Source organism: Hippopotamus amphibius, chromosome 2 (assembly GCF_030028045.1).
Source record: "Hippopotamus amphibius kiboko isolate mHipAmp2 chromosome 2, mHipAmp2.hap2, whole genome shotgun sequence".
Taxonomy (NCBI): Eukaryota; Metazoa; Chordata; class Mammalia; order Artiodactyla; family Hippopotamidae; genus Hippopotamus; species Hippopotamus amphibius.
In genome coordinates, this window is record NC_080187.1 from 158042610 (window position 1) to 158330967 (window position 288358).

General features: G+C 36.5%; 5 protein-coding genes and 1 pseudogene across 13 annotated transcripts in view; 3 read left to right on the forward strand and 3 right to left on the reverse strand.

Annotated features, from left to right (window-relative positions):
- Positions 1-63230: 63230 nt before the first annotated feature.
- On the forward strand, positions 63231-92094 carry FBXO33 (F-box protein 33). Of its 2 annotated transcripts, XM_057722560.1 has the most exons (4): positions 63231-63982; positions 87121-87231; positions 87748-88433; positions 90060-92094. In XM_057722560.1, the coding sequence occupies exons 1-4, from the start codon at positions 63381-63383 to the stop codon at positions 90329-90331; spliced, it is 1671 nt and encodes a 556-aa protein (XP_057578543.1). In that variant the 5' UTR covers positions 63231-63380; the 3' UTR covers positions 90332-92094. The 2 variants fall into 2 exon arrangements, with proteins under 2 accessions (XP_057578543.1, XP_057578544.1); XM_057722561.1 differs by lacking the exon at positions 87121-87231 and having other exon boundaries at positions 63366-63982.
- Positions 92095-107222: 15128 nt separating this feature from the next.
- MIA2 (MIA SH3 domain ER export factor 2) lies at positions 107223-203152 on the reverse strand. 5 transcript variants are annotated; one of them, XM_057721427.1, is made up of 29 exons: positions 202842-203152; positions 200924-201057; positions 198678-198764; positions 193374-194607; positions 187049-187264; positions 186844-186944; positions 168121-168252; positions 163263-163284; positions 163089-163177; positions 154673-154741; positions 152392-152502; positions 151661-151732; positions 151003-151107; positions 146452-146574; positions 144748-144868; positions 143536-143582; positions 142608-142698; positions 139740-139878; positions 137317-137418; positions 135937-135997; positions 135375-135410; positions 131999-132066; positions 130699-130781; positions 129119-129247; positions 126040-126198; positions 113762-113884; positions 109550-109608; positions 108660-108894; positions 107223-107552 (listed from the first exon to the last, which is right to left on the reverse strand). In XM_057721427.1, exons 1-29 carry the CDS (start codon positions 202954-202956, stop codon positions 107386-107388), a joined length of 4230 nt encoding a protein of 1409 aa, XP_057577410.1. In that variant the 5' UTR covers positions 202957-203152; the 3' UTR covers positions 107223-107385. The 5 variants fall into 5 exon arrangements, with proteins under 5 accessions (XP_057577410.1, XP_057577407.1, XP_057577406.1 ...); XM_057721424.1 differs by lacking the exons at positions 186844-186944; positions 187049-187264; positions 193374-194607; ... (1 more) ...; positions 200924-201057; positions 202842-203152 and adding an exon at positions 183215-183274; XM_057721423.1 differs by lacking the exons at positions 186844-186944; positions 187049-187264; positions 193374-194607; ... (1 more) ...; positions 200924-201057; positions 202842-203152 and adding an exon at positions 183131-183265.
- Positions 203153-207777: 4625 nt separating this feature from the next.
- LOC130844565 (transcription factor BTF3-like) lies at positions 207778-221530 on the forward strand (annotated as a pseudogene).
- A 20685-nt stretch (positions 221531-242215) lies between these two features.
- On the reverse strand, positions 242216-248256 carry PNN (pinin, desmosome associated protein). The gene is made up of 9 exons (XM_057720476.1): positions 248072-248256; positions 247337-247408; positions 246874-246942; positions 246445-246517; positions 246234-246328; positions 246005-246080; positions 244713-244868; positions 244498-244636; positions 242216-243755 (listed from the first exon to the last, which is right to left on the reverse strand). The coding sequence occupies exons 1-9, from the start codon at positions 248182-248184 to the stop codon at positions 242365-242367; spliced, it is 2184 nt and encodes a 727-aa protein (XP_057576459.1). The 5' UTR covers positions 248185-248256; the 3' UTR covers positions 242216-242364.
- A 2957-nt stretch (positions 248257-251213) lies between these two features.
- On the forward strand, positions 251214-262489 carry TRAPPC6B (trafficking protein particle complex subunit 6B). 2 transcript variants are annotated; one of them, XM_057720479.1, is made up of 6 exons: positions 251220-251599; positions 256740-256807; positions 257554-257671; positions 258647-258730; positions 260514-260607; positions 261327-262479. In XM_057720479.1, the coding sequence occupies exons 1-6, from the start codon at positions 251519-251521 to the stop codon at positions 261356-261358; spliced, it is 477 nt and encodes a 158-aa protein (XP_057576462.1). In that variant the 5' UTR covers positions 251220-251518; the 3' UTR covers positions 261359-262479. The 2 variants fall into 2 exon arrangements, with proteins under 2 accessions (XP_057576463.1, XP_057576462.1); XM_057720480.1 differs by lacking the exon at positions 258647-258730 and having other exon boundaries at positions 251214-251599; positions 261327-262489.
- Positions 262490-265311: 2822 nt separating this feature from the next.
- The window catches only part of GEMIN2 (gem nuclear organelle associated protein 2), a 24090-nt gene continuing 1043 nt past the window's right edge, over positions 265312-288358 (reverse strand). The window contains exons 3-10 of one of the 3 annotated variants that reach the window (XM_057720477.1): positions 287266-287355; positions 286935-286994; positions 284025-284138; positions 282139-282183; positions 280918-280986; positions 277798-277908; positions 275563-275621; positions 265312-268530 (exon numbers count right to left, since the gene is read on the reverse strand). In XM_057720477.1, coding sequence (XP_057576460.1) covers positions 268491-268530; positions 275563-275621; positions 277798-277908; positions 280918-280986; positions 282139-282183; positions 284025-284138; positions 286935-286994; positions 287266-287355 — 588 coding nt within the window. In that variant the 3' untranslated portion in view covers positions 265312-268490. Of the gene's footprint in view, positions 268531-275562; positions 275622-277797; positions 277909-280907; positions 280987-282138; positions 283471-284024; positions 284139-286934; positions 286995-287265; positions 287356-288358 lie in introns of those variants that run through there. The other 2 variants (XM_057720478.1, XR_009051215.1) reach the window with 2 other exon arrangements.

Genomic DNA, 288358 nt, shown 5'->3' on the forward strand with positions numbered 1-288358 from the left:
TGGATAAAGAAGATGTGGCATATATACACAATGGAATATTACTCAGCTATAAAAAGGGATGAGATGGAGCTATATGTAATGAGGTGGATAGAACTACAATCGGTCATACATAGTGAAGTAAGTCAGAAAGAGAAGGACAAATATTGTATGCTAACTCACATATACGGAATCTAAAAATGGTACTGATGAACTCAGTGACAAGAACAAGGACGTAGATACAGAGAATGGACTGGAGAACTCGAGGTATGGGAGGGGGTGGGGGGCGAAGGGGAAACTGAGACGAAGCGAGAGAGTAGCACAGACATATATATACTACCAACTGTAAAATAGTCAGTGGGAAGTTGTTGTATAACAAAGGGAGTCCAACTCGAGGATGGAAGAGGCCTTAGAGGACTGGGGCAGGGAGGGTGGGGGGAACTCGAGGTTGAGGGGAGTCAAGGAAGGGAGGGAATACGGGGATATGTGTATAAAAACAGATGATTGAACTTGGTGTACCCCAAAAAAAATAATAAAAAAATAAATAAATAAAATACCAATAAAAAAAAATAGATATTGCATGCAAACAGCAACCAAAAGAAATTAGAAGAGGCTATACTAATTTGTCACGGTTGTTGCCAAAAGAGATAACACAAGTCTGAACTTGGGCAGTGGAAAAGCAGAGAGCAGGATGGATTCCAGAGATATTTAGGACACAGGTGTTGATCACTGAGGAAGATGAGGCAGAAAGGGAAATCAAGGATGACCTTCAGATTTCTCTAAAGGGAAAAGAAAATATTGGTTTAGAAAGAGAAAGGCAAAAAAAAGAGAGAGACCTACTAAAGAAGGAATGGATTCTCTTGTCTTGTCCCTAAAAGAATTTTTTCTTTTCCTTAACTCATTGAAACAATTTCTATGTAGGCACCTTAAATTGAATTATAAAGCAGAAAAACTAAGAATATGAACATGTAGTCAGATATGACTTTACTAAGCTTTTACTTATTTTTAAATGAGCACAGTGAGATGAAACTACTTAGTCTTCCACCTCTTGGCTTACATATGCCTAAAGGAATCATACAGGCTTTATATTTGGGAGCAACTGGAAGATTTTCCAATTTTTTAATGGGAAGAAAAATCTAATTTGACAATATTTTCTTTTCTCAAATTGCACTCGACTACATAATTAATTTTTAAAATGATAGTATAAAAGGCAATCGTGGGACATCCCTGATGGTCCAGTGGTAAAGAATCCAACCTGCAATGCAGGTGTTCACTGCAGTGAACGTGGGTTCAATCTGTGGTCTGGGAAATAAGATCCCATATGCCGAGGGGCAACTAAGCCTGCACACCACAACTACTGAGCCCACGTGCCTCAACTAGAGAGCCCACACGCCCTGGCACCCGTGTGTCACAAGTAGAGAAGAAAAACCCGCACGCCACAACTGGAGAGAAGCCCATGCGCTGCAGGGAAGAGCTTGCATGCCGTAACTAAGACCCCACACAGCCAAAAAAATAAAAAATAAAAAAGTCAGTCACATTATCCTTATAGTAATCATTTTTCAGGTCTTACAACACAACTACATCCTGACTAGATGTTCACAATCTCTGAAAAGAAACTGCCTTCTTCAGCATTTACCTTCCTTCAAAAGAACCTTATGTAAAAGACCTGATGGGCTAAGTGAAGAGAAGAACAAATACAGCTATTCAAAGTACAGCCAAATAACCCACTTTCATGTAATTGAGGCAAGAGGATTTTCCTACTGAAGTATCAAGATAATTACCAATTCTCAGCTTTAATTGTCCCAGGGAAGAAATAGTCTGAAAAGAAAAAAATGCTCTAAGAAATTCAGAAAGTAGTTTCCTGAGCATTTTGTAACTTGAAGAAAAGGACTTTGCAATCCAAGAAGCACTTTCTGCAAACCCCAAAACAGAGAAGTACAAGAAAGTTAGGAGGAACAGTACAATAGCAAATAATTAAGGCAATCTGCCCTCTGCATGGTTTCTGGACAGAGAGCAATCGGGAATAAAACAGAATGTGTCCCATACTTTATTTAATTGGGGGTAGAAAATAACATAGACAAGATTTATTATGTAGGCACAAGTTAAGAGTAATCATATTTTAATAATATTGTGGACACTGAAACTGAAATTAATCAGACAAGCGGGAGAAAACTTTGGAGGCAAGCAAAAACACTGAAATCTTCTCCCATGTCCCTTCACTACTTGAGATATTTTAAATCGGAAAGGTCTAAGTTCCCAGCTTTAGAAGTACTTTTTTGTTCTAGCTTAGTGAATGAGAACATTGCTTTTTTTCAGTCTAGCTGATGCTTCATGACATCCCTGCTTTTCCCCCATATCCCTTTTCAGTTTAGCTCATTGTAGCCCTGAAAAGAACACAGATTCCCTGCAGGTTGTAAATGCTAAACAGCTTGTAATCCTCAACACTTTCTTTCTCACTGCCTGGCATCCAGGTACCCTTCTCGACAGTTATTCCATTTGACTCTTTCTCTTTCATAGGGTACAGTCTTGCTGCAACTGCAATCCAGGGGCCTTGCCCTCAACCCTTGATGAAAGTCAAAGAGGTCCCTGAAGAGTCCCTCTGAAGTTCAGATTCTACCTCCCAAGGCCTGGAGATAGGACTTATTGGATTCCCTATCCTAGGATTTAAATCTACTATACATTCACTTTAGTGATAGCACAATGTTTCTGAACCTGGTTCTCTATACTTTCCATCAATTCCAGAGACTCCCTGAGATCCTCTCACCAAAAAAAAAACCTTTGGCTTAAGTCGACTAAAGTTGGTTTCTTACTTATAACTCAAAAACAGTGACATTTTCATATCATTATAAATACTGTTTATGGTTTTTCAACTTTGACAATCAACCTAAACCAAATCCAGAGAACACAGTTCTGGTTATGGAGGAGACGTTTCATGGTCATGACTTGGAATACATTATTACCACACTTCCAAAGATCTCTGTAAAATGTGGCTTCTTTAAGCAGCAAAGAATTCAAGCAGATTGAAGGGGATCAGAAAATCCAATGATGCTGGGGGTTCCCAATTAGATGGAACTGTTGTTTATCTTCCCAGCATTAAATTACACTTCACTAAGTCTCTCATCATCAGATAAACTTAAATTATCCTTTAGCCTCCAAGGCAGAGTTCCTAGACTTAATTTCCCTTTACCTTTTCCTGGCAGCTTTCACGCGTCTTCCCTGTGCATCTCAGGAGATGGTTTCATAGGCAGGGCAGAGCATTCCTGAAAGGTCCAGCTGAGTTTTATCAACTCGCAAGTGCATACACCCAATTTCAATTAACTCACATTGCTTATGGACTTCTATCTAATAATAATTCACCCTGAGCAGGTGCACTGTGTTTTTATACACAATTTTTTTTTTTATCCTCGTGCAGCTTCCCCAAACTGAAGCCAGGTTTCTCCTCCTACCAGCAGGCCTATGTCTCATTCCAGGTGAAAAGTATAATTAACAGAAAACAAAGCAGAATTGTTAATATCCTTCTTTCACATTAATAGGAATCAAGGTACTAAAGTTTAAAAGAGCAAGAAATAGGAGAAAAAGGAATTAAACAAAATTAAGCACTTGAAAAACTAAAATTAATGTAACCTTTAAATAATGAGAAGTAGACATAAAGTAAATAATGTCTTTGTCTTTTTATTTGCAGTTAAAAGTTGGATTAGTTTTCTAATTCTGCACAACAAATTATTATGCTTATCAGCTTAAAACAAAACACAATTTATCATCTCACCATTTTCTGTGGGTCAATATCTGGGCTAGCTAGATCCTCTGCTCAGGATCTCACCAAGCTGAAATCAAGGTGTCAGCCAAGGCTGCAGTCACTCTGAGGCTTGTAGCTCTCTTCCAAGCTCTTCAGTTGTTGGCAGAATCCATCACCTTGTAGTTGTGTGACTGAAGTCCCTGATTTCTCGCTGCTGTCAGCAAGGGATAGCTCTCCAGAACTGAAGGCCACCCTCTGGTCCTAGCCATATGGCTCTTTTTCTTCTTCAGGGCTGGTAGGAGTATCTTTTTTGGAAAGTCCCAGTCCCTCTATTAAGGGCTAATCTGAATAGGTTAGGTCCACCCAAGATTATCTCCATCGCATTTACTAAAAGTCAATTGATTAATAATCTAATTATTAGAGTTATAGCCCATAATATTCACAGGTCTTACTAACTCTCAAAGGGAGAAGATTAAATAGGGCATGGATACCACAAGGAGGGAATGAATCTTATTGGCCATCTTAGATTTCTGAATAGCACACAGTCATTATCTAAAGTAAGTAAATCAAAAATCAGAGGAACAAGCATACTATTCAAACTTAAACTTAGACTTTTAACAACTAAAATATACAATTGAACATATTTTGAGGAATGGACCTGGGCAGGGAGAGAGACTGTCACTTTTCATTATATGCTTTTATGTACTATTTCAGTGTTATTTTATATTACATAAGAAATAATGTTACAGTAGAAAAACTAGAAACCACAAACAGAGGTGGTGGAAAAATCTCACCTTCACAGGCTTATTTTTTTCTTAAGTGTTCAGGTTACTTTGAGTTGATTCTTTGGACTTATTCTCTTCTTTCTCAACTTCCTCTCCCAGGATGATTTCACCCATTCCTGTGGCTTCAACTATCTTCTACGTGCTGATGATTCTCAAATATATATTTATAGCCATGACCTCTCTTTTGAGCTCCACACACGTTTTTAATCCCTCCTACATCTTTATGACTTATGACCTTGGAGCAGGCAAAGATAGCTTAAGCAGGACACAAAATGCACTAATCATAAAAGATGGATAAATTACACTACATTGAAATAAAGAACTTCTGGCCATCAAAAGACACAACTTAAGAAAATGAAAAGCCAAGTCAACAAAGAACTTGCACCAACTACAAATAAATTTTTCTAAAAATAAAAAACAGACAACCCAATAGAAAAAATATGGACAAATGACTCACAAAAGAAATATCTAAATAACATATATGGATATGAAGATGTGTTCAACTTTGTCATTCATCAGAGAAATGCAAATCAAACTCACAAATGAGATATCAAAACCTATTCACCTCCCACATGCTGCAATTAAGACACAACGCAGGCAAAAAAATTAAAGAAAATAAATAAATTAATAATTAATTAATTAAAAACCTACTCACCAGATTGGCTAAAATTAAAAAGACTGACACTATCAAATGTGTATGAGATTGTGGAACAATCTATAAAAAGGGATGAGATGGAGCTATATGTAATGAGGTGGATAGAACTACAATCTGTCATACAGAGTGAAGTAAGTCAGAAAGAGAAGGACAAATATTGTATGCTAACTCACATACACGGAATCTAAAAATGGTACTGATGAACTCAGTGACAAGAACAAGGATGCAGATACAGAGAATGGACTGGAGAACTCTAGGTATGGGAGGGGGCGGGGGGTGAAGGGGAAACTGAGACGAAGCGAGAGAGTAGCACAGACATATATATACTACCAACTGTAAAATAGTCAGTGGGAAGTTGTTGTATAACAAAGGGAGCCCAACTCGAGGATGGAAGATGCCTTAGAGGATGCTGGGAGGGTGGGGGGGACTTGAGGTGGGGGGAGTCAAGGAAGGGAGGGAATACGGGGATATGTGTATAAAAACAGATGATTGAACCTGGTGTACCCCCAAAAAAATAAAAAAAATAAAAATAAAAAAAAGAGAAAGGTATCTGCCTTGTGGAAGTTGAGAAAAGTAATTCTCATGGGTGTGTCTGAGCTTTGTATGTAGTTCTGTTGAACCTGGGTGTGCTTCCTGGAGAAATGTTAAGAGATCACCACCTTCTGTGATGCTTTTGTTACTGAGATGCTCCGTGGACACTCAGCTCTGGATTACTCCTGCCTGCCTTTCTGGCTCCAGCCTTTCCTTGTCCTCCAGTGATCTTTGCATGAGGCAAGTATGATTATGCCAGGCAATCCCTGGCTTGCAACCATCTTGCCTATGGCATGATGTTTGAACTCCCAGAAGTGTATTCAAGAAGCTTCATATCAAGATAGCTTCCTCCACAAGAAGGCAGACAGCAATATCAAGCAGTATCAGCAGTATTTCATCTTGTGGAACTGAAAACCACAGCCTCAGAAAGATAGAGAAAATGAAAAAGCAGAGGACTTTGTACCAGATGAAGGGACAGGATAAAACCCCAGAAAAACAACTAAATGAAGAGGAGGTAGGCACCCTTACAGAAAAAGAATTCAGAATAATGATGGTGAAGATGATCCAGGACTTTGAAAAAAGACTGGATGCAAAGATCAAAAAGTTTACCAAAGACCTAGAAGAAATAAAAAGCAAACAAACAGAGATATGCAACACAATAACTGAAATGAAAAATACACTAGAAGGAACCAATAGCAGATTAACAGAGGCAGAAGAGCAAGTAAGTGATCTGGAAGACAGAATGGTGAAAATCACTGATGTGGAAAAGAAAAAAGAAGGAAAAGAACTGAAGACAGCCTAAGAGACCTCTGAGACAATGTTAAATGCACCAACATTCGCATTATAGGGGTACCAGAAGGAGAAGAGAGAAAGGACCCGAGAAAATATTGGAAGAGATTCTAGTTGAAAACCTCCCTAACATGGGAAAGGAAATAGCTACCCAAGTCCAGGAAGTGCAAAGAGTCCCAGGCAGGATAAACCCAAGGAGAAACACACTAAGACACAGAGTAGTCAAATTGACAAAAATTAAAGACAGAGAAATGTTATTAAAAGCAACAAGGGAAAAACGACAAATAACATACAAGGGAACCCCCATAAGGTTAACAGCTGATTTCTCAGCAGAAACTCTGCAAGCCAGAAGAGAGTGGCATGATATATTTCAAGTGATGACAGGGAAGAACCTACAACCGAGAATCCTCTACCCAGCAAGGATCTCATTCAGATTTGACAGAGAAATCAAAAGCTTTACGGACAAGCAACGGCTAAGAGAATTCAGCACCACCAAACCAGCCTTACAACAAGTGCTAAAGGAACTTCTCTAAGCGGGAAACATAAGAGAAGAAAAGGACCTACAAAAACATAAACAAAACAATTAAGAAAATGGTAATAGGAACATACATATCGATAATCACCTTGAATGTAAATGGACTAAATGCACCAACCAGAAGACACAGACTGGCTGAATGGATACAAAAACAAGACCCATATATATGCTGTCTACAAGAGACCCACTTCAGACCTAGGGACACATACAGACTGAAAGTGAAGGGATGGAAAAAGATATTCCATGCAAATGCAAATCAAAAGAAAGCTGGAGTAGCAATAGTCATATCAGATAAAATAGACTTTAAAATAAAAAATGTTACAAGAGACAAGAAAGGACATTACCTACAGACCAAGGGATCCATCCAAGAAGAGGAGATAACAATTATAAATATCTATGCCCCCAATATAGGAGCACCTCAATACCTAAGGCAAATGCTAACAACTATGAAAGAGGAAATGCAAGGCAGAAATAGAGACACAGATGTAGAGAACAAACACATGGACACCAAGTGGGGAAAGCGGGGAGGGTTGGGGGGGAATGAATTGGGAGATTGGGATACCAAATTGTACACGCTAAATATATGCTGTTTACTGTCTGTTAACTGTATCTCAATAAAAGTTCTATAAAAAAAAAAAAGACACAACGCAGGCAAAAAAATTAAAGAAAATAAATAAATTAATAATTAATTAATTAAAAACCTACTCACCAGATTGGCTTAAATTAAAAAGACTGACACTATCAAATGTGTATGAGATTCTGGAACAACAGGAATGTTCATGCTCTATGGTAACAGTTTAAAATGGTACAAACTCTATATAAGTATTTGACAGTCTCTACGAAATCATATACACTACACCCCTTAACCCAGCATTTCCACTTCTAGGTATACACCCACAGATATCCTTACATATGTATCCCAAAGAGAATTAACAAGAGTGTTCACAGAAGCACTATTTGTAATTGCCCCAAAATGGAAAAGCATAAATGTCATTCAACAATAAAGCAGATAAATTTTGATATATTTATAAAATAGAAAGCACACTAACAAAAATGAAAGAACTGCTACATGCAAAAAAAAATGGTAAATTCACAAAGTGTTGAACAAAAGAAGCTAGACACAGAACAGTACATACTACATGATTCTACTCACATAAGCTTCAAGAAACAGGTGAAACTTCCCTGTGGCAACAGAAGTCAGGGTTGGGTATAATGGTTGGCAAGGGGCTCAAGGCAGACCTCTTGGGGGTGCTAGTAACACTGCACTCCTATCTGGGTGCTGTTTACACGGGTTTGCTCATTTTGTGAACATTCACCAAGTTGCACAATTATAATTTTTGCAGTTCCCTCTAAGTATGTTATATTTTAACAAAAAGTTTACTTAAAAAATTAACTTGCACTGCTTTTACATTCTGCAGTACTAATGATCTGCTGGTTGGATCGTAACTTCTATAATCAACAAGAAAGTGAATAGCAGGTTTCCATGTTATTATTTCCTAGAATCAGTTTCTAAACTGAGATCATTATCCCAGCACATTAATTCATTTGAAAGCATTATAAGAGCCTATTACACTTGAATGTCCCCTTAATCTGTTAGTTTTTCAAAGAACAAAAGTTTGAAGAGCATAATTCCACAATGTGTTTACAGTTAATTGGCTAATAACATTTAAGCACAGCATCAAAGGTTTAAACTAAGTCATTCTGCCCATTTCTAAGAGGTTCCACTAGGAAGATTTCAAGTGAAAATTCTGATTGTTATTGTCGAAAAATCAGGCTACTCCTTATCTTCCTTTAGAAAGCTGTGTTAGGTTATGTTGGTAGGCTGATAATGGTCCTCCAAATACATCAGGTCATAATCCTTCAAGAACTTATAAATGTTACCTTATAAGAAAAAAAAAGATCTTAACAGATGTGATAAAGTTAAGGACCTTGAGATGGAGAGATCCTCCTCAAGTATCCAGGAGGGCCTTAAATGTAATTATATGTATCCTTGTAAGAAGGAGATTTAACTACACATAGAAGAAAAAGTGATATAAAGACAGAGCAGAGAGAGATTTAAAGATGCTGGCCTTAAAGATTGGAGTGATGTGGTCAGAAGCCGAGGAATGCTACGCTGACAACCACCAAAAGCGAGAGAGCCAAGGAACGCCTTCTCCCCTAGAGCCTCCAGAGGGAGTGTCACCCGGCCAGGACTTTGATTTCAGCACAGCGAGAAATATTCTGTACTTCCAGCCTCCAGAACTGTAAGAGAATAGATTTCTGATGTTTCAAGCCACCAAGCTTGTGGTTATTTGTTACAGTAGTTACAGAAAAACAATACCGGTACTAAATATCAACTCCATCTCCATTTAATAACAGAACTTGTCAAACACTGAAAATTGTGCAATATCTCTAAAAATAATATCCTTTTTTCAAACTTGTATAAGTTTATTTTCCCAATTGATATTATGGATTGTGGCATTTTATAGAACACAGAATTATTCACAGAAAGTGGAAAGATAAAACAAATTTTAGAACATAATTTATATGGTTCATCAAGGGGATCTTAAAAAACACAAGTTTGTTGTGATTTTCTACTCTCAAGGTATCTTTTGTCTGCTAAGGGCTGGGCTTTAATATTCGCTAGTTCTTAAAACTTCAAGTGGTGTTAAAGATGGAATGTAAGCCTTCTAACTCAAAAACTCAAATAAAGAGTATAAAAAGCATTTATTTAATTCATTAAGGATTGCTTAAAATGCAAATATATAGGAATACATTGAGATTCCAGAGGGCTCTCAAATAAAACCTAAGTGCCTTATGGTAATTCATTAATCCACTTATCCTCAGTGAATGCTTGAGCTAATTTTAGCATATTGTATTCTCAATGAATATGTCCCAATTCACCCAAAAGATTAATAGTTTATCCAATGCATACTTATCAGGTATGAATATACAAAGCAATGTGCTAGTTGCTGATGTTGGGGGTGGAGGAGTGAGCCGCAGAAAACAAAACCTTTTCAGTGCTGATTTCTGCTGCATAGGACCTACGAGCAATAAGATACAGACCTACAGAAAGATAAAATGAACACAGATACCTATATTACAAGATTGTTTCTCTAAATGTTAGAAGAGAGTTATAGGTAAAAGGTCAGAGTTCAGAAAAAGGAGAAATTTCTATACAGCTATGGTGGGAAGAGGGTGAAGGCAACAAAAATAGCTCATGGAGAAGGTGGGCCTTGAATTATCTAATGTGCCAATTATCTAATTATCTAATGAACAGTCCAGGTGATAAAGCATCATGTGCCCAAGTTATTGTACAGAGATGACTTTGGCTGGGGTTTACAATTGATTGGAAACAAATAGTAAAAAAGTCAGGCTAATGAGGTTAAACTTGTCTAGAAGCCATGAAAACCCATAAGAAGTTCTAAAGCAAGACTGATAAAATTGAGAAATTAATCAAGCAAGGAATAACAGGAAAGGGGGCTAGGGAGAGAAGATGGATGCGTGAATCAAGTTCTAGCTCTGCTACTTTCACTAATCTCAGACAAATTACTTGTCTTCCTGGATCTCAGACTCTACTTCTGTAAAAGGAGTTAACTGAAATAACCTCATAAGATTGTCACGAGGTCAAAAATAAATAAGGAACATAATGATACTGTATAAATTTTAAAACAGGATAAAAGGTATAAAATACAAAGTATGTGCTTACATTCATAATCCAGGCAACAGTTAATGAGGGCCTGAAGTATCAACTGGGAATCTGAATCAAAGAACAGATACCAGAGACATTTCAGTGGTAGAACTGACAGACTCAGCAATTGACATAATGGGGATGGAGATGCAGGGAATAAGGACCAAGAGATTTTAACCTTAGATGACAACAACAGTGGAAGCATAAAAATAAGAGTAGACTTATGGTTCACTGGATCTCTCCTTGACTCAACAAATAATCACCATGTGCAGGTACAACTCTAAGTTCTGGGACTGCTGCAGAAAGAAAGTAGACAAAGAGCTGCCTCATGGAGCTTGCACTCTATGGAGGGACATAGGTAATTAAAGATAAACACATGGTATGTCAGTATATTAATCACATTTTTTATTATCTGTATTTTATGGTATTTTGACATCTCCTTTTATGAGGCTCCTGCAGTCTGGTACACTATCTCCCAGGGCCTAAATCACCCCAGGGCCAGGTACCAGACAACTAGGAACCACCCTTATACCTCAGAGCCTGCGGAAATTACTCAGACTATCCAATCCTAAACTTGGTGAGCCACTTACTCTGCCTTTCCCAATCCTTCCCACAAAAACCACAATAATGTTTGTGGCCCACGTGCTCCCCTCTCTCCTTCTGCATCCTGACCTACCCCTTTGCTTCCCCATCTGGCCCTGCATGGCATGGCATGGCATGCCGCCTCCTCTTGCAAATGATAAGAAACTGTCTTTTCAATGGCAATCATCTTTTACCATCTATTAATTGAAAGAATACCCTATCACGGCAGTTAACTGAGGTTTTACTTCATATAGTCAGATTAATTTTTAGAGTACTAAATGGCTTTTGTCATGTCCTCCAACATACCAAAAAAGTATTATACTTGGAAGTAATTCTCTAATATAAGTTTAACTATATTTTTCCACTATAGTTACTTTGATAATTATTGAAAAGTATACGAATAATTGAATCCTTTACAATTTACAGTAATCTTCCTCCCCAAAGTGTCTCTTTTCTCTCATCTATACTGCCTATCTAAAAAGAGGATTCATATAATATTTCATATTTTTCAAGCATATAAAATAGTTCAATAAATGTTATTAACATGTTATTAATATGTTATAACCAAAATAAACTTATACATGAATTTCCACACATACAATTATTCCAAATTGCCATTTAAGGTAAACAGTACCATTATTCAAAAACTTCATGTTGGTATACATATTGGAAAAACTGGAAATTTAAAAAATTTTTAAACCTTGAGACTACACATTAAAGAGGTTTTACGTGTTGCTCTTTTTGTTACCTAAACCTGACTAACATTACTTTCACCAGCATGTTTTGAAGAATCTTACTAATTGCTGCAGATTCCCTAAGTAAGGTAAATGTAACTATTGATTTCAAAAGATAGGCAATAAAAAAAAAGATAGGCAATATATAGATACAAATTAACATAATCCAAATAAACCAAGATAAATGCCTTCAGAAAAGATCTGTGATAATTTTGACTTGAAAGGTTATTATCAATTGTTAAGAATGAGAGTTATTTGTATAAGATGTACTTGAATCTGTAATGAAGAATCCACAATTACTTAAAACCTCAAGTTGGCAAATCAATTATCCCTTAATGAATGGCAAGTGATATCAATTGTAAATGCATCACAAGGATCATATACCATTTTAGCAGAAACACTGAAAAAAACCCTGAACAGCATTTTATTACCAAGCTAATGCAGCACAAGTTTGTGGCAACTATATAGGATACAGAAAATGTCTAAATACCTAAGAAGTACATTTAGACTATAATTCTATGAACACTAATGTCTTCAAACAACTGTTTACATTATGCTAAATTAGCAGTACTCAAATATAAATATACAAAATATAAATGTAATATAATACATAATATAATATAATACATAAAATATAAATACAAATATAAATATACAAAATATAAAAATCTTTTAAAAATCACCACTATGCTATTGCACTCTGTAGCCTCTGGAAGTGAAAGGGAGAAAGAAAAGTCTGAGTATTATTATGGAAACAGTTTGATCTTGCAGATTCCCTGAAGAAGAGAACTGCTGCTCTAAATCTTTCATTTATCAGTAGGAAAAATTGAATTTGTCTACTAGATCACAAGAAAATGCAGTTTTCAGAAGGGAGAACTAACAGTAACCAAGCCAGTTTTTAGAGTTTTAAGAATCAGCCTAAGCCCAATGACTAAGATACGGGCTATAACCTCCAACTTCACATAGAGTTCAAGTTCACAGCTTGAACAAACAACAGAATAGCCTGGATACACTCACAGACAGAAGTAATGTGTGTGGGGACCTTCCTGGTGGCACAGTGGTTAAGAATCCACCTGTCAATGCAGGGGATACTGGTTCAATCCCTGGGCCGGGAAGATCCCACATGCCACAGAGCAACAAAGCCTGTGCGCCACAACTACTGAGCCTGCACTCTAGAGCCCGTGAGCCATAACTACTGAGGCTGCGTGATGCAACTACTGAAGCCTGTGCACCGAGAGCCTGTGCTCCATAACAAGAGAAGCCACCACGAGAAGCCCACACACTGTAACCAAGAGTAGCCCACACCTGCCGCAGCTAGAGAAAGCCTGCACATAGCAACGAAGACCCAACACAGCCAAAAATAATAATAAATAATAAATAAATAAATATTTTTTTAAAAAAGTAATGTTTGTGAAATGCAAATGGTCATCAGCAGTTAGTTAACTGTGACAATGGTCTTAGTTTAAAAAATTGACTTGATTTCTTTATGACTGTTGAATTCATTAAAGTTAAATGTATATCAATACTGCAGTTAACTTATAAAAGTGATAAAGTGTGCTTCTGTTCTTCTTGTGTTGTCTAAAACATATTCTGTGTGCTAAAATTCCTAAGGATAGATAAATAAGTCCTTGAGCTGGATCTTGCAAAACAGCTAATGAAGAACATTTGTACAATATAATGCATGTGTGAGTAGCAAATGTTTATATTTATTTGGCATATATAAACATGCATATATATTCACAAATTTCCCAGTCTCCTTAATTTGCCATATTGATTTCCTTTTTTAAGCAAAATCAAAATATGAACATTGTTCTACAATTCGATGGATTCCAAGACAAAATTACAAAGATTTTACATAATTTTTGATGTCTATATAGTAGACATTCTGTTTGTCCCCCATTCGCCTCTCCCCCCACACATTACCTGTACCCTAAATCATCCTGACTCTGACAATCTGAGTGGGCTTCAAATGGATTAAAAGCCAACAGAATATGCAATGGAGAAAAAAGACAACCTCTCCAGCAAGTGGTGTTGGGAAAGTTGGACAGCCACATGTAAATCTACGGAGTGAGAACACACCCTCATACCATACACAAAAATAAACTCAAAATGGCTTAAAGACTTAAATTAAGACATGACGCCATAAAACTCCTAGAAGAGAACACAGGCAAAACATTCTTTGACATAAACCGTACCAATGTTTTCTTAGGTCAGTCTCCCAAGGCAACAGAAATAAAAGCAAAAATAAACAAATGGGACCTAATTAAATTTACAAGTTTTTGTACAGCAAAGGAAACCAAAAACAAAATAAAAAGACAACCTACAGACTGGGAGAAAATATTTGCAAAGGATGCAACAGACAAGGGCCTAATTTCCAAAGTATACAAACAGCTCATATAACTCAACCACAAAAAAAAACAATCTCATCGAAAAATGGGCAGAAGACCTAAACAGATACTTCTCCAAAGAAGACATACAGATGGCCAACAGGTTCATGAAAAGATGCTCAACATCGCTAATTATTAGAGAAATGTAAATCAAAACTACAAGGAGGTACCACCTCACACTGGTCAGAATGGCCATCATTAAAAATCTACAAATTTAAGTTCCTATGGTCAGATGTTAAACTTGACTCTGGCATTCACTTTTGTTGGTATGGCTTGGAACAGCAGTGGCACAGTCTGGGACAGCAGCTGTAACAGCTGCTTCCTAAATTGACAGACTATTCTCTGCTCATAGCAAAGGCTCGGGAGCTGACAGTTTTAGTGGTGGCTTTTTTTTTTTTAATAAATTTATTTATTTATTTATTTTATTGGCTGTGTTGGGTCTTCGTTGCTGCACATGGGCTTTCTCTAGTTGCGGCGAGTGTGGGCTACTCTTCCTCGTGGTGCGCGGGCTTCTCATTGCGGTGGCCTCTCGTTGCAGAGCACGGGCTCCAGGCGCGTGGGTTTCAGTAGTTGCAGCACATGGGCTCAATAGTTGTGGCTCACGGGCTCTAGAGCACAGGTTCTATAGCTGTGGCGCACAGGGTGGCGCACGGGCTTAGTTGCTCCATGGCATGTGGGATCTTCCTGGGGCAGGGATCAAACCTGTGTCCCCTGCATTGGCAGGCAGATTCTTACCCACTGCGCCACCTAGGAAGTCCAGTGATGTCTTTCTGATACTGTAGCATCCTGCTTGGGGTAAAAGCAACAATCCCTTTACAGCTAGTGTAGTTGGGAACCATTCCTGGAAGCCAACTTAGAATCCGTGAGACATTTAATACTCTGTGATGAATCTCTTTGTGCTTAAACTGGTTAGAGTGAGTTTGATTCTCCAAAACTGAACACTGACCAAAATACTACTGTTATTTCTTCTGGAGAAAAATTTCCATCTGTGAAGAATAAGATTTGTGACCAAGATAGCAATTGACAGATTTTACTCTGCATATTTGACTTTCAGTCAATGAAGCAGGAATCAACTCAAAAACAAAGAATGACAATTACAAGATATTGAGTACAGTTTCCTGTGCTAGAGTAGGTCCTTGTTGTCTATCCACTTTACATATAGTAGTGTGTATATGTTAATCTCAAGCTCCTAATTTATCCCTCCCTTCCCTTTTCTCCCTTTGGTAACCATGATTTTATTTTCTATGTCTGTGAGTCTGTTTCTGTTTTGTAAATAGGTTCATTTGTATCATTTTTTAGATTCCACGTAAGTGATATTCAATATCCTGTAATAATCTATAATGGAAAAGAATCTGAAAAATAATATATATAAATTCAAAAAGACACATGAACCTCAATGTTCATTGCAGCACTGTTTACAACAGCCAGGACATGGAAGCAACCTAAATGTCCAACAACAGGGGAATGGATAAAGAAGATATGGTACATATATACAATGGAATATTACTCAGTTATAAAAAGGAATGAAACTGGGTCATTTGTAGAGACATGGATGGACCTAGAGACTGTCATACGGAATGAAGTACATCAGAAAGAGAAAAACAAATATTGTATATTAATGCATATATGTGGAATCTATAAAAATGGTATAGATGATCTCATTTGCAAAGCAGAAGTAGAGACACAGACGTAGGGAACAAATGTATGGATACCAAGGGGAAAAGGAGAGGTGGGAGGGATTGGGAGATTAGGATTGACATATATACACTATTGATACTATATATAAAATAGATAACTAATGAGAACCTACTCTATATCATAGGGAACTCTATTTGCTGCTCTGTGGTGACCTAAACAGGAAGGAAATCCAAAAAAGAGGGGATATATGTATATGTATAGCTGATTCACCTTGCTGTACAGTAGAAACTAACACAACGTTGGACAGCAATTGTACTCCAATAAAAATTATTAAAAATATATATATTTACATATATATATATAAAACTGAATCACTTTGCTGTACACCAGAAACTAACACAACATTGTAAATCAACTATGCTTCAATTAAAAAAAAAAAAGAATGGCAAGCAATGGTTTGTGATGGGCCTCAGTGGACATTTGGGGTGTTGCAATTTGGATGCAACATTTGAAAAGATTTCCAAATTTCTTGACTATAACTTAGTTTAATAAAATAACATGCTACTGTTTTGCTATATATTTCTTTCTATAAGCATGTATCAGGACTTTTCCTTATAAACACCTTCAAGAAGCAGTAACTACTCATACCTACAGGCCCTGGGAAGTTCAAGTACTGGATATGAACTCCAATAGGAAGCATAAGAGAATTCAGAATCCAGGTCTACGTACTCCTGGAAACTCAATGCTGTTCTGTGTGAATTTAGCTATCATTCTTTCTTTACGTCTGGGCCCTTGAGAAGCTCTCATTATCATAACCTATACAGTAAGTCCCCTACACACAAACGAGTTCCATTCCTAGAGCAAGTTCTTAAGTCCAGTTTTTTCCGTTTAAGCCCAACAAAGTTAGCCTAAGTGCCCAACTAACACAGTCTGTTATACACCGCTGCTTTTATGCTTGATTCTGGATATCCCGGGCTTGAAATGAAGATTCTGTACTACTGTACTCTATACAGTACTGTAAAGTACACAAAGCACAACCACTTAAAGGGGATGCATGCATGTGATAGTATATGCCAGACACGTGAACTAACTTAAGTGACTGGACATGCGAATGCACATTTGCATCTTTGGAAGTTCACAACTTGAAGGTTCGTAAGTAGGAGACTTACCGTGCCTTTAACCCTACTTCAAGTACAGACTGATGAACAGCTGAGAAGGATGTGTGATGCTCTCCATGGCTTTAACTTCTATAGTCCCATGATTATTTTCTAGGTACACAAACAACAGTCATAAAATAGACCCAGGAAATTTTCGTAGCAGAGAGTGTGGCAACAAGTAATATTTATCGAGTGCCAAAGGTATAAAGCATTCGAGGTAGTTAAGATACATATCGAAAAATAGACCTAATTCTTGCTCTTAACTCATAGGCACTGACCATTTTGTTTCTGAGTGTTTCTGCTTACTTGTAAAGTCACTGAGCTAAAACAAACAACATAAAGCACAGATGCAGACATTAATCTGAGTTTCTTTACCTATAAAAGAAAACTCACTTAAAAATCCCTTATACTATAATAAGTAATTTCTCACCGATAGTGTACTCAGACCTGGAAATGTCTAGCACTGAACTATTTTACACTCCCTGTGTATGAAAAAGCCAACAAACAAATAAATACTCTATGGAAATTTTCTATGTCTTGCTAGGGGTTTAGATAACCCAGGCTTTTCATTGCTCAAAACTTATCTAACGGTACACTTAAGATCTGAATATCACTGCTACATAAATTTTATCTCAAAAAAAAAAATGAAAATACTAATTCTATGCATGCTAAAATATCTATGAGTGAAATGCACTTATGGCTGCAACTCAGTTTGAAATGCATCAAAAAGTTAGATGGACAAAGGCAAATACAATGAAATGTTAACAATCACAGACTCTAGGTGATAGATTCAACAATTCTTTCAAATATTCTTTATATTGAACATTTCTGTAATAAAAGTTTAGGGGGAAAAATGGTCCCCTATAGCAGACCAATCACAATTTCCTAATTGGCCCTAATTCTGGGATCACTTTGAGTTGCACAGATAAAGAACAATGTTTTAAAAAAATAAAATTTTTTAAAAATCAATAGCAAATAATATGAATATGCTACATCATGGAAGAAACGGGTTTATTTTCTAGGCACATGGAAGATGGAGACAGGTGTAGAGGACCCTAACAAGCTCACTTAACATCACCCTGCTAAAGAAAAACCTGCAAACACTAGCTGAAAACCATGATCACAGGTTTAGTATTTTGTTGTTGTTTGTTGTTGTTGTTGTTTTTAAATGACTGCAGGACATGTTTTTTAAAGTATTTTTTTTCCACTGAAAACAGAAAAATTGTTCTGCTTTCTGCTTCAAGGTAATAAATTGCTACTATTGCCTTCAAGGAAGGGGGGAATCACACAGAGTGAAGGGCCCTCTACGGTAGAGCACCTTAGTGGGTTTGGGAGTGGGAAACCAGGAGAGAGAAAAAGGGAGAAGGAGAGGAAGAGGCAGGCAGAGGGGACAGGGAAATTGGAAGGAGATGGAGAGAGGGAAAGAGGGGAGAGAGGGAGAAGAATTTAAAGTTCCAGGGCGAAGAAGGGGAAAAGAGGAGCCAACCAGATAAACAAGGGCTGAAGCAGAAGAATTCTGTAAAATTCCATGATGGTGGGGGACCAAAGGGCATTTGGAGACCTGGGAGGCCGATTCATTTGTGCTTGTTTGCATTGCTGCTGTGTAAACTGTGCTGTTATCCTTTCCCCAAATCTCCTCTAAAGTCTCTTAAATTCATGAATATTTTATATGAATTGGCTTTTAGTGGACATCAGGCAGAGAGCTCAGTTTTGTTTCTAGGTCAATGTAGTGCAGAAATCTTGAGAAGGGCTTCAGACTCCCACAAGCCTTGCAATGAGAAGTGTCCCAGTCAATTTTATGGAGATCTCTGGGGCTCAGGATGAATGCGAAGGGGGGATTGGGGAGTTCAGACATTGGCTTATTCAAGGAAAAGCTGGCCTGCCGAGAAAAAAACTTTCAAACTCACTTTTTCTCATCCATTTTTAACCCAGAACACCCTCGTTACCAGATTTAGAAATTCTGGAAAGTCATTTTCAGCTTTTGGCAATCATTCTTTTTTCATAGAGTAATATTGCCATCTGCTGGTATATGAAAAAACACTTTTAATAATACTAATAGTTTTAAACCTGAAATTGTTTGGAAACCTTAGAGACTTCTCATTTATTGGCAAATTCTTCCTTTGTGCCAGAATACAAACTTGTATAAGATGAGATTCTTTGTCCTCAAAGACTTCATATTATGTAACGGTAAACTTAACAAAAACACTTTCAAGATTCAGGGACCATTTCATCAGTAAAACCTTTCTTGACAGCAGGTTCTCAAACTTCTGAGGCAGAAATTGACCACTTTCTCCCTTGGCTCTAGTCCATCCTGTACATATTTCTTTCTTAGCACATACCATATACTATAGAACTTGTTTTATTACAATATCTGTCTCCTGTAACCAGACCATAAACTCCTTAAAATTCAGGGACTGTATCTTTTGTGTGTTCATATTCCCAGCACCTGGAACAGAACCTACACATTGTAGCCTGTAAGTATATGGTAAACGAACAAATGAACAACAGTCAAAAAGCACAGGCAAAGCAAATATCACTACATATAAACTTTTATTAATTCAAAATAATTTTAAATAAATATTTTGGCTCCAGATATGCACATTGTGTACTTCCTTACATATGTGCTACCTTTTACCTCATCCAAAAAACCCACATTTTACAAAATTCGTATACATGAAATCAGTAGAATAAATAACAAATACGAAGTTACCTCAGCAGGCAATTTTCCCATCAGCATATAATCCATAAACTCTTCATTTTCACAGGGGAATCTAAAACAAGATACTGATGGACTCTCTCATCAGTTAAGAGGACCAACTAAGAGGAAACATTCAGAGTAAATAAATTCTATTTATTTGACAATGAGTCAGTATTGTTGAGGTACAAAGGAATCTGAAAGTTGTATTATTTGAACTGTCCATATTAGTTACATAACCCAGGATCACAAACAGAGTTGAGTTTCAGATCTATCAAGATCCTCATATGAGTTCTGTGGAACTCCAGGCACCCACGTCTAAAGAGCTCCTTCAGAACTCTTTGGAAAGGCACTTCCAGGGAGCATGGCTGCTTACCCTCAGTCAGAAAAGGGTCAAAGAATATACAAGTGTGGGGGGTAGGGGACCAATTCTCACAGGGTTCTGTACACATGCACTCTTAGCCGATAATCAGGACACCTATTTCACTAAGCAAAATCTGATGGAAATTCCTTTATGTTCTTCCCATTTGCCTCAGATCTTCTATTTTCTATCCATTCCTCTTTCCTTCTTGCATTCCTTTCTAAGGTTGATCTCATCCTTTCCTAGTTAAGTTCTGAGACCCTAATTCATAAACCACCTCTTTCTTTAATCTTCCTCCTCTTTCCCTCCACTAGCTCCTCCCTACATATCAAAACACCAAGTTTCTTCTGTCTTGTGGGGGCGGGGGGGGTGAGGGTGGGAAGAGCCCAGTGATGTATCGTAATTTCATCTTACCTTCACCATCAACCATAAAAGGCTTTACTTGCTGCTGTTACTGAAATGCAAGTCCGTGTGCCAGACACACAATGAAGCCAAACAATACCAAAACATTGGAGTTTAGAACAGAGAAAGGTTTATTACAGGGCCATGCAAGGAGATGGGTAGCTCATGCCTGAAAAACCCCAAACTCCCTGAAAGCTTTCAGACAGCCCTGTTACAGGAAAGGTGAGGGAGGGGCATGGTTAGTTGTTGCAAACTTCTCAGTGTCAGATCCTTTGTTCTTGAGGTCAGGTCATGGTCAGGTAACAATGTTCCTGTAAATCTTTACCAAACAAATGTTACTCTCTGTGCTGACAAGAAATGGCAAGGTCCCAAGGCACAACTCTCACCCTCTGAGGTCCAAGCCTGGCTTAGAGAAAGGTGGGGGGGGGGGGTTCCTTTGGGGGTAGGGGTGGTTACCCTGCCTCGGAGCATTCGTCCAGCACCCAATCTGGGTCCTCCCGCCAGTGCCAGGCCCAGCTGAAGAGGCAGTTCTCAGTTGGTGGCTCCCTCAGGGGCCAGGTCCCCAGAACCTGCCCAGCTGTCATGACTGAGGGAGCTGGGCACTCAGGACCCAACTGGCCCTCAGGCTCCTCAGGCCACTCAAATAGTGGGGGCTGGGTCCTCCAGACTGCGTCCCATGCAGACTGCTGCTGCCATTAGGTTGCAGAGGCAGGGATGGGGGAGAGGTTCATGGCTGCCTCAGGGCCTAAGCTTGGCCAGTGGCAGTCTTGGTGAGGGCTCTGGAGCCCTATAGGACAACCCACAGCCTGTTTCCTGGGCCCCGCAGCTCACCCACCGGCCTGAGGCCCTGGGGGAGAAGGCCTGCATCTGCCTCTTACCTCACCCTCCACCTGACAACCACCACTCCAGGGACCACTGGCTCAGTGCCCCTCAAGGGTTGCTCAATGCCCCTCAAGGGTTGCTCATTGACAGTTGCTTGCTCGGGGGCGGGGCTCACTGCAGCACAGACCAGCGGCTGAACGGGCCCTCTAATGGTTGCCCACTGGCAGTTGTTTGCTTCAGGGTGGGGCCCACTACAGCGACAACCAATGGCTGAATGGGACATCTAAGCCGCTGTGTCCCACCTTAACGGTCTCCTGGTAACCGCTGCCTGGTAACAGGGTACAGGGCGTGGCGGGGGAATAACAATGTGCAGCAATGGCCGTATGCTAAGGGCTGTGCACTGCTGGCTGTGTTACAATTGCCACAATTATCTTCTCCCTTTCATGGTACAGTTTCTTGAGATCTGAGTTTTCCCAGACTCAACTCAATACTACTTTCCCCCAAAATACCAATAACCAATAGAGCTGTCAGACTCCGTTACTCTGACTCAACTTCTGAAGCCTTAGGCAACAGTGAGTATCGTGCTTTACTGAACGTGCTTCTCCCACTCTTCTGCACTCCATCCTCTTCATACTTCTCTTGACCAGTACTCAGTTTCCTTCCCTGGAACCTCTTCTGCTTTCTACCTCTAAAATAGAAGGTCGAAGATGTACTAAACAGGTTAGTCCTCACTTTGTTCTCACTTGACATACTTCTCCTTAAGGATTTCATCTGTTATTTCTGTCCTTCTTCACTGACTTAACAAACGTCTGTTAAGGGCCAACCATGTGACAGGTACTTATCCTTGGAGCTTGTGATTCAGGAATGAACAAGACTGACAAGGTGCCCATTATCCTGACTTGATATTCAAGGGTACACGTATATTGGAAGGGAAGGGCAAGTACTGACAAATACTAAACAAATTAAAAAGCAAATAAATAAGAAAGTATCAAAATACAGTGGCAAAAACTTTGCAATTGGGCCTTGTCAGATAAGCAATCAGAGCTTAGCTTCCCCAAGGTTGGCATAGGTTAGCCCCAGAGCATCAAGCTAGGGAGACTGCCAGTTGAGGTTTCTGTGTGAGGTGAGGATCATGGCTCAAAGTGAGCCACCCAAGCTGAACTGACACCAACTCATAGCTAGATTTCAGAGGGGCCTCTAATACCAGAGGCCTTCTCAGCCAGGAAACAACACTAGGCTCTGGTCAAACTGCAGGAGAGGAGTCCAAATGGGAGAGTGGCAACCAACAAAGGACATCACCATGCTGACCAGAGGAACCTTGAGACAATATGAAAATCTGAGAATCTTGCCTTCTTCAAGCCATAAGATCACAGAAGCCACCCCGCCACCACATACTCAGATGCCATCTTAGAGAAGCTTAAAGAGCATTATACTAAGACATTAAACACTACTGAAAGGAAATATTTAAATTCTTACATGAGCTTAAGTTTTAAACTGATTGAATTAATTTCCTTGTATTTTTTGCTACTGTTATTTGTTTGTTCCCTCATACTCCCAATCCCCCAATAACCTGCGAAGTTGAGATTTGTAGAGGGTGAATTCAAGCAGTGAAAGCAAATAAAATTTTCCCTGCAGTTGTGAAATCGGCAGCCTTATGACAAGGCCATGTGTTTCTAATTCAGATCTCTTTCTTGAGTTCCAGACCAGGACTTTTAAAACAAAATGTTTCAAACATTTTGTTTTAAAAGTCATCTGCAGACCAACTTTTTCCTAAATCCCTTGCCTCGATTAAAATGAATTTCTGGTCCTCCTAATCAATCAGATTGAAAACTCTGGAGTCTCCAAAATGTCACAAGCCTAACTTGAGATACTGGTCAGATATAATGTTTATTTATATTCTCGCTGCCACTATGCTAGCTCAGAGCCTCTTTAACTTAACCTAAAAGATTACAAAGTCTCTTAACTGGTTTTCCTGGGAACAGGGCATGAGGACAGGCCTGCGGAGGTACATAAAATGTGAGAATCTCTGTACTGTATCACATACTAATACCCATCAGAGAACACTCCACCATGGAAAAGGCACTAAACAACAAAGTATATAGAATACTAACCAACTGACATCATCCAGCTTGGCACTGACCACCTTAGTGCTGGCATAATGGACTAAGTAGCCATGGTGGCAGGGACAGAGACTACGCATGGGCCCAACAGTATGGGCTCCCTCTCACCAAGGTTGATCTAGCTAAGTGCTACAACAGATTATCCAATCTGCCAATAACAGAGACCAAAGCTGAACCCCCAAAATGGCACATTTCCTCCAAGAGATCATCAGACAGTGTGAACTGATTACATTGGACCCTTTCCACTCTGGAAGGGGCAGTGATTCACCTTGACCAGAATCTGCACATATTACAGGTACGGATTTGCCTTTCCTGACCACAAGGTAGTAACCGACACCTGAGACCTAACAATGTTTCTGGTTCACTTTATATCTTACATACCTTTGTTACACACCAAGGGATCTTCTTTATAGCAAAGGAGATGTGAGCACAGATCATTGGGTACACTGGTCCTATCACATACTGCAACATTCAGAAGCTGCCAGTCTGAGAGAGAGAATGGAAGAGCATTCTGAAGGCATTGTTGAGGAGATGATACCATGTGAAGACAGGACGCCCTCCTCCAGGATGCAGTTATACCCTAAATCAATCATCTTAGTGGTATGGCATCTGTAATAAGTAACATACATGCAGGCAAGAAACAAAGGGAAAGAAGCAGGAATGGCCTCATCACTCCCAGGGACTCACTTAGAAATTTACCTTTTCCTTCCCTGCAATGCTAGGTTCTATGAACCCAGAGGTCTTCCTCTCACCAAGGGACATAGCCCATTAAACTTTAAGCTACAACTGCCACCTGGTCATTTCAAGTACCGTGGGCCAAGAAACCAGAGGGCAAGGAAAAGAGTCACCTATCTGGCAAGAGTAATTGAGGTTGGTCATCAGAAAGAGGTAGGACTTCTGTCACACAAATGCAGGGAACAGTATTTTTCATCACCCAGATAACAAATATATGTTTGTCATATGAAGGGTATATATGAAAGGTATCTATCTCTTCATACTCCTTAGCCCAATTCTGGCAATAAATAGACAACTACAACAGCCATAGCTGGACCATTTCAGGTCCAGAGCTCACAGTGCAGAAGATGAACTGCAGCACAGTTGAACTCTCCCCCCTTCCAATCTTACTTTGTTCACTCCCTTACAGCTGTTTTCTAAAAGGTACTCCCCAATAAATCTTCTGTATGCACTCTCTGCCCTTCTGACATGTTCCTATTCATCTTGGCTCATTTCCTTACTTTCTGTCATGTTAAAACAACACAGGCTCACCTTCTATTTTTCCTGCCCTAGAATCAGCCATTTCTAAAGAATTAGAAGCGATATACTACAAGAGAAACTGGTGAGTGTAGGTAAAAGTCTTTCAAATTTTTATTCTGAAAATTTTCAAGCTGAAAGGTGGAGAAAAAAAGAGTATTTCTCTAGCACTTATAGTAAGCATTTTCCAACAGTTGGTTATTAACCACTGACTGGACCATGTGTATACTGACAACTTCATTACTTACCACTATTTCCTCTCTTTTTTATCTTCCCATATCCTACAGTCACTGTTAAAACCCTTTTGTTGGTTAGTGTATTTTCTCAAGACTTCTCTAATCTCTGACTCCTCAAACATCTGCAAATCTCTCTCTCCCTGACAGGTGACTGATAGTTTAGCCCAGTACAGGATTCACGCAGTATAATTCTCTCACTCGTCCACTGACATTATCCCACCATCTTCTAGTCTCCAAAGTTAAATGCAGGAAATTCAATATCGGTCTAATATTTTTTCCTTTACAAATAGCTTGTTTTTTCTATCCGGAACTCAGCAAGATTTTATTGTTATCCCTGGATTTTGAAATTTTTATAGGGATATGCCTATTACCAGTTTTTTACATCAATGCAACTTGAGTTGGGGTGAGGGAATGGGGTATTCTTCAAGATGTAGACTTAGGTCTTTCTTCTAATATGAGTTCTTACCATTTTCTCTCTCCTTTTTTTTTTTTTTTTTTTTAAACGTTGTAGAACTCCTCCTTGTATCACCTGGACTTATTAAGTCTGTGTCCTCTTTCATTATTCCATTGTATTTTTAATTTAGGTTTGGGGGGTTATTTTTGGCAAAGTCACACATGCGCATCATTTAAAACTTTATAAGACTTGTTATGAAAAACATTAGGCCCCACTCATTTCAAATTTCTCACCCTGGAAGGCAACTGCTTTCAACTCTTCTTGTTGATTTTTGGTATTTACCCCCAATCTCTAAATAACATTCTTACACTCATATTCTTACCGACTTTCAGTGATAGGCATTACTATTTACTGATATATCTATTACAAAAGATGAGAATTTAGGTCTCTTTCACCATTCTCACCACACACACACACACACACACAAACACGTTCCTTTGTTCCTCCAAAATCTTGTGAAGTTATGATACATCAATATCCATTTTTTTGCTCTCTCCTTCATTCTGCCCCCTCTAGCCAGCCCTTCTAAAGGCCTGTGGTATCAATACCACAAGATTACACTACAGGATCCATATCTATTGTTTAGATTAAAATCCATTGTTTATGTTGATCATGTAAATACTATGATAGCTGAATCACGTTTACTATGATTATTTTCCCTAATTAAGAACTATCTTTTTTTCCATTTTTTACTTTTCTATTCTTTTTTTTTTTTTAATTTTATTTATTTATTTATTTATTTATTTATTTATTTATTTATTTATTGGCTGTGTTGGGTCTTCATTGCTGCACACGGGCTTTCTCTAGTTGCTGAGAGCAGGGGCTACTCTTCATTGTGGTGTGCAGGCTCCTCATTGTATACTTTTCTTTTAACATTAATTTTCCCCCCATATTCACCAGAGCTTGTGTAAATCTCTTCTCAATAGACTCAAACCCATTAGGTATTTTATTAATTTCATATTCTTGAAGAAGTCTCTCCTTAAGCCTTCTGACCTGTTCAAATCTCGATTGACCCATTTTCAGGCCTGCTGCACAGCTGTCATTTGGTGTGTCTCTTCACCAACACTCAGTAAATTTCTTTGCCTCTCTTTTGTGCTGGATCCTGTTGCCTCAATTTTGTTTTCTTCCTCCTTGATTTACATCATTATTTTGATGATGCACAAGCTCCAATAATGTCCGTAGAAATGGTATGTGGAAAATGAATCTTTAACTGAATGTCTTTGTTATCATTTCTCTCTCTGTATTTGCTCTCAGTTTTTATATACTTCTTCCTCTTGATTTTTCCAATCCACTAATTCTGGCAGATTTCCAGAGTGACTCTCCTTAAATTCTCCTTCTAAAGTTTTATTTCAGTGATTTTTTTCCCTATGTTTACATGTGTGATGGTTAATTTTATGTGTAAACTTGATTGGCCATTGGGTACTCACATTAAACATTATTTCTGGGTTGTCGATGGGTGTTTCTGGATGAGATTAGCATGTGAATTGGTGGACTCACTGGGTTGCCTTCCCCAGTGTGGATGGGAATCATCCAATCTGTTGAGGGTCTAAAAAGAACAAAAGGTGGAGGAAGGAGGAATTTGCTCCTTTTACCAGCTTCACTGTTTGAGCTGAGATATCTCATCTTCTGCCCTTGAAGTGGAATTTATATCACTGGCTCCTCTGGTTCTCAGGCCTTCAGACTCAGATTGGATCACACCACTGGCTTTCTTAGGTCTCCAGCTTGCAGATGGCAGATCGTGGGACTTCTCAGCCTCCAGAGGTTCTGTTTCTCTGGAGAACCTTGACTACTACAGATTTTGGTACTGAGAGTAGGATGCTGCTGTAACAAATAACTTAAAAAGCGGAAATGATTTTGCAACTGGTTTATTGGTAGCAGCTGGAAGAGTTTAGAGGTACATGCTAGAAATATGGGCACTAAGGGTATGAGTGTGTGAGTTTCCGAAAAAAAGAGAACTGGAGAGAAAACCTCAATCTTCTAAGAGAATATTTAAGTAATCCTGAGCAGAATGTTGGTAGAAATATGGACCACAAAGGCCATTATGATGAGGTCTCAAATGGAAATGAGGAATGTGTTATTGGAAACTGGAGAAAATGTGATCCTTATTATAAAATGGCAAAGAACTTCACTGAATTGTGTTCATGTTCTGGTGTTCTATGGAAGGTAGAACTTGCAAGCAATGAAACTGGATATTTAGCTGAGGAGACCTCTATGCAAAGTATTGAAGGAGTGGTCTGGTTTCTCCTGACTGTTATATGAGAAGAGAGAAATTATTCGAAGACGAAATTGTTAAGCAAAAAGGAACCAGAACTTAAAATTTTGGAAAATTCTCAGCCTATTTATATTGCAAAATAAGAAAGCATTCCTGGAAGAGAACACTAAAGGTAAAATAAAGTGACTGTTTGATAAGGAGATTAATATGGATATAAACCACCGCCCTAAACAGCCACCTCAACAGAAGCCAGGTGCTATCCTTCAAAACAAGGAAAGAACAACACCACTCCCCTTGTCCCCCTGCTTTCAAGGCACTTTAGATATTATCAGAGTTGCCACTGCTACCAAAGGTCCAGAGTGCAAGGGTCCAGGGTAGGGGTAGGCAGAATGGTTTCAAAGTGTGAGGCCACCTCTCAGATGGACCAGCATGCCCCTGCCCAGTGCCTCAGTAGCAGGGCCCTGACAGAGAGCTGCAGCATGGGCACGGCCACTACACAGAGCCATGGTGTGTACAGCACACCACCAAGCCATGAGGGTACCATTGCCACCCCCGTGGGTCTGGAAGGCAAAGCACCAGGCCAAAGAAGATTATTCTCAGGCCTTCAGGTTTAATGGAATTTGCTGCATTGTTTTGCACTTACTTGGAAACTGTCACTCCTTTCTTTTTGCCTACTTCCCCCATTTGGAATGGGAATGTCTATCCTTTACCTGTCCCACCACTGTATTTTGGGTTATTTGTTTGTTTGTTTGTTTTGGCTGTATTGGGTCTTTGTTGCTGTGCACGGGTTTTCCCAGTTGTGGGGAGCAAGCGATGGCTACTCTTTGTTGCAGTGCACGGGCCTCTCATTGTAGTAGCTTCTCTTATTGTGGAACACGGGCTCTAGGTGCACGGGCTTCAGTAGTTGCAGCATGCAGGCTCAGGAGTTGTGACTCACAGGCTCTATAGCACAAGCTCAGTAGTTGTGGCACATGGGCTTAGTTGCTTCACAGCATGTGGGATCTTTCCAGACCAGGGCTCAAACCCATGTCCCCCTGCATTGGCAAGCGGATTCTTAACCACTGCACCACCAGGGAAGTCCCCACCCCACCACTGTATTTTGGAAGCACATAACTTGTTTGCTTTCACAGGTTCATAGCTGAAGAAGAATTCTGCCCCTGAATAAATCATACCTCAGTCTCACTCATAATCTGATTTAGATGATATTTATAGAGACTTTGAACTTCAAACTTTAGAGATGATGCTGAAAACAAGTTAAACCTTTTGGGGCTGTTGGAATGGATAGATGTATTTCACATGTGAGAAGAATATGAGTTTTGGAAGGTTAGGGGCAGGATGTTACAGACTGTATGTTTGTGTCCCTCCAAAATGCATATGTTGAAATCCTAAACTGCAATGTGATGGCATTAGGAGGTGAGGCCTTTGCGGGTGAGGATGGAGCCCTAATGAATGGGATTAGTGCCCTTATAAAAGATATCCCAGAGAGCTCTCTTGCCCCTTCTGCCATGTGAGGACACAGCGAGAAGACAGTCTTCTGTGAACCAGGAAGCAAGTTCTCATCAGACAGGTGCCTTGATCTTGGACTTTCCAGCCTCCAAACTATGAGAAATAAGTTTTTGTTATTTAAACTACCCACCCAGCCTATGATATTTTTGTTAAAGCAGCCTGAATTAAGACAGTCTGGAATCTTACTTCACTCAATGAGACAATTTACATTTTAATTTGCTCACAGATTTATAAAATTTCCACAAAACAAACCATAAGAAATATTTAAAAGTAAATATATTACAGGTCACAGTCACTGATCGTAATTCAATAATATAAGAATTTTTAAATGGTTTGAAATATCTTAAAGATTTGAAAATCAATTCCTGATCAATAGGAAAAATCACAACACTCTAGAAATTAATGAAAAGGTAAATACATAAAAATGTACAGAACATAGAAAAAGCCGTAATTAGATAAAAATTTATGTCCCTAAAACCTTTCACTATGAAGACAAATGAATAAAAGTCCAGAAACATTACGTTTATCCTAATTTTTGCTTTTTAAAAAAATAAAGCACAAAATTAACCAAAAGAAAAATTGAAGAGTGAATGGATAAAAATAACAGATATAATCTATCTGTAATCTATTGTTATAGATTATACTATTTCCTATTATAGATATAGGAAAATAGTAGAAGAATTGATGAATAACTCCAAAAGATATTGTTTTAAACACTAACCAGATACACACTTAAACACACACACACCTTTTATGATCCTGCTTAAAAATGTAAGACAAAACAGATATTAGCAAGACTAGGAATAGAAGAAATGTATGATTTCCTAGAAAATACAAATAAACCAAAGTAATCCAAGTAGAAAACCCAAATTGACTAATTACCAAAGAAGAGATTGGAAAGGTGACTATTATTTTAGATAATAATAATACATCCAAAAAACCTTTAAATCTTTCTACTTAACTTTTAAGGAACAAATAATTACAATATTATTTAAACTATTCCATACCAAACAAAAAGATGAAATGTGTCTCAATTCATTTCATGAAGCCAGTATAACTTTATCACCAAAACTTAATCAAAAAAAAACCCCAAATGATAAACCATTCTAATTATTTCAGTTACTAAGACTATACTTAAAAACAACCCTAAATCTTATTGACCTAAAGCAACAATATTTTTTTGCTCATGAATCTGCAATTTGGACAGGCTTCAGCGAGGATAGCTTCTCTCTGCTCCCCTCAGTATCAGCCGGGAGGGCTCAAAGGCTGGAGACGGAAATTACATAGAGCCTCATGCACTAAGGTATCTGGTGGCTGATGCTATCAGATGAGAATATGGCGCCAGAATACCTACACATAGCTTCGATATGTGGCCTAGGCTTCCTCACACCATGGTGGCTAGATTCTAAAGGTAAACATCCTGAGAGAAGCAGGCAGAAGCAGTATCATCTTTTATAACCCAGCCTTGGAAGTCATACAGTATCAATTCCTCCAACTCTACTATTCAGTGCAAAGTCCAGCCCGAGCTCAAGGACAGGAGAAGTAAACTCAGTCTCTTAATGGGAAGTGGCAAGGTTCTAAAAGAACATGTGAGGTTCTAAAAGAACATGTGAGACCAAAAACATAACATACCACAGTCCATCTTCTGGCCACAGCAGTTCACATCCCTCCTACATGCAGAATATACCGATTCCCTCCCCTCATACTCATAATATCAGGCTGAGGTTTGAGGTCCAGGTATGGATGAACTTCTTGAGTATAGTCCTTAAATATAGCCCCTTGAGTATAATTCCTCTTGACCTGAAGAGCTGTAAACAAAAAAAGATAAGTTATTTGCCTCCACAAACATGGATTCACAAAGGTAGAGCAGGCATAGGATAACTCCTATAGACACTCGCATTCAAAAAGAGGGAAAGGAGACAGCAGTCATTGGTCCATTAAACCTAGCTGGGCACATGCTGCTAGTTCCTCTATTACAGCTCAGTTGTACTGCTTGGGAATAATTCACTGTGGCTCATGGCTTCCCTGCTCTGGACGGTTGGTTCATGTTAAGTAGCCATTTCTTACCATGTTTCCTGTCTATGGAAGGTTGGGATCCAAAGGCCTCTTTTCATTTTGTACTCTCTGTGCCCTCAGTCCAAGCTGATATAATCATTTAAAAAACTACGTGGATCAAGAGGAGAATAAGAAGACAAGCCACAGACCAGAGAAAATATTTGTAAAAAACATATCTGATAAAAGATTGTTGTCTAAAATAGACAAAGAATTTTTTTTCCTTTTTAAAATGTTATTGGAAAAGCTTTCCTTCTGAGAAGGACTCTTTAAAAATAGCAGTATTATTTTTCTTCTCAACAGCATTGTAACTAAGTTATTTACTCTTCCTCCTCCTCCCCCTGGGAAGAAACCATGGAGCAGAGAAGAGAGCAACAGGTGGGCTGCCTATCATGTTGGGAGGGGTTCAATCAAAATACACAAAAAATTCTGAAAACTTAACAGTAAGAAAATGAACAACCCAATTTAAAAATGGGCAAAAGATCTGAACAGACACCTACCAAAGAAGATATACAAACAGCAAATAAGCATATGAAAAGATGCTCAACATTATACTTTATTAGGGAAATGCAAATTAAAACAATGAGACACCACTACACACCTACTGAAATGGCCAAAATCCAGAAAACTGACAACACCAAATGCTGGTGAGGACATGGAGTAACAGGAGCTCTGAGCTCTCACGCATTGATGGTGGGAATGCAAAACAGTGTAGCCACTTTGGAAGACAACTAGCACTTGCTTTGGAAACTATACACATTCTTACAATATGATCCAGCCATCACCCTCCCTGGTATTAACCTAAAGGAGTTGAAGACTTATGTTCTCACAAAAACCTGCACACAGATGTTTACAGCAGCTTTATTCATAATTGCCAAACTTTAGAAATAACCAAGATATCCTTCAGTAGGTGAATGGATAAATAAACCATCCACACAAAGGAATATTACTCTGTGATAAAAAGGAATGACCTATCAAGCCATGAAAAGACATGGAGGAAGCTTAACTGCATAAGTGAAAGAAGCCAATCTGAAAAGGTTACACACTGTATGACTCCAACTATATGACATTCTGGAAAAGGCAAAACTATGGAGACAGTAAAAAGATTAGTGGCTGTTAGGAGTTGGGGGAGGGATGGATGAATAGGCAGAGCACAGAGGATTTTTAAGGCCTATAATAGTGGATACATGTCATTATACATTTGTCCAAACCTACAGAATATACACCAAGAGTGAACCCTAATGTAAACTATGAACCAGGAGTGATGATGCATCATTGTAGGTTCATCAGTTTTACCCAAGGTACTACTCTGGTGTCTGAGAGGCACAAGGGGCTATGTGGAAACCCTCTGTACTTTCTGCTGCATTTTCTTGTGAACCCAAAACTGCTCTAAAAAATAAAGTCTTTTTTTTTTAACTGTGTAGATTTCTTGTGAATCAATTTATAATCCGATCCATTAGCCAAAAATCACACCCATAAATTTCAGTATAGGTCCTTGAGCTCCTTAAAGGTCCTGAGGGACAATTCTCTTAAAATTCTTAGAGGACGCTTTCATTTAACAGAGAAGATCTGTGAGCCACGGCATGTTCCCAAGATCCTTAGAGGGACTATTTGCCTTTGTGAGGCATGACATTAAATTTCCTGAGGCCTGAACTCAGAGTTTTATAATCACTCCCTTGGCTTCATAGTTAAACCATGTTTTCTCGCAATACTCTAGATTTGATCTCTTTCCATAAGACGTTTCTTAATTTGAAAATTGTCTGCCATCTGGAGAAACTGGAAAAGAGAGTTTTATTTTCGAACTCAGTAAGTTGCTTCCTCTATATTTAACAATGCTTTCCTTAGCTTCTCTTTCTTAGTCCAATCGGACTGCTATAACAAAATGCCACAGTTAGTGGCTCATAAACCACAAAAATTTATTTCTCACAGTTCTGGAGGCTGGAAGTCCAAGATCAGCGTGCCAGCATGGTTAGGTTCTGGGGACGGCCCTCTTCCGGGTTACAGACTGCCAACTTCTCACTACGTTCTCTCATGGTGGAAAGGGCCATGAGAGAGGCAGCTCTGCGGGGTCTTTTTTTATAAAAGCGCTAATCCCATTCATAAGGGCTCCACCATTATGACCTAAATGCCTCCCAAAGACCCCATCTCCTAATACCATATTGGGCATTAATATTTGAATTTTGGGGGATACAAGCCTTCATACCACAGCAATCTCTCCTATCAACTGTACTATAAGCAGCAAGAAATAGCCAGAGGACACCTTCAAACTCATTCAATTCAATGATAACCATTTTCTATTTTCCACATTACCATAAGTAACAATGTTGCTAAACTTTCTGCTATTACATAACAAGGATCTTTTCTCCAGCTCCCAACAATACTTTTTCACTTTCCTTTAAACCTTCACTGACATCCTCCTTGAGGGCCATCAGGATTCCACTAACAATCTGTTCAAGGTCCTCCCATCTTCTGCCCACTGTCTAGTCCTGTCTAGTTTAGCTTCAGTCACAGCTACATGTTGAGGTTTCTGTTAGATGGCACCTCACCTCCAAATACCAAAATCTAATTCAGTTTCTATGACTGTGTAACAACCCCAAATTTTAGTGGCTTAAAAGAACGACAATATTTATTTTGCTCAAGAATCTGCAACTTGTGCAGGCCTTGGGGGGGATAACTCTTTTCTGCTCCATTCAAGGGAGACATAAACAACAAAGAATTGTAGATGCTATAATAGATGTTTTAGAGTGCAGATGAGGGGCAAAAAGGAGGCAGTGGTTAGTTCCACCTGGAAAATCACAGAAAAAGTAACCCTTGAACCAAAGTTGGGGGCTAACATGGAGAGGAGCAGGTATCAAACAGTGAGTTATATTTGGGAAACCACAACTATAGTGGTATGAATAAGTCCATTGAGGTGGGAGAGCAGGAAGGAAGTAATCGGTGAGAGTTGATGCTAAAAGCAAGGCTAAGAACAGATGATGTTTCTACAGGAGGAAGCAAAAGACCTAGAGTCAAATCAGCTGTAACACTACCACAGGGAACAGCTGCAGCTGGGAATTACTGGGGACTGCGAAGAACTACAACTGCTAAAGAAAGGCCCCTATGATAAGAATTAATTATAAGAAGGAAGACCAACCAAAAAGTGCTGTCACAGAGAGAGGCTGTCAGAAGGTGCCACTTCACTGGTACCTGAGAGAAAAAGCTACGAGGAAAGAAAGCAAGAAAAGCTCTCAACTGGAGCAGCCAGAAGGGCAGGCTGGGGTTCCCTGCACATTCTGTATTTCTCATTTACACACACAACCTTTACCTTGGAGAGAAAAGTTTTCCCCAATATCTACTTAGGCAGAGGTGGTAGTGATCATGAGAATTTCAACACAATTTATCTCCAGAAAATCTACAGAAACTCAGTGAGGCCTACAGTTATTTATACAGGCTAGATTATTCTCTCAGGTTCATGGTGGAGAAAGCATAAATCTGGAAAAGAGGCCTATATTCTCTCATTCATATTCTCTGTGTGTGTGTGTCTCTTTGTCTCTCTCTCTCTCCCTCTCTCCAGTTTAACCTACTAGATTTCTATACAACTACACATTAATCTCTTATTTCAAGCCCACTAGAAGCCAATAGCATGAACTCTCTATGGAATCCTATTACATGTTTTCTCCTTAAAAGTGAAGTTTTTATTTAGCAGTGACACTTTCTGGCATAGAATTGAGAACAACATTCAGAGATAAGATTATCACTCTGTAAAATAAACACTATCTTACCAAGCCTTCCTTTCCTGACAGATACAAAATCTAACCGTGTTCCCGATGCCTAAAGGAGTCATGATGACAACTGAAGATGCTGTCAGTTCCTATAGCTCAAGTGGACAACAATTATAGTGGAAATTTCAAATAGGATCACTAGTGCAACAACTATAGCCACTCAGATAAGTAGATATGTATGATAAATGGAAGTAGAAAAAATGTCTCCCATAAACTGACAAACCATGGGCACTAATCCCTGTAGCCAAAATCTCACTTATGCTTGAAAACAAGCTTAAATGAAACTCAAGTAGAACCTGACCAGATGAAAAAACTTTTAAGATTTAGATTCACGCAGCTCCAGCAGGAGCTAGTGGATCTCTATTTTATTCAACACTGATATGACTCAGTTATTTACTTATGTTTTCTGATTCTTGTTCCTGTAACCAACTGCCTATATCACTGTAACTTCTGTTTAAAAAAAAAAAACTCAAAGATTTCCCACACGCAGCACACAGACTGCATATGTGCAGAGGCTGCAGGGAGCCAGTCACCCCCACCTTATCCCAGGGCCCCTCCCCAGCCAGTGACTTAGCACACGTGGGCAGGAGGGCAGGGTCCTGGCCAATGGTGTAGGCAACAGGATGGGAGGGACTAGCTCTGTGTTCTCCTCCAGGGAGTAGGGCACTGGAATTGGGACATGTGTTAGGTTGCATGTTTTTCGAAGTTTCAACTACGATTTTTAAACAATAAGAAGTTCTCCAAAAAAAAAAACTCAAAGAAAGAAAGAAAGAATCTCATTGACCAGGAACTGACCATTTCCCTTATGCAGGCAGTGCCTTCATGGCAGCATCTTGTAGGCGCTGACTGGCTACAGATGGAAGGATGGAGTACTGAGTCGAACAATCACCCATCAGCTGTGAAATGACCTGGCAGAGTCATGTGGTACTGCACAGAGCCACCATTTGCAAGGAACTGCTTCCCTAGCAGGGACTGGGCCATAACAAGTTCTACACAGATGAAGTAGTACCCTCCTTTAGAATCTCCAGGCACTGATATGCTCTGTTCTCAGCTTTGAGACCTCAGCTCAAAATAAGAGGGAAGAGGAAAAGTCCCACTTATCAACTTGTTACATTAGTCTACCTTGAAATTAACATTATCTTTTAATTATTTATTTTAGTAGCTCTATTTAATAGCCTTTTTTAAGTGAAAATCTTTAGGTAAAATCTTATAGACAGCTGGGCAACAGAAATCCCTACATTCTTTTGATGTATGCAGTAGTTTCTTTGTCCCCAGAGAAATCCCAATACACCCAAAAGACTCCACAAAAAAATAAGCAAAAATTTCCCCTGTCTATCCAAAAGAAAATAACTTTCCTCTGTTCAGAAAATATTTGAAGGTCTTCTAGTTACAATAGGTACCATTTGGACAAGTAGATTAGAATCTTGTGTAATCTATTCTCAGGAGCGAGCAAATATATTTTGGCTATTGCCAAAAGACCAAACATGCAGAAAAATGAAGGCAATTGTGTTTTGGTAGTGATCTGGGTAGGAGAGGTTGGGGGAAAGGCAGAGAACATTGCGAACTATGACATCATAGTTTTAAGCTTACAATTTAAAGATTCTTCAAAACTAATCTATTTTCAGCAAAACCTCCCTAAAACACCTTACAGAATTGCAACACTCATTTTGGAAACAAGTGGTCTAATGACAAAAAAGAATGTTAAACTTAAAACCTGAAACTATACAACTCCTAGAAGAAAACATTGGGGAAAAGCTCCTTGACATTGGATATGACAATGATTTTATGATTTTATGGATATGACACCACAAGCATAAGCAACAAAAGCAAAAATAAATAAGTGGGATTACAACAAACTAAAAAGCTTCTGCACAATGGAAGAAAAAAAATCAACAAAATGAAAAGGCAATCTTCTTTTGCAATTCTATGGAATGCAAGAAAATACTTGCAAACCACATATCCAACAAAGGGTTACCACCCAAAACATGCAAGGAACTCATATAACTCAGCAGGAAAAAAAAAAAATCCAATTTTAAAATGGACAGAGGAACTGAATAGACATTTTTCAAAAGAAGACATATAAATGGCTAACAGGTACATGAAAAGATGCTCAACAACAATAATCATCAGAGAAATTAAGACAACAGTGAGATATCACCTCACATCTGTTAGAATGACTATTATTAAAGAGATAACAAATAACAAGTGTTGGTGAGGATGTGGAGAAAAGGGAATCCTCATGCACTATTGGTGGGAATATAAACTGGTACATTCACTTTGGAAAACAGTAGGTAGGTTTCTCAAAAAATCGAAAATAGAACTACGATACAATCCAGAATCACACTTCTGGGTGTATATTCAAAGGAAATGAAATCAGGAACCCAAAGGGATACCTTATTCACAACAGCCAAGATACAGAAACAAACTAGGTGTTCATCAATGGATGAATAAAGAAAATATGTTACATACACACACATGAATATTATTCAGCTATGAGAAAGAAGGAAATCCTGCCATTTGCAACAAAATGGATGGACCTTGATGGCATTATGTTAAGTGACATAAGTCAGACAGAGAGAGACAAATAATGTATGACCTCACTTATACATGGAATCTGAAAAAAGCCAAACTAACAGAAACAGAGTAGAGCCTTGGTTGCCAGGAGCTTAGAGGTGGGGGAAATGGGAAGATGTTGGTAAAAAGTATGAACTTCCAGTTACAAAACGAATGTTATGGGATCTAATATACAGCATGGTGACTATAGTTAACAACACTGTATTACATATTTGAAAGTTACTAAAAGAGTAGATCTTAAATATTCTCACCATACACACAAAAAAATGTGATAAATGTGTTAGTAACCTATTGTGGTAGTCATTTCACAACATATATGTGTATCAAGTCATTACACTGTATACCTTAACCTTACACAATGTTATCCATCAACTGTATCTCAATAAGGCTGGGGGAAAAAAAGGATGAACATAGAAAAACAGGTGTTTATAATACACAAATAATGAGCAATTTAAAGTGTCTACTAATTTTACAAATTTATCAATCTATGTTAAACCTGTTTGCCTCATTAACTAAACATCAATCTATGAGAGTACCATCTTGACTGTAGGTCCTTAAACATATAAATTCAAAAATATGCTATATAAGAACGTGCCTGACTATTCCACACATTTATATATTTATCAAGTCTCAACATTAACAGTATTTCCTCATAGGCCATGGTAAGAATCGTGATGTTCATCTTAAGAGCTACAAAAAGTTACTAATACTTTTTAAGTAGAAGAGGATGTGACCAGATTTATATTACAAAAGGAAGACTTCAGTTGTAGGATGGAGAATGAATTTCTGATGTGTTGGCGGTGGGGGCGGGGGGGAGGTTGAAAAGGGTGGATGTATGATGCTATTGTAAAATATTATTGCAGTGGTACATATGAATACAATCTTCGATAGTAATCTATGCCAAGATTATGGACTAGTGGAGTAGCAGCAGAAAGAAAAAAGGATGAATTGCAGAGACAAACTGACAGAACTTGGCTCTGCATACCACATGGGAAGTGAGGGTAACAGAGCTCTGAAAGACAGGTAGTTTCCGGTTAGAAGAATGTATGGTGATTCTTATTAAGAAAAGGGACACCAGAACAGAACCAGGGTTTAGGAGAACAGATGACTCTGATTTGAGGCATATTGAGTTTGAGAGGGAGCTCAAAGGAGTGTTTGGCACATACTAAAGAAGCAGATATTATTATTCTCATAACCATCCTTAATCTCCCACTTTTTATCACATGTAGGGTCATATCCAAGTATTCTTCCTCTTGAGATAGATATGGCTGATTGGGATTTTGTGGCATTGTCTCCTCATAAATTATGGGTCAGATATGAGGACTCCTGAATTTCTTGCCTTGCAATGACCTGAAGGAATAGGGCTGTACCTCAGAGCACCATCTACCCATGTTGGATGTAACAGAATCCAATGCCACTAGATGAGGGCTTAGACTTTTACAAGTGCTCCCCATCCCACAGCTCTGAGACTTTAGAGTTAAAGCCTGCTTCTCATCAGACTATCCTTCCCACGGTTTGGCATCAGAAGTAGAGGATTATCACTTTTTTTGCCAGCTCCCTCCCAAAACCCAGCCAGACAAGCAGAGAATCTAGTTACTATTCAAATGTTTTATCATACTAAGGGAGGAAAAACCGTTAGCAAAAAAAAAAAAAAAAAAAAAAAGAGAGTGAGAGCAAAGTTCAGAAATCAAAATGTCCTTCTAAATAGGCCTCATTGACCGTTTATAATATATCTGAAACAAAAACACAGTATCTAAATTTTAAATATAGTATTTTTTCCTTCTTTTTTTTCCAAAGGAAGAATATCATAATAGTCTGTAGGAAATTTTCCAACACACAAGCTGTATACGTATTTTTCATTTCCTTATCACGCTGAAATCTTCACAACAGAATCTTAAGAAATCTTTTAAATATTGAGAAATTCACCTAGAGTTTTTGGCATAAAAATACATATATATATTGACAAAGACTCTCTCACTGAGCAAACTTGAGTCAAGCTCCTCTGAACCCTCTTTTCAGCTAGGCCTCAATCTTTGGTCTTCCACGTTCATCTCTGTATTGCCCAGTTTTAGCAAGAATCCTGCTAAGTCAGTTTAGCATGAATCCCCCACCCTGAGTATCTAATCACTGTGGCTTGCCTGCAGCAAGAATCCTGTCAAGTTGGTTTAACCAGAATCTACCCTATCCCTGATGTTTCCTTTTAGTAATTTTCCATCCACTGACCCCCATACTGCTACTTGGCTATAAATCCCCACTTGTCCATGCTGTATTCAGAACCAAGCACAATTCTATACTTAGGTCTTTTTTCCCCTACAGCAATGGCTCCTGAATAAAATCCATTTTTACAACGTTCACACACGTGCAGCTCTGGTTTCTTTGACAACATGAAGCTATGTATACAGTGTATATAGATACACACACAGACATACATATAAAGGAAATCATAAAACTTTATTTTTAAAAATAAAAGAATATTTAAGTAAATTTTATATCATATCAAACCCCAGAGAGGATGGCTAAACATAATTTCCTACGCCTTTTTGAATTAATACCCTTTGCAATATGACTTTGTAGCCCTTCCCATCAAAAGGTGTAGTCTATTCCCCTATTCCTTGAATCTGGGTTGGCTTTATGACTTGTTTTGGCCAAAAGGGTCCAACAGAAGTGACACTGTTAAGTTCTAAGCCAATTTTAAGTCCGTACTTCAAAAGTCTTTGCAATTCTGCTTACCTCACTTAGGTCCCTGCAACTGTCACGTGAACAAGTCTAGGTTAACCTGCTGCGGGGTGAGAGACACAAGGCTTATTGCCCCCACTGCCTCAGCCAAGAGCTCACCACCCTCATAAAGAATATGAAAACATTTTTCAAAAGAAAGACTAGAAAATAAAGGCAGGGTTATTTCCTAGAACACACAGCAAAAAGAAAGAAGAAAATATGGAACAAATGATATAAGAAATGGGATACAAATTTAAAAGATTCAACATCAGACTAACAGAAGTTCCAGACAGAGAAAATCAAGAAAATACAGGAGAGGAAATAATCAAATTAAATAATAGAAGAAAACTTCAGAAAACTGAAGTAAAACACATCTTCATATTGAAAAGCTATATACCAAGCCCTAATCAGATGAATAAAAGTAAGATCTTTATCAATGTACATTCTTGAGACTTTTGAAATGAGATGTACATGAAAAATATTTTAAAAGCCTCCAGAAAGGCAAGAAATAAGTAGGTATCAGGCTTCTCAGTGACAACACAAAATGTTAGAAGGCAATGTGCCTTGCTTTCAAAGTTCCGAGGGAGAAAATGTTTATAATTTTGAACTTAAAATTCTATACCCACAGCTCCATCAACTATAAAGGTCAAGCAAAAACATTCTCAGACACACAACAACCCTAAAATTTGTTATTAAGCAATGTTCTGAAGACATCAAGGATGCTGTTCAATGAAATGAAGTAAGAGACAAAAAAAAAACATAGGATCTAAGAAATAGAATGTCAAATCCAGTAACACAACAAAGGAAAGATCCAGAATGACAACAATGCAGCAGACCTAGAGAGTAACAAATCCCACATTGACAAGAGGCTCTAAAAAGACTGTCTCCAAGAAGAAAGTTGATTCTTAAAACCGAGTGTGACAGAGAAGCCAGATAATTTTTTTTAGAACTTTTATTGAGATACAATTGACATACAATAAACTGCATATAAAGTGTACAATTTGATTTTTTTTCTTATTAGTAATGTATATATGGCAATCCCAATCTCCCACTTCATCCCACCCCAACTCCCTCCCCCCACTTTCCCCTCTTGGTGTCCATATGTTTGTTCTCTACATCTGTGTCTCTATTTCTGCCTTGCAAACTGGTTGATCTGTACCATTTTTCTATATTCCACATATATGCGTTAATATACGATATTTGTTTTTCTCTTTCTGACTTACTTCACTCTGTATGACAGTCTCTAGGTCCATCCATGTCTCTACAAATGTCCCAATTTCTTTCCTTTTTGTGACTAAGTAATATTCCATTGGGTATATGTAACAAATCTTCTTTATTCATTCATCTGTTGGAGAAGCCAGATAATTTTGAGAATATAATGAAGGTACCTTATTCTTTTGTCAATCAGAAGAAAAAAACAGTAATTCTAAACTCTAGAGGAGGAAAAGAAAAAGCTCTATATGACAGTCAAGATTCAATTATAAAGAAAATTAAAGGAGTATATAATTTTGAAAAATTTATGTAGTGGAAGAAAAAATAACCTATTTGACCTTGACCCTAGAAACGTTCTCCTTAGGGTCACGGCTTTGGACACAGAGACAAAGAAATGTAATCACAGTATAAACTATTTGGTTCTGCATTATACAAGGGTGAGTCAAAAATTATCTGCATTCTGGCTGTAGAATTTATTTTAATTAACTTTTAGAAAAGACAAATACATCATTTTTCCACATAATCTCCTTGTTTTTCAATACACTTTGCCCATCTGTCAACAAGCTTTCATATTCCCTTATTAAAATATGTTTTAGGCCAAGCTGTGAGCCACGAATGCACCGCTGTCTTCACTTCTTCATCAGACGTGAATCTTCGTCCTCGTAGGGCTGCTTTCAGGGGACCAAACAGGTGAAAGTCCGATGGAGCAAGATCAGAACTATAGGGAGCATGCTTTAACACCTCAAAAGGAAGTAATCCATGACAGACTTAGGTTTCGAAAAGTTTGTGCAAGATGGGTACCAAAACAATTTACGAAAGAGCATAAACAGAAGCGTTTGGATATCTGCAAACAAAATTTGGACCTATACTCTAAGGAAGGTGAAAGTTTCTTAAAGAGAATCACTACTGGTGATGAGACAAACATTACCCCTTCCTCAAACCCCTGACAACCACTGATTTGTTTTCCATCCCTATAGTTTTGCCCTTTCTAGAAGGCCATATGTATGGAATCATTTAGTATGTAGTTTTTTCAGTCTGGCTTCCTTAACTTAGCAAAATGCATTTAAGATGCATCCATGTTGTAGCATTAATTAACAGTTCACTCCTGCTTTTCATTGATTAATAACCCATTGTATGGCTGTACCATCCTTTGTTTATCCATTCATCTATTGAAGAACTTCTTGGTTGCTTCCAGTTTTTTGATGATTATGAATAAAACTAGCAGTTGTGAATAAAACACACACAGGTTTTTGTGTGAACATACATTTTCGAATCAATTTGGTAAGTAAGTACCTAGGAGTGCAATTGCTGGGTTATGTGGTAAGCCTGTGTTTAACTTTATTAGAAATTGTTAAACTGTCTTCCAAGATGGCTACACAATTTTGCATTCCCAGCAAGTATGAGGTCACTGGCATTTGGTATTGCCAGATTTTTGGATCTTAACCATTCTAATAAATGCGTAGTAGCTAATGTTGAATATTTTTTTACGTGGTTATTTGGCATCCATAAATCTTGTCTGAAGTGTCTACTTAGATCTTTTGTCCATTTTTTAAATCAGTTGGTTGCTTTCTTATTGTTGAGCTTTAAAAACCTGTTTTATATGCAGGATATATGTTCTTTATCAGATATGTGATTCGCAAACATTTTCTCCCAGGTATAACCTGGCTTTTCGTTGTCTTAACAGTATCTCTTGTAGAGCAAAAGCTTTTAATTTTGATAAAGTCCAATTTATCAATTTTACCTTTCACAGATTGTGAAAGGACCGTCTCCAAGAAAGAAGTGAGTCCTTATAACCAAGTATAACAGAGAAGCCAGGTAATTTTGAGAATATGATGAAAACATCTTATTTTTTGGTCAACAAGAAGGAAAAAAGTAATTCCAAACTCTGGTGAGGTGGAGGAGGGCTCTATAAGAAAGTCATTATCCCGTTATAAATAAAATTAAAATATTACATAATTTAAAAAATATATGGAGTAAAAGAAAAATCAACCCATTTGACTTTGATCCTAAAAGACTTACTGCTATGGTTATGATTTTGGACCCAGAGACAAAGAAATATAATCACAATGTACTACTTGTTTCTGTGCTATAATCATAATAAGTTAAACAGTTAAATGTTGTTAAACTGTTAGAATAAACTGAAACCATGGGAGAGTTAATTAGGATCACAGAATAATGATGACAACGCTAGTAGCAATCTTCCATATAGCACCCGGATGTACCAGGCCTTGTTTTAAATGTTTTACATACAGTAAGTCACTTAATCATGAAAATAACCCTGTGAAATAAGGACCATTATTATCCCCATTTTACAGCTAAGGAAAGTAAGGAACAGAGAGATTAAGTAACTTGCCAACTTCACGAAGTTAGGATGTGGCAGAGCTTGGATCTGAACCCAGGCAGTCTGACTCCAACATCTACAATCTTAACCACAATGTTATACTTCCTTCTTTTTTTTTTTTAATTTAAGCTCTTTATTGGAATATAATTGCTTTACAATGCTGTGCCAATTTCTGTGGTACACCAAACAGAATATAAATATTGTCAACTTTGATAATTTTAAAGTAAGTAGATATGTGACAGAAGTTAAGAGACAAAAAGAAAGGTAAAAAACTTGACGTAAAGGATATGAGCGGTAATATCCTCACTTTATGAAAAGGGAAATAAGAGATACCGCTAAAAATTAATGGAACATGAAATAGAGGCTTAGGTACACTGGAGCTGCAAAACTAGAGGAAATAACATCAACAATACATAACCTATGAAATCTGAAGGTGAGTAGAGCAGCTCAAGAGTAGTGTAAATGAACTACAGCATCATCTTTTTTTTTTTTTTTTTTTTTGGCTGCGCTGCACAGCTTGTGGGATCTAGTTCCCAGACCAGGGATCAAACCCAGGCCCCATGCAGTGGAAGCTGGGGAATCCTAACCACTGGATCTCCAGGGAATTCTCTAAAGCAGGGGTCCCCAACCCCCGGGCTGCAGACCGGTATGGGTCTGTGGCCTGTTAGGAACTGGGCCACACAGCAGGAGGTGAGCGGCAGGCGAGCGAATGAAGCTGCATCTGCTGCTCCCCATCGCTCACATTACCACCTGAACCATCCCCCACTCCCGCCCCCGGCCACAGAAAAATTGTCTTCCACGAAACCGGTCCCTGGTGCCAAAAAGGTTGGGGACCACTGCCCTAGAGCTTCATCTTTAATGGCAGGTCACTGATGGTTAACTGCCTTAGTTGATGAATCAAAAAATAGTGGACATTATTTTGAATTATAGAGGCACCTATTAGAAGACAAAAGAAATAATTAAAATTGGCTTGCAGTATTTCAGATAGGCCAGTTAAAAATAAAAGCTCTGGATCAAAACTTCCTGTGATCAAACCCCATTCCTCCACTTAGCACTAATAGGGCTATTAAAGAAAGTTACTTGGTCTTCTTCTTCCCAATTTCCTTATCTAAAAATGGCTATATGCTGAAAATAGCTAATTGACATGATGTTATGAAGATTAAAAGAGTTAATACATGCAGAGCATTAGAACTGACTGGCCCATAGTAGGTAAACCCTAAATACGTTAGCTATCAGCTATGAATTAGAGGGAACACACACACACACACACACACACACACACAATAAGTTTACATTTAGTTCCTGGCTTACTTAGCCAAGGATCCAAATCTTATCAGCAGTCAGGTTGCCACTACGAGCAGGGACAGATGTAGCAGATCTCAGCATAGCTTTCACTGGCCTCTCGAGTCACGCACTACCAGTGAGAGGACAAGGTAGGATCTTAAAATATTTGGCAAGCTCAATTCTTATGGTTCCACCTCTCTTTTATGCTTAGGGCTTACATCACCATTTTGGGAAGAACAAGTTCTAACAAGTTATGCCCTTTAATAGGAAGAAATTACCAACATCTGGGTTCCTGCTGCTTCTTGAGAAAAACTTAGTGCTAATAAGGCCACAACTTTTTATCTAATGGGAGAAAGCAGGATCAATGAACAGATGTTCCTGAACATCCTTGCTTCCTCCAGGTTTCTACTGCTTGTAAAAGACTGTTTCTCCACAGATGTCCCCTGAGGAGTAGAAATGGGGTTCTGACCACTGTGGAAGACATTAAAAATCAGCGTCCCTGCCACAGATTTCATTAGCTCATTAGGGAAAAAAAAGGACACATACAAAAATGTGATGAACTTCACAGTACAAAAAAGGTAAGGGAGAAGTGGAATAAAGATGCAGACTTTCACAAAATGAAATAATTGGTGCTTGAAAAAGAAATAGATCCTTCTGTGGTGATAAGATAAAGATGCTTGGAAAAAACTGGATTTAAGTTGGGTAGAAAGAAGAAAGCATTCTAAGTAAAAGGGAAAGGATGCGCAAAAATAAGAAGGCAGCAATGCAAAAGGAGAGCTTAGGCAATGTAAGTATCCAGTGTGACTGACACAGAGATTTATACAAGACTACACTGCGAAAGGCCATGGAGAACCTGGAGACTTTCAAGGTATGTACTAAGCAGAGACATGGGGTAAGGTATTTCAAAAAGTTTAACCTTTTCTTTCTACATTCATTCTCCAGATGACTCAGTCTCATAGTTTTAAATACTATCTGAATATTGTTGACTCCAGACCTCCTACCTGAACTTCAGTCTAATATACCCACATGAACCTAGAGAGTCTTGCTCTGCTTGGATGTCAAGCAGGGATCACAAACTAAGCATGTCCAAAGCTTAACTCCTAACAAACCCACTACCAAACCTGCTCCTCTCAGAGGCACCTCTGTCTCAGTTAATGGCAACTCCATTCTTCAGCTGTTCAGGTCAAAGACCTCCAAATAATCTTTGACTCTTCATTTCCCCTCTTGCTTCACATCCAACCCGTCAGAAAATTCTGTTGGCTCTACTTCAACTACATCCCAAACCAGCATACCTCTCACTACTCCCACTGCTATCACTGAGGTCTGAGCCATTATTATCTCTGACCCAGATTTGTGTCAAAGCTCCTAACTGATCTCCCTGCTTCCTCTCTCTTCTCAGTTATAGTTGCTAGAATGATTCCGTTAACAAGAAGGATCATATCACTTACAAGCTCAAAATCCTCCCAAGGCTAAACATTTCATTCAGAGAAAAAAACCACACTCCTACTCATGTCTTACAAGGCCCTACTCAATCTTTGTTTTCCCACTCTATACCTCTCCTCCTAATACACACCCGCTTCCTACTACCCATCTTTCAGCTCATTCTATTCCTCCCCAATATTCAAACATGCCAGGCATGCGTGCACCCGAGATCCTTTGCACTTGCTGCTCCCTTACCTTCTTTCCCCAGATATGTGCTGCCTTCCCCACTCCCTTAAGGCTTTACTCAAGCGCCACCTTTACAGAAGGGCCTTCCTGGACGCCTTATCCAAAATGTCAACCTTTCACCCTCGATACTCCCTATCTCCTCCCTTCATTTATTTTTTCCCCTTTGTAGTTATCACCATCTAAGACATCATGTAGTTTGCTACTCTGTCATTGCTCTACCTCACTAGAATATAAGCCACCAAAGTCATAAGTTTTTGTTTAACAGTTGATTACTATATGATTACTATGCCCTTAGCAGCTAAAAGTCCTTGGCACATAATAAGCACTCAATAAATATTTGTTAAATGAATGAAAGAACATGGCAATGCTGTACAAAACACATTAGAAGAAGAAATTATAGTTAGAATACTATATTCTCAAAAACATTTATTGAGTAGCAACTATGATGCAAGGCTTCCGGGGAGTACAAAGATGAAAAAGACAATGGTGAGACATAATTAACTATAACCCAAAATAGATATTCACAACTTTCATGTGAGAGTTACACAAAAAAGGGGTATAAGGGACTCAAGAGAAAAATTCTACTGGTAGGGGACTACTGCAGTAACCTAGGCATCAGCTGATCAGGCCCTATATTGGATAGAGTACAATAAAAATGGAAAGGTCATATGTGTCAATAATCATAATAATAGACAGAAATAGTTGGTAGGATTTGGTAACTAGTTGAATTGGGAGAGAAAGAGCAAACCATTGCTAAATCTCAAGCTTAGGTAATGACAAAAATAGTAGTGCTATTAAAAAAAAAAAAAGAGAGAGAGAGAGAGAGAAAAGAGGAAGAGGTTTAAAGTTGATGGAAAAATGTTAAGTCCAACATGTCTGTCTGAGGTAATACCAGATCACATAAGAGAAAATTTCAGGACAGTTCTAGATTCAGAACTATGACTCAAGGTTAAGAATACAGTTGACCCTTGGACAACACAGGTTAGGGGTGCCACTCCTTCACCCAGTCAAAACCTCATGTATAACTTCATAGTCAGCCCTCTGTACCTGAGGTTTTGCACGTGCAGATTCAACCAGCCAGAAACCGTGTAGTACTATTTAAAAATCCACATATAAGTGGACCTGTGCAGTTTGAACACATGTTGTTCAAGTGTCAACTATATAGACTTGGGAGTTGTTTTCTCCCAAAGAGATAAGTGAACTGAAAAAGGTGAGATTTCTAAGCAAAAGACTAAAGGCAAAAGCCATGAGAAATAGGTAACCTATGGGGCAGGGGAAGGAAGAGGTGCAACTGAACATAACAAAGAAAAAGTTAGAGAGGAAGAAATGAAACAAGGATACCTCAAAAGATATATATATATAGCTATTAAAAATTTCTCCAGGCTTTAAAAAAATAACCAAGCTACCATCCACTTTTATATTTAGCAATTTTGCAAATATGTTCAATTAAGTACTCAAAATATCAGATGAAATCAAAGCAATAATTCCATTCAGCCTGGACTTAGAACTGTCAGACTGGTGAAATGAGGCATTTTCCTGGTAATCTCTGAAATAAAAAAACAGCATGTGTACTTTTGCACATTTAATGGATTGGAGTTTGGATGTAAGATAAAGAAAATGATACAACAAGACTCTGTCACCCGGGAAACCACCTAATGGCAAATTGTTCAGCCTTCTTTTTAAATGTAACTCAACCCTGGTCAGCATCTGGCCCAGTTCCACATACATAAGGAGTAGTCAATATATATTCATTTATAATGATAGCAAATGCAACAAGTAAGAAGACACAAGAATAGGTAAATTTAAAATAATTAGTTCAGGACAGAGAGGGGAAATGAGGAGTTATTTTTTTAATGGGTATAGAGTTTTAGTTTGGAAAAATGAAAAAGTTCTGGAGATGAATGGTGGTTAACAGTCACACAACAGTGTCACTGAACTGTATGCTTAAAATGGGAAGTTTTATATTATGTATATTTTATTATAATAAAAAAATAACTAGTTCAGCTCATATTTTGTGCTATAAGCTAAATGTTAATTCTCCAGAAGCAATGTTTATATCAATACTGTTTTTAATCCCAGGTCTCTAAATTCATATGACTGTAATTGAGTAACAAGGAAGAAAAGCTTGATCCAAGATAAAACTGACAAAGGAAAATAGAGAACAGGATAAAAACAAGTTTTTTTTCATTTAAAATAATTTTTATCAGACGTAACTAGATCAGGATGGCAGACAGAATAGGAAGATCCCGAGCTCACCTCCTCCCATGGACACACATATAGAACTATACATACAACAACTACATACAGAACGATGATCTCTGAAAATGTCTAAAGACGAGCAGAACAGACATTCTATAAAGTATATAAAGAATATAAAGAAAAAGCCACATCAAGATGGGTAGGAGGGGCAGAGAGCCCACACCCGAGTGCAGCGACCCACTAGGAGGGATATCACAACTTCAGACATTCCCCTTGAGGAGTAAGGGGTCTGAGCCCCATGTCAGGCTCCCCAGCCTGGGCGCCCTGAACTGGGAAGACAAGCCCCCATAACACAGATAGACCTAGAGAGTATTATGCTAAGTGAGATCAGTCAGAGAAACACAAATACCACATGATTTCACTTATATATGGAATCTAAAAAACAAAAGAAATGAACAAAACAAAACAGAAACAAGAGTCATAGTTACAGAGAACAAACTGGTGGATGCCAGAGGGAAAGTGTTGGGGGTGGGGGGTGGTTTGGGTAAAATAGGTGAAGGGGATTAAGAGGTACAGACCTCCAGTTATAAAATAAATGAGTAACCAAGACGTAATGTGCAGCACAGGGAATATAGTTGATAATATTGTAATAAATTTGTATGGTGACATTTGGTTAATAAACTTAAAGTGGTGATCAATTGATAATGTATATAAATGTTGAATCACTATGTTTACACTTAAAACTAAGATAATATTGTACGACAACTATAATTATTATAAAAAATAATAAATCAATAAATATTTTAAAAGAACCAAGCCAAATTACAAAAGTAAGAAAATATAAAATGAAAAACAGTCAGTGCTAAAAGTAGGGAATAAAGTCAAACACATAAGTGCAAACTGGAAGGATATCCTGAAATTCCTGACAAAGGAACTGTGTGGTAAAGGACAGAAGGATCCTTTCATATGCCAATCCTGAGGAGCAAGAGCTGAAGGCAGAGTCTAAGGGGAACACTAGAAAAAATACATGATTTTAATAGTTTGGCAAAACAGAAGCTACAGACAACTGTGTAGGTGGCTATCAGCAAGTTCAGAACACCCAGGGAAATAGACAATACATAGTATGGAGAGTAGATTTTTTTTAATTGATATTTTCACCACTGTGTTTACTGTGTTCATTCAAAATTAGAGCTGGTAAGCAACTTCCATGACAGGAAGATCACCAACTGAATAGGATATTGCACACCTACAGTGTAGTAGAATTTTCAATGCATCTTCATGGTAGTCATGAAATATAATCAGATCAGAGTCAAGTAAGATGCTAAAGCTTTTCTTCAGATGCAGCAATTTCTACCAAAAGAATAAGTACAAATTCCCCTACTGAAGCTGTGAGTTCCAAACATACCACCTTAAGATTCTGAGTGATTAAAACTATAAAATAAACTAGTCTCATACACCCTCTTGCATGGACAGAATTGTTTCCCCCAAATTTCATATACTGAAATTCTAACCCCCAATACCTCAGAACGTGGCTATATATATTTGAAGACAAGTGACATTATATAGGCGATTATGGTTAAATGAGGTCATTAAGGTGGCCTCAATCCAATATGACTTATGTCCTTATAAGAAGAGGCGATCAGGACACAGACACACGGAGGAAAGACCATGTGAAAAAAGAGTAAGTAGAAGGACATCTACAACCTAAGGAGAGATGCCTCAGAAGTAATCAACTCTGCAGACACCTTTATTTCAGACTTCTGGTTTCCAGGACTGTGAGAAAATAAATTTATATTGTTTAGGCTTAAAAAATAATTTAAATAATTTTTTATCAACTATCAATTATTCTTTAGTTCATTATATTTTACTTATTTAGCTTCATATTAAATCTATAATAAATTTAGCAACAACAGACCAATAAGCCAAGCATCTAACTTTTTTAAGGCTAAATTAAAAAGAAATATGTTTAATAGGCAAAATGTAAAATGTACTCACTACTACTAGTCCCATGGAAAAATCAGCAACAGACATATGGGAATGAAAGGTCTTCATCGTGAATAGCTCAAGCAGCAACCAAATAAATGTTCTGGTAACTGGCCAGCTCTCTATGGACTTAATTTTTAACTCTGCTAGGATTCTTCTCTCCCTTGTCACCACAGATCATATTAGCACAATTCTCCTCCATTTGTAATCCAAAACCCTGTTATCCCTGCTGGAAATGCCACAGTGCTTTACAACCATCCAAATCCTATGCAGCCTTCAAGAAGAGCTTTCATCTCCTCTGTGAAATCCTCTTCTACTGGCCCAAAATATTCTGATCTCTTCATTGTTAAATATTCATGTGCTTTGTAGTCTGAATTAGTGCTTCTTAGAAATTCCTTGATGGCCTAGTGGTTAAGACTCAAGCATTTTCACTGCGGTAGCCTGGGTTCGATACTTAGTGGGGGAACTGAGGTCCCACAAGCCACCAGGTATGGCCTAAATAAATAAACAAATAAATAAATAGATAAGTGCTTCTTGAACTGTGGTGAGATGCCATTTTTTTTTTTTAATTTTCTAATCCTTTGTGGACAGAGCCCTTTATAAAATTAAATATAAATGAATCACCAGAATTTTCTTTAAATAAATTTATTTATTTATTTTTATTGGCGGTGTTGGGTCTTTGCTGCTGCGTGCGGGCTTTCTCTAACTGCAGAGTGTGGTGGCTACTCTTTGTTGTGGTGCGTGGGCTTCTCAGCTCGGTGGCTTCTCTTGTTGTGGAGCACGGGCTCTAGGTGTGCACAGGCTTCAACAGTTGTGCCTTCAACTTAGGCTCAGTAGTTGTGGCTCGTGTGCTCTAGAGCACAGACTCAGTAGTGGCACACGGGCTTGGTTGCTCCGAGGCATGTGGGATCTTCCTGGACCAGGGATCAAAGTTGTGTCCTGTGCATTGGCAGGCAGATTCTTAACCACTGTGCCACCAGGGAAGTTCCTACCAGAATTTTTCAAACATGTAAAACAGAAACCAAATTTTATTATAAATTTGACAGACATAATTTCTCTGTCAAATTTCTATAAAAGTTTCTAAAGCTTATTCTCAATTTCTGTACTTATATTCCAGCATAGTGGTAATAGTTCATACACCAGTATCAGTCTGCAGACTGAACTCTAGTTTTATTGTTTGCTTTTAAATTTTTATTTTATATTAGAGCATAGTTGATTAACAATGTTGTGTTAGTTTCAGGTGTACAGCAAAGTGATTGTTATTCTGCTCAATATTCTGTAATAACCTAAATGGGAAAAGAATTTGCAGACTGCACTTTGAATAGCACTGGTCTAAACGACTCAGGGCTTCAATCAATGAATCTTTATTTCAAAAAAAAGTGAAATTTGAATTCAGCATTTGTATTTAAGCAGGACTCAGATATGAAAGTTACAGTAACTCCAGAAAGTAGAGACTATATGTATAAAGGCACAGAGGTGAGAAATGACATGGCATGTTGATGACACAATGAACTGAATAGTCCTCACTTGAGGGGCATGTACTGTTAGAGAGGGAACTGAAAACCAGGTAGGGTTTATAGAAAGAAAGAAGCAAGGAAAAAGCACCAAACATTTCTAAGGAAGTACCATGATAGAATCAGTGTTCTGAAAAAGTAAGCCGGTAGTGGAATCAAAGCTGGGACAGAACGAGTGGTGACTCTACACTTACAGGGATTACATATTATACCTTTTTACATGTCCTCCAGAGCCTGGAGAAGTGCTCAGCACATGGTAGACAGTAAAGCATCTTCATTAAGCAGCAGGTATTAAAAATTGACATTCTGTTAGAGGTACTAATTGAAGATATTCTATATTTACTTCACCTGACTCCTAAAACTTAAAATAAAAAACAGTGTACAGATACTTAGGCCTGTATAACAGTGAAGAAAACTCAGCTTGGAAACAGTTGATCACTGGCCAGCAAGAGATTTCAACAAATTTCTGAAAGACAAAAGTAGACAGGAGTGTACTGAAAACTTAAACAGAACAGACTACACCAGGAGGAAATTGCACTTGAGATGAAAGCTGACCTGCCCAGTGGAATCCTAGAGGGAGTCTAGGCTCAGGGATACCTGAGGAGCTGTCTCAAAGGGACATGAAGAAAGGGAGTAGCTAAGGACAGAGATGAATTGAAGATCTAAATATAGAAAAACTGTACCAAGTCAAATACTCCATGTCTACCTTCCTCTTCCACCTCTGCCCACAAGGCACACAAGGAGCCTAATATTTACCCCCAGCCAAAACTAACAAGAGGATAACTCTCCTTTGTGGCAAAGATGGCCAAATGTTGACCAAAATTCATACACTTCCTTCCATAGTATAGAGTTGTCCCTAAGAAGCAACTACTTAGCCAAAAACACCATTTCTCAGACCCCTCTTGTATCTAGGTGCGGCCATATGACTAGTTTTAGCCAATGGAATGTGAGTAGAAGTAATGTACCATTTAGCTACCAAGGCAATTAAGAAGTGCCTCTCTACTCTCTCTTCCCCTTCCGCTAGGAGGAGACAGAGAATCACAAAGAATTATAAGGATGGCAGAATCACAAGACAGAAGAAATTCAGTGCACTAAATCACACGAAAGAAAGTTGCCTGCTGAGAGGAAGACCTTCATTGGACTATAAAAGAAGTAAAAAATAAGATGCTATTTTGTTTAGCCATTGAAATTTTCAGGTTTACTGTTTCAGCAAATAGCATCCTTATTAATTATAGCCCCTTTCTTAAAAGGAAATATGAAAGGGAGGGAGGGGAAAACATCACCAGAAAAATTAACTTTAAGCTATGGTTTTAGTGACCCAGAACCTCTGTGGCATTTGGAAGACCAGCAGCCTTACAGTCGGCTTTCTATCCACCCACACTAAAAAAAAGCCTGACAGCTGGCATGTTCCACGACACATACATATTAAGATGAAGAACTAGATCCTTGGAATGGGAGGGACATGAATGATTATCATCAAAAGGTCAGATGTGGTAGACTGAATTATTGTAGTACCTTATCCTGTGCAGCTAATAGCAACCAGCTCATGCTTTCAACATTCTGACTTGAAATTTCCTTGCTCAATACTACAATTTAATTAAACTGTCTTCCATGTTACCACAGACAACAGTTTTATCAAACGTTTTGCGAGGGACTTCCTAGGTGGCGCAGTGGGTGGGAGTCTGCCTGCCAATGCAGGGGACATGGGTTCGAGCCCTGCCCCAGGAAGATGCCACGTGTCGCAGAGCGACGAGGCCCGTGCGCCAGAACTACTGAGTCTGTGCTCTAGAGCCCGTGAGCCACAACTGTTGAGCCCATGTGCCGCAACTACTGAAGCCCACGTGCCTAGAGCCCGTGCTCTGCAGCGGGAGAGGCCACCACAATGAGAAGCCTACGTACCACAACGAAGAGTGGCCCCTGCTCGCCACAGCTGGAGGGAGCCCGTGTGCAGCAACGAAGACCCAACACAGTCAATTAAATAAATAAATAAATAAATAAATAAATACATTAAAAAAAAAAATGTTTTGCGACTACACAACACAGCCATTTTTCTGGCCTCCTATAATAGTTTCCTTGCTAACCAGCACCCAGTTCCAAAGCCAATGGCATGTATTTTAAGTTTTTGCTATGACAGCACCCCCCTCCTAGGGGCATATATTTTTCACTTAGAAATAAATTCTTTATGTCAATTGGGGCAGCTCTGTTTCAGTCTGTAGGTCAAGTTGACATCTTTTCCAGGTTTCTCCATCTGGGGCTCTACGGTGGCCAGCAGATGCCTGGGACCTGTTTTATAATGCAAAGACTGAGAACTCCCATAGTGGCAAGTGGAAACATTTAATGCTTCTTAAGGCCTACGCTCAAAACTGGTGTACTGTCACTTCTGCCCAAGTTTGGGCCAAAGCCAGTCGCAAGACCAAGAAGTAAATATCTGCTGAACAGTCACCTAATCTGTCAAAATCCACTCTCTTGTACACAGAAGATTGTGACTGCTTTGCAGTAAAAGCTGATTAATATAAGAACCAAGACATAAAAAAAGATTAAATTTTGCCATCTGGTACAACATGGATGGAACCTGAGGGTACTGTGCCAAGGTCAGACAGAGAAAGACAAATACTGTGTGATTTCACTCATAGGTGGAATATTTAAAAAAATAACATACAAAACAAGACAAAACAAAAAACACACACGCAGATACAGAGAACAAATTGGTGGTTACCAGAGGGAAGGCGAGGTGAGGAGACAAAATGGATAAAGAGGGTTAAGTGTATGGTGATGGATGGAAACTAGACTTTCGGTGGTGAGCACTTTGTTGTGCATAAAGTCGTCAATTTATAATGCTGTACACATGAAATTTATATAATGTTATAAACCAATGTTACCTCAATAAACAAGTGAAGATATATATACATATATATACACACACACCAAGAGAAAAACCTAAAATTACAATTAACTACCAAATATTCATAGGAATTTGGGGGCGGGAAAGGGAAGTACCTGAATTAAATCTTCATCTTTTATAAAAGGGAGGAAATAGACCGTATTTAATGAATCAAGGAGTATAGGTAAAAGCATATAATTTAAAGTTACCTAAAGAACAAACAGCAAAATAGTTCAAATGTTTGTTTCTGGGGGTAGGCTTAATAATGGAAGGCAAGGAATGAGAAACTGTTGCTTTTCATTGAAAGTACTTTCGTACATTTTTTTTGTTGCCATGTTCATGTATCACTCTAAGAAAAAAAAGTAATGAATTTTTACTAGAAACTTCTTACTTAAAGGCTAGATTTTAGAGATAAGAGAATATTCCTGTATATAAACTGAACACCATGGAAAAAACCCTGTATCCTTCAAGTGAAGGGAAATTTTGTTATCTTTTCCTTGTGTGGCAAAAGCATGAGTTTCCCCTTAATATTCAATGTGAGTGAAGGCGTAGTTCACATTCTTAGAGAACGTAGTCAGGAGCTGATAGATTTTAATATTAAGAAATTTACCTAACATCACTTTGGTTTTAAAAAATTCTGAATATGAAAAAACTTACTTATAAAGCTTAAGACTTAAGTGATCTGCTGTTACTCACAATATAAGGCATTGATATGAATACTACCCACTGAAAAGTATACAGGTACAACAAATGGAAGGTAGAAAGCAAACACTAATATATTATTTAAACAATAATTAACTCAGACTACAGATAGAAAATACACGTCATTCAGGTCAACAATCCTTTTCAGCCATGAAAGACACCACAAATCAAACATGGCACTCTTCCCAGTAGAGCAAGGTAACAATCTCAAATTCCAAAATCCTTCTCAACACAGCACTGCTTCAGCCTTCAAAACTGATTAGAGTTGGCATACCAAGTGAAACTTTTTTGCCCCAGAGCAAAGCAATACTCCAATTAATGTTTATTGTATGAAAATATTCACTTCATTTCACCTTTTCAGCACTTAAAAGGTTTAGTAGATTTTTCCAAAGGATTAAATATTAAATTCTGCAATGAGAATGTTACAGTGATTGACCATGAAGAATCTCTTGCTTCATGACAAATCTTATGGCTATGCAACTAGGATAACCTGGAAGTCTGATGGGTATTCCAGGAGTAAGGGAAGCCAAAGAGACTGAGCACTATTTAACAACTATTTAAAATCAGTTGACAGCTTAGGCCATTTTTGTTCAAAGCAGAGTTCTAGGCATCTCTGCATAAAAAGTTACTGAGCCATGGTATCTAGTAGATTTCAGAGTGGTTGCTGGCCCTGTTCTGAACAAAGCTCCTTCCTGTCTTCACCCAAATCCCCACATCCATCTGTCCAAAACATTCAGCACATTACTCCATCCTCCTGAATGCAGCTAACTGGATTAGGGCAGGACACTTTACCTTACAGCAGCCAATCAACAGGAATACCATCAACTTTTTTTGTGGCCTGTCTCCCAAAAATAACCCAGTCATATCCTCACAAGAATTTCAACTGGAGACAAAGAACAAGTTTGCAAATGAAACTTGAACTATAAGACCATGTAGACTAGCAAGGGCTAGCAGTTGGGCCCTATGCGAAATGAAAAAAGCAAAGGAAGCCTGCTAAAAAGGAGAGAGAGACTATGAAACAATTAGTTCCTGTTTTTAGTTCCCCATCTAGTCTCTGTGAGGCTCAGGTGTGCTTTAATGCGTGTGTATGGATGTCCTCAAAACTCCCTAAAGTATCTAAAAAGAAAAGAAAAAGAAAAAAAAAGTCCCTTCATTACTTAAGCTAGTTAAGAAACTAAAGGAACCCAATTAAAATGACTGCTTAGAGACAGTACCCCTGGCGTAACAGTCCTGTGAGCCACACTGTAGGATACTGCCTATATGTAATAAAAGCTATACAACTCAAACCAAGATCATTAAAATCAGCCAACTACTGATTTTGACTAGAAGTCAAGGAACTCTATTGGTTGTATCAACTGCATTAAAGCTAGCAATATTCAGTTTTTAATAACAAAAGATACCTCTAAAAACACCCATCCTCGTGAATAAAAGGCAAGAAAATAGTAATGCTATAACACAGACATTCAAGTTATACCTCTTTTTCTTTCTTTCTTTTTTCTTTAAACTCTGAAAGGAATGAATGAAAACAATAGCTCTGGGAATGGACTTAAAACACAGGAATTAGCTAGTAGACCTAGCTCTTGGAACACAGAGTGGCCCTAGCCCACATGTATGAGAGCTCTTTGATTAAGAAGTTGCAACCTGGCATCCGACTAATCTGGTTTTGTTTGGCCCACAGGATATTTTTAATGTGAAACCTGGCAATCAGGACATTTCACCTTTTCAAAAATCAGTATTTTAGCTTCTCTTGAAAAACGAGGAAGTCTGGAAACACAGAGTCCAGTTTCCCATTGGGAAAAGCATCCTCTGGTAAGCCACCACTACCTATCAAATTGCTCAGGACCCAATTCTTCTCTTGTGGCTCCTGTCTCCCTTAGGATATGAGCTATCAACTCCTGCTTTATTGATACAGATCCTCCAGTTCACAAATGTGCACAACCAACCTGTGAGTAGTTTGGTTAAGATCAGACCTGACATCAACAACATGGTGCAACTAAGGGAAAAAACAAAACAAAAACAGACTTGGTCCTCTGTCCTGCATCCAGCTCACCTGTACAGATTTTCCCTACCGTAAAGACAAGTGCCTTTCAATCCTTCATTTCTTTTTCCTGTAATATGACCTCACTAGGAACCATTCCAATCTGTCAGACAAGGGTGGACAGAAAGAATCAAGTTCACAGTTTTATTCTCCCAGGAGGCTCCTGTGCCTGTAAGTAAATTTCTGGATGCAGCTAATAGATAATTGGAAGGAAGTCACATCATCTCTACCTGCCAACAGTGTCTGAAACCGAAACCCTGCTCAGGAAAAAAAAAAAAAATTCTTTCAAAAAATGTTTGAATTTAGGCAGTTTGCATGTTTATTGGTAGCCTTGAACATCTTTTCATGATGTAGCTAAAATAAAATCTGTATCTCAGGGTTTTTTTCTGTTATGAAATGTCAAGTGATTCAGCATAATAAAAGTTATATTTTTATAACTACTGTTTGGCAATGGAGAGAAAGTGAGAGTAAAAATATATTTAATATCCTAATACCCAAACTGGGAAAAGCATTAAGCTTAGTATGTTAGAAAAGGAAGAACATAAGAATATTGAATGTTTAATTTCTCTCCGGAAAAATACATTAACAATTAAGGTATCTCTATAAAAGAATCAATCATAATAAGCATAACAAGAAAAATGGAACAAACACTTGACCATCAACAGGCATGCATATCAACCCACCAGGGTACATATCCGCCTTGATGTTATACTCTTATCCACCATTCGTTACCTGGGTTTCAAATCCAAATAAGCATGGGTAGTTGCTATAGTGACAATATGCCACTTTTGGAACCAGAAGCTCAGTACTACTGAGTACTTATGGGCTTCATGACGTCAATACTTCCTCCCACACTTTGAATCATAGCTCAGACATTATAACTTCACAAAATGTGATTTCATTTTGTCCTTTAAAGAAGTCAATTTTACTTTATCAAAAAGTTTACCAAAAATAATTTATAACTTACAGTCTAATGAATGTCAAGAGAAATAACCTAACTCACTTAAGAATATATATACTCAATAAACACTTAATGTTTTAATATTATAGATGTTGGCTTAATAAAACAAATGGCCATCATTGAAATATACTGTGTTTTAATGGTAACTGAGCAAGATCATAACTTATTAATTCATGTCTTAGCTCATTGTCATTAATAATAGTACTTCTACCATTCTTCATTTAATATGAAAATTAGGTGAAATTTTAAAAATTCAAAAACAACGCTATGAAGCTGATTTTATTTTATAGCAGATTGATATAGAGGTCCTTCTTGACTTATAATGAGGTTTCGTCCAAATAAATCCATCATAAATTGAAAATATCATAAGTCAAAAATGCATTTAATATGCCTAACCTACCAAACATCATACCTTAGCCAAGCCTACCTTAAACATGCTCAGAACACTTATATTAGCCTACAGTTGGCTAATCGGCTAACACAAAGCCTATTTTATAATAAAGTGTTGAATACCTCGTGTAATTTATTGTATACTGTTCTGAAAGTGAAAAACAGAATGGGTTTTTAGTGTATTGGTTGTTTACCCGCAACATCACAGGGCCACCTGGGAGCTGTGGTTTCAAATCAATGAAATATCGGTTTCAAATCAATCAGAGAGTATCTCCAGATCATCAGAGTCAGAGACCGGGAACCCTCACACATTGCTGTTGGGACTGGAAAATGATAGTCACTTTAGAAAACATTTTGGAAGTTTCTCCAAAAGTTATACATAGAACTATAGTACAACACAATGTATCACTTTCACTTCTTAGTACAACACAATGTATCACTTTCACTTCTTAGTATCTATGTAGCCAAGAGACATGAAAGCATATGTCCATAAAAGACTTGCACATGAATATTTATAGAAATAGTATTCATAATAGCCAAAAATTAGAAACCTAAATGTTAATCAGGGAATTCCCTGGTGGTCCAGTGGTTAGGATTTGGTGCTTTCCATGCCAGGGCACAGATTCAATCCCTGATCAGGGAACTAAGCATGGCCCCCCAAAAATTAAAAATAAATGTTAATCCACTGGTAAATAGGTAGACCAAAAATAAATAAATAAATAAAATGAAATTCTATTCAGCAATAAAAAGGAATGAATTAATGACACATGCTACATCAGGGATTAACCTCAAATACATTATGCTAAATGAAAGAAGCCAGACACGAGATTATATATTGTACGATTCCATTTATATCAAATGTTCAGAAAAGGCAAATTTATAGAGATGGAAAGTGCATTAGTGGTTGCCTGGAGGCAGAAGTGGGGATTAGCTATAAAGGGGCATTTGGAATCTTACTAAAGGGATGAAAATGTTCTAAAACCGATTTACAGTGTTAGTGGTACCATTTGATAAAATTACTAAACTGTTAAGGTGTATACTTGAAATGAATTAATTATATATGAAAAATATATCTCAATAAAATAGGTTTTTGTTTTTTTTTAAGTCAGAGAACATCAGAGCTGCAAGGAACCTTGCCAAAACTCTCTACTTATACAAATGAAGAAAGTGAGGCCCCAAAAGGTTAAGCAACTTGTTTAAATGTCACCCAGCTAGATCATGACAAAAGCAAAAAAAGAAAAAAGACCAAAATCCAGCCTCACATTCCCATTCAGTCCACTGTTACCTCTACTAAGAAAGCTCAAGGAATTTTTTAAAATTATAACAATAATTACAAAGATTTCTTTATGAGGAGTTGTAGAAGTATCAAAATTTGAGAATGGAAAAGAATGCGTGATTAAAACATAAGTAAAATATTATGAGACTGTGATGTTCATAAAAAATAAAACCTAGAAAAACTCGTTTGTCACTCTTTGAGGCCATATAACTTAACTTTCAAAACTGGTAATAAAAGAAAGAACTAAGCATTTTTTCTGCTTTTCCAATAGGAGCTGTATTTCAGGGTAACTAAATGTTGCCAGTTTGTGAAAGAAAGCTTCTCATATAACAGAAGAATGCAAATTAATAAATGTAGATGGAATGAAAGAATTAGAAATTATCATTTTGGAACCCATAAGAAAATTATGATTCAGGCAATAATTATCAATTATTGTTAAGGCCATTAAGTGAATGGTTGATGGAGAAGTTGGACATTTGTAGAAAATAACATCTCAAAGATTTCGTTTTAAGAAGAAAAAACAAAACACAGAACTTTATATGGAGGAAGATCAAAATGTCACCAACCCAATCAAGCCTTTAGCATTAATGTCCGGGTCTATTAGAAATTCAGGTACTAGAATAGTAAGCGAAACACCAAGAGAAAGTAGTTAAGGAATTACAGAAGGGTAGATATTCTACAGGACAATAAGCCTTCTCTCTTAAAATAATCAGAGAGATTAAAAAGGAAAAAAAAGTGTGTTTGGCGTTAACTATTCTAAATTAAAGGAGACTTGAAATACAAACAAAAACAAGTGTGGTCCTTAATCGGATCCCGGTTTGCATAAAGCAGCTATAAAGAACACGGGAGATAACTAGATAAATTTGAAGATAGGTTATTAGATAACACAAGTTATTTAAGTGTGATATTATTTTTGTTATATAGTAATATGCTTTTAGAGATACATACTTAAGTACTTATAAGTGGGAGATCCAGATGTCCATGGTTCACTTCAAAATATTTCAGTGAGCTTAAAAAATAAAAAATTTAAATCCAAGTCCCAACTTCCTAATTCACTGCTGTTTCTATTAGTGCTCATTAATTCATTAATAAAAATATAATAATAATTAAATACAAAAATCTCTTGCAGATAAGAGGTTCTGAGAAGTGACCTACCATGATGGATAGCTTTTCTTTTTTACAGGTACTGAAATGAAGATAATTCAGAGGTAAGAACACAATATTAGTGGCAACGTGGTATGTGCAAGACACCAAAAGGCATCAAAGCGTCACGAATGGAGAGTTTTGCCCTCAAAGAGCTAAAAATATCTAGTAGAACAGCTTCGTGGAGTTAATCGCAAGAAAACTAGGCTGTTCCAAGATCACAATTAAGGCTTTGAAACGGCAGCCTCACCAAAGCAATCCTCAATTATTACATAAAATCACTTATTCCTTTCTGACTTCATTGCGCCTTACAATCAGTTTACTTCCCAAGTTGTGATGAAGTTAAGGGACACTCCTTCGAAAATCCCTCTCAAGTTATGGGCGCCAAGCTAAAGAAAACCTCTACCATAACAACCAGCTTCTCTATACCTAGAGTCTCAAAACTGGGAACTCACAGCCTCCATCCAACGCCGAAGAGGCTGACCATCAAGCGGCAAATCAAACTCATTTGCCTTTTTGTCTCCCCTCCCTCTGAATTCAAAGCGTGGCGCTGCCCTCCCTCCCTCCCCACCCACCAGGTGTGAGCGCAGGTCCGCTCCGAGGTCTGACCTCGGAGGGGTGGTCCCCGTGCGACCTCGGTCCGGCCTCTCCGCCGCCCCCGCCCTGCCCCGCCCCGCCCGGCGCTTCTCCTCTCGCGATCCAGCTCCTCCGGGGGAGCCTGCGAGGGCGGCTCTCTCTGAGAAACTCTCAACAGTACTGCAGGCAGGTGGGACGGCTGAGAAAGCCCCAAGCCGGCACTCCGCCTCTTCAGTCCTCAGCCCGGCAACAGAGAAACATATAACGGGAAGTGTCACGACCCCCTTGCACCAACGCGACTTCAGCCACTTTCACGGCCTGAGCGCCCAAGTGGACCGACTTACAGTCTTGACGGGACTCATTGGTCTCTAGGAGACGGAAGGGGGCGCCCCTCGCCGGCACCACCAGCGCTTCCCGCCGCGCCCCGCCGCGCCCCGCCCCGCCCCGCCCCTCCGGCCTGCATGCCGGCCTGCCTGCCTGCCTGCGTCAGGGATCACGTGCAGCGTCTCCCTTCCCTACCGGCAACTGGGCGCTCCTCTCTTCCGGAAGTCGCGCCCAGTCACGCCGGGCTCCTCCCACCACCGGTGACGTCAAACTCAGCTCCTACCACTGCTCTGCCTCCGCCTCCCCACGCGGGGAGGGCTGCTGTCTCCTTACAATAAATCCTGCCGCTTGCGGGCTCCTAACCAGTCCAAGCGAGGGTTTTGAAGTTGCTGAGGGTGCAGGTCTCGGAGGCGCTTGAGAAAAGTTTGGGAGGCCGGCGGCTGGCTATCTAGAGGCCACCCCCGCAGAGGCCTTTCCCCCTCTCCGCAACTTGTGCTGCACTTGGTTCCGCCGAGACCCACGACGGTTCCGCCCCCTTCTTCCTTGTCATTGATGTTGTTGTTCTTGTCAGTGCCGCAGCCCCGACCACCGGGAGCCCGAACCCGAGCCGGGGCCGCCCGGGTGGCGCGGTGGCGGCGGCAGCGGCTGCGGCAGCGGCGACGGCTGCGGGGGCTGCTCCGGGGACTGCGGGGGCGGCCGGGGACCGGCGGCCGGCGGCGGGGCCGGATGGCTCTGTGCGGGCAGGCGGCGGGCGCCGCGTCGCTGCCCAGCGAGCTGATCGTGCACATCTTCTCCTTCCTGTCCGCGTCCGACCGGCTGCGGGCCTCGGCCTCCTGCTCGCACTGGCGCGAGTGCCTCTTCTACCCGGCCCTCTGGCCCCAGCTCCGCATCTGCCTCCGCGTCTCGCCCGCGGAGCAGCCACGGCTCGAATTCCTCATGCGCAAGTGCGGCTGGTTCGTGCGAGAGCTGCGCGTTGAATTCGCCGCGGAGAATTACCTGAGCGGCGGCGGCGGCCCGGGCGACGGAGGCAGCGCCGACACGGGGACTGGCGGGGAAGAAGTCGAGGCCGTGCAGCTCTCAACCCGGTGGCTGGAAGTGCTGCGCACCTACTTAGAGCTGGTGCTGTGCGTGCTGGTCAGCATCCGGAACAACAGGTAGGCTCTTCGCGGCCCCTCCATTCATGCCCCTCTGCCCCCTCCTCTTCTCCCGGGGCTCGGGCTTGCCTCCTTCCTCGCACCTCGAAATAGATTCTGTGCGGACACGCCCCGCCCGCTTCAGCGCTGCTTTTTTCGGTGACTGGGGGTGTCAGTTCTCATCCGGCGATTTCCCGGAGGCGGGAGGGCGTGACGGGACTCATCATAATACTTTATAAACAGTGATGGACTTAGTGTTTTTCAAGCAGCATTCCTGGCGCCTTCCAGGCACTGTCTCATTCATCCTTTCGGTGGCAGTGGGGTGGAGTTGACAGGCGCCGTCATTCTTCACTTTACAGATGGGAGACCTGAAGCTTGGAGGGTGAGGCCTGTGAGTGCGTCTTGGGCGAAACAAAACATGATCCGGTTTCTTTGTTTCTGAACCTATCTGTTCCAAATAGTTCATGGTGGAGGAAGGAGGAGGTATGCTACTGGTTTCTCATAGTTACAAGACTCTCCTTGCAAAACAATCTTTGACAGCCATTTTCTTCCCGGGAATAGTTTTGATTAACTAGGCCAGGCACGAAGAGTAGGAGGAGTGTTTTGTTAAAGGGGTTGGGGAACAGCCTGATCATCAGGAGTGGAAGTCCCTCCCCTTTGCACCTCCGGACTCAACTTATCCCTGGTGATTCACCTAAAAGTAGCACAGTGCAGCTCGGTGTTTGCATGTGTTGGGGGAACTGGCCAGTGTCTGCAAAGAGTAAGCCCTGACTGTCCTGGTTTTGCATCGGGACTTTACTGTAATTCTGGGGCTAACTTCCGATATTCTGGCTCATCGCCCTAATCAGTATTTTCCGTTATTTATCTACTGCCCTCTCCAAAATCCTATTAATGTAGATTTCCTGTATCTGGATATTGTAACTAACCTAACAGTTTAACTAAAGGAAAGTTCAAAGAGGTAGAGGAAAGTTCAAAAGTTCAAAAAAGGAGCACCTTACATAGCAATAATAATTTAGCAATTAGCAAGTACTTTCACATTCCCTATCTTATTTAATACTTTCAGTGATCCTGTGAGTTAGTCAGGACAGCTATTATTATCCTTATTTTATAGAAAGGAAACAAGCATAACATGGTCAGCTGATGTGCACATTGTCATACAGCATTGTTTTTCTCTAAGAGCAGTGTTCTTCCTTTTGATAGCTTATGTTGAACAGGATGAAGTGAAGATCCTGGTTTAATGCTAGGTGAGATAGGTATATATATGTTCTTAATTCTGTGTGAGATAGGTATATATATATATTCTTAATTCTGTGTTTGAATCACTAGGGTGGGAGCTAAGCATATAGCTCCATGTTGTATCTGGAGCATGGCTCCATCATTCCAGTGGACTGTGTATTTCCCCAGCTTTTCACACCAAGCCATTTCATTTCCTTACTTTGATTTTAGGTGACTAAAGAGGCTGTTTAAGGCTGTAAGTTGGTCTTGATCAGGTTGGAGACTCTTTGTCAGAGCTGAATGTATGGCTAGAGGCTCAACTGACCTAGAAGTTAGAAAGATTCAGTCAGTGAGCACTTGCTACCGATGAGACCAGTTTGGTGGAGGCGGGTGAATTTGGCAAGTAGCAATTAGATTTTTCTTGAAATCAGATAGCAGTTCTGAGCAGTCATCTAAAAATGCGTGTCTTTTGTCCAAGTAAGAACAAGTTTTGCGAAGTGCCTAGTTCCTTTTGAGTGTTTTAATAACTGGTTGGTTGGATAGATAAAGGTTAACTGTATAGGCAAAATAGTGGTACGTCACAACTTTGCTTTGTTGTTGTTTAATTTTTCTCTCCTTCCCTTCCTCACCCCTGCCACTTTTTTCAGCTGTATTGAGGTATAATTGAAATAAAAGTGTACCTACCCCTTTTGTTAGAATCCCAATCTACTTGTCTATAAGACTACCCTAAAAATAATTTTTATGTATTTGGAAAGAAGATCTCTATTTTTGAAAATATCTTGAGATACTCTAGTAATATTGGAAGTATTAATAGGGATGTGAAAAATTTAAATGAAACTAGTTTTAGTTAAACAAATTTGAAAGTGTTTTAAACCAAGTTGTTTTTTTGGTAACTCTGATAAAGCCTATTCTTATTTCCTTCCATAATCACTTAAACATCAGACTCAGGTTCAATAAAGACTCAAACAACTTGATTTAGTGTTTTCTGGTTTTCTAAAACTATAAAATTTAATAACTAATGAGAATAATCAACATTTGATATTGTTCTTTACATTTCCAAGTTAAATTTACAGTGGTTTTGCTTTATGATTTCTACCATTTTATAGATAGAAAAGGCGGGTATGAAACCTACCAAGTCACAAGCTTTATGTTTCCAGGCTTTGTGTTGAATTTCTTTAAATAATTCATACAATTCAGACTGTTATTTTGTTGTGTTCCAGTTATTTTCATGTCTTTTAAGGAAAGAACTAAAACCATAACCTTGAATTATGGGAACTTTTCAAGGGTACTGTTTTGAGAGGATAATTGGCATTTTGTTTTGCTTGATTCCTTGGTTTCATATGCACATGTACTCTCAGAGTGACTATAGCCACCTTAGTCTTAGGTGTTAGGTACAGCTGATGAGTATCAAAGAAGTACAGAAATGCCTCTCAGAGGGTAAAATACAGTCCTCTACCTTCAGAGCTCACGTCTCTACAGGGGATTAGGATACCTACCTTCTTGATCAGCAATAAGAGCAGAAATAAAATAAGTACTCATTCAACTGTATTATAGGTTAAATTGACTGAATTTCTTTTATAATTGTTCTACAAGGAATTGTACTTAGAAGTTTAAAACAAGAAATTTAAATATGTATTTTTAGGATTTAACCTGTCAGTGCCTGTTAAAATGCTGTATTTCAGACTCCTTAGGAAAAATGAGACTTCATAGACAATAAGACTTATGATAATAGCTAATAAACTCAGTCACTAAAAATACTTATTCTTAAACAGTAGGCATAGGTACATTGTCATCATCTGGTTTATGCTTTCCTGGACTGTATAAATATTTTGCATAAGCTTTTTTTGGATGAAATACTAAATTGGGGGCAGTACTTTTTTAAAAGCTGTAGGCCTGAGAGATTTTGTATAAAGGTGATTTTCTTGTTACAATTCTGGATACATGTGTCTAGATTGACCAATTTTATGACTATGCCTGCTTATATACCCTCTTAGTACTAGAAGGGCTATTAATAATTAGATTTGGTCTGCTGATTTGACATGTAAAGGAGAGTCTTACCTTTGTATTGTTTTTTCAGCATCAGTCTGCCAAGACTCAACAGTTGATAAGCCGATTTAAAAATACATCTTAAAATAGATTAAAAATTCTTTGGACATTTCATATTACTATCTAAGAAGGTAGGAAATGTCTTGAAATACTTTTCCCCATCATGGGGTAATAAATACATGTGATAATAACATTTCACTTTTTTGAGAGCTTGCTTTTATTGTTTACTTAAAAAAACCCATTTACCGAATATGTATGTTAAAACATATTGGGACTCTAACCTGTCCTCGCACCCCAAGAGATGGTTGCCTTTAGAGAAAAGATACCATACCCAACAGACTCCTTACCTTAAAACTGACAAATTTAAAGTGGCTCCGTGGGGACAGCTTCAAGGTCATTGAGAAGGAAGGAGACTAACCTGCTGAAGAAACTAATCTCCTCAGAGGGCCACTGAGAGGAATTAGGGCTCTCTCTAGTCTATAGGTACATTCTTACAATGACTGAGAACTGATAGAGGATAGCAGATAAAATTCAACAAAAGATTGTCAAAGTAAAATATTTTTTCTGTGTTGAAAGAAGCCGTTGAGCAGCTTTTGAATGAAGGAATTAAATTATTTCCATTTTAATGTGTTAGCTCTGAGGGAGCCTTGGAAGACTTCACTCCGTTTGTTCAATTTATGTATGACCTGAGATGATAGTTATAAAAAAAAAATCTGTTTTTTTTTTCCTCCAAATATTGAGAACATACTACATGCCAAGCAGTGAAGACAAGCTCCCTGTTCCCATGGATTCAACATTCCAGAGGGAAAAGATAGGCAGAAACAAGTAAACAAATAAAAGATTCTTTCAGTTGTAAAAGTAAAAGAAAATCTGAAAATAAAAGAGGACTATGTAATAGTGACTGGGTGGTAACATGAGATATAGAGTGGTGAGGGAAAAATCTCTTCTGAAAAGGACATTTGAGCTGCAGCATGAATGACGGGAGTCACCTATCTGAAGATCTAGAAAAGAACATTCCAAGCAGAAAAAAACAGTAAGCACCAAGGCCTTAGGCCAGACAAATTTTTGGCCTGTTGGAGCAATAGGAAAGAAAGTATGACAGGACCATGTGAAGGGTGAGAGTGGTGTCACAATGAGCTTTGAGATGTAGCGGAAGGAAGAAGTGGTGCTGGTTAGGTGGGCTTGTGGAATAAAGTTTGGACTGTATCCTAAGAATAGAAGGAGTCATTGAAAAAAATTTAAGGACAAGCGTAAGGTGATCTAATTTGCATTTTAAGACAAGCACTCTGGTTGCTGTGTAATGAATGATTTTTAAGAATGAACAGAGAGGTCGCAGGGAGACTAAAGGGAAGCTGTTGCAATAATCTAGGCAAGAGTTAATGGTAGCCTGGAGTATGGTGGAGGAAAAGACGATTTTAAAAAGTGAATGGATTTGGAGTATATTTTGGAAGCAGAGCCAAGAAGACTTACTGCTGGGAAGTCGATACAGGAAGGGAATAATTAAATATTTTTCATAATTTCCCTGTAATAGCTCACTCAGTTTTCTTGTCCTTGGTACTGTTAAAATTATCTTTTAATAATATGTTAAATAACAATTTTAAATGTCAGTCTTATTTAAATAAACCATTTTGGTAACACCGGGGATTTGAGGATGATGATAATTCTTAGATGGTAATTGAGTAAGTGAATTTGTAAAGCAAATTCTGGGAAATTACTTTTAGTTAATGGATCCTAAGAAAGCTAATAAGGAGTACTGTTATAGGCCCGTGACTTATTTCTGGAATCTCTAAAGGCATACCACTAGCCACATATAGCTATTTAAATTTTAATTACTGGAATAAAATTAAAGATTCAGTTAGTTTTACTAGCCACATTTCAAGTGCTCCATAGTCATATGTGGCTAGTGGCTACCATTTTGGACAGCATAAAATGGAGCATTTCCGTCATGGCAGAAAGTTCTGTTGGACAGCATTTCTCTAAAGTGTTTGTTTTATTTGTTTGATTTGGCTGTGGTCATTCATTAACATTTCTGAGAGCAGGAAGTATGTTATCAAAAAGTGATATGTGACTGTAAACACATTTGATGTTGAACATGAATTAAGAAGATAAGAATTGATCTGAATTTCATGCAATAATGTAGGTTATGTTAGCTTTTATGAGTTTAGAAAAGGAAAAAATCGAATTCTGTGAGCTCCTTTCTTTACATCATTGAGAAAGACTTTAACCTTTTTAAGTGTATCTCTTTAAAGTACCAAGTTCTTATGTATTCTCCTTTTCAGTGGTTAATTAAACTTAGCTGTATTAACTCTAATTTAAGGTGGCTGTATTTCACGTTTTTCCACTGATACTACTTATTACATCAAATAAATAATTTTGGATCCTCTGAAATGAAAGGTAACATACTAAGGTTTTTGCCACAGATAAAGTTTGTCAATGCTAAACCACAGAAGAGAGGAAAAGTTCATCATGAGCAAGACATCAGAAGCCTTTGGGTCTCAGTTATACTAAACAGTCCAACAGAAATCCCAAAGATAAGATAGATGAAGAGCTTTCAGCACACTGCAATTTTCCAGTTGAGGAATATTTCTTAATCTCATAGGTAGTCAATACTGTTTTCTAAGAATTGCCCAAACTAACACACTGAATCTGTATGTTGTAGGTTTTTGTAAAAGGCTGTCAAAAATTGTGTTGGTTGTTTGATTCATAGGGAAATTCTTATGCTAGAAGAAGAATAAGATATCTCTTTTCAGTGATTTTTTTTTTTAATTTTTATTGGAGTATAGTTGATTTACAATGTTGTGTTAGTTTCAGATGTACAACAAAGTGAATTAGTTATACATATGTATATATCCACTCTTTTTTAGATTATTTTCCCATATAGGCCATTATAGAGTCTTGAATAGAGTTTCTTGTGCCATACAGTAGGTTCTTATTAGTTATCTATTTTATATATAGTAGTGTGTATCTGTCAATCCCAATCTCCCAATTTATCCCTCCCCCTCTTATCCCCTGGTAACCATAAGTTTGTTTTCTACATTTGTGACTCTGCTTCTGTTTTGTAAATAAGTTCATTTGTACCCTTTTTTTAGATTCCACATATAAGCAGTATCAAGTTGTGTGTGGTTTTTTTAATTTCTTTTCTAAATTTTTTTAATGAAGTATAGTTGATTTATAATATTGTTAGTTTCAGGTATGCAGCAAAGTGATTCACTTATATATTTTTTCAGATTAATATATAACCTAATAACTATAGGTTATTATAAGATATTGAACATAGTTCCCTGTGCTGAACAGTAAATCCTTGTTGCCTATCTATTTTATGTATAGTAGTTGGTATCTGTTAATCCCATACCCCTGATTTATCCCTCCCCACCTCCTTTTTCCCCGTTAGTAACCGTAAGTTTTTTTTCTGTCTTATGTATAGATACACTTGTATTATTTTTTTAAAAGATCCCACATGTAAGTGATAACATATAATTGTCTTTCTCTGTCTAAATTACTTCACTTAGTATGGTATTCTCTAGGTCCATCCATGTTACTGCAGATGGCAACATTTCATTCTTTCCTCTGGCTGCGTAATATTCCGTTATCTATATATGCCACATCTTCTTAAACCAGTCACCTGTTGATGGGCACTTAGATTGTTTCCATGACTTGGCTTCTGTGAATAGTGCTGCTGTGAACATTAGGGTGCTTGTATCTTTTTGAGTTTTCACTTTTCTAGACACATGCCTAGGAGTGGGATTGCTGGATCATATGGTAGTTCTGTTTTTAATTTTTTTTAAGGAACATCCCATACTGTTCTGCATAGTGGCTATACCAATTTACATTCCCACCAACAGTGTAGGAGGGTTCCCTTTTCTCCATACCCTCTCCAGCATTTATTGATTGTAGACTTTTTGATCTTGGCCATTCTGACTAGTGTGAGGCAATATCTCATTGTAGTTTTGATTTGCATTTCCCTAATAATTAGTGATGTTGAACATCTTTTCATGTGCCTCTTGTCTATCAGATGTCTTCTTTGGAGAACTGTCTGTTTAGGTCTTCTGCCCATTTTTTGATTGGGTTTTGTTTTTGTTTTGTTTTGTTTTTTGATATTGAGTTATATGACCTGTTTGTATATTTTGGAGATTAACCCCTTGTCAATCACATAGTTTACAAATATTTTCTCCCATTCCATAGGTTGTCTTTTGGTTTTCTTGATGGTTTCCTTTGTTGTGCAAAAGCTTTTAAGTTTGATTAGATCCCATTTGTTTATTTTTGCTTTTATTTCTTTGCCTTGGAGACTGATCTAAAAAAAATACTGCTACAGTTTATGTCCAAGAATGTTTTGCCTATGTTCTCTTCTAAGAGTTTTATGGTGTCATGTCTTATACTTAGGTCTTTAAACCATTTTGAGATTATTTTTGTGTATGGTGTGAGGGAGTGTTCTAACTTCATTGATTTACATGTAGCTGTCCAGCTTTCCCAACACCACTTGTTGAAGAGGCTGTCTTTTCTCCATTGTATGTTCTTGCCTCCATTATTGTAGATTAATTGACCATAGGTGCATGAGTTTATTTCTGGGCTCTCTATTCTGTTCCATTGATTTATATGTCTGTTTTTGTGCCAGTGCCACACTGTTTTGATTACTGTAGCTTTGTGGTATTGTCTGAAGTCTGGAAGCATTATCCCTCCAGCTCTGTTCTATTTCCTCAGGATTGCTTTGGCAATTCTGGGTCTTCTGTAGTTCCATGAAAATTTTAAGATTATTTGTTCTAGTTCTGTGAAAAATGTCATGGGTATTTTGATAGGAATCACTATAATCTGTAGACTGCTTTGGATAGTGTGGATTTTAATAATATTAATTCTTCCAGTCAAGTAGCATGAAATACCTTTCCATTTCTTTTAAGCAACTTCAGTTTCCTTTATCAGTGTTTTGTAGTTTTCAGTGTATGTCTTTCACATCCTTCATTAGGTTTATTCCTGTAGAGTTTGTTGTTGTTGTTGTTGTTGTTGTTCACAATTTTAAATGGGATTTTTTTTCTTTCTCTTTCTGACATTTCATTGTTATTGTAAAGAAATGCAATAGATTTCTGTATGTTAATCTTGTATCCTGCTATCTTGGTGAATTCACTTATTCTAATAGTTTTTGTGTGGAGACTTTAGGGTTCTCTATGTAGAGTATCTTGTCACCTGCAAATAGTGACACTATTCTTATTCTTCTTCTCTTTCAATTTGGATACCTTTTGTTTCTTTTTCCTGTCTGATTTCTGCCGCTGAGACTTCTAGTACAATATTAAATAGAAATGGTGAGAGTGGGCATCCTTGTCTTATTCCTGAATTTAGCAGGAAGGCTTTCAGCTTCTCACTGTTGAATATTATGTTGGCTGTGGGTTTGTGGTAAATGACATTTATTATGTTGAGCTAAGTTCCCTGTATACCCATTTTGGTGAGGGTTTTCATCATGAATGTGTGTTGAATTTTGTCAAATGCTTTTTCTTCATCTATTGAGATGATCATGTGGCTTTTGTCTTTCCTTTTGTTAATGTGTTGTATCACACTGATAGATGTGCATATGTTGAACCATCCTGGCATGAATCCAACTTGATCATGGTTTATGATCCTTCTTCTGCATTGTTCGGTTTGGTTTGCTAAAATTTCGTTGAGAATTTTTGCATCTCTATTCATCAAAAATACTGGCCTGTAATCTTTTTTAGTAGCGTCTTTGTCTGGTTTTGGTATCAGGGTGATGGTGGCATCATAGAATGAATTCAGGAGTGTTCCTTCCTCTTCAGTCTTGTGGAATATTTTGAGAAGGATAGGTATAAGTTCTTATTTGTATGTTTGGTAGAATTCTCCAGTGAAGCCATGTGGTCCTGGACTTTTGTTTGCAGGTAGTTTCTTAAGTACAGATTCTGTTTTCACTTCTAGTGATCAGCCTGTTCAAATTATGTTACTTCTTGACTCAGTTTCAGCAGGCTGTGTGTTTCTAGGTTGTCCAATTTGTTAAGTTGTATGTTTTTCATACAACTTAAATATGTGTATTAATATACTATGTGTATAAAAACTGTGGTTGAAAAGATAAGTGTAAATCACAGGTCTTGAGAAAAGAATTTTCACTTTTCTGGGCAAATATGTTATTTTAGAGGTATTCCTAGCATGTAAGATAACTGAAAACTGATCTACACTTTAAATCTGTGATGTGTGAGGTACAGATAAATAGTCCCTAGTTTTTGTCATGAATTAAGGTAAATAAACTATTCAACGTATTTATTGAATGCCAGGCCTTGTTCTAGTGACTGTGGGTATACAGCATTAGTCAAAAAGCCGTGCCACATTTATACAATGGTATATTACTCAGCCATAAAAAGGAATGAAATGGAGCTATATGTAATGAGGTGGATAGACCTAGAGTCTGTCATACAGAGTGAAGTAAGCCAGAAAGAGAAAAACAAATACTGTATGCTAACACATATTTTTGAAATCTAAAAAATGGCTGATGAACCCAGTGACAGGGCGAGAATAAAGATGCAGATGTAAAGAACAGACTTGAGGACACGGAGGAGGGGTGAAGGGGAAGCTGGGATGAAGTGAGAGAGCAGCATTGACATACATACACCACCAAACGTAAAATAGATAGATGGTGGGAAGCTGCTGCATAACACAGGGAGATCAACTCAATGATTGGTGATGACCTAGAGGGGTGGGATAGGGAAGGTGGGAGTGAGGCTGTAGAGGGAGGGGATATGGAGATATATGTATAAATACAGCTGATACACTTTGTTGTCCAGCAGAAACTGGCACAACAGTGTAAAGCAGTTATACTCCAATAAAGAGCTGGGGGGAAGGGGAGAAGCTGTGCCATCTTAGAGCTTATTCTAGTGAGAATACAAGACAAATAAATAAAATATATAGTATCACAGTTGGTAATACATGCTATGAGGCAGAATGAACCAGTGAAAGGAGATGGGGATGGTGGAGGTGGGAAGGACTGTTGCTGTGTAAAATGGGGGATTTAAGGAACGTCTTAACTGCTGAAGTAGTATTTGAAGGAAGGGAGGGACTAAGCCATGTCTCTCTCTCTCTGGAAAGTGAGTCCTGCGAGAAGTAGCAGTAAGCAGTGGAGTGGTTCTGCAGTGGGACTATGACTGGTATGGTTAAGTAAAACAGCACAGAAAGCAATGAGACGTAGAAGAATTCAGCGAAGTAAGAGGGAGAGGTGATATGGAAATCAGTAGGCCTTTATTAGGCTTTTATAAGGACTTTGACTCTAAGTGACATGAGGAGCCATGAAAGGGTTTTGCGACAAGGAGTGACATAATCTTAATAGTTCAAAGGAAACATTCTAGCTGCTTTGTTGGGAGCAGGACAAAGGTAAAAGCAATGAGCTGGGTTAGGAGGCTATTGCAGTAACCCAGGCCAGACATGGTGGTGGCAGGGACCAGGGTAGGAGCAATGGAAGTGATACATAGTCTGATACTGTATTTATTTTTGTTTGGAGGCCTTCTAGAAGTAGAATGTAAGTATAAAAAATTAAATACAGTTGTTCAGCTAACATTACAGAGCCCTTTTAATTCTTACTCTGTAAATATGTCTATAAAGATTTTTCGTTTGGCTATTTTTATTCATTTTGTTTTCCTTTTGTGTTAAAAAAAAAAGAAAAAGAGAAAAACATACCTAGGATTTGGACACAGTTTATTTTCTGAAAGCATGGCTTATCTTTGATATTTAGCTCCTTTACAACCAAATACTTTCAAGCAGTGCTATGCTCATACAGGCCTTACATAAACTAGAATCAGTTTCTTGAGTTTCCCCGGAAACTTCCTGGCCTTCCTTACTGTAGTCACTTGGATTTTTTTTTTTCTTTTTTTTTCTCCTCTTCTCCTCATTTTACTGCTTCCTGTAAACCCATTACTCCTTGAAATTTGCCTAAGTCTGGCCCACATATGAGCTGTGGGTTCAAGATGGTAGGACTGAGTGGAAAAGAATAATCAAGTGGTGCTCTGCACAAGGCTTCTTCCCTTCCTTTGCCCCAAATCACTGGTCTTATCACTGTTAATGCTAGGTCAGGTAAATCTTTTTTTCTATCCAGAAACTCATCGTGTGTACTCTTCTATCACATCTCTTAAATGGACAAGGAAAAGGGAGGAAACAGGGGCCACACTTGAGCTACCTTTTATTATTCAGATGTTGCTTGTAACTTCCAAAAAGAACTTCATTCTTAGAAACCTCAAAAAAAGTAACTTTGGTTCAAGGCAAAGAAGAAAGGCAGTCACGTGAGGCAAGAGACTTTGATCTTCTGTAGCTTAGATCCACCTTCTCAAGCTACACACCTTCTCTATACCAAAGTTCTAGTAGTTTCACCACCATAGTCATGGGGCTGGGTAAGGCCCAGTCATATTGCCAGTACTACAGAGACCTGAGTGGATATATTCTTAACGGTCCTTAAAATCCTAAACTAGTTTTCTCTGAGAAACAGCAGGATTGAAGAACCATGTGATGTAGGCATCATTATTATCTCTATTTGAAGGATGGTGAAACCGAGGCACAGAGTAGTTAAGTGAACTTGCCACTTACACAATTAGAGAAATGACTTCCTTTTTTCCTAATTTTTAATGAAATTTTTGAACGCACACAAAAACTAGAGAATGAACCTATCACCCAGATTCAGTATTTAAAGATTTTTGCCATGTTTGCTTTCTTTCATCTTCACTGGAGTATCTAAAAGGAAATCCAGGACTCCCTAGGTGGTGCAGTGGGTAAGAATCCGCCTGCCAATGCAGGGGACACGGGTTCGAGCCCTGCCCCAGGAAGATACCACATGCCACGGAGCAACTAAGCCCGTGCACCACAACTATTGAGCCTGCGCTCTAGAACCCGTGAGCCACAACTATTGAGCCCATGTGCCGCAACTACTGAAGCCCACGCACCTAGAGCCCGTGCTCTGCAACAAGAAAGGCCACCGCAATGAGAAGCCCACGCACCACAACAAAGAGTAGCCCCCACTCGCCGCAACTTGAGAAAGCCCATGTGCAGCAATGAAGACCCAACACAGCCAATAAAATAAATAAATTAATTAATTTTAAAAAAAAAAGGAAATCCAAGATATAGGTGTCATTTTACACTGCACACTTCAGTATAAAATTCTGAAAATTATGGACATTTTTATGTGTAACCACAGTGGCATTAATACACGTAACAAAGTTGTCAATAATTCTTTAGTCTCACCTGATTTTTTTAAATTAGTCTTTTAAAAATCTTTATTTCCACTCCAAGAATCTAAATGCATAGACATTTGTGACTTAACCACAATAATTTTTCACATAATTGGCATACAATACATGTTTTAATAACTGAATGAGCAAAGAGTAGGAGAGCAATCTGTAGACTGACTTTCTAAGTACTTAATCTGACTTCACTCTGGACCTGGAACTGATGACTTTTTAAAGTAGGATTAAAAAAGAATGCAATTAGGTTGAGGAAATTCATTCTTTTTTAGCAATAGTATGAGAGAGATTGATTATCAAACACTGTTTGTGATTTTGTGCTCTTAGGACTTGCAAAGGGACTACTAAGTAGATTGTATCCTATTAATATTACCATAGGAACAGAGCTAAGCTAATTTGAAGAATTAAGATGAAAGAAGATATTTCTAACCAACTGAACTGTTTCCCCAGTATGTTTTTGTTACCTACCTTTTGAGCAAAGGCATATGGTGGACATTGTGCAGGAAAGAACTCAGTATTGTATACCTGGAACTAAAACAGAGATCTTCCAGACAGTCTCCTTATATTAACTTGTTAAATTTTACTAACTTGCAGATTTTTAATTTTTTTAATGATTTTGGCATGAATTAAACTCTTATAAAGGTGAAAGCTATGTAAAGCTAATTTAAAGTAAAAACTCACCAGAGATAATTCTAGTAAAATGTGAAACATCCTTTTACAAAATTGGAATAATAATATGTATGTGGTTTTAAATAAACCTTTAGCCAGACTCATCAAGAAAATTTTCAAACAACCTAAACTTACAACTAAAGAAACTAGAAAAAGAAGAAAAAACAAAACCTAAAGTTAGTCAAAGGAAAGAAATAATAAAGGTCAGAGCAGAAATAAATAGAGACTAAAAAAACAATATAAAAGATCAATGAAACTAAGAGCTGGTTCTTTGAAAAGATAAATAAAATTCATAAACCTTTAGCCAGACTCATCAAGAAAAAAAGAGGGCCCAAATCAATAAAATCAGAAATGAAAAAGAAGTTACAACTGATACCCTGATACCACAGAAATACAAAGGATCCTAAGAGATTACTACAAACATGTATACACCAACAAAATGGACAGCCTAGAAGAAACTGACAAATTCCTAGAAATGTGCACGCTTCCAAGACTGAACCAGGAAGAAAGAGAAAATATGAACAGACCAATGACTAGTAATGAAACTGAATTTCATTTTTCTTAAAAACTGCCAATGAACAAAAGTCCAGGACCAGATGGCTTCACAGGTGAATTCTACCAAACATTTAGAGAAGAGTAAACACCTGTGCTCTCAAACTATTTCCAAAAAATTGCAGAGGAAGGAACATTTCCAAACCCATTCTATGAGGCCAGCAGCATCCTGATACAAAAATCAAAAAAACACACCACCCTGATACCAAAACTGGAAAATGACAGCACAAAAAAGGAAAATTACAGGCCAATATCACTAATCAACATAGATGCAAAAATCCTCAACAAAATATTAGCAAACTGAATTCAACAAGACATTAAAATGATCATACACCATGATCAAGTGGGATTTATCCTAGGGATGCAAGGATGGTTCACTGTCTACATATCAGTCAATGTGATACAACACGTTAACAAGTTGTGATCATCTCAATAGATGCAGAAAATGCTTTTGACAAAATTTAACATCCATTTATGATAAAAACTCTCCACATAGTGGGTATAGAAGGAACATACCTCAACATAATAAAGGCCATGTGACAGGCCCACAGCTTATTATTATACTCAGTGATAAAAAGCTGAAAGCATTTCCTCCAAGATCAGAAATAAGACAAGGATGCCCACTCTCACCACTTTTACTCAATATAATGTTCAAAGTTCTAGCCACAGCAGTCAGACAAGAAAAAGAAATGAAAGGAATCCAAGTTGGAAAGGAAGAAGTAAAACTGTTACTGTTTACAGATGACATGATACTATTATATAGAAAATCCTAAAGATGCCACCAAAACCTATTAGAACTCATCAATGAAGAAGTATGTTGCTTTTTTACATACCAACATGAACTATCAGAAAGTGAAATTAAGAGAACAATCCCATTTACAGTCACATCAGAAAGAATGAAATAATTAGGAATAAATCTAACTGTAATGTGAACTTTGGATAATATTGATGTGTAAGTGTAAATTCATCAGTTGAAACAAACATACCACTTTGGTGGGAGATGTTGATAATGGGAGGTTATGTGTATACGGAAGTAGGGGGTATAAATGTGGGAAATCTGTACTTTCTGATCAATTTTGCTGTGAATCTAAAATTACTTTAAGAATAAAAAAAGATGTGTATGTATGTTTAAAATCTCTAAAAGATGATTAAATCAATAAAGCATCTTCTGATAGTTTGTTTTCAGAGAATTAAACTTAGTAAACCAAAGGATGATTAGCCTTGTTATTGTTTCTGTTGCAGTCAACTTTGCATATTAGTCCATGAGAGGAAAATTAATTATCTTGGTTTTATTTGAATAAATTATAGGATTTTAAATACCAGGATTTAACTAAGCCTGCATTCTTAATAGACAAAAGAAATTTATAAATTCTTATAAATTCCACATGCTTTCCACCCACTTCCCAACTTGAATCTGAAACAAATTACCCTCTATTTTAGCAGTATTCTTATGCATTTATAATTGTTTTCATATGCGAAGGGCTTCTAACTCAGAAGCCAAGAAGATTCTTCATTAAAAAGAAAATAGGGGGACTTCCCTGGTGGTCCAGTGGTTAGGACTTCATCTTCCAATATAGGGGGTGTGGGTTCAGTCCCTGGTCAGGGAGCTAAGATCCCACATGCCTTGAGGCCAAAAAAACCAAAATATAAAACAGAAGGAATATTGTAACAAATTCAGTAATGACTTTAAAAATGATCCACTTGAAAAAAATCTTTAAAAAAAGAAAATAAGAAATACTTGACATCCATTGTTAAATTAATCTTATACCAAGTTATCTGTGAAAGAATCCAACAAACTAAATGAAATTTTCCCATTTGCTTAGAGTTTTACTTGTTACTTATGTAGGTTTTATAGGAAAATACAGTGTAGAAATATAAAAGTAAATTATCCTTAAAGAATCCTAAATTGAAATCACCCTGGGATCTAGTATGAACAGTACCAAAAAAATAAGTGCCACATTTAAGAGGCCTTATTTTCTTTGAGAGGTTAACTGAGCAGACAGTAGACAGTCCAGCACTTTGGTGAAGAAAAGGTTGAGCTAGAATTTTTTGAGAATGGTTAAACGCTATATGTATGACAAAATTCTTTAAGAATTTCCAAAATAAAGCATTTTAACTTTCACCAGAGACTAGGAAATCCCCTGTAATTTATGGGATTTTGTTTTGGTTTTGGTTTGGTTTTGGTTTTTGATGGCTGTGATTTGATTAAAAAGTAGCACTTGTGATAGAAAAGTCTTTTTCCTAGAATTTGAAGGCATGCCAACAAAATTGACAAACACTCAGCACTCTGTTTTAAGTGTGGATGGGTCATGTAGGTGGGTCTAGAGTTTTTGTTGTTTTTGTTGTTTTGCTGTTGTGTTTTGTTTTTGTTTTTGTTTTTTTTGTTGTTGTTTTTAAATTTTATTTATTTATTTATTATTTTTTTGGGTGTGTTTTGTTTCTTAACATCCCCATAGGACTGTACGCCTAGCACAGTGGTTCCTGATCTTTTTTGGTTAATCTTTGAGGAGGTGATGAAAGCTAGTGATCCTTCTCCAGAAAGTGCACATAAACACAATATTTTGCCAACAGTTTCTAGGATGGACCTCAGGTTAGAGCCTAAAAATCCTTATTTTTGTATCATTTTGGTGTATTTGTTTATGTAATATTGGGGGGTGGGTTTTTTTATTTTTTTACTTTATTGGAATGTAGTTGATTTACAATGTTGCATTAATTTCAGGTGTACAGCAAAGTGATTCAGTTATACATGTACATATATTCATTCTTCTTCAGATTCTTTACCCATATAGGTTATTAACAGGATATTGAGTAGAGTTATCTGTGCTATACAATAGGTCTTTATTGGTTATCTATTTTGTATATAATTGTGTATGATAATCCCAAGGTTCTAATTTATCCGTCCCCCCGATGTTTCCCCTTTGGTAACCATAAGTTTGCTTTCAAAATCTGAGTCTGTTTCTGTTTTGTAAATAAGTTCATTTGTATCATTTTTTAATTAGATTCCACACATGAGTGATGTCATATGATATTTGTCTTTCTCTGTCTTACTTCATTTAGCATGATAATCTCTAGGTCCATCCATGTTGCTGCAAATGGTATTATTTCATTCTTTTTTGTGGCTAATATTCCATTGTATATATGTACTGCATCTTCTTTATCCATTCATCTGTCGATGGACATTTGGGTTCCTTCCATGTCTTGGCTATTGTAAATAGTGCTGCAGTGAACATTGGGGTGTATGTATCTTTTTGAAGGATGGTTTTGTCCAGATACAGGCCCAGGAATGGAGTTGCTGGGTTATATTTTAGTTGTTTGTTTGTTTGGTTTGGTTTGGTTTTGGTTTTGGTTTTCATATTTTAGTTTTTTAAGTACACTCCATACTGCTCTCCATAGTGGTTGTTCTAACTTACATTCCCACCAACTATGTAGGAGGGTTCCTTTTCCTTCACACCCTCTCCAGCATTTATTATTTGTAGATTTTTTGATGATGGCCATTCTGGCTAGTGTGAGGCAGTACCTAATTGTAGATTTGATTTGCATCTCTCTAATAATTAGCTATGTTGAGCATCTTTTCATGTGCCTCTTGGCCACCTATGTGTCTTCTTTGGAGAAATATCTATTTAGATCTTCTGCCTATTTTTTGACTGAGTTGTTGCTTTTTTGATATTGAGCTGTATGAGCTGTTTGCATATTTTGGAAATTTTAACCTCATGGGTCACATCATTTGCAAATATTTTCTGCCATTCTGTGGGTTGTCTTTTCATTTTGTTTAATTTCCTTTGCTATGCAAAAGCTTTTTGAGGCTAGGTCCCATTTGTTTATTTTTGGTTTTATTTCCATTACTCTAGGAGATGGATCCAAAAAATATTGCTGCAGTTTATGTCAGAGAGTGTTCTGCCTATGTTCTCCTCTAAGAATTTTGTAGTATCCCATCTTACATGTAGGTTTGTAATCCATTTTGTACATGTATTTTTGTATCTGGTGTTAGAGAATATTCTAATTTCATTCTTTTACATGTAGCTGTCCATTTTTCCCTGCACCACTTATTAAAGAGACTGTCTTTTCTCCATTGTATATATTTACCTCCTTTATAATCGATTAGGTGACCATAGGTGCGTGGGTTTATCTCTGGACTGTCTGTCGTGTTCCATTGATATATATTTCTGTTTTTGTGCCAGTACCATACTGTTTTGTTTACTGTAGCTTTGTAGTATAGTCTGAAGTCAGGGAGCCTGATTCCTCCAGTTCCATTCTTCTTTCTCAAAATTTATTTGACTATTCAGGTTCTTTTGTGTTTCCATACAAGTTTAAAATTTTTTTGTTCTAATTCTATGAAAAATGCCAGTAGTTTGACAAGGATTGCACTGAATCTATATATTGCCTTGGGTAGTGTGATCATTTTAACAGTGTTAATTCTTCCAATCCAAGAACACAGTATATCTTTCCATCTGTTTGTGTCATCTTCAGTGTCTTTCAACAGTGTCTTATAGTTTTCAGAGTACAGATCTTTTGACTCCTTAGGCAGGTTTATTCCTGGGTATTTTATTCTTTTTCATGTGATGGTAAATGGGGTTGTTTCCTTAATTTCTCTTTCTGCTATTTCATTGTTAGTGTATAGAAATGCAACACATTTCTGTATATTAATTTCATAGCCTACAACTTTACTAAATTCATTAACTCTTAGAAAGGTACAATCTCCCAAGACTGAACCAGGAAGAAATAGAAAATATGAACAGACCAATTACTAGTATTGAAATTGATTCAGTAATTTAAAAACTCTCAGCAAATGAAAGTCCAAGACCAGATGGCTTCACAAGTGAATTCTACCAAACACTTAGAGAAGAGTTAACACCTATCCTTCTGCAACTATTCCAAAAAATTGCAGAGGAAGGAACACTTCTGAACTCATTCTATGAGGCCACCATCACCATGATACCAAAATCAGACAAAGATATCATAAAAAAAGAAAACTACAGGCCAGTATCACTGATGAACATAGATGCAAAAGTCCTCAACAAAACACTAGCAAAATAACTCCAACAATACATTAAAAGCATCATACACCATGATTAAGTGGGATTTGTCCCAGGGGTGCAAGGATTTTTCAGTATCCACAATCAATCAGTGTCATACACCACATTAACAAATTGAAGGATAAAAACCATATGATTATCTCAGTAGATGCAGAAAAAGCCTTTCATAAAATTCAACATTCATCTAAAGAGGGGAGGGGGAACCTCTCCAGAAAGTGGGCCTAGAGGGAATATACCTCAACACAATGGAGGCCACATATGACAAACCCACAGCTAGAGCTTAGAAACTTTCCAGGCCGTTATCTGAGTCAGTCATAATGCTCATCTCATTTTATTCCATCTTTCAGGGATCACAGTCCTATATTGTTTATTGTCCAGTGTGTGAAAACAGTTGTCTCACATATTTTGTCCACTTTTCATATTGCTTACAGTGGGACAGTAGTTTTTGTAGCTGTTTAATCCTTTGTGGAAGAAAAGTTTCTCACATGTGTTTTATTACCACAAAGGACAGTGTTATGGTTATACAGTGATAATTAATGGAAACTGGGCTGGAGGGAGAAAAATATTGATTGTGTGACTTATTCAGGACTCTCTGAATATTATTAGAAATTAATGTAATATCTTTTTTCCTACTTTATATAAAAACTTGTTTTCCAAAAATAAATATTCTTTTAGAAGTCTTTAATTTTTCTTTCTAGAAGAGGTTATGAAAAGCAAATCAACCTGTTTATAATTCATGGATGTGGTGGCAACTTGAGAATAAAGGGTAAAAGAGAAAATCCTTTAAAAGCAGCCATAATATTTATATTATAGAAATGTACCTTTGGAGTCTGATATGGTAGCCATGCTCTCAGGAACAGTTTTATAACCTTTTTTTAAATGGGAAAAAAAATTTAGGTTGGTGTCTTCCTTGGAAATGTTTATAAGAATACAGTTTCTTTGGTAATGACATGGAAAGTTCATTAGGTTTATGAGTGATTAAGTTTTTTTTAAGTCAAGAAAAAAATTAGATTTTTTTCCATTAGTGACACTTCTAATATTTTCCTTGACATGTTCTCCATTGGTCATTTTATAACCTTTTCCCATTTACCAGTATGATTCTTAATGTTTTTGATTTATGTAGAGTCCTTTTATATCTTAAAAAATGACTGTAGCATTTGTTACAGATTTTTTTCTTATTATGTTGGTTTGCCATTTTTAGTGTACTATTGAATATCAGGGTTTTCATTTTTATGTAGTCAAAATTTTACCTCTTCCTTTTTGATTTATTCTATTATTTCTAAGCCTAGAAAGCCTTATCCCTTAGAAATGAGATTAAGATTCATTACGTTTTCATGTACCTTTCATGTACAGTTTTACCTTGACTTGACTTTTTAGTATGTAATAATCTCTCTGCAAATTATCTTGGTCATTGAGTCAGAATTGGCTCTAATTTGATTTTTTTCCAAAACTGCTAATTACTTATCCTGATGCCATTTATTAAATATGCCTTTTCCTATTGATTTGTAATACCTTCTTTATCATTTATTAAACTCTTTGATGTAACAGGATCTATTTCTAGCTATCAGTTCTATTCCATTGACTTGTCTTCCTGTTTTCCTACCAATACATTACTGATTCTGATATTGTTGGCCACATAGTATGCTTCACTATATGGTATGAAGCTCCTTCCTCCTTCCCTGTCTTCCTAATCAGGAGTCATATCCATTCTCCTATTATCTTTGTCTCTCATCTGGAGGCTTTTATGTATTCTCTAGTCCCTTCTGTTACTCTTTTTCACAGCATATTTTTTTTAAATATCTGTCTATGTCCACTATCTCTATTTCTAAACATCCCATCTGACCTCTTCTCATCACACTGTATAAAACAACTTCCATTCTGATCACCATGTTGCTAAACCAAATGGACATGTCTAGTTCTCATCTTATAAGCCCTCATGACTCTGCTATTGATCACTTTATTCTCTGTGAAACACTTATCCCTTGGTTTCTGAGACTTCTATATTTCTAGCTTTTCTCCAGCTTCTGACCTCTTCTTTTCAACCTTATCATTTTCTAATTTTCGGAATTCCTCACAGCTTAATTTTTTGCCTGCTTCTCTTCTCATTTATACTCTTTTCCTAAGCCCCATTCCTCCCATCCATGACTTCAGTTATCCAGGTAACTGCTCAGCTCTAGATCTGGGGTAGCCTACTTGACATCTTAAGGACTATCTTAAAGGCACCTCAAGCTCAACATGTGCAGAATAGAGCTCATAATGTAACTATTCTACCACCTCACCTCCACCCCATAAGCCCCCTAAAACTCTAATTAATTTCTGATTAACTTCTAGGAATCCTTGTCTAAATGAAAAGCTCTACCATCTATGCAGTTCCACAACCCCCCAAAATTTAGGCATTATTCTTGACTACTCTCTCCTTCACCTTTTATAGCTAATCCAGGACTTTTTACCTGTCCATTTTAGTTACTAAATATAGCTTTAAGACTGTCCATTTTCTTCACCTCTACCACTAAAAATCCAGTTCAAGATACCATTTTTTATTTCTATTACTAAAATACCCACTTAACCAGTCTCCCCACTTAGACTCTGCCTCCTGTCAGGTTATTCCAGAAAATGCTACAGCAATATTTTCCAGACACAAATTTAATCATATTATTTCCTGCTTAAAATCATTTGGGGGCATCTTATTATTTTGAAGGCAAAAACCAAAAATTTTTTATTTAGCATAGAACTCTACCTCTACAGCCTCATTTTTTTTCACTTTATATTCACTCTCTCTGTATTCTAGATTCCTTTCCTTGAGGGTCCCCAGCTAACTTGGTTCCTTTCAACTCCAGGGGCTCTGCATATGCTTTTCCTTTTCCATACAACCTCTCCTCATGCTTTTTCTCCTGGTTAGCTCCCACATATCCTTCAAGTCCCATTTTCATCAGTTTACTTAGGGAAGCCGTCTCTGTCTTACAGTGTCCGATACCCCCATTAAACATGTGACACCATGTGCTTTTCCTTCACAGCACTTGATCACTGTCATGTCTCTGATGGAGCACACAGCGCCTGGTACTTAGTTGGCCCTCAGAGAAAATTTGGTTGAATGAATAAATGAATTAATGATTATTCTTCAAGCTAAGTTTTAGAATCATCAGGCTTTTTAGTGAAACTAAGGTTATTAATTTGGGAAAATGTGACATAACTATCAAGAAATGTTATTTTTCATTTACTTAAATCTTATTTATCACTCTTGTGGATTATACATTTCTTATTAAAGTTATCACAAACTTCTGTATTACAGACGTAATCTCTAGTGGTTATATTAAAAAGGAAACAGCAGACCCAAAATGGAGTCACTTAAGCTAAATCCCATGTTACCAAACTAAAACTTAATACGTAGAATACCTAGCGCAATTGTAGTTTCAGCCTACCCCAGGAGTGTAATCTTTAATCCGTCAACCTGGAATCACCTGGTCAGCATTAGCGAGGTAATCTGCCCTACAGGCACTTCAGTTCCCTTTAGGAAGGGAACTATTGCCTGAAACAATGCATTATTTGCTAATAATTTACTTTTTCTGCCCCCTTTCCACTTTTAAAAGCCTTTCCTTTTCTACAGCTCTGCAGAGCTCCTTTCTATTTGCTGCATAGGATGCTGTCCGATTCATGAATTTTTTAATAAAGCCAATTTGATCTTTAAATTTACTCAGTTGAATTTTTGTTGTTAAACCATTATTATTAGCATTTAGGAATTTTTCATCTTTATCCTGTAATCAACTTTCTCCTACTTTATTTAGAAGTTTACTGTTAGAAAAGTATGTTTTGTAGCTAAAGTTATTAAAATTGAAAGATTTTACGCAGTTTTTTTTTTAGGGGAGGGGCTTTGTTTGGTTTTGGTTTTGGTTTTTAACCTCTCTTGATGATAAGCTATACGTTTGGTCATAAAACTGGGGAAGGTTCTCTAGATCTTAAAGAATATTTCTTACTGAAAAGATATCTCCAGGACAGTGCCCTACCCTTGAGCATTTAACACACTGAGTTAACTGGTTTGGGAAAATTTTATACTGTAGGTAACATATATATAAAACTTAGAGCTTAAATAGGTCTTTCATATGTCATTTTGTTATTTATTCATCCCTAAACCTTTAAGGTAGGTATTATTACTGATAAAGAATTGAGTCCCAGGGACTTTAAGAAGACTTTTCCATGGTCACTAAAACTTTGAGTTACTGAACTGTTATGCCTCATTCTTTAAAGCTTATGCTGTTTCTCCTGTATCACATTGCTTTTCATTGTATGTTAAAAGCAATCTGAAAGTACTTAATTGGATTCTAAATGAGCTATAAGGTAGAAGCTTTTCTAGAATATCCCTTGTGCACATTTTTATTTTTAACATTTATATTTTTATGTTAATTATTTAGACAATCATTTTAAATTACTTTTCTTGTAGGAACCTCCAGAAATTTAGCCTTTTTGGAGACATAAGCGTTCTACAACAGCAAGGAAGTTTGTCAAATACATACCTCAGCAAGGTGGACCCTGATGGCAAAAAAATTAAACAGTAAGTTATACAGTTAGTTAGTGGAAAGGGACTCATATTAATAATTAAGTTTTTTTCTGAGAAATTATAAGATACAGTCAGAAGAGTAATGATACTTTTTTCCCGAAAAGAACATGTACCCTGGAAATGTCCTAACTATGAAATACAGTGATCAGTACATGCCATTCTATGTCATAAATCTTTAAGACAAATCAAAGAATTTGCTGGGTAATTTAAAACTGTTATTACTCTGCTTGCCTTAGCTATAACATAAGTTGTAAATCATCAGTCTTTTGTACCCTACGGGTGTAAAATGCTCCTTTACCTGAAGAACATATTCCTATATGTTTAATACTTCTTATTCGTTATATTTTTATGTGAACTTTAATGATAATATTACTTGTGGGTTGAACAGAAATCAACTGAGAGAAAACGGATCTCAACACTGTATGCCATTTCATTGCCTATTTTCAAAAGTCATTGTTAAAAGATTAGAGCTGTCTTAACAGGATCATGTGGCGTGTGTTTTCCTTACAGAATTCAGCAGCTGTTTGAAGAAATACTGAGTAATAGTAGGCAACTGAAGTGGCTGTCTTGTGGGTTTATGCTGGAAATAGTAACCCCCACATCACTGTCATCTCTCTCAAACACTATTGCCAACACCATGGAGCACCTGAGTTTACTGGACAACAATATTCCTGGTAACAGCACCCTTATCACCGCAGTAGAACTAGAGCGATTCGTGAATCTACGCTCGCTTGCCCTGGATTTCTGTGACTTTACAGCTGAGATGGCAAGAGTCTTAACCGATAACAACCATGTGCCTTTGCAGCGACTTTCTCTCCTGGTCCACAGCGTTTCCGTGATGCACAAGTCTCTGGACAACATGCCAAATGATGAGCATTGGAAAGCCTTGTCAAGAAAGAGTACCAACCTTCGGGTCTACATAATGGCTTTTGATATCAAGAGTGAAGATATGTTAAAGATTCTGAAACCCAGTATACCACTAGAGAGGATTCATTTTGACAGCTATATCACTTGTGTTTCAGGAGCTATTGTTGATCTTATATCTAGGCAGTATGACAAGTTCCTCACTCATTTTATATTAATGAATGATGTGATCGACACATCTGGTTTTCCAGATCTTAGTGACAACCGAAATGAAGATCCGTTGGTTTTATTAGCATGGAGGTGCACAAAGCTCTCTCTTCTGGCAATTCATGGTAGGTGACTTTTGTTCACTATAATTTAATACTCATAATACACTTAAAACATTTTATACCAATAAAAAGATAGCACTGACATTTATACTGGCAAGAACTCTTATTATAACAAGTTGATATGCACATTTTTATACTTTTTAATGTGTATAAAATATTCCACTTTTACAAGTGGAAAGTCATATTTCTACCCTAAGTGTTTTGTTCCAGCTCCCATGTTACTTTTTTCTTTTACCATGTGATTGATGGTATGTCACAAAAGTGGCATTTGAAATTATCTAAGAAAATATGCATATCTACCTGCAATAGATATATTTCTTCCTCTAATCATATCTCTTAAAAACATAACACAGAAGGAAGAAGAAAGATGATTTCTTTCATGCTCACTGCCTCATCGTCTAGATTCTAGGTATCAACGTATTAATTTGTTTAAAACAAGGTATCAACATGTTAACTTATTGAAACAAAATTAAAAAACAACATTTTCTAAATGATGGTCCTGTTGGCTGGGATATGCTCTTTTCTTACTGGCAGGCTTTTCATTTTACTGTGAACTATTTTCATTTGGAGAGAGCTCCTCTTCTTACAGGTTAGAAGAACATATTACTTCCTTTGTGAAACTTACAAGACATTTACAGAGTATAAAGTATAAAGTCTGTATGAACGTCTTAAATTTACTTTATTATCTGTTTCATTATTTTTGAATTAATCTTTTAGCTGCATTTGAGTCTGGGAGTGTATCTTGCTTTTCAAGTTTTGCTTGATAATTTGCCCAGTCATCAGAGACAAAGAATAGATCAATGTTGAAGGTAATAAGTAAATTAGGATTTTTTTAATAGGATGAAGAAATGGCAGGTTATTTTAAAATTAATTAAGCCAGTCCTTTTAAAGCTTTATTTATTTATTTATTTGGCCATGCCACGAGGCTTGTGGAATCTTAGTTCCCCAACCAGGGATTGAACCCAGGCCCCAACAGTGAAAGTACCAAGTCCTAACCACTGGCCCACCAGAGAATTCCCTGAAACTTTTTTCTTTAAGAAGTAAAATGTTAGCTACAACTAAAACTCCTCCACCTGTTCACCTTTATTTCTTTCCAGAGGTAACCACTATTCTAAAGTTAGTACCTACCATTCCCATGACTGTTTTATACCCGACATATTTGCTACTGACAATTAACAATTTATCTTTAAACTTTATAACTTTGGACTGTGAAGCACCATAGAAGATGACTTTTACTAATGAAAACTACCAGTTTATTATGTATTATTAATAGACATATATATGAAATAAAAATTTATTCTTTGATATAACACTATCAAAAGCTATAAAATTATACTTTAAACTTTAAATGTCTTCACTTCTACTAAATGAAGTGATATCAGAATACAATTACAGCACCTATCTGTTCACCAGCTGCAGTGATGTTCTTGGAGACAATATCAAACTTCTAGTCTTTTTTTTCCCTGAGCTAAATAACCATACTTCCTTTTTCATATTTCAGCATATTTTTAAAGGAAAAGAACCCCAAAGTGGCAAATGAGATACAAATTTGTGTAAAAGACTAACTTATAAAATAGACAAAATAAAATGCAAGGAAATGACAGTGCTTGTCTTTTGCTTGTTTTTAAGGTTACACAGTGTGGGCACACAACCTCATTGCCATTGCTCGTCTTCGTGGCTCTGATCTAAAAGTACTTGAAGTCACTGAAGAAAGCATTGATTTTGACCAAGGTGAACTGGCCGACCAGGATGTGGATCCAGTACATAACCTTATTGAGCAGGTATCCCTGGGCCTAGGTCAACCTTGGCATGCGGTCATGGACATCGAATCACTCAGTGTCTTCACTGAACCAAATCGTCATTTTTACAGAGAGATGCAAAGCTTCAGCGAAGACATTTAGCTTTTTTTAAATGTACAATTCCTGTGGTTACATATGCAAGTAGGGTCCTATTATGTTTTTTTTTTCAGTAGTGTGAATTAATCCCTTTGTGCTGTGTTTAATCAGTATTAGCTTTATAGAATTATATATGTATATTCTACTTCTTGATCAAAGAACGTAGTCGGGTATTGGTTTAGAAGTTCAAAGTGACAATGTATAGGGCTTTCACGGTTAATGGACTTGTTACCACACCTTAAGAATATACAACCGAAGGTTGTCTGAGGTTGCTGGCTAACTTTATTTTTCACTGAGTTACTCTGCCTTTTGATGTTTTTATTCTTTGTGTGTCAGAGCTCAGGAGCCAAAATATTTTTATACATATATAGATATATATCCATAGCCTGGTGGATTTGTATGCAATGTACTGCATTCATTCATTGTGACAGCATTTCATTAATTTTTATTTGAAATGGAAGCAGGGAAGACAGTCCGGTCCCAAATGAGTTACCTTTAACAGAAAAGCCAAGACTTTATAGCTTTCATTACATATATAATAGTTGATATCACCAATTACCATTCTGAATTTTGTATAGTACTAGGTTAGAACATTGCTTAATCCTTTTTTAAATGCATTTACATAAACATGAGTACTCAAAATGTTGAATTTTTTTTAACTGTATCTGACATAATTTAATTCATCAATTACATTGTACGTTCAAGTTAGCTTTTTAGCCCAGATTTCAAATAGTGGAGGAAGAAAGAAACAATATTCCAGGGTCAAACCTCCTGAAAGAATATCAAAACACAGAGTTGTAAACACACATGCTTACAAACAAACATTAGTCGTGAAATCCCTAGCAACAAGTCACTGGATTTTTCTCTGTCAGCGTGCGTGTCAGCTGCCAAAGAATAGATTTAACTGAAGAAGTGCCCACATGCTGGCAGGGGCCGGCCCACTCTGGCCAGCCAGATACTGCTAGATTGTAATATTTAAGGTCGAATTTCGACCTGTGGTACACAGCTGTGCTGTGGCTCAGTCAGCAACCTCAGAACTCTGAAAAAAAAAACAAAACAAACAAAAAAAAAAAACCATGCACCTGTTTCACTGTGAATAGTGAATGTAAAGGAAAGAAAGGAAAAACTGAAAGCTTGTTCTATCACAGGTATGAGCTGCTATGATACATGAAGAACATTCCATGAAGTATGTTTTAAAACCTTGTTATATCTGAGAGGCTTTAAAAGCCGACTTAACTGTTTCAGGGCAACCGCGGTACAGACGTGGTCTCTGTGAGACTTCCACCTGACCCCAGTTTTAAGTGGTACGAATGTTGTGCATTTAATGTTAAAGGACAGTCTGCAATAATAAAGTAAGTAGCCAACGTGGGTGCCCAGCAGTGCTGAGACCTGGCTGCTCTATTGTAAGCTTTGGAAACACAATTTATGCAACAGATGTCCAGATATGATTCTATTTATGGAAAAAGTTTATATGTATTTTACAAATGGTTTTACCATCTTATATTAAAATGACCTTTTGACAGGTGTGCACTGTTTTGTCTCCAGTGAGCACATACCATGCGGATTTTATATGTACATCAGTAGTGTGAATCCACTGGCACAGTGTGTGTAAATGCCAGATGTGGTGAGATTTTATCTTATAAATGTGATCAGATAAAATAACTCCTGACAGAAACTGTAAGGAAACCAGCTGAATGTTTGACCTGATGACTGATGTTGTATGGTTTATGTTAAATGTATATTCTTTTAATCAATGAATAAAGCATTAAAAAGTGATCATTGTAACATTTTATTCATGAAGCATGAAAACCTTCAGTGTTAAATAAACTGTAATAATTCCTATAATGCGTATAATCATGCTAGCTCCTACTGTTGTCTGGTGCAGCAAAGCTTAAATTTGAGAATATATCATAAAAACTATAGGCAGAATAATTTGGAGGGTTTTAATTTTTTTTAACTCACTATAGTAAAACAAGTTTAAAAGCAAACAACAGACTAAAACATAAGCTTAAAAGCAAACAACAGACTGGTTAGCACAAAATGCAACTGTATTATGCATTTAGATTACTGATATTGTAAAACTTAATTTATAGACTATAGGGACTTCTTATTTTTAAAAATTCCTCTACTACATGAAAAAATACTTCAGTATGCCAGTACTAGATAGTTCTTAAACCCCTTTACTGCTTTAGTTTGGCTTTGTAATCTCCATTCTCGGTTGTTGAGACCAAGACCCTCTCTCCTCCCCTAATCGTTCCAGACACTGCCTCTTCCAAGCACTGCCTCATCATGGAATAATCTGGTGTTCACAAAGGACTGTCATTATACCTATTGCTCCCTTATTTCATGGACACATCTAACTCCTTTGGATAAGTCAACATGTCTATGTATTTAAAATACCAAAACAGTACCCAAAGTATGTGAAAAAAGAAAGTCTATTTATATATATGTAGTATACAAGTGAAGTTGTATATAGTAAAGCACTAAACTGGGAGTGTCAGCCTCTGTTTTCTCCACTAAGCTCTGACTCTAATGCTACATGAGCACAGACTCTTCCTTCAGCCTCAGTTTCCGCATCTGTGAAATGAGGGATTCACCTTGGTTATCTAAAACTCTGATTCTTCATTGAAGGTTTCAGCTCGTTAGCCTGACAACTTATAGACATGTACAAGATCATCTTTGAACAAACGTATTAAATATTTTCAGAACACAGCTTACTAAACAATATGAAATTTATATATCTAAAATTACTTTCCCATTTCCTCCACTGCCCTGGGAATAAAGAATTTGGGAGTTGGTAGGGTGGGGCTTGGGAAGGACAGCGTGCTTATGATTGAACACATAGATTCAGCAATTAACTTGCTTGGGGCTTATACGATAGCACGAACCAGACTGGATTGTTACGAAGCCAGTAATATTAAATAGTGCTAATGGATTAATATACAGCAGGTGTGAATAATACCCAACAGTCACACCACATTGTCTCTATCAATGCTTCCTAAGCTTTTGCTTGTCCTGACACACAGAAAATATTACGCAGCATATTCCTTCAAACTAGAAGGAACTGAAGCAAAAAAAAAAAAAAAAAAAATCAGTGTTTTATTATACAATTGATGAGAAAAATAAAATGCAGAGAATTGAATCTGTATAGAACTTACAAATAAAATCTTGTCAAATGTTTTAACTTATAACCTATTAAAAATTTTAATATTACCACCAAGAGAGACACCCCACAAATGGGTGATAATTTTTAAACCTTTCTGTCCCCAACATTCAAACATCTATGCAGCTGAAATTATACTTATGAAATCTAACAGCTCTAAATGTAATGGAAGGTGTAATGTTGAGATTTCTTATGTAATGTAAGTTGATTTCAAATTCAAGTGATTTTCTTTCACTACAACTATTTCAAAATAATGATGAAGCTCTAATTTGTACATACATAACCCTGCTGCTAGTTTAGCCACCGTTGAGAGTACACATCAGCCACCAACACATAGAAGTATCTGATTTGTATGAAAATCCAAGGCCTGCACCTTCACACCCACCAGGTACCTCTGGAGCTTCACATCTGGGCTTCCCACCTGCTCTTCGCACACCTGGAGCATACTTTTCTCACAGCATCATAGACCCTTGTCCATGATGGACAGTGAAACACTCTGCACCTGGCAAGGGAGAAGTGAGAGCCTGGGTACAATCACAGGCACACATCACTCTGGTACAATTACAATTATAATGCTATAGTAATTCCAATGCTATAGCAATTGCAGTGCTATAGTATAATGCTAAAATACCCACCACCATTCATCTGTTTTAAAGATGCAATAAGCTCCTGATCATTTGGAAATTTTACATCATTTTCCTCCTTAAACCCATATATTGTATCAGTTATTAATTTATTGCCTTAGCTCTGAAGGCACCCTTCAATATATGTGCTCCAATAATGGAACTCCTTTAAGTAACACACCTTTAAAGTCAGCACAATGTTAAGTTTTCCAGTAAGGGCCATGGGGGATATGGTAGAAGGCAGTTCTCCTGTAGTTCCCAGGACAGGCCAGAGTAGGCAGCCTAGATATAAGACTTGCAGTGGAGCCTCTCCCAGCCATGGTCCCTGTGCCATCTTGCAATCTCAGCCTGACCTTCCTTCACACAGAAACCAGAGCTGCTGTACAGCTCATATGCTTTGAAGTCCTCCTGCCTGCACTCCCATTCCCTGCCCTGAGCAGCCTGCATATCACATGTGGCCCACCCACTGGCTCTGAAGGCCTTCCCATCCCTGGCATCTACACTCCCACTGCACACCCAGTGCCAGTGGTAGCTGTTCACCAGCTCCCCACCTGCATCCTGGATAGTGCCTATTGCTTGCTCAGCATCTCCAGACCAGCTCAGGCTTTGTGGAACCAGCGATCTTCTCTGCTACCCTGTGGGCTGAAACACCTTCACCAGAGAGGGCTGAACCCCTTCCAAGTTTGTCCTACCATGAGTGTCCTCCCTCAACTCTAGGGGGCCATACACAGTTTCCTCACATTTCATAATTATTATCACAGTTAATAATTTTTTTTAATAAATTATTTATTGGCTGCATTGGGTCTTCGTTGCTGCACATGGGCTTTCTCTAGTTGCAGCAAGCAGGGGCTACTCTTCATTTTGTGGTGCGTGAGCTCCTCATTTTGATGGCTTCTCTTGTTGGAGAGCATGGGCTCTAAGCATGCAGGCCTCAGTAGTTGTGGCACATGGGCTCAACAGTTGTGACTCACAGGCTCTAGAGCGCAGGTTCAATAGTTGTGGCACATGGGCTCAGTTGATCCATGGCATGTGGAATCTTCCCAGACCAGGGCTCGAACCTGTGTCCCCTGCATTGACAGGTGGATTCTTAACCACTGTGCCACCAACAATTCTTTATATTAAATTTTCCCTGTTTAAACTGCTGTGTGCTTTGTCTCCTGATTTGACCCAGACTGCTACATACATCTTTCTAACTATCCCACAGCTTTTTATGCAAATACAGTCTTTCATTACTTATATATTTTCTGCAACAAAAATGTAGAATTTAAAATGTATGATTATTTTCTTAAAAGCCATGTTACATTTTTTCTCCTAGATTTTATACATATTAAATATGCATAAACATTATAAATTTAATATAAATATTATAAATTTAAATTAGTATAAAGAATAACCTTACTAGAACTGCATTTCTTAGTGAAATAGTTAAGGCTGGGTCTTTTTTTTTTTTTTTCTTTTCCCAAATTGTTCATACTCCATGGATGAATATTACTTGCTCCTGAAATGAGTCAGGTCCATCATTCATCCTATTCCTACTTTCATTTTTATAAACACAAGTGCTAAAAACTCTTTTTCACATAAAGAAGTAGATGAGAAGTTTTGTTATAGCAATGTCACTCATTCTTTGAACTTCTGAGGTTTTAGGACCAAAAAAAAGCACTGGTCTATTACCAGAAATTATTTTAGATAAGTCAATTGGTTGAAAGCAATCTTTAGAGTTATTCACTTTCTCAGCGCTGACACCAATATTTCAAATTGTCTCTAGCTCCGGAGGTTTACACACCTTAGTATGATGCATCATCGTAAAACTAGGACCAGCTTAAAAGTCTGTGCACATTTTATACATGGGAGAAGGGTAAGTGCAAAATGAAGAGTAGGAAAGGAGAATCTGCACCTTGTTCACAAGTTCTTTCTTAGGCAGAATAGCTTCGAAGAAGAATATACATGGAAGGTGAAATTCTGTGAATTTTCCTAGAAGCATACCTGCATACTGCTTGGAAATTCTTTGCATACACTAGAGGCTATACCCCAGTTTGAAAACTACAGCTCTAGAGAACTACAGTTTCTGTGACAAGGAAATGCTAAGAAGCTTATTTCCACATTATTCATAACGAAAAATCAGCAGCAACCTAATGACCATTAATAACAGAATAAAGTTATTGTGGCAAAGCCACACAGTGGAATACCACAGTGGTCAGAATGAACCAACTTGACCTATGTTTATTAACATTGATAGATCTCAAAAAAAATGTTGAGTAAAAAAAGCCAACCTCTAAAGGATATATATATGTCCTTTATATATACATATATGTTTATATATATAAATATATATGTATATATATAAAACGATGCTATTGATGTACATTTTTAAAAGGTGAGAAAAATAAACCTACATACTATACATAAACTCGTTTAACTGAAAAAACAAAAAACATTCACATCCTTTTCACAACAGTACTCACCTCTGCAGCCATGAGGACACTGTAACATTTTTTTCTTCAAAAAAATTAAGGTAAATGTCAAATTTGCTCTCTAGATCATAAGTAAAAGAGTATTTTTATACTATTTCATTACAGAAAACATTACAGGAAACAACCTCAGCTATTTGGGGTGTAAGTAAGTAAGTAAAAAAGCTTGTGGGACTAGACTGTTCCCTGCACTAATGCTTAAAGGCTTCAGATTCAGAAGAGCCACTTGTTTCCTTTTAGCTCATTTATTCTTATGTTCTGCATAATTCTAACAAGCCTGTTCATCTTGTTTCTCAGCCTCCAGCAGATTAGAAGTGAAGAGAAGGAGTGACTGTGAAAGGCATAGACGTTTACAATCCTGAAGAGAGAACATAACTAACCTTAAGCCCTTTGTGAAGGAACGTGAAACAGACTTAAACACCCCTATACCAAGTTTGAAATACACAGCAATGATAAATGTTTGTAATGACCCTGAATTAATAGGAAAATATATTCAAAATATCTCTGTAGTGAATTAATAGAGCATTTAATACATCTTAGAAACCTCTTCACACAAAATGGTTAAAATAAATATTTGTGTTTAAAAGAATGGATTTTAATTAATCAAGAAACATTCATTTAGGTGAAACTTTCTAAGAAAACACAGATAAATTAGCTAAGAAATATCATGACTGACACATAGTGAATATTTACTGTGTGTCAAGCATGATTTTAACCAGGTAATTAACACATTATCAGTTCACTGATCTGATCATGATTTCCACTAAATTAATAAAATCAACAGAGTATTTGGACACTTTGTAATCCAAAGGGTCAACAAATCCACAGATTCAAGTTTTTCAGACCTAGGTAGTTACCTGACTCCTTTTACCAAAAAAGGAAAATTAAATTCTCGTTTTATCATAGTGCATTATTTGATAATACTTCCTATTATACTAATAAATATAACTTTATGAAAGTGTCAAGGAGTTGAGACCTTAAGATTTCTTTATATAAATTTAAAGACTAAAATAAAACAGACTCTGAGGGTAAACTATTTCAAAACATAAAGTTAACATAAATATCTAGCAATTTAAAAAACTACCAAAAGGGACTTGACCTTAGGTTCAGAGAAAATCAATTAACTTTGGTTGAAATAAACATAATTCAAAATGACAACTTCCAACAAATAAATGGTAGTAAAATTTTTAGAACATCATTTATATCATTTCTAAATAAAAGAAAATCAATATAATTATAGGTTAATAAAAGAACATATGCCCAAAATTGGAACAACCAAGCAGAAATAGAGGAAATGCACCTCAACTTAAAAAAGGCCATATATGACAAGCCCACAGCTAACATCACACTCGACAGTGAAAAGCTGAAATCCTTTCCTCTAAGATCAGGTACATGACAATGGTGCCTACTCTTACCACTTCTATGCAACATAGTACTGGAAGTCCTAGCCAGAGCAATTAGGTAAGAAAAAGAAATAAAGGGTATCCAAATCAGGAAAGAAGAATACTCTGTTTGCACTGACGTGACATTATGTACAGGTATATCTTGTGTTATTCACTTCACTTTGTTGAGCTTTATAGATACCACATTTTTTACAAATTGAAGGTTTGTGGCAACCCTGTGCCATTTTTCCAACATTTGCTCACTTTGTATCCTGTGTCACATTTTGGTAATTCTCACAATATTTCAAACTTTTTCATTATTATATCTGTATGGTCATCTGTAATCAGTGAGTGATCTTTGGTGTTACTACTGAAATTGTTTTGGGGTGCCATGAACTGTGCCCATAAAAGATTGGCAAACTTAATTTATAAATGTGTGTTCTGACTGCTCCATAGACCAGCTATCCCCCATTCTCTCTCCTTCTCCTCAGACCTTCCTATTACCTGAGACAACAATATTGAAATTAGGCCAATTAATAAGCCTCAAAGGCCTCTAAGTATTCAAGTGAAAGGGAGAGTCACTCATCTCTTACTTTAAATCAGATATGTCGAAAGACGAGATAGGCCAGTTAGCCAAGTTGGGAAGGCAAAGGAAAAGTTCCTGAAGGAAATTATAATTGCTGTTCAATGAATACATGAATGATAAGAAAGCCAACAGCCCCAACTGTTGTAATGGAGAAAGTCTTAGTGGTCTGGACAGAAGATTAAACCTGCTACAACATTCCCTTAAACCAAAGCCTAATGCACAGCAAGACTGTAACTAATTTCAATTCTAGGAAGGCTGAGAGAGGCAAGGAAGCCGCAGAAGAAAGTCTGAAACTAAGCAGAGGTTGGTTCATGAAGTTTAAGGGAAGAAGCCATCTCCATAACATAAAAGTGCAAGGTGAAGCAGCAAGTGCTGATACAGAAGCTGCAGCAAATTATCCAGAAGAACTGCCTAAGATAATTAACGAAAGTGGCGACACTAAATAAAGGATTGTCAATGTAGATGAAACAGCCTTCCATTGGAAGATGCTGCCATCTAGGACTTTCATACCTAGAGAGAACTCAATGCCTGGCTTCAAAGCTACAAAGAACATGCTAACTCTCTTGTTAGGAGCTAATGCAGCTGCGGACTTAAAGTTGAAGCCAACACTCATTTATCATTCTGGAAATCCTACGGTCCTTAGGTAGATTATGCTAAATCTATTCTGCCTATGCTCTATAAATGGAACAACAAAGTCTGGATGACAGCACATCTGTTTACAGCATGGTTTACTGAATATTTTAAGCCCAATGCTGAAAAACCTACCGCTCAGAAAAAAAAGATTCCTTTCGAAATATTCCTGTGACAATGTACCTGGTCACCTAAGAGCTCTGATGGAGATGGACAATGAGATTAACATGTTTTCATGCCTGTTAACACAACATCCATTCTGTAGTCCATGGATCAAGGAGTAATTTCAACATTTAAATTCTACTGTTTAAGAAACAGATTAGGTAAGGTAGAGCTGCCACAGAAAGCAATTCCTCTGATGGATCTGGGCAAACTAAAGCGAAAAACTTCTGGAAAGGAGTCTTCATTCTAGATGCCCTTAAGAATAATTCATGATTCACGGGAAGAGGTCAAAATATCAACATTAACAGGAGTTTGTAAGAAGTTTATGCAAACCCTCATGGGTGCCTGTGAGAGGTTCAAGACTTCAGTGGAAGAAGTCACTGCAGATGTGGTGGAAACAGCTAGAGAACTAGAATTAGAAGTAGAGCCTGAAGATGTGACTGAATTGCTACAATCTCAAGATAAAACTTGAAAAGATGAGGAGTTGCTTCTTTGGATGAGCAAAGAAAGTGGTTTATTGAGATGGAATCTACTCCTGGTGAAGACTGTTGAAATGACAACAAAGGATTTAGAAAACTACAGCAGAGTCTGAGGACTGACTCCAATTACAAAAGGAGTTCCACTGTGGGTAAAATGCTACCAAACAGCATTGCATGGCTAGAGAGGAAACATTCATGAAAGGGAGAGTCAACTAATGTGGCAAACTTCATTGTTGCCTTATTATAAGAAATTTCCACAGTCACCTCAGCCTTCAGCAACCCACCACCGTGGTCAGTCAACAGCCATCAACAAAGAGGCAAGGGCCTCCACCAGCAAGAAAGATTATGACTCACTGAAGGCTCAGATGATGGGTTAGCATTTTTTAGTAATTAAGTATCTTTTCATTATGGTATGTACATTGTTTTAGACATAATGCTATTCCACACTTAACAGACTACAGCATAACAGAAACATAACTTTTCTATGCACTGGTAAACAAAAAAATTCATGTGACTCACTTTATTGTGATATTCACTACACTGCAGAGGCCTGGAACCAAACCTGCAATATCTCTGAGGTATGCCTGTATAGTATACCTTAAAGACTGCACCAAAAAACTGTTAGAACAAAGAAACAAATTCAGTAAAATTTCAGGGCACAAAACTAATATACAAACATCAGTTGTACTTCTAAACATTAACAATGACCTGTCCAAAAAGGAAATTAAGAAAACATTAAGAAAGCAATCCCATTTACATCATTGAAAACAATATAATACTTAGGAATAAATTTATCCAAGGAAATGAAAGATCTGTACACTAAAAACTATCAGACACTGATGAAAAAAATTGAGAAAGACACAAATAAATGGAAAGATATTCCATGTTCACGGATTGAATTAGTATTGTTAAAATGTACATAATACCCAAAGAGATCTACAGATTTAATGCAATCCCTTTTCAAAATTCCAATGACATTTTCCACAGAAGTAGAAAAAAATCCTAAAATTCCTATGGAATCACAAAAGACTCCAAACAGTCAAAGTAATCTTGAGAAAGAGGTGCAAAGCTGGAGGCATCACATTTCCAGATTTCAAACTGCATTTCAAAGGTACAGTAATCAAATCAGTATGGCATTGGCAAAAAACAAACACATAGTCTGATGGAACAGAATAGAGGGCCCAGAAAAATAAGCCCATGCATATATGGTCAATTAATTTTCGACAAGGCACCAAAAATACACAACAGGGAAAGGAGAATCTCTTCAATAAACTGGATATTCATATGCAAACAAACTGGACCCTGGTTTTAAACCACACATAAAAATCAACTCAAAATGGATTAAAGACTTGAACATAAACCTAAAGCCATAAAACCAGAAGAAAACACAGGTGGTAAGCTCCTTGACATTGGTCCTGGGAATGATTTTTTGAATTTGACACCAAAAGCAAAAGCAACAAAATAAAAAATAAACAAGTGGGACTACATCAAACTAAAAAGCTTCTGCACAGCAAAGGAAACCATCAACAAAATAAAAAGGCAACCTATGGCATGGGAGGAAACATTTGCAAACCACATAACTGATATGGAGTTAATATACAAGATACACAAGGAACTCATACAACTTAATAGCAAAAAAACCCCAAATAACCCAATTTTAAAAGTGGGCAGAGGATCTGAACAAACATTTTTCCAAAGAAGATATACAAATGGCCAACAGATACATAAAAAGATGCTCAATATCACTAATCATCAAGGAAATACAAATCAAAACCACAATGAAATACCACCTCACAGCTGTTAGACTATCAAAAGTCAAAAGAGAACAAATGCTGACAAGGATGTGGAGAAAAGGAAACCGTGTACACTGTTGGTGGAAATATAAACTGGTACAGCCACTATGGAAGAATTATATGGAAGTCCCTCAAAAAATTAAAGTAGAACTACTATATGATCCAGCAATCCCCACATCAGGGTATATGCCCAAAGAAAATGAAATCAGTATCTTGAAGAGATATTAGCACCACCACGTTCATACAGTATTATTTACAATAGCCTATAAATGGAACAATCTAACTGTCCACAGACAGATGAATGAATATATATTATATATATATATATGCATGTGTGTATATATATGTATATATACGTATACAGTTATCAGAGAGCTCTCATGTTCCACGAAAAAACCCATCTCTTTTGTAGCACTCATATCAAATTCTGTAGAAGTAGCTGCTACTTTGAAAGAAACAGGAGATTTAATTTGAAAAGGTTATCAAGCTAGATGCTTGTTTAAACTCATGATGAACCCTGAACCCCATCCACAGAAGCAGACAAAAAATCACCAACTATACTCATAAAATAATTTTATAGCATCTACAAATTGCCTGGCTTTAAAAAAAAAAAAAAATTTTTTTTTTCAACCAAGCTGGTTCCAAAGAATGTGATCTTTCCTCTTACCTACCCTCTCTCCCCTGCCCCAAATATTGGCCCCAGAATATATTTTAGGAATATAGCCCTAAAGAATTATCCTAAATCCAGGGGGTAAGGGGGGAATATATACACTTTTTAGGCATTATACTATCATATATAATTCCTTTAAAATTCTGAAGAAGAGAAAGAGAGAAAGAGGGAGAGAAAGAAAGAAAGGAAGGAAGGAAGGAAGGAAGGAAGGAAGGAAGGAAGGAAGGAAGGGAAAGAAAGAAAGAAAGAGAGAGAGAGAGAAAGAAAGAAAAAGAAAGAAAGAAAGAAAGAAAGAAAGAGAGAGAAAGAGAAAGAAAGAAAGAAAGAAAGAAAGAAAGAAAGAAAGAAAGAAAGAGAAAGAAAGAAAGAAAGAAAGAAAGAAAGAAAGAAAGAAAGAGAGAGAAAGAAAGAGAAAGAAAGAAAGAAAGAAAGAAAGAAAGAAAGAAAGAAAGAAAGAAAGAAAGAAAAAGAAAGGAAGAAAGGAAAGAAAGAAAAAGAAAGGAAGGAAGGAAGGTAGGAAGAAAACAGCTTTAGTGTTCAGCAAGAATAATCAAGTAAACTATACTCACAAAAGGGAAACTTACACAACCATTAAAAATGAACTTTACCATGACTACATAAAAATTATTTTTATTAGGAAATTGCATTTAAGAATATAAAATTATAGACACATAATTACAACAATACAAAAGGCCTGACAAAGTAAAATATAAACGCAAAAAATGATTTTGTTTTGGTGATGACCCTGAATGATTGTTTTTTCTTCTGCTTTTGACCATTTTCTAACTTTTCTTATAGGACCATATTTTACTTTTCTATTTAAAATATTATAAAGAGGGGAAAGTTATCCAACCAGGACCAAGAAGCATTCTTTCTTGAAATGTCCAAACCTACTGCATATCAGTCCAAAATAATGCTCAGTTGTTCTGATGTTATCAGGGGCTGGGAGTCAGTCCACCTGATAGAACCCGAGGCAGGGCTCAGAGCCAGTTGGTATACTGTGTATAGAACCGAGGTATGAGTGTGAAAACAGGGAGATTAGTTGGAAATCTGTATACAGAATAACTATTGGTGCCACCATTGCCTTGCCACAATCTCAAGCACAAGGTAGTGGGCCAAGATTTGGCTCCAGCTAAAATAATGTATAGATGTTCTCTAAAAATATGAAACTGTTTCAAACAAGCAAAAGCTTCTGGTGGGAATGGCAGTGTCCTAGATGAAGCCCTTCTCATTCTGGTATCTGGAGGGCCTATACAGTCAGCCAGCTCCCTATCTGCTCATCTTAAGGCAAAGCCTGTCAGTCATAGATGCCCTGTTTCCACTCCTGCCCCCCACCCACCCACACACAAAGATCTCCCAGTCTGAATCCTCACTCAAGAAAGAGATCTAACAAGAAAACCATCCTTCTTACAAAGAAAAGGTTTAAACTACAATCAGCTAACCAGTTCATCTTTATTAAACATAGACAACTTTATGAGGCATATGAGGAGAGAAAGCCCAAGATAAGCAAAATTATTAATGCCAGAGAAAACAGATAATTGAGAACGCTTTTAGAAACCTCTAATTTACTATGGAGAAATTGAAGATATTAGATCCTTATAAAAAGGACAGAATCTAAGAAAAAAGAACAAAGTAAGATTTAAAAAAATGCTCTTAAAGATTAAACATGATTGATGGAAATAAAAATTCTAAGTGAATGAGTGGAATATATAGTTGAGAAAATTCTCCAGACCAAAAAAAGGAGAGAGAGGTGAAAATTATGAGAGAAAAGGAAATTACCAAAGATAAAAAAGAATTTCTCAGAGTTTTAGGACGTGAGACATGAGTCTTTACAACAGTAAGGATAAAGAAAAATCCTAAACATTTCTATAGGAAAAAAGTCAGGTCACCAACAAAGATAAAAAGAATCAAATTCCCTTCAAATTTCTCATCAGCAACAACAAATATTACAATATACTGATGCTAATTAACTGATATTAAAAGAACAATACATTCGAAATTCTGACACAGAATTCTATACTCACATAAACTAACACCCAAACAGGCGTTGGAGGATTGACATTTTTATACATTCAAGGATTCACAAATTTTACATTCCCTACATCCTTGCCTAGGAAATTACTTGTGAACTCCAGATAGAGGATTTATAAAACAGGAACAACCCCAAGAAATCAGTTAAAAGGCAGGTTCTGTTCCCAGACCTAGAGAGCAGCCAGTCTGATTTGCAGCAGAAGGACAAAGGCCTGCAGGACAAAAGTCTTTAACAAACACATAAATAATAATATATCCAACAGAAAAGATATGAGGGGAATTTTTTTAAATGAGGGTATGATAACGGCAAATAATGGGGGGGAAGTACATCAGGAAAGCGGGGAGTGGGGGGGATCGTATTCTCGGCCCAAGGATAAAGCTAACCAAAATATGTCATTATTTTAGGATATTATTGGTAAACGGAGGAAGAGAGAACAGGTAAGAAAAAATTACTCATTTGGTCCTGATGTTTAAGAACATTCTCTACAGAGTGACCCAGAAATTACAACACTGGGATTCACAGAGAAAGAAATGCAAACTTAGTACAGTTGACCTTTAAACAACATGGGGGGCCCGGGGGGGAGGGGGTGTTAAAGGGCGCAGACCCTCCACGCAGTCGAAAATCTGTGTATAACCTATAATCAGCCCTCCTTACCAGCAGTTCCTCCATATCCGGGGTTCTGCATCTGCAAATTCAACCAGCCGTGGATCATGTAGTACCATAGTATTTACTATTGAAAAAAATCTGCGTATAAGTGGACCTGTGCAGTTCAAACCCAGGTTGTTCAAGTGTCAACTGTATATGATTTGGTCTGATAGCAAACAATATTTAATGATGATAATGTTATAAATGCTATTTATGATTTTCAAATTTTAGATTGACTGTGGGCCAAGTACGAGAAGGTAGGTTATGGTTATAAATCAACTATACTTCAACTCAAAAAAAACTTCTTTTTAAAAGAAGACACATTATGTTTGTAGGCATAATATAATTATTAGCAACCTTGAAAATATAAATGCCTACACAGCTAAGGGAAAATAGGATTTGGGCCAGGGTAGGAGAAGAAGGGAAGTGGAATAAAGAAAAGGGATACTAATAGAGGTTTAAATATATTAAAAATTACAAAGGCAACAACAGAAAACTTTAATTTGGATAAACATCAAACATGAAGAGGAAAATGGGGATAGGAATGTACATTAAGTCCCAATTTTTCATCTCAAGGAATCAATATACAAACTGATAAATTTAATAAATTAAGTTGATAAATCAGAGATTAGAGGTATAAGCATATCTTCTAAAATTCTAAAATCATCAAAATTAAAAAGGGAAATAAGAGTTAAAAGAGAAACTGACTAGGAGGTATAAATGGGGATAAGGAGTAAAGGGGGAAAACTTACTATTCATCCTAAAATACTATTATTTGATTTATTCCCATTTGTTTATATTACTTTCATAAAATATATTTTAAAACTAACAATTAGTTTATTCCTTTATTCTGGAATCCCAAAGTATTTCAGATCACTCAGCCCATATCAAGTCTTCTTGCCTTCCACCATGCTCTCATCCAATGCTCGCCTCACCTCCTCTACCATTCTGCTTCCTTGATTTATTACCTCTCTCTCTATTATGTTTGATTTGCCTTCTCTCTCCTTCTCTTCCATCTTAAGCCAAGACATGTCTCCCCTATCGCAGGGCAAACAAAATTTTACTTGATTGGAACATTCCACATCACTCCTCTTCCATTTCTCTTCTTTCTTTCACTTTCCAACTTAAAAAAAAAAGTCTTTACTTCCCCAAAATCTGGCTTTTACCACCAAATGCAATGATGCTTTTATAGTCCTCATTCCACTTGTTATTTTAGCCAACCATTTCACACGGAGCCTTTCTTTTTAGTCTTTTTTCTAAGGCAGAGGTGAGAATGGAGAGGGAGTGAAAAAAATACCTCACAAGAACAGTGCTTCAAAGAACATCTGGGGAAATGCTGGTATCAAGTGTTCCAATTATAAATGCATCACTGCTTAGCTCAAGAATATTTAATCTTCAATCTTTTGCCACTGAAGAAAAAAAATCAAGTAAACAACTAAAACAACCAACTTTTCAACATAAATAGTGCAATATTTATTAGCTATACTTAATTGCCTTTCCTTTCATAATCACATTAATGTGCAAGATGACTAATAATGCAATACAAACCTGGGTTAGAGACATTCTAAAGATACTGAGTCCAAAGCTTAAAATGACACACTCCCTCAGTACAGTTCTCACAGTAAATTCTCAACATTCCCCACTAAACACAGTAAATATCTTACAAATATTTGAGAAAAACAAGAAAAAAACAAGAGAAAAACAAGAAAAAATAAATAAAACTGCACAGGAAATCAGTGAATGAACTAAGAAGATCCAAATTCTGAAATCTGCCATTAGACAATATCCTGGTTTTCTTTAAAATATAATCAACTTTGACTTTTAAATGTATTAATTTGTTGCTTTGGGTCATTCATGTCTATTTGCAAGAAAGAGAGCACATTTTTGGTTAAGATAATTGAACAGGAAAGACCTATATAAAGCATTAGTTTTGAGCCTCAAGGCTATCAGTAGAAGTAAAAAAACTAACTAATGGAGCCATGTTTGTGAAAAAACTAGCTGATTTTATTATTAGCAGTGCCAAACAAGTCTTTAAATCAATTAAAATTTATTTAATTAAGCATAAAGTTACTTTCACGTTTGTCTACAACCGTAGTAAATACAATTCTTGGCATAAAGACACAGGCTTTGAAGTTTAAAATATCCCCAACTGCAAGATTACATATATAAAACTCTCATTATTGTTTATGTGGTAGTGGATGTGTTAAATTAAAATAATTATACTATCTAGAATAAAATAAAATGGAAATAATTTACTCATAAGATTCATATTTAAATCATCTTTATTTACAAAATACTATCCTGAGAATTATAATTCCATTAAGCTTCAATTTGAGCAAAAGTATAATCACTTAAGTAACAGCAGTTACTTAAACTGAAAATGAGAGAGAAGTCAAAATTACTTCTGAAGAGAGGCCAACAATATTGTCAAGTTTCTTGCTGTGGTTCTGGACGTTCAGTAGTAGGCTCATTTGAAGCTGGAATCAGCCCTGATGGGAACTCACTTCTACTTTCAGGAGGTGGGGGTGGGGGGAAAAATCCAGCTCTTGGGGGAAGATAATGAGGAAAACCTCTCGGTGGATAGACATTTCTCACTGTTCAAAGAGATTGGTAAAAGACATTATTTTAACTTTCAGCACCTGTACTGCAGCCTCAATAAATCATTAGCTTATAACTTCTAGTACCTATCTTTATTTTCAAAAGTTGACACCAGAATAATTACCTGATCTAACAAGTGCACTTTTACAACACTGAGAAAAACATAGTCTCTTCAACTACATGTGATTAAAAGGAATACCATTAATCTTAGGTGCAATTTTTGTCCTATGAAAATCTAACATCTTAACACTTTTCAAAAAGGAGAATTACTTCAAAATATAGTAACTTATTCTAAAAAAGCTTTCATGTAACATGATTTTCACCAGACTTAAAATTCAGATCAGTAATTCCCAAATCTAATTTGGTACTATCCTAAAATACTTCCAGTTATATCAAAAATTGTCTTGAAATTCCCCAAATAAAATTCATTTTAATTCACCTTAAACTCTAAAAATAGAGAAGGAATGAGGGAAGGAATGACTATATCAGGCAAATGACAGGCTTTTTCCTGGTGTTTGGTAACCATGTATTTATTCTGCTGAAACCTATAGTTCTAAATGGCAATGTATAGACATAAAAGCAATAATTCTTCCTTCTTTCATGTGAGGCTATGAGGAATTTCAATAAATCCAACGATTAGTCCAAACATGATAAACACACTTTAGGTTTTAAATAAGTAGCACTGCATGGGATCTACTTATGAAAAAAAGATTTTAAAAGATTTTTTCAAATACTTTAGCCAGTCATTTTAATGCAAAAATATAAATTGTAATTATTTTTACTAATTGACACAGTACCCATTTTCTATCAAATAAGATATAATTTTAGTCTTAACATAAGACTGCTGCAAAAAGCCAATGATTTTCTTGATTACTGAAACAAAGAAATAATTCCACATTATTAAGACGAATCAAGTTGAAGCCTCATTACTGAGGAGGCCTCATTACTGATGGCTGGCTATCTTCCCAATTTGGAAAAGTAATGGTACACTCACAGAAGATGAGAACAATTTTCCTCCACTGTATTACCACATGAATAGCAAGTAAAATTAATATTTCTGATCTACTCTATAAGACATACATTAAGCTTAAAAAAAGGCATACTTGCGAATGGAGGAGGTGGTGGGCCAGGGAAATCCCTTGGTGGAAAATAATCTCGGGGAGCTCCATACATGCTTCCTGGAGGAGGTGGAGGAAAAGGAGGACCTCTTCTTATGAAAGGGACCCTTGCATCCATTGGAAACAATGGACCTCTGATTGGAGGACGAGGTGGAGGAACAAAGCCAGGGCCAGTTGCTTCATTTTCAATGGGAAGAGATGAATCAGGCACATTTAAAATCTACAACAAATTGACATATGGCGGTCATTAAAACAACAGTAAAATTTGCAACACTTTTCCTGAAAAGCTTAGGCTTAGAAGAAAGCATATAGACACCTAGGCAGAAAGCAGTCTTTGATATCTTAAAAGGCTCCAGAGAAAGATTCAGTTTTCTACATCAGATGGATTTTAGCTATCATGAATATTTTAACTCAACAGAAAACAGCTTTAACCAACAAAGTAAGTCTGACTAAAGATAAAACATAAGAACAGTCCAAAAGTACCAAAATATATTGATACATTCTTTCATCAAGCATATACTGACAAAAAGATGCTTATGTTAACATTATCAAGGTGACCAAAAAACAAAATTGTAAGAGCAGTAAACAAAAAATATACTTTAAAACATTCAAATAAAAACCCAAGGGGAAAAATTCAAAGTCTTGTTTAACTATATAAACTAAATCAAGACTCAAGTCTGTACACTGTATTTTATCACCACAGGGTACAATCCAGAAAGGACATAGCTATAATGCAAAGTATGAAGTACATTTGTCAGAAAGAAAGAAGCAGCTTTTAATCAAAAACGAGATGGCTGGCTAAATTTCTATTCTAATAAACCAAGAGATTAGAAAGATCCTGAATACACAGATAAAATTCCACTTTCAATACTTACCCCAACATCGTCTTTGCTATCATTTCTACTGGATTCCATTTCTGAAGACACCGGCCCATCTAGACATAAAAGTTAAACCATGAAAGATACACGATTTATCACTCCATTCTTTGATCTCCAGATCACAAAGGACATTGATGTTCCCCTCCCCTTGTCAGTGCATAAACCAGCTTGACACCAGCACCTTGTATTAGAGCCACAAGAACAGTTTGAGGTCCCTGGAAATTTTGGCAGACTCAGAGTTCTGCAAAGGTGTGTGGCTGTGGTTTCCCTATCTTGTGCTTAGACAATCCAGCAAGCAGCATCATTAAAGAAGCTTCCAGGAGGTAGCATCCCTCTCCCTCCCTCCTTCCTTCGTATCTCTCCTGCCTTCCTTCTTTCCTTTCTTCCTTCATTTTTCTCCTGCCTTACTTCTTTTCTTTCCTTTCTTCCTCCCTTCTTCCCTCTCATGCTTCCTTCCTCATTCCTCCGTCACGTAACATAGACTAGCAACTGAATTAGCCACTGTTTCTAAATAAGTGTTCCTGGATTTTATCATCAAGAACTGCTCAGGCTCTAAGAACATAAATTCAAATAACCCTCTCTCCAACCACAACTAGCTACCCCCTCCTAGCCTTCTCATTTAGTTTACTCCTGCTATACCTGTCCTTGGATGTCACTGAAGCTTCCAGTCCTCTGATCTAACTCTCAGTTTCCTCCTTTCTTCATTTCCTTCCCTAATTAACTGACTTCAAACTCCTTCACTAATGGCCAGGCACTAGTGTCCTTATCCTATTGACCATATTTCACGTGTGCTTGACAACATTCAGCCCTGGATTAATTCAACTCTCTACTTCCACTCTGCCCATACCTGAACCACTCAGCACTTCTGGGGGTAAACTACACCACAGAGCCATGTAGACTGCAGCACTCCAGGCTGACAGACCTCCAGCCATATACCAGTCACTTAACCTTTTGTAATCAAACATACAATTGTATCAGCAACTGTATTCCTATGATCTTTCCTCTTATCATCATTGGAAAGGATCTTCTAGACACTCTAAGACCCTGATCCTGCACTCAGAGTCCCCTTCCTCCGGCTTCCGCAGGGATCTTTCCCTGTTGCCTCCTTCCACCCTTTCTGCTAGACCCATCCTATCAGCAGGTCTCTCCCAACTACTATTTTAAAATGAGACAGAAAAAGAGAATCATCCCCTTACAGCTACCTCTCCCCTTCACAGTGAAAAACTGTTCTATGCATATTTTTCAGAATTCCTCCCATATTGTCCTCACTGTAGTGCAATCTATGTGCAACATTTCAGTGCTCCACTGAAAGTTATTTCCCTGAAGGTAAAAAAGTCTCTCTTTTTTTTGCTAAATTAAAATAGAACTTTTAGTCCTCATTTAATCTTATTTCTCACCATTGTTGACTACTCCTTCCCTCTTTAAATTCTCTCAGCCTTTAATTTCTGAGGTGGTATCTTCTCTATCTCTCCTTTCTAGCTGCTCCTTCTCAGTCTCTTCTGGAGACTCCACTACCCTGCAGTGGTGGTCTCCTCAGAGTCCCGCCCTCAGCCCTACGCTCTTCTCATTCTCTCCTTGAGAAATCTCATCCACTCCTACAGCTTTAATTTGATGTGTATCACTACTGACTTTCAGGCTTATAATTCAGATCTAGATATTTCCCCCAAGACTTCAGAACTTGAAATGCCTACTTGAATAGTCATGCAGGTGTATCACAGGGGCAGCTAATTTTGTAAGTTCAAAATGTAACTTATAATCTTTCCTGTCAAACGTTCTGCTGCTCCTTGTCCCTTGTCTCAGAACAATGAACGGCCCAAGTGCCATAGCCACAAACCTGGCATCAGCCAAGACGCCTCCTCCTCCCTCACTCCCACATGCCTTCAATCTTAAGTCCTCCCAATGCTATGTTTTCTATGTCTGTTTACTTCTATCTATCTGCTCTGCTAAGTCACCACCATCCCTGCAGACTTCTGTCACAGTCTCCTAAAAAGTTACCCTCCCTCCAATCTATTCCCCATAATGCAACCAGAGCAATTTCTCTAAAATGCAGATCTGATCTGATTAGTTTCCCATTTAAGATCCTTTAATGTGTTCCTATTATCCTGCAAATAGGTCCAATATTTCTGAACAGATTTGCAAGTCCCTGAAAACTTTAGGCACTGCTTACCTGTTCACTACTTGTTTCAATACTCCCTGACTTCCACTCCATGTTGCAGTCATAACTTACGAGGCATTCTTAACTCTAAGTCTTTAAAGATGTTATTCCCTCCTCCCAGAACATTATCAACATCATTTTGGCCCAGCTAATTTCCCCTTTAATTCTCAGCTTTATGTCATTTCCTCCAAAAAAGATTTTCTTGACAATCCCACATTCAAAGCACCACCACCTCTCATCTGGGTTAGTGACTAGTGGCCAGTATGCTCCCATAACATCTTGCGCTCATTACTTTTGTCACTATGTAGTGCAACTGCCTACAGACCTTTACTAGCTCTCAAGGTGTAAAGAATGCTGACCTCCTATTCACCACTGAAATACAGCAGCCACCATAGGGCCCGTCATACAGTGAGCATTCTATAGATACTTAGTGCATCAATGGCAGGGCTGATGCACTAAACTGATTCACTACAGACAGATATGGGATCAAATCCTGGCTCTAACACCATCTACCTGAGACCTTGAGCATCTACTTTATAGGTTCATTGTGAAGATTTAAATCAGAGAATTCATTTCATTCAATAAACGTTTACTGAGCACTAGTGCTAGTTAATATATCAACCTCTCTCACCACTCTTCTTCCTGTAAAATACCATACACTGATAAACCAATAATATATTACATATATAGAAGTTTTTCTATTTACAAAATACTTTCACACACATTAACTCATTTAACCCTCATAAGATCTTGTATCAAAGGGATTACTAGCTCATATTAGCAGCCATTCTCCACCAATAACTCATGCTCTTTTCTTTGTTTTTGCTTATATTGTTCATTATTACTGGTACAGACCCTTACCTCTTAACTAATTTTTCAAATTCCCTCAAAAGCAGCTCATATGCCACATCTTTCATGGAGTTTTCCCTGATCCTTCAACTACATGGGAGCTCTCCCTTTCTGTGAACATAACATATTCTCTAATGGGACTTACTATTCTGGCCAGTATTAGTTAAGCATATATATTTGTCCTTCGCCCCTATTTAATTATTAGCTTCTTACAGCTAAAAATTATACTTTACGTATATTTATATTTATATTATCTTCCATGTCATGCAGGATACCTTCTAAACAAAAAGCACTTAAAAATTATTTGCTAAATTGGATACTGTTCAATTACCAAAAAAAAATGGACATGTGAAAATTTTTAAATAGCATTAGTTTAGAAATAGATGCTCAATCATACATATATTTTCATTCCATTAAGCTTGAATTAATGGGGGAAAACAATTTCAAAAATCAAATAAGTAGAAATAATTAATTATACTATCAATAACAGAAAACCAAGCCACAGGTCTGCTTCTTTGCTTATTATTCAGAGAAGAATGATTTTTCTAAAATAATATATACTTCAACTGGATAATCCCCCTCCCCTAAAATATATACCCTTTCCTGAAGAAACCTTTTACGCAGAAATTTAATTTTCTACTTACTTTCAATCTTTTTATTTCCTTAATGTTATATACTTCTAATAGATACACTGGATATGTATATTTCCCAACTTCAATGGGTTGCTATGAGGTGGTTTAGGAGAAAGAGCCCTTGACAAACAGTTGATTGCTCAGTAAAATTTAAATCTATCTAAGCATGAAAGGTTTAAACAAGGTAACTGATTAACCCATCAATACAGTATGCACTCAAATTACTTCTCTGTTAGATTTTCACATATCCATTCACATCAGCCTAATTTCCCTGATTATTAAACAGCATATATGTAAGCAGACTGGAAAAACTAGAAAATTAATCACAGAACACAGTAAAATTTACCATCATGGGTACATATAGTAAACTCATTACAATGGTGCGCAATATGTGCAGATGCCATGGATGTGTACAAGATAACAAGAAACATAAAACCAGGGAGTTCTCAGGAAAGAGACTGTGGCCTTAAGAGCTAAGCAGAGATCACAACTCTATTACCCCTTTATGCAGCTTCCAGTTCTTTAGTATGCCACCATTATTAAAAAACACATACACACACAAGTATTTCTCACCTGTTTTATCCAAAGATGGCATATTAAAACTTCTGAGTTCTGCTGGTCCAGAAAGTCTACCAGAATTAGAATAAAATCTGTCTTGCCTTTGTGGAGGAAGAACTGGATCAGGATATGGCTGGCCTAGAAAACACGTTTTTAAAATATCTTCATTAAGATAAAAATAAATCAAGTTTCCTTAAGGTTGAATATACTGAATGTAGATATTTTTTCTTGCTTTCCAAAAGACTGACACATATTCTTGGCAGATAATAGTAAACAATTTTAGGAAAATTACGCACTTTACTAAAGGCAATAACTTTGCTTTTGTAGTAAACACAAGTATAATGCTACCCTGGAGTTTGAAAGTTTCCATAACTATGTGTAAATTAGAATATATAAATAGAATTTAGTTATATATGTTAATTTAACTTTCAATTTTAATAATAGTGGAAGGAAGCAGATACATCAATAGATCAAAAAAAGGCTTTGAGGAGCTAGCTACTACCAAAGAAAGAAAAAAACAGAATATGCTGTAAACATAGCAAGAAATTTAGCAGAACTGACAATGATAAAAGAAATGGTCACCAAAGCAGAAAGAGTATCATTGAGGTCATCAAGTAATCAAATCTTCAGTAACTTCAACATTTTCGAATTAAGCATCCCTCTAAAACTAAAGGGAAAGATCTCTGACTCAAAAGATGAATGGAAGGTTCACAATCCTCAGATTAAGGACATCTCAAGAGACACAAATTTAGGCACAGGCTCTGAGGTGCTTCTACAGCCAACCTCCTTTGTCATTTATGATGACAAAATGGTAATAATTCATGGGTCCTTGTGGAACTCATCATTCTTGAAAAAATACAGGTAGTCTATCTCATCTTGGATAGGTAATGGTAGACTTTGATAGATTAAGTAGGCATTTGCCAATCTCCAAAAATATGGCAAAGGCAAAGGGGATAAACTGTGACTCTCTCCCATCCTAACAGATACAGACAAATAGCCTCAAACTACCTTCCATGACTGTCCTAGGCCATGGTTCATAATGTGAACTCCATACAGTACTGAATATGTCACTTGTCATCTGACTCAGCCACATGGGACCTTATTGACACATCTTTCCCATACAAAGCCAAGGATACCACCTGGCATCAACTAGAGTCAATGAAGAGAATTATATTTAATGAGCTCTCAGGTCAAGGGATGTGACTCAGAAGAGAAAGATCTGAATAGTCTTGAAGGCTCATTTCCTCCCCCTTTCAGAGGTAGCTCAGTGGTCTGAATTAGCCCAGTGGAAGAAAAGGCCAATAACAACCACTGAGATCTAAACTGAGTTTTCCTGGCACTTCCCTGGTAGTCCAGTGGTTAAGAATCCGCCTTCCAGGTTCGATCCCCGCTCAGGGAAGTAAGATCCCACATGCCACCAGGCAACTAAGTCCACATGCACTGCAATGACTGAGCACGTGAGCCACAACTACAGAGCCCAAGCGCTCTGGAGCCTGCACACAACTAGAGAGAAGCCTCTGTATCACAACAAAGATCCCGCGTGCTGCAACTAAGACTCAACACAACCAAAAATAAAAATAAATATTTTTAAAAAATAAAACTAAAAAAGAAACTGAGTTTTCTCTTTCTAATTTAAACATGGGACTAATTAAATGGCAGAGTTGGGCAAGGGGATAAGGATAAGATGGGGACATCTGAAAACTTCCCAACTCTTTCTTAATCAGGTCTCAAAACACCATATCATTATTTTGCTTCTAAAATACATCCCCACAATGCAAATAGCCTCAGAAATAAAAAATTTTGCTACAAGTATTCTATTGTATCAATCATATGTCCACATTGCCCTCCTGAGAAAATAATCCACTCTTTAAGTTCACCAGCTCCTATTACGTCCCAGGAATTAGTGATACAAAGTTGGTTTCAATACAGTCTGTGCCCTTATGGTGACAGAAACGAATAAAAACAAATAAATTAATGTCTTAAATAAAAGGGCATACAAATAATATGAGAGATGGTCTATCTAATTCTGATTGGAGGAGTCAGAAACAGTGTCACAGAAGATGTAAAGCTTGCCCTGAAAGAAAAATAAGGAAGGATGAACAAGTAAACAATGGTATTCTGGTCAAATTGAAATATACATACAGATGTATATGTACATGTACATATACACACACACTGAGATAAAACTATGTGGAAAGCATATGACCAATGAAAGACTAAAATACAAACAAGGACATACATGGTTCCCTTCTTTTTTGCCTTCTTAACCTTTCTTTTCTGCCTTCTTAACTTTCTTTTCTAACCACCCTTCTAAAAGAAGAGATGATTAAAAAGAAAGAATGGGAGAAGGAAAAGAATCAGGGAAAAAATGAATAAAAGAGTGGGAAGGTGGACTTTCCTGGTGGTCCAGTGGTAAAGAATCCACCTTCCAATGCAGAGGATGTGGGTTCAATCCCTGGTCAGGGAACTAAGATCCCACATGCCACGGGGCAACTAAGCCCATGTGCCACAACTACTGAGCTCAAGCACCTCAGCTAGAGAGCCTGTGTGCTACAAACTACAGAGCCCATGCACTCTAGAACCCACACACCACAACTACAGAGCCCATGTACCCTAGAGCCTGCACACCACAACTAGAGAGAGAAAACTCATACACCACAACTAGAGAGCTCACAACAAAGAGCCCTAGTGTGCAGCAACAAAAGATCTCACATGCCTCAACAAAGATCCCGCATGCAGCAACTAGGATCAGACACAGCCATCCATAAATAAATAAATAAATAAATAAATAAATAAATAAATAAATAAATAAAGTGGGAAGTGTACAGTGCATTGTGAAGCAATTTCTAAACTAAAAATTAAAATAAAATTCAAGATGTCTATTTTAAACAAAAGGGTTATTCATCTCTTTTCATTCCAAAACAAATTTTGGATTGCAATTGTTCCTTGAGTAACTATTTAATAATTTGGGGGTCTATCACATAATAAGAACATCAACATGGCTGAGAAGAGAATTATAAAGATGGATAAAGGGTTTGAATTTTTTTTAACTCAATACTGTTTACTAATCAAGTACAATAAGCATCTTCACATAGAATGTGAAGAAATAGTTTAATCTAATGATTAATGAATTTAAAAGGAATGGAAAGCAAAATTTCCAGGAAGTAGCTGATAAAAGCACTGATATGGATAGGTTATGGCTCTGAAATAGACTGATGGTATAGAGAAAAATGTCTAAGAAACAGACCTATGCAAATATGGACATTTAAGATAAAAGTGATATTTCAAATTGATAAACCAATATACAGTATTAAAACAACTGTCTATCCAATGGGGGGAAAACTCTTCAACTAAACACTAAAACAATAATAAAATCCAGATTAAAGGCTTAAAAATCAAAACAAAATTTTAAAGTTTTCGAAGAAAGCAGAATATCTTTTTGATCTAAACTTAGGCCTTAAACAAAAATTCCATAAAAATAAAAATGGACTAACTTACCCATAAAAAATTTGAAAACTTTTGTTTTCTGATGTATAACAATAACCTAAACTAAGAAAATGTTTGCAACAGATAAAAGATTAGAATCCAAAGGATACTAAGAAATCCTATTAAGCAAGAGAAATGGATCAGGCAATTTACAGGAAAAAATACAAATGACCAATAAACATAAAAAGAGGCTCAAGCTTACTAATAATAAAGAACTACAAAAAATAATCAAAAAAAGAAATATGATGGACTTCCTAGGTGGCACAGCGGTAAAGAATCCACTTGCCAACTCAGGGGACACGGGTTCGAGCCCTGCTCTGGGAAGATTCCACGTGCCACGGAGCAACCAAGCTTGTGCGCCACAACTATTGAGCCTGTGCTCTAGAGCCCGTGCGCCACAACTATTGAGCCCATGTGCTGCAACTACTGAAGCCCACACGCCTAGGGCCTGTGCTCCACAACAGGAGAAGCCACTACAATGAAGATCCTGTGCACTACAATGAGGAGCCTGTGCACCACAATGAAGAGTAGCCTCCGCTCGCAGCAACTAGAGAAAGCCCACGGGCAGCAACGAAGACCCAATGCAGCCAATAAACAAAATAAATAAATTTATAAAAGAAAAAAAAGAAAAGAAAAATGAGAAAATTTTTAACTCATATGGCTGGAAATATTCAAAAAAGTTTTACATCAGGTATTGAAGGAATAGCTACTCTTAAATACTTCACACATAACCACTCTTGAGGACAAAGGGCAACATCTATTAAAACCAAAATTACACATATCTTACTTCCCAGCAATTTCATTACCTGGACGCATCTCTAAAGAACACAGGTGTAAAAAAAAGTGTTCATCGCCGCATTGTTAGTAATGGTGAAACACTGGAAACACCCTAAATGTTCATCAGAGGAGACTGGATAAGACTGGATAAATATATTGTGGTATATTCATATGTTTATTTATACAGAAATTAAAATAATAAACTTTACATTAAAATGGAAAGAAGTCAAGAACATATGCTGACAAAAAACAATAAAATAGAAATGTACTTTCTTTAGAAAAATCATATATAGACTATAAGTTTACACACATTAAACTCATGAGTAGTTGCCTGTGGGAAAGAAGGAAGGTAATGACCTTGGGAAAGGAAACAGAACAGACTTCAACTCATATAATGTGCTATTTATTTTTTATGTTTTATGTACCCATCCTCTCTCTCTCTCTCTCTCTCCCTCTTCCTCTCCCCGCCTCTCTCACACACACAGCTACAAACACACACACACACACACACACGAAAAAAATATTAATATGTAAATGCTGGGAGGTGATATACAGGATTTTGCTATATTATCTGTATTTTTGTTTCTTCATCTATAAAATGGGAATAACACTCTTAAGAGTATTAGAATGATTACTATAAAGCACTCAACATAACATCTGGAACAAAGTAAGCACCCTAAAGTAGCTATAATTATAAATTAAACTTTTTATAATTATAAATTTTATTAATATTTAGTGTTGACTAGTCTCTTTCAAATCTGTGACCATAAACTTCAAGTAGATATTCAACATTGCCCTGAAATCATACCACATTTCACTTAAGTTCCTTCACTCTCCTAAATGGCTACTGTGTCTCTTTTTTTCCCTCCAAATCTCTGACGATCCCCTCCTCTTCTATCCCAAGTTAATGATCTTGCACATCCAGAAACTTGATGCAACTAAACACACTCACTCAACATCACCCAATACCTACATCTGTATCCACCTGCTCTGCCTTCCTTCCTTTTACAAAGTTATTCAGCCCCTATCTAATTTCTCAGTTACACTCTGGATCCCACCCTTCTTGTGTACTACTAAAGGGTTTTATACCCTCTCCCATACATCACCAATTTCTCCTCCAACCTTGGATTACTCCCATCAGCAAATAAACATGTTGTAATGTTTTCTACCTTTAAAAAACAAAAACATCTCTCCATCCAGTTACCATCTCATCTCTCACTTTTATTAAAAGCAAATTTTTTCAAAAATTGTTTACATTTGTTCCCACATCTTAATCTTTCTTCAATCTACTCTCTTCAGGAAGACTGAAAAGTTAAACACAGATTTGTCAAGTTTATATAAATACATATAGCAGTAAATTAGCAACCAAATACTAATCATTAGAATTCATAAAGGATCATTACACAAGAAGACGTAAGCGATACAAGAAATATATACTCCCAAAAAAGTGGGAGCCCAAAAATTTGGAAACAACTTTAAAGTAAATATCATCCTCTAAGAGTTTACAAGCATCGCTATGGATTTTTAGTACGCCTACCTTATCAAGTTTATGAAGACTTCAAAATCTCAACAAGGAGATCAAAATGAACCTAACTTAAGACAAACTATAATTCCATCAAATGCATCTTGTCTGAAAGAATGTTTGCAATGCAGGACAATGGTCTGCACAAACATCTGCCAATCAGAGCCAGTAATGTAAAAATCTATGCCTGCGCTACTGAAGCTCTCCAAACTGTTTTGATCTGTTTAGCCTGCTTTTCTTTCTCAAAGTAAAATTTAAAACTGTTCTCATCAAGTTGGCTGTATATGTTTTCTATTTGTTCAGCTCTTTAAAAAAAAGAGATTAAAAGCAAGCTTTTCAAATATGCAAGGCTGAAGACCAGACTTAATTCATGATAAAACCACCAAGAAATAGCTGCTAAGTCTCTTCGCTACCCCTTATATAAAATATTATCCAAATCAGTAAAAGATAAGCACTGACAAAAATAACAGAATATAGACATACATACAGACATACATACAGACATACATATATATTCCCTACTCTTTCAACAATTAAAACCAAGAATATTAAAGCTCAAAAAAGCACAAGGAGGGGAAGTGACATAATTCACCTTTAATGCATCTATTTCTACATTAAGTAGCATGAGATCTGCTGAGAATTAAGATTCTCATTCTTCCCTATTCTCTGTTCCTGGAAAAGGAGGCTGTGAGGCTAGATAGAGGAACAGAAGGTCACTGAAGTTGGGGCACTGAAAGATCAAGAGGGGCACTAAGAGATTAAGAATACACCAAAGAGTGAAAAAATGATAACAACTGAAACTTTGTTTCATTAAAGGATCTGTGGTTTTCTTACCTTTTTTAACTTAAAATTCTACTAAAATATTTACATGAACTTGGACACAATTACTATCTTTCTTATTAGATTCATGAATATAATCATATACATGATGAATCATGTTGATTAATACCTGCACTATAAATTATTTGTAGATATAATTCTCAAGAATCAGTTAAAAGACTAAAAGCCAAGAATCCTGCAGATTCATACCCTGACAGTCAGAAAGCTATCATTTAAATTATAGCACTACTTTTCCTATTTGAATTATTTGTTACTAGTACTGTTGAAAACATATACTTACTAATTACAGTTTATAAAAAGCATAAGGATATTTTAATATTCAAGTATTAGTAATTACTAAATACAGGAGTCAAGAGATCATGTTTTAAGACTTTCTAAAAACTTGCTTAAATGATTACTCTTCCATATTGCTTACTATGCACAGCTTTGTAAATCTGAGCAAGTACAAAGAAAACAGGAAATTACATAAGAATTACTAAATAATCACATATTGCTTTCTTACAAAAAGTAATTTTAAAATCTAAGAAATTATAGTACCCAGATATCTTTTTTAAAAGATAGTTATATAATAAGGGACAACACATTATAAAAGTATAATCCCTCTGGGTAGACTGCATTCATGACCTCAATTCTTTACCTTTCCTTGTATCCTTGTCTTTAAGAGGTAGAATATATATCCCGCCCAATGGTTCCAAATTCTGTCACGTGACTTGCTTTGTCAATTAGACGTTAGCTGTTGTGATTCAAAGACAGGCTTTAAAAAGCACTTTCATGTTTTTGTCTTTCTACTGAATTTCAACAAGGATGAGATCCTCACAGAATAAAGTTCCACTTTTTATAGAATGAAGCACTGAGCAAGATAAGTCACATTAAGTTTTTGTTGCAGTTCAACATTTATTAAGAATTTATAATGGGCTTGTTATTTTCAGAACATTTTCCTGTTAAAATTCTAATTCTGATTACTTACGATATGTGAATATTAACAACTTATATTATTCATTAAGAACTTTTTTTCTGCTAGAATTGTAAAGATTTCTATCTAAATTCATAAAATGAATAAAAATAATCTGAAAACTGTCCCTCAATCTGAATGCTGGTTTATATTGTGCTCAAATTGTGAAACAATCATCAGGTTATATGATTTAAAACTCTTGCATTTTACTCTATGTGTATTGTATCCAGATAAGAAGGGGTTTTTTTAACTTTTGATTTTAAAATAAAGATTCCCAGAGAGCTGTAAAAATAACACAAAAAGTTCCCGCATACCCTTTACCCAGTTTCCCCCAAATTTTACATCTTTCATAACGATAGTGCAATATAATAACCAGGAAACTAACACTGGTATTAATAATAACTAACGTATATAGTTCTTGCCATTTTATTACATGTGTAGATTTGTGAAACCACCACCACACTCAAGATACAGAAAGAACTATTCCATTACCAAAAAGATCCCTCCATGCTACCTTTTAGTCACATCCACTCTCCTCTCGCTGCCATTCCTAACTCATGGCATCCACTAACCTGTTTTCTGGTTCTATAATTTTGTCATTTCAAGCAAGTTATATACATGAAATTATATAATATCTGACCTTCTGAAATTTTTTTTTAACTCAACATAATGGCCTTGAGATCTATTCAAATTGTTGCATGTCAATAGTTCATTTTTAGTTTGATTCTACCACAGTCAGAGAACACACTACATGATTTCAATTCTTTTAAATTTGTTAAGGTTTGTTTCATGGTACAGGATATGATCTATTTTGGAAAATGTTCCCTTGGGGCTTGAAAAGCATGTCTTTTCTGATGATGATTTTTATCTGATCCATAGTGTTTTTGATATTTTGGTGGCTGTTCTAACTTATCACTGTTTACTGGTGTCAACATTTACTGAGTTGATTACCTTGTAGCTTGACCTAGAACAGGAAGTCTCCCAATAAGTTTATAAAAAGTGAAAAAGGTGTGTTCATCAATTAGGTTTAGAAAAGAATGCTGTAAGTAGTCTTTGGTTTTACTAACATTGTATATTATAATACATTATTTGGTCTAGCAACTAGATTGAACATTATCCAACAAATCTCAACATTAACCATTAATACCTAACTAAACAGATTGCACAGATCACTCAGTTCATCTCTCTCACTGTATGTAAGGACTGAGGTCCAAAGAGATAAAACAAGTTTCAAAACACATAAAAAGATTTAAAAGAGTGAAGATTAGAAACCAAATTTCTTAATTTCCAATCCAAATGCTTTTTCACCTGAACCATTGTTGCTCTACAACATGCACTCTAAGTTATAAACATAGAAAAGAATGTTAGATGAACAGATACATTACACTGCAGTGTTTTGGAAGAAAAGATGATTAAAATCTATACTGGTCTATAAGATTGATTTGTAGCTAAAAATAGTGAAAATAAAATGTTGACTACTTGAAGGAACTAGATCTATAGTTGTTAACAAAACCTCTAAGTAATAAAAAAATCTGGAATATAATATACTAGGAAAAAGACAAGTTACAGTATATCTTTTCTGATTATGTAAGGTAAGAACATTCCCCCCACCATAAAGTATTTAACAGTGCAAAAACAAATAATTCCTTGGAATTATAGAATCATTTAAAATTATTTCTGCTTACTCATGTTAAGTAAAGAAAAAAATTTTAAATTTCAGCCACTACTAACATGTTAAGGGAATATATGAATTTTACAAAGTATGCTTAATAAGACTAAATTACAGAAAATCTGAAACAATTACAGAATCCACATCCTTCAGAAATGTAGTTATTCTAGTTGTCATTATTTTTTAACACAAATGTTTTAAACTAAAATATTTTAAAATTTAAGGAAAATCTTAAAGACACAATTATTACCGGAAAGCAGGACTCTTCATGAATCCGATAATTCAACATAAAACGTAGGTGGGGGTAGTTTACTTTCTATTACTGCCATTTCTATTTTATGCAAGTCCACATTTTAGAGCTGAGAAAACAGTGACAGGTAAAATGAAAAACTCAAGATTTATAAAAAATTAACATCAGTGTTAAGATAAAAACCTAGGTCTCTTCATTCCTTATTCAGTGTTCTAATTTACCAATTAGCTAAGTGTAATACAAAATAAAAGAATCAACCCAGAAACCTGTTCAGTGACTATTTAGATGAAATAGTGATACGCTGAGGGCAAACAGAATATTTTTGTAATTTTACTCCAGGTGAAAACAGGGCTAATAGCTAAATACATTTATTAGCATTGCTCAATTCAAGCTAGAATCTTAGGAGTCATTTAACCCCACTCATCCATAAAGTTTAGGACAATATCTAAAATTCCTTTGCTGTGTCTGTAGAATTATCCTATTTCATTAAGATTAGCATTGACACAGGTGACCCTGTGTTAAACCCAATGGATCAGGTACATTGTCTGGAGACAGTCCCTAATGAAAGGATATATATCTCTTCTATGAAGACATTAATTCAGAAGCTCACAATTTTGAATTTTCAGTTAGACTTTGAAAATAGTAGATACCAAAAAGAAAAAAGAAAATAATGGATACCAGGTTCCATTTCTAGCATGGCAGAGTAAGCTCATAACAGACTGACCCTCCTACGTATAGTAAGTCCAGACAATTTACAAAAAATAACTACCTGAAGTGTAGTTACTATAGAAAACAGTATCCAGGTTCCTCAAATTACCATATGATCCAGAAATTCCACTTCTGGGTATTTATCCAAAAAAAAACCCCCAAAATACCAACTCACAAAGATATCTGCACCCCCATATTCACTGAAGCATTATTTACAATAGCCAAGACATGGGAACAACCTAAGAATTCATCGATGAATGGATAAACAAAATATATATACACATACAAACAATGGAATACTATTCAGCCATAAAAAAAAGAAGGAAATCCTGCCATTTGTGAAAACATGAATGGACCTTGAGGGCATTACACTATGTGAAATACAAATCCTGCATGATCACACTTATATGTGGAATCTAAAACAAAAACAAAAAATAAACTCATAGAAAAAGAGGTTAGATTTGTGGTTACAAGAGGAGGTGAAATTGGATGAAAGGGATCAAAAGGTACAAATCTCTAGTTATAAAATAAATAAGTACTAGGGATATAATGTACAACATGATGACTGTAGTTAACACTGCTGTATGATATACAGTGAAGTTGTTAAGACAGCAAGTACTAAGAGTTCCCATCACCGGGGAAGAAAACTTTTCTTTCAGCTGCGCCACCACAGCTTGTAAGATCTTAGTTCCCTGACCAGGGATCAAACCCGGGCCCCAGCAGTGGAAGCTCCTGAGTCCCAATCACTGGACCACAAGGGAATTTCCAAACATTTTTCCTTTTATTTTGTATCTATATGAGATGACAGATGTTACTAAACTTATGGTAATCATTTCACTATATGTGTAAGTCAAATCATTGTGCAGTATAAAGCTACACAGTGCTGTGTGTCAATTATATATCTCAATAAAACTGGAAAAAATTTTTTAAAAATTTTTAAATAACGAAATAAATACCTGAAGATTCTGGAGCAAAAGTAGGCAGATTTGGGAAAGGAGTGGGGACTTGGAAGAAGGGACCAGTATGGGGTGAATTTTCCTTTATAGTTTAACCTGAAAGCAGACCACAGTCAAACCACAGCACAGAGCAGTCAAAACTCACAGAGCTTTCTGGCTTGAAAAACCAAAGGACAGAGCTCGTGAGAGCCAGAGCAGTGGACCTAAAATTCTGAGTTACCTGCCCAAGTCTACTGCTGACCCTTGAACCACACAGTTGATATTCTAGTGATATTAAACAAAGGAAAGTGATATCAAACCAAAGGAGGTACCATTTCATAGAACATACACACACTACCAAAGCAAAGGCTAATTCTTGGAATTAAAGGGTTTTTATCACAATATTCTTCTCTCTGCAACTCCTCAGGAAGCGATCCAAACGAGTATATTTTTTTAAATGTAACTAATTTATACAAAGCAGGCATAGCTCACTTTACATAACAGCCTCTGTCCCTGAAACACTGCATAAATAAAAGTTTAGCGAACTGAATAGTTTTAAACACATTCCTTGGGAAAGTAGGGGTTATCGGGAGAATAGCAGTTATTGACTTACGTCAGGATATTCTACTATGAGTCTTCTGATAAATATATTTATTTTGGCAATTAATCTAAGACACATTATTCAAGGTAAAAAGACAATTACAAGAAGGTAAGTAGTATAACTGCACACAAGTGATGAAGGAATGAGTATACCTATGTCTATGAACACATACCAAAAAAGAACTCCCTAAAAGATATAAAACTAAATTCTGGGAGGGGCATGCTTAAGATGATGAGGGTAATTTTTTCACTTTCCTAATTACACATTTCTCCATTATCTGGATTTTCTAACATAAATATAAACATGTATCACTTCTATGAGCAGCAAAAACAATAAAGACCTTCCATGGGGGGAAGGAGGGGAGAGACAGCTTTCTGTAATATGAACAATTATCCCTATTCTGTTTGGAAATTTGTGTTATCATTGTTTTCTAATATATATCATGGTTTTCCTTAAGACAGGGTATACATCTACTCCTTTTTTCTTCCATTCCTGTATGTTGCACATATCGGTCGCCTTTCAAATATACATACTAACTATACTCTTTCCATACCTGATGGAGGAATCATCATCCTACGATCTTGTTCCCATGGAGGTGAAAGAGACCCAGTATCCGAAGGTGCTCTATGAGGATCAATTAACCTATCAGAGCTTGATTCTCCTCTTTCATTGGTAATCTGATGGTCCAGAGGATTCCCTGGGCCTCTTGAGCCTAAATAAGGAAGAAAAATACAACTCTGTTTTATCTAGAAAAGTATTATATGATCTATCATCAAATAAAATCCATGCCTTTTTAAAAAGGGAAAACAGATTCCAACAGTTTCCCTAAGACACATTAGACTGTAACTCTCTCCTATCAAAGCCATTTCTAAGACAAAATGGAAAAAGCAATTTTGTCATGTGCATAAACAAACACTTGCCTATGAAATTACTTTTAAGTGTTATCATCATCATTATTTACATATAAAATCAGTGGTTAAGTTGAAAATTATAAATACTAAGTCTGAAAAATAAGAGTAGAAAGTAAATTGCAAAGTAAGAGATTTCTATATCGGATGTAATAATTATAAAATGAGGTTTTTGTTGCTTAAACTAACACGTCAAGTCAAAAAGAGCATGATTCCTTTAAAACAGTCATCTTAGAGGCTATATACCTATTTCAATAATTCTGCAACTACTCAGAGTATTTTTTAGAACAACTCTTTTAGAAGTGTACTCAGATTAACTTAAGAGCCACTCAAGAAATTGCATCTTAATGTTATAACATGATTCTCTACTTCTGCCCCCAAATGATTTTAACCAGTCTCATTACAAACTTTATAACTGCCAAATAAATTTGCCTTAAATGGCTTTTAGCAATTTCTAAATATCAAATTCACCTTCAAAGAGAGCTCATAACTCTGAAGGCAAGTCTAAAACAAGAGTTGCAAAAACAACAGCACTGTTGGAATAAGCACTCTGAACAAGATAACACTCATCTGGATAAGAAAATCTGACATGCTGACATAAAGAAGGGGAATCATTTTAAAGTTCCCTTCCTATATGACCACAGAAAGAACGGCACCTCAATAACTCATATTCAATTAAAATGAAAAAGACAAATATAAAAAAAAATTTTTAACATTAAGTAGCAAAATAAATTAATATTTTATCTGTCATTGAGGGGTGAATGAGCTCTTCTCAAAATTATACTGCCCAGAAAACAAAAGCCTTTCAAAGAACAGCTTTTTAAAAAAATCTTTCTAAAATGCTTCCCACATTTCAGTACTTCCTTTAAGAGAAGTGACTAAAACTAATATGACCTTTTCACAGTAACTTGTACAAATCAGTACAACCATTATTTTTTTTAACATGTAGTAATCTTTAAAATTGTTTTATCTATTCTCTTTTGTAGAGTCAGAAGACCCACTGACTTTTATGTCAGGAGGTCAACTTTTCCTTATTCCTTCTAGCCTATTCATCCTTCTAATCAGTTCACCAGAAGCAAAAGGCTGTAAAAGCAGAAAATTAAATCAGTGAGAAATGTGCAAGAGTCAATTAGGCTGAGTTTGTCTAGAGTGAAGAACAGATCTTTAAAGGTGACATTCAAAGGCTTTCTCCTGATTGCTTACTTCCAGAAGAACAAAGTACAGGTCAAGTGACTACCACGTGAAAAACTGCAAACATGAAAATGCTAAAGGTTAAGATTTTTCACCCAGTCCAAAAGTTATACACAATTTACTCTAAAAAGAAATGATGTCCCTTATACTCAACCTTATTCAAACATATATCTCATCCAAACTTTCAAAAAGAAAATGAGGAAGGAAAAGAAAGGTCATTCTTCTTTGGTGGGTCATAGAAACTTTTAGTTCAAAACAACTCTTTTAACTGATGATAACTTACCTAAAAGTTCTGTAGCTTTTCTAACAAATAGTAACACACCCTTGCAAATGATCTAACATTGTATCTTGAAAGTAAATTTAAAAAGAAAGGAAAGTAATTTAAAAAGGAGAGGAGAAATCAAAGGTAATTTTTACTGTTATTCCAAATATTCAATTGACTACAAGCAATCCTTGACTTATGCTATTCAACTTCCAGCAATTCACATTTGCAGTTTAGCCAGTTATACCCTTATTTCTAGGGCACTGTTTTTCAGACTGCTGGCTGCAATCCACTGTGGTGCATGAAATTACCTTAATCTTAACCAGCATTCTTTTTGAACGAAATGGAATAGAACTGAATAGAAGATATTAGAAAGCATGAAAAACAGTAAGGGTAGTACTATTTCATGTGACAGGTTTCAGTAACATTTATGTTGGTGTGTAACATGATATGATATAAACACAGATTTGGGGCTAAAAACCTAAGACTTGACTCTGGAATAAATAGGTTTGAATTTTGCTACGACTCAAGGGAAAATTTTAAAGTAACTTGACAAAGTAAAGAAAATATAGTTGAGAGATCAAAAGAGGAAAACACAAGGTATTCAGGTAACATCAGGGTGAGTGCTGATGAGGTAAATGCAGAAAGATCAACAGCTAATGCTTGGGCGTGAAGTGGCTCTGGAAATTCTCTAAAACACATAAGGGGATAACAAAGCAGACAATCTTAATGATTTGAGTCTCTTTTAAGGTTCCCATCAAAACTGCCAAAGAAAGAAAACTTCTGAATTCCTTATTTCTTTAAAAAAATTAATTAAAAAAATATATAAAAAATCTTTCACTTTCTGATCTGCTATAATAAAAAGATCATGATAATAAAATAAAAGAAGATTTTTAAAATTCTATATTCCAATAATGTTTCGTTAAAATAAAATTTTATGCTAGGCTATAATTATTGTATTCTATGTATTCTTTATAAAGTAATATATAGTATAATATACAGTTTTTAAGAAGTTAAAATATGATTTTAAAAGATATATATCAAGTCCTTGACCAAAATGTAATCCATTATAACAGTGTTTCTAAAGGAAAAATATATTCAAATTAGATGTCATAGAGCTCCTTTTCCAATCAAAAGTTAACCCAGAATAAGTGCAAGGAATGCCTGTATTTTCCAAAGGTTTATTTTAAAGATCATTTTAAAGATAAGTTGAGATGAAAATATAAAGTAAGGAAGAAATCTAGAGTAATAAAGATGTTTAAACAATATACCTCTTCCTCCTCCCCCTGGAAGCAAAGGTGAGAGTCTGAGTGGACCCTCCAACAAAGTTGGAGGGGAGAGAAAAGCTCTCATTTCAGGTGAAGGTCGACCCAATGGTGAGGGACCATATGGGGAATGCTCTGGAATAATTAAAACAGCATATTTAAATTCATAGTTTCAATTACCTACGCTATAGATTAGCATCCCATTTCAACAATTACCATCGGGTCATTCTATTGCCAATTTAAGTTTAATCCCTGTCCTAAATACTAACCAAGCCTTGGGTTTTGCTGATATGGGACAGAATTAAATATAGAACCCTGTGTTTTTAAAGTCTATCTACTAAATGGACACTTTAGCCAATAAAAACATCATCCTCTTGATAAATAATACACTTAAATAACCACACAATATTAAGCAAAGGACACCATATTTTAGAGTTAGAAGAAGATCTGAGGGGCATGAAGTTTGTTTGGTTTTGTTTTGTCTTTAATGGCAATATGCTTCCATATATTTAAGCTGGTGAGGGTTGTAACATGGAAGGGTTCTGTTCAAATCTGGGCCAGACAGGCTGTGTTGGGCCATGAATTACTTGAGTAAAGCTCAGATTTTGAAAAGTAGAAAAAAAAACACAAAATACTCTGAAGCATCAGAAATTACTTTTGATTCATCACCAGTGAAAATTCAGTTTATGTATAATAATTCATCAAATAAGTCACTTTATCTACAAACCATATCACCAAGAGCCTTACCATTTTACAAAGTTCACCGGGCTCAAATAATGGTTACACTCACAAAGATCAAAAATCAACAACATCAAAACACAAACAAACTTAAATGCCACCAAAATAACTTTTCAAAACATGTTAAATTTTATTATGTAGCTTATATAATATTCAAGTGCAGTTAAAACAAAAGATCAAAGCATTATTTGCCCTGAGACTTTTCTGCATCAGATTCAGATAAAAACTCCTTCTGTATAATTCCCCCCACTCCAGATTTTGTTCCTACTTGAAATTCTTAACAATCTGCTATTTTTTCATGTAGAAATACTTTAGTTTTAATGAAACTGGACTCTCAAAAGTGATTTTTATAACTTTTCGACAGTTAATAAAAGGGGAGTCTACCTACATAAAGATAGGTTTGCTTTCACTGCCCTAGAAGCTTAATTCCAATTCAATCAAAATTATTTTGAAAAATTTAAACTATCTGGAATAGTATGAGATCATAAAGATGCTAACTCAGTAATGAATGCACAGAAATACTAAATACATAGTCCAAAGAACTGGTTCTTTTGGGGGTAATCAGAGCAATCAAAACCCAGATTATTAAGGTTTCCCTCCCTTTTTAATGAATATTTTTAAATAATTTAAAACCAACTGTTTTAATTCTTATGTTTATAATTCAAGCAAATTCCAAAGAATAGTTAATATGTAAATAGTAGCAATGCTATTCCATTTAAGCACTCCTTACCCATTCACTCTCCAAAAAAATAATATATTAGTGTTAACCCACACTAATATAAACTGTATGTGCAATATATATAAAAATATATGCATTTTAAATGAGAGGTTTAAAAAAAAAAAACTACCTCTGCCAAATGCTGTATTTGGAACATCAAGTGCATAAGGATCTTTTTCTAAAAGTTCAAATTTAAACTCTGTTTCAGTTAATCTGCAAATAAAGAACAAACATCTCTCAGTTACTCATCCAAGAGAAGCACCCACATTTCAAGAAAAATGCCACTATTAAATACAACCTACTCTTTACTATTTCAATATCTACATAAATGAAACAGATCCTTTAAAATTATTCTGACCAAAATACCTTTCTCTATCCCCCCACTATCTATTCTGGGGTAACAAGTTCCTTTTTGCCTAGTGACAGTGATGTTTTGTTGAGGATTGGAATTGTTTTTTTCTTCAAAAACAGACTACAGAGAGTACTGTATCACAGAATCCAAATTTTAGAGAGATCTTTCAAGGTCATCCAGTTCAAGTCTTATTCTACAACTGAGGAAAGTGAGGCTAGGAGTTTAAATGATTTATGTAAAATGAAAGTACCAGGGTTAAAAACACAAGGCTCCCAGCTCTGTGTCACATAAGCTTTCCACAGTAATGTTACCCGTATGATTCCAATCACAACATAAAATTGGAATCTCATTAACTCATCCAACTATTTTACTCCTAAACTTTTTATCTGACAAATATGACATTTTAAAAGAATCTTATTTCTAGTTCTTGACCATCAGATCTGAAAAACATTGAATCATTTGGTTTTAATTTCTGAAAAGACAAGCAAGAAGACTAAAACTAATATTTGATAATGTGGATAATGTTAGTAGTACATTCTGTCAAGAAATTATAACACTATGGGAAGACTTTTACAAACTTCATAGAAAAGCATTTACTCTTCCCTTCAGTTGTACATTGTACACTTTTATCCTCCCATTCATTTTGTTATTGTAAAGTAATGCCACCCAGTACAATAAAACCAGGGAAAAAGAGAAATAATAAACATTCTATCCATTTATTAATTAAAAGATACTCATACTCTAAGAATTACTGCATCAGACAGATTCATCCTTTCTAACTCCACCTCTTGTAATCTCCCTCTACCTACACTGGTCTAAAAAAAATTTTTTTTTAAGTTGCACTTTTTTACAAAAGAATCTGTGAAAAGTTTCCTTGTAACCTCCCTAAAATAATTGTTTCAAACAAGAGATCTAGTAACCCCTAATAAAACTATTAGATATTTTAACACTAGATATGTTGGGTTCACTGAAAGCTTTCTTGTTTATCCTTATAAAAGTATTCAATAATTAATAAAATAACAACTAGGAATAAAAGTCATAACTAAAGTTTTTACCGTATTCCCACTAAGATACTTACTTTTGTCTGCTTTGAGCATTTTCTTTCCTTAAATCATTGAGGTTTCTTTCAGCAGTCCGAGCTGCCAACTTAAGGAAAATAATATATTTTTAAAATAAATTTATGAAAACTTAAAGTGAAAGGTAAACATACATGAATATCTCAATAATGGCATACAAATACCACAATCACTCAGGTAACTCAGTGTCCATTTCAGCAGACTCAATGTGAAGGAAATTTTGCTTCAGAGAAGTATTTTGAAAGGGAATGAGTTTCATATAACCAGAAGACATGAGCCTAAGGCTGGAGTTTAATCATGTGCTTGCCAAGAACTGCTTTCAGCTAGAGGTGAAGTCAAGGATTCGCATTATTTGGTGTTGCAAATATCCAAATAACATGACAAGAGCAATGGAAGAGGACCCAAGCTTAGGAATGGAGACTCAGGATCGTTTTGCATGGCAGCATTGGTTCTGGAACAAAGCAACCATCTCTGGAGAGAAATCACTCTAATTCTGTGAAACTATAAAGGTCTAAAACAGTTTCACAGCATGCTGGGAAAGGCCATTTTTTAAATGGCTGAATATAATCAAAGCATGCTGCATATTTATTAAGTATACAGCACTGTACAGATACATTCCTTTAGTCTTTGCCATTTGCTTAGAGACATTTTCATTTAATAAAAGTCACAGTATACATGTTATAGAAAACAAGCTTACACTTATACCAAAAACATGCAATATACCCAAACAGTTGTGGTCAAAATTAAGCCTATATAGAGTACTACGTTTCCCAGTTATTCTGTGGACTCTCCAGATTAGAAACAGCTGGGTGTGGAACATCAGACCTGCCAGATTAATGCAATCCACCAGAGCAAGCGTAACAATCACAAAAAGGTAAGTAAATTAACTCAGTCTATAACTTTCTACAAGTAAAAAGAACTATATTATCAAATGTATTCACGTAAAATGGTGAACTACACCTGAGAAGTGACTTTTAACTGGGCAACTATTCACCAAAAATATAGCTTAACCACATTTTAGCACTCAGTATCCGAAAAATTCCATGTGTAAATCTTTTTCTGATATATAATTATATAATCAATTTTGTACTAACAAAAAAGACTACTACACATGAAAATTTTAGTTAACAAAATACCAATTCATTTAACTTTCAATAATGCAGAACTGAAATCATTTCTAAATATTGTCTATAGTGTAACATATTTACTTTTAAGCATATGACACAAAAAATGCATAGTTAAGTCAAAAGTCAGTTCTACTCTGATTACAGTATGGTGTATATTAAAGATATACCTACAACAAAGAAATATAAAAATAAACTGATGGCAATGATTCACACTTGAAAGGTTTACACCCAAAGGTTAGCAAAAACTGTAATTACAGTGAATAACCACACTGTATTTCAAACATTTTATTCAGACACTGAATACTTACAATATGCAAAAAAGATTCTATCAGGTACAGGTATTAAGGAAAACGAAACGGTCCCTATAAGCTTAAATCTGTGGTAAGGACAAATATAAATGACCACAGTACTCGCCTCAGGATACAGAAAAACAAAGTACTATGACAGTTTAAAGGAAGAAAAGATCAAATCTAACAGGATGGAGTAAAGAAATGCTCAACAGAGAAAGTAACACCTGAAATTACGAAATTATTTATAACAGTAAAATCGTGGAAACAAATCAAAAGCTTATAAAATGAGAAATGTTTATATAAATTATAAAACATTCATAAAAAAACCTATGATACATTAAGAGAGCAGGTTATAAAACACTGATATATGATTTTGTTTTTTTAAACATATATATGTGCTTTATTCTAAAGATACCCCAAAAAAAGTATGGAATAAATTAAAGCAATACTGCTGATTACTTCTTTGTACTCTTCTACATGGTATTTTGTTCTATGAGTATATATTATTTTTATAGTCTCTGAAAAATATCTTTTCAATTAGAGACATGAAGGGCATATATTCTGCATGTTTTAATTTAAAGTCAAAGTCATTACTTACTAAACAAGAAATTCAATGGATTGAAAAGAAAAAGTACAAGACTTAGAATCTAAAAGGTCAGTGTTTCGATCTCCAATCTTCACTCTCTAATCATGTGACCTTGGGCTGCTTCCTCATCATTAAGACCTGAATCACAATACCTATTTTACAGAGTTATTGTACGGAATGAATGAGTAATATGTGAAAATCGCCTTTAAGTACGATGCCTAGAACGTAAGAGATGTTAATAAACATCAGTTCCTCTCCATCTTTGAAAATAATCTGCATCTGAGTATTTAGAAAGTGGTGAGGAGTGGTGAAGAAGACTAAATTCATTTCCAAGCCCAGCTTATTAATTCAATAACAAATCTTCGCTTGAACCCTCAATACAGAAGCATACAAAAATCTCAAAATTGGGAAGGACCCTGACATTCAACATATCTAATTTCTCACTCTAAGCTGAAATCTCCATTCCAAGAAATATCCATGCCTAAAAAAAAAATACCTTCCAAGCTTCAGTATAACAACAGTGATAATTTAACAGTTAACATTTACTAAGTGCTTACTATATGTCAGATACCTGGCTAAGAGAATTATCTCATTTAATCATCACAATAACTCTATGAAATAGGTAGTAATTAATGATACCTCTGTCTTTAGGTAAGGAAACTGGTGGTAGGTGATAGAGCCAGAATATCAACCAAGACAGGTTGACTCCAGACCCCACATCCATCCACTATGCAAACTGCTTCCCCTTGAAGATGCCAAGGGACAAGTCCTCTGAAGGCCAGCTATTAACAGTAGTTCTTCATGTCAGAGGGATCATCCTGATCATTAGTCAAAATCTACATGCTTACACTTCCTCATATAGTTCCTCCAGAGCACTGGCATGCCATTTCTCATGATGGTCTTTTCTTAATGTGTAACAAGCAATTCAACAATGAGAATCAGATATCTGAATTGTATAACTTTTAGAATTAGGAGGGGCTTTAGGTTATTACTTAGCACAGTCCCACTGTTTTACAAATGAGTAAATAGGCCCGGAGAATTTTAAGTAATTTGTCCACAAGTAATCAGCTGGAAATCCAGTGCCTGAAACAAGTACCTGAATGTTACTTCACCTCCCCCAAAGAGTACAAGCTTCCTGCAAAGAAGCAATGTGCTGAAAGCAGAGAAAGAAAAATCAGATTTTGTGAATCACTGTATCATAACAAAGTATTTAGTTAGTAAGGAACATAATTTCACTACTGGTGAAATTAAAAGAAACTCATTTCTTTAAACACTGCCTTTTTTCTCGGTTGTAAAAGTGTACCTTTTACACTGCTAATTTAAATTAGGAAAAAGAATAATCTGATGAAAAAGCCCAAGAAAATTTAATGCTTACCCAATTATCATGTGCTTTTTTCTCATGAGAAATAATCTGAAAAAGAAGTCATTAAAACAGTAATGATAAATATTTTTTTCAGTAAAAAAACATCCACACCTACTACTATGATTTAGTACACAGCTCACAAACTCAAAAAATAACTCAAGCATCTCTAAAAAGTCAGCAAGTAACATTTTAGAGCAAATTTTCATATACATATGATCTACTCTATTATACTTTTAAAACAAAAACTGAATGTAAAGACAGCTAAAATTTTTGTCTAGTACATTTCTATTTTACACAATAATCAATTACAATAGAAGGTGCCAATTAGGAGACAACTAGCCAGACTAAATATAAGACCCCAATGCTGATATATGTTTATTCATGCAACCCAAATTCCCAAATCAGCAGCAGTTCACATGGCAACTTTAAACAATGTCTCTTGTCCCAGAATCTCTGCCTTCCTAGAAAGGTTTCACAGCCACACAAAAACCTCAAGAGAGTACCTATACTCCTGTATCAAAACAGAGATACCAATTCAAACAAATCACAATTGTTATGTTACACACACACACACCTGTCCTTGATAAGAATGAATGGTTCTCTCCAATTCTTCTTCTAGATCTTTGGCTCGTTTTCTACAAAGAACAAATAATCATTTTACTACTAACATATACTAAAAAATGACAGAACAGACTATCTCTACTGAAAATATTAATTAAAACACCTAGAGTGCTTTGTTTCATGTAACTCTAGAACTCCACGTTAATCACCTTTACAAGGTTCTAACGCATATTTTTTCCTGATATAATTTCAACATTAACTAAGCTTTAGGAGTACTACTACTTGGGTTTACCTAAACCAAGACCATGAAAAGATTGAGAATGGTATATTGGCTCTTTTTATTTTTAAGAAGCATAATTTTGGGAGATTTATTCAGATTCCTATAATCTTAATAGAACTCTCGGAAATTAATGATCTGTAAGAAATAAATTGTTATTTATTACCTTTGTAACATGACAATTATTTCTTTTGGATAAAATTCAAGCTTACTCTTCCTAATGTAAAATGAAGTATCACAACTATTTGGAATACTGCTGAATGTTGCCACTTGTTTCTCTAGGTGTTTATTATTTCTATTATTTTACCTTAGCTCAGTGAGGACTAAGCTAAGGTAAAAACTAGACTTATGGTCTTTTAAACATTTCTTCATAACTTTTTTTTTTTTTTTAATTATTTATTTTATTTATTTATTGGCTGCACTGGGTCTTCATTGCTGCACATGGGCTTTCTCCAGTTGCTGCGAGCGGGGGCTACTCTTCATTGTGGTGCGCGGGCTCCTCACTGTAGTGGCTTCTCTTGTTTTGGAGCACAGGCCCTAGGCGCGTGGGCTTCAATAGTTGCAGCACATGGGCTCAATAGTTGTGGCTCACAGGCTCTAGAGCACAGGCTCAATAGTTGTGGCTCACAGGCTTAGTTGCTCCGTGGCATGTGGAATCTTCCCAGGGCAGGGCTCGAACCTGTGTCCCCTGCATTGGCAGGCAGATTCTTTACCACTGCGCCACCTAGGAAGTCCTCTTCATAACTTTAATGAAGGCTTACTCTCCTTTTGGTGGAATACTTCTCAAACTGATTTAATATTATATACACTCTTCCCCATGTGAACCAAAAAGGAACGACCTTAAAATTAATCAAATTCATAAAGTTCTTAACACTAACATAAAATAGGATCACCCATATTCAAATCCAACTAATGTGAGAGATTTAAAATCACACACACTGAAAGAAAAACAATTTTTTCCTTATTTTCTGTATAACTGCATATTATCAAGACATCTAACTGAAAAATAATGAAACAAAAATATGGCGGGGGGGGTTGCTTTATTATTTTTCCTGGTATTGGGCTTTTGGATACCCTTCCCACCTCAAAAAGAAAGGGGTAAAATATATTCAGTACCTATAGGTCTCCAGCTCTTCAGCTGCATAGCTGATCTTTTCATCTGCTTTGGAAAGTTTCTCCTCTTTCTCTAGCCGGTAATTTTCCTCCACTGTTAATTTCCTTAAAACAAAAAGTGTTTTATTTCCTTTATGCTATGTCATAAAATAATCAATTGTATATTTTTAATTATATCATAAATGGTGATTTCTTTCACTGCTTCCCATAAAGCAATCTGCAAATACCAATCAAAACATCACATGCAAGAAAAAAAAAAAGTACCTGAGTGTGCAATTTAATATTATAAACAAAGTGTAAAGCATCTTGTCTAATATAGTACTACTAATATATGCTTCAAGAATTTTCTATAAGAATTTATCACAGAAATAAGATTATCAAAGCTAAATATTAATAAAAAATAGTATGACTATATTATTTACCAAGCTTTCTAGTATAAATAAGCAATACATTTATTAGACAAGAAGTCACCACCTAATGAACTATGTTTCAATAATTTTTAAATTGGTTGTTAGTTGTTAAAATAGTGATTGGGCTTCCAGGCCAGTACACACACACAGACACACACACACACCCCTTACACGTAATGAACCCAAAGTAAAAAAAATTTAGTAACAGTAATCCAACCTTACTACTTCTACTTAACAATAATAGCTCATTTAATGAGCCCTTGAGTATGTGCCAGAAACTCTTCTTTCATCTTTATATATATTACCTTATTTATCACAACAGCTCTACAAGAAGGGTACGTTTACAAAAAGAAAAATGAAGCCCAGAGAAACTAAACAACAAGACCAAAGCATAGAGTTAGCAGTGACTCCATTATACTTCATCACCCATGTTGTTTCACACAGTGTCATTAATAACACTGGTCTCTCAAGAGATACTTGTTGAATGCCAAAGGAAAACACATTTGGAGTCCTAACTGTGGATGCCTGACCTTCATGAGCTTCGGGAAAGAACATGACAAACCACTGAAGAAATTCTACAGGTCAACAATAAATGTTTTATATTCTACATACTACATTACCTATTGCTTAGGAAGCACTCCCGAGATCAATCATTTCACAGGTGTTATAAGAAAATAAAAGTCATCTCCTTAAGAAAAGCATGAAAGAGAGGTGTGTTCTTATTGTACAGACTGCATGCTAAAAATGGCCAGAAATTCTTTGACACCCCTTTGGTTGAGAGTAAAGTCTATGAACCCTCCTCTTGTATTTGGGTGGGCTCATAAATGATGGAAATTGAGAACTCAAAACATTTCAAACTAATGAATGAAACCGCAATGTGCACGACAGCATACAGGAGGATTTCTTCTTTGCTTCCCAACCTTCCTTTGAGTATCTACAGAGAATATCTTTTTTCTTTGAAATTTTAAACACTACTCATTAAATTTCTATAATCAAACATACATTAATTCATTGAAAAGATACTCTCAAAGGTATTCCTTTCACCTCAATTAATCCCTGTTATGTCCACAATTTACTCACAGTTATCTTTCATCCCAACCTAAAAAGAAGGCCTCATTCCTAGGTTTACTGACAGAAACCATGAGGCTACTCTGTAGTTCTTCCATTTAGTCAAGTTTATTTCTCTTTTATGCCTGGAGCAGTCCCAAGTGGCCCAGAAGTCCATGATGAATAGAAAGTTTTTAAATTCTGAATTGAATCCAAAGCATGACTGAAGTACACGGCTTGGTAGTCAAAGAGCCTAACAAATCACCTAGCATCCTGATGTCAGTGGAGTTTAATATTCTCTACCATTTTTCAAATACATACAACAGAATCTCATTATTCCCACTAGTTATGGTCTATAAAGTCACTGAATTAGCAAATACTGAACCATTGCTCCTAGGGGAAATACAGGGTTAGGTTCCTATGAGCTCTGATCACAGCATTTTTATAAATTAATACATAACCCCATTCTATGTGTTTCTGGTGAAAGACACCTTATTTAATATATATCGTTGGTTCGTAAGAATGAACTCATGGCCAACAGCATTATAACTCATGCCTGAACAAAGCTTATCTGCACATGTATTTTCTCTATAAGGCACACCACTGCCTTCTTGCACTTAGGAACACGAGACAGCACTTCAGTTTTACATATATCAGAGATGGAATTAATGGATAGTTCAATTAGTAAGATGTCCACCAGATTCCAGGACCTAGATTAGCAATAATTTGCTGACTATTTATTAGAAGTCAAAGAGGATTTTGTGAACTAGCTGGAAATTACATGATCATTTATATTTTCTTCCTTGAAGAAAAATGTGTCAAAATCAAGTAACTTTCTTAGAAATAAATTGATGAAATGCAACCCAATCATAAATTGAGAACTCTAAATAATCACATAAGCTACAAACACAACATTTTTCAGCTATTTTACTTGCCACTCAGTGGAGTTACCAACATAATTTTTATTACCTGTGAAGTTTCATTTCATTTTCTTGATACAGTTCAGTCATTACTTTAAGCTTCTGCTGAAGCTTTTGAGTCTCACTTTCAAACTGTGTATTTTCTGACTGTAAAGATGCTTGTTCAGTCTGGAGATTTTTAATACACTCTACAGAAAAAGTTTTTAAATCACAATTAAAGGAGAAAATATTCTGAGTCACACAGTAATATTTCATAAAAATAAAAATTACCAAAAATAATTATTAATAAACTAAATTCTTTCCAACAAAAAATCTATAAGGCATTTTGTTCACCTAAATACCTTTTAACATTTTAAGAAGCTATATAAATTATTATAAATATTTTGTTATTCAAACATTTCCTAAAAGGAAAAAAAAATTCCTAAAACCATCAATATTCTAATTTTAGCATCTAATTTTCAGTCTAGGAGACAAAAGCCACTAAAATTCTCACAGTTATGGTGAGTTTTGAAGGCAAATATTTTAGTTCAATATTTTCTGTGAAACTACTTCCACATGATGAATAATGCATGTGTTTTTATCTAGTAAATAGTTTATCCATTCATATCTAACTTCAACACCAGCCTCCTTTTAGGCCAAAATTTTGATATATGTTATAAATCAAGCCAGAAATTTGGATCTTCTGATAACAAATGCGCAAAGTCCTCCTAGCTTAAACCAGATCAAGACTGGACAGGGGGACTTCCCTGGTGGCTCAGAGGTTAAGAATCCACCTGCCAATGCAGGAGACACAGGTTCAACCCCTGGTCTGGGAAGATCCCACATGCCACAGAACAACTAAGCCCATGTGCCACAACTACTAAGCCTGTGCTCTAGAGCCCACAAGCCACAACTACCGAAGCCTGTGCACCTAAAGCTCGAGCTCCACAGCAAGAGAAGCCCCTGCTTGCCACAACCAGAAAAAGCCCATGTGCAGCAACGAAGATCCAACACAGCCAAGAAAATAAATAACTAAGCCTTAAAAAAAAAAAAAAGAAAAAGACTGGAGAGAAAAATACCAACTTTAGCTTTGTTTCAACCTAAAAGAATCATCTATGGAATTCAAATTAATTCTAATTAATTATGAAAATTTTATAATTAGTGCATCCACTGTTTTTAAAACCTTAACTCTTCCAACATAACCTAACTCCTCTAAGACTGAGGTGACATCTCCCAAAAAATGTGTATGAATCACCACCATACCATATATCTTAAAACAAGGCAAAACTCACTCTGCCTAAAGATGGCAGCTTTAAAATTATACTAACAAGCATTAAAATTTTATTAATTACATGTGATGGTATGTAATTATTCTAAAACATCTATTAATTAAATGTACACACCAAAATGATAGTTTAAGTAAATACCTTAACATTCAATGACTAAATGGGCTGGACATTGTCCACATCTGTCTTTCCACAGAAATTTTTAAATCTACATCAGTTAAAAAGTCTGTTGACCTAGGCTTTAAGCCAATGCCATTGTTAAGTCTTAACAATTCTTAACAAGCCATTGTTAAGTCACTTAACTGACATTAAAATTGAATCCCGCTTTTTAAAAAAAAAAACATTAAACCAACACAAATCTTCATTGTATGTTTGTACTTCTACCTTAACTATTTTGTTTCAAATCCTCTGTATCTTAAAAGAGCACTGTAAATGATTATCAAAAAAGGCAGGATCAGAGGAGAAAAAGTTTATTAGAAAACTTTCCTGCTATGAAAAGAATATCAATTATAGAAATTTATCTTTCATGACCTCTTAAAAAAAGAAAGATTTGGAAGAAGGGTACAAACACAAAGTCTCCAAATACTAGTTTTAGAAAATAATAATTTGCCAAGAAATTGTATTAAGTGATAGGGTAACTGGTGACCAAATTCCTTTCTATTCTAGCACTTACTACAGTTCCTCACTGAGAGCCTGTTAATGTACTAAAATATGGCTTCCTTGAAAGCAGGCTCTGTATCTTTTCCTCCTGTAAATCTCCCATGGCTTTTAGTACTAAATAAAGCAAAACTTTATTTTTAAGTTAATGTTTTTCAAAATCCAAATATAATCCAACTACCAATATCATGTGAATAGGGCAATGATAATTTTTTAAATAATTTCTGGTGGTTCAACCTTTTCAAAAAGTGTCTTATTATACAGTTCACTTACTTTAGAAATTTTTGAAAATATAGGTAAGCAAAAAGAAAATAGAAATCTGTCCATAATCTCATATTCAAAGAGAATCATGGTTGACATTTGAGAATGTCCTTCCATCATCTTTTTATGCTAATAGTTATGGTGAACTTTCTTTTCACAAAGTAGAATGTTACTTATATCAACTGTAAACAATTTCAAACATAACTAACAGTGTTTGTTTACTTTAGAAAAAAATCACTATCAGAAAAATAAATAAAAGCCTTTTCTATTAAAAAAAATTCACTTTTACAGGTCTAACATCATTGCTTGCTATATGTGCTAATATACTATGCACATACATTAAAGGAAAAAACTATACTGTAAAAAGATCTGTAAAATACAGTAGTGCCACTACTAAAAATCAATTTTGCAATTAAAGTTTTTTTTTAATTACCAGTTTTAATTTGCTATTTTTTAACAACTAAAACCATACCACACATGACAATGAAATTCAGAGATAAGTACACTTTTACATGTTTTTTTAAAATAATGCCATTCATTTTATATATGGAGAAAATGATATGGCTTTACCAACAACAATAAAACCTCAGGACTAACTTTTCACAAATAACCAACAAAAGTAATAGTTAAAAAAATCAAATTTTATCTCCCCATAATTGATTCACTTATTGTACCATTCTCTATAAAGGAGATATATTTATCTAGAACAACTTATAAGTATGTAGATTACCTACCTGTAAGCTCTTCTTTTGTTTTATCAACTTCAGATAACTGAGTGTAAATTTGGTTTCTTTCTCCTTCTAGGGTTTTTAAAGAAGCTCTTAACTTCAAAGAATGGGAGAAGAAGGAAAAAAGCAACATTAATCAACTGTACCAAAAAAACAAAAAAAATCTCAATACACCAATTCTTTGAAGCTCTTTTACACTCTGATGAAATTACTGCCTAGACTACACAAACCAACAACATAGCTTCCATCCTGGAAAGTCAGCAAAGTCATCAATAGTTGTAAATCTCCAAACAGGAATGGAGAAGATCAGTGACAGATGCTTACATAGTGGCTATTTGCCTTCAGCACATAAGGTTTTTTTGGTTTTGTTTTTGTTTTTGTTTTTCCTGCAGTGGAAGCACAGAGTCTTAACCACGGGACCGCCAAGGAAGTCCCAGCACATAAGTTCTGATTAAAGCAACCTTCAAAATACATTACCGAGACTTCACATAGATCAATAAAAATCAGGACACCACTACTAGGATGAAAAACAGCAGGGATAAACCAAAAGAAAATGAGTCTAGTATCTGCTTCTCAAAATAAGATATGAGACAATAGGGGATCAGAAAACATTGAGACCACAGAACGAAGAATGCTCAAAGAGGGAAGAATGGGAGAATATACAGTAAACATTCTTAACACATTCCTTATCCACAGAAATGAGTGTACACCTTGAAAAATTTTGTGATAAATTCTAAAAATCAACAATATGAATTTTATAATAATAGTTATAAAAAAAGAAAAAAGCAATTGAAGAAAATTCTCATCACTTCTAAAAATCCTATCACTTAATGGTAACTAGAAAATGGACTTTTAAAACAGTTACTAGGACATGGATTTAATCCATGTTTTATTTCTTTCTCTATATTCTTTATATTTCTGTAGTAATGCAAACCTTAGCAGCATGAATCAGTTTCTTCAAAGCTCCCTTTGGTTGATTATCTGTAGTGAAAAACAAGAAACATAATAATAAATTGAGAAAACAGGGCAATGCCACAACAGATATTCAAATGATTTTACTAGTTCACTCAACTAGAGCCTTATAATCCCTCTTCTTGCTACAGTAAAAAATTTAATATAAGGCAGAACAGCCTCAGACCTGCTCCCAGGAAGCTAAAGAAAAAAAGCACTGGAAGTACCACAATATCATCTAACAAGATTCTTCACCACTAACTCCAAGAACAGAGTTATAACAAGGATTTGGTATTCACCTAAATCCAGCCCACCGTCTCAATTATTCTTAGAATCCTTCAGCATACAAAATATGAGTGGAATTATACTCCAAATTAAAATAACATTAAACAAGCATGAGTTTTCTCATTACTAAAAGAGTTATTTCTTACAAGATAAAGCAGAAGTGAGAAAGTATAAACACAATTATATTTACTTTGGAATGTACTTTTCTTCCAACACATTAATGCTATCATCAAAGAAAATCTTTTAAAAATCACACCTTCTCCTTAATATTTGCTGATTATACAGGGGATGGAGGGAGAGAAAAGAGAAAGGGCACCAAAGTCAGAAGAACTATCATTGGGGGAAACTGGATGAAGATACATGGGACTTCTCTGCACTGCTTTTACAACTTTCTGTGATTCTATAATTACATCAAAACAAGATGTTCTTTAAGTCAAAGGAATTGGTTTGAAAATATACGAAATAGCTATAGTGAACCTAACTTCCGCTGAGTTTCCAGACTGCAACCAGCAATGGCAATAAGAATTTGGGATGGCCAAGATTAAAGTATTGTAACCATCTAGGCATTCATTTATATAACACTTGTTTTTCACACTACCCACCTACCCATTTGATCAACGTACAGTACAAGGAAAAACAGGCATGGAAATGATTATGATGCAATGTGAAGACTGCTATAATGTACAACATATAAAAAGAACAGAGAGGAGGAAGACTGAAGGTCTATCTGAGGGGCTGAAAAAAGATTTACTGAAAAGGTGTTATCTCAGCTGAAATAACCATGAGGGATAGTGAGAGAGGGACAGAATATCACACAAGTATATAAAGAACATGGTGTACATGGGGAACTAAAAGGAAATACAAGAGCCAGTCATCATTTTCGGGAAGAGGGTAAGTCATGACTTAATACCTAAGTGAGTATCATCTTCTGAATCACTCTCCATTTCCAATTCCAAGTTATCATCATCTGTTATTTCTTCTCCAAGCACAGCAGCCCAGTCTTTCATCTTTCGTAAGCGCTCAGTCAGAGACTTGATGTTTAGCAAAGGGGGAAAAAGAGAGAGAGGGTAATGCTTTATGCCAATGGCTTTACAACTTCTGAAGGCATAGCTGTAGTCTAAAAATCAATCCACGTAGATAATAGTACATGAGCTCTTATTCTCCACCTGGCATAATATATGTAAACACTCTCAAAAACTAACATTTACTATTAAACACTGCAAATTAAAAATCACAACTGATTATTTCTAAATCAAATATAGTACTTGATAACGGTCCATTTTTGCTAAATGTATCACATGACTATAAAGCAACGGAACATTTCTTACATATTTCTCACTTGCCACAATAAGAGTGGTCATTAACATGACAGTAAATTTTGTATGAGGTCAAACAAATCCTCAAGTGAGGTACATGATATATGAAAAGATCACAGATTTCACAGTTTCAATCTATTCAAGTAAACAACAAGCTGAGGAATTCAACTGACATAAAGAAAAGGAAATAATAAAAGAGAAACTGAATTGGAACATTAGAGGTTTTCCAACAGTACTTTCTGAATTTTCTTTAAAAAAGGAAGATTTTCGTACACCATAGAGAATAAAATAGACTGTTCCATGTATTTCTGTGGAAGGACCCACCTAAAAAAACCCATTCTGCTCTATAATTTCCACCCTTTGATCTCCTCCCTCTTGAGAGTTCCCGGCACAAATATCATGACCTACAGCTTTGAGTAGAGCTTGAGATTAGCATCTCATTCTTGTTCTGTTAGAAAGAGTCCCAAGTCCTTTAGCAGAGTAAGTTTAGGGGAAAAAAAAAAAAATGCCCAATTATGAATACAAATCCTAAAGATGGAACCTTGAAAATATCCTTAGTAGTAATGTACACAGCATAAATGTACAGCTTTCAAGATGACAACATCCACTTCACTGTGCAGATTACAAAATGTTAGTTGTACATCTTCTTACTTAATATTCACATTTGAGTATCTGCTTGCAACTTGAAAGCATAAGATTTAAAACAGTAGGCAGGAAAAAAGTGGTAGGAGGGAGAGAGAGGCCATAGGGAAAAAAAACAACAAATCCTAACAATAATATCAACTATTTTATTACTACTGGAGTCAAATTTCAATTAGATTTACTTAAGTATTCATCTCTGTGAAAGCAGATAAACCAGTTAACCTAGGTATTAAAGATATTCAGCCAATACATATAACTTTATTTGTCCAATTTATAAAATTCTCTCTAACCTCTTCTTATCAACAAAAAAAGATGGCAATCTTAAGATAAAAGGTAAAATCCAATATCTTCTGTCTTTCTTCATTAAATACCTAGGCTAAAATACAGAGGAGAGACAAAAAAAGAACACAGGGACTCTCTCTCTCTCTCTCTCTCTCTATATATATATACTGCAAATCTATAAGTCTTCAAGGAATATTTGGCAGCAAGGATAACAACACTGGTACAAATTGAAATGTATGCCAAAAAGTACACCTCCTCAAATTTGGCCAAATAAATTATCAAAATAAAAGCTGCTAAAAACAAAAATGTTCAAATTTCAACATTAGTATAAAAGTCTAGTTTAAGTCAGTCACTAAGCCAGCAGGGCCATTTACCTTAATCTGATTTTCTTTATCACATAGAACTTGTTCCACATGTGCTTTGGAGTCTTCAAATGTTACTTTCTGTTTATTAAGTTCATTCACTTGTTCTTTCCATTCTTCAGCTTCTTGTAAAAGCTAAAATTCAAACCCCCCAAAAAAAGAAAAGCAACTCATATGTCATTATACTTATGTGTAGGTACACGTATTTATATATCTAAGGTGTGTCATTAATAGAACCTCACAAAAAAGGAAAAGTAACTCATATTATCTTACCACACTTATGTGTAGTTGTACTTATTTATATATCTAGGTGTACCACTAATAAATATTATACAGCACAATGTATTGCATAGAAGGGAGGGAGAAAGGGAGAGGGGAAGGAAAGAGGGAGAAAACGAGGAATGGAATGAGCAAAGACGGGAAGGAAGGAAAGAGGGAAGGAAGGGCTCCCGATTTCAAAGAACTTTCAAAACAGGGGTAAAGTAAAATAACAGACACAAACATTCTTCAACTGACTTACATAATAAATTTATACCAAATAAAAAGCTTTCTGAGACAAACATATTTGTTAGATTTGGTCGTTCCTTACCATTCCTTACATCCCATATAACATGCCATACCTTACTTGTATTAAAATTTTTTTAATCATGTGCCATTTTGTGGTTAACTAACCTTCAGAAATACCATTAATCTAGAACAGATCAAATTCTGCTTAAACAATCTTTTACTGTATATGCTTTTACAGGAGACGAAAAACTTTCTCAACATGAATAAAATGTAAAGATTGTTGTAAAAGATAAACTTAACTATAATACTTAAAAGCTTTGCAAATCAAAAAATAACTGAAATAGGGACTTCCTAGGTGGCGCAGTGGTTAAGAATCTGCCTGCCAATGCAGGGGACACAGGTTCAATCCCTGCTCCAGGAAGATCCCACATGCCATGGAGCAGCTAAGCCCATGCACCACAACTATTGAGGCTGCGCTCTACAGCCTGTGAGCCACAACTATTGAGCCCATGTGCCTAGAGCCCTTGCTCCGCAACAAGAGAAGCCACCGCAATGACAAACCCGTGCATCACAATGAAAAGTAGCCCCCACTCGCCACAACTAGAGAAAGCCCATGTGTAGCAACAAAGACCCAATGCAGCCAATAAATAAATAAGTAAATAAATAATTTAAAAAAAAAAAACAAATAAAATTTAAAAACAAGCAAGTAATTAGAAAGATATACTTACATATACCAAAGGATTAATAACCTTAACATGCAAAGAGCTCTTAGAAATCAATAAGAAAAATAGCCCCCCCAAAAATAGAATCAGCAAGCAATTTATGAAAGAATCGGCCCATATATATATATATGAAAAAAAGGGGGGCCAATTTTATTTAGTCTTTAAAACTCTATTCTATCAAATAGTAATTACTGGGTTTCTCTGCAAAACCAAGGCTTCATCAGCATATTCCCTAGCACAAGAAAAACCAATCCTTTTCCGTGCATGTACTAGAATAAGACAACACTGGGACTTCTCTGGTGGCTCAGTGGTTAAGAATCTGCCTGCCAATGCAGGGGACACGGGTTCGATCCCTGGTCCAGGAAGATCCCTCATGCTCCACAGCAACCAAGCCCGAGTGCCACAACCAGCAAGATTGTGTTTTAGAGACTTCAAGTCACAATTACTGAGCCCACGTGCTGCAACTACCAAAACCCGTGACCTAGAGCCCGTGCTCTGCAACAAGAGAAGCCACCACAATGAGAAGCCCGTGCACTGCAACAAAGAGTAGCCCTCACCTGCCACAACTAGAGAAAGCCCACACGCAGCAACGAAGACCCAATGCAGCCCCCCCCAAAAAAGAAAATAAGATAACTGACAGATTAAAAATAAGTAAGAATTGGAAAATAATACTTGGATTTGGTTACTGGCTAGGTTCTAGTGAGTTACTAAAAGGACTGCATACACAGCATGCAGTCTCCTAAGGTTAAGGAAGGAATGTGTTAGAACATGGAATCAGTGAATACAGCATAGTTTATTTCAAGAATTCTGGTGATTAAAAAGAAGTTAGATGAAAGCAGCTATAAAGAGTAAGACAATCTAGGTGAATTCTTTTTCAAGGTATAGAAGATCACTTTTGGTTACATTGATAACACAGGAAGACTAACACAAGGTGTACCACTACTTTCTCCTGAAATCTACTAAGATAACAGTAAAGAGGTTTAAGGGGGAAAAGTACAAACCCACAAGGAAAAAGATTAAAGGTGATGAAGAAAAAGATAATTCTAGAAGAGGAAAGTGGAAAGAGATGGAAGCATGGTAAAAGACCATACAGAGCTGAAATCTACGGGAGAAGATGCAAGACTCTAAAAGCAGGCTGACTTGATACAACTCAGAAAGGCTCATGATTTGGAGGCACAAGTACTAGGGTATAAGTAGAATGAAAAAAGGAGGACTGTCCAAAAGTCTGTATGAAAAGCAGTTAGGAAACCCCCCATGTTCTCCCTGCACACAAATACACACCTATTCTAATTCTCAACCCATCCCTCTCACCCCACTGTCTTTCACATGCATGCGCACATGCACACGCACACTCACACACATACACACACATCTGCCAAAAGCTTGGAGGTTATTCTCTGGAGAGCTAGAATCTGAAACTCTGGGACACCTGACCCAGGTAAAGGTGTGAGTAACAAGCTAAAAACATAAAAGCATTACGCGAAAGTTACTGAATAGTGAGATAGCAGCCCTCCTTACCTCACTAAGCTGCTTACCTCAGTGTTGGCAAACAGGCTTGTACCTCCCAAGTGGGAACTATGGAGGAATCACCCCTGTGGAAAATGGTCTTTGAATACCAACAACTGGGGATCCTCCAATGAAATACCCTAGCCAGATTACCTTATAGAAGGGCCCACGAGAAACACATACAGGGCCTCCAGTTAGATTTGGAAAGCTTCACTATTAAATGAGCAGACACCCATGAATCCCCAAACATCTGAAAAAAGAAACTCTTAGATAAAAGACATAGACTAAAACAGATAATAAAGGAACTCAAAGGAAACAAGGCAACTCAAGGAAAAACAGGTCAAAAAAGAGGAAAAAACAAACAAACATAATATCCTCAGCAAAGTAAGACACTGCATCCATGAAACCACAAAAAGGCATAAGTAAAACAACAAAGAACTCTTAAAAGTGAAAAATATCAGAGAGTAAGTGAACAAAAGTTCCACAGACAAAAAGAAACTAAAAATATATTTTCAAATAATTTCATATACCATACAAAATACACCACAAAAAGTATGAAATAATGCAAGTAAATTTCTCAGAATTGAATCAAGAGCAAGAGTTTCCAGACTGAGAGTATCCAACAAATGTATAGAAAAAGACCCACACTAAGGCACACCATCATGAAATTCTGGAGAACAGTGAAAGATACTAAGATTTTCCCCTGGGGAAGGGAGTAGGTCACAAAAAAGGTTCCATAATCCAAACAGCACTTGACTTCTCAAAAGTAATACTGGAAAATGAAGACAATAGAGCAATAATGTCAAAATTTCAAGAAAAAAAATTTTCAACCCAGAAGATATCCAACCAAAATGTTAACAGTATGAGAGAAGAAGACATTCTAAGACATGAAAGTTTTTTAAAAGTTACCTCCTGTACCTTTTCTCAGGAAGCTAATCAAGGGAATTTGCCACATAAAAAGCACAGACATGAGACAGGAAATAAAGGATCCAAGACAGAAGAAAGACAAGGGAAAGGATGAGGGTGAAGTGAAATCTCAGAACAGCAGAAGTATAGTAGACCTAAAGAACAAGTTCCTACTGGACCAGGAGGATGGAAGACTTCAAGGAAAAAATGAAATTAGTAGATTAACCAAAGTATTTGAACACATAAGATATTCACATAATCTCTAAAAAGAGATGTATGTGATTGAACTACAGATGAACTACAGATAGGTATAAAAGAAACAAGATAATTATTAACTCTAGGGCAAATAAAATGTTGAGTGAAACATAATATGTAGTCAGAGCACACATCATGTGGCTCAGCTGTAATATTTAGAAAATCATAAATAACATAATCATTAAAAAATGTTCCCACTGAAAAATTATAACTGTATTGGGAGAACAGCTGGACAGGAAATATATTTGGGTATGTGGCAGTGTCTACATATGTGGGGAGGAAGAGGGTAAAAGTTAAATCCCCATTAGATCTGCCACCACAACTGCTTCCAGCTTCAGGCCCCAGACACATGGCTGTAATAATTCTCACGGTATTCACCGCCCTCCTTCAGTATGGCTTTGAGGATCTGTGCTAAATGCTATCTGTTATTATTATCAAAATGCTGAGTGCCCAGGCTTACTTTCATTCCTGGGGGAAGAGGGTTCCAGGAATATGGACTGCTGTATCTTATATAAAAGAGACACCACAGGATACATAGGAGATTGTCCTGCTCTTGTGGTCTCCAGAAAGAGCCTACTTTTGCCCCTAGCATGGTCCAGTCATGAATATACCCAAAATGTTTATAATTACACACTCACAAGCTAAAGAATCCCTTTACAGTACAAACCTGTTTCTGGCTTTCCTGAAGTTGAGAATTTTCACTTGAAGCCTCTTTTATAGCTACTTTAAGTCGTTCTTCATTCATTTGAAATATTTTGAAGGTTGTTTTGGCCTAAGTAAAATACAACATATTGAGATTATAAGAGCTAGTCTAATACAATTGCTCTTTTTTATACACACTCCCTGAAACATGAAATGAAAGTAAAAAAAGTGCCAATATTAATAGGAGAGGAAGCATGCTGTAATGGAAAAAAGGGTGGCCTAGACTCAAGGTCTAGTCACTCAAGGTCTGGTTACTCTGCCACTAACTTGCCACATGACCTTGGACAAATGATTTAACCTCTCGTAATCTTCTATGTACTACATGGCAAATTTTGTTAACTTTCTACTGTCTGTCTCTCTTACCAGAATTTAAAATCCACAAGAGCCTTTCTGTCTATTTTGTCTACTAATATTAAGTGCCAATCACCTTCAACGGTGACCAGTACATAGCAATAGCTCAAAAAATACTGTCCAATGGAAAAAAACGAACCTTCTTCAGATACCCTGCATTTTTAAAATATATCTGAATCCTAATATTATATCTTATTCTTTAATTATAAAAGTAATAGTAAAATGTAAGTGATTTTCAAAAGCAAGAGAACTATTAAAGTAATTCAACTTACTTCAGCTACTTGTGATTTGAGGGACTTTGATTCATCTTCTAGCAACTGTATCCTTTTTGAAATATCCACCATCTAAAAAGGCAGTATCAATCAATAAACAAGTATTTACTAAACTCCTCCAGTTTCCAAGATGCCATATATATTAAGTATATTATTAACCTAACAGTTTTGCTCCAAAAGTGACAGTTCAAATTAAGAAAACTTCTCAGCCATATGCTTAAAGGGATTTCATATGAAAGCTATGTAACAACAGTATTTCAACTCATCTTTAATATTCTGTAACACAAGTTATATAGGGCCAAAAGAAATCCACCAGCATCATATCTTACTAATGTCACACACATCAAGATCATCCTTAAGATAGATTTTAAAATAGAAAGACAAATAAAGGAAAGTTAAAGTTCTTAATACATTTTTTGAGTAATTAAAAAAAAAATCCACTACGTATGTGATTATTCAGCTTAAATTATTTGTTTGAGCTACTTCCACAGTGCAAAGAGGAAATTTCTGTAAGAATATGCAAGAAATGTAACATAGTAATGATAACCCCTAACAAATGAAAAGAGCTAGTGGATCTGGAAATTTTTCTTCTCCACTTTACAGCCTTCTGTATTCTTCGCAATTTTTTTTTTACACTGCATGTAATACTTCAACTGATGATCATATGTCTTTTTTTTTTAAACTCAGTAACTTTCTTTTTCCTTCAGTCTCCTCAAACACAGATGTCTTACCAATTCATCTTGCTCCAAATGTTTAGATTTCTCTTCTTTTAACTCTTTTTCTAGAACGAGTATTTCATCCTCAAGTTCAGATTTGGACCTACTCAGCTTTTCACAGGCCGCCTAAAACAGGAAGCCAACTTTATAAGACTGACATAGGAATTTTTGGTCAAGATAAATCAGATGAATGTAATCAAATACATATACAATAAATTAAATAAGTACAGTTTATATATTTGTTCATTTTTATAGCACTGAAATAACAGCAGTACTATCAGGTGTCAGCAAACTTTTTCTATAAAGAGACAGAGAGGAAGTATTTTAGGCTTGAAGACCATGCAGTTTCTGTCCCAGGTAGTCAACTGATAGGCACAGGTAATGAAAAAGCAAAGACTATACATAAATGAATGAGCATGGCTGTGTTTCAATAAAATTTTATTTACATTAACAAGTGGAGAGCTCAGAGTCTAGTTTGCCAACTTCTACTCTAAAGCATTATAAAAGAAACAATGAGAAAAAAATCCAATTTAGTATAATTAAATACATAAAATAAAAAATAAACTCAACAATCAAGATAATATTCTACACTGAATTATGACATATTTGCTGTGACCTTTTTAATTTAAAATGATTAGTTGTTGGATTATTTCAATTGGATTTTAAATACTATAATAAACATACCTCTGGTATTTGTGATCCTTCAACAAACTTGTTAAAAAAAATAAAATAAACCAAAAGAATCAAAGAATTTAATGCAGGCCAAAATAAAAGTAGAACAAGTACATACTACATCATACTGGTTAAAAAACTTATTTATATACATATATATTTCCCCAAATTTGGCTATCTGATTATATGAATTCTCTGACTTGAATCAAGATTACTCTATTGTTTTGATTTTTATCTACAGATTCAAACATCAATTTCTATCATTATATCACTTTATAGTTTATATTCAGCTATGTTTACCAATCTTGAAAATAAACACTATATGTTTCAAAATTAGTTTCAAAAACTAAAAATAGAGAAAAACTTCCAAAATATTCATTTAAAAAAAATTTAGCTAATCTTACTGCCAGATTATATAAATTCAATGCCTGAGAAAAAATTGGTATGTTTTATTTTATCCATAACATCACAAAGGTTTGAGTAAATATTTCTGCTCTCCAGTTTTTGCTGTTCTGTCAACATGCTAACTAAATTCCTTATAAAATTCTATTTTAATCAATCTAGTAAATTGCTACCAGAACAGCAGTTAAAACAGAGGGTCAACAAATAAAATACAACAATTTCAACAAGCTCTTGAGAATATTAATAGGTAACAGATGAAGAAAGAAAATGTTAAGAAATTAATTTTATTTGGAATTCCATTTATAATCTTCCTTTGGACTCTACTAGGAAATTCTGATTCATGATACATATGCTTTCTGATGACTACAGACATCAGTGATTGAGCACTGCCAAGCTGAATTAACTGAACACGCACACCAAAGGCTACTGTTTTCTACTTTAATATGAGTACGCTTTTCACAACATTTACATCTCTAAACAGTAGTAAGGAATTGCTATTACTTACCCGAATCTGTCGTAGCTTAGCTAAATAACAAATTATCACACTTTCCTTCCTTACTATTAGCCAAATCAAACCTGGCTCAGGAAAGTCAACGCTATATCTCTTCCAAACTCGACATTCAGTGGCATCATGTTGAAATTTGTGATGGTGGGGGTATTTACACAACAGAAGTCAGCAAATGCTACAAATAAAGGCTCCTGCTTTGTAGAGAGCCAGCTGTTAAACATTTACCAGCACACCACTGTGGGTAACATAAATCTCTAGTCTAATTCTAGTCAGCTCCTAACACACTGGTATGAGGTAAAGGCAAGTATTGCCTCAATTTACATAATTTATCATTGCCAACTATCCCTAAATTTATGAAAATAAATCCCATTTTTCCTTCCTAGAGCAAACTGAATGAAAAAAGAAATGGTTACCTTAATACATTTCCCGGGATGAAGAATAAGGAGTTTCTATATAGTTCTAGATTACAGTGAACTGAATATGCTTCACTCGAAACAAGTCATCAACAAAAGCTCAAATTTTTAAAATACCTTAGGCTACTTAATAATATTCTATTTCCTATATTTAACTTTTCCTTTACATTTTAACATCTAGAGATGATCTTTCACATTTCCTCTCAAATGTGAGTTTTGAGAAGATATATGACTTTTAAAGTTTATGTTATTTAGTAAGAACCTTTCCTCCAACTTTTATAATTATACTATTTGTTTTTACCTTCAAGCTTTGTGCTTCTGTTGACTCCTCAAAGCTGGCATCCTTTAAAGATGATGCTAAGCCTTCATACTGAAAAAAAGCAACACTGTAAGTATAAGTTCTATAAATTTTATCCCATATATACAGAATCTAAAAAAAATGGTATTGATGAACTCAGTGGTAGAGGAAAAATAAAGATGCAGAGGTAGAGAACAGATTTGAGGACATGGGGAGGTGAGGAAGGAGAAGCTGGAACAAAGTGAAAGAGTAGTATTGACAAATATACACTACCAAATGTAAAACAGATAGCTAGTGGGAAGCAACTGCCTAACACAGGGAGATCAACTCAATGATTGCTGATGACCTAAAGGGGTGGATAGGGAGGATGTGAGGGAGGCTCAAGAGGGAGGGGATATGGGGATATATGTATAAATACAGTTGATTTGCTTTGTTGTACAGTGGAAACTGGCACAACAGTGTAAAGCTATTATACTCCAATAAAGATCTGAAAAAAAATTTTATTCCAAACTATACCTGCACTATGACCCACCAATTCCAGGAGAAGCAACAGTAAATCCTCACTGCAGAAAGATAAATCACCCACAGCTTCAACTTAACCACTATAATTTTTCTTATACTATTACTGATACTCAACATGAATTCAAGAAAACAAGATCTGACTGAGAACCAAGAGAAAAAATGAGTGAGAGAAGCAGACACTTGGAGGATTCAGGTAATACAGTTCTCCTTCAGACATTAAAATAAGTAAGCTTAGGGGCTTACCTGGTGATGCACTGGTTGGGAACCCGCCTGCCAGTGCAGGGGACACGGGTTCGAGCCCTGATCCGGGAAGATCCCATATGCCACAGAGCTACTAAGCCCATGCACCACAACTACTGAGCCTGTGCTCTAGAGCCTGCAAGCCACAGCTATTGAGCCCACGTGCCACAACTACTGAAGCCCATCACCTAGAGCCCATGTTCTGCAACAAGAGAAGCCACTGCAATGAGACGTCCACACACCACAACGAAGGGTAGCCCCTGCTCACCGCAACTAGAGAAAGCCAGCACACAGCACCTAAAATCCAATGCAGCCAATCAATCAATCAATCAATCAATCAATCAATTTAGAGGCTCAAGAGGGAGGGGATATGGGTATATATGTACACATATAGCTGATTCACTTTGTTGTTCAGCAGAAACTAACACAATACTGTAAAGCAATTATACTCCAATAAAGATTAAAAAAAAAAAGAGGAACCAAAAATATGTAAGAGGAATCAAAATAATTAAACCAGAAAAAAAGAACTACAAAAAGAGCCACACAAACTTAGAAACGAAAAAGGCAATAAATGAAATCAAGATGGTTTAAAAGATGATGAGACACAAATGAAGACAACTAGTAAAATGGACGCTAGATCAGAAGAAAATATCTAGACTGAAGTGTGAACAAAGAGATAAGAAACCTGGAAAAGAACATAAGAGACGCGTGGGACATAGTAAAAAGCTAAAATACAAGTATTTAAAATTTCAGGAAGAGAAGAGAAAAAAAAGTAAAAACAATACTTGAAAAGGTTATGATCAAGAGTGTTACAAAACTAACGAAAGGCATTAAGCCACAGATTCTAGAACATCATGAAGCCCAATGATAATAGACAAAACCACATATAGACTAGTAACACTGCTGAAAATCAAAGATAAAGAGAAAATCATAAAAGTAGCCAGAAAGTTTCTTATAAAGTTATACAATATCTGCCCTATGACCTACCAATTTTAATACTAGATATTTACTACTGAGAAAGGAAAACAAACAAAAAAAAAGATAGACTGATCATAGCAACTGTATTCATAATAGCCAAAAGCTGGAAATAACCACATTAAGAGGTAAATGGATAAACAAAATTGATAAGTTGATGTAATGCAAATTTACTTGCAAGTTAAAAAAAAAACTACTAATACATGCAACACAGTGAATCTCAAAAATACAATGCTAACTGAAAAAAGGCAGATACAAAAGAGTATGATTTCATTTATACAAACACTGAAACAGACAAAAACTAATTTATGGTGATAGAAATAAAAACAGTAGTTGCTGGCAGGAGTAGGGGACTGAGTGAAAATGAGCACAAGTGAAATACAAGGGTGACAGAAATGTTCTATGTATTAATGGGGATGGCAGATTCACGGGTGAATATACCTGTCAAATTTTACAGAACTGCATGTTTAAGAATGTCTACTTAACTATATGAAAATTACACAATTTTTTAAATTGAAAGAGAAAAATATACAAAACAAGATATAATATCAGCAAATTTCAATAAAACTTATAGCTGACTTTGACCCACACACAACATGCCAAGAAAAAAAAAATCAGTAAAATGAGGTGTCCCAAGTGCTTAAAGAAAATAACTGCCAACTCAGACTTCTATAAAGAGCATTATACAAAAATGGAGAAATAAAGACATTATCAGACAAACAAAAACTAAGAGAATTTATCAACAGTATATTCCAGAAAAGACCAGGAGGTTTCTCTATCCTACAGGAGGAAAGAAAATCATCCCAGATGTAAGCTGGAAAGGAAAGAAAGAATGAACAACAATTGAAAGAATAAATGTGTGGATAAATCCAAATGAATCTTGACTGTTTCAGAGAATAATAAAATGATTTGGAGGTTTATATAAAGTCAAAATATAGTGCAACAGCACTAAGATAAAAGGGGACAAGTGGAATTAAAGCATTCCAAGATCTCTGCATTATCCAGTAAGCAGTAATAGCACAAATTTATTTTAGAGTTTAATAAATTAAGGATATATGTTGCAATCTCTAAGGTAACCATTAAAAAAATAAAGTCCATAACTAACAAGTGCATTGTTGTATAAAATACTGAATTAATAAATGACTATTTCAATCCAAAGGAAAACAAGAGAAGAGAAAAAGGCATATGGAACAGGTGGGTCAAACAGAAAATAAATAGCTAAGATGGTAGATCTGATCCCTAATAAATCAGAAATAACATTATATGCAAAAGAACTAAATAATTAAATTAGTAGATTTTTTAGACTGATTAACAAAAGTAAAACCCATCTGTGTGCTGTTTCCAAAAGAAACAGCTTAAACATAAGTATATAAAAAGGTTGAAGGTAAAATAATGGGAAAAGATCTACCATGCAAATATTCACCAAGTGAAAACTAGGATTGTTACACTGTATATCAGACAAAGTCAATTACTACAAATACAAAACAAAAAGACAACCCTCAGAATGGGAGAAAATATTTGCAAACAAAGCAACCAACAAGGGACTAATCTCCAAAATATACAAACAGCTCATGCAGCTCTATATCAAAAAAATAAATAACGCAATCAAAAAATGGACAGAAGATCTAAATAGACATTTCTCCAAAAAAGACTGAAAGATGGCCAAAAAGCACATAAAAAGATGCTCAACATCATTAATTATTAGAGAAATGCAAATCAAAACTACAATGAGGTATCACCTCACACCAGTCAGAATGGCCATCATCAATCTACAAACAATAAATGCTGGAGAGGATGTGGAGAAAAGGGAACCATCCTACACTGTTGGTAGGAATATAAATTCATACAGCCACTATGGAGAACAGTGTGGAGGCTCCTTAAAAAACTAAAAATAAAACTACCATATGAGCCAGCAATCCCACTGCTGGGCATATACCTGGAAAAAAACGTAATTCGAAAAGACACACGCACCTCAATGTTCATTGCAGCACTACTGACAATACAATAGCCAGGACATGAAAGCAACCTAAATGCCCATCAACAGAGGAATGGATAACGAAGATGTGGTACATATATAAAGTGGAATATCACTCAGCCATAAAAAAGAAGAAAATAATGCCATTTGCAGCAACATGGATGGACCTAGAGATTGTCATGCTGAGTGAAGTAAGTCAGACACAGAAAGACAAATATAATATGATATTGCTTATATGTGGAATCTAAAATAAAGGGTATAAATGAACTTACCTACAAAACAGAAGTAGAGTCATGGATATAGAAAACAAACTTATGGTAACCAGGGGATAAGCAGGGGAGGGATAAATTGGGAGACTGTGACTGACATTTACACACTACTATATATAAGACAGTAACTAATAAGAACCTGCTGTATAGCACAGAGAACTCTACTCAATACTTTGTAATGGCCTATGTGGGAAAAGAATCTAAAAAAAAAGGGGGGGGATATATGTATATGTATAACTGATTCACTGTGCTGTACACCTGAAACTAACATAATATTGTAAATCAAATATACTCCAATAAAAATTTTTTAAAAAAGAGTTACTACAAATAAAATAAGGGCATTCATAGTGATAAAAGGGTCAATCTAACTAAGAAAATAAATAATTTTAAATCCGTATGCATCTAACATAGCCTCAATATACATAAAAATAACAACATATTTCTCTCAATAACCACGAGATTGTATGAATAAAAAATTAACAAGTGACTTAATTTTTATATTTATATACCAATAAACTAGTAAATAAAATGGTATGGTATTGGCACAAGAATAATAATATGTATAAATTTATATTATATATGAAATATTTACCAAAATCAATCTTACGCAAAGCCAGAAATTAAGTATCAACAAAGGACTGAAATCATACAGAGAATATTCTCTGAATTAAATATAATTAGGTAGAATTAGGCTAAAACTTAATAACAAATAAATTATTGGGAAATCCCCATATGTTAGGAAATTAATAAATATCCTAACAAATAACCAGTGTTTCCAAAAAATATCACAATAAAATTTTTTAAATATTTTACACTGAATGATCAGGAAACCAGGACATATCAAAACTAATGAGATGCTTTAATAAAAGCCAAGCTTGCCAAGTAAATTATAACTTTAATGCAGAAATTATAAAAGAAAGCTAAAAACTCAATGATTTTACAATTCACCCCAAGAAGTGATAAAAAAAAAAAAAAGAAGAGCAAGTAAACCAAAGAAAAGTTAAAATTGAAGTAATAAAGAAAGCAATGAATTAGAAAGCAAATAAAGTAAAAAGAATCAACTGAGCCAAAAGAACGTTCTTTGGAAACACTAAAAAAGTTGATAAACCATTGTCAAGGATAAGGGGATAAAGATAGAAAGAAGGACAAACAACCTAATGTCAGAAATAAAAGAGCAGACTTTTCTAAAGGTCTTATAAATGTTTAGAAAATAACGAGAATAAACAGTATACCAGCAATGAGCAAAGCCACCGCACTGAGAAGCCCGCACAGCACAACAAAGAGTAGCCCCCACTCTCCGCAACTACAGAAAGCCTGTGTGCAGCAACGAAGACCCAATGCAGCCAATAAATAATAAATAAATAAATAGATAGATAGATAGATTTTTTTTGAAAAACAGGCAAAGGGACCGAGTAGACATTTCTCCAAACAAGATATATAAATGCCAATAAGCACATGAAAAGATGTTCAACATCACTAAGCCATCGGGGAAATGCAAATTAAAACCTCACTGACAGAACACTGTAAACCAACTATACTTCAATAAAATTAAAAAAAAAAAAAAACAAAACACCTCACTGTGACAACATTTCACATCAACTAGGATAGCTATAATCAAAAAGACATAATAACAAGTGTTGGAAGGGAATTCCCGGGCAGTCCAGTGATTAGGACTCCGCATTTCCACTGCAGGGAGCATGAGTTCCATCCCAGGTTGGGGAACTAAGATCCTGTATGCCGCACAGCATGGCCAAAAAAAAAAAGAAAGTGTTGGGAAAGATGTGGAGAAAATGGAACACTCACAGACTGCTGGTAGAAATATAAACTGGCACAGCCACTGTGAAGCACAATCTGGCAGTTCTTTAAAAAGTTAAATATAGATCCAGCAATTCTACTCCTAGGTATATACACCCAAAGGAATTTAAAACATATATCCACACAAAGACTTGTACAAGAATGTCCACAGCAGCATCATTTAAAACATCCAAAAAATACAATAATCCAAATGTCCATTAACTGAAAAATGGATTATCAATGGTGGTAGGGAATATTATTTGGCAAAAAAAAGATATTAAGTATGGACACATGCTACAACATGGATGAATCTTGAAAACATTATGTTAGGCTTAAAAAGCTAGTTACAAAGAAGCAAATGTTGTATCATTCCACTTATGTGAAATGGAATCTGGAATCTAGTGTAGGCAACTTTATAGAAACAGAAAGTAGATCAATTGTCTAGGCCTTAGGAGCAGAGGAGATTGGGAGAAGTGTGACAGCTAAGAGGTACAGGGTTTCTTTGGGGTATAAAAAATATGTTTTAAAATTTTTTGTGGTGGATATACAACTGTGAATATACTAAAAGCCATTCATTTGTACACTTTAAATGGGTGAATAGTATAGTATGTGAATTATACCCCAACAAAGCTGTTAAAAAAAAAACTACACTATTTATAATAGTTTCAAAAATCATCAGATACTAGGGAATAAATCTAAGAAAAGATGTACAAGACCTCAACACAAAAATGTATGAACAGTACTGACAGAATTTTAAAAAGACATAAATAGAGGGATATACCACAGCCCATGGATAATCACTCAATATTGTAAAAGTGTAAATTCTCTCCAAATTAATCTATATATTCAATACAATCCTGAATTCCTAACAGGCTGTGTGCAGGTGTGCATGTGTAAAGTGATGAAGTGATTTAAAATTTATACAAAAAGACAAAGTGCCAAGATAGCCAACACAATCTTGAAAAACAAACCTGGAGGTTTACACTGTCAGATATATCAAGACGTGCTAGGCAGATTCTAAAAAGCATGATATTGGTGCAAGGACATATTAAAAAAAAAAAAAAACCAAAAGAATAGAAGATATTATAGAAACACTCAGATATACACTCACGTGATTTAAAACAATGACACTAAAGAACAAACAGAACAAAGGGAAAAGACGATCTTTGAACAAATGGTATTGGTAAATTCAATAGCCACATGAAAAACTTTGAGTACTAACCACCAAATCACACCATCACAGATTCAATTTTGGATGGATTAAAGACTGTTTAATTTGGGGCTGAAATGTCTGCCCTCAAAATGTATATGTTGAAGTCCCAATACCTCAAAATGTGACTATACTTGGAGACAGGCCCTTTAAAGTTCATTAAGTTAAAATTAGCCCCTTGGATTAAGATAGGCCCTAATCCACCTGACTGGTGCCCTTACAAGAGGAAATTTGGACACAAGAGAGACATCAGAAACATGCACCTGCACAGAGAAAAGACAATGTGAGGACAGGGCAAGAAGATGGCCAGTTATGTCAAAATGATAGGCCTCAGAAGAAACCAAACCTGCCAACACCTTGATTCTGGACCTCTAGCCTCCAAAACTGTGAAAAAATTTAATTTCCATAAAAGTCAACCAGTCTGTAGTATTGTGTTATGGCAGTCCAAGAAAACTAATACAAAGACTAAATGAGAAAAGTAAAAACATAAAGTTTCTAAAAGATAACACAGAAGAATATCTTCAAATTCTTGAGTAGGCAAAAAAATTTTAAGTAGGAAACAAACAGCAGTCATCATAAAGAAAAGATTGAAAAATTAGACAACGTTAAAATTAAGAACTTATGCTTACCAAGATGCCATTTGAAATAAAAAGGCAGGGACTTCCCTGGTGGCCCAGAGTTAAGAATCCACCCACCAATGCAGGGAATACAGGTTCAATCCCTGGGCCGGGAAGATCCCAAGTACCACAGAGCAACTAAGCCCTTGTGCCACAACTACTGAAGCCTGCACACACTAGAGCCCGTGCACCGCAACTACTCAACCAGCATGCTGCAACTACTGAAGCCCAAGCACCTAGAGCCCGTGCCACAGGAGAAGCCACCGCAATGAGAAGCAGGTACACCGCAATGAAGAGTAGCCCCTGCTCACCACAACTAGAGAAAGCCCGTGCACAGAAACAAGACCGAACACAGCCGCCCCCCCCCACCCCCAAAAAAAAGGAAGAAAGAAAGAAAAAGACAAACCACAGAGTGGAAGAAGATATTTGCAATACGTGTATCTGACAAAGGACTTGTATCCAAAATATACAAAAAATCCTACGTATCAAAAGGAAAAAGATAACCATACTTTTTAAAATATGAAAAAAAACTTAAGCAGGCAATGTGACAAAAAGGAAGGATATCCAAATGGCCAATAAACATGAAAAGGTGCTTAACCTCATTAGTCAAGGAAATGAAAACTGAAACCACAATGAGACATCACTATACACCTAGCACAATGGTTAAAATTTAGATTGATAATATGAAAGCAACTGAAGTCTCATACTTTGCAAACAGAGCATTAGTAATCTTAAACTTACACAGAAGTACCTGCACTGAAATGTATAAAGTCCTCTGATTCAAACACTAATGCCAGCATTTTCAAAAATGTCTTACCTCCTTTTGAACAACACTAAATTTTTCAAGTAGTTTACATCTTTCTTCGATCAGTGTAGAAAGTTCTGCAGCAAGCTTTTTCTCTCTTCCTAAAAAAAGAGTTAATGTTATCATGTTTTTAAGTTTACTTAATTGCAAACAATGATGAGATCTAAAATAGAAAAAAGAGCTTACCTACATAAAGCCGGCTTCTAACCTGAAACAAATTTTTAACAAAAATTACATTAAAACAAACACACATTCAAACAAATACAATTTATTTAACTTCTACTGCCCACTTAAAAACAAAAGATTTCTTATTGCCTTAGTATAAATATAAGTTAGCCAAAAAGTGTTCTATTTTCAATGAGAAAAAATGCTACATATTAAAGTCCCCCTACTGAAGATTCACATTGTGTATGAGCATATTAAAGGCTCTGAAATAAGTCTACCTTAAAGATACCTGTTTCATTTCATTTAGCCCACTGCTCCTCAAACATATTTGACCCTAAAACCAACTACTTCAAGAAGCCTCTATATCATCTCCCCTAGTACTAACATCCAAAATAACACAGTTTGAAAAATGCTACCACGGGGCCATGGATCTGCTGCCGATAAACTAAAAAAACTTTCTTCTTCTTTAACCTCTCTCTCAAACAATGAAGGAAAAAATCCATTTATAAGGGGATCAGGCTTAGGACTAAGGTAATCTAAGCAGAAAAACAATAGGGACTTAAATGATCTACAGAAGATACACAGGAATAAAATTAAATGAAACAAGATTTAAAACTCAAGGTACAGTATAATAGGTATAGATGAGGAACAATTAGTAAACTGAAACATCAGATTCAGAAATTATCTCAAAAGGTAACAGTAAACCATTAAAAAAAATGGAAAAAAAAAGTTAAGAGATAGGGAAGTAAGAAGTAGAAGAGCCAACCTTTTAAAAAATAATTGTCCCAAAAAGGGAAACAAATGTAAAATGCAGAAGAAACTTCCCCAAATTAAAAAAAGATAAAATATCTCATATTTAAATATTCAAGAGAATTTAAAGAAGAAATAAGAAAAAAAATCAACTCTAAACGTATTATATTGAAATAAGGATATCAAATTAAAAGCCTCCACAGAGAACAGATCACTTACAAATGAATAAGAATCACAGTGACACCAGACCTTTCAACAAGTAACATTAGATGTAAAAAAACAAGAAAGTAAGGATTTTAAAGTATTAAAAGGATAGAACTTTGGATCCAGAATGCTTGTATCAAACAAATTATTATTCCAGGGTGAGGATTTAATTCAAACATCCTCAAGCATACAAAAGGTTTGCCACACAAAGACCAACACTGAAAACAATCTAGGAAGAAGTATTCAAATATAGGAAGAATTAAATTCAGGAGACCCTGCAAGAAATATGTCAACTATGGGTGATCAAATATCTTGGTAATATTTGTTGTTGTCTTGAGGGATGGAGAAGGGGTGGAGGAGAAAGTAAAAAAACAAAGAAAAGAAAATGAGAAATATTTTTAGAAATAAAATTCTAGATTATACCAACATGAAAGGGGGTTGGAAAGTGAAAGAGACCAAGGGATGTAAGAGGATGCTAAATAATGTTTCTGTTTTCTTAGAAGGAAGATTTATTCACGAATGTAGAAAAGAAACATGAAAAGTGGAAAAAATTAAGGAAACTATAAGGAAGATGAAAAGACAACACTCAGAATGAGAGAAAATATTTGCAAACGAATCAACAGACAAAGGATTAATCTCCAAAATTTATAAATGGTTCATGCAGCTCAATATCAAAAAAGCAAACAACCCAACCAAAAAATGGGCAGAAGACCTAAACAGGCATTTCTCCAAAGAAGACAAACGGATGGCCAAGAGCACATGAAAAGCTGCTCAACACCACTAATTATTAGAGAAATGCACATCAAAACTACAATGAGGTATCACCTCACACCGGTCAGAACAGGAATCATCAGAAAATCTATGAACAGTAAATGCTGGAGAGGGTGTGGAGAAAAGGGAACCCTCTTGCACTGCTGGTGGGAAAGTAAATTGATACAGCCACTATGGAAAACAGTATGGAGGTTCCTTGCAAAGCTAAAAATAGAGTTATCACAGGACCCAGCAATCCCACTGCTGGGCATATACTCAGAGAACACCATAATTCAAAAAGACACCTGCACCCCAATGTTCACTGCAGCACTATTTACAATAGCCAGGTCATGGAACCAACCTAAATGTCCATCAACAGATGAATGCATAAAGAAGATGTGGTACATATATACAATGGAATATTACTCAGCTGTAAAAAGAAATGAAATTGGGACATTTGTAGAGACATGGATGGACCTACAGACTGTTAGAGTGAAGCAAGTTAGAAAGAGAAAAACAAATATCGTATATTAACACAAACGTATGGAGTATAGAAAAATGGTACAGATCAACCAGTTTTCAAGGCAGAAACAGAGACACAGATGTGGAGAACAAACATGGACGCCAAGGGGGGAAAGCGGGGGGGGGGGAGGGGGTTGAATTGGTAGATTGGGATTGCCATATATACATTACTAATAAGAACAAAAATATCAAATTGTATACCTTAAATATATGCAGTTTATTGTATGTCAATTATATTTCAATAAATGTTCTCAAAAAAAAAAAGTATCTCTAATGTCTCTTACAAAATTAAAGAATGCCCAGGCGTTCTTGAAACAAGTCATGCTTATCAAATCAGAAAGAAAATTTTTGTTTTACTACTGTTTATGTTAGTAAGAATAAAATTCATTTAGAGTGTGCTTCAAAAAACAAAAAGTGGAACAAATTAATAAAGTATGCTAGAGGAAACTGGTCCAAATACATCAGTAATCAATAACCATAATATATATAAATGCACTAAACTGAGTGAAAAAACAGATTTTCAGATTATATAAAAGAAATTCATACAGAACTGAAACACTTTGCTGTACACCTGAAACTAACACAACATTGTAAGCCAACTATACTCCAATAAAATAAAAATAAAAAAAGAAATTCATACAGGACATACATTAAGTAAAAGACCACAGAAAGACTAGAAAATATAAGAATAGAAAAAGCCACATGAAACATTACCTAAAAGAAAACTGGTCTGGCTATATTAACATCAGATAAGAGACTTTAAGACAAAAGCATCAGTAGAGTTATAAAGGGTCACTAGATATTGATAAAAAATTCAAACCATTAAGAAGAGATATAGCAATTCTAAACATGTATCCACCTAACAAAATATCCTCCAAATACGTAAAGCAAGAATTGACAAAACTATAGAAAGTAACTGATAAATCCATCATGACAGTGGAATTTAGCCAACTTGTCTTCAACCTTGATAGATGAAGAAAAGAACAAAAAAAGAGCAAACATATGTAATACATGAACATCACAAATTAGTCAATTAGCAAGCTTGACCTAATAATGGAAAGATACAGAATGATATACATGTATCTGCTTTCAATAATCATCAGGACAATAAAGAGTACAGAAAAAGGCTACATGTATGTGGAACTCTCATAGGTAGCACAGCAGATGAATGGGAAGAGGAGAGACTGTTCAATAAACAAAGCTGGAAAAGAGGTTATATGGGGGGGGAGGAGACTGGGTGGGGGGACTACACCAACTCCCCACCCCACACTAAACAAAAAATCAACTCGAGATGGATCAAGCAATTCTGTGCTAAAAGCAAACTGTTTTAATTAAGAATTTCTACTCATCAGAAAACATCTTAAGAAAAATGAAAAGATGTTTCATACTGGGACATGTGCAATACAGATAATGAACAAGGATATCATCAAGAATATATAAAGACCTCCTACAAATAAAAAAGAAAAAAACTACTCAAAAGAAAAATGGGCATAACACATAAATATTTCTCTGAAGAACAAGTATATATGGCCAATAAATTTATTGAATTTTCAATCTCATTAGTGATCAAGGAATACAAATCTGAACCATGGTAAGATACCATTCAAGTGGCAAAAATAAAGAATTTCAACAATAACAAGTGTTGGAGAGGACACAGATTAAATGGATCTCTAGAACCTCTTACTGGGAGTATAAACTGGCTGTTGGGAGTATAAATTGGTACAAACAATTTGGAAAAGAACTTGGCATTACCTTTTAAAAGTAGAACCTCCAATACACTACATAACCCAGTAATCTCACACCTACTATATACCCAGGAGAAACTTATATGCAACAGGAAACAAGTATAAGAATCTACACAGCAGCATTATTTGTAATAGAAAAAAATCTGGAAACAACTCAAAGGCCTGAGACCATAAAAAGTATAAATTAACTGTAGTATATTCTTACAACATAATATTCTTAGAGCAATCAAAATGGGTCAAAAATATGGATGAATCTTAGCAATATAGGATGGAGTAAACAAGTTCCAAAATATGACATATGGAATGAGACTAAGCAAAATTACTATACTTCTGAAGGATATGTGTACATATGACAAAAAAAAAAAAAATTTTTTTAAGGTATGGGAATAATCAACCCAGGATCAAGGACAGGATTACCTCCAGTATAAAGGGAGGCAGGGGAATGAAATGAGGGAGGATCGCAATATAAGTGACAGTCAATGTCTTTGATTCCAGGTTGGGTGGTATATTCACAGATGTTTAGTATACTGTTAAAAATAAACAAAGACCCCCAAATGATAAACAAGTAAGAAATAAAGGTAGATTTTGCTGTACATCTGAAACTAACATAACATTATAAATCAACTTATATTCCAATAAAAATTAAAAAAAAAAAAAAGAAAGAAATAGAGGTAGGACTTTAGTACTAGTGTAGAATACTCCTACAAAGAATTTTTTTTTAATTTTCTCACTTCAAAAAATTCCTCTAAATCCATATTCAGTTTCTAGTAGCCACACATTAACATGAGTAGCCCACTGAATGATAACCTAACTTGTTTCCTTAAAACAAAAGGTATGTTTCTCATATTACTTGTTCACATGAAGACAGAACAAACGTTCTCTTAGTATACATAACATTGGTTACTTACAGATCGAAAACTTCTCCACATAAACAAGAGAACAGCAAAAACTCCAACAATAGTTGTACATATTACCAATTCCCATGGAAAACCATAGAAGTTGGAACCTGGTCTCATATCTTCAGGCAATGCTGCCACAACCTTCAAGACAAAGAAAATTAACTTCTTAAAAATACATTTTTGATAAAAAGTGTTGATTACAAACTCCTATGCACTGAATTTTTCTATGTCCTTCCACAACCCCAAAATTCCTATGTTAAAATCTAATCCCCAGGACTTCCAAGGTGGCACAACGGTTAAGAATCCGCCTGCCGGACTTCCTAGGTGGTGCAGTGAGCAAGAATCTGCCTGCCAATGCACGGGACACGGGTTCGATCCCTCCCCAGGAAGATCCCACATGCCATGGAGCAACTAAGCCCGTGTGCTACAACTGTTGAGCCTGCGCTCTAGAGCCCGTGAGCCACAGCTACTGAGCCCATGTGCTGCAACTACTGAAGCCCACGTGCCTAGAGCCCGTGCTCTGCAACAAGAGAGGCCACCACAATGAGAAGCCCGCACACCATAAGGAAGAGTAGCCCCTGCTCACCGCAACTAGAGAAAGCCCACGTGCAGCAAGGAAGACCCAACACAGCCAATAAAATAAATAAATTAATTAATTAATTAAAAAAAAAAAAAAAAGAATCCGCCTGCCAATGCAGGTGACACAAGTTCGAGCCCTGCTCCAGGAAGATCCCAACATGCAGTGGAGCAACTAAGCCTGTGTGCCACAACCATTGAGCCTGTGCTCTAGAGCCTGTGAGCCACAACTATTGAGCCCGTGTGCTGCAACTACTGAATCCCACACTCCGCAACAAGAGAAGCGACAGCAATGAGGAGCCCGCGCACCACAACAAAGAGTAGCCCCTGCTCACCACAACTAGAGAAAAGCCCATGTGCAGCAACGAAGACCCAAAACAGCCAATAAATAAATAAATAAAAATAAAAAATAAATGCACAAGGCTGCACACAATCCAACAAAAAAACAAACAAAAAAACAAACCCAAAACCTAATCCCCAGTGTGATGGTATCTGGAAGTAGGGCCTTCTGCAGGTGATTAGGTTGTAAGAGTGGAGCCCTCATAAATAGGATTAGTGACCTTATAAAAGAGGCTCCAGAAAGCTCCCCTGACACTTCTGCCATGTGAGGTTATAATGAGAAGACTATGAACCAGAAGTGTGCCCTCACCATATACCAGTTCCGCGGCACATTTATCTTGGTGTTCCCAGCCTCCAGCACTGTGAGAAAAATGTTTGTGGTTTAAGCCACCCAGTCTATCTTACTTCTGTAATAGCAGCCCCAACAGACTAAGACACAAACATAAGTACAAGTTTACATGTAAACACTATTAACACCCTTTTCATGAAATGGGTACCAGACTATCACCAAACAGAAGGTATCAGGGTGTATTTTTCTGGCAATTTTCAACCACTATCACTAAGTGATGAAGGAAAGTAGTATGGTGAAATGTAATGATTTTCAAACCAGAGTTCTACAGAGATGCCTCAGAGCTTCTGAAAATGAGAGTAAGAGGAGAGAAGACCAAAGAAAGAAGGTGAATCAGGTGCTCTTACCCTGATTCAGCTAGTCTAGGCTTTTTCCTTAGAGAATATTGGGTTCCACATAAGATTTCCCAATTGGGGGGGGGGGGGAGGAATGGATCTTTATTAAAGTTTGAAAACCACTGACGAAACCTCGCGTTTAGAATTTGAATCCCTCTACCCTACCTCTGTGGCTCCCTTCTCTTATCTGTAATGGGAATAATGCTGCTTGAACATGGAGGGCAAGTACTCAATAAAGGTAACTGTTTCTATTAGTCCTCCTCCAAAAACATGATCCTGTAACCACAGCCTTTCCACATTGCTTCTCTCCCTAGCAAGCCTTCAGCACAAAACAGCTTAAGGCTTTTGTAGTTGCTTCTGTGTTTCATCTTTCTCTGGGTCAGTTCAATAGTCACTGTCATCCAATGAGGTTATTTTTTCTTTGTTACCAGGCCCCACATATTATTCAATCACATAAAAAAGGTAGGGGAAAAAAAGAAAAATACCCTTTTTTAAGAAAAACCTCAAGTCTGATCAGGTTTGATTCTTTCCAGGGTTCACCCCAAAACCTCTAGGCAAATCCTCCCTTTTCAGGCCCTTACTATCTAGAAAAACACCCTTTACTATCTATTCTCCTCTCCAGAATCTTTTTTATAACTCTGATCCATATAAGCTATCAACAGTTCATTATAATGCATTAAATAAACCTGATTACACCTTTTCTAAAAAAAACCCCTTTACCCTGATCTCTGCCTCTGCCTCTCCCTACATTACCCGAGTCATCAGCTCACAGAATTGTGACATCACTAAAAACCACCAAAGATTAAAAAAAAGATCTTATTTCTCCCTTTGAGAAAAAGAGGCATTTGACACACAATACTGGGAAGAAAGGATGCTTCCTTTACAGTTTACATGTTCTCCAACCATCTTACTTTCAGCTAACTAGGTCAAAATAATAAAATGCACATCACTTCAAAAACCTAATAATCAATATGATTTCTTTACAACACTACAACACTTTAAGAGACAATTCTAAAAGCATCTCTCAAATTAAACATGTAATTATCTTTAGTATAGTGATATTTCTTAAATCCAACAGCATTTTATCAATCCTTCTATTCTAAAAAGAGATGGTAAATTCTAGGTTAAAGCCTTGAGCTGGTGGAATCTGGTGGGATCTGGTGGACTGAAGGATAGCAAAGAATCTAAGTCTCAAGAATGCACCTCAGGCTTCCCTGGTGGCACAATGGTTAAGAATCCACCTGCCAATGCAGGGGACATGGGTTCAAACCCTGGTCCAGGAAGATCCCACATGCCGTGGAGCAACTAAGCCTGTGCACCACCACTACCAAGCCAGCACTCCAGAACCCACAAGCCACAACTACTGAAACTCATGTGCCTAGAGCCCATGCTCCACAACAAGAGAAGCCACTGCAATGAGAAGCCCACACACTGAAACAAAGAGTAGCCCCCGCTAACCACAACTAGAGAAAGCTTGAGTGCAGTAATGAAGACCCAATGCAGCCAAAAATAAAAAAATTAAAATAAGTAAATAAATTTTTTAAAAAATGCATCTCAAATCTATTGCTCTGGTCTTTTTTTTTTTGAGACTTTTATTGAGATACAATAGACATCATTGCTCTGGTCTTAATTATGCTGGTTTTCTCATGGAGATTTTTCACCCTTAAATTTTAACTGAAATATAGAACCCTATCTCACAAAAGTACAGAAAGAATAACCAAATTTATCAAACATCGATAAATATAATGCAATACACAATTACACATGGTTTGATAAATTAGTCCTAAATTTTAGAAGTAACAGGTAACCCTCCATACAACACAGTAGTGATTAATCACAGACCTACTCCACTCCCAAACATGAGTATTTTTTTTCATTTTATTTATTTATTTATTATTTGGGGGGGGGTACACCAAGTTCAATCATGTTTTTATACACATATCCCCATATTCCCTCCCTCCCTCGACTCCCCCCCACCCTCCCCATCCCAGTCCTCTAAGGCATCATCCATCCTCAAGTTGAACTCCCTTTGTATACAGCAACTTCCCAGTGGCTATTTTATGGTTGGTAGTGTATATATGTTTATGCTACTCTCTCACTTCATCTCAGCTTCCCCTTCACCCCCCCACCCCCCCACCCCCCCAAACCTTGAGTTCTCCAGTCCATTCTCTGCATCTGCATCCTTATTCTTGTTGTCACTGAGTTCATCAGTGCCATTTTTAGATTCCGTATATATGAGTTAGCATACAATATTTGTCTTTCTCTTTCTGACTTACTTCTGTATGACAGATTCTAGGCCTATCCACCTCATTACATATAGCTCCATCTCATTCCTTTTTATGGCTGAGTAATATTCCATTGTATATATATGACACATCTTCTTTATCCATTCATTTGTTGATGGGCATTTAGGTTGCTTCCATGTCCTGGCTATTGTAAATAGTGCTGCAATAAACATTATGGTACATGTTTCTTTTGGGATTATGGTTTTCTTTGGGTATATGCCCAGGAGTGGGATTACTGGATCATATGGTAGTTCTGTTTTTGTTTTTTAAGGACCCTCCAAACTGTTTTCCATAGTGGCTGTACCAACTTACATTTCCACCAACAGTCCAGGAGAGTTCCCTTTTCTCCACACCCTCTCCAACATTTGTTGTTTCCAGATTTTGTGATGATGGCCATTCTGATGGGTGTGAGGTGATACCTCATTGTGGCCCAAACATGAGTATTAAAGGAATTCCAGACCAAGTAACTTAAAAGAACCAACTAATCAAGTTGACAAAATACAGTAATGTTAAATTAAAATTATTTTTCACCTTACCTCAAATAAATATGATATATATTAATAAAGACAACATAACTGAATGTCAATATACAGGCCATGAGAATACTTGATTGTAATGCAAAGTTTTATGAACCTACACTCTTCAAGACATAAAACTTAAAAAATAATTTCCACTTTACATAAAGAGATTTTTTCCTGTAATTAAAAATAAACCACCAAAAAGTTTAAAAGGGGCACTGATATGTGTATAAAAACAGATGATTGAACCTGGTGTACCCCCCCAAAAATAATTAATTAATTAATTAATTAATTAAAAAAAGGGGGGCACTGATTCACTCATTCTTAATCATTTGATGAAAACTATTTTTAGTATGTCTCTTTCTTAAATCTTTTTATTTTACAAAAATGTAAACTGGTAATCATTAATAATTATAATTCTCTCTTTAAAAGGCTATCAAAAGAGCTTTAGAGTCAAATGGTCTAAAAAGAGCTATGGCAGAGTAAGAGTTCAACCAAAACAAGATGAAGCAGGAACTGTAAAATTAATAATTACCTTATGAGCTGTTAATATTCATTGTCATTCATCCATCTACACAACTAATTCCACATTTATTAAGTCATATTCCTTTTAAAAAATACTCTCCTTTTAATTTTATCCATTTCCATTGTTTTAATGGAAATTAAACACTAAAACCATTATGCTAATAACTCACCAATCTGTGACTCCAACTCTGAGTTTTATAATACCAGTTTATTGGACAAATCTACGTGGATGTCCTGGAGGGGTCACTGCACAGAAGGATCATCTGATACAGTCTATGTTCCATTGAAACAGGAAAGCTTCCGGCAAATAGTTATGGTATCACCCTTAATGTGGCAAGGGAAGTGATCATTCCCAAAGCCAATCATCCAGATAAAGGGAGAGGACCTCTAAAAGGAAACCAGTATCTGATCTTAAGCCGGTAAAACCCCTATTTCTACTTCAGTCATTCTCTCTTGGGACCTAGACGTTGTGGAAGGTAGAGGTAGGGCTGGGTGCTAAAATGGTGCCTAGCACATAAAAATATACCAGGTCTTAAAATGGGACAGAGCCTGGAAAAGAATTCATTAGACTAAAGAGTCTATACTATTAGACTAAATTGTCCATATCTTACTCTTCTGGTTTCTGTTTTTGGGGGTTTTATCCCCCTAGTATACAACCATTTAGTAAAAGTTTCAGTCTTCAGCAGCCTTAGGAGATATTAGGCTTAGTCTTCAGCAGCCTTAGGAGATATTAGGCTTAGCCTAAGGTACTAAATAAAAGCAGGGCAGGGTTATAAACACATTTTTGTTTATAACTCCCTTTATCTCTATCCAATGTAAAACACAATTGCATAATGCAATAATTAGAAATGTATTTTGTTGGATGTAAAATGAATAAAGATGTAAACTGTACCAAAAACAGCATATAGGACACAAGGATGGAACTATAAAGAAGCAAAGTTGTTGAAATTAGGTTGGATTAAATCATTATAAATCAAACACACATAGTTAAAAAGGGGAGGGGGGATTAAAATGGCACAGTAGAAAATATCTATATAACACAAAAGAAATGGAGGAACTGAGAAACAAAAAAGACCTAAGAAATATAGAAAATAAATACCAAAACAGCAGGAGTATCACTAATTATATTAAATGTAAATGGGCTACACTCTCCAATTAAATGGCAGAGATTGGCAGAATAAAAAAAAAATGATCCAACCATATTCCACCTACAAGACGCATACTTTAGATTAAAATACATAAATAGGAAAAAAATTAAAAATAAATAAAAATAAATAAAACACATAAATAGGGTGAAATATGGAAAAAGATATTCCATGCAAACAATAACCAAAGAAGAGCTAGAATGGCCACACTATTATCAGAGAAAAAAGACTTTAAGACAAAAATTGTTATTAGCAACAAAGAAGGACATTATATAATGACAAAAAGGTCGATCCATCAAGAAGATGTATCAATTATAAACATATACCCACCTTACAATAGAGCTCCAAATATATGAAATAAAAACTAACAGAAATGAAAGGAAAAATAGACAATTCAATAGTAATTGGTGACCTTAAGACTCTGTTTACAATAATGAATAACAAATAGACAGAAGGTCAGCAAGGAAACAGAAAAGTTGAACAACACTATATACCAACTAGACTTAACATATATCTACAGAGCACTCCACTCACAACAGCAGAATACACTTCATTCTCAAATGCACATGAAGCATTCTCCAGGCTAGACCACGTCAGGCCTTAACCAAGTCTCAATATTTTAAAAGCTTGAAATCATACAAAGTATGATTTCTGATCATAATAGAATGAAATTTGAAATTAATAATAGAAGTAAACTTGGAAACTTCACAAATATGTGAAAATTAAATAACATACTCCTAAATAGCCAATGGGTCAAAAAAGAAATCACTAGAGAAATCAGAAAATACTTTGAGATGAGAGAAAATACAACATACCAAATTTATGGAATGCAGTTAAAACAGTGCTCAGAAACAAACTTATTGCTGTAAAAGCCTACTTTTTTTTTTAAATAAGATTTCAAATCAATAGCCCAACCTAACTCTAAACCTTAAGGAACTAGAAAAAGAAGAGCAAAATAAACCCAAAACAAGCAGAAGGAAGAAAATAATAACGACTACAGCAGAATCAAACAAAAAAATAACAGAAAAATAGAGAAAAAAGAACACCAAACATTGGTTTTCGGCAAAAAAAAAAAAAAAAATGCAACAAAATCAATCAACAAAATTGACAAATCTGTGGCTAGATTACCTCAGAAAGAGAAAATTCAAATTACTAAAACCAGTAATTGAAGTATTACTAGCCATCTTACAGAAACAAAAAAGATTTTAACAGAACAATAGCATGTCAACAAATTATATAACCTAGATGAAATTGACAAATTCCTAAAAACACATAAACTACTAAAATTAACTCAAGAAGAAATAGAAAATCTGATTAAACCTATAACAAATAAATAGACTGAGTTAGTACAGTTGGCCCTTCATAGCCATAGGTTCTGCATCGACAGATCCAACTAACTGTAGATGGAAAAAAAAAAATTTTTAATTTCCAGAAAATTCAAAAAAGTAAAACTTAAATATGCCACACACTGGCAACTATTTACATAGCATTTACATTTTATTAGATATTATAAGTAATCTAGAGACAATTTAAAGTATACAGGACAACGGATATGCATAGGTTATTTACAAATACTACTCCATTTTACGAAAGGGACTTGAGCATCCTCAGACTTTGGTATTCCTGGGGGTCCTGGAACCAATCCCCTATGGATACCAAGGGACAACTGTGTTTTTAAAAATTCCAACAAAGAAAAACCCAGGACCAGTTGGATTCACTAGTGAATTCTACCAAAAGTTTACTGAAAAATTAACAACAATCATTCTTATCCAAAAAAACAAAAGAGGAGGGAATTTTTCCTAACTCATTCTAAGAGGTCAGTATTACCCTGATATGTCAGACAAATACATCACAAGCAAAGAAAACCATGCATCAATATTTGTTTAAAATATAGATGCAAAATCCTCGACAAAATAATAGCAAACCAAACCCAGCAGCATGTAAAAACAATTATACACACTAACAGTAGAATTTATTCCAGGAATACAAGGTTGATTCAACATACAAAACTAAATCAATGTTAAACACAATATTAAAAGAATAAAGAAGGAAAAAACCCATGATCACTCAACAGACAAAGAAAAGAGATATAACAAAATCCAACACACTTTCATGATCAAAACACTCAACAAACTAGGACTGAATGGAACTTCCTCAACCTGATAAGGGCACCTATGAAAAACTCACAGCTAATATCACATTTAACAGTGAAAGATTTAAAGCTTTCACCTTAAGAACAGTAACAAGATAAGGCTGTTCGGTCTCTCCACATTGATTCAATATTGTACCAGAGGTTCTAACCAGGCAATTAGGCAAGAAAGAAAAATAAAAGGCACCCAGACTGGGGGAGGACAGTAAAACTATCTCCATTTGAAGAAGGCATCATCTTATATATAAAAAAAAAAAATCCTAGAACTTCCCTGGTGGTGCAGTGGTGAAGAAACCACCTGCCAATGCAGGGGACAAGGGTTCGACCCCTGGTCCAGGAAGATCCCACATGCCACGGAGCAACTAAGCCTGTGCTCTGGAGCCCTCAAGCCAAAACTACTCAGCCTGCACACCACAACTACTGAGCCCAAATGCTGCAACTACTGATGCCCGCTCCTAGAGCCTGTGCTTCACAACAAGAGAAGCCACTGCACTGAGAAGCCCATGCACCGCAACAAAGAGTAGCCCCCACTTGCCACAACTAGAGAAAAGCCCATGCGCAGAACTGAAGACCCAACACAGCCCCCCCACAAAAAAAAATCTTATTAAAAAAAAAAAACTCTAAATAACTCACACACACACACACACACACACACACACACACAAACTATTAGAGCTAACAAACAAAGTTCAGGAAAGCTGTAGGATACAAAATCAAAAGAGAAAAATCAGTCGTATTTCTATACAACAGCAATGAGCCACCTGCAAATGAAATGAAGAAAACATTTCTATTTATAATAGCAAAAAAAAAAAAGAATAAAATAGGAATAAATTTAACAAAGAAAGTGCAAATCTTATACTCTGAAAATTACAAAACACCATTGAAAGAAAGTAAGATCTGAAAAAATAGAAAGACAACCCATATTCATAGACTGGAGGACTTAACATTGTCAATATGGCAATACTCCCCAAATTGATGTATAGAGTCAATGCACAGGCACATAAAAAGATGCTCAACATCACTAATCATCAGAGAAACGCAAATCAAAGCCACAATGAGATATCACCTCATATCTGTCAAAAAGGTTATCATCAAAAAGATCACAAAAAACAAATGCTGGCAAGGATGTGAAGAAAAAGGAACCCTCATGCACTGTTGGTGGGAATGTAAAATGGCGCAGCCACTGTGGAAAACATTATGGAGGTTTCTCAAAAAACTAAAAATAGAGCTACTATATGATGCAGCAATTTCACTCCTGGGCATACATCCGAAGAAAAAAAAAAAAGACTAATTTAAAAAGATACATCCACCCCAATGTTCATAGCAGCATTATTTACAATTGCCAAGATATGGAAACAACTTAAGTGTCCATCAACAGATGAATGGATAAAGAAGATGCAGTGTGCGTACTCATTCATAAAGAAAATGCTGCCATTTGCAACAACATGGGAATCTGGTGGGTATATGCTTAGTGAAATATCTTAAACAGAGAAAGACAGATACTGTATGTTATCACTATGTATGGGATCTAAAAAATAAAACAAATGAATACAACAAAACAGAAACTGACTCACAGATATAAAAAACTAGTGGTTACCAGTGGAGAGAGGGAAGGGAGGAGGGGCAGGATGTGGGGAGGGGGCTACGAGGTACAAACTACTATGCATAAAGTAAATAAGCTACAAGGATATATTGTACAGCACAAGGAATATAGCCAATATTTTACAATAACTTTAAAATAGAGTATAATCTATAGAAGTTCGGAATCACTATGTTGTACATCTGAAACTAATATAATATTGCAAATGAACTACATTTCAATTTTAAAAAGTTATGGTCAATTGATGCTTAACAGCAGTACCAATACAAAATCAATGAGGAAAGAGGAGTCTTTTCAACAAATGGTATTGGGACAAGTGAATATCTACTTGCAAACATATGAATCTGGACCCATACATACCATATATAAAAATTAATTTAAAAGGGATTATAGACCTTAATGTAAGAGCTAAAACTCTTAGAAGGAAGCACAGATGTAAATCTTTGTGACCTTATTTTAAGCAATGGCTTCCTAGATATGACACCAAAAACTTATGCAACCAAATGAAAAAAAAAATAAACTAGATTTCATCAAAATTAAAAACCTTGGTGCTTCAGAGGTCACCATCAAGAAAGTGAAAAGACAATCTACAGAATGGTAGAAAATATTTGCCAATCACACACCTGATAAGGGTCTAATATCGTGAATGTATAAAGAACTCTTATGACTTCAACACTAAGAAGACAAATAATCCAATTTTTTAAATGGTAAAAGAACTGAATAGATACTTCTCCAAAGAAGACAACACAAATGGCCAATGAGCACATGTAAGGTTGCTCAATGACATTAGTCATTAGGGGACCACAAATAAAAACCACAAGATACCACTTACACTTATCATTAGAGTGGCTATTTAGGGGAAAAAAAGTATTGGAGAGGACATGGGAAATCCGATCCTCATAAACTGCTGGTGGGGGTGTAAAATGGTACAGCATCTGTGGAAAACAATTCGGCAGTTCTTTCAAAAGTTAAACATATAGTAAATATGACCCAGTAATTCCACTCCTAGGTATATACCCAAGAGAACTGAAAATATTCATTAAAAAAACTTGTGCATGAATGTCCATAGCAGTATTATTCGTAATAGTCAAAAAGTACAAACAACCCAAATAGCCATTAAACTATGAATGAATATTCAAAATGTGATATATCTAGACAATGAAACATTTTTCACCCATAAAAAGGAACAAAGTACTGTTACATGGTACAACATGGATGACTCTTGAAAGTGTGCTAAGTAAATGAAGCCAGACACAAAAGGCCACATATTGTATGATTCCACTTACATGAAATGTCCAGAATAGACAAATTCATAGAGACAGAAAGTAGACTAGTGGTGGCCAAGAGAGGGAATGAGGCGAGAATTGGGAATGACTACTAATAAGGACAAAGTTTCTTTTTTCGGATGATAAAAATATTCCAAAATTGTTCTGATGGTTGCACAACATAGTGAACATACCAAAAAAAAAAAAAAAATCACTGAATTCAATACTATAAAAGGGTAAATTTTATGTTATGTGATTATACCTATAAAAGCTAAGTCTTGATTATTGTTGTTTTTTGTGAAAAGGAAACATGCAATCTGAAATTACCTCTCATCCCACAGATCCTTTTCTTTCTATATATCCTATCTCTTTGAAGGAATAAGTTGCCATAACCAGAAACCTGGGATTCATTCTAGATTCCTTTTCTCTCTCTGATCCTTTGCATCCAATCAATAAATTCCTATCCACTACAGCTCTCACCTACTAAATATTTCCCATTCGGTACCTTCTTCTTTACCCCTACTTGACGACTCTGTCACCTCTCTCTTACACCCTGCTTCTAGTTTTGTTGTCCTCACACCTAATCTATACACTACTATCAGGAAGATCTACTTAAACCAAAAGTCTAACCACTGAAATGCTTCAAGGGCTCTCCAGCAGCTACATCACTTGGAACACACTCATGTCTCCAACAAGCATCACTGCACATCACTCCCTGAGCACACTTTACACTCTAGTACTACTGCTCCCAGCCTGCTGTTCACATGTTTTCATTCCTGCTCTGCTTAATCTATTCACTCAGCCTGGAAAGGCTTTCATAAACACTCAAGAAAATGTAATGTCTCCCACCCCTCAATTTCCTCAGCATTATGTATGTATGCTTCAGTAAGCATTTCATCTATGTCTACTTTGTACTATGTGTTTTGTCTTCTCTCTCTTAACAGACAGTATGACACCAGTGGATCAGACTATGTCTTAGTCTATTTAGAATCTCCATATAACTGTCATCTGTATTTACATTAGTACATATATAAAATCACTAGAGACACTATAGTTGAATAAATGAATACCATACCAACATAACTTTTAAAGCGACATAATAAGAAACCGACAATCATAAGTGCCCCGATGTTTAAAGGGGCTTCTGACATTTTTAATGCAAAGTTTTTTTAAAAATACGGTGACATAAATGCCCCTAAACATGTCAACGGAGACACCTGTAAACACTTAGTGAGAAAAATCTCTGCAACCTGATTATAAACTGAACCTAAAAAAGAAAAAAAAAGGAAATTATTAACAACACTGGGAGCTCAATATCTCCAGACTTTACATCAACACGACCTTTTACATTAACAAAACACAAAAAGAAGCGAAGAACAATCTCACTTATGGTGAAGCAACTCAAAAGAGCATTTTTCATTAAAAGAAAACGCAGACTTAGAATGCCAATTCCCTATCCTGGCTTAGGTGCCCTTTCAAGCAACACGAAGTTTCAGTACTAAAAGGAACTCATTTCAGACGATCAGTCCTCAAGTTTCTCACAGTCGGGGAAACCACGTGTCACTGACCTCTGTTCAAAATAATTAACAAGACCGAAAGGCTAAATCATTTTAAGAATCGGGATACACACCCTTGTAAAGTCCTGCTAAGCTAATGCTCTCTTCACCTTCCTGATCTCCAGGTCCCCTTACACCACACAAAAACCTCCAGGCATCTTAGGAACCTGGCTACCGTCTCAGACACACGCCGGAGTCCGGCGACAGGTGAGAACTGGCTTCAGGACCTCCGACCACTGCCACTCAGACCAAAGGCAAAGTCGGCTGCTACCTTTCCCGGGAGGCTCCCGCGACCCCTGGGCCAAGCAACCCTGATCGCGCCCAGACTTACGCCACGAAGCTTTCCCAGGACCAGCCCCAAGCACGGCTGAGGAGCAGTCCCGGGCTCCTCCATGGCGCCAAGGCTGCCTCGGCAGTCAGAGCCGTTTCCAGGGCCTGGCCGAGCCGCAACAAGCGGCACAGAACGCGCAGCTTTCGGTCCGGAACCCAAACCCGCACCCGGCAACCGGAGCAGACCACTGCGGAGCCGGCTGCGGGGGGCGGGGGAGTGCTGGAGATGAACGGCGCCGACGGGCCTCAAGTGTCCATGCTGCCCACCCGGGGAGCGTCGGCCCCTACGTTACGCTTCGCGTCTCGAAGATCCGAAGGTGCAAGCCCGCCCGCACGAGCTTGCGACCTGCACTCTCCTCGCCGCCCTCCCCCTCGGTTTGGTTTCGGCCAGGCCGCGGCGGGGAGGCGGGGTCGCGGGACTCGGTTAATGTCCCCTCCTACTTCGCGCGAGGTTCGTAGACGTGTCCCGGTCGTTCTCTCTTAAAGGGGCCGGCGCTCTACCTGACGAAGCTACCCACCCTTGGCAGTCGAGGGGCTTGGGGCTGAGAGTCGGATTGACCTCGGGCGCTGTGGTGTGGGCCGCCCCGCCCCGAAGGTCAGGGCTGTGGCTCAGGAGTCCCCGCCTCGGGTGCCGGTGGCGAGGCTTCTCGCCGAGGCCCCTTGGCGTAGCCCCGCGAGGTAGAGCGCCATGCGCCCCCTCGGCCCGGCCCCCAGCGCCTTGCTCTCGCAGCCCCGCAAGAGCCTGCCTTCCGCACCCCACGGAAGCCCTGGCGGCGTCGTACCCCGGGGGAGCCCGCCGCCCCAGGGAAACCGGCCGCCGTCTTTACCGAGTCAGAAAATGGCTTGCAGGGCCCGCGCCTCTTGCCAGCCGTGTCCGGACTTTGGACCTTGGACAGGAAGGCGTCTCGGGTCAGCTGTGGTCTGGGCAGAGTGTAACCTCTCCCACGCACGAGAACCCTCCTGCCCAGCGGCGGGCTCGAGGGCTTTATTCACTTTTACCTGAGTTACCTGGGCACTTGCTGAGCAAAACTCAAACTCCACAAGCTCCTAGTTACCCAAACGCTACATCTAAGCAGTATGGACCTCAGCTGGGCGCGTGCTGGCCTCCTCTGAGAAGGGGAGCTAAAAGTAGCACCTTGCCCTCTAAATTTAGGACCCTATGTTTAGGTCTGTTGAACAAAATACCCAGGGCTGGATCTGTTCTTGGGGATGGGTTTTAGCTGATACAGGCGTAAAAGACAATCCACCTCTAAGTTTTCTCATGGAAGTCCTTAATGAAGCAACTCAAAAAGCGACAGATCCTTCTCCCTAAACAAATCAGCTGAGAGGACTCACCAGTTGAACAAAGTCTTAGTTCCTTAGGAAACTTCCCTAATGTTAAGCACTGGCAGCAAACTATTCTGTCAAAAAGAATCCAAAAATGGCCCAAGTTCACAGCAAGTGATTTTCGGGACCAAAATGCGGCCTAGGTTTTTGGAACTCAAAGTGCTCTCTCTCATTTGCCACATCAGCCTAAGGAGTTTCGGGAACTATCAGTAGGAAAGAGAAGCAGAAATTGCTTAAGGATTCTCCATTGTTAAGGTATTACACAACCTTCATATGTGTTGGACAGTGTGTACTGAAACTAAACTATGTAAAGAGCTTATTAAAATCAAAACGGAAGCATAACCAAAATTTAAAATTTCAAAGGATCTTGGAACAACAACGTATGCCTCAAAACATTGTATTACTGAATGAAAATTCTTCAGTAAGTCTGAACATTTTCAGGGAACTCCAGAATCTTTTTCAACTTTCAGGACTTATTTACAACCTAAAACATTTTTTTTTAAATCCCTTTGCCCTCCCTGAGACAGTGTGTGCCCTTTTCTAATTTTTCAATAATTACCATCCCAAATATTAAAAACATAGATCAGGGACAAAAGGACAAATGAAATTTAAAAGAAAAATCTACACGTTTCCCCATGACAAAAACAGTAAAACACAAACTCAATGCCAGATTCAAGCCTAATTTCTTTTCTGCACACTTAATAGTCATATAGAAGCTTACCTCTTCCTCTAGATCTTTCAATTCCATTTTTTAAAAAGTTCATGTTAAAATATCGTAATATGTAAATAAAAATCTACTAAGCACCTCATATACCCCAGAAGGATTTCAGGTTCTAATACATCCTGCACTCTTCTGTTTCCACACCGTGATCCTGTTTTGACACTTGTGTGGTAAAGGGGTGCTATAGGTGGAGTTGTGACTACCAACCCATAATCCAATTTCATGGACATAACTCCTGATTAATTTTTTCCTTAAATATCATGCATAGTACTACCCTTTTAACATCTACAATTGAAAAGAGAAATACTAAATTAGGTAACTGATAAAAATTAAAATTGGATGTTTTATTCTATATTATATTCATACAGAATACATGATTTTTTACCATTTAAAAGATATTCAAAGTTTGTTCTCCTTAAGTAGATATGGGAATTTGCCGTCTTATATAAGCTTACTTTAAAGGAAATGGAGAACAAATGCTGTTAGTGTTTGCAACAGCTACTAGGAAGCATACAAGAACATTGGAAACATGCTAACCGGTAAACCTTGCTCACAACAGAGAAACTGATTTTCCTTATGAAGGGCCCTGTTGCTAAATTGTAAATACTAGTTACTCCCATTTAATTAAACAGTCAATGTCACAGGCTATAAGATCTAGTCCTTTAAAAGAGTCAGACATGCTGAGCCACATCTTTACTCTCTGTACTAGTGGTGTAAGATTAAATCAGGAGCTACCTGTTGAACAAAAGCTGGGTAATTTCCATTGTTTATTCCACATGTAAATGAAGCATTCTAGTTAAGAATATATATATGTTAGAACCCAAAGAGCCTCCTCAATTATAAAATAAAGTAGATAAAAAGTAGTGTTGACTCCTATTACGTAAATAATTCAAAAAAAGTGTTTTGTATACAAAATCTAACTGAAATTATCAGCAAGTAGAAACGATTACCTGAAGCATTTAGGCAAGAAGAAAAGGAAACCCTTTTGCCTAAATTTAACTGGAAAATTGCTCAAATTTTCCATTTACTGCAGCTATTATGAATGCTTAATAGACACACTAAGATTGTTAGAATTCCTGATCTGGCAGAAACTTCAGGACATTTAGTCCAAACATGAACTTAAAGCCCTATGGAGACGAAACAGTTGAAGTAAGTGTAGGGAAATGAAAACATGTCTATTCAATGCAAACACTATTCAGCTTGAGCTTTTTGTTACCACAGAAGAATGGAAGACTATGTATTACAGTCTTCTACTTTTTCAAGAGAACGCAGAAACCCAAATTTTTATATGAACTCACCTTTTAAATGTAGGCAGCTGGTTCATAATTTTTTAAACAGTGTTCAAGCCAGCCAATAACCAGTCTGTCATACAGTCTCTGCTACTGATATTAGAGTTTTAAATCTGAGAGTCCCACAGAGAATAAGTGACTTTCCAAGGTCACAAGCTAATTAACAAATTTAAATTCAATATTTTCATGTCTAAAGAATTTCAACCAAAATGGTTCAAGTAAAATGTATTTGATTATATTTACTGAGTCCACAAAGGTAAGCATATTTAGCACAGCCTGTATTAAACAAGCCCTTTATATAAAAGGTAGATATGGTATATTAATAAATTATTTTTTAATTTAGTAACTTCATTGGTAAAATTTATGGGAGAGGGCGATGACAAGTGAGGGCTATGTCGGTAGGACATACTAATAAGTAGAATTAATTAAATGGGTAGTTGAAAGTTTTATTATGATTATTTTTATAAATTACATCATTATTATTAGTTTTTCTTTTCTCCTATGCTAGAGCAGATTTCTAAGTAATGTTTTTAATCAACATCTTCAACACCAAATCACACAGAGCAAATTAATCACTTCTCTGAGCTTATTTAGCAGGTAATGTCAACTCTCTGGAACCCAGCAAAGAAATAAAGTGAGGAGGAAGCCTCTGAAAGCAAAACAGTATGTATCATTAAGCCTAGTTTCCACAAATACTCTTACAGTCAGTGGTACCTGGTCACCCTAGCTAGACTCTGGTAAATAATCCTCAATTTTCCATTTTCTTCTCCTTACTACGTGCGATCAATCATTAAATCCAGTGAATTCTATCTACCAAAGATCTACCTACTTTGTCCATCCAATCATTTTAGCAACCACTATCAGATATTAGGCCAAAGGCTAAAAAATGTGGCAAGTGAGCTAAACCCAACTCACAGAACATTGTGTCTGACCTGCATGATATTTTTTTGATCTAAAGATTTGCCAGCATTAAAAATTGGGAGGTTCCACACAGAAAAACCCAGATTTCCAACTTTTCTTGAAATATCAGGAGATCTGGCAAAAACCAGGCTGAAGGTAGTAGCAGCTACAGCCTTTGGAGAAAGCATGCACTCTCTGGTTGGTTACAGTCCTCACCTTTACTGTGCTGCACTCATTGCATTTGAGTTTATAAACCCTGATTTAGACCCTCACCACTTATTTCCTGAATTAAAGTGGTAACTTCTTGATTGGCCTCCCTGCCTCTGGTCTTCATCCATTCAATTCTTATTTGACAATGTTGAGAGATAGACTTTATACATGAAACTTTTTCATTTCACTCCCTACTTAAAATTCAATAGTGCCCCATCATTTAAAAGACAGAGGTCAGTTTTCTGTCATAACATGCAAAGCTCTTTTTTATTTAATCCCAGTATACAACTTATTCTCAGTCTATATTCAATCGGACTGAATTGCTTATAGATCTCCAAAAGCCAGGCTCTCTTCCACTTTTGTACTTTTAAAAATGCTCTCACCTCAACTAGAATGTTCATCCTTTCTTGCCTGGCTAACCCCTACTCTTCCTGCAAGATCAGATCAATTGAGAAGACAAAAGTCCTTCCTCAATTATTTATTTGGCAGCAGTAGATGAGAAAAGGAACAAACATTTGTAAAAGTCCTCATGTGCCAAGTACTACAGCTAGGTCCTTTCACAGTATTTCATTTACAATAAATGAGACAGAATTTAATAGGATTTACAATAAATGAAAACGTGGGCAGATTTTAGAATTTTAGTTGCAACTCAGTTAAATTTTGAGGTACTAGCTGCTTTTGCAAGATTCTCACATTACACCATTTTGAGGTCACAGCTGTTATTCAGTAGTAATAATTTGTTTAAGATTAATTTTCAGTTCATATTATTTCTGAGTTAACTCTTAGTATAATTTCCCCTAATTTGAAAAAAATAAGGGGGAAGAAAAACACCCCAATGTTGGACTTCCTAGGTGGCGCAGTGGGTAAGGATCTGCCTGCCAACTCAAGGGACATGGGTTCGATCCCTGCCCCAGGAAAAAGCCCACGCGCCTAGAGCCCATGCTCTACAACAAGAGAGGCCACTGCAAAGAGAAGCCCTCACACCGCAACAAAGAGTAGCCCCCCTCACCACAACTAGAGAAAGCCTGTGTGCAGCAACGAAGACGCAACACAGCCAATAAAATAAATAAATAAATTTATTAAAAAAAAAAAACAATGTTCAAGATCAACAAAGTTTAAGGAAAGGTTTAAAAAAAATCCTTAACATCCATGCACAAAACATTCATGTAAGGAGAAAGCTTACATGTAAGATCTTACATACAGAGAAATATTATGTAACATTTACATGCAGAGGATTCACTCATAATTTTCAGCTGCTCCTATATTTAGTAAAATAGGTTAAATTATTGAAAAACATCTAAAAGGTCAACTTACCCTTTCTGTAAGAATTACAACTGGTGCAAATGAAGAATTCAGGAAATCATAAACATCAATTTGAAATAAATATTTCAGAATCTGACACTCAGAAGCATCTTCTGTCAATTTATAAATAAAAATATGTTAACACGATACGATGTAACTTTTGAATCTAATTTCTTCCTTAGCTGCTGCCTTAGAGAACAAATAACTTGTTTCTTACCTTTCTGAACAATGTAATTTTGAGAAGACAAAGAGTAATCAGTTGAAAAGATCTGACTGTTTGACAGGGTATTTTCCACAGATGTGTCCATTTCCACCTGAGTAGGCCTTTCAGTATCTGGTGATGTTTTTGAGTTTTCATCATTATTTTCAGAAGATAGAGATTCGGAATGTACTTCGTCATGAATTCTCATAGGTATCTCTATTTTAGAGACATCTGCAAGTAAAGAGAAATGTTTGGGATTTTTTAAAATGCTTGCTTTGCTATGGGCTTCCTGTTTTTTTTTCAAGGCAGGTCATTCTTTGAATATTTGTGGGCATTGTGATATTTTACTATGGAAAGAATTCATTAAAACATAAATTTGTATATCATATATTAATGCCTATATGCGGAATCTAGAAAAATGGTACAGATCAACTGGTTTGCAAGGCAGAAATAGAGACACAGATGTAGAGAACAAACATATGGACACCAAGAGGGGAAAGCAGGGAGGGTTAGGGTTGGATGAATTGGGGGATTGGGGCTGCCATATATACATTACTAATAAGAAAAAAAAATCAAATTGTACACTCTAAATATATGCAGTTTATCGTATGTCAATTATATCTCAATAAAAGTCCTTTAAAAAAACATAAATTTGTAGCCTGTATTAATTCCTATTGCTGAATAATAAATTACCACACGCTTAGTGGCTTAAACAATACAAATATACTCTCTTAGAGTTCTGAAAATCAGAAATCCTGAAACCAGGGTTTTGGCATGGCATGGCTGTGTTCCTTCTGGAGGCTCTAGAGGAGAATCCATTTCCTTGCCTTTTCTACCTTCTGAAGCCATCTGCATCCCTCGGCTCATGGCTATATATATATATATATCCACATCTGGAGAACTTTCATTTAAAAAGGATTACTCTTCCCCAAAATTAAGAAAAAAATTAATTTGAAACATCATAATTTTCCACATTTGTAATGTATCATATATTTATGTGCATACCATGTCAAATAGCCATCAATTTCAGACAATTCAATTTTCAAGTGTAGTTTAAACTGATCACTTGATTCAATTAACTACTCGAACAGGATTTTTAAAAAAGTCCTCACTAGTCCTAGCCTGAGGTATAGTATTCAAGTAAATTGTGGGATTTATTTCTCAGTTGCTTTTTAAGATAATGTTAGAAAAGTATCAGTGCAGTCCTGAAAAACAATATTAAAGAATAGTCCTAACTGAATTATTCGATGTCTAACTTTGCTCTTTGAGTTATGAGTTTAACACATTTCTTTGATGCTGTCACTTACTTAGCATTGTTTAAAAAATGAAAGTCTCAACTGAGCAAACACATATGTGTAATTTACTAATGCTACCTGTGGATATTAAAGTTAAAAAATAAACAATCATGGGCTTCCTAGGTGGCGCAGTGGTTAAGAATCCACCTGCCAATGCAGGAGACACGGGTTCAATCCCTGCTCCAGGAAGATCCCACATGCCACGGAGCAACTATGCCCATATGCCACAACTATTGAGCCTGCTCTCTAGAGCCCGTGAGCCACAACCATTGAGCCCATGTGCCGCAACTACTGAAGCCCACGCGCCTAAGCCCGTGCTCCACAACAAGAGAAGCCACGGCAATGAGAAGCCCGCGCACCAAAAAGAAGATTAGACCCCACTCGCCACAACTAGAGAAAGCCCGTGAGCAGCAACAAAGACCCAACACAGCCAATAAATAAATAAATAAATAAATTTATTAAAAAAAATGAACAATCAACTCAAGAGTCTGAATACAATAGAACTGTTACAAATATAGGACACAAATAGTGATCTGCAGTGAGGTTTAATGACATTGGGGAAAAAAGTCATATTCAACAATTAATTACACCAAATTTATATGTGCCTAAATTGATTCTTTTAAAATTTTGTTTTACACTGCATTTGAAATATATATATGTGAAGAAAATGGAAATTTCCTAAAGTATTTTTATATTTAATTATACTTTTGAGATATTAATTTCAAATTACTTAAACCTAAGCTTTAAGATTTACATTAGAAGCCAAAACAAAAACAAAAAAACAAAAAGAAGCCAAAACAATCTTGAAAAAGAAGAACAGAGCTGGAGGAATCAAGTTCCATGACTTCAGATTATACTACAAAGCTACAGTCATCAAAATAGTATGGTACTGGTACAAAAACAGACACATGGATCAGTGGAACAGGATAGCAAGCCCAGAAATAGACCCATGCACTTATGGTCAATTAATCTACAACAAAGGAGGTAAGAATACATAATGCAGAAAAGAAGTCTCTTCAATATATGGTGCTGGAAAAACTGCACAGCTACATGTAAAAGAATGAAATTAGAACATTCTCTGATACCATATACAAAAATGAACTCAAAATGGATTAAAGATCTAAATGTAAGACTGGATACTATAAAACTCCTAGAAGAAAAACATAGGCAGAACATTCTTTGACATAAATCGCAGCAATATTTGGGGGGATCTGTCCCCTAGAGTAATGGGGGGATAAAAACCAAAATTAAGCAAATGGGAACTAAACTAAAATGCTTTGCATAGCAAAGAAACCATAAACAAAACAAAGACAGCATACAGAATGGGAGAAAACATCTGCAGATGATGCTACTGACAAGGGATTGATTTCTAAAATATACAAACAGCTCATACAGCTCAATGTCAAAAAAGCAAACAACTCAGTCAAAAAAGGGGCAGAAGATCTAAATAGACATTTCTCTGAAGAAGACATCTGGATGGCTAAGAGGCACAAGAAAAAATGTTCAACGTCACTAATTATTAGAGAAATGCAAATCAAAACTACAGTAAGGTATCACCTCTCAATGGTCAGATGGCCATCATCAAAAAATCTATAAACAATAAATGCTGGAGAGGGTGCCGAGAAAAGGGTTACCTTCCTATACTGTTGGTGGGAATGTAAACTGGTGTAGCCACTATGGAGAACAGTATGGAGGTTCCTTAAAAAATTAAAAATAGAACTACCATATGATCCAACAATCCCATTCCTGGGCATACATTGGGAGAAAACTATAATTCAAAAAGATACATGTACCCCAATGTTTATAGCAGCACTATTTACAATAGCCAAGACATGGAAACAACCTAAATGTCCATTGACAGATGAACAGATAAAGAAGATAGTATACAATGGACTATTTCTCAGCCATAAGAAAAAGAATGAAATAATGCCATTTGCAGCAACATGGATGGACCTAGAGATTATCATATTAAATGAAGTAAGTCAGACAAATATCATATGATATCACTTATATGTGGAATCTATAAAATGATACAAATGAACTTATTTACAAAACAGAAATGGACTCACAGACATAGAAAACAAATTTATTACCAAAGGGGAAAGAGAGGGGAGGGATAAATTAGTAATTTGGGATTAACAGTTACACACTATTGTATATAAAATGGATAAACAAGATCCCAAAGAATAGCACAGGGAACTATATTCAATATCTTATAATAACCTATAATGGAAGAGAATCTGAAGAAGAATATACATATTCTTACATATATTCTTATATGTATATATATTCAGTTATGTATATATAGCTGAATCACTTTGCTGTACACCTGAAACATTGTAAATCAACAATACTTCAATTTTTAAAAAATTTACATTAGATACAGATATGATTTTCTTACAATTGTTAATAAATTAATAAATAGAATTTTAATTCAAATAAAATAATGAATAATTTTCATATTTAACTGTACTTGGGAAATTCATTATTTAAATAAGCTCAATTGGAGTCCTTTTGTAAAATAGCTATCAATGTTGTAATTAAATATTGTTCCCTAATTTATCTATTTTGTAAATTCTTATATCAGCACTTTAGCTTTTTGTAAATGTGGTTATCTCAAGGCTCTGCTTTTCACAAGCACTTATTCAAGATCAGTGATTCATGTTTCTTATGCATTCTTTTTAAATAAGTCAAGTTTTCATTTGTTATTCCCTAAAAGAGTTGTGAAGGACTTCCTAGGTGGCACAGTGGGTAAGAATCCGCCTGCCAAAGCAGGGGACGCGGGTTCAATCCCTGCGCCAGGAAGATACCACATGCCGCGGAGCAACCAAGCCCGTGTGCCACAACTATTGAGCCTGCGCTCTAGAGCCCGTGAGCTGCAACTACTGAGCCCATGTGCCACAACTACTGAAGCCCACGCGCCTGGAGCTCATGATCTGCACCAGAAGAGGCCACCGCAGTGAGAAGCCTGCGCACCACAAGGAAGAGTAGCCCCCGCTCGCCACACCTAGAGAAAAGCCATGTACAGCAACGAAGACCCAACACAGCCAATAAAATAAATAAATAATAAATAAATTTTTTAAAAAAAGAGTTGTTGAAATTATCTGAAAATATTGGTTATTTCAGCTATTTCTCCAATATCCAGAAAATAGAGTCTTTGGCTTTATCTGAATCCCTCTTTCAGTACTCTTTTTTTTAAAACAAACTTTGTGTGACCCCAGCTTGTTTTTCATTTAATTAACAGTGAAATGTTTTGAAATATTTATATAGTAAGACATCTTTTTTCTGAAACTTAAAGGAATTTCCTAACATTTTTACAAAAGTCCCTCAAAACTAGTTATAATTGCATAAATGCCCTGTTGACTATCTACCACATTATTCATATTTAGAAATTCTCTGAGCATCATTATATGAAATGGTAAATTCTACTAAAATGATATTCAGAATGCCCTGAAGTTTCTATAAATAAGCTCTAAAATATTTTTATGTATCTATATTTTGAATCTTCTGTATTTCTGGGTCTGATATTGTTTTGTTTTAGTCTCTCTTCTTCTTTCCATTACTCTTATCTGCTTTTTCACAAATATTCCCTTAGGATCTAACCAAGCTTAGAACAAAACAATTCCCTCTAGCCTTTGAAAATCTAGATTGCAAATGTTTTCAGTCATGAAAATCATCACACCTACATCTTTCTTACTGAGAAAAGGGTTATATATAAAGTCTATATTCTGGTTAAGGATGTAGATCAAGTAAAGAACTCACATTTTGTAGACTATTAAGAAATAACATACAGTTCTGGAAATTCAAGAAAATCAACTAGCTCCAATGAAATGTGTTTCCTTCTAAGTCTGCAACATTGTTGATCTCTTCTTGTGAAAGCTTTTCTGTCATTCTAGGGTTTGATTGTTTCTGCCAATATTTGTTGAATTTCTAATCTGTCCATCATAAAGATATCAGAACGGAGATGTGGGAAAGTCATGTTATATAACTCTTTATTTAAAATATAATCCACATGTTTTTAATCATAGGAGTTGCTAGATAACTGGGCATCTAGATCTAGAAGTATCCTCTGATACTCTGCTCTCTTCTATTGCCCTCTGTTGAGCTCCCAGAATTGAAAGACTTGAGGGAGAAAGTTGAAAACTTTGTACATTGTTTTTGTTTGAGTTTCCTTATTATCTTGTACACTTAAAGAAAACCCTTGTTATCATAGATCTTCTTGGGGGCGGGGGGAGTGGAGAGCTTTGGACGTAGAATAAAATATCATTTAGGAATCAAGACTATTTTAAATTATTGAAGTCTTCCTTATCTTAGATCTCTAAGAACACCATTCTGACATAGCTATAACGGGAAGGTGTAAATGAGCTAAAAAGTGAGTACAAATAAGCAAAAATTCTCACCTAACAGAACAGAAAGTCAATGGACATTATCTAAAATAGGTTAATCAAAGAAGAACAATATAAATATTTTATTTAGAAAATAGAGATAAATACTAAAAGAAATTTCTTAAAAAAAATAAAAGAATTGGGGGGGGAATGAATTGGGAGATTGGGATACCAAATTGTACACTCTAAATATATGCAGTTTATTGTAAAAAATAAAAAAATAAAGTTAAAAAAATAAAATAAAATAAAATAAAATAAAATAAAATAAAATAAATTAGTGTCCCTGGGGCAGAGGTGGAAGCAGAGGGAACAGAAACTGCTTTTGTTAAAAAACAAACACAAAAACAACAACCTTTGCACTATATTTTTTAACCTGTTTACATATAATATTTTGATTAAAATTTACTGTAAAATACCTTGAGATCTCCTTGAAACATCCATATATATTCAATCATTCTTTGTCACTTGGGATTTTATTTTATGATATTAAGACCTAGTAAGTACCAGAGTAAACCAGAAATTGATAAAAGGGTGGTTGACAAGATTGTTGCTGATTGTTGAGTATTTTGAGAAATATGGATTCCTGGATTTTTCATATGATTTGTACTTTTAAAAATAGATTATGCTTAAAAAAGAAATCATAAATATTTTTATACTAACCTGGTTGACTGTGTCCGCTTTTCAACATCATATCTTCCATATTATCTGTGGGGTAATTTTCAACTGAAAATTCTTCTGTTTTATCATTTTCACCTACATTATTTTCATCCAGTGCCTGTTTGGGATATGGCAATTCTGTTTCCTTTGGAATGTTCTGGAAGCTCCAGGGGTTGTCAACATTATACAAGAACTTTTTAAAATATGGTAAAGTATCAGAATCATCTGTTTTCTCTAAGACTATTTTCTTCCCTATTTGACTTTCAGTTTCCATATTTTTTATTATTTTTATTTCTTGTTCCTTATCAGGGTCAAATTCACTTGTTGGAGGATGTCCATGTTTATCTCCCCCAGCTCCCTCTTCATTTCTTTCATCATCTGATATAACTTTGTCTTCATTAGCATATGCAAAGCCTAACATAGCAAAACCAAAATCAAACCAACTTGGCTTGAGAATTGAGCTATCATTAGTGATTGTGTCTTCTTTTTCTGTTAATATTTCTGTATATGGAACGGTGGGTTCTTCCTCAGAGGATGTGGAACTAGGAACATCTTGTAATGGTGGCTTGCTTTCTTTGGACAATAATTCAAGCCCTGTATCCTCACCTCCAAAACCAAAATAACTTGTAAATCCACCACCAAACCAACCGGTGTCTTGAGGACTGAAACTGTGCTCTGACTCAGGCACTAGTTCAGACTGCTTCTCTGGCACTGGATCAAATTCTGATTCAAGTTCTTGCTTATGTTCTGTTTGGGGCTCACCATTGTCTAACTCCTCTGAGTCATTCTCATCTTCCACTGCTATTTTTCTACTTCGAAATGAGCTTTCTTCTAGAGGTTCAGTAACTGATTCAAAAGTCTTTTCTTCAGCTTGGGGCTTTCCAAATCCAAACCACCCTTTCACTTCAGGCACAGCTGAGGATGGTGGGACATGATCCCCTTCTGGAATAGGATACTGTTCCCCACTTCCAGCTTCTACTGCTTGCCAGTCATTAGATTCACTAGGGCTTCTGATATCTTCAGGAGCCTCTGATGCTGGAAATTGGTCTTTGAACAAAGCACTTTCAGAAGCTGAATAAAGGTCAGATTCTATCTGAAAATCACTTTCATATATATTATACTTGGGGTCATTATCGTCTTCATATGGATATACATTTTCACCATTATCACTGTTTAACTCACTATCTTCATCCTCAAATGTGTAGCTTACTCCAAGAAGACAGAGAAAGTCAGATTCCTGAAAAAAAGAAATTATGATTGACATTGATACAAAAACTCCTTGTTTCTCCAAAATCATTTAAAATGGATGAGTATGATTTTCCCAAGGCCACACAACTAGCTCAACAGCAGAGCAAAAACTAAAATCATGTCTCCTTCCTGACCAGTCCAAGCCAACAAAGTGATCCAGAATCAAAGCTTGAGTATCAGGGTCAGGCCTTATTGCTATCTTCAACAACACATGCTGGGACTTCCCTGGTGGTACAGTAGTTAACACTCCATGATCCCGATGCTGGGGGGCTGGGTTTGATCCCTGGTCAGGGAATTAGATCCCACCTGCGTGCTGCAAGTAAGGAGCCCACCGACCACAACTAAGGCCCAGCGCAACCAAATAAATAAATAAAATATGTAGTATTAAAAACAAACAAACAACAGGTTCTGTTTGATCACTTTTCAAGAAAGATCAACCTCAAGAATGGATGGGAAATGTGGTTTATTATATCTACCTATAAGCTGATTTTCCAAGTGACTCATGAAACTGTTTCCAGCAGATGAGAAACAAAGGAGACTTCTGTCTAGGTTTCACAGCTATTTGTCTTAAGAATTTATTCTAGCTTCCTAACAATTTCATAATACTTATTGCTGAAAACATTTTGACTGCAAATTTAGGGATTAAGAGGCAATGTCGCATGAGTGCTCTGATCTAAAGATGCACAGTTGGACTGAAAATAGAGTTGTACTTATGTTGACTATTATTCCTACATGGAGCAACTGTCATATGAATACTGAGAAATCATCTTTTTCTTATGTAAAATACAGGTAATGCTCAACGAGTTAGCTGGATAAAATGTAATTACCTTTCTCTTTTCAGTTGTAAACTGAGCTTAACAGGGTAATAATGAAATGAATGATAAAAACATCAAACATTCACCAAAAAATAAAATAAAATAAAATAAAACCATATCTCATAAACTCAAACACTTGTATCATAACTGACATCTCAGGATTAAGAAAATAAACCTAAATGAAAATCCTCTTGGGAGTTCCCTGGAAGTCCAGTGGTTAGGACTCCACACTTTCCACTGCAGGGGGCACAGTTTGGTCCCTGTAGGGGAACTAAGATCCTGCAGGCCATGTGACACAGTTAAAAAAAAGAAAAAAAAAGAAAAGAAAATCCTTCTTGCATTAGGATTTATTTGTTATCAAATAGTTGAAGAACTTGAGAAACAGAAACAATCAAGCCTTTGAGTATATTCCACAAATAAACTCTAATGAAAAGGCGTTCATGGCCACAAAATCTTGCTCCTGGTAAGGGTACACTGAATGGACACATGCAGCTGTGCACTGATTTCAGGAAGGGGAATTTACAGCACATGGTCACAGCTTAGACAAAGCAGAGACTCTGAAGCACAAAGTCCTGGTTAGAAGCTGCACTAAAACACGTAGACTTCTTTTATTGAGATACTGCATGTAGAAGATGGAGGCAGGGACCCCCTTGCTTATCTCACGGAACAACCAAATCATCAAGAAAAAAAATGGTAAAGCTATTTTTTTCTTATCTGAAGGTATGAAACACTGATATGCACTGCTCTTTGGATATCACCATTATGAAATAAGAATAAAGCTCAGAATTTTATAAAAATAAACTTCAGAATTGCGATTTTATCGTATGGTTTTGGCACTGCAACATAATAGGGTAAATAACAGACGTTGGAGCCAAACACTCTGGGTTCAAACCCCAATCCTGCCATTTACTAGCTCTGCCACCTCAGGTGAATTAGATGAACTTTCTATGCCTCAGTCTCCTCATCTGTAAAATGAGAAAAATAACAGTACCTACCATATAGAGGTGCTGTGAAGATTAAATGAATCAAGTACTTAAAATAGCAACTGTCTCTAGTAAATACTAGCCTAACCTAGCCCAAGGTTACACTACGCCAGACGAGCCAGTCATGCAAGGATAAAAAGGCCCAACCCCTTGCCTCTATTCAGGACAACTCTGAAAAGCCATTCCAGCTTCAAAGTTCCTTATGGAATCACCTGAAACCTTGTTGCAACTGCATCACAATTCAACTTCTCTGTCTGCCCAATCCTGCTTTTTCTGGTGTTCTCTCACAGGTGCTATTCCCAAGAGTACTCCCCAGTAAACTTCTTGGATGCAAAGGTGCATCTCAGAGTCTATTTCCCAGGGAAACTGACCAAGAATTTGGGCCTTCTATATGCCTACTATGTGCTCTGCACTGTAGCAGGTGCTAAACTTCTACAGCAAACAATAGAAAAAAGTAATTATAAATTGTGATAAGTGCTATGCAGGAAATAAACAGGAAGCTGTGATTAAGAAGCAGTAGTTCCTTTAGGATCATCATGGAAGAGCTCTCTGAGGCACTGATGTTCAATCTGTGACCTAAAAGATAAGAAGGAACTAACCAGGTGAAGAGCTTAGGAGAAGCAGTCCAAACAGAGGGAACAGTCTGTTTGGGTTTCTGGGTTGGGAAAGAGCTTGGCATGTTCTAAGAACTGTCAACAGGCCAGTGTGGTGAGGAGCATCGTGAGGGCGGGGAGAGTGGCACAAGAAAGGGTCAGCAGTGGGGCAGGAGCAGATCTTGTAGAGTCAGGGTAAGGAGGCAGGGCTTGATTCCAGATTCAATGCAAAGCCATTAAAAGGCTTTAAACCAAGCAAATGACATAATCTGACTTTTTTGTTTTTGTATCTGTAAGAGCCATTGCTGTTTGGAGAATGAATTGGAGGAGGGCAAAAGTAGAGGCAAGGAGACCAGTTAGAAGCCTACTGCAGAGTTCTACTCAAGAGAGAATGACGCCTAGAGACTTCCCTCATGGTCCAGTGACTAAGATTCTGTGCTCCCAATGCAGGGCGCCTGGGTTCAATACCTGGTCAGGGAACTAGATCCCACATGCTGCAACTAAGAGTTCACATGCCGCAACTAAAGATTCCGAATCTCACAATAAAGATCCAGCGTGCCACAACGAAGGACTGGCACACCCAAATGAATAAATATTTTCTTTTTAAAAAGAGAGATAATGATGCCTTGAATCAGTGCTATGGGGAGGGTAAAAATGAAGAGAAGGCAGATGTATTTTGGAGACAGAACTGACAGGACCAGCAGTTATACAGTGAATAGACAGTTAATCCCAGAATTTGTTCTAGGAAAGAGCCAGATAATAGTTTACTTACCTAGGCAGACTGACTTCACACTGACCTCATTTAAGATAAACAGGCTTAACCTGGAATCTCAATTAAATGGGCTAATCAAATTCACTTATTGAAGAGTCACCTTCTGATTCCCATTCCCATTATCAAGCCCAGCATTATCAAGCTCGTTTAAAACTCCAACATCAAAAGAGGTTTTCAGATATGAGACTTAGAAAGTGTGATGGGAAATAAAGTCTGTCCCAGTAGGACAATAACATTAGTAATAATATCGAACACTTACATAGCACTTACTAAGCGCTGTTCCATGTATGTTACCTATGCTCATTTTTTCCTCAATGAACTGTTGCGGTAGCCCTGTACTGTAATCATCATCCTCATTGTACAGGTGAGAAAAAAGGCACACAAGGCCACATGGCAGCTAAGAGGCTGAGCAAGGCTTTGAGCACAGTCCACCTCCAGAATCCATGCTCTTAATCACTACACTCTACTGCCTGTTAATTTTTCAGTAAGTAAAATCTTTGTCATCAAACCTCACCTTTCCTGATTTTATTCACATACTCAAACTATTCCTAGAGTGATTCTCAGACCATTTTATGTATCCACTATGTAAGATGTATAACCAATGGGCACTTATACCACAGGAAACTGTTTTAGCCAAGAAATTTTAAATGCCACTAATAGCCAATAAAGCAACTATGCTCCAATATCAATTAATAAAAAATAAATAAAATAAAATAATACATTCATTAGAAAAGAAGAAGAAAAAAAAAGAAGGGAAAATAAACTACTGGTAATTGGAAAAGAGAATCCTTGGGTGTTTACAACAATTATTTCTTTTGTTAGAGAAAATAAAATATAAATTTACTTAAATAAATAAATAAATAAGTTCAATTAATAACTGAAATGAGTTTACTCACTTGTGTTGATATTTGAACTTCCTCAGATATGAATACATCTTCAACCTGGACTGCATCTCTGGGAAAATATCCAAAGTCCTTTCCTTTCTATCAAAATGAAGGATAAAGATTAGCAAGCAAGAGTGATCAAAGCAATAATAGCTACTGAGCCTAATTTTGTTCCATGTCCTTGGCTTTCATCTATTTCAGATACAAACATTAATTGGCTTTCATTTACCACCTAAAAGAAAGTCAGTGAAATCATATTCCTTTTGCTACTCAACAGAATCACGTTGCGTGAACAAAAGGCCAAGCTATAAAATGCCACTTTTTCAGATTTCAGAGGGAAAACCACTCATTTTCTTCCTTTTTCTGTTCTTAATGACCTTTCTTGCCCAGACGGACCACAGATTTACACTAGGAAACCTGGAATATCAAAAAGCAAGAGAATGGTGACAGTAACCAAGCAAGATGGAGCTGTGACATATTCAGCATTTTCAGGATGTCAAAATCAGGCAAGATGTTTAAGCTCTGAAGGGCCAAGATGGATCCATCAAGACAGTAGAGATCTATGAGTCCTCCAGAGGGGATCTGGTTCCATTCAGCTTTTCTGAGGGTACCTTGGTAATAGAGATCCTCTCAATTCTAAGTGCATGCAGGATGTCCCCCAAGAGTGGGGGGACACAACCACCCTCAGCCCAGTCCCTATCCCTGTCAAAGTTTAAAGAACATATCCTTTTGGCCCTTTGATTTAGCACCATTATACCTCAATTGTGATTCTTCCAGCTCTCCCGCTGCTGCAACTATTTGGAAACTGACAGAGTGAACTCCATAGTGTGGCTTCTTTTTTTTTTTTTTTTTGCCTCACCAAGGGGCTTGCAAGATCTTCGTTGCCTGCCCAGGGATTGAACTCGGTCGGGCCCTCTGGCAAGGAAAGCCCAGAGTCCTAACCAAGTGGCTTCTTAAACAGTTATCTGCTTGGACTAGACACCTAAGGCACAAAACTAAGTACGCATGAAACTTCACCCTGGCTCCACACATTACATGCTGCTTTTGTGCGGAATTATCATTTTCACACGTAGTAAACAAGAAAGAATGTTTTCTTTTCCTCTTATGATACCTACTGTGTCATTTTTCTTATAGTTGCATTGGATACCTCCCATGCATTCAAGACAGAGAAATAGCATGTTTAAGGCACCATAGGCAGTAAGAAGCCTTGGGATCTGCAAAGTCCAGGTAAGCAATTCTGGCCAACAGCAGTCTGAGGTTCAGTCATATAGCCCCTGATGCTAAAAAGCAGGACAGACTCAAATAGAATCTGCTCCTTCAAATAAAGATCACAGAGGCTACACAAGGAAGAGATCTTATGCATACACAGTATGGAAATGACGTATGTAGCAGGTTGATCATGCTTGCTCAGCTTGGGAGTAAAATCATATGCCATGCTATCTTTTCATTCTAAAGCATGATATAATCTAAGATACAAACCTATATTCAATGGAAAATATTAATCATTAATTTTCTATGTTATGTATTCAGAGAGATGATTCAGGTGTCTAGAAATTTCAGTTTAATAGGACTTTGGGCCAAATAGAAGTCTCTCTCAGTTATTCTTTTTTCCCATGAAAAACTCATATACCTCGCTTCCCTAGGTTACTAATCTTTCTGAGGATCTCTTCAATAGCGACTCTGTCCCTCAGACATGTCTTTCTTTCTTTTTCTTTTCTTTTTTTTTTTTTTTTTTTTTTGGCCACGCGGGATCTTAGTTCCCCAACCAGGGAATGAAACTGCTCCCTTGGCAATGAAATTGCGGAGTCCTAACCACTGGACCATCAGGGAATTCCCAAGACATGTCCTTTAATCTAATTAATTAAAACTTCCCAGTCTCTCTTAACCTTGGCCATTGGTAGCACCAAGGGATGGCTTGGATTACTTAGTCACACCATATCTCCATCAGCACCTCTAAAGTCTCTCCAAATAAATATAAAATCTAAGTTCAAAAACTATGCATGCTATGTAAAAATAATTTCAAGGCACTCTTAAGTCTTCATCCCAACCAGACTGGCTTCCCCAAAGCCACTTTTATAGAAATTCTGCAGCCAACACTGAACATGACCATTTTTGTTTGTTTGTTTACATATGTTGTGTTTTTAATATACATATAAAGTACTTTGAAATTCTTAAAGTTCCTTTAGAGATGAACACCAGGCATCCTTGTGCAAGCTGGTCATTTATTCTGTATTCAATTTATAAGATTAGATACTTACACTTCCTGCCCACAAATCTTCCCTTTCTCCTGCGAGTTTAACATAAACAGATATCTCTTCTCCTTTAGTGAAGTTCAGGTATCGACAGTCAGGTCCTCTGTAATCTGTTATGGCTAAGACTCTGCTTATTAAGGCTATGTAAACATGCAGAGAAAAACACACAGTAGAAAAGGGAAGGAAAGATAATTAGTTTTCTTCCTGGCACCTACTATATTCCAGGCATCACGATAAGCTCTCTCATACCTTTTATTATTGTTATTATTAAATCCTCAGAACAGACCTATGAGGTAAATAATCTCATCTCAGACTAACAAATGAGCCTTTAATGAAGTCTCAAAGAGTTGGTCACACACCAGGTAAACGGTGAGGCCAGATTTGAAATGACGTTCCTTTCACTGCAACATCTGCCTTCCGTATCTTGAGATTTTCTTTCTGTTTTTTCCTAAGCCTCTGTAGAAACCCATTAGTCTCTCTTCATGGACAATTCATATCCCACTTCCCCTATGAGACAGCCGTAATTGGTCCAGCATACTCTGCCCCCTCTCTGAATTTCAATATCACCTATTATCCTTATGTTGTATCACTATTTACTGTTTCATATTGACCTGTCTTGTCATCATTCACTAGAATGAAAATCCCTGGAGGACCAGAAACTTATCTTACATTTCATTTTATCCCTCCTAGATACACATCCCTCATCCCCCAGACCCAGCACATAATACGCCCTTAATAACTGTGAAAGACCATAACCATATATGCTAGATTTAGCCCTTCAACACATAAAGTTACCATAGTAACTATTATAATCATACTGACATATGTAAAACATTTTGTCGTGCAATTAAAGTTAAAATAACTTTTATCAAAATTACTATAAATTTGAATGTTCTCTTTCTTAGCCTTAGGAAACTAAAATGAGGTTGTGCCTAGCCCTAAGGAAATTAAAATGAGGTTATAAAGAAGGAAAAAAAAATTGTTATGATAATTATAGGTTTACATCATCTAGTAAACCTCTATATATTAAATTACATATCCAAATGGTTAAGGAAAATGTTTACCTGTAAAAAATTTACTTTTAAATCATTTATGTTCATACTAATAATATTTTGCATTTTTAATTTACATGTTGCAAATTAGAAATAATTCTCACATACTGGAGGGATATAACAATTTTAAGCAATTCTAATATATTGGGATGCTATTCATTTTGTACCATAATGCCAATTTCAGAAAATAAGTTCTTAAGCAATAAAATGAAAATTAATTTCTCTTTGTAGAAGGAAGTTTAATATTCAAAGCTATAAATTAAATTATGTACTCCTAACACTGATTTCAATATTTTTGCATAAGTGAACACAGAAATGATTAATATTTGATAAAATTTAGACAATAAATCATGACAGTTTGAAATAAAAACAGTCAGAAAACTTATGAGAGGAAAACATATTGATGTCAATTTCAGAATCATTTCAAATAAAATTAATAAACAAGTAAAAAAAAAGAAAGCATGAGAGTCAGAAACTTCTGATTGTGAAACAGAAACTAAAAAATGTAAGGGCTTCATAAAAATAACTATCAAATGGCTTGATATCTTTTTTAATACAAATCAATTACATTTACCTTAAAAAATTGTAAAAGTGCTACTTAGTTTTTGAGATCTGGATTAATATCCTGAAAATGTCTTATATCTTTATCCATCAGGCTGATTTTTGCCCCTTTGTATATTTACATTAAAAATGATCACAAAATGCTTTGCTTCCAGCATTTCCTTTTTTACAGTGTACTGTGCCTTATAATGACAAACATTTCCCAATGACGTTAATGCTCATTTTTATCATGCATGTCCACAATAACACTTTATATCATTTCAGAGCCTCATTTCAAAAGGAAAAGAAGGAAAAAAAGAAAAGCAACTTACTTTCACATTCCAAGTCACCACATTTTTTTAGGTCTGCCAGCAGTTTTGTGCCCTCCAGACACTTTGTCAGAGAAATGACCAAAAGGAAGATTCTGTGAACTCCAAGATCCGCCATGCTAAAACAAGCAGGAAGGCCAAACAAGGTTTAAACTGATCGTTTAGGCGCTAGATATGCCAGCCAAAAACAGGAGATAACCCACACTCTTTACTAAATATAAAAGGAAAAGGTTTGGGGTTTTTAAATCCCTTGATAACTACATTTTTCTATCAGTGTTTAGGCTTGAGGGACAAACACTCTCTGTCCTCAATCTGCAGTATCTGCAGTGTCAGGTATCCAGATTATACATAAGAGTTTAATAATTAACGGATTTTTAGTTGGAGTCATGTCTTGTAAAGCCAGCCCACGTAAAACTCTCTTGCTTAAAGGCACCTTGCGTTCCACAAAACAATTCTTAACAGGCCTCCACAAAATGGTAGTTCATCTCCTTCTGTTAAAGACTTCAGGTAGATTAGTCAATAAGTACGTAGTATTTGCTGCGTGAAAATACCAGTGTCGGTGGAGATATAGTTATATGCAGAAGAAGTAATAATTTATGTTAAAAGCATGGTTTGGGACTATCATGATGAAAGTTATTTGAAAAAATATTTCACTTTCATATTTTAACAACCTTCAGTGTTACCATGAAGTTTAAACTTATATTTAGTTAAGATAGTTAAAATGTATTAAGTACTTATTATGTTCCAGGTACTGTCTTAAACAATCATGTGATCTGATTTTACTCTCACATCAATTCTCTGTGGTAGGTAATATTATCATCCCCATTTTTGCATTATAAGGAAACTGAGGCACATAGAGATGGGTTAAATCACTTGCCCGATGTCACATAATGAGTGGAGAAGAAATTTAAACCTAGGCTCTGTGACTCCTCCTACCCACAACCACTATGCTTTACCACCAAGAATCAAGCCATCTGCCACAGAAAGATGTCTACTCCATGTGCAACAATACCATTCCAGAAACAGAAGGTACAATACCTTTTTATGTATTTAAAATCATATGCATATTTCTGTATGTAGACAGAGAATGAGAGAGGTGTCTGAAATAACCCTCCCCCATATGGTGGGAATATATCGTGTCAGTTCCAGTTATATTCACTTTCTTCTTCGTATTTTTCTCTACTGTTTGACTTTCTTTTTAAAAATCAGTGAGCATATATCATTTTAAAATAACAATAAGGCTTTGAAAATCAAATTATTTGCATGATATCATCACTTAAAAGGGATCAAATCCCTATGCTGGGAACTTTTGTGTGAAACACTAGATTGCAGCAGATTTTTGGAAACCAGGGTTGTCCTACTTCAATCTTGGGGAAATATTTTTCTAAGCCCTTTCTTGCTGTACCTTTTCCCAGTGTCTGGGCATGCCAGGGTACACATGCTTTGCAGAGTGCAGCACTTGTATGACACTACACTCCCCTCTAGTGCCTGAGCAAGCTTAAGTGAAAGACTGTTGGCTTTCAAAGCCCTAAAAAAAACCAAAGACGTGTGTTTTCTGTTTGTTTTCCAGAACCAGTAATTAGTAGGAAGCCTGCTCTCTGAGATCAAAGATTTTTACATCCTCAGAAAGAATATGATAGAGCATGGGCTTGAGGATCCTTTGGTTTACAATCAGAGCACTGCACAGCTGTACACATGCATACTCAAAAAGGCGTAGGTTCGAGCTTCCCTGGTGGTTAAGAATCCACCTGCCAGTGAAGGGGACATGAGTTTGATCACTGGTCCAGGAAGATCCCTCATGCCGAGGAGCAACTAAGCCCATGTGCCACAACTACTGAGCCTGCACTCTAGAGCCTGAGAACCACAACTATTGAGCCCACGTGCCACAACTACTAAAGACCGCGTGCCTAGAGCCTGTGCTCTGCAACAAGAGAAGCCACCGCAGTGAGAAGCCTGTGCACCACAACGAAGAGTAGCCCCCGCTTGCTGCAACTAGATAAAGCCTGCATGCAACAACGAAGACCCAAGGCAGACAATTAATTAGTTTGTTTATTTATTTATTTTTAAAAGTATAGGTTCGTTTCTTGAATACTTTCGCAAATCTATAAACTGTTGTCAAAGACATCAAAGAACAATTAGCTCTTCAGCTTCAATTTTTGGCACAAAATTAGTTACATAATCTAATATCAAATCAAGAATATTTAATCATTAATGTACTTCATCCTTTTTTGTATTCAATATTAAAAATATTATGGCTAAATTCTGAACTAGTTAATTTAATTGTGTTCTAAGTTAAGAGAGAAGAACCCAGATAAATTTAAATTTGCCTGTCTATTTGAGTCCACAAAAACAAGAGAAAAATCCTTGCCTAAGATACCAGCTTGGAGAGATTTGCTCCTACTAGAAATGCTCCCACTTTCTTGTTATTTAATGCACTCAAATGGTCTCATTTTATGTTCAGATCATTATTTAAATACATTCTAACAAGATATCTGAAAATGTGGTAGCACAATGTCAACTGTCTCTAACAGATCCAGATAAGAAGTGGTACATGAAAGAGATAAAAACATTTAAGTTAAAGAAATCAAAGTATCAGGAATTCCCAGGTGGTCCAGCGGTTAGAACTCTGCACTTCCATTGCAAGGAGCACAGGTTTGATCCCTGGTCAGGGAACTAAGATCCTGCAAGCTGCTGTGGTGTGGCCAAAAAAAACAAGGTATCAATTTTCACTATAAACACAGTCACATTAACTTAGTCAGACATTATATAATGGCTGATGCATTTTGCAACTCAAGTGTTGTGTCAATATTAGAATATACTACTACTGCTGAGGAAGATTTCATGGTAAGAATACTGATTTGGAAGGCCTATAGCTTTCTTCAAAAACCACACAGGAGATAAAGAGTACCTACTGCACAGAGCTAAAGAATTAATCATCAAAGCCACACATGTTCAGTATCTTAGAGGTAATATCACAAAGCAACCCTTTCCATAAGAATATACAGACATAAGCATGAATGCTGCACTTCTACTGCTTGGTGGTTATTTCTGATACTATATAGCACTATTTTTTCTCTTAGTATCTCAGATTTCCTAAAGTGGGAACATGTTTCTTCAACCAGCTGCCTGTTACTTTGGCAAGTTATAAGACTGAGAAACCTGATTACAGTGGTCCCATCTTATCCACGGTTTCACTTTCCATGGTTTCTGTTACCCAAGGTCTGAAAATATTAAATTGAAAATTCTGGAAAAAAAGGAGTCACAAGGTTTAAGTTGTGCACCGTTCTGAGTAGTGTGATGAAATCTTGTGCTGTCCTGCTCATTCCTGCTTGGTCATGAATTATCCCTTTGTCCAGCATACCTCACCTGTCACTTAGTAGCCTCCTTGGTTACTAGATCGGCTGTTAAGGTATCACAGTGCTTGTGTTCAGGTAGTCCTTGGTTTACTTTTTTTTTTTAATTTTTACTGGAGTATAGTTGATATACAATGTTGTATTAGTTTCAGGTGTGTAGCAAAGTGAATCAGTTATACATGTACATATACCCACTCTTTTTTTAGATTCTTTTTCAATATAGGTCATTACAGAGTAGTGAGTAGGGTTCTCTGTGCTATACAGTAGGTTCTTACTAGTTATCTATTTTATATATAGTAGTGTGTATATGTCAGTCTCAAATTTCCCGATTTATCCCTCCTTCTCCTTATCCCCTGGAAACCATAAGTTTGCTTTCTACATCAGCAACTCTACTTCTGTTTTAAAATAAGTTCATTTGTACCCTTTTTTTAGATTCCACATATAAGCAAGTGGAATTGTCTTTCTGTGTCTGACTTACTTCACTCAGTATGACGATCTCTAGGTCCATCCATATTGCTGCACATGCGTTATTTTGTTCTTTTTTTATGGCTTAGTGATATTTCATTGTATATATGTACCACATCTTCTTTATCCATTCCTCTGTTGATGGACATTTAGGTTGCTTCCATGCCCTAGCTATTGTATTGTAAATAGTGCTTCAATGAACACTGGGGTGCATGTATTTTTCAAATTATACTTTTCTCCAGTTACATGCCTAGGAGTAGCATTACTGAGTCATAAGGTAGTTCTATTTTCAGTTTTTTAAGAAACATCCACACTGTTCTCCATGGTGGCTGTACCAATTTACATTCCTACAACAGTGTAGGAAGGTTCCCTTTTCTCTGCACCCTCTCCTGCATTTACTGTTTGTAGATTTTTTGTTGATGGCCATTCTGACCGGTGTGAGGTGATACCTCATTGTGGCTTTGACGTGCATTTCTCTGATGATTAGTGATGCTGAGCATCTTTTCATGTGCTCTTTGGCCCAAAAGCACCAGAGTAGTGATACTGGCAATCAGGATATGCCAGAGGGAAGCCCTAAAACGCTTCCTTTAAGTGAAAAGGCGAAAGTTCTCAACTTAATAAGGAAAGAAAAAAGTCATATGCTGAGGTTGTTAAGCTCTAAGATAAGAATGAATCTACTCTCTGTGGATTGTGAAGAAAGAAAAAGAAATCCGTGCTAGGTTTGCTATCATGCCTCAAACCACAAAAGTTATGCCCACAGTCTGATAAATGCTTAGTTAAGATGGAAAAGGCATTAAATTCATACAATAAGAAATATTGAGAGACCACACTCACATGACTTTTATTACATTGTATTGTTATAATTGTTCTATTTTATCATTAGTTACTGTTGTTAATCTCTTACTGAGCCTGGTTTATAAATTAAACTTTAACATAAGTATATATGTATAGGAAAAAAACATAGTGTATATAAGGTTAAGTACTATCCGTGGTTTCAGGCTTTCCCTGGGGGTCTTGGAATACATCCCCCATTGATAAGGAGGGAGTACTGTAGAAGGTACTTAGGATAAGTTGAACTAAGTAAGCTGGGGGGTTTCTTACTAGGGAGGGGGCACTCTAGAATGGAGACTTTGGAAACAGTTCCCGTGGTAGACAGGCACACAGTGAGAGATGAGGCCCAGGAGAGACTGGGATCAAACTGGTGTGGAAGACATGGAGATGGCCCCCCTACCCATCTTCAAGGTAAGACTTTCTACCCAGCTGCAGGGAGTGCAGTTAGTTGGCAGCTTCCGGCTGGCACCTACTTCCATGTCTGCCTCAGCTGCAAAGAGCCACCTTACCCAAGATCACCCCTTCCTAAATGATCTAGTGAATGTAGCTAATAAATGACGAGCAAGTACAAAGGCAGGATCCTTTCAGCCTAATGTGGGACACTCTGACAGGCACTTCTCACTCTAGAGCTGCCCATTGAGTTGACTGAGGCTTTGCAGAGCCTGATTGGAGTTTGACTTTCCCTTCTGCCCAACCCTGCCATCTCCCCCTTCCTTTCACAGGTGTTGATCCCTTGATCCCTAAACTCTGTTTCAGCATTTACTTCTAGAGGACCCAACTGCAGGTGCTAGTGATCCACAGATGCGGAAAGAGGAGACCGCAGAACTTGCATATTTTGGCCCGTCACTAGTGCTAGTCACTCCATGGCTCTTATTTTTGTTGCTTTTGTGTTGCTGAAGGCCGTGTTTTAATTCTGCCCACTTTTTCTCATTCTGTCCATCAGTCAGAGTTCTACCAGGAAACAGATGGGTATTCGATTTTGAGGGAGGCACTCCTCAATGACTGAGGAGTTTCTAATGGACTATTAACAAAGGTGTGGGCAGGGTTAAGGAAGACCAGCAGGAGATGTAACATCTCCAGGCATGAAGGAAAACTAAACACAGCCTAGACAAAACTCTAGGAAAGGACTGCCCAACAGAAAAAAAGCCTCCAGGGAATTCCCTGGCGGTCCAGTGCTTAGAAATCCAAGCTACTACTGCAGGGGGCACAGCCCTGGTCGGAAAAACTAAGATCCCGCAAGCTGTAAGGCGTGGCAAAAAGAAAGGAAGGAAGGAAGGAAGGAAGGAAGGAAGGAAGGAAGGAAAGGAGAGAAAGAGAGAAACCTGAAGCCTTCAGTAAAGGAACTCAGTCAAGAGAATATCACTCTCTTTTTTCTGATCTCCTGATTGTACCTCCCTGGTATCGTACCAAACCCACTCAGATGCCAGACAATAAGGGAATCCTTCGAAGCAGTTCTAAAGGCCTGTGCTCTAGGAATGCAGAGCAGAGTGGCAAACAGTGGACTAGGAGGGGCAGAAAGAGAATACCCCACATGTTGTCTTTATTCCTTTACTGTGTGTTTTTGAATAAAAGTATGCAATATCCTCTATATCACAGATGGTATGTGTGTGATATTTGCTGATCAGGGGACTGAACTGGTGAGTCTCATCAGTGGGTAGGAAAGGAATTTAATGTGTGTTGAGCACCAACTTTGTACCAATGAGCTTAATATTTCACAAACAAATCTCATCTTGCAGGTTAGGTATTATTTATTGAATGCCCATGATGTGTCATTCTTCTAGGGACTGGAGGTACAGGAGTGAACAGGACAAAGTCCCTTCACTAGCATACAAAGTCCCTGGATGGACTTTGTACGCTAGTAAAGGGAAACAGACAAGAACAAACAAGCAAATAAATGAATAAGATAACTGCAGGCAGTGATAAGTTATTATGGAAAAGGCTGCTTAGATAAAGTTGTCAAGAAAGGCATCTCTGGAGGGTGACATCAGATTTAAGATTGGGGAGTAGGAAAGCAGAACATTCTGTGCAGAGGGAAGAATTAACGAGAAAGTCGTACTTCATTGTCTGAAGTTTGATTACCAAAGATTTAAAGAAAAAATGAAAGAGGCATACTGAATGCATTCTAGTCTAAGTGGAAACTAGCTTGGCATATATAATCAAGAAACACAAAGGTAGGTGGAGAGTGGTTAGAGATGAAGTAGGAGACACAGACAGAGGTTCAATCATGTAGGGACTTTTGGCTGTGGAAATGAATGTGAGCTTTATTCTAAGTGCAGTGGGAAGCCATAGGAAGTTTTAAGGAAGAGAATGACATTGTGTTTTTTTTTATCATAAAACTTAACTTTTTGCTTTACTAACTCCTACTTATTATTCAAGTCTCTTAGGTTAAATCACTTAATGACTACATCACTCAACTTTTTACTGAATGAATAAACAAATGCATTCATGAATGGATAAATGAATCGATTTCTTTTCAAGGGCAAAATTCTTCATGCCCCATTACTAGATGAAATTCTGTCTTCAGCTGTGTAGCTCAAGGGCTTCTCTTTCTCTCATTTCAAAAAGAAAATCAAATAATCCTTTTGATTAAATTTTCTCTTCAGTAAAAAAATTTTTGAGAAAAAAACTGGATCTCCTACTTATCTTTGTCATTGGGTTTATATTAGTAGCAGCAGTAAAAGTCTAAATATCCAACAAGCAAAGCTACAAAAAGCCTTTGGATTCCTAGATAGCATAGGGGATGCTTGACAAGTTGCTGTATATGAGTAGGTTAGTGAGCAACAGTATGGAAATATTTAATATGCTACTAATTTCCAATCATCAGTAGCCTGAATGTCTTTTAAGAACCCATATAGGTCAATTTTATATACTCTTACATCATCTTCTCTTAAATCATCCTCCTTCACTCCCTGCTGTCACCCTCTCCCCATTTATGTATCCTTTCCTTCTTGCCTATTTTAGTGTCCAAGTCCCTGAGAACCTCATGAGCTTAAGTTTCTTTAAGAAAAAAAAAAAAAAATTAGGGAACTCCCTGGCAGTCCAGTGCTTAGGATTCCACACTCTCACTGCCAAGGGCCTGGTTTCAATCCCTGATCAGGGAACTAATATCCTGCAAGCTGTGCAACGCAGTCAAAAAGAAAGAAAGAAAGAAAGAGAGAAAGAAAGAAAGAAAGAAAGAAAGAAAGAAAGAAAGAAAGAAAGAAAGAAAGAAGACACTAGCTCACAAAAAAATCAGCAACTTCATGTTTATGCTTCCCCCAAATATTAAATTTTAAAAGAATTTATAGAATAAAATCTCTGCATGGGGGCTTCCTAGGTGGTGCAGTGGATAAGAATCCACCTGCCAATGCAGGGGACACAGGTTTGATTCCTGCTCTAGGAAGATCCCACATGCCGCGGAGTAACTAAGCCCATGTGCCACATCTACTGAGCCTGCACTTTAGAGCCCATGAGCCACAACTATTGAGCCCATGTGTCGCAACTACTGAAGCCCACGCGCCTAGAGCCCATGCTACGCAACAAGAGAAGGCACGGCAACGAGGAGCCCGCGCACCACAGTGAAGAGTAGCCCCCACTCACCACAACTAAAGAAAGCCCATGTGCAGCAAAAAAGACCCAATACAGCCAATAAAATTAATTAATTTTAAAAATTTTTTTAAAAAGATGCTGGGTGTATTTTAAACAAAATCTCTACATAGGAATGAACAGACAAATTCTTTATGATTATTATTTATTATTTATTTTACCCACTTCTTTCAAAGACGTATAAAATGATGGGTCTGATGCTATAATTTTCCTTAATTTTTCTCTCCTCCTTCTTCCAGATTCTCTAGGACATAGAAATAAATGCCCCCTCTGCTAGGACTTGGCAAACTACTTAGCCTCTTGAAGCCTCAAAGTTTTTATTCATGGAATGAGACACTTGCACTAATGACATTCACAAGTCTCTTTAGCTCAGATATTCTGTGATTCTCTGAAATCTCACTGATTTCTGTCATCAGAACATCAAATTGGACTTAGTGAAACTTCTGTTACTGAGGAGGCCACACTTCATTTCCAAAACTCAGTTACCACAGATTAAAAATAAATAAAGGAGGCATATGAATGCATCCCACTACGCTAGATACAAAGGGATGTGAAAATATCATTAAATACCAAGAGACAATGAAATACGCATTCATCCTCTCATTTAGCAAATTAGCAAAACTTTTGCGTGCTTGCATATGGAACATATGGCACACAAGGAAGACTGCCCTGCTCCCAGGGAGATTATAATCTATGAGGGAAGACAAACAAGACAACAGAATTCAAGAATATGAAGGAGATATTCAGGATTGTTGATCAATTCATTGCAAAGTGAGGGAGAAGGAAAAGTAAAGGATGACTCTCAATTTCCTGGTTGGACAACCGAGAGAGAACATGGTAGTACCATTTACAGAGACAGGAACACAGGAGAGGAGCAGGTTTGGAAGAGAGGAAGAGGACAATCTGTTTGGTTTAGGATATGCTGAGTGAATAAAAGTAAAGCAATGCAAATTACCTGAAGAAAAAATTTAAAATTCAATGGTTTTCAAAAATTATATGTAATCCTGTTTTCAGAAGGCTTGCTTTTATTTTGAAATAATTATAAGATCTTCAGAAAAGCTGCAAATACAGAGTTCCTGTATACCCTTCAACTAGCTTCCCCTACTGTTAACATCTAATATAACTATAGTACAATGATCAAAAATATGAAATTAACATTAGCACAAAACATTAAACTATAGACTTTATTGGGATTTCCCTTTTTTTGTCCAAGGATCAAATCTAGTATACTACCTTGTGTTTAGTTCTCATGTCTCCTCAATCCTCTATGACAACCTTCTGTGACAGTCTCTTATTCTTCCCTTGCTTTTCATGACCTGGACACTTCTGAATATCCCTCAGTTTGAGTTTGTCTGATGCTTCCTCATGTCTAGACTGAGGTTGTAGATTTGGGGGGAAGAATATCACAGAGTGGTGTGCCCTTCTTATCACAGCCTATCAGAGGGCACACATAATATCAATTTGTCTAATGACTGATATTCTTAATCTTGATTACTTGGATAAGGTGGTGTCTATCAGGTGTCTCCAATGTGAAGTTATTGTTTTTCTCTTCCATACTCTATTCATTTGAAGGGAGTTACTAAGTTCAGCCTACTTTCAAGAGAGGGGAATTCAGCTCCACCTTCTGGAGGGAGGAGTATCAAAGAACACAACAGCAAGTTCTCCAACAGTAAGAAACCTCATTATCTACAATATATTTACTTATATATTCGACCCTAGTGTATATGTAAAGTAGTTCCAAAATTAGTAACCCATACCCTGTAATAAATGAATTTACCAATCACACTTAGATGTTTGTATACAAGTCTTTTTGTCTGTGGCCGCACAGTATCTAATCAAAACACTTTTCAAAGTTATTTAGGTGAGCTCCTTTCTTCCCCACCCCCTTCAGTACAGTTATGTTATACATTTGTGATAGTTATATTTATTTGCCATAACCTACATTCCATCTTGGGCTCGCCTGCCTGCCATTCGAGTTGATCTTTTAAAATTTGTGGCCCTCCAAGGCATCTCCCATGAAGTTGATCTCCTTTTGTTATACGGCAACTTCCCACTAGCTATCTATTTTACAGCTGGTAGTGTAAATATGTCTATGCTACTCTCTCACTTCGTCCCAACTTCCCCTTTGCCCCTCACCCCAGCCCCGTGTCCTCAAGGACGGGGAGGGTGGGGGGGAGTTGCAGGAGGGAGGGGATATGGGGATATGTGTGTAGATGCAGCTGATTCACTTTGGTGTACCTCAGAGACGGGTACAAGAGCGTAAAGCAAATATATTCCAATAAAGAGTTTAAAAAAATAATAATAAATAAAATAAAATTTGTGGGCAGTAAAATTAATTCTTTGTGGCATACCATTCTATGGATTTTGACAAATACATAGTCGTGTGTCCACTACCACTGTACCATATAGAACAGTTAAAAGTCATTTTAAAGTTAACATTTAAGCCAAAAACTTATTTTATTTGAATTATGTGGAGAATTCTTTTTTTTAATTTTAAAATTTTATTTATTTATTTTTGGTCATGCCGAGCAGCTTGTGGGATCTTAGTTCCCCGGCCAGAGACTGAACCCACTCCCTCAGCAGCGAAAGTGCGGAGTCCTAACCACTGGACCACCAGGGATTCCCTAGGTGGCAAATTCTTAACTTCACCAAATCTGTTCATGAGGCTTATTAATTCTTTAGCAGAATAGAAAGATACTTAATATATAAGATCGTTGAAAGCAAAATAAATTATCTTTTAATCTTTGCAAGACAAAACTCCAATAAAGTTTACCTTTGAGCCTTTCTACAGGTTCAAAGTTGAGAATACTTAAACAGATATATTCCTTGTGACTTTTTTTCTTTAGTCAACGATTAAATCAATCACACAAATCTGACACTGAGTATACAAAAAGAAATGCAAAATCAAAATCAATTATGACATTAAATTTAATTAAAATACATTTGAAAACAAAGTAACTGAATTTTAAAATGTTGTTTCTTACAGAAATAATTTCCATTACCATTCTGGCTCCAATACACTGCCAGATAATCTCATCTGCTTTTACATAACTTTCCTTCAACTACACTTGTCTCCTAATGAAGTGGTGGCAGAAAGTTGGGGCAGGGCGGGGCGGGGGAGAGGAAGACAGAAACAATGGGAATGTTAAGAAGTGGCGGAAAAGCAGAAGCATCAGTCTCAGTAGCTTCAAGTGAGGGCTGAATGAGGTGAGGTGGGTGTAGCCCAGCTCTGGACCATGAGTACTGGTCTCACCTCCCGGTGACCTCATGGAGCAGAAGGGACTAGAGATGGAATGGATCCAGCAGGCGGTACCCTAATTCAAGCACACGTGTTTATTCTTCTACTAAGTCTCTGTTATCTACAGGATAACACTCAATGACTCACTACACACAAGCCTACTAGTTAGTTTAAAAACAACAACAGGGACTTCCCTGGCAGTCCAATGGTTAAGACTCCACACTCCCACTGCAGGTGGTGAGGGTTCGATCCCTGCTCTGGGATTCTACAAGCCGCATGGTGCCCCACCCGAAACAAAAACAAAAACACCAAGAATAACAACAACAAAAAGGTAAAGTCTGACTAACCTCAAGAATAAGCAGAGGGTATCATTTTAATTTATCAGACTCTATTAACAATGTACAGCTACTAATGAAAACAACAAAAAACCATTTGAGAAAGTGCTTTCCAAGACTTTGCCCACCAACCAGAATTAATCCACTAAATCCACTACAATTCTACCACTAAATATACCCATCCTTTTAGCCTCAGGAGTCACTGTGACTTGAGCTCACCTTAGCTTCATAGAAAGCAATCACATAACAAATGCTCAAACATTTTGTATTACTATCACCTTAGGAGTTTATTTTACATTTCCCAAAGACAAAATATTTTCAAACACTGTTTACCATCTATGAGTCTCCATTTTTTATTACAGCAGGATTTCAGAGAACAACCTTCTTCACTATATGTTTCCTCCACCAAATAATATTTTACTTTACATCAAATCAGTAGGATCCAGGGCAATTTTTACTGATTTATAAAGCTTGTGTGGAGCAAGGTTGCTAGTTGAGATCCCAGAAATATGTGGCATGATGTCATCCAGGCCAGTCAATCTGAGAAGACTGATAACTTATGATTTTTTCCTGGGTCATGTGGCATTATGCTTTGTTTCTTTATCTCCTACAATGTGACAAAAGAGATACTGGAAATTCATATTTACATGCCACTCTATTTTGGAAGTTTCTGGAATTATCTGAATGTTGTGATTATTATGGTTGGTTTAGAATGACAAATTTTCTCTCTAAATTTTAAAAGCATATTAATTATGTCCTTGTTCACTTCACAACATTGTAAATCTTGATACCTCTGAAGGAGACACCGAAGGGTCTCCACTATTATATCAACTTTACTGTTCCTAACAATTTTTTCATTCTACGTGAGTTACCCCTCTGGACTAATCAGTGTTCTATAACTGGAGGAACATTTGATATCAACTCTCAGTCAACTTCATTAACAGAGAATAATTGGGTAATTGATATTGGTATTTGGAACATATTATGAGATCCTAGGAAATAATTGCCATTCCTTTTCTAGTAACATTTTTCTTAAACTTATATCAAAATGAATTTATATTCCTTTGCACATATGTGAGCTGATGGCAAAAAGAACCACCTTGAAAGTAATTTTGGGGGCAAGAGAAATTTGGCTGGGATATTGTTTCCTGTAAATAACCACAAAAGTAAAAATTCACTTTACAACCATTACGTGCTATGACTGAACTTGACTCTATTATAACTTCTAATATTTTCAAGATCTCACACCCATGCCATCTTAAATATGTCTTTCCCAAAGGTGGCAGTGCAGAAGTTTTACACCGTTGCACATTTCAGCATTAAAAGCCCTCGTGACTCTTGAACTTCTAAGCATGTGCATTATTAGAAACCACAGTATGGGAGACTGTGACACTGTCACTAATATAACTATGAGGTGTGTGATTCTGTGACTCAGCTGGGCAAGCTAAAGTGCAAAGATATCCCTCTGAACTCTTGGGAGAGCAATGAATCACTCTACAAATGTCTTCTGTTTGATTATCATTCTCCACGGCCTTTATCCCTCCTCTTACCCTCATCCCACTTCCTCCTGCAAAAAAGTACAACTTTGGCCTTGTGACGCACTGGTAGCCTTGATATGAATCTAGAATTCCAGACCAAACGTCATTTCTCACTATAGTTGGGTGATTAAAATTCAGGAAAGGGCTTTTGTTTGTGCATTTATAAAGGATTTTTTTTTTTTTTTTAAGAATAGCAGCTAACCCATGGCTACACCATCTGGAATATAAGTCATCCAAGGTCTCCCTGATAGGAGAAAAGAGCTGGAGAACTACATTCAATCACATTAAAGACCAGGTCTAGAAGTGGTTTATTTTATTCCTGTTTACATACTGTTGGCCAGAACTAAGTACACGGTTCCACCTAACTGCAAGTGGGAGGGTAAAATTTCATCTACCTGTCTGCTCAGGAATAATGATTACATAGCATTGCCTCTGACAGAGAGAGAGCTTCTCACACACCAAAGTTCCTCAACAGGGACACGGACCTCTGGGTGATATCCTTACAGAGTCTGAAATCTGCCAGGCTCATGAAGCTTTCTTTATCATTCTCAAGGGGCATTTTTATTGCATGTATTATATCACCCCAAGCCCGCACTCTCATTTGACTATTTTTCTAACGTGTACTCATTTTTTCATTTTACTTTCAATTGAAGATATGGGTCACAGGTTAAAAAACACTCATTCAAACCTACAGGAACAAGGGAAAATACTGAGGGAAACAACCTGAAATCATAATGATTTGTGATGGAAAAGGGAGTCTTCCCTTCAGACCTCCAGCCCAGTGCCTATAAAAGTTATGCTTACTTTATACTATAGTCTATGAAGTGTGCAATAGCATATTATGTCTAAAAACAATATACATACCTTAATTAAAACTACTTTATTGCTAGAAAGTGCTAACCATCATCTGAGCCTTCAGCGAGTCATAACCTTTCTGCTGGTGCAGGGTCTTGTCTCAGTGTTGATGACTGCTGACTGACCAGGCTAATGATTGCTGAAGGTTGAGGGTAGCTGGGGCAATTGCTTAAAATAAGGAAACAATGAAGTTTGCTGCATCAGATGAATTCTCCTTAAGATTTCTCTGCAGGATGCAATGCTGTTTGATAGCATTTTACACACAAACTTCTTTCAAAATTGGAGTCAATCCTCGTAAACGCTGCTGCTGCTTTATCAACTAAGTTTATGTAATATTCTAAATCCTTTGTTATCATTTCAACAATCTTCACAGCATCTTTACCAGGGGTAGATGCTATTTCAAGAAATCAATTTCTTTGCTCCTCCATAAGAAGCAAGACCTCATCAATTCAAGTTTTATCATGAGATGGCATCAATTCAGTCACCTCTTCAGGCTCCACTTCTAATTCTAGTTCTCTAGCTGTTTCTACCACATCTGAAATTTCTTCCTCCACTGAAGTTTTAAACCCCTCACAATCATCCATGAGGGTTGAAATCAATTTCTTCCAAACTCTTGTTGAGGTTGATATCTTGACCTCTTCCCATTAGCCATGTATGTTCTTTATGGCATCTAGAATGGTCAGTTCTTTCCAGAAGGTTTTCAATTTACTTTGCCCAGATTCATCAGAGGAATCTATGGCAGCTATAGCCTTACAAAACAAATTTCTTAAATAATAAGACTTGAAAGTTGAAATTACCCCTTGAATCATGGGCTGAAAAATGGATGTTGTGTTAGAAGGCATAAAAACAACACGAATCTCATTGTCCATCTCCATCAGAGCTCTTGGGTGACCAGGTGCATTATCAATGAGCAGTAATATATTGAAAGCACCCTTCTTTTTTCTCTAAGCAGTAGCTCTCAACAATGGGCTTAAAATATTCCGTGAACCATATGGTAAACAGATGTGCTGTCATCCAGGCTGTGTTGTTCCATTTATAGAGCACAGGCAGAGTGGATTTAGCATAATTCTTAAGGGCGCTAGGATTTTCAGAATCGTAAATGAGCACTGGCTTCAACTTCAAAGTCACCAGCTGCATTAGCCCCTAACAAGAAGTCAGCCTGTCCTTTCAAGCTTTCACTTCTCCTCTCTAGCTATGAAAGTCTTCTTCCATGAGAAGGCTGTTTCATGTACATTAAAAATCTGTTGTGTAATGTAGCCACCTTGATTAATTATCTTAGCCAGATCTTCTGGATAATTTGCTGCAGCTTCAACATCAGCACTTAATGCTTTACCTTGCACTTCTATGTTATAGAGACGGCTTCTTTCCTTAAACCACACGAACCCACTTCAGCTAGCTTCAAACTTTTTTCCTTCTTCACCTCTCTCAGCCTTCCTAGAAGTGAAGAGAGTTAGGGTCTTGATCTGGATTAGGATTTGGCGTAAGGGAATGTTGTAGCAGGTTTGATCTTCTGTCCAGACCACTAAAACTCTTTCCATTACAACAATCAACCTGTTTTGCTTTCTTATCATTCATGTGTTCACTAGAGTAGCACTTTTAATTTTCTTCAAAAACTTTTCCTTTGCCTTCACAACTTGGCTAACTATTTGGTGCCAGGAGCCCTAGCTTTGGGCCTGTCTTGGCTTTCAACAAGCCTTCTTCACTAAGCTTTTGATTTAAAGTGAGAAATGTGGGATTCTTCCTTTTACTTGAATACTTAGAGACCATTATAGGGTTATCAATTGGCCTAATTTCAGTATTGCTGTGTCTCAGGGAATAGGGAGGACTGAGAAGAGGATGAGAGACAGGAGAATGGCCAGTGGGGGGAGCAGTCAGAACACACACACAACATCTACCGAATAAGTTCACTGTTCTAAACGGGCGCAGTTTGTGGTGCCCCCCAAACAATTACAACAGTAACATCAAAAGTCACGGATCACAGATCACCATAACAAATATAATAATAATGAAAATGTTTGAAATATTGTGAGAATTACCTAAATGTGACACAGAGACATAAAGTGAGCAAATGCTGTTGGAAAAATGGTGCCAATAGACTTGCTTGACACAGGATGGCCACAAACCTTCAATTTGTAAAAAACACAATATCTGTGAAGCACAATTAGGTGAAACACAATAAAATGAGGTACGCCTGTATATGTTATACTTTAATACATTGCAGTATTCAAGGCTCAGATTGTCCCAAATTTGGCCAATGTGAACTCCTTGAAGTTGACCCCTGTGTCCACACAATCCCAGTGGTACTGGTAACATCCTTGCTTTCTGGCATAACAAAAGTATCAAGCTCATCTGGTACATTTCCTGCCCCAGACCTAGAATTAGCCATGTTTTTCAAGGAGCCCATCTTCCTTTTGTTGGAAAATGTCTTTTAGAGACTACGATAGGCACTGGGGATGCTCACTTCTACTGGACTGTCATTATTTCTATGCCCTTTCAGTAAACAAAGCTTGGAAACGTGAACTTCAGAAAGAAAACTAAATCATGAATTCATATGGATATTTCCAATTCAAATGAAAAATTAAAAGTTTTTCTCTTAAATGGTTGATTACTATATTTGTATCTCTTTGCTTTCACGCTGAAAAGCTTGGTTCTAATGACACTAACATGATTACTTATTTGCTTACACATATACATAACATATATACATATAATATATATTATGTGTAAAATAAAAGAAACAATACTAATATTATTACTAACAATAGAACTACCAATTGCAACTGAATATTTCATTGTGGTTCTTTTTGCTCTTTAGGTTATAACTTACCATGGGGATACATTAAATTTTGAGTTTTAACATCATTTGAAATAATTTTTTTTCTGTGTGGTTTATACTATCAATTATATATATTCCAAGGTGTATTTGTATCCATTTGTTTCAGATTTGTAGGAGTCTTCTTCCTTTTTGATTCAAGTTTTTTAATTATATGAAATGTTCACATGGTTTCAAAATCAAAACTATAAAACAAGGTGCAGTCAGAGAAGTTTTGTTTTGTTTTGTTTTGTTTTGTTTTGTTTTGTTTTGTTTTGTTTTGTTTTGTCAGCACCACGCAGCTTGTGGGATCTTAGTTCCTGGACCAGGGATTGAACCCGGGTCCATGGCAGTGAAATCTAAGTCAACCACTGGACCACAAGGGAACTCCCCAGAGAAGCTTTTTTTTAACCCTTTTCCCCCTCCTTTTCACAATAAGTGTGTTTTTTTAAGATGATGAAATTGGACTGAATTGTGAAGAGAACTTGATACCAGAGTGAGATTCAACAGAGTGTATTGTTAGTAACAGTTATGGGGGGATAATTACATGTTAATGAAACAAGCTTTATTCAAATCAGTAAACATATTATATGTCCAAACACAGAAATAAATTTTCTTGTCTACCACTGAGGGGGGGTGGGCGGGAAGAGGGGTGGAACGAGACACAGAAGTCTCCACTTAAACAAGAGGAAATTGGAAAAAACTTTCCAGAATTTCCTATATACAAACAACAAAGTGGAAATATAGTGAAAAGGTAAAATTCCTATTAAAAATGACACATGCACACAAACCCTGGGGCTAAACCTAAAAAAAATGTGCAAGACCTATATAAAGAAAACTATAAAATTTTAGATAGATGACAGAATAAATGGAGAGGAGCACCTGTTTCTGTTTAGACAGACTCAATATTCTAAACATGTTGGTCATTCCTAAATTATAAAGTCAGTGTAATCACAGTGAAAATTACAACTTTAGGGGGAGCTTGAAAAGAGATTCTAAAGTTTTCATTAAAAATATATATTTTGGGAAATTTGGAAAAGAAGCATAATTGGGGGTATTCTGTGTGTCCCTAATCCCAGCTGGTCTGCATGAGACCCCCTGAGCGCCAATCCTAGCCCCCACTAGGCCCCATTTCCACTCCATCAAGATGAAAGAACTATCCTGAACCAGGAGAAACTCACTAAACTGCAGGCACAAATGCACACTGGTGGGAAAGGAACTGCTTGCAGAAAGAAGTTGGTTCATAGAACAGCTACAACAGGTTGTTAAAAAAACAAACAAAACTTCATTTTTCCTTAAAGAACTTAAAGAAAGCTAGGGGTAAACAAAACTCTGGTATTGAAGAGTGAACATGTTTACAAACCCAGGAACGGGGATGCAGATTAACAACCCTAAAGTTAAGCATCTGTGGCAGCCAACACTTTCAGCGTGATAGGCCAGGCTGAGACAAAGCAGCTGACGCAGATGCTACCCAGCATCTTAACCCAGCTTGGTGCAGACAGTATGACTGGTTTAAGGAGACTGGCCGAAGCTCTGCCAAAATAACCTGTGGATGGAAAAGCACTGCTGGCTACTGGAGAGGATGGTGATGATGAAGTTCCAGATCTTGCGGAGAATTTTGCTGAGGCATCCAAGAATGAGACAAACCAAACTGAGTCAACTTCTGAAGATGAAACTTGAAGTTACTGGGAGCTGCTCTTTTATATTATGACTACTTTTCAAAATTTGTCCATGGATCTGATAAAATATAGGTTGCTAATATTTTGAAGCCCAAGACCCCTGGATGCTGCAGCTCTTTTCAGTTTTTGCTTATACACAATCATTCTTTGCAGCTAATTAAGCTGTAGAAGCCTGGTAATAAAGTTTGAAACAAAAGTTAATAAAGTTTTTTGCATAGTTTTAAAAAATGCATAATTGGGGGAGGATTTAGCATACTAGATATTAAAATCTACTATAAAACAACTGTAAGTGATACAATACAGCCCTCAGTTGAATAGACTAGATCCATAAATAGATCCAGGAACATGTGGTCACTTGCTATATGAGTGCATTTCAATCCAGGGAAGACAAAGGATATCCAATAAATTATACTGGGACAACTAATAGAAGCCTGGGGGAAAAAAAGTTGATCAATACCTCTTTTTTTTAACAACTAAATAAATTTCAGATAAATTAAAAGTTAAATGTAATATATACAATGGAATATTACTCAGCCATAAAAAAGAATGAAATAATGCCATTTGCAGCAACATGGGTGGACCTAGAGAGTATCATACTAAGTGAAGTAAGCCAGACAAAGACAAATATCATATGATATCACTTACATGTAGAATCTAAAAAAATGATACAGGGAGTTTCCTGGTCACCTAGTGGTTAGGATTCTGGGCTTTCACTGCCGTGACCTGAGTTCAATCACTGGTCAGGGAACAGAGATCCTGCAAGCCAACATGGTATGGCCAAAAAAAATAATAATAATAATAAATAAAAAATAAATTAAATAAAAAATAATACAAATGAACTTATTTGCAAAACAGAAATAGACTCGCAGACATAGAAAACAAACTTATGTTTACAAAAGGTGGAGGGATAAATTAGAAGTCTGAGATTAAAGCACACACACTACTATATATAAAACAGATAACCAACAAGGACTTACTATATAGCACAGGGAACTATACTCAATATCTTGTAATAACCTATAATAGAAGAGAGTGTTAAAAAAGTGTATATTTATATATATTGATAACTGAATCACTTTGCTGTACAGCTGAAACGAACACAACATTGTATATCAACTATATTTCAATAAAAATTAAAAAAAATTAAAAACAGAACTACCATATGAAAAAAATTAAATGTAAAAAATACCCCAAATTATAAATGTACTAGAAAACATGTTTCACTCTTTATTAAAGAAATACAAATCAGTACAAGGTTTTTGTTAATGCATTTGCCAAAAAAAAAAAAAAAGAAAAGAATATAGTTGAAAAAACTCAGAGTTGGTAAGGATATAAGGAGAAAAACAATTTCGTATACAACTGGTAGGAGTATAATTTGTATAGTTTTCCAATATGTTTCAAAATTCTCATTGACCCATCAATTTCATGCATATGAATTTACTTAAGGCCCACTGCAAAACTGCCTGAGGATAGAGGTGAGGATCACATAATAGTAGAGAAAGTTTATTTAAGCATTACGATGAATTAACTTGGGGTCATTAAGTGACAGGCAAGCTGAGAAAATGCCCTTGTTAAAAGGCATTATAAAGCGATGAATCTTAATATGCTCAAAAAACATATGAAAAACCTTAGTAAAAAACTAAAAACTTGACTCTTGGTAGTGGGGGACAGGAAATTAGGAACACATTTTATTAGCTAAATAAGTTCACAGTGTTTGCTATGATTTTGGCTATTTTTTAAAATGTCTGCAACATCATTACATAGTAAAAGATATTTTAACTGGATGAGAGAGGGATTAAGTGAATTCTGTTTGGATAAAATTACACACTGTACTGACTTCTTTGATTATTTATTCCTTGTTTACCATATTTGATTTGATGATATCTGAGAAGACGTATTTTCAGAGCAAAGAAACTTTTAACAAGATATATGAAAATTTTGTGAACTTGGAGTCAATCAGAAAAAAATGCACAGTTGTAGCCAAACCTACTACAAGCAAAACTTCAGAAGTAGTGACTGGCAATGAGGCTGCCATGCATTTGTCACACAAACATATGCAGTTTGTGTAACATTCTCTAGGAATACCTCTTATCATGAGGAAGAATGCATATTCATACATCATTTAAATACTTTAAGTTGGATTTTTAAATGGTAGATTATAGATATATATGCATGTTTGCACACATGTGCACATATTTATGTACATATATAAACAAAATAATAGTGATTTAAACACTTGTATTTATAAACTAAGTTGTTTCACTGAGGGGGGAAAACATGCGTGATTCCATTACATGAATTAATGAACTAGAAGATTTATCTGAAGAAATTATCCAGAATTCAGGATGAGACCACAGATGCAAAAGGTAAGTTCAAAGATACTGAGAAAAGACTGAGGTCTAACATACATTTAAGCTGAAAACAAGGAGAAAAGGAAGAAAGGGACAGAAGGAATATTTGTAGAGATATGGATTAGGAATGTAGGCCCCATGAAGTCGAGATTTTGTCTGTTTTTTTCAATACCACATCCCTAAACCCTGAAGACAGCTTCATATATAGTAAGTGATTAGTAAATGTATGTTAAATTCTACTGAATTCTATTGCCAGTAATATGGGAAGCTAAACACCTAGGCCAACCACCCAACTGAAAGTACTCAAAATGCCTGGGTAAAATATCAAATCTTCTTAAAAGTATTTATGAGATACCAAGGGACTTTTTGTTAAATGAGAGGCTGAAGATGAGATGAAGAGTTTTTGCAGGGACAAATACCAAACAACTCAAATATTACATCTGAGAAAGGAACAAAAGGAAAAGAAATGAGGTCCAGAAAAATACCCCTTAGGAGAAATAAGCAGTTTATACATGTTAGAGTTGATGGTTTGTTGGACCAGTAGAGCTGATGGACTGCTGGGCCAAAAGAGGAAGAAGTTACCAGCACAGCACTTTCTATTTTAACTTAAAGATCAGGTGGCTTATATATATCACAAGAAATGTGTACATATGTTCATCAAAATACATGAACAGGGACTTCCTAGATGGCGCAGTGGGTAAGAATCCACCTGCCAATGCAGGGGACACGGGTTCGATCCCTGCTCCAGGAAGATCCCACGTGCCACAGAGCAACTAAGCCCGTGTGCCACAACTATTGAGCCTGCGCTCTAGAGCCCGTGAGCCACAACTATTGAGCCCATATGCTGCAACTACTGAAACCCACGTGCCTAGAGCCCGTGCTCTGCAACAAGAGGCCACTGCAATGAGAAGCCCAAGCACCACAATGAAGAGTAGCCCCCGCTCGACGCAACTAGAGAAAGCCCGTGTGCAGCAACGAAGACCGAACACAGCCAATAAAAAAAAAAAAAAAAAAAAAATACATGAACAGTGTGTTAACAGCACTGTTCACATTGACCTCAAACTGTGTGGAAACCACACAACTGCCCATCAATGATAGAATGGATGCATAGAATGGATGCATAAATTATGGGACATTAATTCACACAGTGGAATAATACACAGCAATAAAAAAGCTACAGTTACAAGCAACAAAATTAATGAACCTCACAAATCTAATATTGAAGAAATATAAAATAATCCATTTATATAAAATATAAAACAGGCAATAACCATTATCCTGATTTCTAACAATATTTCATATTCATGGATTGGAAGACTCAGTATTTTATAGGGACCAAATTGACCTATAGATTCAAAGCAATTCAAGTCAAAATCCCAGAAAATTTTCTGTGGCTATTCAAAGACTGACTCTAACATTTATATGAAAATGCAGGTGGGGGGACTTCCCTGGTGGTGCAGTGGTTAAGAATCTGCCTTCCAACGCATGGGATGCGGGTTTGATCCCTGGTTGGGGAACTAAGATTCCACATGCCACAGGGCAACTAAGCCTACACACAGCAACTGCTGAGCCCACAACTGGAGAGATGCCCACACACCGCAGTGAAGAGCCCGTGAGCTGCAACAAAAGATCCCATGTGCCACAATTAAGACCCGATGCAGCTAAATAAATACATAAAATTTTGTTAAAAAGAGCATATCTAAAATGTTTTAAAAAAATAGGAAAACGTACTCTAGCCATCTAGAAAACGCAAGTTAAAACCACAGTGAGATACCACTATGCACCAACCACAATGGCTAAAGTTAGAAAGACTGACAATACCAATAGCAGGTATATGGAGCAATGGGAACTTTTATATACTGCTAGTGATACAATGACTTCAAAGAACTGTTAGGTGTTATCTACTAAAGTGTGTGCTCTGTGTGTGTGTGTGTGCATGTTTGTGTATAATTTACAACCTAGCAATTTTATTCCTAAGTATCTATCTGTGCACATGTTTACCAAAAGACAAAGTTCTATAGCAGAATTATTTGTAAAACCCCCAAACTGAAAACAATCTCAATATCATGTACTGGTGATAGATATCTATAGTGACATACAAGAATATGAATGACTCACGGGAACATAATGTTGGGCAAAAGAAGTCAAACAAAAAAATACATACATTATGATTTCATTTATGTGAAGATTAAGAAACAGGAGATAAAAAATAAACCATAATGTTTAGGGTGCATTCATCATTTTTAAAACAATGAAGGAAATCAAGGAAGCAATTACCAGAAAATCAAAATAGTGGTGTTAAAAGATAAACTGAGGTACATTAAAATTTTGAAGAGTGTATTTGAGCAAACATTGCTTCCAACAAGGGCAATGCCAAACTGAAAGTGGTTAGGTGCGCTCTTGTCAGCAGTTAGGGGAGAGGCTTTTTTATAGAGCAGATAGGAAACAAAGCAAGGAAATTTTTGATTGGCTATAGCTTAAGCAGTTGCCTTATTTGGGAAAGCCTAGTTGGCTGTTTGTGATTGGCTCTTCTTAGATTTCAATTTCTTCCCTCAATGCATTTATGGGAATTTACTCTGCCTGAGGTTTCTGTTTGCTTACTTAGGCTGACAAGCATTAAAGCCAGTCAGTATAATGACTTCTTTGATTACTTAACAGTGGTTACTTCTGAGGGTGAGGAAGCGGGGAAGGGAGGGAGAAACCATGAGAAGGGGATATGAGATGGGCTTCTTGGGTCCTGGCAATGTTGTAGTTCACCTCATTGAGTCGAATATGGTCTGTTTTGTATACTTTTCTGTGTGTTCTTCACAATAAAAGAGTAATCTATTTATCCATGTATGTGTCAAGTAATTAGGAATAACTCTTACAAAAGATGAATAAGATCTTTCTGAGAAAGGCGTTAAAGGAAGCTTGAATAAATGGAGATATGCCAATTTCATAGTTTGGAACACTCAATATTGTAAAGGTGTCAATGCTTCTTAAACTGATCTGTAGCAGGGCTGCCCAACAGAAACATAATGTGAACCTCAAATACAATCAAATTTAAATTTTGTTAATTAGCCACATTAACAAAAGGAAACAGGTAAAATTAATTTTAATAATGTATTTTATTTAATCCAATATATCCAAAATATTATTTTAAAATATAATCAATATGAAAATTATTAATGAAATATTTTATTCTTTTTGTCATATAAAGTTTTTGGAATCTGGTGTGTATCTCACACTTACAGCACATCTCAGCTCGGACTAGGCACCACCTCAAGCGCTCAGCAGCCACACGGACAGCACAGATCTAGGCACTGCAATCTGAGTCAACGTCCCAATGGATTATTTTGGGGCATTTAACAAGCTGAGCTTAATATTTATATGGCAGTTCAAAAGCTAAGAATAGCCAAGAATCTTCTGTAAAAGAAGATGCAGAGGCTTTCCCTATCAGATATCATTTATTATAAAGATTAAGTAATTAAATCAAGTGTAGTACTGGTTACAGACACAGACAAATAGACGCAGGGAACTGAATAGAGCCCAGAAACAGACTCAGCAGGAAACGGCTTTTCAGTAAATGGTGCTGGGGTAACTGATAATCCATCTGTTTAAAAAAAAAGAAAAAAGGGAAGCAACTGGATTCCTGATACATACTTAAAATTCAAACTTAATGATTTAAAGACTTAAATGTGAAATGCAAATATATAAAGGTCTGAGAATGAAGTATAAGGCAAGTACATACACGAATTCAGGGTAGGAAAGGATTTCTTGATATAAATGATTTATAGCTTTGATTATGTTAAAATTAAGAACTTCTGGGAGAAAATATTTGTGATGAATATAGCCAACAAAGGACGAGTGTCTAGAATATATACGGAACTCCTACTACTAAAGACAAACAACCATACAACCCAACAGAAAAATGGGTGAGAAACAGGCACTTCACAAAAGAAGTTCAAATTGCCAAGCAAAAGCAGATGAAAATATGCTTGAATGTGTTACAAGATACTAATAAAAAAGTAAAAAGCAGAGTAACAGCAACATTCATACATTGATGCTAAAAATGTAAATGGATACAATCACATTGGAAATCAGTTTGGCAATATCTAATAAAGGGGAACATACCCAATAACCTAACGATGTCACTCCTAGGATATTTACCCTAGAGAAACTCTTGCACTTGTGCAGCAAGAGATGTACAAGAATATTTATAAACAATATTCTCTTGTAACAGCCACAAACTGTAGAGAACTCAAAGGATCATCACCATAAAAAAAAGAATAAGTTTTTTGTCTTTAAGAACTTTTATTGAGAAACAATTGACATACAATAAACTGCATATATTTAGTGTACAATTAAATATTTTTTTCTCATTAGTAATGTATGTATGGCAATCCCAATCTCCCAATTCATCCCACCGCAAACCCCTCCCCCCACTCCACTTTCCCCAGTTAGTGTCCATATGTTTGTTCTCTACATCTGTGTCTCTATTTCTGCCTTAAAACTGGTTGATTTGTACCATTTTTCTATATTCCACATATGTTAATATATCATGTTTGTTTTTCTGTTTCTGACTCACTTCACTCTGTATGACAGTCTCTAGGTCCATCCATGTCTCTACAAATGTCCCAATTTCATTCCTTTTTATGGATGAGTAATATTCCATTGTATATAACGTCTTTATCCATTCATCTGTTGATGGACATTTAGGTTGCTTCCATGTCCTGGCTATTGTAAATAATGCTGCCATGAACATTGGAGTGCATGTGTCTTTTTGAATTATGGTGTTCTCTGGGTATATGCCCAGCAGTGGGATTGCTGGGTCATATGGTAACTCTATTTTTAGTTTTGCAAGGAACCTCCATACTGTTCTCCACAGTGGCTGTATCAATTTACATTCCCACCAGCGGTGCAAGAGCATTCCCTTTTGTCCACACCCTCTCTAGCATTTACTGTTTGTAGATTTTCTGATGATGCCCATTCAGTGTGAGGTGATACCTCATTGTCGTTTTGATTTTCATTTCTCTAATAATTAGTGATGTTGAGCAACTTTTCATGTGCCGCTTGGCCATCCGTATGTCTTCTTTGGAGAAATGCCTACTTAGGTCTTCTACCCATTTTTTGATTGGGTTGTTTGTTTTTTTGATATTGAGCTGTATGAACTGTTTATATATTTTGGAGATTAATCCTTTGTTGATTCGTTTGCAAATATTTTCTCTCATTCTGAGGGTTGTCTTTTCGTCTTGCTTATAGTTTCCTTTGCTGTGCAAAAGCTTATGTTTCATTAGGTCCCACTTATTTATTTTTATTTCCATTACCCTAGGAGGTGGGTCAAAAAAGATCTTGCTGTGATTTATGTCAAAGCATGTTCTAAGAGTAAGTTATTTTTATGTAATGGAACACTATACAGCAATGGAAAAGGGTTAACTACAACAGGTGATTCTTATGAACATAAACAAAAGAAGCAAGTCACAAACAAGTACAGTATGGTTTCACTTATATAAAATACAAGTTCAAGCAAAATTAAGTGGCATTTTAAAGATATATTTTGGGGGATGCCATGCATAGGTTTTAAAATTGTAAAGAAAACCAATGATTATCACAAGTCAGAATAATGACACTCCTTGGGTGGAGGATCCAATAAAGGACGGACATACAAAATGTTGCCAAGTCTCTCTCGACATTCCATGTCTTAATTCATGTGGTGATGATGTGGGTGCTCACCATGCTCACCCTTCTGTAGTTACATTTCACAGTGTATTAACATAAAATAAAAATATCATATTAAAATTTTAAAACCTAGATAAAGTGGATGATACAGTGTATCTCATAGTGTTGATTTGTTTAGCGACAGTTTTTCAAGGGGTAATAATCTAAATTAGACAAATGCAAGGAAAAACCGTGAATGTTTTAGTGCATGTGAAAAGACTGCGCCTGTAAAAATGAAGTTTGCATTCGAAATGAAGACTTGACCTTCCTCTAGGGTCATTTAAAACTGTTAGTTCATTTAATATGTGAAGAAAATCATGCCACTGAGAAATTACAAGAAAATGATAACAATTACAGCATGTGAATTTATATGAAAGGAATATCATCATCAGTCATCTTTTTTCTTTCAGAAAGTTCTTTCAGAATTTCCCAGATTAGAGTAAAAGAAACCAGCAGGTCAAAAATTCTTTGACTATTCAACACTTGTCTTCTCACCAAAAGGATACACTTATTGAAGTATCAACCAACAGTTGCATGAAAACCACACACTATAACACATTTTTAGCTTTTTTTTTTTAAAGCTCTCTCTCTTCATTTATAACATTTGTTAGTAAGAGGAAGAAATTTCCAGGGAGTAAACTGCTATTGGGTGAATCTATCATACACATTTTGTCCCCAAATTGATAAGTTTTCATTTTAATTGATAAATTAAAAAAAAAGAAACTTATGCTTTGGGCTCATCCTATGTTCCATTTGGGGACATTTTTTTCTCTCTTCTACAGATAAGAGGTATACTGGAGAATAAGTTTAAGCAGCACTGGCTATAGAATGTATGTTGTTAAGATTTTTCACTTGACATACTATACTCCTACTCTAGTACATTCCTTTACCTCTTCTTGAAAATAAAAACTACAGTAACAGAAAAAGAGGGTAATGAAGAAAATTTTTTGTTTGTATTGAAGAATACATTTCAAAATATGAATTTTATTTTATTCCTAATCTAAAACCTAACTTAAAAACTTCTAATAGCTTTCCATTTACATGAGAAAACTCCACAGTCAAATCAGTTTAGAATACAAAACCAATTTGAGTTGCTACAGAGTTTCTGAGGATCTTTAATAAGCTGATATACATTATAAATCTCTAAGGAAGGGATACACAGCTGTAATTTCCTAAACTTATTTGACCAGATCTTTCGTGTTTTTTAAAACTGAATATACTTTGAAAAATCATGTAGTACAAACTCTGTAGGTTATTTGGACCTTCTGGACCACCTACACTATAACCTCAAACCTCTCCAAACCAAAACCAACCAAATATGTTCTATTAATTGTCCCTGAAACCTCCTGCCTTGCTAACATAGGTTTCCCCTGACTCCCTCAGGGCCAATGAATATTTGGGTTTGTTTAAAAAAAAAAAAGAAAAGTCTTTGCACTGGCAATTGGTAGCCATTTGACCTTGCATACACCTTGGCTGGAAACATAAAATGCCACTTCCACGTTTAGCTTATATCCTTAAGATTCCTAATTTTTCCACATTCTGAAGATACATACCTTGACTTAAAACAAGGTTACATCCTGATAAACCCTTTGTAAGTTGAAAATAACATTAAGTCAAAAACGCATTTAATACAGCTAACCTACCAATATCATAGCTTAGCCTAGCCTACCTCATACGTGCTCCGAACACTTACATTAGCCTACAGTTGGGCCAACTCCTCTAACACAAAGCCTATTTTATAATAAAGTATTGAATATCTCATATAATTTACTGAATACTGTACTGAAATTGAAAAACAGAATGGGTGTAAGTATATCCGTCGTTTACCCTCATGATCTCAAGGCTGACTGAGAGCTGTGGCTCACTGCCACTGCCCAGCATCATGGGAGTATCGTACCACATATTTGCCTGGGAAATGATCAAAATTCAAAGTAGTTTGAAAGCACAAATTTGAAGTACAATTTCTACTGAATATTACATACTGCTTTCGCACCACTGTACAGTCAAAAAATCATTAAGCCGAACCTCATAAGTCAGGGACCACCTGTACACCCATTTTTTATTTTTTATTTTGCTGGTACCACCAATCTCCCCAGTTAATTTTTTCCAACAGGAAAAAAAATCACAGACTTCTCCCAAAATTACTCAGCATATAATATTTCTCATTGTTAAGTAATTATTTGTTCATTAAATGAACACTCTTATCACCTCAAAGGAAACTGATTCCATGATGTAACCATTAGAGTCTTAGTTTCGCTAAGTATTCTTGTGGGAAGATTGTGAAAAATCTGTAGAAAGCATGATGCATTGTAAACGTTTGAATCCTGACTATTCTCTGGGAGGTCTGTGTGAATACACTCCATTTCCAGCACCTGGTGATGACCAGATGCTCAGTAAATGTAGAGTGATAGACAATTATCAGTCCTCAAGAGAGTAAAAGAAATCAGCTTAAAGTTTTTCTCTTAGTAATGGAAGGCAATCTATTGGAAGGAAACCACTCAAGCTCTAATACCTCAAATGTCTTCCTTTTCCTTAATAAATAGGCTTTCAGGTACTTCCTTGGCAGTCCAGTGGTTGGGACTCTGCACTCCCAACGCAGGTTCAATCCCTGGTCGCGGAACTACGATCCTGCATGCCGCACAGCCCAGCAATTAATCAATCAGTCAATCAATCGGCTTTCAATAAATGTTTCCTAAATTGAATAACTCAAAAGACAAACTGAGATTGTTAACACTGATATGTTGAGAGACTAACTTCTTTGGGTGGATTCAGAAGTAGTAATAATCTATAAGCATTGTTGAGATGGTCTTAAGTATAACAAAGGTACAGAAAAGTGCACAAGTCATAAGTATACAATTCAGCGGATTCCCACAAATATAACCATTACACAGGTGAAAAAAGAACTTTATCTGCAACTTAGAAGTTTCCTTCATGCCCCTTTTCAATCATTAACCTCTCCATTCTCCCCAAAGGTACTGCTATCTTGATTTCTAGCACTGTAATTTCTTTTTTTTTTTAAATTGGGGTATAGTTGTTTTCTGATGTTATGTTAGTTTCTACTGTACAGCAAAGTGAAGTAGATTTCCCTGTGCTATACAACAGGTTCTCATTAGTTATCTGTTTTATACACATTAGTGTATATACATCAATCCCAAACTCCCAATTCATCCCAACCCATCTTTTCCCCCCATGGTGTCCATACATTTGTTCTCTACATCTGTGTCTCTATTTCTGCCTTGCAAACTGGTTCATCTGTACCATTTTTCTAGATTCCATATATATTCATTAATATATGATATTTTTCTCTTTCTGACTTACTTCACTTGTGTGACAGTCTCTAGGTCCATCCACATCTCTACAAATGAACCAACTTCTTTCTTTTTATGGCTGAGTAGTATTCCATTGTATATATGTGCCACATCTTCTTTATCCACACATCTGTCGATGTACATTTAAGTTGCTTCCATGACCTGGCTATTGTAAGTAATGCTGCAATGACCACTGGGGTGCATTTGTCCTTTTGAATTATGGTGTTCTCTGGATATATGCCCAGCAGTGGGATCGCTGGGTCATATGGTAGTTCTATTTTTAGTTTTTTAAGGAATCTCCATACTGTTCTCCATAGTGGCTGTATCACATTACATTCCCACCAACCAGTGCAAGAGGATTCCCTTTTCTCAACACCCTCTCCAGCATTTATTGTCTGTAGACTTTCTGATGACGCCTATTCTAACCGCTGTGAGGTGATACCTCATTGTAGTTTTGATTTGTATTTCTCTAATAATTAGTGATGTTGAGCATCTTTTCATGTGCCTCTTGGCCATCTGTATGTCTTCTTTGGAGACCTAACACCACAATCTTTGAAATCATAAATTAGTTTTTGACATTTGTGTTAAGGGGATCATATGATATGTATCCTTACCTGGCTTCTTTTGCTCAATATTGTATTTGTAGGAGGTATCATGTTGATGATGTAGTCATGGTTCATTTATTTTAATTGCCGAACGGCATTCCATGGTATGAATATGCCATAATTTATTCATTCCACTGTTGAGGGAATTTGGGTTTTTACAGATTGAACCATCTATAAATAATGCTGCTAGAGACATTATGTACATCTCTTGGCAAAGAGTGCATACTTTTCTATTGGATTTATACCTAGTGATAAAACTGCTTGCATATAGGATATGCAGAGAAATGTACATCAGCAGGTATTGCCAGTTTTCTAAAGTGATTATACAAATTTACTTTCTCATGAGCAATACATGAGAGTTCTCTTTGCTTCATAACCTTACCAACACTTGGCATTGTCATTCTTTTGAATTTTAGCTGTTTTTATGAGCATCTATTTCTGGACTCTTTCATTGGCCTGTTTGACTATACTTGTACCAGTATCACAGTCTTAGTTACTTTAGTTTATAAAAGTCTTGATATTGGGTAGAATAAGTCTTCACTTTGTTCTTCTTCAAGGATTGAGTTCTTTACCGTTTCTATTTCCATATACATTTTAGAGACGCTTGTCAATTCTTCTACACCCCATCTCTCCCTTCCCACACACACTTGTGGAATCTATACTGGAATTGTATTGAATCTATAGATCAACTTGAGGGAAACTGACATTTTTATAAGTTTTTGATGACTGAATCTGGTACATTCTTTCACTTACTCAATTCTTCTAAAATTTCTCTCAATAATCTTTTACAGTTTTCTGTGTGGTCTTCATCTTTTTTCCTGTCCAGTTTTCCTACCAGTTATTTTTTCTTCTTGCCTTATTGCATTAGAGTTGTCTATTTTGGAAAACACTGAGTAAAGGCAGTGATAGTGAATATCTGGTTTTGTTCCTAATCTCAAGGGGAAAGTGCTCAGTATTTTACCACTATGTATCATTTTTATACATTGCTGGATTTGATCTTCCAATAGTTTAAGGTTTTACATCTATGGTTTGTGAGTGAATTGCACTGTAATTTACCCTTTCTTCTAAAATCCTTGTGTCATATTGCTATCGGGATTATATGGGCCTCATTAAATGAGCTAAGAAGTGTTTCCTCTTCTTCTGCTCTCTGGAAGGGTTTGTGTAAAATTGATAGAATTCTCTGATGAAATAACTGGGGCCTGGAATTGCTTCCTCTGCTCCGTTTCTCCCTCCCCTAGGGGGAAAGGTTTGAATTACCTTCAAAGGAGCAAAAATAAAGCCTTATTTGACTTCTCAACAGAATCACTGAATACAGAAGACAATAAACCAATGTCTTCAAAGTACAGAAAGAAAATATCCACCAACCTAGACTTCTACACTGAACAAAAAAATCCTTCAAAAATTAAGATGAAATTAAGGGATTTCACAATGAATAAAAACAAAGAACTCATCACCAGAAGACCCACATTAAAGGAAATACTAAAGAATGCTCTTTAAGCAGAAGGAAAATGACCCCGATAAAAGCCTGAAGGTGCAGGAAGGTATAGAAAGCAATGGAAAGTGTAAATGAATACTGAAATTAGGAATCCATAACAATGTGTTGTGAGGTTTAAAACATAGACAAACTGTATGAAAAAACTGGTATATAAACAGTAAAATGTTCTAAGGGTCTTGCAACATGCACGGATGCATGTTGTAAATTCTAGGAAAACCACTTAAGAAACAGTAAAAGAATGTATCAAGTTAATAGAGAGGTATAATAAAATATTAATAATTATTCACTCAGTTCAAAAGAAGTCAAGAAAAGAAAGAAAAATAAACATAAGAATAGGCAAGAAAAAGAGAAGGCTATTGGTAAAATGGTAAGATTTAAACCTAAATATGTCAATAATTAAACTTAGGCAGAGTACTCCAAGTAAAAGACAAAGGCTATCATATTGGTTTTAAAAAAACCATCTTGCTTATAAAACACATCTTTGAAATGCAAATCAAAACGACAATGAGGTATCACCTCACACCGGTTTTCTAGAATGGCACCACCAGAAAATCTACAAATAGTGAATGCTAGAGAGGGTGTGGAGAAAAGGGGGCCCTCTTGCACTGTTGGTAGGAATGTAAGTTGATACAGTCACTATGGAGAACAGTATGGAGGTTCCTTGCAAAGCTAAAAATAGAATTACCATATGACCCAGCAATCCCACTGCTGGGCATATACTCAGAGAACACCATAATTCAAAAAGACACATGCACCCCAATGTTCATGGCAGCATTATTTACAATAGCCAGGACATGGAAGCAACCTAAATGTCCATCAACAGATGAATGGATAAAGAAGATGTGGTATATATATACAATGGAATATTACTCATCCATAAAAAGGAATGAAATTGGGACATTTGTAGAGACATGGATGGACTTAGAGACTGTCATACAGAGTGAAGTGAGTCAGAAACAGAAAAACAAACATGATATATTAACACGTGGAATATAGAAAAATGGTACAAACCAACCAGTTTTCAAGGCAGAGAGACACAGATGTAGAGAACAAACTTATGGACACCAAGTGGGGAAAGCAGGTGGTGGGGCTGGGGTGGGATGAATTGGGAGATTGGCATTGCCATATATACATTACTAACAAGGAAAAAATACTGTACACTTTAAATATATGCAGTTTATTGTATGTCAATTATATCTCAATAAAAGTTCTTGGGGAAAAAAACCACATCTTTAATATAAGGATTACTGAAAGCTTGAAAGTAAAAGTGTGGAAAAGAAATTATGCCAACACTATCCTAATGAAAGTTGGAGTAGCTATACCAATATCAGGCAAAGTAGACTTTAAGATAAAAATATTGCTAGAAATAGAGGCATCTGAAAATTCTAAAAGGGTCAATTCACAAAGAAGATGAAGCAACTTTAAATTTATATGTGCTAGGACAACCTCAAAAATACATAAAATAAAAATGAGGACCTCCCTGGTGGTGAAGTGGTTAAGAATCCACCTGCCAATGCAGGGGACAGGCATTTGATCTCTGGTCCAGGAAGATCCCACATACCACAGAGCAACTATGGCCATGCGCCACAACTATTGAAGGCTGTGCACTCTAGGGCCCACATGCCGCAACTACTGAGTCCACATGCTGTAACTCCTGAAGCCCACATGCCTAGAGCCTGTGCTCTGCAACAAGAAAAGCCACCGCAATGAGAGGCCCACACACCACAATGAAGAGTAGCCCCCACTCGCCACTAGAGAAATCCCGAGCACAGCAACAAAGACTCAACTCGACTAAAAAAAGAGAAAGACAAATCCATGAATTTAGTGGAAAATTATAACACACCTCTTGGTAACTGATAGTCAATAACAAAGCAATAAGGCTATAAAAGATTTAAGCAATACAATCAATAAAAAGGACCTAATTGACATAAACTGCAAATAGCTACAGAATCAATATTTTGTTCAAGGCCACATGTGATAGTTACCAGACTAATCATATGCAAGGCCTAACATAATGGCAATTCTCAACAAAATTTAAACAATTGAAATGATACAGGGACTTGCCTGGTGGTGCAGTGGTTAAGAACCCGCCTGTCAATGCAGGGGACACGGGTTCGATCCCTCATCCGGGAAGATCCCACATGCTGCAGAGCACCTAAGCCCATGTGCCACAACTACTGATCCTGTGTGCTGCAACTACTGAAGCCCAGGCACCTAGAGCCCATGCTCTGCAACGAGAAGCCATCACAATGAGAAGCCTGTGGACCACAACGAAGAGTAGCCCCTGCTCGCCACTAGAGAAAGCCCGCAGGCAGCAACAAAGACCCAATGCAGCCAATACGTAAATAAATAAATCAAATTATACAGAATATACTCTTTAATGACAGTGGAATTAAACTACAAATCAATAAGAGATAACTAGAAAGCTCCCATATGTTTGGAACCTGTATTTGGTTTTCAAGTTTTACAATGCTTAAGGGTGGTTTTATTTACCCCACTTGAGGGTCAAGACTGCGACCTTATTGTGTTTCTTCAGTTGTGGAAGACCTTCAACCGTTATTCATTGACCATCTCTGATTTATTGTTAAATTTGGCCACTGAATTCTTTATTTCAACAAGCGTTTCTCCTTTCTAGAATTTCCATTTAGCTTTTTTAAAACTAGTTTTTCCATTCTCTATTTGAATTCTCAATCTTACCTTAGTTCCTTGTGTATATTAAGCAGTTATTTTAAAATCCAGGATTGTTATCACCATTATCAGGATTCCCTTTGGCTCTGTCATCTTTTTATCTGTTGTCTTTTAACCACAAGGTCTCATCTCCTTTTATTCCTAGTTATGTTTGATTATATATGAAAAGTTGCATATAAACATATAAACTTGAAACACTAGTGATGTCATTTTCATGCAAAATTTAACTTTGCTCCTGCAAATTCCAGGTAACAATCCAATAAGGTTCATTCAGTCCCTTTGAAGACTGGTCTATTTCTGGTTCATCTTATTCCTAGGGTATAGCACTTTGGGGTTCCAACTCAAAGCCTGGGATGTGGGAGGCTTAAAAGAGCTCCCCTTTTTAGTGACTGTTGAAGGTAAAATTTTGTCTGCCTGGCACCTTGATTCCGTACTAAGATCTGTTCTCAGCATCTTGGCAGCATCTTCCATAATAGGCTCTAGGGGAAAAATAACCCCAAACACCAGGCCTCTTTGGATTTCCTCCTTTCTCAGATTTTGGCCCTATAATTCTTTAGTACCTTAATGGGTCTCTGAAGGCTTCAGGTTTTTATTTCTCTTTCTCTCTCAAAGCTTTCCTAGGTGTCAGTGGGAGGACTGCCCCAATCTGGAAGTGATACATATCTCCATCGTCTTACCCCCATCACTCTCCTGAAACTGCTTTTATAAAAAAAAATTTATTTTGTTGATTTACAATATTAATTTTTGCTATACAGCAAAGTGATTCAGCTATATGCATATATACATTTTCATATTCTTTTCTATTATAGTTTATCACAAGATATTGAATAGTTCTCTGAGCTATACACTAGGACCTTGTTGTTTATGAAACTGTTCTTCTGGTCACTAGTGACCCATGCTGCTAAATTCAGTGGTTCTTTTTATTTTCATTATCAGCATCATTTGGCACGATTATATTACTTCCTCCATAAAACACTTCCTTCCCCTACCTTCAAAACACCACTGTTTCCCTATTTCTCTGGCTTCTCTTCTGCTGGTTCCTTTTCAGCTCCCCATTCTCTTAAAAGCTTAAGTGCCCAGGGCTGTCATTACAACTCTTCTCTCTATACTTACTCCTCAGTGATTTTACCACTGCTAAACTCAGAACTCTCAAATTTGTATTTCTAGTAAAGTGCCTCTGAATCCAAATGGTACGTCTAGCTTTTACTTCACATCTTTACTTGGATGTCTAACAGGAATCTCTAAACTCCTGACCCACTCACCTTCACTATCCTCAAATCTGTTTCTTCATGTCTCCCATTTCAGCTAATGGCAATTCACTTCTTAACCACTAGCGCCACCTGGGAAGTCCTGGCAATTCACTTCTAATTGCTCAGGTAAAATCTTTAGTAATCCCTGACTTCCCACACAACATACAGTCCACCAGAAAATTCCTTGGTGACTATCTTAAAAATATATCCAGAAGCTGATAACTATCTCTACTGCTACCACCCCGGTCTAAGTTACTACACTTTGCCCAATTATTGCAACAGCTTCTTGTTTCTGTTCCTGCCCTTGGTCCCATTTAGTCTTTCCTCAGTACAGCAGCCAGAGAGTAACTGGCAAATTCTATCATTTAACCACTCTGTTCAAAACGCTCTAATGACTTGCCATAAATAAAAGCTAAAGGCCTTAAAATTGCCTGTAAGGCCCTATACAAGCTGGGCCTATTATCCCTCTGAACTACTGTACTTCTTTTCTGCTTACTGGTCCCAGCCACGTTTCAGTTCATTGCTTCAAAGTATATTTGGATGTGATGGAAGAGGCAACTTAAGTTGGAAAGACAATCAGAGATCAAATCACACAAACCACATGAATGGCCCATTATAATTTATTCATATTGCCTATAACGCACAGGCCCTATCCTAGGTATCTGAATTACAGCAATGGGATAGAAAACCAAAAAACCCACGCACTCTTATGGAGCTTGAATTTTAGTGGGAAGTACACAATAAATAAAAGCACAATATAATTACATAATGCTAAGTGTAATGGAAGAAAATACAGCAAGGAAAGGGGACAGTGAGGGGCTAAGTGTTATAAATTTAAATAAGGTACTGAAATGGCAATGGGAAACAGAGTTGTAAGCATCTGAGTATCATGCTAGGTGAGAAAACAATAGTGTAAGAAATTTTCAGATACCTCAGGTTTATTTTTGCCAAGCTGCAATCTTCCCCACTGACTTCTTAGAAAAGGAAGGTCCAACCATGTAAACAGGCAACAGGTTTTCTGGGCTAAGCGCAGTATCTCAAGGGAAACTGATTAAGATTTTTATTCAATGATTTCAAAATAACATTAAAAAAAATTCACGTTAAGAAACTGAACCCCAAAACATTCTAGTAACTTGTTATTCTGAGGGCATATTGGCCCATATTACTATCCCATATAATCATTTACCCATCAGTGTTGCTTTAGTGGGTTTTGCTTGGCCCAAAGTACTAGAATATACTCGTGTATAGTTACCAGAGTTCTAGATGGTGCTTAGACAAGCCCTAGACTGAATACAGCTTATTGAAGATCATACTATTTTCTAATTTCTGTGGCCATAGCAACTTTGGAATTTCAGAGCAAAGTGTTTCCTAAAGAGCCCCTTAGATGTCTCTGCTAATTAACAGAGCTCCAAACTAATTTCAGTTAAGCTTCAGCTTCTAAATTTTCCATAAAAATAACTTCTAACAGGACCCCTGTGTGTATTTCCCCCCTAAGAAACTGCCATTACTTTTACATTCTAACATTCCTTTTATCTTTGCAAGGAACCAATTACACGATTCTCTGAACGTTAAATTCCTTAAAATACCATTTCCAAGGATAAAGCAAAACTCAATTTTAAAAATGAAACCACCCAATTTACAAATGCATACCACTAAAGTTAGTAAAATTAAAGTTATTAGAACTTTTCCTATACACTTCATCAGCAGAGCTTAATTAAAATAACTGAAAACTGTTCTGCATATTGCAAAGATCTTTCCCTTTCTTTCTTCTCATGCATTATAAGCCCAAAATAATCTTTTTATAAGCACCATGACAACTGTTCAAATTTTCTGGATAAAAATGAGTGAACAAAACAATTTGTACATACAATTATTTCAGATTTATCGAATAAGAACTTTTTAAAAAAAGACAGGTTGTTTTATCGTCATCCCTTTTAGGTGTTTACCAACCTTTTCCCCATAATGGCACACAGGAAAATGAAACTTGAACTGCATGCTATAAAGTATTAAAATTCCTGGGTGAAGTGACTCTTGGTAGAAACAACTGGCCCAGGGATGCAGGTAGCTAGCTTTGCAGTTTGAGAAATTCTACTCTTTTACCATTTAATAATTGCTCCAAGAAAGTTTTTTTAAAAAAGATTTCTTTTAACATGTTCACTTACATTTATACAATGCTGAAAATATATGCTGACATTTTTACTCTTACCATTTACTTGTCAAGGGAAGGCATAATATTTATAGTCAAGCCTAAAGCTATAGTCACAACGTTAAATTAGGAACTCAAAAAAGGCTGTTTGCAATTTAAGTGCTCTCTTGTATAAAGCATCAAAAAGTTAATACAAGTACTAGTCTTAAGCAGTCACACAAGTCTAAGCCACATTTATTTGCACATGTAGAGTAATGGGCAACAGATACTTCAAATTCATACAAATTTATAAAACAACAAAGTTAATAATCATTTGGTACCACTTGCGTGTTATCTTGCTTACAGATTCAAGTGTAGATGAACTTCCTTCATTTGTAAACTTTCATACAATACTTACTTAAACAAAAATTCTTGAAAACACATATTGGCATGTTTCAGTTAGGGCCAAAACAAAAGTTAAGACAAGACCACAAACTCAAAATCCAAGTTTAGAATATACTTTTCTACCTCCCTCCCCTAGAAAGTGATTATTTTAACAGATGTATATGCTGTATCACACAAGTAACCAAGGAGACAAAAGAATGATGCTCCCATAATTGTAAAGAAAATGCCAACCAAATCATACTGTTTAAAGTTATCTACCAAATATATGCTTTAAATATGAGAAACGGGGAAATGCTTAGATTAAAATAACAAGGGAGATTAGAGAAAATAAGTGATTTCAAGGAGAACAAATTATGTTCCCATCAAAGCTGCAAAGATGAGACTTTGACAACTCAAGATAACTGTCTAAGGCAAATAAAAGTGAAGAAACCTTCAAACACATTCTAATCATGTTCAATATCTAGTGATAAAAACTGAAAATGATATCAAGAGGATATTATACAAGCGTCAACGAGGACATCCCAAAACTAATGAAAGAAATGCACATTTATTTCTACAAAAGCAATGTATGATACAGAAGGGAACAGACTTAAAGATTTACCTATTAAAATATACAGATTCTTACTGAAGAGTATAGGATATTTAAAAAAGATGACAAGGGATGTTAATCTTTTTTTATTATTATTGTTTTTACATATTTTGGAACCTCACATAATTTTGATAAATAACTCTTACAAAATTATGCAAAAGTACAAGAATGTCTGGTAAACAAACAGTCTGTATTTTCCAAAAAAATTTTTACAACATGCAATTCTTAAGGCAGCATTCTCCTTACAAGGAAAGGTAATCCTTTTACTCATCAAGAAATCTTCTGCTGCAAAGAATAGGCTAAGAAAGCCTGGCTTCTTCCATTAACGCCTTTTGTCTTTCCTGTCTGATTTTCGGTCTCTTTCACTTCTTGAAGATCTTTTGCCTGATCGACTACTCTCTGATATAGACCTCTTTCTGTCAGACCGGGAATTCTTATCCTTTGATCCTTTTGTATCTCTACTACTACCTCCTTTTGAAGATTTATGACTTCTTTCTAGTCCTGAAGCATCCCTTCGCTTTCGATCCACACTCCTTCTGTGCTTTCTATCTCTGTTATGTCCCCGACCCCTACTCCGACTTCTACTCTCACTACTACTCGTAGTGCTGCTGCTACTGTCTCTACTGCTGCTGCCACTTGTACTGGAGCTACTACTGGAACTACTTCGACTACTGCTACTGCCACTACTGGAACTGCTTCCACTGCTGCTACTGCTTGAACTGCTACTAGAACTACTACTGCTACTGCTTCGACTTCTGCTCTTGCTTGTTTTATTTCTAGCTCGACCTCTACTTCTGCTCCTAGTTTTGGTCTTGTTCTTGCTCTCTGAATGTACTGACAAGACTGGCTCTACTGTCACCTCAGTGAGTTTTACAGATTCTACAGGAAACTCCTTCTTCTCAGGTGGTAAATGCCCTTGCTCATGAATAACCTGAGGTGGTGGCTGTGAAACAGCTAACGTCAAAGTCTCAGGCTGAGAGAGAGGCTGGGGCTGGAGTACTGGTTGGGACTGGGGGTGGGACTGGGGCTGGGATTGGGACTGAGATAGGGGCTGGAGCTGAGGCTGAGGCAGCGACTGAGCCTGAGCCACAGGCTCAGGTTGGGGCTCAGATTCTTTTTCTTCTTTTTCCTCAGGCTCATTTTCCATTTCTAGAGCACTAGCATTCTCTTTTGCAGGAGAAAGAGATTTACATTCTTTATCTGGCTCAATTTCAAATTCCATTTCTGGCTCCAGTTCTTTGCTAATTTCATTTTCTGAAGGTTCTACGCTTTCAACTTGATTGATTTCCATTACTTCCTGCTCAGCAATTACATTTTTGACACTCTCGACCATCTCTAGCACATCCATAGCTTCTTCAGGCTGACTATCCTGCTGCTTCTCACTTACCCTTACCTCAGTTTCCTCCTCCATCTTAACTTCTATTTCCTGTTTTTGTTCCTCCTCCTCCTGTTCTTTCTCTGCATCACTATGAACTATACCTATTTCCTTTTCCTCTTCCTCTCCTGCTTCCTCTATTTCTACATCATTGTGCTGATTACCTGTCTCCTCCAACTCTTCCTCTCGCTGAGCCACCTTACCCTCTTCTTGTTCCGACTTCTGTTCTTCATTACGCACCACTTGATGCTCTTTTTCCTTCATTGATTGTCTTCTAGGCCTAGCCTCCATTTTATTTATTTGTTCTGCAAATTCGATGCGTCTACCTTCAAATAAAGCTAAAGGATAAAAATTTACACATGTAAAATTAACTAACTATGCTTTACAAAATTCAAAGTCACTATTTAACACCTGGTCACAAATTGTCATTGAGCTTTATCTAGGTGTCTTTTTTTGTAAAAAGATGACAAAAGACTGATTATGGCAAGTAAGTAATTACAAATTGATATACGATGACAAAAGCAAAGATCCACTGGAAACTATACACTAAGAAATTAGTAGCAGGCAAAAATTTCCTAACTGATGGAAAAACAGGACAGTCTTTAGCTATTTTACTTCATACTAAACGAAAAAGAACAAAATTTCTTTTAAACAATCAGCTTTATGGTATCCTATCATGCATAAGTTTTTCTGATCCCAAGGAGAGACAAATCATCCAATCACCATCTTAATAGTGTCTACCCTTCCATGTGTTTCCTCTATGGACTACACCAATGTTCACTTTTTCTTGATTCATTAACATTTGTATCTAGCTACTACGAATATCAAGCAAAAAAGAAGTCAGCTCTCTTAAATACTTAAGAAATAAACATGCATTAAGCACCATCTAATATATAAGTTTCCAGTTAATATCTATCATGAAACAAATGCTCTTTTACTCCAAACATATTAGCATCTTAGAATATCTTTCTAAAAAATTAACTATTGAATCACAATTGTCACATGAAACAAACACATATGTATTTGTGTGTTACCTTACCCATTAAGGAAATTTCAACAGACCTTTTCATTTACACTTACCATTCATTTTTCTCTGTGACTCTTCTATTAGTTTTTGGGTAGCTGGACACATTCTTCCAGGAATATAGAACAAATGGGGCTTTGTTTTAGTTCTTATATATTTAATTATCTTGGCATTATGCTCATTCCATTCTTCTTGCTAAAGAAAAGGTAAAAGGTCAGTGCTTTTGTCAACATGAAGGATTACCAATCTTAGAATTCCAAAACATACTCACCAGCTGCGCAAGCTCAACCTTCTGTTCCAAAAGCCGCAGTTCTGTCTGTTTAGCACGCCTCTCTTCAAACAGTTCTCTCCTCTCATTTTCAACCTGCTTTCTTTCTTCTTCTGCCTGCACTTCAAGTTTTTGTTCAATTTCCTGGCGTCTCTTTTGCTAAAGATAAACAATTATCTTTAAAAGCTTATTATACATCCTGATTACGTGAAACATTACAATTTCACTGTCATCTGCAAACATATTTCACATCTGCAATTCAGGACACCAGCTAATTCAAACTTGGCATTTGAGGTTGACTGCAATTTCCCTTTCAGGAAATGGGGACTGAAGCCTTTTCACGTAAAAATATAAATTTTAAAGCCATAGCTATAATATCAGTAACTGTTCCATTCCAACATAATTAATGAAAGAACCTTACCTGTAAGTTAACATAAAAGAAAAGAGTACTGTCTTTATAAGTTATTTTCAGTTATTCTTTCCAAAGCAAAGACTTTGAGACAAGTGATGTCCTAGTGAACGAATTAACAAACTAGACAACTACTTAAAAAATCTACAGGCTTATTCTTCAAACATTAAGATGCTTTAAGCTTTTATATTTTCTAATAAAGTTAACATATGAAAGCTGAAGTAAAATTTTACTAATTTCCCATGACTGAATTGTTATCTCCCTTTCACTATGGTTCTCCCCTGAGAAGCAATAACTTAGTGTTCGACTCCAAGGACACAATTTTGTGGCTTTAGTAAAATAAAAACTTCCAGAAAAACAACACAGCTAAATAAACTCTGCAGGGCAGGGAATATAATTTATGCTTTTGTTTGTAGAGTGCCTCTAAGTGTGTAAGTCTTAGAAATTATAATTATTTAATAAATTACGATGATTAACAAGTTCAACTTCCTGTTTGAAAGAAAGCACTCTAAGGCCTAAGGAAATGAACAGACTTGTCCAAGACCACAAAACGAGATTGTTATAAAGCTGAAACCAAAATCCAGGTTCCCCTGAGTCAGACTAGGTTCTCTGAACCATGAAGAGAAGTTCACTAAGTTACTCAACAGCACCTCAAAAAGAACCAGTTAACAATATAACAACTTAGGAAAATTTTTAAAGTTTTTCCTTGGCTTCATTTTAGGCTGGCAATTAAATCTTTTTTCTTTTTTTTCCCTTAGGAAATATCAATAATGCACTTTATGAAGCTTGCAATTAAATCTTGAGAACTTTTCAGCGTTTAAAAAGTATGTAATCAACTACTTTGATAGCTTAAATAAAGGAAGCAAAGGAAAAAATGTATAAATACCCTTTCGGTAGCAACAGTGGATTCTTGTTTAAATTTCTGAAGGGTGCCCATCAACAAGCCAAATATTCGTCGGTTCCTAAAGAGCAGAAAAAGAAAATCGCATTTCAAAAGGTGTCACTTCATATAAGTCTGCCGTTTCCTAAAATAAGCATATTATATATCCTTGAGTTTTCTTAAAATTGCATTATTTGACAAGAGTTGTTTTCCTCTAGAAGGATACAAAAGATACCTTTGCTTTCCCTTTTCATCCATGTTTTGATCCTGGATAAGGTCTCTCCGTGTGCGCTCTTTGGAGGTAGCTACAACTGAAGACTGCAAAGCTGGCTGCAGGAGAAAAGAAATTTCAGTAATTTAACTAGCATACAAGTGGCACTCCTTTAAATATAGTAAGGTGAAAACACTACATTCACCCTCTTTGAAGTTCTTTTAATCTCAATTACCTTCTTAACATCATCATCCTCTGGGTCGCTTTCTTGGCGTGATTCTCTCCGAGTCCGCCGCTCCCCGCCCAGCCTGACAAAGGAAAATGAATTAAAAAGGACCAATTCAAACTCTTTGATTTCCAATACTTCTCAAGCCAGTTAAGCTTTGTAGTACAAGACAGAGAAGTAACAGAAACTGACTATTTTCTCAATCTTATTCTTCTCATGACCTTTATTTTGGTAAAATTTCTGTTACTGTTAGTGAAGAACTGAGTTTTGAGGGATACTAGCCATCTCAGTTCAGTCAAATATCAAGGAAACAGACTCAGGGTAAGTGGTGTATTACTCAATTTTAATACAACTCAATTCAACAATATTGATATTTGTATGCGACCTCAGAAAATGGAACATAAACGTATGCCTTCAGAATCTTATCCTCCAACATACCTACTGACTGCCCCTTCAAGGTCTCTCTGTTTGGCTGGGGGTCCTCCTCCACTATCTGAGAATCCACGCCTGCAACAAAAATGTCCAACATAAAGCACTTGGAATTTAAGACAAATGGTATTTCATTTAAGGAAGATAATTTGGTTGCAATTTAAAAAAACCCTTTCAATTAAAGTAACATTAAGTGAGCAGTTACTTCAAGATGCTTTTAAAGCATTTCTTTTAAAGCTATGAAAATAAGTTTGCACATGACTGGAACAATTACTATATTCTTCAACGTCTAGTTTTGAATGTAAATGAAGTTCCACGATAATTAACGATAATTACACAGAAAACTACAGCTGACCATAGCTTCAAACAAACCAAACATTTCTAACAGTGGCTCTACCACGAAATTTGCTCAAATCGATTAGTTACTTTAGTATAATAAGTACCAATGATTTAAATCCTAAGGAAATCTTACCTCAGCAATAAACTACCACGTCCTCTACCTCCACCAGGACCAGAAAGGGCCAGCAATCTGGCTTGGATGGGCCTACAAGATATTTACAAATCAGTACAAAAATCATTTCTAACAGCACCAAATACTTTAACGGGTGCGGTTTATCACCAAGAGAAAATAACCAGAAAAGTTCGAAGATGACGGTTTCAAAACCCACGTGTTTGAAACGAGACAGGAAGTACCTCATTAACTTCCTTGTTTTTCCAAGACCAGTATCACAGGAATTATATCTACCCCAATGCCACCACACATTATCAAGCTTGGATCAAGTCCCAATCTCGCCAACCCCAAAGGAAGTTGCACGTGGGCAAGAGCCGGCGGGCGAGGCGGCGGACCGCGTCCCAGGAGGGTCTCCGGGCAGCCCCGAATCCGGCGGCCCCGGGAGGAGGAAGGCTTTGTGCTGCAGTTCCGGGCCTGCAGGGCCGAGGGCGGGAAGCGGCAGTCCGGGCCTTTCCGCAGGACGGGAAGCCATCCCGGTGCACGTCGGCCCCGCTCTCCTTCCTCACGCACCTGAGCCCCAGGACTTACGGTGGGGGCCTTGGAAGCGCCCACCTCACAGAGGACCAGGTTCCACAACTGCCCCGGGAACAGGCCTCGATGCCCTAGTCTTCTCAGGGCTGGCCGCCCTCCCCACCCCCAATTCACCGCGGCTTCACGGCTGCCTCTCGGAGCCGGCATTTCGCGTCCGCCCCTTACCTCACGTCATTCGGATCACGCCCGGTGAGCTTGCGAATATTCTCATCCACATTCTTTAGGCTCTCTTTGGCCTTTTCTAGCTGCTCCTGCAAAGTTCTCACTGCGACCGCCATCTTCTCCTTACAGCAGGCTTCGAGACTGCTCTGCAGGCCGCGTCTGCCTGTGTCGCGCCGCGAGACGCGAGAGGACTGACAGCTGGCCTCAGCCAATGGCGACAGGCGTTGTATTTCGGCCTCAACCACTCAACAACCGGAAGGGGGAGAAGCTGCCGGCCTTTGTGACTCTGGGCCAATGAAAAGTCAGCCAGGCGGCCGCCTCCCTCCCCAATTAGCTGCGGGTGGCTGGGCTCCGCTTCTAGCGCAGAGCCGGGGCGGGTTTGAGAGTCCCTGGGTCCTGGGAGGCGTGAGTTCGCGGGCCAGCTCTTCTGGCGAGGAGAGCGGAGTTTTCCAGCGCTTTCAGCCTGTATATGATGTGCCTCTTACGGTTTTACCACCTGATCCCCTCAGAGTAGGGTGCAGGCGAGTCTGTTTCCCCGTCTTCTATGGGAAATGATTTGATTAGGACAGGGTGCGGCTGTTCTGTTGGTGCGCATGCCTAGAGAGGCGGCTGGGCCCGCAGGCTTCCCTTGATTAGGTTAAACCCAGATGAGCAGAGGGAAGCAAAAAGTGAAGGAAGAGGAAAAGTCATTCATGATAATAGCAAACAATGACTTTGTTTTGTACTCTGTGAAACATTTTTCGTGCTTTATCCTCCACAAACTAAAAGCTTAAATAAACTGCCTGTTATTACTGATAAGGAAATTGAGTCTGGAGATACTGTAACTGTCCCTAGGTCATTTGGCCCGGAATCGTCGTATGATCAGACCATGTGCAAGGCTTTACTACAAGAAGAAAGCGACGGTGAGACAGACGAGACAGGCATTAGCCTCTACAACCGGTCTAGAGCTGGTTGGTTTAAAATGGGGTCTGAGGGAGCAGTACTATTGTTAGTTGTGTGTGAGAGTGTTGTCCACTTTCTGGTTCTGCTCTACCCTCACTGCCAGCCTGAGAACTGGTTTTGTTTCAGAAATGTGTTTGCAAATTGTAGCTCAGAAAGCATTTTCCCACAGGAACAATGTTATGAATAATCTTTGTGTTTTCATCCTTCATCTGTCAGCCAGGCATCCTTGCACCAAGCATTAGGGGGCCAACTGTATTTAATCTGAGTTACCGTTTTAACTCATCCAACAATCCTTAAAGGCTCCTTCTGTGTTAGGCTAGACTGCGGAAAAAGCCTACTCATTAAACAAATATTTATGGAACGCCTACTGTGTGCCAGGCACGATTCTAGGCACTTGGATAGTCAGTGTACAATAGAGATATCTGTCTACAAGGAGCTTGGCGGCAGGAAGAGTGAGGAGACAGATGATAAGCATAAGGAAATTACATAGCATGGTAGAAATGGGTTAAGGGCTATACAAAAAAAAAAAAAAAAGTAGGTCTGGATAAGAAGGATTGAGTGTTGATAAACAATTATATGATTCTGGACTTCCCTAGCGGGCCAATGGTTAAGATTGGGTGCTTCTTCTGTAGGAGGCATGGGTCGGGGAACTAAAAACCCGCATGCAGCACAGTGTGGCAAAAAACAAATAAAATAAAAGTAAAATTTTATGTGATTCTGTTGTGAGCATACTTAGGCTCATTGATATTTATTACAATCCTGTGTAGTAGGCAGTTCGTGAAACCTGAGAATATGGTAATAGTACCACAAAGTATAACAATGTTTCCATGGGAAGGTGCTTTAAGAGTTAGCCCAAAAGGTAGGATCTATTCCTACTTTGTTAGAATCTATTACTAAGATCCTGGGAAATTTAACATAGTCTGATTTATGGGGAATAATCTGTAGGATGCCATGTTCAACATTTAGTAATGTTCTATAAATATGTTTCCCTTCTAGTCTCCAAAATATCCAAAGAACACCATGTTATTGTGGTTTGAGAAATCGACCTTAGTAAGCTGCCAATCTTTTGCTTAATTTTTGACTCTGATGGTGGTGATGAGGGAGAATGCAATTGGGACATAAAGGACCTAATTTCACATATGGGAAATTTGAGTGCTGCAAAAATCAAGATTAAGATTGCAAAATACTCCTCAAAATTAGTGTTTGTTTTCAAAGGGTTAGGCGAAACTTATATGCTTGATTTTTTTGTGGTCATTGAAAAAACTGATCCAAACGTTAGAAGGGGCTGTGAAAGGGTATGAAGAGTTGAGAGGTTATTGTTAACAGTCTGAGAAAACTTGACATGTTAGTTTGTGGTAACCAAGGAATTAATTGGGAAAAAAAATCTGCTTTGTAAATTACTAAGAGAAGAACTAATCATAGGCTAAGCGCCACGTTTAAGCCAAAGTTAGCCAAATTTAAGACGTGCATATGATCTAACGCAGCACGTCTGTAGGGGTGAAGCCCCACGTCCGCCACAGATTCTTATAAGAACTCCGTCCCACAGTGAGGGCGCATTTCTGAAGTCTTTAATTTGTGTTTTCTAATTCAAATTACCTTGTTCTTTGCTTACTTCATCCTCCTCGTCCCTTGTACCCTACTCCCACTAAACTTCCTGGTGGCCAAAATGGCTCTAAATCTTTTTTTTACACCCAGGCTTAATCCAAAATGGACGGGGGTAATTTCTCAATATACCTAAGATTTATAGCCTGAAAAGCGACGATTTATTCGCTCTTTTTACAACTTTTCATTATTAAGGAACATACCCCAGAAATGGAAGCTTTTGATGAAGCTAATAAAAACTCCTGTTGGGACTGCCCTGGTGGAAAACTGGTTAAGGCTCTGGGCTCCCCAGTGCAGGGGGGCGCAGTGGGAACTAGATCCCACATATATGCCGCAACTAAGCAGCCGCCTGCGGCAACTAAGATCAGGCACAACCAAATAAAGAAAACAAACAAAAAATGGTCTCAGTTTTAACATGGCTAGTTAACACAGCGATGGCAGTGGGGGCTCCCCTCTTACTTTACCACCTCCCCCACCCACCACCTTCGATGTCTTGGAGAAGAAACCTTCCTCCTCTCCGCGCGCCAGCCATTCACCCCGGGGAGGGAACTCTGTGACCATAGAGCTGGCGGAATGCCGGGGTAGAGGGGACCGGAAGTTGTTTTTTCGCCCCCCGCCCAGGGGCCGGGTCGAGTCTCCGCGGGCTGGGTTTGGTTCCCGCTGCTGTCAGGCTCTCGTTCAGCCCAGGGGCTTGGTGGCCCTGGGGTGGGCTTGCCCCGGGACCAGGCTCACTCCAGTACCAGCCTTCGGGAAGCTGAGTGAAATTCCTCGGTCTCCTAGCAACGAGGTACTGGCTGCGGACTGGGCGAGCTGCGTCGCGGGCCAAGCCGCTCAGGCGGTAGCCGGAACCCCCGCGCCCGGCCCAAACGGGAGCCTAAACCAGGAGCTTGGAAGAATAAGCAGGAAATGGCGGACGAGGCGTTGTTTTTGCTTCTGCATAACGAGATGGTGTCTGGAGTGTACAAGTCCGCGGAGCAGGGGGAGGTGGTGAGTGCTGCCACACGCCCTTGAGGTCCTTTTGCGGTAACACTCCTTGTTTCCACTCGGTTCTTTCTTTTAACCCCCGTCCCATCGCCACTCATCGCCTCCCGAAGTGTGGACAAATTGGTTCACCTTCAGGTATCCTAAGCCTTAGAACCTGTCAGCTGTCTTCAGCCTTTCATGCTTGTCTCCTTCGTGTCTTCTACTATTTGATACCTTTTTGTCCAGTCTCATATGTGTGTGTGGCAGGCCACAGATTTTCTTAGTTTTGTCCCTTCCATGTGTTATCCCTACCATGATTTGCGGCAGTCAACTGCTGATTTTGGCACCCCTACTTAATTTTGCTGTCTCTTCCAACACTTTCCAGTCGTCCACTGGACAGACCTCCTCTCCCAGCCTGAGAATCCTGTCCCTCCCTCCCTATCCCTAACCCTCACTAACACTCCAGGCAACTCAAAGAAAGAAGGCTAATGAGATTTGAGGTAGAAGCAAAGGAAACTTTACAGGTGTTACTATAATTAGGAAACAATTAATTAAAAAATGTTTATTTAGAGTCTATTATGTGTCATAGCTAGTTACTAGGGATATAGTAACGAGCAGAAACAATGTCCTCATCCTCCTGGAGGTTACTTCTAATGTGTGGGAGTCTTCATTCACTAATTGATCCATTCAGAAAATACAGTAAGCATGTATTGCCTGCCACTGTTAGATGAATAAGATAAAGTCCCTGCCTAACAGTCGTTGGGCAATAAGGATTCAATGAATAATTAATATATTGGGTGGTAGATATGGAATCATGGAGTTGTAGGATTTTATAAGTGAAATATTCCAAAATCATGCTCAAGTCAGAAGCTCTAGTTTCTATATTGCTATTGATAAAGAGGGGTAGCAAGTGAGGGCAGGAAAAGCATCCTAGCAAAGGTAAAGTCATAGAGGTGTGAAAGAGTGTAGTGTATTTAAATATGCTTGAGCATTTGAATGTAACTATATTGAATAGGTGGAGAGTGAGAAGATTTTGAAAGCTGAAGCTAGAAAGAGCCTTGTGTGTTTAAAAAACGTGGACCTTCTCAGTGGAGGATTTTTAAGGAGGAGAATGACATGGTCCATTTGTGTTTCAGAAAGATAAACCATTATTTGGGCTGGAGAGGGAAGATCCTTGTAGGGAGAAGACCCATTATTGTAGGAATCCAGGCAGGAGATGAAGATCTGGATACAGAGGAGAGGATGGTTTGAGAGATAGGAGGTAGAATCTCTAGAACTTGTTTAGGTATAGGAGTGAGAGTTGAAAATTGTCCCCAGGTTTTCAGCTTGAGCTGCTGGGTTGGATGCAGATGGAATAAAGAAGAAAGAGGTGAAGAGAATGAATTATTTTGGACAGGTTGAATTTGTGGCACCTGTAGGACATCCAGGAAGAGGTACTGTCAGTTTATAAACTATAAGAAGGATACTGTCTGTTTTGGGTGCTATAACAAAAATGTCACAGACTGAATGGCTTATAAACAACAGAAATTTATTTCTCACAGTTCCGAAGTCTGAGAAGTCCAAGATCAAGGCACCAGCAGATTCTGGTGAAAGCCTCCTCCTGATTCACAGATGGAAGTGTTTTGGCTGTGTGCTCACGTGGTGGAAGGGGGTTAGTTAGCTCTCTGGGGTCTCTTTTATAAGGGCACTAATGCTATTCTTGAGGGCTCCATCCTCATGACAGAATCACCTCCCAAGGGCCCTACCTCCTAGTACCATCTGGGGGTTAGGATTTCAACATATTAATTTTGGAGAGATACAGACATTCAGTCTATGGCATTATGCATTAGAGATATTAGTAGGAAGACATCAGGAAGAGTATTGGAAATGAAGCAAATTCTATTCCTTTTTTTTTTTTCCCTCTGGCCATGCCACATGGCACGTGAGATCTTAGTTCTCCGACCAGGAATTGAACTCACACCCTCTGCAGTGAGTCCTAACCACTGGACAACCAGGGAACTCCTGCAGATTCTATTCTTATTCAGATTCATCTGTAATAGAGGTTTTTTCCAAGTTACAAACTTTTGACTTTATCATCATCAGCAAGCAATAGTTAATGGTTAGCATCTGTGCTAAGTGCTGAGTAGCAGACATTTGCTGTTTGTGCACAGTTAGCTTTCCTTATACCCTTTTCCCCAAAGAATAATTAGCAACACACCCCATTTAACATAAAACCCCTGCTCCTCACCGCACCACGTGTGCAATCAGTTTTCATTCTATTCTCTTTTACTTTCTTTCCCTGTTCCAACTCTTGCCCAGGAAAATCATTTTTAAAAATCCCTCTCTTTTTTCTCCAGTGGATGAGCCAAAATAAAACCGTTGTTCTAATCATGACTGATAATGTTAAGAGATGTGCTAGTCCTATAAGAGAAAGGAAATCCATAAGTTTTGAATCACTTAAACTAAAAATAACTTTCTTTTCCTACTGCAGTTTATATATGGTGGGGTAAAAACATAAGCAAAAGGATTAAAAAAAATTTTTTTTCTTTTTTTAGCAAAAAGGATTTTTAGAAAGTTATGCAGTAGTCTTGCTGATTAGACTCCATACTAGAACCTAGTTGTTTGAGGGCTTTGTTAGTGCCTCTACTTTGAGTTTGCTTTAGATTTTTCATAATAAAAAAATGTAAAAGAAAGACATAATCCTATCATCCAGAAATGGTTTTTATATATCTTTTTAAAGTCATAAGTTTAAGTGAAATAAAGGAAAAAAAATGTTCTCACCTTCCAAATTAATGATTTTCAAACTGCTTGAAGAGGAATTAAATCTAAAAACTGAATAATTGGACATTTACCAATTTATGAAGAATAGTTTTATTTTTAATGTTAGTGTATAAAATATTCTTACGTTTTTCTTAAAAATTTGGTACTTACTAGTGGGCACTCACAGATGCCAAAGTGAATGAACACGTAGCAACATCAGAAGGTTTTTCCTAGGGCTTAATTCAAAAGCTCATGTGATCTTAGTTAAGACTTGAGAATGTCTGCATATAAGCATATTTCTTGCTTATATGTTTCTGGATGATTCTACAAAGAGCAGATTATTCCACAAAGAGCATCATGACTTACAGGTACTCATTCTACCTGAGCATGTTTGGGAATGGGTGTGGAAATTAACAGAATGGTGCTGAGTGGTCCTGTAGAAACAACATGATTTGGATTTTAGCAAGTCTATACCAGAAATACAGAAGATAAATCAAAAGAAGAAAAAAACTAGAGACAAGGAGATCAGTTGGAAGGCTCTAACTGAAGACCAGCAGAGAAATGATGAGTTACTTAAGCAGTCAGGAGAGAGAAGATGGATTTTGAAAAGCATGTAGATGATAGGCTCCACAGGATTGCAGTGTGTGTGGAGGGTTGGGAGCAAAGAGATGAAGAAAATGGAACTTTTCTGGTTGTGCTAACTAGGTAGATGGTGGTGCCATTAATGAAGTTAAGGAATTCTGTAGGCAGAGCAGGCTGAGAATGTTAATATCATTTTGTATATGCCTAATTTGAGGGGCCCGTGGGACCTCTGGATGGCTGTGTCCACTAAAGTCTACTAGAAATACAGGTTTTGTGGTCAGCTGCATTAGTGGAGTACATGGTTCCTTAGAAGAAAGTTCAGCAAATAATGAGGCCTTTGTTGTTAGTGGGAGACAAAGGCTTCAGAATACATAAAAATTCTTGCCCTCTTGGAGCTGTATTCTAGGAGAGGGTGGGGATGGAGGGACATGAGCAATACAAAATTAGTAAAATGTGTATTAGGTTAAATGGTTCCTAGGAGACAAATTAGACAGGGAAATGAGATAGAGCATCAGAATCCCTTTAGGAGGGCTTCTTGAAACACAGATTACTGACCCACACCTACAGTTTCTGATTCACTACCTTGGGGGTGGGATTACAGAATCTGCAATTTTTGCAAGCTCCCATGTGATGCTGACGTTGCTAGCCTTGGGACACAGTTTGAGAATCACTAGGATAGAGAGTTTCTGAAGTGGAATGATATTGTAGTTTTTTTTTTTTTTTATCAAGCAGGGACAATGTGTACTTTATTTCTTTTTTTTTTTATAATTTTATTTATTTATTTATTATTTTTTTGGGGGTACACCAAGTTCAATCATCTGTTTTTATACACATATCCCCGTATTCCCTCCCTTCCTTGACTCCCCCCCCCCCCCCGCCGGAGTCCCCCCCACCCTCCCCGCCCCAGTCCTCTAAGGCATCTTCCATCCTCGAGTTGGACTCCCTTTGTTATACAACTTCCCACTATCTGTTTTACAGTTGGTAGTATATATATGTCTGTGCTACTCTCTCGCTTCGTCTCAGCTTCCCCTTCACCCCCTGCCCCCTCCCAAACCTCGAGTTCTCCAGTCCAATATTGTAGTTTTAAAAGGTTGATATGAGCCTCATTGAGATGGAGACATGTGAGTGAAGACTTAAAGTGAATGAGTTGGTCATGTGACTATCTGAAGGAAGAGCTGCCTATGCAAGAGCCCTGAGACTGGAGCCTGCCTGGCATGTTTAAGAACAGCAAGGAGATTAGTGGAGCTGGATGGAGTGAGTGACGAAGAGTAGAAATTGAGGTCAGAGAGGCACAGGAGTCTGGATTGTATAGGGCTTTGTAGATCATCCAGAGAATTTTGAGACTCTTTGACATAGGGGTAGTATTTAAAGCCTTAAGAGTGGATGAGATTGTCAAAGGAAGAATGAAGCAATTGCATGATTCCAGGCATAGGATGGTGGGGTCATCAACTAAGACACACTGAGAAATGGAAAGCTTGGATGACTCCAACAGACATTTTGAAGCAAGGAACAATAGAACTTAGTGACAGCACAAAGGGAATGACTGACAGAAAAACGTCAAAAGCGATACCTTGACCTCAGTTTTATAACTGAGGAGACAATAATAGTTTAAAATGGAAAAAGCTAGGGAGGGTGGGAAGAGTAATTGGGAAAAGGATTTGGCATTTCTGAAAAGTAATAACAGTTCCCTGTTTATCTTATTGCCTTATGAAAATGATTAGTACTAAGAACATTCAAATATGACTTGTAATTCACTTTTTCTTGCAATGTTTCAGTGAAAAATATATAAATATTTATATTCTGGCATTCTAAAATTATTCAAAACTATTATTTTTTTAAATAGGAAAATGGACGCTGTATAACTAAGCTGGAAAACATGGGGTTTCGAGTGGGACAAGGATTGATAGAAAGGTGAGCAGTATGGATTTGAAAATTTTCTTCCAGGTAGGTTATGAACACAAGATGATCCATTTCAAAAGACTGAATAAAACTTGAAATACTTTAATCCCCAAATTTTATTTATTCTCTGTTCTTTAATTCACAGATTGAAATTTCTTTTTAGGTCTGATGCTATTTTAACTCAGTTATCCAACTTACATGTTTTAATATTTGAAGAAAATATGTATTATATGTTTTAGAAGTTTTAGGTTTTTTCCTGAAAACTTTGGTATGCTGAAACAACTATCTAAAATCTTACTGCATTTTCTACTTAAGGCCAATAGGTTCTTTCACCTAAATGGAATTTTGTTTAAATGCATCCCTTACGTCTCTACTCATGTATGTAATAAATAATCTTTCAATTTATAGATCAATTCTTTTTAGTATTCCTTTCTCACTATCTGAAATAGTTGAACTCTGATTATATTTTATATAACAATACCATGATCATGCTCAGCATTTTTTTTTTTAATGTGCTAACTGTACCTAAAATTGCTGCATACTGCTAGACTAATATGCCTTTAGGCTAATTTTAGCCCCATGATTATATAAAAGAATGTGAGTCCATTGAGATGGGATCTACTTTGCTTGGTGTTTATCACTTCATGACTGTCAGTAAATGTTCAGAGCTGTTGTGGCATTTGGAAATTAGTGAATAATTTGCCCCTCCTGCTTTCTTCAGAGGAAGAGTACTGTATTACTTCTAGTTATCTTTTTAGGTTTACAAAAGATACTGCAAGGTTCAAGGATGAGTTAGATATCATGAAGTTCATTTGTAAAGATTTCTGGACTACAGTATTCAAGAAACAAATCGACAATCTAAGGACAAATCATCAGGTATTTAGATAAATTAAGGCCTATTTTTTTAAGTCCTTTAACTTAATATAAATGTCCTATTTTAGTGATTTATTTATTATATAAAACTTAATTTCTCATCAACTTTGGAATGTTTCTCTTATATGTTATTAATACATCATTACTTTTTTCTCTAATATGGTATACTGAATAAAGACAAAGGGACAGTTATCAGTAATGATAGCTGTCCCTTTCCCTCAATTAAATTTTAAGTTTTAAAAAGTAGATATCAGAATGATAAAGGTTTTAGGATTTGGTTCTTTCATTATTATTACTTAGTGGTGGTAATATGCAGCCACAAATATATCACATTTATGTCTTTCAAGTAATTTCTGAAGTCAAATTTATAGAGCATATTTAACTTCAGTAACTCTTGCTTGTTTAGTTACTGTCATATTTCTTATTCTTTAAAATATTCTGTTAATGTAAAAATTAATAGGGTGCATGGAAAATTATGCATAAAATAGGTTCATTTTACAAAATTCAAGGAAATATTTAGAGTATATTTGGCATTTTAATAATGTATAAAAAATGAAAATAATGTATCTAGTAGCTACCAATAGAATTCATTTTTTTCAGATAACAATATCAACCTTAGCTTAGAAGTACTTGAAATGCTAATAGGAAGAAGTGACTCTGATTATTGGCTTTCTAGGTATGAGTTAGTAATATATAGCTACTAATTTCACCCAGACATGTGTTTCTGATTCTTTCGCACTAGACTGAGTTCTTTAAGGATAGGAACTGTCTTACACATCTTTGTATCTTAAAGCATTTAATAAATATTAGTTTTATAAAATGCTGAACAACTCTTCAGCTTGAACATTACAAAACTTCTTCATATAAAAAATATTTTACCAACGGAGAGTTTTAATAACTTTAAAATATTCTTAAATTGTTTTGAAGGGAAGAGTACAGATTACACTGACTTTGGATGTTTTTCTATTTTTGGAACAGGGCATCTATGTACTTCAGGACAACAAATTTCGCCTGCTTACTCAAATGTCTGCAGGAAAACAGTATTTAGAACATGCATCGAAGGTATTTAATAGAACAGAAGATTGGAGTTTTTTTTTATTATGAAAAAGGTAGAACCACAGGGAAAAGTACAATGCCAATCACAACAGACTATTGAATTCAAAATATGTTTTTAAGTTGTTCCTTTTGTTTAAACACTTTTCTGTGAAATAGGAGATGTTCATCATATTGAAATAACTTCTATTAACCTGTAGCTAAGTAGGCTTATGATGACCAATTAAAGAAACACTATAGTTTAAATGCCATTAAAAATGTAGATTAATGGTAGCTTTTCGAATACAGCATGGATACATCAGAAAAGATACTCAAGCTTAAAAAAACTGGTATTAGCTATGCAAAATTATTCACCCCAGAGTTCATATTTTTTTTTAATATAGTTAACATTTGTTTCTAAGAATACATGTTTTGTTTTAAGTATATCTGTGTTTCTGGGTTTCGTGTATTTCTTTTCAGTCTCCAGTAAGAATCAATAAATAGACCAGATGTATTAAAGAAAAGCTGACAAGTTTTAATGTAAGGATTCCTTTGAAGTGATTAAAATATCTTGGGCAAGCATAGCTCCAGTGGTGCAGTCAGTTAGCACGAAGTACTTATAAAATACCTTGGGCAGTATGTATAAGCTGCTATTTATCTGTAAAGTTTGTCCATACCTAAATTATCTAACACAAGGGCAGTTTGGTGTAGTGGAAAGAGTGTGGAACTGGGACCAAATAAATCTAGATTTTAAGCTAACTCCACAACCTATAGGTTTGTGACATTGGGTAAGTTACATAATCCCCTGGACCTTACTTTCCCTATTAATAAAATTGGTTATAATAATACCTATGTTGTAAATAATATCTAGAGTCTCTCCCAGCTTACAATTTCATGACTCCACATCTGATTACTTACTGTTACCCATTTATGTATATTAACTATAAAATAATCTTTAGTATTCATAGATACATAGTAGGTATTGAATATCATACAAAATGTAGATAATCAAAAATTCCTTGGATTATTTGATTTTTGGTTCTCATTTTTGTCCTGCCTGTCTCTGCTGTGGCTTAGTCCCATTTCCTTTCTTTGTTTCCATATTACAGGGTTTCTCAGCATTGGCACTTTTTGATATTTTAAACTGGATAAGTCTTTGTTGTGGCAGGCTATAAGTGTTGAGCAAGTCAAGATTCTTGGCTGTAGAAAGCAGAAACCAATTTTGATTAAATGAAATAATAGTTTACAGAATTGATTGGAAGGCTCAGAAAACAAGCAAGAACCATGGGAGTGGGAGTTCCCTGGTCATCTAGTGGTTAGGATTTGGTGCTTGCACTGCATGGCCCAGGTTCAGTCCCTGGTCAGGGAGCTGTGATCCCAAAGCCGCAACATGGCATGGCCAAAATTGAAGAGAACCATGGGAGTTAAAGCAGCCAGAAAGCCCAAATCACTCCACAAGGAGGGTCTAGTTAGACTCCTTCAGGCGGCACTGACGGTAGACACAGACTACCTTTGCTGTCTCTAGAACTAATTCTAACCTGTTTCCAGCTTGTTTTTGTCACTCACTCTAGATTCGGAGTCCTGGGTTGGACCACTTAGTTGGCTGAGCTTAAGTCATGTGTCCATGTTTAGTTGCCAAGGAACTGGGAAATCTAACAATCAGAATTTTCAGTAATTTGAAAAATTCTTTCACAACCCTTTTTTAAACAGCAATGATTTATTAATATCAAGGTTTAACTAATTGCCATAGTTATCAGTAGCTTTACAATCTTAGGAAATCCTTAATATTGTTTATACTTTTTTTTCCTTTTAGTACTTAGCATTTACATGTGGCTTAATCAGAGGTGGCTTATCAAACTTGGGGATAAAAAGTATTGTAACAGCTGAAGTATCTTCAATGCCTGCCTGTAAGTTGAATTCATGTTTCTTGTAAATGTTTTAAGCAATTATTTTTCAGGTCTGGTGTTTTTTTATTTCTTGTTTTTGTTACTTAGAGGACATTTAAAATGCTAAAATCATTTCATTTTACTTTTATCAGTTTTAACATTTAATGTAGTAATATGTAGCACACTTATATTCATAGTCATGATTTAGAAGATGATTTAAGAAAATGTGCTAAGGAAATCCAAATTTATAAGACAATTTAAGGGATGATTCTTAACTTTTAAAGGAAAATTTTCTGCAGTATTCTTTTAAGATAGCAAATTTTCTTATAGTGTTGAAAATGTTTTTTTAAAGTGTTCTAGAATATATTACATAAAGCTAGATAAAGCCAACTAGTCTTTTATTGCTAAACTCTTTTCCAAAGATCTTTCCACTGGAGCTACCAATCAAGAATAAAACTGGCTTGAGCATCACTGTATTTCCTTTCTATTCACAATAATTATCAATGAAATACCTAAAATGTAGGCATTACAGAGAAACAAAGGCACTCATTCACAAACCAGATGATCATCTCATAAAAATGAAACTGACTTTATCAAATATTATGAGGAGTGTGAAAAGTTGTTTGATATAGCAAGTTTCTTGACTAAAACTACTTACTAAATAGAGCAGAAAATTGATACTTAGGCCTGTTTTCCTTGTACCTAAAATCAAAGAATGATTTTTCATGTTTTCTTTTTAGGTAAATTTCAAGTGATGATACAGAAGCTGTAGAACCTACTGAAATGCAAGCCTTCAACAGTGTGGAGATAAATTATTCATGTATAAAGTACTTTAAGTAGCAGTGATTTAATTACATTGTTGGACATTTGTATTGATATAAGCTATTTGCTAACTTAAATAACAAAAGATGCATTCTTAAGCAGGAGTAAGGTTGTATTTTATCAATTTAACACAGACCTTAAAGCAGGTAAAGAGACATTCTACTGTAATACACACTTTACTGAAACTATTCAGAATGAAAACCTAATTTCAAATAACTAAATACCAATACAGGACCCTATTTAAAACATTCTTATTTGCTTCGAGTGATGTGTATTTAACGAGATGTGGAGAAGCAAAACTCAGGGTTTGGTAAATTAGCATAAAGAAAACTATGCACCAATCAGAATCATTTGTATAAGAAGGAACAAATTTTGGTTTTGTTTTATGAATTTGTTTTAGTTATTTAAAAAAAGTAAATAGTACACTAAATTTTAAACTTATTATTTTATTGCTTATAATTTATTTCTATTAAGAATTTTTATGCCTGTATAAGGATTTCATTATATATATTGTGTGTGTTGTGTGTGTATGATATATATATCATATTTAACTGCCTAAATTGTTTAAAAACTTTATTTCACTTTAATGGAATTCAGTTCTTGAGAGCTCCGTTAATGTAATAAAGTGAAATATAGATCTAGTGACTCCAGGGCCAAAGAATATCAGGTATTTGAGGAAGGAATCTTTATACTTACTCCTGTTACAGTCTTGACTTTCAGTTTCTCTCTCCATGTGTGGTGAAGTGCTGGGGAAGATTCTAACACCTTTTCTCTTTTTTTTGCCTTATTTAGTCTTCCCCAAGGGCAGAGGGGTAGATTACTGGATTAGTCACACCAACATTCATGGGACCATATCTTCTCAGTGGGTTGGGGTCAGTGCTCATCTAGTATATCTCTTACCTCCTCTTCCATCTAATGACCATGAAGGGACAAGCATGGAGATGAAAGCTATCATACTGAGGATAGCAGGGTACACGGACAGAAAGCACCTGAATTATGCTTTTGAATTAACCAATCCTGGAACTGCTTTACCTTTGGGCTTTTTGTTACGTGCAATGATAAATTCCTTATATTGTTCAATCCACCTTTTGGTTGTGTATTTTGTACCTTTTAGCCAAAAAGAAGTCTCTCTTAGTAGAGACAAGGGGAAAGTTCAGTTATACAAAAAATAGTATGGGAATATTGAATTTCCTTTTTTCTGTAGGGGGAGGGGAAGACACTTAAAGGTTTACATTAAAAACAATAAAACCATAAAGTGCTAAAGAAAATAGGAGGTTAGTTTTATGATCTTGTAGTAAAGAAAACCTTTTCAAGACATGCACAAAATCATAAAGGAAAATAGTAGAAAAAAATTAAAAACATATCTTCAACAAATGGTACTGGGAAAACTGAATACCCACATGTAAAAGAATGGAATTGGACCCTTATACCATACACAAAAATCAACTCAAAAGTACGTTAAAGACTTAAGACCTGAAACTTTAAAACTCCAAGAAGAAAACAGGAGGAAAGCTTTATAATGTTGGTCTTAGCAATGATTTCTTGGAGTTGACACCAAAACCACAAGCAACAAAAGCAAAAATAGACAAGTGGGACTACGTCAAACAAACAGCTGCATAGCAAAGGAAACAATGAGCAGAGTGTAAAGGTAGCCTATGGAATGGGGAAAATAGTTGCAAACCATGTATCTGGTAAGGGGTTAATATCTAAAGTATACAAGGAACTAAACTCAGTAGCAAAAAACCAAATAACCCAATAAAAAATGAACAAAGGACCGAAATAGATATTTCTCCAAAGAATACATACAAATGGCCAACAGGTATATGAAAAGATGCTTAGTATCATAACTAATGAGGGAAATGCAAAATCACAATCACCATTAGTTACCACCCCACTCCTGTGAGGATGGCCATTAAAACAAAAACCACAACCAGAAAATAGATGTTGGTAAGGATATGAAGAAATGGGAACCCTTGTGCACTCAGTGGGAATGTAAGATGATACAGACACTGGAAAAAGGTATGAAGATTCCACAGAAATTTAAACCTTCAACTACTATATGCTCCAGCAGTCCCACCTGAGAGTGTTCAAAAGAACTGAAATCAGAATCTTGAAGGGTTATTTGCACTCCCATGTCCACTACAGCATTATTACCAATAGCCAAAAAGTGTAAACCACCTAAATGTCCATTGTATAAGGATTTTCACTATTTGGTTGTGTTCACTGATGGCACTTGATTTGTACTGGCATACAAGGAAATACTATGCAGCCAGTAAAAAGGATGAAAGAGAGCTCTATGTATTTGTTTACATGGAATGATGTTAATTGGTATTAAGAAAAAAAAGTTTGTTACAGGATACTGCACATGCAATATACAAAATATACATTATGGGGACTTCCCTGGAGGTCCAGTGGTTAAGACTCCGTGCTCCCAATGCAGGGGGCACGGGTTCAATACACATTATGAATAAAAATATACGATTGTGAGCATATCAAAAAGACTTGAAAGTTACAAGTAAATTGTACAGTAGGTTATTTTAAAGCAATCCCACAATTAACGATATTTTTATTTGGGTATCCTTTTGTACAACTTTGTATCTTAAGTATAGTCATCAACAGCCCTAATGGTAAACTTGTGTTGAAGAGCAGATGTTATGTTTCAAAAGTAAAAACTACACTGTATGAGAGACAAACTATGAGGACAGCATTTATAAACTTTAGTCACTGCCCTATGCTAACCATGACAGTACAATCCTTTGTGTCCACCAGTCAAACCTCATTAAGGGAATTTAAGCCTGGAGATGTCATCAGAACCTTGAGAATTAGGATATGAACATACGCGTTTTCGGGGGACAAATATTCAGTCCGTAGCAGAACCCAACATACAATGACTAAAGGGAAGCAAAATCCTAGAGCCAAAGTTATGTGGTGAATTGTTTCTGAGTCCTACTAAAATATAGCTGTAGGATGGGCGTTCAACTCAGGCCTGGGTAAGCACCAAACTGATTACAGAAACTGGGATTGACACAAATTTTGGGGTCATCAGAGTTAAGAAAGAAACTGGATAGAACCTACGAAAGTTTTTCAAAGTGCTCTTTGAAAAATAAGTACTATGATCAGATACATTTTAGAAATTCACCTTTTGTCAATTTTTAATGCACATAAATGGCATGTTACAAGTTCTGAAAAATCAATAATTGGTTTAATTTTGTTTAACCTAGTATTTGATTACAGTATCTTTTCAAGAAACACTTGAATAAATCAATATTCTAGGGCATATTATTTAGCAAACATTATTTTTAGAAATCTGGTGGGAATTTGGTAATACGTATAAGAAAACAATCTTAAGATGGACACAGGTCAACTTGATCTTTCTCAATAATTTCTAACACATTTTTATACCTTTGTCCCCAGATGGTAAAACCAATAACCTGAACCACTTTTCATCTAATTTGGCCTCTTACTGGCTTATTCTGCAGATGAAATAATCTTGTTATAAAAAGGAGAAATGAGGGACTCCCTTGGTGGCCTAGTGATTAAGAATCCACCTGCTAATGCAGGGGACACAGGTTCGGTCCCTGGTTCAGAAAGATCCCACAACTAAGCCCATGTACCACAACTACTGAGCCTGCACTCTAGAGCCCATAAGCCACAACAACTGAAGGAGCCACAACTACCGAAGACTGCGTGCTGCAACTACTGAAGCCCACGTGCCTAGAGCCCATGCTGTGCAACAAGAGAAGCCACCGCAATGAGAAGCCTGTGCACCACAATGAACAATAGCCCCTGCTCACCACAACCAGAGAAAGCCTGCACACAGCAATGGAGACCCACTGCAGCCAAAAAATAAAAATTTTTAAAAAAGGAGAAATGAATACAATTTTAATAAAAGTATTAATGAAATTTAATAAATGCATGTCTAACCAAAAGAAGTAATGAATCTTTTATGTGAAAACACATACAGGTGCAATCTAATTTACTTGGTCCATGCTCCCACAGACGTGATTAAACTACCATTTGGTAGCTGTTATTTTCAAAATAACTACCTCTAAATTCTATATTTAAAATGTGTAATTTCTCAATGAACTTAAAGCTTTCTACTTGTGATAAGAGTTGGAAAGATTTTCCTTTTCAATTTCTCATTAAAATCAGAAGATACTTCTAATTGTGAAAGGCTTGATAAACCCTAAAGCTATTGATATACTGGTAGTCTGCATATTTACAATTACATAAGTGGTTTAAAATATCTTTTATTTGTTTCTACATTCCTGAAACATATCCTTATGCCAAGGTATTATAAAAATAAGTTCTCAGTTAAATATTAGGGATCCTACAGCTCGCCAGAGATATAACTGCATTAAAATAATTTCTTATACCACTTGTGTTCTGTACATGCAAAACTGCCTTCTTTTTTAACGTTTCTAGTCCTCAGGAATGTGAATTCTTCTGTGTGCATGGTGACCATACTACCAATAGCTATGGAAGAGTTATATATAAGTTAAAACAATAATTGACACTTTACCTTTATTACATCAGTCCCTAGCCCCATCCCCTAAAGATCAAATCAGCAAAGAATGTGAGGCTATAACAAGGTCACTTGTGGGATTAGTTAGAAATCTCAACTCTTTATGCTAGACACTGCTGGCTGCCTACCCAATAACCCCTCTCCCCGGTTTTCCAACAGAACCATTTTTGGTAGGAGTGGCAATGTGCTCACCTAAAAAATTACATTTTCCAGCTTTCTTTATAAATAGAAAATGTTATAACTCTGGCAAATGATACGTAAATTGAGGGTTTCCTGTAATACTTTTCTCCCTTGATATGACAACAAGAAGCAGTGGTACCTTTTTATCTCCCCTGTAATGTTGGTTCGAAATAAGAGATAAAGCAACCATATCATGACTAAAAAGATGAAAGCTATACACTGACATTGATGAAAGAGAAATCTGGTTGCAGCCTAGGATATTTAAGATATTGTACAGCTGCTGCACTAGCCCTGAACTTCTCAAACCAGAATCAGTTTATGACAAAGAAAAATAAATTCCTAACTTTTAAAACCTTAGTTAAGTCAAGTTTCAAATACAATATTAACTGATAGATTCATAACTTGCAATCCTACTCTTGTGAACTTCAGGTCAAAGAAAGGAAAGAGTTATGTATGTAAAGGTATTCACGGTAGCATTTTCTATATTGGATTAATACTGAAAACAGATTAGATATCCAACAATGAGAGAATGTTTAAATTATGGTAAAATGACTACTGGGTCACCATCTATTTACTTATTTAATATTTTATTTATTTATTTGGTTGTGCCAGGTCTTAGTTGCTGCAGGCGTGCTCCTTAGTTGCGGCTCACTGGCTCCTTAGTCGTGGCATGCAAACTCTTTAGACATAAATGTGGGATCTAGTTCCCTGACCAGGACTCAAACTCAGGCCCCCTGCATCGGGAACTCAGAGTCTTAACCACTGTGCCACCAGGGAAGTCCCTAAGCTACCATTTAAAAATCAGCTTTTTGAAGACAAAGCAGTAGAAAAGATTCAAATATAAAATTACATCTGCTTCATTTATAACTAGTGGGAAAACTATTGGTTGCGTGACCAACAGTTATTTCCAACCCCCTCTTCCTTTTCCACCTCTCATTAGAAAGACTGGAAAAGCTTACAATTTCATTTCCCCACTGTTCTTGGAGATAGAGGTAATAATTTTACATACTCATGGCTAACAGATGAACACAAATCTGCTGTGGATTTCTGGAGGTTTTGCTTTTATGAGAAAAGGATCAGATGTGGAAGGCTCTGTCTCCTTACCCCCTTTTCTGTCTTTAAAACAGACACGTTGCTGCACATTGCAGTGGCCACCTTACCATAAAGGAAAAGCTAAAAGACTCTCAGAGACCTTGGTATTGTGGAGTCACTGAACCAATGCTAGCTCCTCTAGACTTTTTGTTATGAGAGAAAAATAAATCCCTATTTCGAAAATCATTACTGGCATTCCCTGGTGGCCTAGTGGTTAAGAACCCACCTGCCAATGCATGGGACACGGGTTTGAGTCCTGGTCCGGAAAGATTCCACATGCCTCGGAGCAACTAAGCCTGTGTGCCACAACTACTGATCCTGTGTTCTAGAGCCCTAGAGCCACAACTACTGAGCCCTAGTGCCACAACTACTGAGCCCTAGTGCCACAACTGCTGAAGTCCACACACCTAGAGCCCGAGCTCCGCAACAAGAGAAGCCACCACAATGAGAAGCCTGTGGACCGTGACAAAGAGTAGCCCCTGCTGGCCACAGCTAGAGAAACCCCACGCACAGCAATGAAGACCCAACACGACCAAAAATAAAATAAATAAATTTAAAAAAAAAGAGAAAAGTCATTGCTATTTGGATCTTCTGTTACTTAAAGTAAGAAACATTTCTACCCGATATAGAAATAGATAAATTATAAGTGATATGAATAAAAGATGTAACAGGAAAATTAAAACAGTAGACTTCTTAGGGTATTACTGAAAATGACTTGTAAAGAAAAAGTTTTGTTTATGCAGGAAAGCATTTAAAAATAAAAGTACTGAGCCTAAAGGGAAAACACTAGACTAATTTTGTTGCTGACTATGAATACATGTGCCATATAATCTAGAAAATCTTAATTCTAAGGACACTTATCCATTGTCTTTTGCTTTGTTAAACAGTCAAACAAAATTTAGTAACCGAAACACATTTTCAACAAAATTTTATATGTGTATGTGTAAATAAACAATGAAACAGCACCAAAGACTTGTACAATTTCATCATACAGTTTCTGTGCAAGATGCTTCATCAATAAATCATTCAATTTACTTTAAAAGCATGTTGATTACAGAAAACTGTTTAAACTGTTCATCAAAAACTGGGTAAGATCTTTCAAAGATACCTCAGATACTCATACCAACACTATCTGAATATCAACTTGAGTTGCACAGGTTAAGATGGAGACTCTTCACGTAGTGCTGAAGATGTCATGCAATCTGTACTTGAATTGGCACTGCACTTCCTCAGGCTTAGGCTGTCTTCATTACAAATATCCTCTATCTCTGAGAGATCAGCTGTATCAAGATGGCTCATCAGCTAAGTCACGTTGGTCAAAATACCTGGTGAAAAAAGAATTTACCAAAGGAAACCATAAACAAAACAAAAAGACAACCTGTGGACTGGGAGAAAATATTTGTAAATGATGCGCCCAACAAAGGTTTAATCACCAAAATATACAAACAGCTCATGCAGCTCAATAACAAAAAAACAAACAACCCAGTCAAAAAATGAGCAGAAAAATCTATACAGACATTTCTCCAAAGAAGACATAAGGATAGCCAAAAGGCACATGAAAAGATGCTCAATATCGCTAATTATTAGAGAAACGCAAATCAAAACTACAATGTGGTAACACCTGACACTGATCAGAACAGCCATCATCAAAAAGTCTACAGATAACAAATGCTGGAGAGGGTGTGGAGAAAAGGGAACCCTCTTACATTGTTGGTGGGAATGTAAATTGGTGCAGCCACTATGAAGAGCAGTAGGGAGGTTTCTTAAAAAACTAAAAATAGTTTGATCCAGCAATCCCCCTCCTGGCCATGTATCTAGAGAAAACTCCAATTAGAAAAGATATACACTCCCCAATGTTCACAGCAGTACTATTTACAATAGCCAAGACATGGAAGCAACCTAAATGTCTACTGACAGATGAATGGATAAAGATGTTGTGTACACACACACACACACACACACACACACACACACACACTGGAATATTACTCAGCCATAAAAAAAATGAAATATTGCCATTTGCAGCAACATGGATGGACCTAGAGATTATCATACTAGGTGAAATAAGTTCATACTAGGTGAAATAAGTCAGACAAAGACAAACACCACATGATGTCACGTATATGTGGAATCTAAAAAATGATAAAAATGAACTTATTTACAAAACAGAAACAGACCTAGAAAACACACCTGTTACCGAAAGGGAAAGGTGGGGGAGAACAGACTAGGAGTTTGGGATTAGCAGATACAAACTACTACATACAAAATAGATAAACAAGGTCCTACTGTATAGCAGTGTGAACTATATTTGATATTTTGTAATAAACTATAGTGGAAAAAAATCTGAAAAAGAACATACATATATGGATAACTGAATCACTTTGCTGTGCACCAGAAACTAACACATTGTAAATCAACTATACTTTAATTAAAAAAAAACTTAGTGTGCCAAAATATACAAGCAGCTCATGAAGCTTAATACCAGAAAAGCAAATAACCCAATCCACAAATGGGCAGAAGACTTAAATAGACATTTCTCCAAAGAAGACATACAGATGGCCAACACACACATGAAAAGATGCTCAACATCACTCATCATCAGAGAAATGCAAGTCAAAGCCACAATGAGGGATCACCTCACACTGATCAGAATGGCCATCATCACAAAATCTGGAAACAACAAATGTTGGAGAGGGTGTGGAGAAAAGGGAACTCTCCTGCACTGTTGGTGGGAATGTAAGTTGGTACAGCCACTATGGAAAACAATTTGGAGGTTCCTTACAAAACTACAAATAGAACTACCATATGATCCAGTAATCCCATTCCTGAGCATATACCCAAAGAAAACCATAATCCAAAAAGAAACTTGTACCATAATGTTTATTGCAGCACTATTTACAATAGCCAGGACATGGAAGCAACCTAAATGCCCATCAACAAATGAATGGATACAGAAGATGTGGCATATATATACAATGCAATATTACTCAGCTATAAAAAGGGATGAGATGGAGCTATATGTAATGAGGTGGATAGAACTACAGTCTGTCATACATAGTGAAGTAAGTCAGAAAGAGAAAGACAAATATTGTATGCTAACTCACATATACGGAATCTAAAAATGGTACTGATGAACTCAGTGACAAGAACAAGGACGCAGATACAGAGAATGGACTGGAGAACTCGAGGTTTGGGAGGGGGCGGGGGGTGAAGGGGAAACTGAGACGAAGCGAGAGAGTAGCACAGACATATATATACTACCAACTGTAAAATAGATAGTCAGTGGGAAGTTGTTGTATAACAAAGGGAGTTCAACTCGAGGATGGACGATGCCTTAGAGGACTGGGATGGGGAGGGTGGGGGGGACTCGGGGAGGGGAGTCAAGGAAGGGAGGGAATACAGGGATATGTGTATAAAAACAGATGATTGAACCTGGTGTACCCCCCAAAAATAAAAATAAATAAATAAATAAATAAATAAATAAAATAAAACAAAAAAAAACAAAAAAAAACAAAGGGAGTTCAACTCGAGGATGGAAGATGCCTTAGAGGACTGGGGCGGGGAGGGTGGGGAGGACTCGGGGGGGGGGAGTCAAGGAAGGGAGGGAATACGGGGATATGTGTATAAAAAACAGATGATTGAACTTGGTGTACCCCCCAAAATATAATAAAAATAAATAAATAAATAGATTAAAAAAAAAACACTTAGTGTATAGTTAAAATTATATAAAGAAAAATTTGAAATGCAAAAAGTATTTGTTGTTTTGAGTTAACAAGATTGCAAATTATTATTACATAGCCATAGATAGCTAATATGTAAATCTACAGAAAAAAAAATCATAAATTGCAGCACTTTTTTTTGTTTTAATCTTTTTAAGTTAACTAATTAATTTATTGGCTGTGTTGGGTCTTCATTGCTGTGTGCAGGCTTTCTTTAGTGGCGGAGAGCGGAGGGCTACTGTTCATTGTGGTGTGTGGGCTTCTCATTGCAATGGGTTCTCTTGTCAAAGAGCATGGGTTTTAGGCATGTAGGCTTCAATAGTTGTGGCACATAGGCTCAGTAGTTGTGGCTTGCGGGCTCTAGAGCTCAGGCTCAGTAGTTGTGGCGCATGGGCTTAGTTGCTCTGTGACATGTGGGATCTTCCTAGACCAAGGCTTAAACCCGGGTCCCCTGCATTGGCAGGCAGATTCTTAACCACTGAGCCACCAGGGGAGCCCAAATGCAGCACTACTTGTAATAGCAAAAGACCACAAATAACCCAAATATCCATCAATAAAGGGACTGACTGAATAAACTATGATACATCTACACAGTGGAAGACTATGAGGTGTTTATAAAAAAAGAAAATGAGGAAAATATCTGTACTGTAACCATGTGATTTCCAGGATTTAAGTGAAAAAACAAGTTACAAAATGGAATGCTTAGTATATTGTAAGCACGTGCAGGAATGTAGATATATTTATATATATTTGCTTATATTTTTTAAAAGAAACAGTAAATGGAAGGATAAATCAAAAATTAACCATAAAATGGATAACTACAAAAGGGAGAAAAGAGGCTCTAGACAATAAAGGTGGATTCTAAAATACTCCAAAATGTACCCTGAATTATAATTTTAACTTTGGAACAATGTAAATATTTTATGAAATTATAAAACAAAGTTAAATAAAAATAGAAAATCATTAACCAAACTCCACCAAATGAATCTTCTCCTATACTAGGTTGGTGGCATAACCACACAGAGGAGAATAATTTCAAGTGAACTTAAACATATTCTGATATATGTCCTTAGTGAGATATACCAGAGACAAAAAGAACTGCAAAGAATTTTTAAACTGTACAGAGTGAAATAAGTCAGAAAGAGAAAAACAAATATTGTATATTAATGTATATATGTGGAATCTGAAAAAACTGGTATAGATGACCTTATTTACAAAGTAGAAATAGAGACATAGATGTAGAGAACAAGCAGAAAACAAACATATGGATACCAAGGGGGAAAAGTGGGGCGGGATGAATTGGGAGATTGGGATTGACATATATATATTACTGATACTATGCATAAAACAGATAACTAATGAGAACATAGTATATAGCACAGGGAACTCTACTCAGTGCTCTGTGGTAACCTAAATGGGAAGGAAATCCAAAAAAGAGGAAATCCAAAAAATCAGCTATAAGTACAGCTGATTCACTTTGCTGCATAGTAGAAACCAACACAACATTGTAAAGCAACTATATACCAATAAAAATAAAAAAGAATTCTTAAACTGATTTCAATAGTTTTATTATTGGTAATATTGTTAGTATTGTTATTCTTAAACTATTATGTGAATATTGTAGGATAAAGCCATTAATTATGTTAATATTGTCAGAAACCAGAATTTTGAGCAGAGGAGAACAGAAATATAACATCAAAGAAAAATCAAGTAATCTTAAATTAGAACTAAAATATTAATTTGAACTCATGATTTTATTTTTCTCTTTCTAAAAAATACATACTTCCCAGCTCTGTTCAGTAAAAAGGTCTAAATGCAATGACCAACCTAATAACAACTATCTTCCCTAATGTCCAAACCGTGGACTCTAGATACCATTTTCTACTTTAGAAGAGGAACCAGCACTCTCAGAAGAAAAGATTGATTCCAGATCTGGAGCTAAGTGTCCAAGATACATCTGAGTCATCTTGGCATACTAGAAAGGAAGAAAGCTATAAAATAAAAAAGACCACTAAGGTTATATAACAAAAAGCATAGGAATTGATGTGAAGGGCTGCCACTGTCCAAAGAGAGAACAATTTGAGCATCAAAAAGAATAATGACTGCCACATCCTTTTACCTGAAAGTGACGGTCAACTTCATTACCACTAAAAGTGGAACAACTAGACATTATATGGTCCCTGATGTGACACGAGCACACATGGAGTCTTGTCAAACAAACATACACCATCACATATAATCAAGCCTTCAGTCCTACCCACCAGTTTACATAAAATATGGAGGATAGATGAACCATTAAATACCACCATGAAGTTAGCTGTCAAAACTAAAATGTGGGAAATTTTACAAGTCAAAGGACCCAGTTTCTTCAACAAATAAATGGCAAAGAAAAAACCCACGAGGTTTCTTTTAGCACTTGACAGTAGATATGGCATTTGTAATTTTAGCTAGGATGGTAATTTCCTAATGTGACATTGCTTCAGTGCTGTAAGTAAACCTGTGGGAGATAAAAACTCTTTTGGAAATAAAAAAATAAAAAAACCCACAAGGTTTATGGGGATACTTAAGAGACATATTAGACAAATGCAATGGGTGCATCATACTTGGATCCTGATTTGAACAATTCAAATGTAAAAAGACATTCTTTGGACAATCAGGGAATATGAAACATGGACTGGACATCAGACAACACTACGGAGTTATTATTAAATTTATTAGGTGTGATACCAATATTACAGTCATGTTTTTTAAAAGCCCTTATCAGTTAGACACACTAAAACAGGAGAAATGACATGTCTGAGACTTGTTTAAAACACATTAACAAAACAGGATAAATGAAGCATCCTGGTGAAGAGTTAATAAGTGTTGAATCTGGGTTATGGATTTATCCCGGGGATTTATGCTACTACATTTTCATGTGTTTAAGCATCTCCATAATGAGAAGTTTAAAAAAATAATTACCATTGGTAAAAGAATTAAGGCAGCTAACAGTTATTGGATCCTTTTTGAATGGGATCTCACTCATCTGATGAGGTATTTCTATGAATTAGCAGTTATTGCCTTAAAGCTACCAAAACAAACAAAACCAAAAATAAAAAACCCAAGAAACTTATAACAATAACAGATACTTATATTGACTGTTACTGCAAAGAGTCAAGGCCTATGTTTTTCCAAGCTTGCTATAACCTTCTGTAAGTTTTCCTAAGTGAAGTCTATAGCCTCAGAAACTTCTGTCCTAGAACTTTTTTTTTTTTTACCTAACTTTCTGAGGAAAAAAAAAATAATCATGACCCAATACATTTGGACATTTCTTCTCTCATAAAGGCATAATATTATAAAATAAATATCAGTTAGAGGATATGTTTAAGTTTCTGGTTCCATTAAGTACTAGCTTACTGAATCATCAACTATCAGTACTTAATCTTTCTGAACTCATGTCCTCATCTGTAAAGGAAAAAAAAACCCTGAGTTGTTTTAAGGATCAGAGATACAGTATATTTGTGCCTAGGGCAACACTGTATCCTCTCATTTAATTCTTACTACCAACAGATAAGGTAGGTATTAATTTTGTTTGTGATCAGCACAGTTAAGGGCTTAGTTCTGGAGTAAAGCTAAGTTTGGATCTTAGCTCTGCCATTTGCTAGTTCTGTGATGGTAACAAAGTAATTTAACCTCTCTCTGCTACGGTTTCCTCATCTATAACTGATAATAGTACCTACCTTCTAAGGATTAAATGAGTTCCTGTTTTGAAGCACTAGAAAAACGCCTGGCACAAATTGCCTAGTAAGTGTTAATTATTATCATCATTAGCATAATTACTGTAGATCAAGAAATTACATGCTGTGAATGTGTATACTCTGAAAAAGTATCTTGTTTAGGGGAGGGAAAAATGAACACAGGATTACTTACCTTCCCAATATTAAATATATTATAAAGCTTTGAAAAGTTATTGGCATTGGAATAGAAACACTGACCAATGAACAAAAATATCAAGTCTAGAAAGAGACCGAAAATAAATGTGTGTGTATAGAAACACACACTCACACACAAGAATTTAGAATATGAAGACATTTTCAAATAAATTCCAGGTGTAATTTTAACGTAAGAAATGAAATCAAACGTGTTCCAAATAAAAATATGCCCCAACTGAAAATGAACAAAGGACACAAGCAATGAAAAAAAAACTGCAATAAAATGAAATATTATTTCTACCCTTACTGATAATCATATAAAAGCAAATAAAAATAATTTGTATCCTTTTATTATTAGAATGGAACTATTTATACCAACTGAAAACACCCCGTGTTGAATAGGAGATGGGCACTCTCACTGACACTTTAGTGGGAACACAGAGTGGTATGATCTTTATGGAAGGCAAACTGGCAAAAAATATCTCAGTTTTAGAAGTACATGCAAGCCCTTTAATTTATTTCTAGGAATTTAACCTTAGGAAAATATAGAGCTGTATGTACAAGGATGTTCAATGCAGCATTTACAGAGAAAAACTAGAAATAAAGGGAACTGTGATAATATAATATTGTTTCCTTATACCTCAACTTCCTCACTGTAAAATGGAAACAGTACTCTCTACCACCATTAATAATGTTATTATAAAGCAAGGAGCCAAGGATTACTTACCTGCTAACCAAGCAGATTAATAAATTCAAAGCAGGAACCCTCTCATCATCTTTGCTGTCCTGAAAAAAAAAAGGAAAAAAGAAAAAGACATTATAAAGCAACCATAATAAAAATTAGTTAAAAAAAAAAAAAAAGAGAAAGTTTAAAATGTAGTCTGTACTGATGAACTCAGTGACAAGAACAAGGACGCAGGTGCAGAGAATGGACTGGAGAACTCGAGGTTTGGGAGGGGGTGGGGGGTGAAGGGGAAGCTGAGACGGAGCGAGAGAGTAGCACAGACACATATATACTACCAACTGTAAAATAGATAGCCAGCGGGAAGTTGTTGTATAACAAAGGGAGTTCAACTCGAGGATGGACGATGCCTTAGAGGACTGGGATGGGGAGGGTGGGGGGGACTCGAGGTGGGGGAGTCAAGGAAGGGAGGGAATACGGGGATATATGTATAAAAACAGATGATTGAACCTGGTGTACCCCCAAAAAATAAAAAATAAATAAATAAATAAAATTTAAAAAAAAATGTAGTCTGTTATCCTCTAACATTTTGAAACAAGTTTCCTTTTAAGATGCAAAACATGAACATTTTATTAGATGACAGTAATAATCACATGGAAATAGAAAACTGTAGAAAAAGGAGAAAAGAAAAAGAAAAAAGAAAAAGGAGAAACTGTAGAGTTAATGATTGCATGAGAAACATCTAAAATCATCTTTTACAGAAAGGTTCTGAAAGAAATAAGAGTTGAGGGCTCTAAGGAGGATAACTGGGGCGAGATCGTCTTCCTGGTTCCAAGTACAGGAGCAAAACACCCATGTCCTACCTAACTGGGCACTAACTGAAAAAAATTATATAAAAATATTTAAAGAAAATATTCCAGATTCGAGTTCTCAATTATGATGGAATAGTTCCTGAACTACACATTTTATAAAGTTTACTTTAAATAGCTGTTAAAATGACAGACCTAAGACACATGGAAAGTTGTCTTACAGAGTATGAAATTTATTTTTATTCATTTCAAGGAATAGTCACAATAACTCACTGAGTTATAACAGACGTGTCATACATTAATTCAAACTTTGGACACACTTCAATGATATCAGTGCATTCAATTCCTTTATGTGCCAAGAACTTAACAGTATGAATAAAACATACTTCCTGCTGATAGCACAGAAGATGAAATATCCATATCAGTTTTAAAAAAGGAAAAATATGTTAAGTGTCATAAAAAAGATATAAAGCATATTGGAAAAACAGAAGATTGAAGAGATTCTTTTCAATAGTGAAGATTAGGGAAAGTATCACAGAAGGTGGTAGGATACAAGCCAGACTGTGAAAAGTAAATGGTATTTAGATACATACTGGAGAAGAGTGAAAAGGCATTTCTGGAGAGGCAATAAAGTCTAGGAACATAGCTAGGGAATATTAAATGAGTAACAAGTACATTTTGCTCAGAGTACAGGCCATATAAGTTAGTTTGTGCCATACCATGGATGTTATAAAAATATTTTGGAGTAGTTAACGGAGAACATGTATACATTTTATGGAGGAGAAAGGAGGAATGAAAACAAAATCAGAAGTGGGCTTAGTCTGGCATCAGATTAATTCATACTGCAATGTTGCAGGCATGAGTTAGAGGAAGAGTCTGACTGGAGAAATTCAAAACAATTACTATGCCAGAGACTGTTGGTTGACCACTCTGGCTTCTTGACTCCCCTTATTATTTAGCAAATGAAGCTCTCTTTCAGCTGGGCACACTGTCACCCAACAGTGTGTTTAAAAGTAAACATTTCCCATAGTTCCTTATGGCCATGTGACTAAATTCTGGCCAATGAGCCCTTTTGGCCAGATGTGCTTGCAGAACCTCTGGGAAGGCTCTTTAGAGGGCATGACCTTCTTCTCTTCTTCCCAGCTTCCTGTAGTGAAATACAATGGCCAAAACTCCAGCAGCCATCCTGGATTATGAGGTGAGCTTGAGGATGGAAGCCACATGTGGCAGAACTCAAAGGCCTAGGTTACTGCCATGTTAGATCTAATCTGCCTACCTTCAGGCTGCCTTTGTCTGAGAAAAACACTTCAATTTTATTTAAGCTACTGTTATTTTGGACTCTTCTATTATGTGGCTAAATCTAATCCTGACTAAGAAAACATTTCATGTTTTCCTGTTTCATTGAAATCATTCCTTACCACTACATAAACTGGTGAGTGCTTGTGATTGGAAATATTAAGTTTGAACTTACCACTAAAAGCCTCACTTCAGAGCACCGTCTTGCAAGCTGCCGAATCAGTGAATGAGCCTCAGGTAACAAAGGTTTTTCAAGACAAGCCAACAAAGCATAAAGCCATCTTCCCTATATAGAATTTAAAAAAGTAATAAGTAGGCAAACTGTACCATAAGTTTTACTTATATTCACCAAATTGTACCTCAGAAAGGTCATATCAAATTATATTTCCACCAGCAGTATATATGACTGAGTTTATTCTGAGCAACACATCACTTTGGGGAAACCTGAAGAATATTAGAACAAAGTTTAAATAGCAATTTGTGCAACACATTAAGTTAGCTCCTTCAAGCAACCCCAAATCAATAGGACTTTTTCTTAAACAAAAAGATTCACATCCGGGGGTGGGTGGGATGAATTGAGAGATTGGGATTGACATATATACACTATTGATACAATGTATAAAATAGATAACTAATGAGAACCTACTGCATAGTACAGTGAACTCTACTCAATGCTCTGTGGTGACCTAAATGGAAAGGAAATCCAAAAAAGAGGGCATATATGTATACATATAGCTGATTCACTTTGCTGTACAACAGAAACTAACACAACATTGTAAAGTGACTATACTCCAATAAAAATTAATAAAAAATAAAGTAACATTTAAAAAAAAGAAAAAAAAAGATTCACATGCAGGTTTGTTTTACAAAGAGTGAGCAGGATTCTCTTCCACATGAAAAAAAACTAGTATACATTTAAACTTGACAAATTTTCAGGGATACATTTACAATATAAACATGGCATTTAGGTATTCGAATGGCCTCTACACTTAGAAGGTGCTTAAATCTCTACTGATTGTCTAAGATATATCTATACTGAAAGGTTCCTTTTCTCAAAGTCAATGAGCACACTGTGACAATACTAAACAATAAAAGCAAAACTAAATAACTGAAAACCTTCTTTAATCACTGCACACTTAGAAGGCAAAATAAGGTGGTATTTCTCAAAAAATACTAGAAAAGTAATCCCAAGTAAAGAAGTAATTAAAAGGTCTGTTTTTCTTTTTGCTAGTTTATGATAAGCAAACTTCCTGTGACACAGGTTTTTATTTTAAATATTGATATTCTAAGTACTAGAGTTCTAATGGTATGGTTACTTAACACTGTTGATTTAAAAGACAGATTATTCAAAATAAAACTCAAAGGATTACTCAGGTTAAAATTTAGTAAATCAGCTATCACTGGTTCAGAAACATTTTAATGGTTCCTCTGGCAAATACAGCCACACTTTTTGGTAATACCTTCTCATTAAATTAACAGGAAAAGCCAAAATTATCATCCTCTTGAATGGGTAACCTTTAAAAGTTAAAAAAAAAAAATTCCAAAAATCTTACAACAATTAAAAAAATAAAGATTAAAGGAAGAGAAGGAAAATATGTCAGATAAATAAAGGTCGCTATCAGACAGGAAGGACTGGTATAGAATTTAAAGTTCAGTATCTAGATTCCAATGAAAAAGTAGCCTAAGAATATGAACCAAGTTATCTATTGAAGGTGTAGCTAATATATCAACCCATGGAAAAAGTTTTGTTTCACTGATAATGAAGGAAACAGAAATTACATTTACTCTGAAGTACTACTATATACTTACTAAATTTGAAAAACAAATTATAAAAGTGTTAGCTTGATCCATACGGAAATGCTGATAATCAAATGTTTTTAACCTACAAAAAGGGCAATTTCATATGGTTCAACTTAAAGTAGGGTTGTAAAGAAGAGAAATAAATTTAAAAATCCATTGCTGATGGCATTATACACTGGTTCAATTCTTCCGGGAAGCAAACAGGATGTAACAAACGCTTATAAAAACCTTGATCCAATAATTCTATTCTAGAAATATCCTGAGAAATAATAAAAAAGAAAATCGGTATAAATGTTTACAATTTAGTCATGATTGTAAAGTATAAGGAAGAATCCAAACGGTCAATAATGAGAGAATCAAAGTAAATCACAGGCATTTAGACAATGGCAATTATGTGAATTACATTATCACCGAGAAACATATATGTGAAATGTGAGCTAAAAAAACAGAATATATACATTAATAACAACTATGTAAAAGACATGTCTGACCACTGAGTCAAAAACAGTGATTTAAGCGTGGATTTTTTCCCCTTAAAAATTACATGTTATATGGTAGAGATTTAAAAGAATGAACATATAAAAATAAAAAATGAAAGCCTAGTGATAAAGAATATTATTTACTTATGGAAGAGACTTATCTAAGCCACTTGGCTGAAAGGCAGGCTGGGGAACTTATATACTGTATTGCAGTGTTGCATCATCTGTCTCTCCCAGCAGACTACAAGCCTCTGGAGGGCAAAGATTGTATCATCTGTTTTGACAGGGAGCTTTTGGAGCCTCAGATACACTCTTTTGCAAATATCCTCAACTGTGAAAAATATTTTGAAGGTGAAATATAAGCTGCGAGTATAAAGCAGTAAAACACAGGGGGCAATACAGCACAGTTGTTGAGAGTACAGCCTGACTGCCAGGGCATGACTCTCAGTTCTGCCAGTTATAATCTGTGACCTCAAGCAAGTTACTGAATCCCTATGTGCTCCAGTTTCCTGATCCGTAAGATGGAAATAACACCTCATAGGTTACTGTAGGATTCAAGGAGTTATTACGTATAAAATCCTTAGAACAATGCCTGGCACATATATTTGCTACTATTGGTATTTCTGATATTCCACTGTAAACTGGATTTCAAAGCTATTTTAGAAAATGCATTTCAAAGTTCTTTAGGCCAATGCTATTTGAAATGGGGTCTGCAGACTGTTAGCCATTCTGTTTGTTACTGATTTGTGACAAGATAAGCAGCTTCTCCCAGGATATAAATCAACTATTTAATTGACTTTTTTTCCCAAAGCAAGACTATTTCAATGAAGGAAGTAGTATGTTGATTTACATTCTAGCGTTATTTCTTTTCTACTGTAAACAACCACTGTTTGCATTATACATATAGTTGTAACATATAATACATACATATATATACAAATAAGTTAGAGCTGTACCTTACATATAACTATATACAATTTTGTCTGCATTATAAAAAGAAGAAGATGCAGTACTACCAATTCTGGAGTAAAGTCTCTTTCTCCAAACCAGTTACCCAGATATTCCAAGACACTAGTTACTGTTGCCTAAAAAAAGGGGAAAGAGATGGAAGAACAGTATTAGTTTAATACAGCACTAACAAGTTCAACCTCAGTTTCATTAAGTTCAGTTAGAAAGCAATTCTTATCTTTAAAATGGCCTCGTTCTTTAGACTTCCAGAGAAACCTGTGACTTTATTTAGTAATTTGATTAGATGGTATACCCAGTTGAGAAGAAGCTTTTCAGATAAATATTTTTGTATACTTTCAATTATCAATACCTTGGTTTGAATCTTAGGATTTAGTTTGTAACTACTAATTTAGTTTGGAACTACTTAAAAAAAATTCCATATATCTTAAAAAAAATCTTTGCATAAATACCTTCCACTTATTTTCATCAAAGTACAAATCTAAAGACAAAGTTAGCTAGAGAAAGATCAGTTTCAAAGCTACATAGATAGAATTATCAAACTGTTGAAAACATTCATTGGCTTATTCAAATATAGATGGATGCTTACAAAAATCATTCTCATCAAATTTAGTATAACTACTACTGTATCTTAATGTAAATGATCAAGTAAGTAAAACTGCCAGTCAGTAAATGATTTACAACAGAGCATTACTCTGTTATTTTCCAAAGGTACCCAATGCTATGTGAATGCAAAACACTCAAAGTTTTTATCTGCTCTTTAAATGGATAACAGGGCTCCCAGTTCTGAAAGACTTGAAGAACTAAAATCCATATTTCTCCCCTTTTGATCCAAGAAATGCAAATTTCATTCTTAATGATGTGTGTAGGACATCTGGAACTAAAAACAGCAATCTAATCTTAGTATTTATTTCAAACCCCAGAATCTAAGACCTAACTGAAATGTATATGTGTGAAGAGTTTAGCATGATGATTAAGAGCATGAGTTCTGAAATTAGATCAACCTGGGATTGAACTCCAGGGTTGCCATTAAGACTTGCTGAAAAACCACCTGCACATGACTTAATCTCCAATTTTGTTTCCTCACCTATTAAAAATGGATATTAATAATAATTTCCCAAATAGGGTTGTAGTGAGGATTAAATAAGAACTGTTAAATAGTTTAGGACAGGGTCTTGCATACTGTAAATATTCAGTAAATGTATTCAAATATCTTAACACACATTGCAAACAAAAGAATGCATATATGCTTATTATTAGATGGATTTTACCTGATTCATTCTGCTAACAATACTAAGCAAGGGAGGAAAACCAATCTGAAAGAAAAATGAGGCAGAAATTTACCAAATGATATTACAAGGGGATGGGGGGCTGCATTTTTTTTTTCAAACTGGTGAATTTCTCAACACACTGTGTTTTTAAAAACAAAAATAGACAAAAGAAAATTCCTTCATTGTCCATTGCAATAAAACACTCCAGGAATTATTATGTTGGTAATGCCCAAGAAAATAATGTCTTGAAATCTGAATATGTAAATTTAAAAATAAAGAATGATTTTAGTAATTAGGATGTTAAAGCATGAAACTGAAAAAAATGAAAATATAATATTAATGTTGTACACACTTTTTCAAAATCTTTAGCTAAAGCTAACATTTTCAGGAATTAAGGACTCTTACTGAGTTCTTTCAAACCTAATCTGCTTCAGTTAAAGAAAGTTCTTTGGAGTTTAACATTGGCAGCCTTGATTATGTAAACAGTACTGACTTGTGAGAAACTTAAGAGGACATGCATTAAACTCTTGTGTCCTTAAATGGTTCTTTCACATGGTATATATTTCACTTATATGTATTTTGTAATAACTAAATAAATATATATTAATTTTTTGCCAAATTAAAACATTTTGAAATGTAACATACATTAGGTATATGATACAAAAGAACATATGTTGTTCAAGAAATAGTGTCAAATTAGCTCCCTTAGAGATCTGAATCTGTCTACACTCCCACCACGTGTAAGAGTGCCTGCTTTCCCAGCCCTTGTTAACACAGTGTGTCAAACTTTACCAATATGTTATCTGAAAAATGCCAGCTCAGTGGAGTTATAAGTAACAATTTTATTATAAGTGAGTTTGGACATCCTCTCATATAAGAACAATTTGTATTTCCTTCCTGTGAGATGTCTCTTTATATCCTTTGCCTGTTTGTTTGCTTGTTTGTTTGTTTGTTTTAATTGGGGTTTTGGTCTTTTTTAGTGATTTTTGGAGCTTTTACATTTGGGGGATAAACTAATTTTTTTTTTTTTTTTTTTTGGCACACAGGCTTAGTTGCTCCGTGGCATGTGGGATCTTCCTGGAGCTGGGATCAAACCCCTGACCTCTGCATTGTCAGGCAGATTCTTAACCACTGCGCCACCTAGGAAGCCCCGGATAAACTAATTTTAAATGGGAAAAACACAATGTGGCACCACATAGAAAATAAATACCTATTCAACAGAACAGAACAACAAAGTATAGGGAGTTTACCAGTAATGCAGATGTGTGCAGTGGGTTCCATAGGAACATCTGCAAACTTGAGGGCAGGTGAATCCTGAAGGACAAGAAGCAGCTGGCCACATAACTTATGATTAAAATAAAGCCATGTGAAATTTAAATATTCCCTCAACATTTCACCTCTAGAATATGAAATTTACTAAGCATTTTTAAGCACCTAATTGTGTCACATGTTTTCCTTTGTTTCCCTGACTACTCATAACTCATTGTTTGATCCATGCCTAATCATTATAAAAAAAAAAAGAATCCTATCTAAATCACAAAATTATTAAACAGCTAAAACATACACTGTTTTAGAAACTAGGTTGCCAATTTAAGTCAAAGAGCCAATAAACTAAGGGCAAATATTGGCAAATATTTTCTGTAAAGAGCCAGACCATGAATATTTTAGGCTTTGTAGTGCACACACACGTCTCAGTCACATAGTATTTGTTTTGTTTTTTACAACCCTTTAAAAACATAAAAACCATTACGTTTCTATGTTTAGTTCATGGCTATACAAAAACAATCTGCAGACTGGATCTGGCCTAGGCTGTAGTTTGCTGAGTCTTTATACTAAATCATGAGCCAAAATTATGCCTTTGTTTGTTTAGCCATATTATCACCTACTTGCACATAATCGATTCCAGGACTTTCACTTGTAGCTGGTCCAACAGCCCCCTCAGCATATAACCTTTCACCAAGACAAAATTTTTTCCAGCCTTCTTCATCTTCAGATTTTGGCTAAAAGAAAAAAAAAAGAATTTACTTATTCCTATGTATTTTTTTAAATACTAAACAGTGGAAAAAGAAGTGAGGATTCCTCTGTATTCCCACCACCTCAATACAAAGATATAGTGCCTGCTATGCAGTGAACAGTGTCCCCCCAAAATTCGTATGTTGAAGCCCTAACCTCCAGAATGAGATTATTAGAAGACTGGGCCTTTACAGCAGTGGTTAAGTTAAAATGAGGTGGTTAGGGTGGGTCCTAATCCAATCTGACCAGCATCCTTGTTAAGAAGAGGAAATCTGGACAGACTATTAGGGATGTGCTGTACACAGAAGACCATGGGAGGACAGAGCAAGAAGATGGCCATCTGCAAGCCAAAGAGAGAGGCCTTAAGAGAAACCTACTGGCACCTTGATCTTAGACTTCTAGCCCACAAAGCTGTGAGAAAATAAATTAATGTTTGTTAAGCCACCCAGTCCTTGGTGTTTTGTTATGGCAACCCTAGCAAACTAATACAGTACCCAAGTGGTACACGATAGCAGGACGTGTTTAGTTTGGATCATAGTTTAATGGACACTGACAAGCAAGAATGTGTTCAAAAGTGGGTGATAAAGATGGAAATTGGTATAGAAAAAAACCAGACTAAGAATGCTTATAAGAATGAAGGATGTCTATCCCAAAGAAGGAGACGTGATTACATACCCCAAATACTGAAAGGGCTGTCCAAATAAAGAAGGAATAGATTTATTCTACATTGTCAGATGAAAAAACTAGGACCATTCAGCTCAATATGGCTCCCTTAACAGAACAATTAAAAAATTCTTTTTCCTAAAATTATTTATTTATTTATTTATTGTTGATTTACAATATTGTGTTAGTTTCAGGTGTACAGCAAAGTGATTCAGCTAACAGAACAATGGGTTTATTTGGGCACATCACCTTGCAAATTATTTGACATGTATGTGCAGTTTTTACCCCCCAGGATAAATAGCTTTTGTTAGATTCACAGAATGAATACAAGACCCTCAAAACATAAAAATCGATTGTCCTGGAGCAATGTATTCATCTTTTCCCATTACTCCATTATGTCCGAGACTTTCTGCTTCAGGTAGCATTGAAAGCCCTAGTTATTAAATATAGTGGGTGCTTCATAAATGACCGAATCAATCAATCGATGTTCATATTTACATAGTTGCTATCAGAGCATGCTTTAAAAATATTCATTTTACTATTTACACAATGTTTACATCTGCCATGATGAACACGTTACTGCCATGCAATAATTCCATTGTTTTGGTGGATGATCTTCATTTACTAAATCAATTATGTTCAGTCATTTCCTTTTTGACAAAATTATATTGTCATAATGTTACTGATGCAGCTTCTTTTTGAATTAGTAAGTATGTACCCAAAAGTCCTCAGACTGAGCAAGAAAAAATATATCTACCTATCTACTGCCTTCTCCCTCTTCCTACTGGGAGGCCTCACAGCACAATGAAAGGCTTTAGAGTCAGACAAAGTTCGGTCTGAATCTCAGTTATACCTTTTATGAATTAAATGATCTTGGGCAAGTGATGTTAGTGTCTATCGCACTTTTTCTAGAGCAGAGCTTCCAACTGGTATAGAGAGGTTACGTTGAATCTCTCAGTTTTTAGCTAGTACTCTTAGCCTATGTGAGCAGCCTCCTCCATTTACTCCAATGTGTCAACACATAAAAGACGTTAGGAAGCACTGCCTAGAAGAAGCTTCTAAAATCTGAACTCTGGGGTTTCCCTGGTGGCGCAGTGGTTAAGAATCTGCCTGTCAATGCAGCAGACACGGGTTTGAGCCTTGGTCCTGGGAGATCCCACATGCTGTGGAGCAACTAAGGCCGTGTTCCATAACTATTGAGCCTGTGCTCTGTAGCCTGCAAGCCACAACTACTGAGCCCACGTGTCATAACTATTGAAGCCTGCATGCCTGGAGCCTGTGCTCTGCAACAAGAGAAGCCACAGCAATGAGAAGCCTGTGCATCACAACAGAGAGTAGCCCCCATTCGCTGCAGCTAGAGAAAGCCCGCGTGCAGCAACGAAGACCCAACACAGCCAATAAACAAACAAATAAAAAAATAAATTTATTAAAAAAAAAAAGAGGGTAGACCTCATGCTATGGTTCTTACAGCAATAAAGTAAATTTTAAAATCTGAAATCGATGAACCACCTGAAACTGTGAGCAAAATTGTATGCACAGGTGCATTTTTTTTCCCTCTGAAAATTAATACCTTTCATTTGATTCTCAGGAAGAATATAAGACTCCCTAAAAGGTTAAAAGTACTGTCCTGGAACAATGTACCCACCTCTTCCCTAACACCCTTTTTATCCAGTAGTCCAGATATAACATATCTACCAAAGAGCTTAAAATTATATATTAGATGATAAAAGTAAGAAATACTACTTTCCTAAGCATGACAAGCTTTACTAAAATGTCACTCACTGATACTGGCACCATTATCTCACGAGGAAAATCCAATAAGCCTTTATCAATCTTTTTGTAAATACTGAAAATGTATTTAATTTCCTAAAAAGCAACTGTCTAGAAGAACTTTTAAAAACTTGTAGAGGCCGATCCAAAGTCTCTCAAGATGTGGATAAAAATAACTTGCATTACTGATTCTAGCCTTTTCAGGCTATTAAGATAATGGAACTGTTACTATTAAGGGTACATGGGAGAGAATGAAAATAATATGGATTAAACAAGTGAATCTTTAAGAACTGTAAGTAAATGCAGATTATTTCAAATACTTACACACTGTACAATCTAAACTTACATACCATGGTCACATTACTATCCAATTGTTGTGATTTCCAGTGACTTCTATGTCTGTTCACACTCTAAAGGAAGATAAGGTAGACAAATGAACTTCAGAGAATGGATAACTCAACAGGAAGCAATTGCTGCATGACATTCTAACAATTCTAAAACTTGGAAAATGTTTCAAACTGTAATATGTCTAATGATTATAATAATAATTTGGTAACTGATTCATAATTATTTTTATATTTATACACAGAAACCCAAATTTTTCCAACTACAGTCTAAGAATAGAAATAAATCTGAGGGAGAGAGGGGTTTAATTTGATTAAATGATTAAAATACACCTACCTGCCGGATAGCTGAAAAATGTGCCACTTGTTGCTGCTGCCACTGAAGAGTGGGGGAATATCCCTCAGGGGCAGGTTGGCAACCTGAAAGCTAGAGATCAGTTCATAAATATTAGAATCAATGTTAGTATTATAACTAGAATCTCATACCTCTGGAAACTAAAAGCAGAATCAGGATGAAAAGTGACAGGTAAAGCAAATAAGACTATATAAGAAAGATAGTACTTTTTGCAGATGTAAAAAAGGAGGCAATTCACTTTACTATTTATGTCTGAGTTTAAAACATTAGGAAAAGACTCTCATAGTCACTTTAGTAAGAGCAATCTGGAATGGTTTATAGTTGGAGTTTCTAAGAAATCCAAATGATATGAGCCTTGAAAATATAATCTAGTCTTACCGTTCTATTGAATATAATAGCAAAACAATTTGAAACAAAAATAGAGATATAAACCAAATAAAGAATTTTGGTACGAGCAGAATGTACTCAAATAATTTCAGACACTTGACTTTAAAAGGGCTACTTCTGTTTCCCAAAACAGCTCATAGGTCACAAAAGATCACATATTGCCTTGAAATAAAGCTTAGTGTGGTCATTTTTCAAAAGTCAGGGATACAAGATATCATCTTCCATCAACTAAAAACTTCTGAAAAGGAATTATATGAAACACTATAGTGTCTGAATTAAAATCTCCTGATTATAAACATCAGATAAAGGGATTAGAACATAAAAGAAAAAGGAATTATCACAATTTAAAAACTGCTGCTCTCCTTCCACCTTTGGTTAAATAGCACCTCCTCAAACAGACCTTCTGTGACTACCCTATCTAAAGTACTTCTCCCTGTTACTTATTGGTCATTATATGTTAATTTTCTTCAGAACAATAGTGACAGTATGTAATTAATTTGTTTGCTTTTTTTACTGTCTTCCTCAGGAGAATGTAAACTCTACAAGGGTAGGGACTTTTTCTGTCTCATCCTCTGTTGTATTCCCAGTGCCTGGCACAATACAGTTGTTTAATAAAAAAAACATGTTGGATAAATAAATGAGTGAAAAGGTTCACAGTGGGCAAGCAGGTAGAAAAATGTGATATTTG

Excerpts from the sequence above, each read along its gene's own strand:
- FBXO33 (XM_057722560.1), top strand. The coding sequence starts at position 63,381 with ATGTTGTTGTTCTTGTCAGTGCCGCAGCCCCGACCACCGGGAGCCCGA. Across the intron at positions 63,983-87,120 it reads GTCAGCATCCGGAACAACAG|GAACCTCCAGAAATTTAGCC; the intron begins GTAGGCTCTTCG and ends CTTTTCTTGTAG. Across the intron at positions 87,232-87,747 it reads GATGGCAAAAAAATTAAACA|AATTCAGCAGCTGTTTGAAG; the intron begins GTAAGTTATACA and ends TTTTCCTTACAG.
- MIA2 (XM_057721427.1), bottom strand. The coding sequence starts at position 202,956 with ATGGCGGATCTTGGAGTTCACAGAATCTTCCTTTTGGTCATTTCTCTG. Across the intron at positions 163,285-168,120 it reads TGTGGAGAAGTTTTCGATCT|GTTAGAAGCCGGCTTTATGT; the intron begins GTAAGTAACCAA and ends AATTTGTTTCAG. Across the intron at positions 109,609-113,761 it reads GCCATCTTTGGATAAAACAG|ATGGGCCGGTGTCTTCAGAA; the intron begins GTGAGAAATACT and ends TTTTATGTCTAG.
- PNN (XM_057720476.1), bottom strand. The coding sequence starts at position 248,184 with ATGGCGGTCGCAGTGAGAACTTTGCAGGAGCAGCTAGAAAAGGCCAAA. Across the intron at positions 246,518-246,873 it reads CTTGAAGGGGCAGTCAGTAG|GCTGGGCGGGGAGCGGCGGA; the intron begins GTATGTTGGAGG and ends TTCCTTTGTCAG. Across the intron at positions 243,756-244,497 it reads GTCACAGAGAAAAATGAATG|CTTTATTTGAAGGTAGACGC; the intron begins GTAAGTGTAAAT and ends TTTATCCTTTAG.
- TRAPPC6B (XM_057720479.1), top strand. The coding sequence starts at position 251,519 with ATGGCGGACGAGGCGTTGTTTTTGCTTCTGCATAACGAGATGGTGTCT. Across the intron at positions 251,600-256,739 it reads CCGCGGAGCAGGGGGAGGTG|GAAAATGGACGCTGTATAAC; the intron begins GTGAGTGCTGCC and ends TTTTTTAAATAG. Across the intron at positions 256,808-257,553 it reads GGACAAGGATTGATAGAAAG|GTTTACAAAAGATACTGCAA; the intron begins GTGAGCAGTATG and ends TTATCTTTTTAG.